This window comes from Perognathus longimembris, chromosome 22 (genome assembly GCF_023159225.1).
Source record: "Perognathus longimembris pacificus isolate PPM17 chromosome 22, ASM2315922v1, whole genome shotgun sequence".
Lineage (NCBI taxonomy): Eukaryota > Metazoa > Chordata > Mammalia > Rodentia > Heteromyidae > Perognathus > Perognathus longimembris.
In genome coordinates, this window is record NC_063182.1 from 8081966 (window position 1) to 8367245 (window position 285280).

General features: G+C 51.2%; 2 protein-coding genes across 6 annotated transcripts; one reads left to right on the forward strand and one right to left on the reverse strand.

The window, feature by feature from the left end:
- Positions 1-3200: 3200 nt before the first annotated feature.
- On the forward strand, positions 3201-183580 carry Nrg2 (neuregulin 2). 5 transcript variants are annotated; one of them, XM_048331459.1, is made up of 11 exons: positions 3201-3918; positions 148594-148765; positions 155302-155420; positions 163475-163595; positions 169487-169563; positions 174824-174847; positions 177421-177523; positions 179100-179223; positions 179484-179611; positions 180035-180262; positions 182794-183580. In XM_048331459.1, the coding sequence occupies exons 1-11, from the start codon at positions 3201-3203 to the stop codon at positions 183578-183580; spliced, it is 2601 nt and encodes an 866-aa protein (XP_048187416.1). The 5 variants fall into 5 exon arrangements, with proteins under 5 accessions (XP_048187416.1, XP_048187417.1, XP_048187415.1 ...); XM_048331460.1 differs by lacking the exon at positions 169487-169563 and adding an exon at positions 169942-170000; XM_048331458.1 differs by lacking the exon at positions 174824-174847.
- A 5601-nt stretch (positions 183581-189181) lies between these two features.
- On the reverse strand, positions 189182-218740 carry Psd2 (pleckstrin and Sec7 domain containing 2). Its single transcript, XM_048331337.1, has 14 exons — positions 218379-218740; positions 216445-216891; positions 215927-216121; positions 213116-213196; positions 210930-211042; positions 210417-210475; positions 198999-199088; positions 197788-197831; positions 195990-196180; positions 195735-195805; positions 194490-194647; positions 193631-193775; positions 191647-191790; positions 189182-189391 (listed from the first exon to the last, which is right to left on the reverse strand). Exons 1-14 carry the CDS (start codon positions 218738-218740, stop codon positions 189182-189184), a joined length of 2310 nt encoding a protein of 769 aa, XP_048187294.1.
- Positions 218741-285280: the final 66540 nt, after the last annotated feature.

Consider the following 285280-nt stretch of genomic DNA (forward strand, 5'->3'; position numbering starts at 1 on the left):
TGACACTAGGCCATATCCCCAGTCCCTACCCAAGGTCTTTACCACTCAGCTACGCCTCAAGCTATGCCTTGAGAACATATATTTTTATTTACCATGGCATCAACAATTAAAAATTTATTTCTTTCCTTTCTCCTCCTCTTCTTCCTCCTTCTCCTCCTCCTCCCCCTCCTCCTTCTTGGCTCTGGAAATCAAACCCAGAGCCTTGTGCATGCTAGGTTAAGTGTTCTACCACTAATTAAATAAGTACATCAAGAACCTTGTATTTTTTTAATATATAGAAAACCCTAATGTGCAATAACTACATACCAGGTAGAGATTCTCAACCCTTTGGTTGGAAACCTATGGTGTAAATCAACTATAATCGAAGCTGACTTCATTTTCAGTCCTTGCTCTGTGCCAGGCATTGTTCTAAGTGCATTATACATATTATCTCATATCAGTCACGTCTTTCTCATCCTTCTAGTCTCACTTTAAATGTTATCTCCCAGAGAAGCCTCTCCTTATCCAAGGTGACCTCCCTTCTCCCCTTTCCATTATTCTCTATCATTTCATCCTGAATCATTTCCTTCACAATGCTCATCACGGAACATAATCAGTTACCTATTTGTCTGCTTGTTTACTGGAGACTTCCCAACCAGAGTCGGAGCTCTGAAAACAGAGATAGTGTCACCCAGTGACGAGTATAGGTGTTTGGGCCTGGATAAGCCAGGCCTCGAGTCATTTATTGAATGAGCACGGCATACGCAATACACATCTGTCTGATGTAGATCCTATTCTCCATTTCTCCGATGAGAAAACTGAGGCCTCAAGAGTGAGATAGACTCATTCCAAGATCAGTAAGTTACAAATCATTGAAAACTTATCTCTGACTCAGAAGATGAAGAAATAAAGCTCTTGTTTATCTGGCCTCAGAAACGGAAGACAGAGTACATTCTTGGCTGCCTGTGACCACATGTCTCCTTTCCTCTGTGGGACATTGTTTTTAAGTTGAAAAAATGATAGTACAAGTAATCCATCTTTTTAATAGCTGTATTTAGTGATTTAGGAGATCTAAGGTCTAAGAAAATGAAAGGAGTCACGAAGGGACCCTCAAGGTTGGCTTGATACCTTTAAGAATGCTGATCATCAGTCAATTTCTTCTTCATCTCTTTCCTTCTCTGAAGATTGGCTGTTTTTATTCATTGCCAGCCCTGTGTTTCATGCAATCAGGATCTGAAGACATAGAACAAAGTCCTTGACTTTAAGAAATGGGAGATGCAGAGCCACTAACAGCTGCTTGAAGCACTACATGTGTCCCTGCCACACTAGTGACCTATTGGAGACTCATGGTCACATGGAGGAGGAAGGCATAATTCCATCATGTCTGTGCCCGATGGGGCTGGGGTACCGTTCTGAGCTGGGCATGGGGAAAGAGTGGTTTTCCACGTGGAGAAGCTGCAAGTGATGCTTCCGGGACACCGGGCAGCATGTGCAGAAGCACATGGAGAAGCAGCACAATGTAGGGAGAATTTCAGACTAGAAGGCTAGCTAAGCAAAAGCAGCCTAGGCTGAGCCTTGATAAGCAGCTTGGACTTTGATCCTGACCGCAGTGCTGTGGCCACATCATTTCACTTATTTTATTTCTTTAGAAAGATGACATTGACAGTAGTAGAACTCGATAAGGGGGCGAAACGTGTGGACATGTGTAGCAGAGTCGAAGAGGCAGTAGACAAAGCATCAACGGACCAGATGATGGATTGGCTGAGGGGAAAATAAGAGATGAGACTAAGGGATTTATTGGGAAGAATTTAGGTGGCCAAGTATAAAATGGGGCCATTGGTAATGATGGGGAATCCAGAGTTCAGTGGGAGAAATAATACATTAGCTTAGGATATATATTTTGAGGTGTCTTTTAGGCAGCCAGGAGGAAAGATCTAGGTCTTTCTTTCCTTTCCCAAGTATCAGTCTTGAATCAGATTATCCTTGGGCCAGTTTCCTGTGGGGCCCAGCCAGCAACTAAAGTCTCAAAAATCTTAATCCCTGAGCTTGACACTATTCAAAGATGAAATGCTAACTTCTGTCTATCCATCCACCCACCCATCCACCCATCCATCCATCCATCCATCCATCCATCCATCCATCCATCCATCATTGGTGTATCCAATCCGCATTGGCTTCAGCGGAGCAAACTCTTCTGCCTCTTGCAGGCACCAGACTTTTCATAAAGAAACCATTTCTGTGGAGCCGTCTCTGGCACTGACAGTCTCTCTCTCTACACCGGTTCCCGTGAGAGCTGATTTGGAAAAGAAAATGGGGTTGGGTAGCATGATGCTTGGATCCTCCAGACTACTGGAAGGAGCCGGGAGTTTTTTGGGGGGACTGAACCCTCCCAGTCCAACACCTTAAGTGTTCTCGATGCCTAGACAAAACTCCTTGTAAACCCCCAACCTTTAGCAAAACAACAGGGCTGGGATCCTCCCCCACCCCAACCCCAATATCCAGAGCTTGCCAGGCGCGGGGGGCGGGGGGGGCACATGGGCTCATGGCGGGGAGGGGGGGTGGCGTTTCTAGGGTCCTTCTGGGGAAAGGGGTCGAGGGCCTGACGCATCATCCCGGCTCGGTCCACCGCCCTGGTACCACGGCCCGTGACCCCCGGCTGGGGGCACGCCCTGCGCGGCGCCCCACGATGCCGCGGGCAGCCGCGCTCTCTGTCTCCCCGCCACCCGCGCCGCCCGCGCCGCCCGCGCCGCCCGCCCGCCCGCCCGCTCCGCCCGCTCGGCCCGCCGTCGTCCTGCTGCTGCCGAGCAACCCCCGGAGCCCGGGGTGGCCCGACTCCTCCCGCGCCCCTGCGGGCTGAAGGCGGGCGCTGAGGCAGTGCAGTCCCCAGCTTCCCCTGCAGAAGCCACGCTCGGCGCTCGCTCCGGGGGGCAGAGGGGGCGCGAGAGAGCCAGTGGGCGGGCGGCGTCCCGTCCTCCGCAGCCGCCGCGAGCCCCGGGCGCGCAGGGAGCGGGCGGGCGGGCGCTGCTGCGCTGCGCCGCGCTGCGCACCGCGGGCCCCCTCGCCGCCGGTCCCCCGGCCCCGCGCAGGGCCACCTCCCCGGGCTGCCGGCGGAGGCCTGGAGGGCGCTAACGTTACGCCGTTTCCGGTTTTCCAGAGGGCTCCGTTTCCCCTCCCAAGGCGGCGGCGGCTGAGCGGCGGAGCCCCCCAAATGGCCTGGCCAGATGCGGCAGGTTTGCTGCTCAGCGCTGCCGCCGCCGCCGCCGCCGCCGCCACAGGAGAAGGCTCGGTGCAGCAGCAGCAGCCGCCGCGACCGCGACAGCAGCAGCAGCAGCAGCAGCAGCGAGAGGAGCAGCAGCAGCAGCAGCAGCAGCAGCAGCAGCGGCGGCGGCCGCCACAGCATCTCCCGTCCCGCTGCGCCCCCAGAGCCGCGGCCGCAGCCGCCGCCGCCGCCGCAGCCCCGCAGCCCCGCAGCCCGGAAAGCCGCCGCCCGCTCGCGAGCCGCAGCCGCCGGCGGCATGAGGCGCGACCCGGCCCCCGGCTTCTCCATGCTGCTCTTCGGGGTGTCGCTCGCCTGCTACTCGCCCAGCCTCAAGTCCGTGCAGGACCAGGCGTACAAGGCGCCCGTGGTGGTGGAGGGCAAGGTCCAGGGACTGGCCCCGGCCGGCGGCTCGGGCTCCAACAGCACCCGTGAGCCGCCCGCCTCGGGGCGCGTGGCGCTGGTGAAGGTGCTGGACAAGTGGCCGCTCCGGAGCGGGGGGCTGCAGCGCGAGCAGGTGATCAGCGTGGGCTCCTGCGCGCCGCTCGAGAGGAACCAGCGCTACATCTTTTTCCTGGAGCCCACGGAGCAGCCCTCCGTCTTCAAGACGGCCTTTGCCCCCCTGGGCACCAACGGCAAGAACATCAAGAAAGAGGTGGGCAAGATCCTGTGCACCGACTGCGGTGAGTCGCCCCCTCCCTCGGCCGGGGAGGGGGGAGGGGGAGGGGAGGCGGCGGGAGGGGGTGGGGCGGGGAGGTGCTGCAGGTGCCCGGGCCTGGCGGCTGGCTGGGGGGGGGGGTGGTGGTGGTGATGGGGCCGCCCCGGGGCAGGGCGCTCGGGGGATTGGGGGGGGGGGGAGGCACGGGGGTGGTGAGGATGGGGAGAAGGGGGAATGGGGCTCCCAGGGTGCCCGGGGCTGGGGCTGGGGCTGGGGGGGAAAGGCGCCGGCCTGTGCCCGCGGGGATCTGCGGCTGATGGATGGCATGTGGGATTGGAAAGCTGCCATCATAGCCCAGTAGCCGAGGGTGGGGGGGGGGGGGAATAACCCACAGCGGAGCGGAGCGGTCCGGCGGTGCCCAGCCCGAGGCTCCGTGAGTCAGGAGTGCCCCTCGGAGGCCCGGCCCGCCCCGCTCCCCGAGGCCGGCCTGCCCGCAGCCCAGGCCCGCGGGGTCCGCAGGGGCCGCCCGGCCAGTTCCCAGGCCGGCAAGGCCTCCGTCCGCCCGCTGCCAAGTTCTCCCCGCCAAGGGTCGCCCGCGCCCCCTCCGGCCGCCCCGCGCCGCTCCTCGCACCGCTGGCGCAGGCGGAGTTGGACTTTTTCTGTTCTGCTACTGTGTTTCGCCCTCCATGTGGCTCCGGATTTCTTCTTTTTCTTCTGGGTCGTGATTGCCTGTCTTGGCTAAATGGGTAGCACAGCCTCCTCTTAACCTCTAGGACTAGAGAACCGACACCTCTCTTAGGTTCTGGAGGATTTTATTAGGGATGATGATGATGATGATGATGGTGATGATGATGATGATGATGATGATGATGATGATGATGATGATGATGATGATGATGATGATGATGATGATGGAAGAGGAAGAAGGAAGAAAGAAGAGGAGAAGAAGGAGGAGGAGGAAGAGGAGGAGGAGGAGGAGAAGGAGGAGGAGGAGGAGGAGGAGGAGGAGGAAGAAGAAGAAGAAGAAGAAGAAGAAGAAGAAGAAGAAGAAGAAGAAGAAGAAGAAGAAGAAGAAGAAATAATAATAATAATAATAATAATAGAGTAGCCAACTCATCCTCGTTGAATGTCCTGAGTTCAGCTCTGACGCCTCCCTGACAGGATGTATCCCCACGCCCATCTTCATTATGTTGGGTGCTGCACAGGAATGCAGGCGGCTAGAACCAAAACAGCAAAAGTCTATGGATCTGTGCAGCCCAGAAAGGAGGGTCCCCCATGTCACAGGCCAATCGTGTCACAGTTTAAGAGCCTCATTCTTCTTGTCCCCACACCTACTGTGTTTCTCTCAGTAAGAGATTTCTAGCTGAGTTGTCTCCTCACTGGAGTATTCTGTGTTAGCCTATCTTGTGCTTAGGTGGGGCCTTATTTTGTCCCATTAAGGCTGGATCTGTGGGTTTGGATGTGAATCTCGACTGTCATTACTGAATTGTGCTAGTTGTCCTGGACTCTCATAGAACATGTTATGGCTATCAGTTTACCAACTGAATCTGGGTAGTGTCAATGGACCCGAGTAGCGAAATATGTGTCATACATATTGGAAGTTTTGCCTCTCTCATCTTTGTAGATCAGTGCCTTTGACTCCGGGAGCTTTCCTCCCCCACTCCTTCAAGAGGCAAATTTTAAGAGTTTAGTTGTGGGAGTTCTATCTAGGCACTATGTGAACATGTGATCACTTTAATGAGAAGAATCTTGTCAGTGTTCTCATCAGGAGAGAGAGAAAAAAAACTTTAAGGATAACAGCAGTTTATGGCTCTGACATTATTCTAAGGAATATTTTTGACTATTAATGTTGGTTTTTATGCTCTAAAACGTTTTATGATGACAAGTTGAGACCAGTTAAGAATTTCTAATTTTTTGTTCTATTAAGTATTTTATCTAAGATTCCCCTGGGGAGCAGGGGAACTGTATCGTGCAGCGGGAAATAGATAGTAAAAACATTTATTGAACCTTGTCCAAGGACAGCTTCTGTTTTGGTTGTTGGTGAATTTCTCCTGAATATGCACAGCATACATCTCCACATGATCCCTAAATGTGGGCCCCAGAAGAGCTGATAGTCATTGTCAGATAATCCCATAGAGTAAGGGGCTTTTCCGCCCCCCCCTCCCAGTCCCGGAACTTTCTCCTTTTCCCAGCCCCATATGCCCTATAAATTGTCCTTGTTTGTTTTAGCGAGCATTTAATAATTTAACAGTTGAATGCTGAGATCAGGAAAGATTTGAGGGTCAGAAATACAGCCAGCTTTTAGGTTACAGTCAAATCATATTATTTATGTGTAGTAATAGTTCTCAAAAAGATAAATTTAGGACTGCAACCACAGAGAAAGGGAAGGCCCTCACACATCATAAATTACCCAGGAGCAGGAATGTGTATGGTAGTAAATATGCTAGAATATAAAGGGTTTTGCTTTAGATCATGGTCTGCTTGGAAAGCTCTATATTAGGGGATTAGAAATTAAAAGATGTTTTCATGAGAAAAGACTTGTGGAACTAGAGATAATGTGACCAGAGAAAATAACTGCATTGTCTTATTTCCTACTATGTGGTTAAAGAAAACATGCATGATAATGGTATATTCAATAAGGAAACAGAGTCATCCTCATTAACCACAACACCTGCCTTGTACTCAGCAGGAAATAGCTAACAAATTCATTTTCTGTTTTCTATTCTACAGAAAACCCTCTGGGCCACAGGGTCATTGGGAACATTTTCTCCTTGGAGCAGATGTGTCCATTGCAAAATAGGGAAAGTGGCACTTGGAAACTGTCATTGTGGCTATTGAGCAACTGAGGTTGAATTGTTACTTTGTTGAGCCACTTTCAGTTCTGACTATATGTGGCCTCTAGAGGTGTAGCTCCTAGGGAGTCCATCTCCAACTGTGCCGGAGTGGGTAGGACTTGGAGATGAGGTTCTGTATGGAGGGATAGATTGTGTTTAATAATTGGCGCGTGCCTGAGGACTATGAATGCAAGGCATAGATGCATACCTTCATAAACAGCTGATTTCAGCTGAAGGATAGCAGCTTTGCTGGAATAGCAGTATCTGCTAGAGGGGCACTTAAAAAGATTTAATGTGTATCATATAAAGAGTTGAGTAAAATTATTTGATTGCACACATATGCCTTCTGTGGAAAGATGAGGAGAAAGAGTGAGAAGGCCTTACAGAGAAGCGCAACTCTGTGCCACATTACAAAAGTATCTTGTTCTGCAAATAGGCTTGCATTTTAAAAGGCAGTTGCATATTTTTGGCACAGTTATACTCGATCTCGTTCTTTCTTATATACATGATTTTAAGACAGTTCCTTATTGAATAGATGGAATGAAAAAAGATCATTTCTTCCTTTGATTTGATTTGCAGTTTTCCAATGCTTAGTAGGCTTGGCTGTTACACATAGACAAGGTGTATTCCTTCAGGACTTTGCATTCTCTAGGGTAGTTTTAATTTGGCACACAGAGTCACATATTAGAGGAAGGCAGTTTACAAAATGCAGTACAGCCAAAGTGACTGCATATTTTAAAATGCTGTTTATTTAAAGACTCCCCCCACCCCAGCCAGCTGGAAACCCAGCTGTGCTACAGCTTGAAGAAAGTGAAACTAGATTAGAAACTGACCAGTCCCAGCGGTGAGGACAAGAGACTCAACTGGCACCCTAATGCCACTGTTTCTTATAGTGGCTGTTTTCCTCTGCAGAGTGCAATTTTGGTGGCAGGAATAATACCTTGTCTTTGATGTCTTTTTGTCCTTTCTCTGATCCCCTGCACAAACTACTGTCCCCCTCCTCTGGTTTAGTATTTATGCCTGGCTTACAAGGGGACTCTCCCTTAAGTGTCTTTTGAATTGACAAAGTCAGGTGAAGTTCAAAAAGGAAGCCTCTAGATTCATGCTGAAGCATTCTTAACTCTAGGATCTGTGACACCAAGTCCTATAGTGAAAAGCTGACTTTGGTGATAGCTTTTACCTGTCGCTATGGGAACCTTTCTTCCAAAGAAGCCCTTATTAAGGAGAGTACTTAGCCACAATGCTTAATCATTGTGCTAATTAGTGTTAATAGGATTTGAAAAGTGGGGGAAAAAGGCCTTACTGGAGAAGATCTGGAAAACTGGGAGAGAGGGCGATAGATTACCATTCCCCAACCCCAAAATTTAAAGGAAAACAAGACAGCTATTAATTTGGATTAAAAATTAATTTGAGATCAAGTGAGTATGAGTTACTAACTAACTTCCTCTTGACCCCCAGTCAAAGTAAATATAACCATTCTTTATTGTGTAGGACATTTAAATTTTATTCCAAATAGCAGTTCTGTTACTTTCAAATAAAAATGTATTTATATTTTTGTGTATATAAACACATCGATATGGCTCAAAATTTAGAAAACACCTAAGATTGTATGGTAAAAGTTTCCCTAATATCCCTCTCCTCAGCTGCCCACCTCTAAAGTATTTGTAAAATAATTTCATCTTGAAATCTTTATTTACCTAAAAATAAAATACTTTTTACAGCTGGGCACTGGTGTCTCATGCCTATAATCTTAGCTATTCATGAGGCTGAGATCTGAAGATTGCAGCTTGAAGCCAGCCTAGGCAGAAAAGTCTGTAAGACTCTTATCTCCAAAGCTGGAAGTGGAGTTGTGGCCTAAGTGGTAGGATGCCAGCCTGGAGCGAAAAAACTAAGACTCCAGTCCTGTATTCAATTCCCAGTACCAGCACCTACACACGCACACAAAATATGACATTAACAAATAAAAAGATAGATGCAAATATTTTTCAAAGTATTCTTCTATTTTCTTTTAACAGATGGAGAATGCTAATTTTTTTTTTTTTTTTTTTTGGCCAGTCCTGGGCCTTGGACTCAGGGCCCGAGCACCGTGTCCCTGGCTTCTTCCCGCTCAAGGCTAGCACTCTGCCACTTGAGCCACAGCGCCGCTTCTGGCCGTTTTCTGTATATGTGGTGCTGGGGAATCGAACCTAGGGCCTCGTGTATCTGAGGCAGGCACTCTTGCCACTAGGCTATATCCCCAGCCCCAGAGAATGCTAATTTTTCTAATAAGCCAATTTATGGTAAATTCTTCCTAAGTAATAAATAGTTCAAGATCTTTACCACCTAACTCCTGTTATATCTGAGTCCTTTTCTTTTCTTTTTCCTCTTTCTTTTTGTGTGCCAGTCTTGGGGCTTGAACTCAGGGCCTGAGTGCTGTCCCTGAACTTTTGTACTCAAGGCTAGCGCTCTACCACTAGAGCCACATCTCCACTTATGGCTTTTTCGGTGTATAATTGGAGATAACAGTCTTACAGACTTTCCTGCCTGGGCTGGCTTCAAACCATGGTTCTCAAAGCTCAGCCTCCTGAATAGCTAGGTTTATAGGCATGAGCCACCAGCCACTGGCCTGAGTCCTTTTCTATCTCAAGTTATCCCATGCCTCACAAATATAATCTTAGGATCAGGAATGAAAATATCAACTTGTTTTTCAGCTCTTTTGCAATTGAGACATTTCTCATGATAATGAATTGCTTGAGTCTTCTTTTAGATGCCCCAAAGAGAGATGCAAAGGTTTGTTACTGGGATTTAGAGTCCCAGTTCTGGCCAGCCAGCATTTCCTACAGGTTCATGAACTAGGAAAGCTTACAGTAGCATTCATGTGGGAGACCACAAGATTCCATGCATGGAAAGAGCAAGCTCCACAGAGTGTAGATCTCCCTCAGATCTAAGTGCATAATTGTTCATATTTTTATTTAGAAACCAAAGACCCCTTTTAAGCCCAGGAAGAGCTTGATTGTGACCATAATCAAATGCTGTGTTTTGAAATTCATTTAGCATATCTGAATAGAATGTAATCTTTAAATTTCAAATGATTGGGGAATTGTCATTTGGATAAGTAGGGAAAAAAAGGAAATATGCAAATATCTAAACAGTAGGAATCCTTAACCCTCTAAATCCTTTTGTCTAGTGGCATTTGGTAATTCTGAATATTGATTTAGGTAAGGAATGGTGATGTGGACATGAGTAAGGTTTTCCTTGTGCTGCCTTTATTATTATTTATTTTTGTCTGTTGTGGGGCTTGAACTCTGGACCTGGGCGCTGTCCCTGAGCTCTTGAGCTCAAGGCTAGCTCTCTACCACTTGAGCCACAGCATCACTTCCTTGTGCAGCCTTTAACAACTAGCTCGTGGATCTCTTGTTTCAAAGCCTGTAATATCGTGAGTATAATTTGCACAAAAGGAAAAAACAAGTCAACCCCTCCCCTTCTCTAATTTTAGTTTGGATGAATATATGTGGGATGGGGATTTTTATATTGTTTCTAGCCAATTAAGTCTTCTTTCCCACTTTTTGGAGTGTATATACAGAAATAAATCTGGATTATGAATTTATTTTATTTTATTTTTATTTATTTATTTTTGCCAGTCCTGGGGCTTAAACTCTGGGCCTGGCTTCTTTTGTGCTCAAAGCTAGCACTCTACCTCTTGAGCCACAGCACCCCTTCTGGCCCCTTTTCTGTTTACATGGTGCTGAGGAATTGAACCCTGGCTTCATGCTTGCTAAGCAAGCACTAAGCCACATTCCTAGCCCTAGATCATGAATTTCAAATGATGACATAAAGAACTCTAGAAAATTGGGAAAAGTAAATAAATTGATCTTAGAAATGCTTGAGTTATGACAAGTTTCAAAAGTGACTGTCTTATGTGAAATTAAAGTTGATTTTTAATAACAACAATGTACAGATGACTTTTACTAAGCTTAATTTCTAGGCAGAGCTATAAGAACTTAAGCAAAGTTGGAGGACAATAACCGGCATGAAGATGTCTTCAGGAACGCCTGCTGTACCTAGGCAGAGCTGGGAAGCTTTTGCCAATCTGTAGTCAAAAGACAAATTCACACTGATTGATATCAGTTACTGCTAATTGGCTGTGGTGCTTTAGATAATTATGAAATGAGGTTAAGTTCGGGACTCTTCTTTCTCTGGCTAAATGCTTCAGGGAGAGTGTGGCATATGAGCTTCTTCCTGCAGTCACATTGCGTTCTCACTGGACATGCGGCGAGAGCCAGATATTCTTCACAGGACCTCCAGAGCCTATGGGCCTTCTGTGTGCCTCTGCTCAGGCCTTGATTGGGCTGCTAGCCTCTTGAGGTGGGCGGGAGGCGGTTGACATTCTATTTCCCCTAGCAAATGTTTCCAGAAGGGCAGGAGCACAGGAATCCTATAGAATTTCTCCACTGACTAGCACTGTAGACCCCTCCCAAGATAAAATGGCTAGGTTACTTTCCACACTCTCTCCAGAAATAGACTCCTTTGCGATTTTTCTTTATCATATGTAGATGCCCTGACCTGTGCTGAGGATGTTAGTTAGCTCCCTTACCCTTTCCCTTCCTGGTCTGGGTTCTTTTGTTTTCCTGTTTTCCTTCCTTCCTTCCTTCCTTCCTTCCTTCCTTCCTTCCTTCCTTCCTTCCTTCCTTTCTTCCTTCTTCCCTCCCTCCCCCTCCCTCCCTCCCTTCCTTCCTTTCCTTCCTCCTTTACCTTCTCTTTCTTTCTTCTTTCTTTCTTTCTTTCTTTCTTTCTTTTCCTTCCTTCCTTCCTTCCTTCCTTCCTTTCTTCCTCCCCTCCCTTCCTCTTTACCCCTCCCTCTCTCCTTCCCTTCCTTTTTTACCTCTCTCCTTCTCTTTCTTTTTTCCTTCCCTTCCTTCCTTCCTTCCTTCCTTCCTTCCTTCCTTCCTTCCTTCCTTCCTTCCTTCCTTCCTTCCTTTATTTCCCTCCCTCCCTCATCCCACTTCCCTCCTTTCCCTCCTTTCCCTCCCTCCCTCCCTCCCTCCCTTCTTTCTTTCCTCCTCCCTTCCCATACTGGGGCTTAAACTTAGGCCTCACACTCTCAGCCTTTTTGCTCACATTTGAGCTATGCCTTCAGTCCATTTTTTTTAAAACAGGGTAATTGGACATAGAGTCTCATGCACTTTTCTGCCTCAGCTGCCTCAGGTCTTAGCCTCCTGAGTAGGTATGATTACAGGCATGAGCCACCATACCTGGTCCTGGTCTGCTATGAAGACTGAGGATCTGCCTTTGTCCATTATGTTGAGATGTTTTACTTGCTCTCAATCTTGATGGTGCCCCAACTAAAAAAGCCTGGATGAACTAACATTCCTCAGAATGGAATGGAAGGAAGGTCATCCCATACCTGGCTTAACATGTGCAAAAGCCAGGACATAATTAATCCTGTTGTGATAGGAATGTGATTTGGTATCCCAAAGGTCCTATTATTTAAAAAGCATTCTTGTACTTTTAGATGTTTGCTTCAACAAATATTTAATGATGTGCTTTGTGGGAAAAATAGGTACTTCAGAGGCTTTGCTTCAAACAGTGTCTACTGTCAATGAGTTTACAATTCATAAGTACAAAGATGTAACAGTAATTCAACCTAGACTATGATAAGTACTGTAAGATATGCCAACAATGCTTTTGGGAAGGGAAGACTCTTGAAGGAAAGACTAAGTGTATCATGTTAGAGAGTTAAGGAAAGTTTCTTAGAGAAGTTGTTTGAGATTCTCATAGTCCAGCTTGCTTGGGAGAAGTGGTTTAGGGCTAGAGAGATGAAGCTATGCACCAAACTAATCCCATGCAAGCGACATCATTCTCAATAGGAGAGGGGTATATTTGTAGTTGGCAAAAATAACAAGGACAGGGAGAATTGGGTGAGGCATCTGGCATGGTAAATTAGGGTGATAATGCCATCAGTCTTTAACACTGCATGGATAAGTTTATTCCTATTTTATTGTAAAGGTGGTGTACAGAGGGGTTACAGTTACATAAGCAAGGTACAAGGTAATGAGTACATTTCTTGTTCAACACCCCTTCCTCATTTTCTCCCATTTTCCTTTCCCCAGTCTCCCCTTCCATCCAAGTTGTATAGTTCATTTCCAGCATAGGGTCTTTTGAGTATTGCTGTTGCATTGGTTCACCTTTTATCCTTTGTCTCATCATTTTCTGATTCCTCTTCCCTTTCCCAAATCAGATAAATGTAAATACAAGACACAGGGTACCAAAATAAAAAACAATGACATCGGGTGATAAACCAAAGGGGGGGAAATGAAAGAAAAAAGAAATAACTTTACATAGTACATTTGAAAAAAAAATCCTGTTGTTTCCATATTTTGGAGTTCATTTTGATTAGCATCATTTTATAGGGTCATATGGACATAGCTATTGAGCTATTGTGATCCTCTGCTAGGGCTATCCTAGACATATACTAATTATTACAAATGAGAGAAACCACAGAGCCTATGTTTCTTTGGGTCTGGCTCATTTCACTTAGTATGATTTTTTTTTACAATTCTTTACATTTCCATACAAATGGGGTGATGTCATTCTTTTTGATGGGAGCATAGAATTCCATTGTGTACATATACCACATTTTCTTGATCCATTCATCTATTGAGGAGCATCTGGGTTGTTTCTGTATTAGCTATCGTAAATAATGCTACAGTGAACATGGTTGTGCTGGTAACTTTAGTGTGGCCTTGTTTGTGATTATTTGGGTAAATGCCCAGGAGTGGGACTGCTGGATCATAGGGGAGCTCTATGATTATACTAGTAGTATCTGAAGTCTCAGGTTAAATAAATGCAGCTTGGCAATGTTTGGTACTTAGCTGTAAATGGAACTTACACATTTTTTGTTATATGTATCCTTAAGTGTCTTGTGTTTTTTTGAATGCCATTATAAATGGTATTATTAATTTAATTAATATTTCCAATTACTCATTGTCAGTGTAAGTGTCCTCCAGTAGCCAAGAAGGATTGTTTTCAGGCCTAGCGTGGATACGAAAACAATTGGGTAGTCAAGTCCCCTATAAAAAATTGCATAGTATTTTCATTTAATCATACCTATCCTCCTGTATACCTTAAATCAGTTTTAGATTACTTCTAGTATCAAATACAATGTAAATTCTATATATTCAAACTTTATAGTACAATAGTTATTGTTCAATGAATAATGACAGAAAAAAAGCTTGTTCGGCTATCATAAGCCCAATGACATAGTACAATGTCTCCTTTAGGGACCCATCAGATATGGAGGATTGACAGAATATAGAGAAAGTGGCGTTTATTTGGTAGGATTTGGAATCAAACCTATGGCTTCATACATGCTACCAAGTGCCCTACCTCGGAATTACATCTGCAGACCTTGGATTTTTAAAGTTTACTTTGTCTCCTGTGGCTTAATAAATTAACTTATTAGTTCTAGTACCTTTTTCATCTTTTTGTAGACTCTTTGGGACCTTCTGTGTGCATGATTATGTTGTCAGTTTCTTACAAAATGTTACACTTTCTTTTCTGTTTGTCATTTCTTTCTTTTTTCTTGCTTTATTGCACTAGCTAGGACTGCCAAATCCAATGTTGAATAGGAATGATGAGGGCAGACATCCTTATTCTAGTCATGGAAAAAAGTATTCAGACTTTCACTGTTATTTGTGATGTTAGCGGAAAGGTTTTTCAAAAAGATGTCCTTATTTAAAAAAAAAGTCTACTGAATACAGTGTAATGTCTAAGAACTTGGTTGGCTATATAGTTAAACCTGGAGTTGGAACAACATTTTGTATTTTTCAGGTGAGTGATATTGGATTATTTACATACTATGTTCTAATTTTCTATAAAATGATGAAGGCATTAGTAGCACTTAATAGTGTTGTTATCAGTATTTTCATTTGAAATTAATAGTACAAAGAGGTTTCACTGGGCTATTTTTCTACTAGCATACAATGTACTTGGATCAAATTCATTCATCTGTATTACTCTCTTTTAATTCCTTTTTCTCCTGGATTGCTAAAAGTATTAAATGAGATAATACATGCAAAGTGATTACCATATCATTTGCTCAATAATGCTTATTATTGACAAAAATGTTATTAACCTAGGTCAATGTGGGAAGACTAGGTAAATGAAAATTTCAAGTTCTAGAAATAGACTGAGGGTGGAAACAGAAAGGGCTTTTCTACAAACAACTATATTTTCACCAAGATCATCCTGCTAATTTCAACTAGAGAATCGTTAGCTGGGCTAGTGAGAGGAAAGTGGGTTATATGTGTGGTTTCATTTTAGGACCCCCTATGTGAGTCACAGAGGATGAGTGTTAGTTCTATAGGTTACACATCTTGATGTGTCCATGAGTATATGCTGGTGAATTTTTTAAGAAGTCTGCAGTAAACATTGATTTTATGTGTTTCTCAAATGAGAACACTAAGACCCATTATTCTTCAGGGTCTTCCTTCAAAATGTCATCAGGCTTGTAGGGTAAACCACCTTTTGTGGCCCTACCTGGCCTGTGCTTTGACTTCAGCAGGTCACCTTTTACAGCTGGCAGGATGAGCTGGAACATGCCTAAAAGCTTCTTTACATTAAAAACAAACAAACAAAAAACCAGTGTCCCTGACTCACCCAGTCTTGATTTTGATTTCTAGATTTGGGGATGAGTTCACAATGAATGGTTCATACTCTTTGTCGTGAAATTTATGTATTGAGTTGAGATGAATTTGCTAGCCACTATGATCATAGAGGTATAATCACTTATCAGGCAGTATTTCTGGAGAGAGAGAGAGAGAGAGAGAGAGAGAGAGAGAGAGAGAGAGAGAGAGAGAGAGAGAGAGAGAGAGAGAGAGAGATTGTTTTACCTTGAACTATACAATTTGCACTATAGCACTTGAGCCACAATTCAACCACTTTGGCTTTTTTGTGGTCATTTGAAGATAAGAGTCTCATAGACTTTTTTCTAGATGCCACAGTGCCCAGCTTGTGTTTACTTTGACTTAGTTTATTACTTGATATGTGGAACCTGATGAAAGTATGAAGTTTCATCTCTTAAGTACTTTTAGGACAAAGATTACTTGTTCTGGATTCTTCCTATTTGTTTGTTGGCTTATTATTAACCCACAGTTCCTTGGCTGGCTGTAACTCTTCTGACTTCATTCATATTTTTCTTATTCTTAGACCCTTACTTTTAATGATCTATGTCACCTATATGACACACTATTAAATGACTAGTAATTATTCCTTGGTGATCAATAGCTTATCTCCTTCATCTGATTGAAAGATCTATAGGGACAATAAATATCACTTTAAAATACGTCTAAGTAAATACTTGATTGCTGGTTACTGAGAAGTTAAAAAAAGCAATTCTCTGTTCATTTTTCTTTTTCTATTGACCTTTTCTTTTTTAAAATGAGTTTTGAAATCTCTCAAATTACAGCTCAGGACAAGAAAAACCATGGAAAGTATTTTCAGATATTTTGATAAGGGAAAAATTATGCTTCTCAGTCATGTTTCAGTTCAGTTATTTCTGTTCCTCCCTCCCTCCCTTCCTTTGATCATTCCTCCCTTCCTTAAATTTTTTCTTTCTCTTTCTTCCTTCCTTCCTTTCTTTTCTTTTATAGCTTGTTTCTTAGTTTTGTTACCAACCCCCCCAAAATCCCAAAGCCCCTACAGAAAAATAGGAACACATTTTATTTATATATATTTTAATTAGCTTAAATTACTTCTACACAGGGGTTTTTGTGACATTTCCACACTTGTAAACAATGTATCTCGTTCAACTTCAATCCCTCTGTCACTCTTCCTCACTTCCTCCCTTTAAAACAATTTCAGGGCTGGGGATATAGCCTAGTGGCAAGAGTGCCTGCCTCGGATACACGAGGCCCTAGGTTCGATTCCCCAGCACCACATATGCAGAAAACGGCCAGAAGCGGCGCTGTGGCTCAAGTGGCAGAGTGCTAACCTTGAGCGGGAAAAAGCCAGGGAGAAGCTCAGGCCCTGAGTCCAAGGCCCAGGACTGGCCAAAAAAAAAAAAAAAAACAAAAAAAAATTTCACCATACTTAATTGCTTTATTTTCATGCATACAAATAAACGACATGGACCATACTTATGCTCATTCACTATCTTCATTGGCCCTGGTGCCCCACTACTGCCTCCATCCAGAGAAACTGTCCAACTTCCCCCAGCACTCATCGAAAAAAATAGGAACACATTTCTATGCCTCTTTTGAAAAAAAAAGATGATTATTATTTTATTTATTTTTATTTGTGCTTCTCCTGGGGCTTGAACTCAGGGCCCAGGTGTTCTCCCTGAGATTTTTTGCTCAAGACTAGCACTCTAACCCTTGCCACAACTCCACTTCCAGCTTTTTGGTGCTTAATTGGAAATAAGATTCTCTCCAGATGGCTTCAAACCGTGATCTTCAGATCTCAGCCTCCTGAGTAGCCAGAATTATATGAGAAAGCCTGGCAATGTTGGTCATTTTAACAGAGTTGTTTTTATTTTTTTTAAAACAAAACCAATGCAATTTTGATTTCTTTCTTTTTCTTTTTCTTTTTTTTTTGCCAGTCCTAGGGCTTGGACTCAGGGCCTGAGCACTGTCCCTGGTTCTTTTTGCTCAAGGCTAGCACTCTGCCACTTGGGCCACAGCGCCACTTCTGGCCATTTTCTGTATATATGGTGCTGGGGAATTGAACCCAAGGCTTCATGTATACGAGACAAGCACTAGGCCATATTCCCAGCCCACCAATGCAATTTTGAAACGCTGTTTTAAGAACTTCAAAATGCAGTAACATATATAGTTTTCTCTATCTGACAAAGAACGCAATTCCAATTAAAAACTGGTAAGGGCACAACAAACTGAATCAAGCATGTGCACACACAGATCTGCACTCCTGTTCACATAAGTGCTAGTTTGCACTTAAAACACTTCAAGGAACTAGGAATCATCACAGATGAGGCTTAATTTTAATCTCAATACTTACAAGGTCTAAAATGTAACTGTCAGTTAAGTATGGAATGTACAGAAGAATCTAAACTGGAAAGGGGAACAATTCACTGTATTAAGAAGGTTTGGGCTTAAGGGTTTCATCAAAACTTGTGAGCTTTGCTTTGCCTTTTTTTTTTTTTCTGGCCAGTCCTGGGCCTTGGACTCAGGGCCTGAGCACTGTCCCTGGCTTCTTCCCGCTCAAGGCTAGCACTCTGCCACTTGAGCCACAGCGCCGCTTCTGACCGTTTTCTGTATATGTGGTGCTGGGGAATCGAACCTAGGGCCTCGTGTATCCGAGGCAGGCACTCTTGCCACTAGGCTATATCCCCAGCCCTGCTTTGCCTTTCTTATTCTTACTTTCAGTGAACATCACACAGTTTCAAAAGCTTAAACAATAATGTCTGAACAGGATGCAGTTGCCAGATGAAACTTGAACTCAAAAAATGGAAAAAAGAAAATAGACACAATAAACTTCAACTCAATTTTATATGCACAACGGAGTTGAAAAGCAATCTGAGCTACCTTAAGGAGAAATTGACTCAAAAAATTTATGAAACCCATTAGTAATCAGAGGCCAAAACCACTGTATTAGAACATGCTCTAGCAAGTAAAAAAAATTTTTTTTGGTTTAATGATTTCTTCATCTTCTTGCAAGTAATTATCTTTCCCCAAGTTGGTTTTTTTCCCCAGTCCTGGGGCTTGAACTCAGGGCCTGAGCACTGTCCCTGAGCTTCTTTTGCTCAAGGCTGGCACTCTACCACTTGAGCCACAGTGCTACTTCCAGCTTTTTCTGTATATGTGGTATTAGGGAATCGAACCCAGGGCTTCATGCATGCTAGACAAGCACTCTACCACTAAGTCACATTCCTGGCTCTATTTTATTTTTTAAGAAGACTTCCCCCATAGTACCAGTTATCATTTTGAAATGACCTCCCTCTCTAAAATGACTCCTGTCTAATGACATTCACTAGCTTTCTGGTAACATGTGCGTTAAGTTGTCTTGGCCAAATACTAATGGTCTCTCCCAGGTGGCACTTCAGGGTGCAGGCCAGTTGGTTCAGGCTAATACTGAGTAAACCCTAAAGTGGAGCTGCCCTGTGGGCAGAGCAAAACATTGCCAACCCCTTACTATTGGCAAGAACAGATCTGTAGCTTGGAGGAGACACGTGAGTGGCCCAGGTGGGAAAGGTGCTTGCTGTCTTCTTTCTCACTGTGGAAATTAACTGAGTAGGTTTCCACTGTACTTGGTATGTGCTCAGCTAACTGAGAGGGCAAATGTAGCTAGAGTGGAGACAGATGCCCTTGAGAGTACCCTTTCCGTCTCTGCTTCTGCCTTGTCTCCATACCGTGTTGCCTCTGGGCTTCTTCTGGGCGGGGGAGCAGTCCTGGCACCTCTGGAAAATGGTCTTCCTTAAGCTCAGAGCTTGTTGCACAGAAGTTAAAGCTAAACACTTTGGTTTTCAGCTTCGTTCTGTAAAGAGATCACTTAAAACTCAAGTGCGTGCTAGGGAGCTGTGTCTAAAAGAAAACAGCAAGGTGACAAAGCATTCTGCTGGGCTCCATAGTCTTCACTGGGCTTCATGAACCATATCTTTGTACGTGAGTCTAAGAGTTTACTTTTCTCATCTCTCAAGTGAAATAATACCTCAGTCATTCCAGAGCAGGAGTGAGTGCTGTCATTGTAAAAGGAAGAACTGAAAAGGGAGTGGAGTGCCTGTCCTGTAGGACTCACAGGGTAACCCCTGTGGGCCTTACCCTCCGTGCTGTGGTTCCAAGACTACTTTCCTTGAATTCATTAGAAACAATTGTAAGCTTGAGAGAGGGGCCATATGTTGGTTTGCAGTTGACCTGGTCATACTTGAAGGGTAAAGTTAGTTTCTAAGTTCTTCTCAAATGTCTAAGTTTCTATGTTCATTTTCTGAGTTCTTGAGGGGCATATACCCTGACTCTAGACAGAAAGAGGATCAAAGAATGTATAGACAGTGAGGTCTGTCTTCTAGCAAAAATTGCTTCAACTCCTCATGCATGGAAAATGTAGCCTTCCCCACCCAAGAGTCTTCTCACTCACTGCCACCAAACATCTCATTTATTCCAAGGTCAGGCCTCTTCACACAAATCATATCCGGGTGCAGATGATGCCCTCTAATCCAGTTCCTGAAGTTCAGTGCTGCTCCTCCTCTTGATCCAAAGACCGTGTTCTGGAGAGATGAGCGATCTTTCTTCTGCTTTGGGCATGGTGCTGGGATAGATGCAGGGTAAATACAATAGATAAAATGAAATAGTAATGCTTGCATGCGTGTGTGTGTGTGTGTGTGTGTGTGTGTGTGTGTGTGTGTGTGTGTGTGTATATACTCAGGGCTGGGTACTGTCTTTTAGCTTTTTCATTAAAGTCTGGCACTCTATCATTCGATCCACAGATCCACTTCCAGATTTTTGCGGGTTAATTGGAGATGTATCTCATGGGCTTTTCTGTCCAGGTTGGTTTTAAACTGGGATCGTAGATATCGGCTTCCTACGTGGCTTGAATTACACATACGAGCCACCAGTGCCTGGCGCTTCCTTTTTTTTCTTCCTTTGAGGTAAGATCTTAAAATGACTCTTTTTCTACCTATCAGGGCCTTACCCAAGCTTAACTCAAACTCACTATCTTCCTGCCTCAGCCTCCCAAACTCCAAGATGACAGCTAAGTGTGTACTACCATGCCTGACTCTAAAATTATTATTATTATTTTATTTCATTAAGTAGTTGTACAAAGAGGTAACAATTTCATAAGTCAGGTTATGAGTCCAGTGCTTCTTGATCAATGTCACCCCTTCCTTTGTTCTCCCTCATTTTCCCTCTTCCTTGCCGACCCTCAAATTACATAGTTCAGCCATTACATCATGCTCCCAGAATAGTAGCTACATATTTTGAAATAATTTCAGACTTATTAAAACGTTACCAAATACCCTTTGCCCAGCACCCCCAACTTGTATAACTCTTGAAATGATCGAAACTAGGGAGTTAATAATATCAATGCGAAACTATTAGCCAATCTATAGGCTTTAGATTTTTGCCAATTTTCCTACTAATAGCCTTGTCCTGATTCAAGATTTAATCTATAACCACATGTCACGTATAATGGTTATGCCTTCTTCATTTTCTATCTGGGGTAGATGTTTCCATTTTGAAAGGGCGGGGTATCAGTCACTAGTCTAGAGCAGATCTGAAATTCAGCCTTGCATGTGAGGGGCTCTCAGATGTATTGCCCACCATGAGACTCCAAAGCTATTAGTTCTGTCCTCTGAATTGGCTTTCCCATTTAATGTGGCTTATGTTAGCAACTAAGTAGTTTCCTCAGGCGGCTCACTCTTCACGTCAAGCTGGTGGAGTTGCTGCTATACAAATTCTTTCTTAAAACATGTAGTTTCCTAGTGAGTCTTGTCACACCCAGAAATCTTATCAAGTTAGTCTACCCTGCCTTGTGTGTGTGATAGGGCAATATCCTGAAGATTAGCAGAATCCCTGTTCTTTAATGGGGAAGGAGCTCTGAGGATATGTGGGATCTTTTGTCTATCTCGAGATTCTTTGAGGCATTACCTTTGATCTTTCTGAGGTCTTAACAATGGTACAAGTCTTCTCTTAAACTGAGCTCAGTATCTTCTTCCCATATGCCACTCTTTATGGAACATTCCCAGCTTAGAGAACATCTGTCTAGCCTCCCAAGCTGTTAGAAATGTCAGATCATCTTTAGCTCCTTTTTTTTATTTTTTATTTTTTGCCCCATCCTTTATACAGTGCATTGGCCAATCATGACAGGTTTTACTATTGCCAAGTCTCTTTAGTCCAGTTCTTTTTATTCACGATGTTCTAAACTAACACTGGAGCTGTAAACGGAATTCCCAGCCCTCCATGTCTCTGCTATCTTCTGTTTATTACTTGTTTCTGGAATCCACTTTCTAAAACAAGGTCCCAACGCAGAAATCCTTGCTTCTCAATAAAGTGAGAGTCTTCCACAGGCGTGTGAGGCCTTTCACCATTCAGCCCCCTTCCTGATGATAAGCCCACCCTGTTCCGACACTGGCAAATCATGGTGCTTCAACGTTTCAGACACATTGTGCGGTTTTCTTTTCTAGTGCGTTTGCTCATTCTGTTTCCTTGGCTTGGCGAGCCTCTCCTCTCCTGCTCAGTCAGTTCCTAGCACCGGTGTCCCGCCAGGCTTAGCAGCGTCTCGCGGTGCTTCTGGCCCCTCTGTCACAGTAACTCACAGCCTCCTCTAGGTCGCCATGGCGCTCATAGATCTTTCAAAAGCGTTGTGGGAGGAGAGTATTGTGCATAAATCATCTGTAGTCGAGCCCGGTTGAGTATATAGGATGGAACGGTAGCAAACCATGTGCCTTGTTGGGCTTTTTGTGCCTTAAGTTAGATGGGTAACAACTGTTTGGGGATTTGAAGAGAATTGCCTTAGGATTTTACCTTATCCCATGATGGATAAGCCTCTGATTCATGGAAGGACATGGGTCCAAGGGTGCAGTATGCTGATAGATACACGAAGGCAGGAAATTGAAATGTCATTTTGGACTAAAGGAAGGTAATAAAGTGATACAAAATGACGCACTGGACTCTACTGTCCCTGTAGCTTTAAAAAAATATGATTACCCAACTCAAATCACCTAGATATATATTAGAATCTGTATTTTGTTAGCTTCTGTGGGCAGTACCTCAAGAACTTGGTGGCTTCATGTCCACTATTCCCATTCTCTTGGTGGTAATGGTGTGTAATAGGAGCTCTACAAATAAGAGCTAAGGGAAGATGAAGAGCTGATTCTTCTCCTGTGTACCTCTATGAGGTACCTTTGTTAGACCAAAGTAGCTTGCTAGGGAAGCTGGTTCATAAGCAGTCCAGCTGGACAAAGGAGCATAGACCTGCAATTCAAGCTACTTGGGAGCTGTGGAGGTGTCTGAGCCTAGGAAGCAGAGTCCAGTCTGAACAAACCCAGGGAGATCCTGTCTCAACAAAGGAAGAAGGGAAGGAAAGGGAAGAAGATGAATTGGAGGATGAAAAAGGAGAAGGAGGAGGAGAAAGAAGGAGAAGGAGGAGAAAGGAGTAAGAGAAGGAGGAGAGAGAAGAGGAAGAAGGAGGGCTGGGGATATGGCCTAGTGGCAAGAGGAAGAAGGAAAGGGAGAAGAAGAAAGAGGGAGGGAGGAAGGAAGGAAGGAAGGAAGGAAGGAAGGAAGGAAGGAAGGAAGGAAGGAAGGAGGGGAGGGAGGGAGGGGAAGGGAGGAGGAAGAGGAAGAGGAAGAGGAGAGGGGAGGGAGGAGAAGACAGAAGAAGAGGAAGAAGTCCAATTTGAGAGAAGGCCTATTTCAATACAAGTGGTTTATCCATGGCCTATTTGATACTCAGAGTTTCCTGAGCTTCCTGATTTACTGCAGAGGTAGAGGAGATGTGTGGCAGGGTGATCAGCAGCAAATGGACGTCAGGTTTGCATTCTGGATCTGTGAAGTTACAGCATAGGAGGAGAGCTGGGCTCTAGATCTTTAGGTGAGGGAAAAGGCTATTCAGACCTGGCCAGTTGTTTGGTTTTGCTCTGAAACGATGACAGCCCTTCCTGGAAACCTGCCTCTCTGGGCTCCAGCTCAGCCGCTGCCTTTGGCCTGACCTTGTACAGGTTGTCCTCAGGCTTTTGTTTTCAGCAGGCAGACTGTGGCTCCTTCTTCAGCTGTGAGAACTGGTGGAGAGACTGAAGCCAATTGGGTAAGTGACATGGCACCAAAATAAAGACTGCATGGGCTGATTGTTTTCCTTTGAAAATTTTAGCACACTTCTAGGCTGAGAGATACTCTTAGTCTAGATATCTGCTTGGGATACCATATTTCTTCCTGAAGCAAGATTTGCCCCATATTCCATTCTAACTATCGTGTCCAAGCAGCATCCACGAATCTATGATTGTGGTAATTAAGTGGGAGGGTTGGGGCAATTTAGGAAGACGATGGGGGCCTGACCTCCTCTTGCCTTCAAAATCCACAATAGGAGGAGAATGGGGGAATGATGAATAGTTGATCAAAAATAGGGCGTGTCCCTCCTAAATTAGGACAGCTGGCTCAATGAAAAAATTGTTTCAATCTGTTACTAGCCCTCAGGACCAGATGTTACGAAATCAGAAATTAAACTCTGACTCTGGGTGGCTCTCTCCAGACACCGAGGGCAGGGTACCTCTCCTCTCTACCCAGCTGCCGATTTCTCCAGGGTGTTGAGGAAGGAGGCTTGATGGCCCATGTTCCTGTGTCTCAGAGGACACTGGTTTTGCATCTGTTTGGCTCTGATTCGTCCTTGGAGGTCTCATGTCTTCCTGTTTTTTTTTTATTTGTTTGTTTTTTGTTTCCTGGGCCCAGCTCAAGGTGACCTCCCTGTGCTCCATAGATAGAAGAGCTAGCCTGCTTGATCTCTGTGATATTCCTGAGACACTGATTTTGCTACAAGGCCGAGTGAACCATATGGCAGCCTAGATGACAGAGATTGCTGGCATTTGTCACGAGCAGGCTTTTTGGCTATAGCAAGTCTTGCAGGTAGGGTTGCCACACCATCTGTGATCACAGCATATAGGATCAGAAGTCCACTCTCACTCACTTCCTGCCTCCAAAAGAAAAGGAAAGACAACTTTAATATCAATTATTGGCAATAGATTTTTTTTAATCTCCCGGATGGGCATTTACTTTGAAGGATGCTAGGGAGATCAAGAAGTTGCATATCAGACTAGCAACATAAAGCAAAAGACACATGGTAATTTAATTGGAGGAAGGAAAAATAGATTTACAATTCAGAGAAGATGGAGATCAGTTGGGCTGAGAAACCATGGGCATGGTTAGGACTGGAGGTTAGCCTGGAAGAATGAATTGAGTTGGGGATTTATAGGAGGATAGGGGAAAGACTATTAGGTCAAAAGAACAATATGTACAGTGGTGGAGACAAGCAAGATGTCTTTAAAGAATTTTGAGAAAGCTAATATAGTTGAGGTGGACATACAGGGAGATGAGATTAGAAAAGCTGGGCAGGACCAGACTAAATAGGGTCTCTGGAGGCAGACAAAGGAATAGAGACCTAGTTTGGGAGGTGATAGGACACCATTGTAGTTATTGAAGCAGAGATTCACTACAAAGGGAAGAATGTTTGTTAATGCTTTGACTATACAATTCAGAGTTGACTAGACCTATATGCTGAAGACTAACTTTCTGTTACAAAGTTCTAGAAGCCATAAAACCAGGGGAAGATACTCTAGGAGACTTAAGAGTGACTTGCATAGCAGGCATGAAGGAGGAAAAAAATCAAGGTTTTGATTTTGGAAAGCTGCAAAGACAAATAATGCTATTAATAAAAATGGGAAAGTTAATAAGGAAAGGTAATTTTTATGGGGGAAAATAATGAGTTTGGCAAGAACTTTATTTACTTAAAATACTTAAGACATTTGTCATGTTCCCAGCACTCTTCTAATTACTTTATAAACATTAATTCACTTAGTTCCCTCAATAATCATGTGAAATAGTGTTACTGTCTTCTTTACTAAAATGAGGAACATTGAAGCATGGAGAAGGTTAGTGATTTGCCCAGGATCAGTAAAAAGGCAGTTAGGAGTCTGAGCCCAAGCCATCTGTATTAGGCTGCTTTTGGCTGATGACGAAGTCAAAAGCTTTTTTGGTTTTTTTCCAGACAGGCTCCTGGGTAGGAAATGTAGAAATGATTTGACATGGACATAGCACGGAGGACCCTGTAAAGATCTGGTGATCTGGTTAACTATTGTTAAACATACTCAGTCGTGTGTTTTGGAAGAGGTAGTCTTTGGCAGAGGAGAGGAGAGCAGACATGATGAGGGATGTCAGAAATGGCTTAAAAAGGAGATGGAATTGTAGCTAGACCTTGGCAAATGGGTCTAAATGGATTTAGGTAGCTGATAGTGGAGGAACTCATTTTCTCTGTGAAATGGTTGTAGCATTTGCTTTGTCCTTGGGCATGGGCAGAGGCTTCTAGGAGGTGGGCAAGGCCTGGTCAATCCTAGTCCTCCATCTCTGCTTTATACCTTAATGGGCGACTCTTAAGAAAAATAGTGACAAGTGGAAAAAAATTAAAACACAGAAGTCAGGCATTACTTCCAGAATTCTTCACTGGACATGCTGGGCATATTTCAATACTGGTAACTCAGACTTTGTTTCACCAGAGAGTATTATAGTCCCAGGAGAGAAATGTCAGTTTAAACTCCAACTAGCCACTTCCTAGCTCTGTGGCCTTAGGATTACTGACCTTCTCAAGTTTGTTTTGTTAACTGCAAAATGTGGCTAATAATATTTGCTTTTCTTACCTAACAGGGATATTGGGAGGATCAGAGGAGATAACGTTCATGAAAGAGCTTTGAGATGGCAAAGTGCTGTATCAAAGCATGCTGTGATTTTTTTACAGCTACTAACCAGTCTGTGCATGGAGAGATTAATGCTCTGGGAGTGCCTTTTTGCATAACGTACCCACAGTCCCTCTGCCAAAGACTTAAAGGGCAAAGCCACCGGCCAAGTTTGAGACCTGGTATAGACTACTTTCTGTTTCATTGGCTCCAAGATTGCTCCCCCCTTCACCTTCCCAAACACTGACAAATCTGGCTGTGCCTTAAGATTGGTGACAGAGTGGGCCAGGAGAATCTCTGTCTCTTCTTGAAGCCAGGTGGGATACATATTCAAGCTTTCTTTTTCCTCGTATTTTTTTTTTTCTGCCTTAACACTCAAAAGTTATTTTATCTCAAACTTTGCTACCAAAAATCTTGCTGAAATGCATGGAGACCTTTCACTGCCTCTGTAGGTATAGAACTCAGTCTTTTTTTTGAGCATCCTGTGATACATTGTAGTCATGCTTTCTCATTGCATGGTTGGCTGAAAACAGAATGTTAGCTTAAAGCATATATGTCCTGATACCCTGTGTGTTGACTTCTTAAAACTCTCTAATGACAATTTTATCCTCATTTCTGCTTCTTCTTAAAAGTGAAAGGCAAGATGTATTTTGATGAGATGACCATTTATTTACCTTGAGTTTGACAATTTGGTTCACCAAGGTGTTAATGAGGTGCTGGGTCAATCCCCTACCCCTGTCACGTAAGTCCCTAATATCAACCTCTTCGGTGACAGCCCAACCAACCCCTTCTCCATGAAGCTTCTCTTCAAGGGTGAAATCTGTTCTTTCCTTCTTACCCTTCGAAAGTTCTTCAGGTTCTACTTCACACTCAGCACTTTTGCTGGGGATTCATTCTTGCTGCTCCATTTTCCTCCTGATTATCTGAGTGTCCAAAAGTGACTCTCAATTCTGCTCCTGTCTTCTTGTTGGTGTTCAGGTGACACGGACCAAGGATTTGTAATCAATAGTGTAGATCTTCATGTGCAAGAAGGGCACTTCCATGTATTGGGCGTGCACATTCATAATTCATAGGCATTACTACATACAATTCTTGCAACAACACCCTGAGGAGGATGACCTTTGCTCCCCAATTGGACATCTAGTAACCTCAGACTCCTAGCCAGTCATGCTAGTTATAAATCATGGAGCTATTTGAATCCACACTTTCTAGGAAGAGCAAGTGTCAAAGCAAAGAAACATGATAACTGGGTTATTGACTTTTGCCAATTACCTGATCATTTCCTCTTACTATGTGAAGGCTTAGTAGATGACTAGATTTGTGGGTTGTTATTTTTTTTCCCTGCCCAACTCAGGGGAGGTGATGATGCCCAAGGCCCACCTCCTAGTTGAAGCTGTACTATTTTTCAGCCGCTGATTGGGTCTTCTCTGGCCCCTGCTTCCAGTGGCTCCTGATTCAGGTCAAGTGCTGCGTGGTGCCCTAGAAATAACCGGGTTTCTAGCCCAGCATGACTCCCTTGAGCCCCAGGGCATGCTAGGGCAGTGCAGGCAGCACCTCTCCCCAGAGCTGTGTTTATTTCTATTATGTCACTTGCTTATTATAGGCAGCTTGTTAGGTGTTAGTTGCCACCTCCCTGTGATTCCCTGCCTTTTCTTCTTCTGTCTTCTGGATGCTTTGGGGACTTGGGAGGTCAGGGCCCCAGGAGGCAGTGTTCTAAATGGGTTCCTTTTTCTCTATTTCTTCCTCATAGTAGAATTCAGCTTTTCTCCTGATTGCCCCTTGAGGATGAGCTTTTGTTAGAAACACTGGCGCTGTAAATGAGAGTGGCCCCTGTGTGGTCAGATGAAGGAGTGCCTCAAAGGGTTGAAAAGAGAGCAAACTAAGGGAGCAGAGTCCTGGATTGAGGAGCGTGGGTTAGGATTTTTTCAGGAGCCAAGTGGAAGAAATTAGCAGCCTTTGTGTCTTGGTGTTTTGCTTCCTGCCACCTTGCCATGCGCTTGTCTTCTTAAATCTTCATACAAGGTTGATTTTGCAAGTCAGGCTAAGAGATGCTGATAAAGTCTGGTCCTAGAGTCACAGTCATGGGGATGAGACAGTGAGTTAGAGAAGCAGTCTCAGATTCCAGGCTTGGAGAACTAAGAGTTAGACAGCAGGGCAACCACACAGGTGGTACTTTATTATGGACTAGGAGAAAAAAAAATAAGGTCTCAGTTTGTTAGGTGGATACACTTGGCCCCTTTCCCCTTTTCCTAACATGCCTGCATGTGGGACTTTGAAACATTACCCCACATTTGACCTGGTTGTGCTGAAGCTACCACCCAGGCGTCCTGACACAGGGCCACAGATGCTTGATATGCGGCAGCTCTCATTTCACTTGTTCTGATTCAGGAGCAGTGCAAAGAAGAGCACATCCCTTTGTACCAGTATCAAGATAGAGGCCGGAGAGGCTGTGTGTTCTCTGTGGTCTGCACTTGGGCCTGTACATTTTGATGTTTCCTCTGGAAAACACCGAGTTACCTTTATGATTTTGCATATTTGGAGGGCTGAAGAAAAACTGATGGGTCCTCTCGTCTTCATCCTCTCTCATGTAATTTCTACCCCTCATCTGATACTAGTCCTCCCTCTTCGTCCTGTAGTTGATATCTTTCTACCTTCTCGGGAGCCTGACACCACTGACTTTCCTCTGGCGCTGTTTTTCTAAGACAGGGTTTCACTGTGTGTCATCAGATTGCTTTGGCCTAGTGATCCTCCAGCCCAACTTCCCTTGCTCTTGATTGTCCTCTCTCTTTTTCCATCTCTACACAGTCCTTTATATCCATTTTCAACATACTCAAGCCTCTTCCATCTTAATTGCCACCTACCTTTATCTTCTCTTTAGCAGCCCATATACTTTTGTTTCTATGTCCTCTTATACCCATTTGTCTTCTTTCCCATCTCCCACTTCATCAAAACTTCTCTAAGTGACATTCCAATCCCTAAACTGAATGGGCAGGTTTCAATACATCTTATTTCACCTCTCAGCACTGGAAATGCATCGTTCCTTTGAGTGTCCTTTTATTTGGGGGGCAGTACTAATATATGAACTCAGGCCTCAGATTTGCTGCTACTTGACTTCCATTTTGTTACATCCTTAGTTTGCTCCCTACTAGTCTCTTATCCAAAATACTTGGGACAAGGAGTGTTTCATATTCTGTTTTCAGATTTGGGGCCTTAAGTCTAAACACAAAATTCCTTTTGTTTCATATACCTTTCAAAAACCTAATCTGAAGTAATCTGTACAATTTGTGTATGTTTATATAAATTGTGTTTTGTCTAGAGCTGATTGTATAAAGTCAGGTGAGGAATTTTCCACTTGTGGCATCGTAGGAGCCCTCAAGAACTTTCAGCTTTTGGAGCATTTTGAAGTTTGAACTTTTAGATTAGTGTTGCTTAAGTTGCATCTCTCTAGTCATTTTTTTCACATTGCTGCTTTTCATCTTTTTCCTCTTCATTTTAAACCATTAATTTTTTAAACTACGTAATTATGTAAAGGGGTTTTCATTATAGAAGTCAGGTTATAAGTACAATGCATCTTGATCAGTCTTACCCCTTTCATCATTCCCATCATTTCCCCACCTCATCCCTCTCCTCAAGTTAGGTAGTTCTATTTGTGTGTGTGTGTGTGTGTGTGTGTGTGTGTGTGTGTGTGTGTGTGTGCTCATCCTGGAGCTTAAATGCTATCCTCAAGTTTCTTTTCGCTCAAGACTGGCACTCTATCCCTTGAGCCACAACTCTACTTCCAGCTTTTTTGGTAGTTAATTGGAGGTAAGAGTCTCATGGACTTTCCTGTCTGGGTTGTCTTCAAACTGTGATCCTCGGATCTCAGCTTCCTGAGTAGCTACGATTACAGGTGTGAGCTACCAGTGTCCAACATGTAGCTCAATTCTTACACAGTGAACACTAAATATAATGACTCAAGTTTTAAATGGGAAAGTTCTTTAAGTCTCTGTCCTTGACTACTCTGACTTCAAAATGACATGACAAGATATGACTGCTACCTCAGGGTATTTGTGTATGCTTTTTCTTGTCTTCAAAATATCCCTCTTCTGCCTTACCTAGGTCATTCTTTTTTTTTTTTTTTTTTTGTCCTGGGGCTTGGACTCAAGGCCAGAGCACTGTTCCTGGTTTCTTTTTGTTCAAGGCTAGCACTTTGCCACTTGATCTACAGTACCATTTCTGGCTTTTTCTATATATGTAGTGATGAGGAATTGAACCCAGGGCTTCATGCATGCTAGGCAAGTACTCTACCACTAAGCCACATTACCAACCCCCCCTCCCCCCTCCCCCCGCAGGGTCATTTTTGTCTGTTCTGAGCTCAGCTCAGATTTTATTTCCTTAAGGAAGGCCTTTTTTTTTTGAGGCCTAGATGATGCCATAGATGTACTACACTTGTTCATACAGGGCTTTTAGGCTTTCCACATCTAGCTGTAACTAAAAACTCATTTGAAAAAACTTATTTGATATTGTTGCTTAGTGGTTCCTGAAGGCAGAGGCCTTATATCCATTGCCATGTTCCAGTTATAGCACTATCCCTAGCACATAATTAGCACCAAGATACATTTAATTTTGTGAGTGACTGACAATGGAGCTGGGGAAGAGTCTAATCGAGATAAATTCAGATTGGCTTCTTTCACTTAGGAATGTTTACCTAAGCTTCCTCTATGCTCCCATTAGTCCATTCTCATTACTATCATGCAATACCAGAGGCAGGATACCTTATAATGAAAAGAGCTTTGTTTTGGCTTTTGATTCCAAAGATTCATAGTCTGTTGGGCCGCATCTGGTTATGACCATCTTGGTGGCAGAGTCTGAGGTAGTTAGTATAAGGTATCCCTCCTTTTATAAAGTCACCAAGTTTCAATTGTGGGGGCTCCACACTAGTGACCTTATTCCCCAAAGTCCAACTTCTAAACACCAAAGTCATATTAAGTTCTTCATTTTTATTTCTGTGTTGGTTCCAAGGCTTGAACTCGGGGCCTCAAGCTGTTGCTCAGCCTTCTCGCTCACAGATGGTGCTCTACTACTTGAGCCATGCCATCACTCTGGCATTTTACTGATTAATTGGAGATAGACTCTCTTGGACTTTTCTTCCCAAATTGGTTTTGAACCTTGACCCTCCAAGTCTCAGCCTCCTACAATTACAGGTGCAAGCCACTGTTACTCAGCTTCTACTCTCTTAATACTTTAAACTGGGGATTCAATTTCAACAAAAAAGGTCTTGAGGGTCATTAAAACCACATCCAAACCATAGCAAGGTTTCCTTGACTTGAAACCCACATGTTAATGCTGAATAGTGTGCCATAGAGCAGATATTCCACAGTTTGGAAGGACCTCTTGATTGCTTCCAAGATTTGCCAACTATAAAGAAGATATCAAATGCTGGTAAGGATGTAGAGCCACAGGAACTTTCATTCATGCTCAGCGGGAATGCAAAATGGTACAACCGCTTTGGAAGACAGAAGGACAGTTTCTTATAAAACGAACTCCCTTTTAATATGCAATCAGTCCAGTAACTGTGTTCTTTGATATTTACCCAAAGAAACACTTACATCCACATAAAAACCTGCACAGGAATATTTATAGCAGTTCTATTTCAGGACTTCCATGTGTAGAATCCCATTCAAAGTGTTCTGAGGAGCACAGTCTAGAAAGGAGGCTCCACTCTTAAAGTGCTTTTAGCTTGATTGCAGAGAAGGTGTGGTTCCTAGGTCAAGGACCCGGGCTCCCAGTTCTTTTCTCTTTGAGGGAGGCAGAAATAGACACCGCATGGTCCAGTTCTGTAGCTGCAGCAACTTGAGGCCTCTGGTCTTCCACAGGGCTCTGAAGAGTCGTGAATCCTCATAGGTTGCCGAGCCTTCTTCTCTTGGCTAGGTAAGGGCTATCATCTTCCCCTTACATAGATCAGACTAGTCTCCCAGAATTGCTGAGTTCATCAATGTATACCCCCAGAAGATTCTGGGCCCCAAGTTGCCCTTTGATGAATATAGGGATTTCTGTGTCTGAAAGGATAAAAAGGCTCAATGCTGTAAATCCATGGCGTAGTGAACTATGAGCCCAGGCAAGTTCACGGGGCCATTTGTGTGGGATCTCCTGGGAAAAGGTCGGACTAGATTGCAGGACAAGTTCTGCCAAAAATAATGATCCTGAATTGCACCAATATTCTGTGATCGTTTTGTACACACCACTTCATTCACTTCCTAAGAACATGCTCAGGAGGCTGGGACTCTTGCCATTACCCCATGTCTCATACAGGAAATAGAGACTTAGAAAGATTAAGTAACTTGTTCAAGGCCATACCCTCAGAGGAACAGGAAGGCCTGTCTGACTTCAGAGCCCATATTCTAACCCTAATACTATATCTCCCAGGATTCATTTTTGTTGTTGTTGTTTTGGTTTTGTGTGTGTATGCCAGTACTGGGACTTGAACTCAGGGCCTGGGCACTTACTTTTAGCTTTTTCTGCTTAAGGCAGAGACTCTACCACTTAAGCCACATCTCTACTTCCAGCTTTTTGGTGGTTAATTGGAGATAAGAATCTCACAGACTTCTTTAAATTGTTATTGTCAAGGAAATGTACAGAGGGGTTACAGTTACATATGTAAGGTAGTGAGTACATTTCTTGTCAAATTTGTACCTCCTCCCTCATTTTTCTCTCACCTTCCTTCCTCCCCAGTCCCTCCCCCCTGACTTATATAGTTAGTTTACAACATATTGTCTTATGAGTATTGCTGTTGAATTGGTTCTCCATTACCCTTTGTCTCACCATTTTGATGTTCCCCTTCCCTTCCCTAATTCAGACAAACATATATATATAATACCCAGGGTACCAGAATCTCACAGACTTTTATGCTTGGGTTGGCTTCAAACCTTATCCTTAGATATCAGCCTCCTGAGTGGCTAAGATTACAGACCGGAGCCACTAGAGGCTGGCTTCATGGTTGTTGTTTCTTAACCCATCTTCATGTTGTTTAACCCATCGTATCTATGATTACATCATTTGTCCGGCCAATTTCCCTCCAAAGAATCCAGATTTTGGCAAACAGTCCAGATTCTCTTTCCTTTTAGGTTTTAAGTTCACATAGAATGCTCATTTGGAATTCATTTTAGTGTATATACATTGCATTTGGTTTTAATTTGGTCCTTTTGGTCACAGCCAGTTAGTTTCCCAAGTTAGCTCAGGTAAAGATGAACTTACCTTAGGGAAACTTAGAGGAATAATGAGTTAATAGGGGTTTTGAAGGAGTCCCGGGAGGGCTGGACCCTAAAGTGACTAGATCAGACTCAAATGGCATTTGTTTAACTCTGTTTTGACTGTGTAACAGGTGCTTGATAAATGTTTGTTGAATTGCTACAGCAAGTAGTTGTATAGCCATCTATCTAGTGAAAGGACCAGCAACTACCCTTATGTTTGACCTAAGTAAAGTTTCCTTTTTTAAAGTCACTTAAAAGGCATAATACTAGCAGTTTTAGATCTTCACCCCTGTGGACATATCTCTGCTTTTCTCATGTATCTTCTGCTTAGACTGGAGTTTGCTCTCTGGTTTCAGCCAATAAGGACATACAAATGTCAGTCTGCCACATGTATATATTCCTGCATGGTTTTCCTCACATCTGTTTTTTATGGAATTCCACTGGAGAGAGCCAGCTGGCCTCCACCAGGCCTGGTGCCTGTGGGTCCCATAGCACTGGACTTCTCAGTGACAGCAGATAGAATGGAAGATCTGGATTCTGGTACTGGCTTGGCTAGTGCTTTGTGATGTGGAGCTGCTGCTTAGTTTCTCTGGGACCTGGTCTTCTAAGAAATCTGTGAAGGATACAGATTAGGTCAAAGCATTTTCCAGCTCTGGTGCTTCATGAGTAGCTAAATTGGGCCCAAGGTCACAGGGAAAGAAGAATTAGAGCATCACAGTCATGACCCCTCCACGCTTCTGGACACATTCACACACATAGCCCTTTGATGGAGGAGTTGCTGAGAGGAAGAACCATTCTCAGACCATAGTGGGGCTCTTCTCTTTTCTGTTACCTGAAAGATACTTAGAAGTGAAATCTAGCATGGTCATCGTGAGATGTTGGAATGAAGATGCGAAAAGGACACACACCAACAGTCCTCTTGCCCCTTTGTAGCCACTGTTACTTGGGCTGTGTCCTCTCCCTACCTTCCCAAGGCTCTGGCTCTTCTCCCTACCTGCTCTCCAGCTCATCTCCTCTATTAGAGATCTCAGTCCTAAGCCAGGTTCTGTTTGCATCTGTTATAGCTCTGATATGAAATGAGCAATTTCTTTTTCTTCCGTTGGAAGCGGAAGGTTGCTTAATGTAAGCAATAAAGTCCTCGGGGCTCTACACCCTGGGGCCCACTAACTGCCACGGCAGATCCTGTTTGAAGCAGAAGGCACTATAGTTTGCACACGATGTGAGACGGGTTGGAGCTTCTGGATCTACCTTCCAGGCACCTGGGCGTCTGCAAGGTCCAGGAGATGAGGGGAGATTCATGGCTTCCCTCTCTGAGAGCAAGGATTCTCTACAACGGCACTGTTCATTTGAAGCCCAATAGATCTTTGCTGTGGTGCATTTAGCAGCGGCATCTCAGGCATTGTGGGGTGTTTAGCAGCATCCCTGGCCTCTCTCTACTAGACACTTGCAGCAACCCCCTCCCCCAGTTACTACAAATAAAAATGTCTCCAGACATGCCAAGTGTCCCTGGGGGACAGCATTGCCCCAGTTAAGAACCTCTGCCCCAGGCCATAGCACACTTCGGTAGCTTGGGAGCCCAGCTAGACTGGTGACAACCTGGTGTTTGCTTTTCATTTCACTAAGACCCTAGGGCAAGTTCATGAAATTCCATAAATGAGGGCTCTATGTTTTCCTTATTAGAAAAGTAACATATGTTTGCCAGGGAAAATTTGGAAGAAGCAACAGGAAAATATAAAGAGAAATGTAAAGCGTCCGTCAATATCTCAACCACCTAGAAATAACTACTCTTGTAGTGCATTTTCTTCCTGCATCTTTTATCACCATGTCTCTTCTCCCTCAACACATGTCCACCAAATGCATGCTATATCTTACTATACAGCAAACTATTCTTAAACTATAATTATTTTGTGTTCTGACACTAGGGCTTTAACTTGGGGCCTTGAGATTTTCCTCTGTCACTTAAGCCACACCCCTACTTCCACATCTTTGCTAGTTAATTGGAGGTAAAATCTCTCAGGTTTGTCTTCCTGGGCTGCCTTTGAACTCTGATCCTCAGATCTCAGCCTCCTGAGTATCTAGGATTACAGGCTTGAGCCACTGGCACCTGGCTAAAAAAATATGACTTTTGATAGGTATATATTAGGCCATCTTGTGCTTTATTTGATTGAAGCTCAGTTATTGTAACCACTTTTTATTCTACCAAAGATAAAATCAAGATGACAACTTCGTGAGTTAATGGGGTTTTTTTGTTATTGTTTTTTTATGTGTGTCTGTCCCGAGACTTGAACTCAGGGCTTGGGCACTATCTTTGAGCTCTTTTGCTCAAGGATAGTGCTCTACCACTTGAGCTTTTTGGGTAGTTAATTGGAGATAAGAGTCTCACAGAGTTTCGTTCCCAGGCTGAGATGGTGAGTAGCTAAGATTACAGGAGTGAGCCTCCAGTGCCCAGCTCTGTTAACTTGTTTTTGTGTATGTCTCTAATTTCCTTGGGTTAATTCCTCGAGACAGGATTGCTAGGTCAAAGGATCAGGATGTTTTCAAGGTATGATGGTACATGTTACCCAGTTGCCTTCCAGAATGGCTATCCTATTTCACAGCTGCGGAGGATCAGAGGCAGATCGGGCCAATGTGCGCTTCACCGCTTTGATAGCCTGGTCCTCCTCTGAAGCCAGACGGTCCCCGTTTTGTTTACAATACCACACAAGAACCCTATGAAGCACAGTGGGGGTCTGTTTTCAGAACAAGGTCTGACCAGCATGAGTGATAGGTGACACATTTTCATATTATTTTATTTTATTTTTGTAGTATTGGGAGTGGAGCCATTGCTTCTTACATGTTAGGCAAGTGTTTCACCATCTCAGCCCATGCTTTAGTATTATTGCTAGGAGACCCAAGGCTAAAACCCGCTTCAGGTCACACCATGTGATAATCTTTTCTGTTGGAGGTGGCCCCAGGAATGAAAAACGTTACCAACAGCCTCTTTCTAACCAAGGAGGTTACCGATTTCCAGAGCCTTTGACCCAGACATCTTTGGTATGTAGCGTAGAGATCTACCGGCCACTGGGGAAGGCAAAGAGGATCACATCTGAGGTGGATTCAGCCAGGAGTTCCTGCTGGCGTTGGTGTATCATTCCTGTACCCTCTCTTCTTCTCCACCCCTCCCGGGTATATTCTAGGCTCTCCTGGCAAGCCTTGACTACAGTATTGCAAATGTAACTCCACCTTTCTAGGAGCCTAGTCATGAGCCTGGTTGTTAGCTGAGGTTAGCCTGGGCAGCAGAGTGGGTACACATGGCACCTAGATGCTACTCCCGTGCCGTGCGGATACACCTTTGATGGCCCTGCAGAGCATTTGGCAATCAGTAGCACTCTTATTGTGCTGTCTGTGTCGGGAATGCCCTGGGGACTGGAAGGTGTTTATAGAAGCCGGCCAGGGATGCAGGCAGAGAGGCAGGTTTTGACACCAAGAGTGGGCTGCTCTCTTGAGGAGCAGACATTGCCAGGCAAAGTGGAGCTCTGAGTAGAAGCGCGACCAGCCTAGGCTGAGTGCTGGGGAGAGATCAAGGTTCCCCTTGCTGAGGACCACGTTGGGAGGAGCATAAGTTTCTAGTCCCCGGCTGTCTTTCTTTAGCTAGTGGTATCAAAGGCAGAGACTTCACCTGGTGAATGAGCTGGTGTCATTACTGGCTATTTCAGGTCGATCGTCGGGCCCTTTGATGCTCTGTGCTCTTGTGTGGGGACAGAGGCATTTTACGCTGGGAGGTCAGCCCTTTCAAAGTGAAGTTCAAGGCCTAATAGCTATTTGTTTTGGGAAAACAATATCTGAGAGGATGTCACGTTCATCCTGTTTGACAGGTAAAAAAAACTGAAGGACAGGTGCCTAGTTGTAGGGTGATGTTTAATCAATAGTAGATCTGGAGACATGATCTTTCTTTTTTAACTTTTCATGTTGAACTAACTTTAGACTCACAGGAAAGTTATAAAAATAGTTCAAGCTCCTGTACACCCCCCAACCCAAGTTCCCTAATATTACCACCTTACATAACCATAGTACAATTATGGAAGCCAGGGAACTACCATGGGAACCGCACTAGTAACTGAACTAGAAGCTGATTTGCATTTCAGCAGGCTGGCGCTCAGGGGTTTTGTGTCTCATGCATCTTCTGAGGACCCCTGGCTGCACTTTTAGATGAATTCCCCTTAGCTTCTTCTTTGTAGCAGCTTTTCCATCTTCCCATGTTTCCTATCATCTTGACACTTTTGAAGAATGTTGGTTTATGTTTGTGTACGGGATGCTCATTAGTAAGTTGAGGCAATGCCTTTTGATATGAGTTTAACAGAAACGAGGTTGTGTGCTTTTCTGGCTATCGTATAAGCTTCACGACACACGTGGTCACGTGTTTAGGTTGGTGTCTGCCGAGAACCGAGTTCCTCCACAGAAAAGTGACTACCTTTCCTTTTATAGTTAAAAATAACCCAGAGGACATACTTTAAAACTGTAAAAAAAAAATCCCTTTACTCTTCCGACATTTGGCCACTGATTTGAGCATCCTTTAGTGAATCTGGTTGGCAACAGTTATTGTGGTATCTGCCAGATGGTAATTTTCTATTCCCTATGGACCTTCCACATTTATGAATTGTAAAATGCTGAAGGGTAGAGCTGGAGACATCATCTTCATGAAGGATATTATTACTTGATTAGCTCTTTATTTAAGAGCAATAGCTCTTTCCCAACCGTGCTCTTTTTATCTCCTATCTTTGTATGTGCCTTTCCTTCCAGTGCTCACAAAAACCCTGCAAAAATAGTACAGAGGGCACAATAGTACCCTTCATCTAACTTCCTAATATTAACACCTTACATAAACCTACTATAGTGATCTGTGGCTTACTTGAAGACTCTTAAAACAACTAGGCAGAAGATAATGGTGATTTAGACAAAGTGGTTACTTGGGGGAGGTAATGAGGAGTAATTAGAATATAAGTGAGGGGAAATTTTACAGGATTTATAAGAGGATTAAATTGTGGGGTGGGAAAGGAGGAAAAGCCCAAGATGGCTCTGAGATTTTTTTTTTTTTTTACTTAAACAACTGGTCTTGCCATATTTTGAATAGGGGAAGATTATGAGACCTCCAGTAATTTTCCCCGTCCACTGACAAACTCCCCTTTTTAGCCAATGTTGAAACAAATTACTATCACCAGTGACTACAATGTAAACATCACTTATTCATTATCTGCTAATTCTAAAAGTAAGAAGTTCAAAATCAGTGTTAGTACTGAAGTAAAGATGTGGGCAGGGCTGAGTTCCTTCTGGAGACATCTATAATTGTTTTTGCAAGAGGCCACCTGCATCCCTTGGTTTTATCTTCCAACTCTCAAGCATGGGGATTGCAGGTGTGTGACACGGTGCCCGGCTGCTCTTTCTCTCTGATGCTGACTCTCCTGCCTTCCTTTTACAAGGACCCTGTGATCACAGTGGGCGCATTCAGGTAATTCAGGGTTCTGGGGCAGGGAGGTGTGCACACACTTATAGCGGTGGGCACACCATCCCTACAGCTTGAACTCAAGCCATGAGCACTGTTCCTGAGTGTTTTTGCCATGGCTAGTGCTCTACCACTTGAGCCAAAGCTCCACTTCTGGCTTTTAAGTGGTTAATTGGATATGAGTCTCATAGACTTTCCTGCTCAGGCTGGGTTTGAACCATGAGCCTAAGATCTCAGCCTTCAGAGTAGCTAGGATTACAGCCATGAGCCAGCAATGCTCTTAAGTTAATTGCATCTACAAAGTTCTTTTGCCCTGTAAGATAAAATACAGGCTCTGGGAATTGGGGTGTGGACACCTTTAGTGGACCATTATTCTGGTTATCACACTCTGGTTCTCTTTGCATTCTTTATATAATACATCTTATCTTGCCTGCATTCTTCAGTCAGGAAGTAACTGTTGGCCTCTGACCAATGATCAATCTATCAATCAGTTTATGAAAAGACACACTTAGCTCCTCCCATGTTGCTAGACACTACAGCTGAAAAGGAAGTTTGCCCATTTTTGGCAATATTGCCTTCCACAATTATCCAGTTTCCTATACTCTTCCCCAATTCAAAAAGAGAATTTTTGTTTGAGTCAAAAACCTTGGAGCCATCTTGTAATTCCCTGTCTCTTCCTTAACTCTATATTCAAACTTCTCACTAACCCTATAAATTCTACCTTCAAAGTATATTCAAAATTCAACAGCCTCTTATCACTATCACCTCCTTAATAATCCATTTAGGCCAAGTTACTATGGGATCTTGCCAGTCCTGGGGCTTGAATTCTGGGTCTCAACTCTTGCTTGGTTTTCTTGCACATGGCTGGCCCTCTTCCACTTGACTCAGGCCTACAACCTGGCTTTTTCCTGGTTATTAGAAATGGAGTCCTGCAGACTTTTCTGCCTGGACTAGCTTCAAACTGTAATTCTCCAGGTCTCAGCCTCCTGAGTAGCTAGAGTTACTGTTGTGAGGCACAGGCACCTGGCTTTTGCCTTGTTGCTTCAGTAGCCTTCAAATGTGTCTCTCATCTTCTTCAACTGTGTCTTCCATCATTGTTCTTTGCCATCTGTTCTGAACACAACAACCAGATAGACTGAACAATCAGAAATAAATGAGCTCATGAGCTCCTTCTCCTCCAAGCCTCACATGACTTTCTTTCACACTCAGAGTAAGATGACTAAGCATTCACTGGCATGTTCTCCTTGCTTTCCTCTCTCGTCCAGGTCCATCCTCCCCCCCCACCCCACTTTATCCATTTGTCATTTCTCATTATTTTCTGAATCAGCCAGACATATCCTTGTCTCCAGATTTTGAATTTTTTTTGTGATGCTTGAAGTATGTTTCATCTAGAAATCTGTGTGGCTTTTTTCCTTCCTTCATCTCTTCCACTCCTAGATCCCAGTGAGGCCATCCTGCCATAAAAGGCAATCCCATTGGAGGAGAATGATGGAAAGGGTGACTCTGACCAAAAAGCCCTGGACACTTAGATGGGCATGTTGAATTGTAACCCCCTTGTACAACCTTTTGAAGCTCAGAAGTGTGTGTGTGTGTGTGTGTGTGTGTGTGTGTGTGTGTGTGTGTGTGTGTTGATATTGAAGCTTGAACTGAAGGCTTGGGCACTGTCCCTTATCTTTTTTTTTTTTTCTTTCAGCAAAGCTGGCACTCTAGCACTGGAGCTACACATCCCACTTCTGGCTTTTTGATTGTTAATTGGAAGTAAGAGTCTCACAAACTTCCCTTCTGGGGCTGGCTTCAAACAATGATCCTCAGATCTCAACTTCCTGAGTGTCTAGGATTATAGGCACAAGCCACCACTGTCCAAAAGAGGAAAACATAAATGCTACCCCATATCATTTCCCTCTCTCCATTTCATTTCTCAAACCATCATCTAACAACTGTGTACTTTATGTCTTATAAATATTTTCCTTTTTCCATTTCCTTTTTCTGAGGGGATATACCCCCAAATTTTTTGTCTTTTATTTCCCCCCTTGTACATCTCTAGTATTAGAGTAGTACCTGGAAAATAGCAGGTGCATTGAAAGTATTTGTGGAGTGAAGGAACATCTTAAATTGGACCAAATTGTTTCCAGATAAAAACTCATGTGCTCACCACATGCTACACTGCTATGTGTTTAGGAGATAGAAAAAAAATCCAAGACATGACCTGTATCTTCAGGTTGCTTATAATTTTATTAGGATTCTCAGATACCCATGTGTGTAAAAGTTAACCAATGGCATCATTCTAAGCTATGCATGTATCATACTAAGAAGCGTAGGGCCCAGCCATAGATACTAGAGACAAACATATTAATTTATTCTTTCAAGCTCTTTTAGGCTCATTGTGATAGCACAAAGAAAAACAAGTTCTATCTACTGACTGAGCCAAGTGCCAAATAGGTGATATGGAAGCAGCCATAGATGCAAGGATGGGAACTCATCATGGGAACCAGCAGCAGGACAGGCTTCCTGTCCAAGGTCGCATCTACCTGGGGCCTGGAAACTCCAGGGTCATCTGAAAGGCCTGCCCGAACATGGAGCACAAGGAGGGAGGGAAGAGAGAAGACAAGAGGAATGGAGGAGAGCTAATCAGGGGCCTTGAGTGCCATCTGAGAGTTCAGACTTCACTCTAGGTAGTGACTGAGGTATTTGAAGAGGGAATTGAAGTGATCACCTTTAATGCTGGTGGAGAAGGCTTAGGAAGCACTGAAGCAAGAGAGCAGTTAGCAAGTCCTTCTAGGTGTCCAGGGGGAAGATGCTCTGAGAAGGCCTGAAGTACAACAGCAGCTGTAAGGAAAGGAAGAAAGTAGTGGATTGGAAAAAATGCAGAAGTTATTGCCGGTAGGTAAGAGAATGCTTAATGGAAGACAATGCTGAGGTCTCTGACAGGTTGACCAGAGACTCTGGGACATAGAAGAGTCAGGTAGAGGGCTCGTATGGCAGGAGCAGGGTGGGCAGAAGGTGATCTATGGTAAGAACAAAAGGGCCACGTCATCATCTCGCTTGAGTGTCTGTGAACTCTGCACTCCCTGGAGTCTGGTTTATATCCCTTGTGTGAATGCTAGGTCAGGAGGGATCCAGTCTATCCGTAGGGCTGACCTGGTGTTCCTGGTGAACTCCTGCCTCTGCCCTCTGCTTCCCACACTCTGGTTTTCTGAGAGGCAGTGCAGACCAAGTCAATCCTGGCAGTGGGAGGAGGAGGTGGGGTGCCCGGGGAGCCTCTCTGGAAACGAGCCAACAGGGAGCAGGAAGGAGGCCGGCAGTGCCTGGGAGCCGAGTTCAGCTCAGCTCTATTTTGGGTGACAACATTTACAATGTTCCTTCACCCAGAATCATTCCGCCTGCCTGCCCGCCTTCGGTGTTTCCAGATGATGGGTTCTCACGCCTACTTAACAACTGGCTTGGCTCAGGGGCTCCCCAGCTCACTGACTGCTGCCCCTTAGCCCCCCCCGCCCCCCCACTGTTCACTAGGGGGCCTGAGCCCCTGCTGGGGTGGGGGGCCAGAGTGGGAAGCTTGCCCCCACCCATGGATATCTTTTTGGCAGGGGAGGCTGAAGGAGCAGCTAGGAAGCAGAGGCAGTGGGGGCAGGATGGGTGGATGTCAGAGTTCAGGCACAGAGGTGTGTGGGCAATTGACTTGTGTTTCTGTGCTTCACTTCCTCTGAAAGCCCAAGTTACTGAGGGAGAAAATACTTGATAATGATAATATTTTGTGTTTCTATGTCCTTGTCTAAGAACCTTTTGGCACACTGCTCTTTGTCCTAGATAACTCCATTAACTAAATCTTGGGACATTATGGGTGGACCACAGATAGAATTCTGCAGATAGTATAGTGTGGAAAAGGCTACTGACACTGTTAAAATTAAAAACTTGACAGAGTATTACACATTCAGCCAGTGGCTCAAGCCTGTAATCTTAAGGCTGAGATCTGAGGGTCACAGTTCAAAGCCAGCCAGGGCAGAAAAGACTCTTATCTCCAATAAGGTACCAAAAAAGCCAGAAGGGAAGCTGGGGTTCAGTGGTTCAGTACTAGCCTTGAATACAAAAGGTCAGACGCAGAGTTCAAGCCCAGGTCCAGGATTCAAGCCCCAGGATTTGCACGTGTGTGCACATGTGTGTGTGCACGCACACACACACACACTCTAGAGTATTAGAGTACTACATATTCATTATAGCCTGTACATGTGAGTACAAAATAAATGAATAATATCCATAATCCAATTGCTCAGGTAAACTCTGGCTGGTAGTTTGATGTTTCTTTCTGTTTTTCTTCTTTGCTGGGCGTGTGTGTGTGTGTGTGTGTGTGTGTGTGTGTGTTGTTCTGTAGGTTTGTGTGGAAAGTGCATGCATGTCATCCTTCCCCAGGCTTTCTCTGGGTGTCTGTCTGTCTGGAGGAACATGCTCCCCCATGTAGTCTGAGCAACTGTGTTCCTATGGCTCTGCTCCTTTGGCCAGAAAGAGCCATGGTCCTTGTAAAGGCTATTGGTTCTCCCAAGGGGAGATGGTGTTTGGAAGAGCTCATGATGGGACTCTACAGTGGAAAAGACAAGACTGAAGTTGTGTAATAATCTTCCCTCCTGAACACTGATTTCTAACAGCTACAGACACTAATAATGAGTTCCAGTCCCTTCTCTCTCCCCATGCGATTTCTGGGTAGGGTGATGCTGGCTGGCTTTGCCACTGAGTCGAGTAACCAGACTAAGCAATGAACAGAGAGTGAGAGCATTACTGAAAAGATTTTCAAAACAACTTGGCATCCTTTGGAAAAGCATGCCAAGTCACCATAAACTCTCAACTAATAAGCAAGCATCAGATTTTCTACTAAGGCTTTGGTTTAGGTTCTGCTGAAAGCAGAATGTGATGTGAGGCTTAGGTGGAGAGCTTAAGGAGAAGCAACCCCAGGAAGCGGGGACAGGAGGACTATTACTAAAGACCCTACCATGTGCAATGGGGACTCAATTCCAGCAGAACAATTTTTTGTATTGGTCGTGGGGCTTGAACTCAGGGCCTAGGCACTGTCCCTGAGCTTTTTCACTCAAGGCTAGCACTCTACCGCTTTGATGATTAGTTGGAGATGAGTCTCATGGACTTTCCTGATGGGCTGGCTTTGAACTGCGATTCTCAGATCTCAGCCTCCTGAGTAACTAGGATTATAGATGTGAACCACTGGAGCCTGGCTTCCAGCAGAACTTTCTAGTAGCCATGCATAACATATTGTGGAACTGTCTGTTACCAGTATGACAGCCTAGGGCCCCTCATCCTACAAGCAGGCTCCCTATAATTCTGGCTGCCTGTTTTCTTTGGGTGTCAGGGAAAGCTCGGAGCTTGTATGCTTTAAGTGAGAGCTCCAAGTAAGAGTGGGATCTGCATTCACACCAGACACCAGGGCTGATGGGGGTGAGGGGTGCCAAACACTGTGGCACTGGAGTCAGAGGCTTCTGCTCTAGCTTAGGTGACTCAGAGACCTTCCTGGTTCCTCTGATTTAAACAAGTTCTTTCCCGTGTCTTTACTGTTGTTCTTTTCCCATCCTTGTAGTTCTTTGGTCTTACCCCGTGTCTCACGTAACAGGATCTTTCTTTGACTTTGGATGGCAGGTAGTTTTTGTTACTAGGCTACTCCACAACGTCAGCTTATGATTCTTAGCTTTTATGATGCTTCTTCCCCACCTTGAGGGAAACAAGTGCTGGGTCCCCTGAGGACTAAGAGTGTCTTCCTCAGGCGATGCGAAGTTCTGCACTTCCTGGGTGTCCGCAGTAGAGAACATCCATGGAGGGTTCGAGGGATGGAAGAGGAGAAGGGGTGAGGCAGATTAGTCTGAATTCCCTGCTGGAGTAGGCTCCACATTGGAAATGGAGCAGAATAAACCGTGTGTGGCTCCACATCTGATAGGTGATCAGCCAGGAGGCCCTCACGCAGGTTTCCTGACTACCTGAGGTGCTGGGTGTTTGGTCTTCTGGAGCTTCTTTGACTTCAGGTGTGCAGATGTGTGTGTGTGTGTGTGTGTGTGTGTGTGTGTGTGTGTGCATATGTATGTGTATATCTACACATGTGTATAAATATATAATCTGTACATAGGTATATATATGTACACATATGTACCTCCGAAGTTGTACAGAGGGGTTCACATTACCATTCAATAAATCAGTTTCCAAGTAAAAATGCATCTTGATTAATATCACCCCTTTCATCATTCTCCTCCATCCCTCCCAACCCAACCCATCCCCTCAATTTTCCTAGTTTCATGGGATATACATTCAATATTAGGACTGCATCTCATCCTTCCTCTTTTCATTTGACCACATGCCCCCCGCCCCTTGACTTGCCTTCCCACTCCTCTCAAACACCAACTTGCTGATAATCATTTGGACAGACTGTGAGTTTTTCTAAGGGATTCCACTATTTGAATTCTCCCTTGAATATGTCAGGTTTAGTCTTAATTTGCAATAGATCCCTCCACATAGGATAGAAGCATTTTTTCCTGGCCTCTAAAGGTTTTCAGAATCAGATTTTGACCTGGTAACTCTTCTGTGGTCATTTTCCCCCCAGTGTAGAAACTAGAGAGCCAAGAAGGCTACGTGACTGACAGTCTGTCATTGTTTCCTGCTACAGAGAGAAGAAGAATCTAGATTTTCTGACTTCCTCCCTTCAAAAAATTTTAAACTTTTGACTCCCCATCTCCTCTTTATCCTGCTCAACAAGTTAATGCATGAATAACAGAGCACCCTTGTTCTTGGTCTATTTTAACTTTGAATGTCTAACCAGATGAACACTCTATGAAGAGAAAACCTATACTTCATCTCATGTCTAGTAGGGCAGGTGCTTAATAAAAGTTCCTGCTTTACCTGGAGGACACCCCACCAGCTAACCTTGGTGGAATCTGAGCCCTGGCACTTCCACATACTAGAACCCAACTAGAGAGGAGCCATGTCCATCTAGAAAAGTCTTAGCCTGTGGTTAGCAGGCTTGGAAATTCTTCTGCCTTCTCCTGTCTGTGTGTGTGTGCATGCATGCATACTTGGTGCTGTCATTGAGTTTTTTTGATCAAGGCTAACACTCTAACACTTGACCCACAGCTTCATTTCTTGGAATTTTGGTGATAAGTTGGAGATAAAAGCCTCACAGACTTTCCTGCCCAGACTGGCTTTGAACCTTGATCCTTGGATCTCAGCCTTTTGAGTAGCTAGGATTACAGTCATGAGCCACCAGCACCCAGCTGTTCTGCCTTTTTGATAAGCAGGATTTGCATGTTCCTTGTTTCTGGGAATTTGCTACATCCTTGAGCCTGTAGAGGGCTGAGGGAGGGTATCTTCACTGACTACCGAACCCTTAGCTCGGAGGGGCTGTTTCTATTTCTGTGCCTTGGCAGATGACATCCCATATGGCAGCGCCGGCGCTGCCATATCTGTCCTTAGCACAGGATTAGACAATGGGATCTTCCCCTATCCCCTGAGGGTAGGTCTGCTTGGCTGACCTCGGTTCTTCCCTTTTTTCTCTAAAGAGCATTCGAAGCAGTGTTTGGAGATAGAAGCAGTTCACTGCAGACCCTAGAGCCAGCGTTGGCAGACATATGTCAGATGTCTCCAGAAGATCATCCCCCTTGTTCCTGCTGTTCTCCTAGTATTAGTCAGAGCTTTGCTGGTTAAGATTAAAGAGATGAGGCTGGGGCAAAGGCAGAGTGCTGGACATTCGAGGCGCCTTGGCATGGGCAAAATAAAGTGGCTGTCTTTCTAGTTTCTCATTTCCAGTGATTCAATCCCAATGACTACCCCCAAATTCTAAATCAAAGTAGAGAATTTCAATCCCCCCACTACCACTACAGTTTCCTCTCAAGCTTCGAAAGGAAACAATTTGGACACTATTTATTGGATGCAAATCATATATGCCATCATTTTGAAACCAAGAGAATTACTCAGGGTGATCTCTGCCTTCAAAGATGTTACCCTGTACCTGGGGAGCAGGAAGCACTGTGAGAAGACGGTGTGGATTGCAGTTGCAGAGGAAGGCATGGCTGCTCAGAAGGACATCAGCATAGCTGGGCTTTGAGGCCATTGTGTTTTGGTCTGGTACAGCAATACCTTCCTGGAAGAAATGACATCAGTCAGGCCCTTCCTGATGATAGGTGTAACACTTTCTCCCTTCTGGGTGGAAATTTATTGCACATTTGCTGACAGAAACATTAGGATGCTGAGAATAGGATTATTTGATTCCTAGATATCCATCACTGTGCTGATCATAATTCCACAGATTTCAATAGACTCTGAAATAGCCCACAGTGGAGCACTGGTGAACTCACTTATGCTGAACTAGACATATGTGAACCACATTTATCATATTGTAGAATACCATGCAACCACCACACCTTTTTTGTTGTTGTTGTTGTTGGTCATGGGCTTAAACTCTGGGCCTGAGTGCCAGCCCTGAGCTCTTCAGCTCAAGGCTAGCTTCTACCACATTGAGCCACAGCACCACTTCTGGTTTTCTGGTGGTTAATTGGAGATAAGAGTCTCACAGAATTGCGTGCCTCGGCTGGCTTTGAATCCAGATCCTCAGATCTCAGCCTCCTGAGTAGCTAGGATTGCAGGTATGAGCTACCCACCCCTGGCCACACCTCTTTTTCACAGTTGTTTAATGACCCAAATTAAGCTATTTACAATAGACTGTTCACATTTAAAAAATCAGGTTCTAAGGTAGTACAGTGTGCTTATTTATGTTGATTAACATAGACACATGCTAACACATGGCTTCATAAAGCCTTTCTAGTTTTCTTTTTTTTTTTTTTTCATTTTGACTACATTGGCACTAGCTTGAAATCAAATGACTCCTGGTGTTTTTCTCAGTACAAGAGAATGGTGGCGTGCCCCGCGGTACTTGTAGGTGGACAGTTCCAGTGGAGGGACACGGCCCTTTTTTTGTGCATATATCACCTGGGACTCACTCTGGTCCGTGGTTTCTGGAAAGACAATCTGGCTGGAGATGGAGCTAGGGAGGCCCTGTGCGCGGTGCTGGCGAGGAGCCTGAGTGTGCCCTTGTAATTGTGAGGACCTGTGTGTTTCCCCGGTACACAGAAGCCAGGGTTCCGTGGTCCCACTGTACGTGTGCAAGCCCTGCTTTTTACATGCAGCCTTCTTCGTCCTTCGTATCTTAGTCAGGATGTCACTGCTGTCTACTGTCTGCCTAATTACAGTGCCAGGAAGAAAAAGGTACACTTGTGAGCCCGAGCTTCTCTGGGAAACATTAGGAGACCAGAGTGATGGAGTCCCTCCTTCCTCATTAGTGTGGGGGACAGACTGTTCCCCGAAAAGCCTCTTCCAATGACCTCTTGGTCTAGACTCAGTCTGTCCTCAGCAATTGCTGTCATCTGAATGTCACATTAGGACATTTGGATGCTTCCTTTTCTGTCCCTTTCAGCAAGGTTGAGATGAATGTATACTATATTCTAGTTTGAATGCTCATTAGTATTTTTAGAATACCCCTTGTCACACATTTCCCGAATCGAAAATCTCCGGTCCCTTCTCATTGCCTCTAGGCACATGTCCAGAGTCCTCTGCCCACATCTAAGCCTTTTACTCTCTCGCCTGAGCCACGACACCTTAGTCAGCCACTCACCTTAAACCCTGTGCAGTTTGCTCATGGGCCTCAGACACACCTGCCTGCTGGCTCCGGAGCACTCTCATACACACCCAAATTGTCTCCTTCCTGGCATGAAACCCAGCTGTATTCTCCTTTCCCTGGCCAGCTACAGTCTTCCCGAGTCTTCCCAGACTCCTCTAGTTACAGTTATTTCTCAGGGGCTAGCATGCCAAGACCAGGAACTGAACCACCCTGCACCCCTTTACCTCACACTTGCTGAACACACGCTCTACTATCTGAGCCACATTCCAGTCTTTTTTTGCTTTAGTTGTTTTTTTACAGAGAGTCTTGTGTTTTTGCTATGGCTATCCTGGACTATGATCCTCCCACTTACGCTTTGCATTCATATAACGAGGATGACAGGTGTGTGCCGTAGATATAGATAGTGATTGGAATGCAAGTTTCACAGATTTCTTGCCCAGAACCTCTGTCCTCTTTATCCTCACCTTTGAGTAGCTAGGGCTATAAGAATGACACTTTATTTTGCATTTAAAATGAATTATGGCTGAATACAGGTGGCTTACGCATGTAATCTTGCCTACTTAGAAGGCTGAGAGCAGAAAGATCATGGTTCAGTGTCAGCCTGGGAAGAATTGTTTGTAAGATCCTATCTCAAGAAATAATCAGCAAAAATCCTGGCTAGAAATGTGGCTTAGTGGGGTTGGGGATATGGCCTAGTGGTAAAGTGCTCGCCTTCTATACATGAAGCCTTGGGTTTGATTCCTCAGCACCACATATATAGAAAAAGCCAGAAGTGGCGCTGTGGCTCAAGTGGCAGAGTGCTAGCCTTGAGCAAAAAGAAGCCAGGGACAGTGCTCAGGCCCTGAGTCCACGCCCCAGGACTGGCAACAAAAACAAAACAAATAAACAAAAGAAGCACATTTAAAAAAAAAAAGAAATGTGGCTTACTGGTACAGCTACCTAACAAATACAAGCCCATGAGTTCAAATCCCAGCACTGCCAAAAAAATATGTATGGTAGCATGTAATATTTACTATCGTAATCATTTTTAGGTATACAGTTTAGTAGTTTTACGCATATTCCCCTTGTTACACAACAGATCTCCAAAACTTTTTTACCTTGCAAAATGGAAACTCTATACCCATTAAGCAACTCTCCATTTTACTTTATTTGGCATTTCACCAAGGACCATGTTGTTTAATTCAAGTAGTATTCAAAGAGCATCGATGTTTCAGGTTAAGTCTTTGGAAGATTCCAGGGAAATATGCAACTGGAAAAAGTCACATTCACCAAATGGGAAAAGATCACAAGTGTTATTTGATAAGGGTTTGTCTTTTTATTTGTGTATGTCTCATGTCCTTAAATAGACGAGAATGACCTTCTTCCATGCCACGATCTCTTCTTTGGGAACAGGGAAGAATAAAATGACTAAACGCAGGCAGATTGTGTTCCCTGGGACACGGGGAGAGGGATGAGCATACGATTACTATGTGTTGTTGGATAATTTTGCATGCTGATGTAAATGTGTGCTGGAGCTATTTGAGGAATCTTTGTGTTGCCGCAACTGGACCATGCATTTTAAAAAGAAACCACTTGGGGCTGCGAGTGTGGCTTAGTGGTAGAGTGCTTGCCTAGCATGCATGAAGCCCTGGGTTCGATTCCTCAGTACCACATACACAGAAAAAGCCAGAAGTTGTTTTGGGGCTCAAGTGGTAGAGTGCTAGCCTTGAGCAAAAGATGCTCAGTGATAGTGCCCAGGCCCAGAGTTCAAGCCCCAGAACTGGCAAAAAAAAAAAATAATAAAATAAATCACTTTTTCATCATAATGTTACTTCTATTATTATTTTTAAAATAATAAATGTAGTACGCACTTGTCAAAGTAAAAAGAAATGAGCCGGGGTAAAAAATGGACAATCAGGAAAAGCAGCAGTAGCTGTCCTACTCACTCAGAAATGACTGCTGTCTATTCTGTCTCTTTTCAGATATCCAGGCATGTAGACTCAAACATGTATATAGATCATTTTTTCTTCTTCTTTTCTTTTTTTCTTTTTGTTGGTCATGAACTTGAACTTGGTCTTGAACCTGGGGCCTGGGCACTGTCCCTGAGCTCTTCAGCTCAAGGCTAGCACCCTGCCACTTGAGCCACAGTGTCACTTCTGGTTTTCTGGTGCCTAATTGGACCTAAGAGTCTCGTGGATATTGCCCAGGCTGCCTTTGAACCATGATTCTCAGATCTCAGCCACCTGAGTTGCTAGGATTACAGGTGTGAGCCACCAGCATCAGGCTATAGATAAATTTTGAACAAAAACAAAACCATATCATAGTTTTAGTAGGTTAATATGCTTTGAATGTATTTATCTCTCTATAAATACATTCATTCCTATCATTTTGATAGAAAAAATTTTTATTGAGGGTCTGCAACTGTACCAGACACCAATTTTGGTATTGAGAAGAAGCTTGCATAAGTTGAAGTGAGATGACAAGATTGAAATAAGGTTTGTAAAAGCAAGTGCTGTGGAGAGCCTAGCAGGTTACACTGGAAGTTCTACCTAAGAAGGGAAATCTCTACCTGAGGCTTTGCTGAGAGTAGAGAGCTCTCATGCAAAGATTAGAAAGACATACAATATGTTTCACGAAGAAAGAATATGAATGCAATCACCAAAGCTTGGGAATAAACTTGGCGCATTTGAGAAATTGTAGGAAAGCCACTGAAGCAAAAACCAAGCAAAGAAGAGGGGAAAATGTAGATGGTACTTAAGTCCCAGGGGTAGAAGTAGATGGCACTTTTTGTAGGGCTCTTTTAGGTCTTAGAAACAAAATCCAAAGCTTTGGATTTCATCCTGTCTGTGAGAAGAAGCAGAAGGGAAATGACATGATCTGATCTGTTTTAGTAATATTGAGCTCTATGATATAATACCCATCAACTAATTAAGACACACACACACACACACACACACACACACACACACAATCATCTAATTCTATTTTTAAATGTCCTACTAAAGAAAACACCACACAACAAATGATCTGGTGTCTTCACCAAATGGACTTTAGGAGAGGGAAAAAGATAGAGAGAGGCAATAATAGATCAAAAGAAATTCAGCAGGAATGTGCAGAATTGCAGTAAGCCAAGCCATAGTATTTAGGACCTCACGTCTTGTTGGCCAGTCGGGCAGGTGGGTTCTCTAGGGTGGGAGGAAAAGGGGCTGGCAACAGAGGGCTACATGGGATTCTGAGATGGCTAACTTTGTTTTCTTTTGTGGCTGCTGGCACCAAGATGTTTGTTTTATAATAAGTTCTGTTTTGTGTTGTTTCTATATTTCTTCCTTTTTACCATCTTTTAAAAGTCTTTTCAAGCCAGGCGCTGGTGGCTCACACCTGGAATCCTAGCTACGCAGGAGGCTGACATCTGAGGATCATGGTTCAAAGCCAGCCCTGGCAGAAAAGTCCTTATGAGACTCTTATCTCCAATTAGCCACTCAAAATCCAGAAGTGGAGCTGTGGCTCAAAGTTATAGAGCTCTACTAACCTTGAGCAAATGAGCTCAGGGGCAGTACCCAGGCCCCAAGTTCAAGTCCCACAATTGACAAAAAAAAATCTTTTCGAAATCAATAACTATTTCTGAGAAATTGAAATGATAGAAAACTTCCTAATCAGATAAAAGGCACTATACAAATTCTAAAGCAAACATCTCCCTAAATGGGAATATGTAGGAAGTATTCATTTCAAAGCCAGGAATGAAATAAAAATGTCCCCTACTACCAGTACAGAGAGAGAAAAAAAGAGAGAGGGAGAAGGAGAGAGAAGAGAGAGAGAGAGAATTAAGGAGAGAAGAAGAGAGAAGTGAGAGAAAAAAGGAAAGGAGGAAGGGAGGGAGGGAGGAAGGAAGGGAGGAAGGGAGGGAAGAAGGGAGGGAGGGAGGGAGGGAGGGAGGAAGGGAGGGAGGGATAATAATAAAAAAAGGCAAAGTAGAATGGTCATTCTTAGTCTTTAGAATACTTCCTACATATCTGCAATTTTGTTTTCTATGGTTTCAATTACTCACAGTCAACTGCAGTGTGAAAATATTAAATAGAAAATTCTGGGGGGAATAACAGCTCATTTTAAAACTGCATGCTGTTCTAAATAGCATGAAAAGTCTCCTATTAAAATATATTGTTATAATTATTCTATTTTTATTATTGCTTATTATTAGTCTTTTACTGTGCCTAGTTTATAAATGTAACTTTATCACACATATGTATGTATAGGAAAAGCATAGAGAACATGCACATATATATTATATATATGCATGTGTGTTGTGTGTGTGTGTGTGTGTGTGTGTGTGTCTGTGATTTTAAGCAGCTGCCAGGAGTCTTGGCACACATCTTCCAGAAATAAATGGTAAGACTATTGCATTAATGTAGGAAATCCCCCAAAATATATTATTAGAAATAATAAGAGAGTTTAGCTACTTAGCTTAGAATAAGATGGATATGTTAAAATAATTTACATCTTGTGTCCCAACAGCAATTTAGAAGACATAAAAAGACACATTTAAAATATTATTTGATGAAAAAGTGTTGACTACAAAAGAAAAGCTAATAAACCTGACCATATTTATATTAAGGCTTTTTATATGCCAAGAGATACCTTAGAGAAAGTGAAAAGATAATTTACAAACTGAGAAAGGAGTTTTATACTTAGCCCACAAAGAATTAGTGTTAGAAATACATTAACAAACATAAGAAACACATAAACAATCCAAATGACAAAAAAATCAGGCTGGGGATATGGCCTAGTGGCAAGAGTGCTTGCCTTGTATACATGAGGCCCTGGGTTCAATTCCCCAGCACCACATATGCAGAAAATGGCCAGAAGTGGAGCTGTGGCTGAAGTGGCAGAGTGCTAGCCTTGAGCAAGAAGAAGCCAGGGACAGTGTCCTGAGTCCTGAGTCCAAGCCCCAGGACTAGCCAAAAACAACAACAACAACAAAAAAAAATAAGCACATGATACAATAAGCATTTCAAAGAACAGAAAGATTAACAAAAATAGGTGTTCATCATCATTCATGATCAAAGAGATGGAAATGATAACTCATAGCATCTATCTGATTGGTAAAACTTCAAGTCCGATAGCAGCAAATGTTGGATGGAGAGTGGATCTCTGAGTAGAGTAAGAGTGGTAGGAATGGTGACCAATTTGGAAAAATGAAGTTCAACACTGACATATCCTAACAGGTAGAAATTCCACTCCTTCCCTTTATGGACAAACACAGTAAGGGATATGAACCAGGATTTTCATGGCAGCGTAGTAGTTAAAATACCCACGGATGAAAAGCAAACATTGCTATATTAAAAATAGCTTTAATAAAAATATTCATATTTGGGAATCACTATGAATATAATAACACTATATGAAAAGAAAAGAAGGCATTGTGTATTCGGGGTGACAGCTGCCTGGCATGAGAGAAGGAGAAATGATGTGGGCAGGAGGCCCAGCGGTTAGGTGGAAATGATAGTCAAGATCTCAGCCTTTACAGGTGATGAGTTTGTGGGTGCTGATTGTACTTTCAACAGCCAGCCACTCAGCAAAGTAGACAGCTTCAGCTGTTTGGGGGGAAATAGGTAGATGGGGTAAAAATGGAGGCAGTGATTTCTCGGGAGGCTGTTTAGTAATCGGGTACAAGGGAGGCTGGTGCTTTGTACTCGGGTGGTGGCACTTCAGATAAAGAGCAATGTACAGGATCAAAATATACATTGGAGGCAGTAAAGAACTTGTTCTGATAGCTTACATGTGGGAGGTAAGAAATGTTCTATTTTACGAGAGTATCATAATTTATTTAACAATATGCTCTTACCGTATATCCAGATTGTTTACAATATTTTTTGCTTCATCAAGAGGTCTGAAATGAACATCCTTTATAGCTTAATCTTCATACGACTTGAATTAATTTCTTGTCTTTTTTATGGTATGAGACTGAGTTTTATTTTATTTTATTAGACTTCCTTTTTAGAACAGTTTCAAGTTCACAGAAAAATTGAGGGGATGGTACAGATTTTTGTGTATTCCCAGTCCTTCCACATATGTAAAGCCTACCAGGTATTCAACATCCCCCCACTGGAGGGGTACACGTGCTACAAGGGATGAACCCACACTAACACATCAAAGGAAGCTGAAAGCTTGGCGCTGGCGGCTCACACCTGTAATCCTTGCTACTCAGGAGGCTGAGATCTGAGGAACATACTTCCAAGCCAGCCCGGACAGAAAAGTCTGTGAGACCCTTATCTCCAGTTAACTACTCAGAAAAAAAAAAACAAAACCAGAATGATGCTGTGGCTCAAGTGGCAGAACGCTAGTCTTAAGCACAAAGAGGCTCAGGAACAGCACCCAGGCGCTGAGTTCAAGCCCCAGGGCAAGCAAAAATAAATAAATAAAGAAGGAATCTGAAGTCCATAGTTTACATAGGTCTCAGGGTTGATGCTGTGTCCTCTACCGGTTTAGACAAATATAGCTTCATGCACCCATCACTTTCGTATGTAGAGTGTTTTCAATGACCTAGCAGTTGTCTGAGCTTTGCCTACCTGCCCTTTCCTTTCTCCAGTCTGTAACAGCCTCCCCTCTTTTTATAATCTCCATAGTTGTACCTCTCTCAGAATGGCATCTTGTTGAAATCCCACAGTATGGCATCTTTTCAGATGAACTTTTTCTCTTAGTAATATGCACTTACATTGTTTCTTCTATGTCTTTTCGTGGGTAGCTTGATAGTTCATTTCTTTTTAACATTATCTAGCTCATTATCTAGCTGTCCCACAGTTTACCTATGAACATCTTGGTTATTTCCAGGTTTGGGGCAATAACATCATCCATATATAGGATTTTGTTTAGCAATTTTGTTGTTGTTTTGGTTTGGTGTGTGTGTGTGTGTGTGTGTGTGTGTGTGTGTGTGTGTGTGTCTGTGTCTGTGTCTGTGTCTCTGTGTGTGTGTGTGTCTGTGTGTATGTGTCTGTGTGTCTGTGTGTCTCCAGTCCTGTTTTCTGGATATTTTTTAAATGGGGTCTCAGTGGCAATCCACCTACTTTAAGTTTCATGTAGTTACTGCTATCACAGGCATGCAGAACTACAGCCAGTTTCCCTTCCTCTTCTGCCCAGGTTGGCCTGCAACTTGCATCCTCCTTTTCTCAGCTTCCTAATAGTTAGGACTACAGGTATGAGCACAAGCGCCAGGCAATTTACTTCTTCAAAGTAACTTTCAGAAATGATTTTGTTAATACAAAAAGATACATGTATCTTATTAGGCCTTGGTACATTTTGCCTTCAAACAGTATTTCCCTTAGAGTGCTAGACCCCCGCATTGCATTCTTTACACAGTCCAGGTCATGCACCGATATGAGCTTTTCCTTTGAAAAGTCTCTTTAACAGATGAATCTGAGATCTCTTGCTTTTTTTTTTTTTTCACGTAGACTCATCCCATCCTTGACGCCCAAGAGCTCTAGGGAATTCTAACAAATTTAGGGTTGGGATATTTGTTGCTGTTGTTGCTATTGTTGTTGTTGCTGCTGTTCTGAATCAGTTGGGCAAATGTGAAGTAAAACTACAAGAGGTTTTACCATGATATTTCACACTTGCATACATTGTGTCTTAATCAGAATGACCCCTGTATTGCTCTCTGTCCCCACGCTACATCCTTCTATTCAATAGCTGTGGCATTTCTAATGCCATCTTTGTCCACAGATATATTTCATATATGTGTTTTATGAGAGAAGTCTAATCTGCAGTTCACATCATGGCCCAACCTGAGCCAAGGCGGTTTTCCTTTAGCACAGTGGTACAGAGTTAGGTAATTTTCCAAGTGGCAGCACCTGAATGCACACTGGTGAATCTTCACCTGGCTTTGCAATAATCCAAAGAAGAAGATTAGCCTGAAGCTGGGTGCCTGTAGTCCACACCTGTAATCCTGGCTACTGGGGAGAGATCTGAGGCTCAAGGTTGGAAGCCAACTCAGGCAGGAAAATCCCTGAAACTCTTATCTCTAATTAATCACCAGAAATCCAGGAAGTGGAGCTGCAGCTCAAATGGTAGAATGCTAGCCTTGAGCAAAAATCCTCAGGAATAGAGCCCAGGCACTGAGTTCAAGCTCGAAAACAAGCAGTGTGTGTGTGTGTGTGTGTGTGTGTGTGTGTGTGTGTGTGTGTGTGTGTGTGTGTGTGTGTGTGTTAGCTTGGATCTATAAATTCAGACATTTTTCTTTTTTCCCACTGCATGGCTTTTTGAGCAGTATGAAGATGGAGCTGTCCCTCTGTGTTCTGTAGAGGTGAGGAGGAAGTGTTTGGGGGTGATTACACTCCATATTCTGTATTCTCTCGGCTGACCCCGGAGCTGAAGGTCAGCAATTGCCTGTGTTTATAGTCTGCCCCTGTCCAGACCCTGCGATGAGAAGCAGCACTTGCCCGTGACTTTACTATAGAGCTGGGAGCACCAGATGCCACAGTCTAGTCTTGGCTTGTACACTGACTCATGGTATGACTGTATGAAAGTCACTTCCCTTCTCCTCCCAATGGGTCATCGGGAGTAGAGGGAGGATAATGGCCCTGAGTCACCTCCAAGAGAGGAGCTAATTAGGGATGACTGAGACAAAGAGGTGAACTCTGAAAGGGTAATGAGGAAGCAACTCCAGGGAAGTGTGGCTTTCCCACTTAGTGGCTTGGACACACTACACCATCCACTGGGATCTAGGCCTGCTTTAGAAGGTCCTGGAATTATGAATGGAGGGTATGGGCATAAACTTTCATATATTTTTCTGAGGAGGGCCTGTTTTTATCAGATTCTTAGAAATTAAATAACCCCCTAAGACTCTGAATCATTACCTTAGAAGGTTTGATTCCTTGGATGCCTGTTCTAAGGAGAGAGGAACCTGCTCATGCTAGGGAGGGAAAGAGAAGACTAGTTTTGTCCAGGGAGTCACGAGACAGTTGCTCTAAGGACGATGTTTAGAGCAACAACACCCTTGCATAAGGACCTGTCCAGCAAACATTGAATGATTCTCCTACCAACTCTCTGGCACTGAGTTAGACCCTTGGGGTAGAAAGTAAATGGCTTTTGAGTCATCTACCCCTCCCATCCTCTACCCCTGAAGTCTGATCATCCAGATGTTTGGCCCTAAGTGAGGTCAGAGTCTGCGTGGGCACAGCTCAGAAGATTAGAGGAGTACAAAAGCCTGTGTGTGGTATGCTCCGAGAGTCCCTGGGCTGCATGAAAACCATGACTAAGGAATAGGAAAGCAGTCGTCTGTGGAGGTGGAGTGTTAGGAAGGCTGGGTCCCGATCCTGATGTCCTTCACCTGAAGTCACTTTGTGGCCTGGGTGATCACTTAATTCTTTGTGCAAAAAGAAGCATGGGTATGGTTTCCTTGATTATTTAGGCAGTACTAGAATGCTCAGGGCCTTTTGTTTGCTAGGTGAGCCATTCTACCACTTGAACGACACCATTAGACCTGTGTTTTCTATTTTCTAAGTCAACAGATACTCATTATAGAAAATATGAGCTATGTGGGAACATGAAAACAAGAAAAAATCATTTATAATTTCACCATGCTGAAGTAATCCTCTTAAAAAGTTTTGGTAATTTTCTTTCTAAATATTTTTCCATACATATCATTTTTCTCCTTATTAGAGCCTTGATGTCTATTTAATTTTACATATTACTTTTCTCACCTAATTTGGTTACTATTTATCTGTATAATTAATTGTACTTCAGAAACCTGATTTTTAGCAGAGCACAGTCATATATATCTGCAATCCCAGCACATGGGAGGCCAAGACAGGAGGATTGTGAGTTTGAGGCCAGCCTGCACTACAGGCTGGCATAACAAAACAAACAAACCCTGATCTCTAGCTGGTGTCCCATCATTTGAAGGTACCAACCAAAAGAAATTCTAAAGTGATTGCTTCCAAATCGTTCATTACTGCACATCATGCTATGCTGAACAACCTTGTACATAAATCTTTGTATTCATCTTTCTTGCCTTGAAATAAATGTCTTAAAATAAAATTTTAGAACAGAGATTGCTGGACCAAAGTATAAAGATGATATAGTTAAACATACACACATATGACATATCCATGACATTGATGGGATAATGATGTAGACCCATTCATAATGAATAGAAAGCCTCCTTGCTTGCTGCAGGTCAGGCCTCCTGAGTATGAGTCGGGACGCTTCCATCATTCTGGGGCAAGGAGTTGAATTTAATGAGTATAAGAGAATGGTGTCTGTTTCTGTGCTTTGGAATTGTCCTCTTCTGGGGAAAAGAAATTTCAGCATGGGATTGCAGAGAGTTGACGCAGGCATCATTTGACCAGAACAAACCAAGAACTGGGATGAAGCTTATGGGTACAGAATGCACGTAGTATGTTCAAGGGCTTGAGTTTGATCCTCAAAAAGAGGATCCGTGGGGCTGGGAATGTGGCTTAGTGGTACAGTGCTTGCCTGGCATGCATGAAGCCCTGGGTTCAATGCCTCAGTACCACATAAACAGAAAAGAGAAATCCACAAAAAGACGAGCTGCCTTGTCCAAAAAGAAATGTACTCATTACCTGACATCGATACCAAAATGGCATCCTGAGAGCTGTACATCTCTATGTCGCCTTTATAATCTATCCTCTGTACATCAACTTTATAATAAAAACGAACACTAAAAATTAAAGAGAAAAGACAAGCCATGCCTAAGTACTTGAAACTCTGGATTCCATCCAAAATCTTATATAACCCTATACTGTTAATCATGAGAGAACATGCATGAATCATATTATTTCTCTGACTTTCACAGACTCCCCTATAAAACAGGGAGGCTAATTTTGACCTATCTGGCATTATGCGGATGAACGAAGTCCTTGTGTATATAGAAGAAACACTTCAGGTCAAGATTCCTGCACCTTCCCTTAGTAATGGAAATCAGAGGCAACAACAGAAAAGGGAAGGCCTGAAGGAAGGAGCCCGAGGGCCTGGGAGAAGTGGGCTGAGGAAGCATCCGTGTTTGTGAGTCTCACACCATGAGGCGTTTGGCAGAGGTCTCTGCTGGGCCAGCCTACCCAGTTGTCTGGAAATCTGGTCAAACTCTTCCAAATCTGAAGACAGACTGGCTCCTGAATGGTGGGAATGGGGGCGGGAACGGGGAAGCCACTCAGCCATCTGCCTACCTCCAGTGGTGTGATTGTGAGAACCAAGAAGAAATAACCTATGAACAGCTTTTCCCAGTCCACAGGAATGTCCAGCGCCTCTGCCCCCGCAGCCAGAAACATTGCGCTATAAACAGTGGCTGTGGTACCAAGAAGTCAGAAAGAGCTAATCCTCCAGATGTCAGGGTTTGGTCTGGTGGTGATGGGAGTTCGGCTGATAAGGGCTGATAACAGGGGGCCTTGCGAGAGAGGAATTGCAGAGATGAGGCAGGCACCCTATTCGGGCAGTGTTTGATGGGGCAAATCATTCATTTCCGTGCTCCAAGCAAGACTTCTCCCAGGCTTCTATACAGAAAGGCTGGTCTTCATAGCTGTCCCTGCTCCGTCTGTACCAACAAACAGAGGATGCCGGGAAGAGGAATCATTACTGGAATTTTCTCAGCCTACTCCATGCCGGGAGAACACAGACCAACTACAAGCATGCTGGGTAGTGTGGGGCAGGCCAGGGTGCCATTGGAAGTTGGGGTGGGCTGATGTGATTAGAACAAGCTGTTTGAGTATGGAAGTTCCTCAAAAAACTCAGCATAAATATACCCTATGACCCAGCTATACCACTCCTAGGCATCTATCCTGAACAACAGGATCCAGGATATTATAAAGACATCTGCACATCCATGTTTATCACTGCACAAGTCACAATAGCAAAAATATGGAAATAACTCAGATGCCCCACTACAGATGAATGGATCCAAAAAATGTGGTACCTGTACACAATGGAATACTACATAGTGATTAGAAATGATAAAAAAAAATGGCATTCTCAGGGAAATGGTCCTATCTTGAACAAATACTGTTGAGCAAGACAAGCCTAGAACAAGGAGAATAAAGGCACGTGGTCTCCCTGTTATGTGGTTGTTGTGTGTTGGGGGGGGGGCTAGAACAGTGGAGATCATATCTGTAAAGCAGCAAACTTCTTTTCAAGCGGTATTTCCACATGTTTTGGTCAGCGACTTTACATTATGTCTCTAAAACCAAACAATTACTGAATAAGCATAAAAAAGGTCTAGGCATTGTCGTTAGGTTTTAAGTGCTAGGTGAATTTCCTGTGGCATACTCCATGTGGTTACTGTATATGATTTTGGTACGCTGGATATTGTATATATACTTATCTGAACTAGGGAAGGGAAAGAAAAATGAGGGTGGGTGTAACAAATATGATAAAATAAAAATGTACTCACTACCTTATTATGTAACTGTACCCCCTCTGTACATCACCTTGTCAATAAAATTTAATAATAATAATAATAAAGAAAGAACAAGCTGTTCAGAGAACAGGCCATGACCCAACCCTGCAAGGCTTAGATGCATTGGAAGGAGAGAGGAAGTAACATGGAGCAACTTCAGGAAAGATGAGAATGTACTCAATGATGAAGCCACCCAGGCTGTGGGGTGAGGAGATAGGACAGAGGAGCAGAGACGGACTAGAGACGGTCTTGAGTTCCAGGCAGAGTTTAGTCCCAGCTCTCAAGGAATAGGAAGTAGGAAGAAGCCCCAGAGGGAGGAAGTGTGGGAAACAGCCTTTGCCGATGGTTCTCACTGATTTACTTCCTTTTTTTCCTCAGTGATGTGGCTCTCTCTGCTGAGAGCCCCAAGCAAGCTCTGTGGCTTTCTCAGCCTCAAGGTTTGCTGTCAAACTGATGCTTTTCCAACTCTATCTCTAGATAGCTCTTTCTTCTTCATTCCCCTACCAGGATCCCATCTAGAGGAGCAGGGCGGTGGGGGAGGGGGGGAGAGAGACAGACAGACAGACAGACAGACAGACTCTGGGAGCTTGTTCTGTGCTGGGCACAGACATGAACAAAATCATCTGTCTTCAAAGCTCATAGCCTGGTAAAGCCAGACTAAATGGCACACACCATGCATCTCTCTTCCTGGCAGTCTGGGATCGCCAGTGCTGAACTCAGGGTCTTCCCACAATGCCCCTAGAACTTTGGAGATCAAGATGGCATTCTGGGAGCTCTAGGCTCTGACCCTTGACCACCCACTTCCTTTTCTCCAAGTGCTTTGTGCACAGAATAAAACCAGAACATCAGCCAGGCTCTCCACTTGCCTCTAGACTGTTTCCAGCTCAGCATCCCTATTAAGGGAAGGCAAGACAGCCATGGGTTAGGGCTTCCTGGGTCCCACAAGAGGGAGAGCCAAGCAGGGAGAGCAGTGGCCTCTGGGTAGGCCTCCCCCCCGCCCCCTCCCGACTGTGCAGGGTGAGTGGGCCTCATTTCCCTGCCTGGGAACTCCAGCTGCCTCTGGGAGTCCAAGACACCTCAGTGAGGAGGGCATCACGGGCGGGGGGGGTGGGGCACGGATGGGAAAGGAGCAGCGCCTCGTCCCCGATTCGATTCACAGCTCTTTCTGGCAATGCCAGTGTTAGCAGTGGTGAATGTTCAGCAGCTCTGTTCTGGGCCCTCCTGTCTGCATCAGTCACACCCCAGGAAGCCTTTCCTGGGGAGCTGCTGCTACTGTGGATGCTTTCAGCCAACTCTTCACTGCCCCAGCTGCACCCCAGGAGCGAAGGCTTAGCATGGGCAGCCCTCTGCCTATCCCTTCCCACGGGTGTTTACAGAAACCTCTTCTCCCTGAGGCTCCTGGTAGGGGGTGATCAAGTCAAGAGATACAGAGATTGAACACAAGGAAGGAAGGAGATTCTCCTGGGAACAGGAGCTGCCTGGACAGCTCAGAAATGTTTGGGAGGAGGCTTCGTCCTGGGAGAAAGGCACCCGGGAAAGAAAAGAGAGGGGGAACTCTGTGTTGGAGCCAAATGCTTGTGAAGATTGATGGTGGTGCTCGGGCAGAGCCCATCTTGTCTGGACGGATACCTCCCTCCACCCTCCTCCTGTTCCCTCATCCTTCTCCGATCTCGGGGTGGGGGGTGGGACGGGGGGTGCCCGGTGGCAGAGATGGGTGGATTGCCTTCCTGCACCCCCCCACCCCTGCCTGAAGAGTGGGCGTGGGGCAGCGTGTTCATCCTGGCGAGGACACACTGAATCTAGACTTGGGCTAAGAACAGAGATGGTTCGCCTGGACATTCCAAGAGTGAAGGCTTAAAGTGTAATTTTGAGAAGTTCTGTCTGTCCTGAGGACAGCCTCGGAAGGAACAGAACGGAGACACAATGCGGATAGTTTGTCGTTGATGATGCAGAGAACAGTCTGTGAGTTAAAAGGCCCCCAAAGCGCTGAGGCTAAATATATCTTAAGAAAACTGGCTTGGTTTGAAGCAGGGCCCCTGCTTTTCAGAGGAGAACTAAAGTACCTCACCTGAGTGTCCCCCACCCCTGGTGTGGGGGAGAGTCATGTGGGCTGTCATCACCAAACCCAGCTGTCTCCAGATGTTCAGGGAGAGAAAAGAAGGAAGACGAATATCATAGATGTCACTCCATCGAGAGGCCTTCTGTGGAATCTTGTTTTGTTCTGGCTCTACTAAATGTCTTAAGTTTCCAACTAAGTATTTTCAGGATAGTCTTTTGTTATGTATTTCTGCATTTAAAAAAATGACGTCAAAGCTTGGTGGCTTAAGACAACAAACCATTGTTATCTCGTAGTCTCAGTGTGTCAGGAATCCAGGGGCCACCTGGCTGGTGTTTTGGCTCCGGATCTCATTGCGGTGGCGGTCACGTTGTCATCCGGCACTGCAGTCATCTCAACCGGGGCCGGAGGCACAGCTACATCCACATTTGCTGGCAGGTCTCAACTATGCTTCCAAGCTCTCTGGCAGGAGCCTCCCTACAGGGCTCCCTTGTCCATGGCAGCTAGCTTTCCTGGAATAAACAATCCAAGATGGATGCCAGACTTCTATCCTAATATCAGATGTGACATTTCACCGTGCACCATTTTCTCTGTGTTAGAAGTGAGTCAGTACGTCCAGCCCACACTCAAAGGAGAGGATTACACAAGGGTATACATACCAGGAGAGACGATGATTAGGGCCTCTCTTAGAGGCTGCCAACCACATCTCTCCTTTTGGCTTCATAACAAATGTATACTCTAGACAGGGAGAGAAGTCCACAGGTATATTCGTTTGTTTTCCACTCCTCTAACAAAATACCAAAGGCTGGATTTCTCCAAAACAATAAAGTTTTGAAGGCTGCCATCCATCTTTGGTGGGTGTCATCATGGTAGAACACAAACAAAATGCATGGTGAGTCAGACAGGGAGGCAAATTAACCTCACTCCTTTTTGTTTCGTTCCTTTCTTTTTCTTTTTTCTTTTCTTTTTTTTATTTTTGTGTGCCAGTCCTAGGGATTGAACTCAGGGCCTAGGCATTGTCCCTGAACATTTTTTGCTCAAGCTCTCTCTCACTTGAGCCACAGCTCCATTTCCAGCTTTTTGTTGTTGTTGTTGTTCTTAATTGGAGATAAGAGTCTCACAAACTTTTCTGCCTGGGCTGGTTTTGAACTACAGTCCTCAGATCTCAGCTTCCCGAGTACCTAGGATTTACAGATGTGAGCCACAGGCTCCTGGCTACATGTCACTTCTTAAAAGTCTCATGATCTCTTACTGTCTCCCTGGGGACCAAACGTCAATACATGATTGAACCCTTGGGAGACACACATGCAGACCACAGTAATAGGCAAGAAGGAAGAGGATTCTAGAGAGGTCGAGGTCTGTCAGTGCTCAGGACCACAAAGATGTGAAGTGGTAAAGTTAGGACTTGGATATGGGTGTCATTTTGACTTCAGGTTTAATCATCTCTCTCTGCTGCCTGGATGCCTGTGAAGCTTATTGCCTAATGGTATTCATAGCTGACTTACGGACTGAACATTAGGGCCTTTGATGCTGGCCGACTCTTTGATGCCGGCTTGATTCTTCCTGCCTTCCCCCCCCCCCCCGACGCCCCACGCCCCCAGATTCTTTTTTTCCAGTTTTTTAAAAAAATTATTTATTTCTTTATTGTCAAAGTGATGTACAGAGGGGTTATCCTACCAGATTCTTGAGGCCATAGCTCAGAATCATTGTACTTTATAACAAGGACAATTATATTAAACTCTTTTTAATTTATTTTTAATCAACTTTTAATTTTTGGTATTTCAGATCTGTAGAAAAGTTCATCCAAAAGTAGTCCAGAGAGTTCCCATCTCCCCCAACTCACTTTTCTCTATTGGAAACATCTGATGTTAATATGGTCCATTTGTTAAAATTAATGGGCCAATATCAATACATGACTATAAACTGAAGTCTATACTTTGTTTAGATCTCCTTATCAGTGCTTTGTAAAAGTTTTTATTTAATTCAGGCACTAGGCTCTGCCTTATTTTGACTAGTTCTTAGGCCAGGCCTTTGAGGTTATGACTATAATCATCTCTATTTTGCAGAAGAGAAAAGTGAGGCACAAAGCAGTTAAGATAACTTGGCAAGATCACAGAGCTTGCAGAAGCACAGCGAGCATTTGAATGATGGTCTCTTGCTCCCATACAGCTCTCTTAACTATTTATATTTCTCATCCCTTCCCATCCCTGAGTCCTGCTTAGGGAAAGGAAGCACACAGCACTAATCTGACATCTGGCTCTACCCCTGGGGTCTAAGCTTATGGAAAAGATAAGCACTTGCCAGAGATTGACAGTTTAGTGCCGTCCCCTTCAGCTCAGCCTCTCATCTGTGAGCCCATAGGATTAGGTTACTGGCCCTGGCTCTCCCAGCCTCTGGTTCTGACTTTCTGCAACTCTACATAAGGCTATCCTAGAGCTCTTGTCCAGACAATACAGGGGCTGCTGGCGGGGAGAAGCTATATGTTGCTTCCATGTGATCAGGGATTCATGGGTACCTTGAACAAGCCTGCCTCATCCAGCTCCTTAGCTGTGTGTGTGTGTGTGTGTGTGTGTGTGTGTGTGTGTATGTGTGGTGTGGTGTGCCAGTTCTTGGGCTTGAACTCAAGGCCTGAGCACTGTCCCTGAACCTCTTTGTACTCAAGGCTAGCACTCACCACTTGAGCCACAGCACCACTTCTGGCTTTTTCTGAGTATTTTATTGGAGTCTCACTGACTTTTCTGCCCAGGCTGGTTTGTTTGTTTGTTTGTTTGTTTGTTTGTTTTTTTGGCCAGTCCTGGGCCTTGGACTCAGGGCCTGAGCACTGTCCCTGGCTTCTTCCCGCTCAAGGCTAGCACTCTGCCACTTGAGCCACAGCGCCGCTTCTGGCCATTTTCTGTATATGTGGTGCTGGGGAATCGAACCTAGGGCCTCGTGTATCCAAGGCAGGCACTCTTGCCACTAGGCTATATCCCCAGCCCCCAGGCCGGTTTTGAACCGTGATCCTCAGATCTCAGCCTCCTGAGTAGCTAGGATTACAGTCATGGGCCACCAGCACCCAGCTCACTAGCTTCTCTTACAGAGCAAAGTAATAGATTGATCATTGGGTTGAATTGGATTAATTGACAACCCTATCTGATTAGGAGCCCCAAGACTTGGCTCCATGTTAGATGTTACTACCCACAATGGGGCAAATGACACCAGAAACAAGGTGTCGGAAGAAGGTACGCTGAGCACTGTTTTTTCTGGAACATGAAAGAATGCAGGTCTTTGAGGAGCACAGGCATTATAGCAAGAATTTTCCTCCCCGTGTGAAGGAGTGGAGAGTTTCTGGTGAGCCTGGCTTGTCAGAAGCGTCCTGCAGGGAAGAGGAACTGGGACTTGAGGGCCTTGTGGGCCTGGCCTGCCACTCACAGGGTGGCAACCGCAGACCGGCCCTCAGCCTCCCCCTGCCTCCATTTCTACATCAGTCATACCAGGGAAACCTAAGGACACCCCCGGATGGCAGCATCCTAAGGACTGGTCGTCACCCACAGTCTCCTGAGAAGGCCCCAGTCTTGGCAGCACGGTCCCAGCCCAGCCCTGGCTGCCTCTCCAGCCTGCCGTGGTGCTGCTGATAGTCTCCAGATGGCCGGGGAGCTGTAGAAGGCCACCCAGCCATCTAATGAAGTGAGCAGGATTGTCACAGCCTTCTCGGAGGGGTACCTTCCAGACTTGTCACCTGGCTTCGTGGCTGCCCTTTCCAGCTTAGCCGTAGGTTCCCAGTAAGGCTGGGGTGCTGGACACCAGGCTTAGGAAGGTCTGGCAAGTCCTGGCCCCACAGGAAAAGAGGCCCTGAGTGAGCGGGAGGCGAAGGCAGCCCACGCTTCTAGCAGGAAGTTCTCCTCTGAGCTCCCAGGCCCTGGGGACAGGTGTCGTGAGGACAGAGCTGTGTGACCTGAGTCCTTGTGGTACTGGTAAGGGTGTTTGGACTGCTTTTGTGATTGTTTGTTTGTTCAGTTGGTTGGTTAGATTTCTTTTTCCTCACTCTTTCACCAGAAGTCATGGCAGTAGAGAAACTGAACTTGATTTTGAGTCCAACTCCGTAGCTGTCTAGAGCCTCGAGTTGGCTGAGTGATTGTCAGCGATTCAAGAATGCAGAGGAGCCAAGGACATTACTGGGGGTGGCCTGGACCGTCGGACACATGTGGTGCGCACGGCGAGTAGACGTTTATAACACACACGAGGCACCCGTGTAGCAATAGTCACGAAACCGCTTTTCCAGAGGCGGCTGGCGGCCTGCCCTCGTAGGGGCCGCGGCCCACATGCAGACCAGGAAATGGGTTTTCCATCCAGAGCGCGCTCACAGCGTCTCACTGGCCGCCCGTCCTCCTCTGGGTTTAGGGAGGAAGTGTCCTAAATCTACAGACTGGAAGCAGAGGCCCCTCAAGGCGGGACCATCCCCAGTGACAGTTTAGACTTCCTGTGCCCAGTCTTGGTCCTGAGGTCAGGGTGGAGGCTTAGCTCCTTTCTGGGTCCACAGGGAAGAGAAGACAGGGCTGGTCACAGTTAGGGAGGTAAGACACTAGAATTGTTCTTTAAGTGATGAATTAGTTTGTAAGTTGCAGGAGAAAAAAAATTATATCCTTATGACTCTATTTGCGGGTGTGATTGTCTATTCCTACCCTCAGTCCTGTGACCCTCCATGTGTTATTTCATCATCTGGGTGGCAACTCAGGGTACTTGGATTCATGTCAGTGACTTGTCCAAGTGCCTGTCTTTCCCAGCCCAGAACCTTGTCCCCTTCCCCTGGCTCAGAGTGGCCACTTTGACTTTGCTTTTTGCTTTTAGTATTTCTTGTGTAATAATAATTATTATTATAAACAAAAACCAGGAGCAGATTGCAATTGTGAGATACCCAGAGCTGGGTATCTGAGGCTGACTGAAAAAAGAGAAGCTTAACCTACAGTTTTGGTAGTCCGAGAGCGTGGCTCTCTAGCGAGGACCGTTGGGGCCACATCATAACGTGGTAGAGTGCATCATGGTGGAACACACTCAGGATGGATGTGGTTGCTCATAACCTGTAAATCTTAGCCCTGGGGAGGCTAAGGGAGGACGATTATAGGTGTGAGAAATTCTGCCTCAAAAGCAAAATGAGAAAGAAAAGGAAGGAAGGAAGGAAGGAAGGAAGGAAGGAAGGAAGGAAGGAAGGAAGGAAGGAAGGAAAGAAGAGAAATATCACATGGCAAGACAGAAGGCCAGAGTGAGGAAGGTCCAGCCCTGCTCTTTCAAAATTCACTGTCCAGAAACTCACAAGGGTCCCTTCAGAGCTGCATTAATCTCTTCTCAGGGCTGGGACCCAACAAGTGACCTTCTACCAGGCCCAGCCCTGCCTCTTTAAGGTCTTTCCACCTACGCATCATCGCAACATTGGGGACTGAGCTTCCTTCCAGCACTTAAACTTGGGCGTACTCATACCATGTCTAAGGGACAGCAAGTACTCTCCAAGGCAAGCGCTCCCCATCTAGCCAGGTACATCTTTCTGGGGCTAGAGAAAGGGAAGGGAGACAAGCTTGGGCCCCTTGTTGCAACAGATTTTTTGGATGAAAGTGAAAAGAACCAAGTAAGGAATTGGAATGAAGCTACTAAGGAGTTAGGGGGATATGCATTTCTAAACCATGGGATCATTTTCTCCTTAAAGAAGTTCTCAGAGCAAACAAGGCTGGAATAACTGGATGTCTAGGAGTTGCAAGGTGTTCCTAGTTTTAAGTTTAAAAATGATATAATATAGACAAAGTAGAAAATGATATAATGTAGAAAAAGGATGATGAAAAAAGAAAAAAGCAAGAACACTCATTATCCAGCAGCAAAAATGTTTAAACATTGTAGAGTAAAATTTGCAACGCCTTTTGCTATGTGTTTATATAAGCATATTTCAAAAATCTGTTTTCAAAATAGAGTTGTAAAGTAGACATAGTAGTACACAAAAGCAGCTACTTGGGAGGTTAAGGTGGGAGGATCAAGGTTTGAGGCCAACCATGGAACAAATAGTTGGCAAGATGCTATCTCCAAAAACAAACTAGCTATGGTGATACATGCTTGTAGTCTCACTAGCTGGAAGGTGGAGGTAGGAGAATTACTATCCAAGGCCAACCTACCCGAAAATAAAACTAGATATAAAAGGGTTGTAGGTGTGGCTCAAGTTACAGAGCTCTCAGAAGCACTAAGTTCAAACTCTAGTACTACTAAAAAAAATAATAATAGAAGATTATTCTATATCTATTGTCTCATATCTGGTCTTCTTTTTTTATTTTCATTTAAAAACACATGTGGGAGCCAGGTGCCAGTGGCTTACACCTATAATCCTAGCTACTCAGCTGACTGAAATTTGAGAATCATGGTTCAAAGCCAGCCCAGGCAGGAAAGTGCATAAGACTCCTCTCTCCAATAAACTACCAAAAAGCCAGAAGTGGAGATGTGGTTCAAGTGGTAGAGTGCTAGCCTTGAGCAAAAACTGTTCAGGGACAGCACCCAGGCCCTGGTGCAATCAAGCCTCAGGACTGGCACACACACACACACACACACACACACACACACACACACACACACACACACACACGAGGAACATCTTTCTGTGGCAATGTCCGGGTTTTTAACCCCATCATTTTAAAAGGTCATATGGCATTTCATTATATGAATATATCTGTAACTTCTCAGTTATTTGGTATTAGAAATTTGGCTTCTTTTCCTTTTTATTGTTGTTGTGCTGGTTGTGTTCTCTGCATGTTCTTATTTCTTTAGGAAGAATTTCCAGATGGAATTTCAGGAACTAAAGGCATGCTTATTTGAAAATGTTTGATACCTATTGCTAAATTACAGTTCAAATAGATGGCATCAATTTACCCTTCACCTCCAGGCTTTGAGTGCTCATTTCTGCAACCCTACCAACATTCCTTCTCGCTTTTACAAGTCTGATGCAAAAACTGTTATTTCATTTTAATCATCTTAGATTATCATTTAGGTTGAACACTTTAATATGCCTACCGATTAGCATTTTACATTTCTTTTATGTTTTCACCCACTTTTATTTGTCTTTTGTTATCATTCCACAGATTTGTTAGTAAATCAAAGCTGTAAACATTTATTTTCATGAATGCTGCATACAGCTTTCCCAGCTTGTTAGTTTCCCTTAGTTTTGTAATATTCTATAGTATAGATTTTGTTTGTTGTTCATGATAGTGGTGGTGGTCATGAGACTTGAACTTAAGGCCTGAGCTCTGAGCTCTTGCACTCAAGGCTAGTGCTCTACCACTTTGAGCCACAGCACCACTTCCAGTTTTTGAGTGGTTAACTGGAAATAGTCTCACGGGAACTTTCCTGCTTGGGCTGGCTTTGAACCACAATCCTCAGATTGCAGCCTCCTGATTAACTAGGATTACAGGCATGAGCTACCAGCACCAAGCTAGATTTGTATTTTTTAATTCAATAAACAGATCAATATTTCCTTCTGATTTTCCTTTTGATCTATATTTAGATAAACTTTTCTCTCCTTATGTTACAGAAATAGCCAACTAAGTGTTCTATTGTTAAATTTAAATCTTTTAACCATGAACAATTTATTTTTATGTAGTGCGGGTCTGGCCTTTCAGTAGTTAACTTCTTGCTCCAGTAACATTATTAGATAACTCATGGTTGTTGTTTTTTCATAGTATAAAATGTCACTTAACATCCTATATGGATCTATTGTATTAAATTTTATATAAACACTGGCTCTGTTAATGAAGCCTTTGTTAACTACTTCTGATTGTTTCTCCATTTTATACTGTGTTCCATTTTATACTGTGTTTATACTGTGGGTCTCAATAATCTGCCCAGGCTAGCCACACTCTTAGGCCCAACTCCCTCATCGGTTTCCCAGGTATGGGCAACTACATGTGTGCACTATCCCCTCTTCTAGAGACTTCTTTTTGCCATGCTGGGGAGGAACCCAGGTCATCACAGATGCCAGACAAGTGCTCTTCCACTAAGCCATATTTCTCAGCTCCCAGCTCTTTGTTATCATTGGCTATTCTCTTACATGTATTCTTCCAGATAAATTTGTGAATCCATTTATGCCCTTGAGATTTTTATCAGAATAGTGTTGCAATTAGAGGTTAGCTTGAGAAAGATTTCTACTGTAAAGTTAATCGTTTTTCTACTCAGGTATGTCTTTTTATTTGTTTCCTTTCATAGAGCTTAGAGCCTTTAGTAGAACAACATTATTCCTATTTTTTATGTTTTTATGGACGTCCTTAATGGTATGGTATTTTCTAGTATTTTCTATTGTGTTTCGTTCATGTACATGAGAGCTGTTGATGGTTTTATATGTTGATTTTGTCTCTGGAAGGCAAATGAGCTCTCTTCCGGTTTCTCCTTCTGTGTGTCTGTGCCAAGGGCAGGTTTGACCTAATTTGAAGCCATTTACTATCCTCTGGGTCTGGGCTGTGGCTCCTCCCTGTCATTCTCTGTCACTGTAAAAGGAGTTTGGAGAAAGGTTGGCAGCACAATCAGGCCTGTCGGCTGCCTCCTAAAAATGAGTATGTTATGAACCAAATTCCCACCTGGTTCTTGCCCTATCCCAGTGCCAGGATAGTGAGGAGTAAGGGCATGAGTCACTTCTGAGGCAGGCAAATGATCACCAAGGAAGTAGGTGTTTGGGTGAAATTTGGTGCTAATCCAGGAGCTTTAAGGGAACCCTTACAGACCTATAAATGTCACAGCTTAGTCTCTGGAGTCGCTGAAGGCATCTGGTGTGGTCTTCAGTGTGGCCCAAAGCCAAGGCTAAATCAACTTCTCTCTCTGTTAGAGAACCTGAGGTTGAGCAAATACAATGGGGGCCCCTTTCAAGAAGAATGGGCATTCTTTAGCCTTCACAATTCCCAGGGAGGGAAAAAATAAAGAAGACACCCATCTCTTTATCTTTTTGTCTGTTCTTGGAGCTACACAGATCAAATGTGAACCTTCTAGATAAGTGCTGCAGTGCTTTTGAATGTGTCCTCAAAAATTCAGTGAGGACCGGTCTCAATTGTCAAGTCTGAAACAAGCCATGTCTGACAGAGTTTTGTGGATAGTGCTAAGTAGACAGTGTTTACACATCCTACTCAGGATGTTAACATCTCTCTCTATCCAGTGTCCAAACCTGTTCATCCCTCTTGCTGTCCAAACAGTATATAAACCTGTTCATCCCTCTGTTCTCTTTTCATACTGGACCAAATGGAAACCATGATAGTTTTGAAGTGTCATACAAGGAGACATTACAGTCTTGGTTGATACTGTATTCCAGTGTTTTGGATCATCATGTTCCCAGAATGTTCTGTTTTATAGCTATCTTAGTCCTCTTGCAATATAAAACCATTCTCTCATGACATGAATTAGAGACTGAGAAGAACAGTAAGACACCTTTGTGTGTGTGCACATGCGCACGCGTATGCGCATGCGTGTGCACATATATATGTGTAGCCCTGTAGGGAGTTTAAAGAGTATTAGAATTGGCTTTGAAGTTTTGACAGCACAATTAGGTAAAAAATGTACTTGTAAAGTGAGGGTCGCAATGGCTGGCACATAGTAAAATGAGGTTAGGTTTGGGGTTTTTGTTTGTTTGGGTTGGGTTTTTTTTTGTGAGGGGGGAGGTGCCAATACTGGGGTTTGAGTTCAAGGTCTTGTGCTCTTGCTTGGATTTTTCACTCAAGGATGGTGCTCTACCAGTTGATCCACACTTCCATCCCAGGTTAGATGCTTTTATTCATATTGCTTATTATTGTTTGTTATTTTGTTATTATATTTTGATAGCATATATAGTTTACAATATTATTTAGTTTTACATGTCAATTTGATGTTTAGAACTGGTTCCAAAAGGATCTAAAGGCATCCAACATTCCCTCTTGTCCTTCCAGTTTGAGAAATAATGTAGCTGGAGCCAAAGGTCAACGTACATTATCTGGGATAGGGCTAGAGGCTGAAGGCTCACTATTAAACTCTAAAGTCTACCTTCTAGGGACTTAAATTCATTTACTCATAATAAACACTGAGTATATAGTCTATACGTACTAATTGTTATCATGATTACAGTTGTAGCTATTCTTTCTTATGCTGTGTTGTACCTTAGCCCTGCCCAGCACCCTTTGTGTAATCATTAGAGAGCTTATTGTCATTCATCTGGCTATGGTGGGTCATTTCTCATTCATTTTTGTTGTCATGGTACTTGGTGTGTATCAGGCAATAGAGTGTCTGTTTAATGAATGAAAAACCTCATGTTTGGGACCTGGTGTTATTATGTGTGTTAATAATTCCAGCTACTCAAGAGGCAGAGACAGGAGGATCAAGGCTTGAGGCTAGACTTGGAAAAATTAGCCCAAGACTCTTTATAGGGAGAAGAAAATCATAAAAGCAAAAGGAGTGTGTGTGTGTGTGGAAGGGAGGGTGGCTCAAGCAGTAGAACATAAGAAGGAGGTCTGAATTTAATTCACAGTACCATAAAAAAAGAAAGGAAAGGAGAGAGAGGAAGAAAGGAAGGAGGAGGAAGAGGAGGAGGAGGAAGAGGAGGAGGAGGAGGAGGAGGAAAAGAAGGGAGGAAGGAGGGGAGGAAAGAAGGAAGGAAAAGAAAAGCTCTGGATTTATATTTAGACTCTGCCGTTAGCAGCTGTGAGCTTGTGGGCAAGCCGTTATTTAATGTAACTTCTTGGAGCTTGGATGTTTTCAAGTGTAAGGTAAGAATAATGACACAGGGCTGGGGATATGGCCTAGTGGCAAGAGTGCTCGCCTCATATACATGAAGCCCTGGGTTCGATTCCCCAGCACCACATATATAGAAAAAGCTGGAAGTGGCGCTGTGGCTCAAGTGGCAGAGTGCTAGCCTTGAGCAAAAAGAAGCCAGGGACAGTGCTCAGGCCCTGAGTCCAAGCCCCAGGACTGGAAAAAAAAAAAAAAGAAAGAAAGAAGAATGACACATACTTCTCTGGGTTTATAAAGATTAAAGGAGATGACGTATGTGAACATCTCTGATAAAGAGAAGTGGGGAGAGAGATCGATTTAGGTAAGGATCGGCCTTAGCTCTCTGAGGGATGGGATCAAGTCTCGTAACTCTTCCCGCCTCGTGATACTCGCAACACCTTACATGTAGCCAATGTTCCCAGGTCCTTGGAAGGGCGGATGTGTGGCTGTTGGATGAGTGAATTGCACATGACTCAACACCTGCAACTGTATTGCCTCGGCTCCTCCCACGCAATCGTGAGTCCTTAAGGACTAGGATCAGGCTCTAGAATGCTAGATCCTTCTTCTACTAGCCCTTCTAGAACAGAGGCCATCGGGTCATCACTCACCCTGACTGTGAGCTCCACAACCCTCTGCTTTACGTTGCCACCAGGTGGCAGGCCGACGCCTGCCTGAGCTTGGTCTCCAGCACTTCACCCTCTGCCCACCAGGTGGCGGGGCAGGCTCTAGATCAGCTCCAGCTCTCCCCCTGGAAGGGGGGCCCTCCTCCTGGCAGGAGGGGCTCTGGAGGCTAGTGGAGTAGGTGGCTCTTGCTTCCTCCCAGCTAGGACCAGTGAAGCCACTGCTGCTTTGTGGCAGTGGTGGAGTCGGGCTCTTGATGAACCTGCAGTCTGAGTCCTGCCCTGGCCTGTCGAGATTTTTGCCCTGTCTGTGCTTCTTCGGAGCTGTGTGTAGGCAGCCTGACAGGAGCAGGCCCGAAATAAATGATAGCTGGATGAAGGACTCCCTGGGTGGACGGCTGATTGGTGCTTCAGCCCTCCTGCCCGGCCAGCCTTTCTTCCTCCCTCCAAACCCGTGCAGATCTTGGGAGGAAGCTGCTGCTGTTTCTCTGGCCCTCTTCTTTGGCATGGATCTTTCTATCAGGTTCTTCCCCTTACACAACTGGAATCAAGCCAGCCCTGGGCAGGCTAGCAGCATAGGATAAAATTCAAGTTCCGTAGGCTTCCTGTCAGTGGGGTTGTTCGAATCCTGCTCTGTTGATGCACGACGCCCTCTCAGCTCCGGAGCCCCCAATGGGGTCCTTGTCCTTGTGGATTTTGCTCACATGATCTGTGCACATGCGCTTCTGGGACCAAATATGACCTGTCCTTGGGAAGGGACTATGAGAGAGAAAGGCCCGGTGCAGGGCTGCCAATGTCCACCAGAAAAGCAGAAGCCATTTCCTCAGAGGCCTTGGGAATCGGCAGGCCCTTCTCTCCTAGAGAAAGTCCTAGAAAGGTCCTGGGTGATCACGAGGTCTTGCTCCCCTTGCATAAGGAAGAAATCAAGGCCCAGGTTAAATGAGGCTCCAAAATTACACGCACAGCCCTGAGTAGAGCTCAGGCCTTCCTTGCCCCAGCCTGAGGCAACCAGCCTCACTTGACGAGGGCCTCTGCCTCTCTCCTTACCAGTCACCAGCTTCCCTTCCTTGGGCCACAGCAGTGCATGGCATCAACTTTTGCTCTCTGAACTGCCGGCAAGGGAATGTGGTCACCCTTTGCCATATTTGGAGGGTTGCAGGGTTGGGAGGGAGGGCCAGGGAACCTGTTCCTGCCCGGGATTGAGCAGAAAAGAAGAAAAATCGAAACCTGGGATGAAAATCTTTGGAACTGAGGGATGAAGTGGATTCTCCCTGGCTCGTCTAGATCTTTCGTTCCGGAGCCCCGCCATTGCCCTCTCCTCCTCTTCCTCTCCAGGCACTCCTGCTGCATAGTTGGCCACACAGTATGGTGACGGCTCCTGCATGACTGGCATCTCAAGTCTCCACCTGAGTTGGCTAGATGACATCCACTGGGTGGAGGGGAAGCAGGATACCCTCAAAACCACTGGGGAAGGACTGGGGGCACCACCCCATCCCTGTCTCTCCCCAGCCTCTTTGGAGCACTTCCCATACCCTTCCCCTCCCTTCGAGACGAACGGTCCCTGGCTTTCTGCCTTAGCAAGTGGCCCATCTTTCCATAGGCACCGGGGGCAGGTTTGGACTCACAGGCTTAGATCTGTTTCTGTTTCTGCTCACAGCCCTTCAATGGCTCAGCAGTGTTCCGCAGCCTCTGCCTGCCCCAGGCCCCCCTCAGCGTTTTCTCACCTGCTCTGGCCCCTCTGGACCTCCCCCCCCTCCCCCGCTTCTCCTTTTCTTCCTTCTTTCCAACGGCTATTTTGATGGTTAATTCCTACTGTCCCTTATTGCTCATCTTAGATGCCCCAATCTCAGGACGACTTCCCAGCACGTCATATGGCTTTGTCTTCAGATGAAATTATGGATGTGGGTCGATTTGAGTCCCAGTTGTTTGCCAGGTGTTAGGCCTTCCTTTCCAAGGGGGCATCTCCTTGAGGGAGAGGACCCATTGGTTTACTTCATGGAGGTGTCCTCTGTGTCTTGTCACAGAATGAGAGCTCAGAATAGATCTGTGAGGTAGAAGATGAGCGGATGATAGACAGCAGAGCTGGGGAGAGGGGTGTTCTCTTGAAGAATTTCCTGATGTTTCTGATCTGGGTTCTCTAGGTCTTTTCAGTGTGACACTCCCGTGTCTCTGGGGCAATGGAGCACAGTGTACAGGGTTCTATAACAGTGACTTTTCATTCACTCAGCAACTATTACCCACTCCCTCCTATGTGCCAAACACTGTGCTGACGCTGGGACTCCAGTAGCAAATAAGATGAGTGTGGTCCTGAAACTCACGGAGACGATAGGCTAGTGGAGGAAAGGAAGGAAGGAAGGAAGAAAGGAAGGAAGGAAGGAAGGAAGGAAGGAAGGAAGGAAGGAAGGAAGGAAGGAGGAAGGAAGGAAGGAAGGAAGGAAGGAAGGAAGGAAGGAAGGAAGGAAGGAAGGAAGGGAGAAAAGAAAAGAAAGAAGCAAATACAAGGGGCTGGGGATATAGCCTAGTGGCAAGAGTGCCTGCCTCGGATACACGAGGCCCTAGGTTCGATTCCCCAGCACCACATATACAGAAAATGGCCAGAAGCGGCGCTGTGGCTCAAGTGGCAGAGTGCTAGCCTTGAGCGGGAAGAAGCCAGGGACAGTACTCAGGCCCTGAGTCCAAGGCCCAGGACTGGCCAAAAAAAAAAAAGAAGCAAATACAAGAACAATTAATTACAAACTGAAAAGTCTGAGAAAGGAAGAGACTCGGGTGATAGAGGATGATGTGACAAAACACTGGGTGGGTTCTTGTCCACAGTCTCTCTTGCCATGTGGCTAGCACACATCTGTCGTTGCACAAACCTTGAGCCCCTATATTCATACCTCTGCCTGATGTACCTCAGTTTACCTCCTGGCTTTGGCGAGAGTGGGGACCCAGGAACTTTCCGGACCGCTTTTCCTTTGAGCACCGTGTGGGTCTGAGGTGACGCGCTCTATTGGCTTGGGCAGGGAAAGAGCACAGCTCCTTGGAGAAGCCTTCGGCAGGGTCAGAAGTCATAGGCAGAGGTGGCAGTCTTTCTGTCCAGGAGCCTGGCTGTGTGGATCGTCAGCCCCCCTCCCCCCTTATCTACTGAGCATCAGCGGTGTTGATGTGAGGTGTCCTAAAAGCCACAGCTGGAGCTGCTGCTGCTATCACGATTTGGGAAGACTGTGTCATTCTCTTTCCTGTGCTCTGGGGCTGGAGGATGCCCGCTAGTGTGGGGTGCTGTTGCGTTCTGTGGCTTTAGTTTGGGTAAACTGGGGGGGGGGGGAGATTGGGGTGTCCTCTGGAGTGTCCTGACAAGCTGAATCATAGTGAGCCACCCAGCTTCTCCTGTCTCCCCAGCTTCTTCTCCCCCAAGCCACCCAGCTTCTCCTGTCCCCCCAGCCCCTTCCCCTCTGAGCCACTGGCGAGGCTCTTGGAGGTCCAAGAGGGAAGCATGTGCTAACCAGTGCCCAGGGCAGGGGCAGATTGCTGTAGGGTCTAGGTGAGCAGCGAGATAGCTAGCCTGACCATGTGGGGTTCACAGGGTGGTTGGTGACAGGGTTCCTCTCTGAGGCAGTGCTGACGTGTCTACTGCCACCAACAATCCGAGTTGCCCTTGTATCAAGGCACCTTTGTTTCCCCTTCAGCTGTGAGAATGGATGCCAGCCCTAGGTTAGAGTCTCCTGATGGCTTAAGGCCAGAAACGCCACTCTGTCTCAGGGAGACACTGTGGAGACAGTTGGACACAATCCATCTCCTCTGACACAATATTCGCCTCCTGTGACTTAGGGCAGAGCAGATCGTGCGTCAGAGCAGGGGCCATGGGAAGAGTTGGGAAGGACCTACCCTCCTCTAGACCAGACAGGACTCAGTCAACTCATTAATTGCAGAGATTTAGTGGAGCAGGAGTCCCAGTGAACCCTCTTTTTTAGGGGGTCTCTAGCTCTCAGCATCCTTTGTTCACTGGGCCTGTCCACAGATGCTTCTTCCCAGAAATCCAGCACATAATCCTTGAGCGTGCATGTGATAATGTTTGTGCCTACGAGAAAGGGTATGTTTTGCAGTGTTTGGAAACATGTGATTGTGAGTGCATGTGCTCATGATTATGTCTTAGCTTCAGGGGGTTTGTGTCCTTGAGGCCTCTGTGAATGAGACTGAGAAACACAAAAGCTGGACAGTGTGTTTATGGCAGGCTGTGATTGTGTGTGTGTGTGTGTGTGTGTGTGTGTGTGTGTGTGTGTGTGTGTGTGTATGAGAGAGAGAGAGAGGGAGGGAGAGAGAGAGAGAGAAACTAGCCACACATTTTCCCTGAGGCCTCTTCTCTAGGCCAGAAAGAAGATACTAGGGCCACATGAAAGTAAGGTTCACACTAGAGGGCCAGGCTAGATACTAGAATCTATTATCATTTTCCAGGGCCTTTCCTGGGTCTGCTTTTCTTCCCACAATTCCTTGTGCTCTAACCCTAATCTTGACCTGGAGGTACAGGAGGACCCTAAAAAGGTTCTGTGACCAATGGTCCTGCCAAATTTGGGGGCCAGGCACGGCTGGGCTTGTCCAAGTTTGAGAGAAATAAGAAGCGGGCAGCTCAGAGAGAGATGTGCCAGTTCCTGGAACAGAGCTCCCTTTTTTTTTTTTAATCTTGTTCTTTTTTCCTGGCTTGGAAATAATAGGTCTTCAATCTGAGATTAGGAGAAAAGGAAACAGAAAAGGAACCAGTTTGAACAAAGACAAGCTGCTGGACACGAACAACCCCCCACCCCCTTTGTAACCAAAATGTTCTTACCTAAATGGGGTGAGGCATGCTGGGGTAGGGTTGTGGGGGGGAGCTGGGGGACATTCAAGGCCACTAGGCCCAGGGAAAGGCAGGACAGCAAGAGGTGGTGAAGGGGTGGCCTCTCGAGTCAGGCAGAGCAGGGTCTGGGCCTGTTCCTGCTGTTTACTAGCCAGAATACTCCTCTCTGCTGCAGTTTTCTTTTCCACTGATAGGGTGGTTGTAAGAACCAGATTTCAAAATGCATCTATCCAGGTGCTGGTAGCTTGTGCCTCTAATCCTAGCAGCTCAGGTGGATGAGATCTAAGGATCATGGGTTGAAGCTAGCCTATGCAGAAAAGTTCACGGAACTCTCATCTCCAATTTACAAAAGCCAGAAGTGGAGATGTGGCTCAAGTGATAGATCATCAGCTCGAGTGAAAAAGCCAAGCAACAACATGAGGCCCAGAGTTCAAACCACAGTACCAGCACACACACACACACACACACACACACACACACACACACACACACACACACCCCTCTCTAAAGTATTTGGCACAGTGCATGGCCCCACAGTGTGCATAGATAATGACTAAAGGTGTAGGGCTCAGTCCTTTTCCTAGATGAGCACCACAAGGGTGAAAATGACAAGCCATCCCAGGGAGAGAAGTTAAGTCTTGGCTGTCTGCAGAAGTTACCCTGTATACCAAAATCCCTTGGCAGAGATGGGGCTGAGTTTTCTTATGTGCACTGGTGCTTGCATTTGGTACATTCCAATATATGTGTGTTGCATGTGTGGAAGGCTAGATGAGGAGAGAACCAATCCATGTTTTTAAAGGAAGAGCCTAGCCTAAGAAAACCTCCAGGCCACCCCTGCACACTGGCTACATGTTTTCCAGGTTAGGTTGTCGAGTGAAGTGTTGGGTGGGGAGGGATCCTAGCTGAGAGTTGCTCATGTTAACAGAGTGTTTGCTCGTTTATTCACCATCCGTTCACTTATTTGAGGCACATGGCACCCCTAGTGTGCCACATCAACCATGGAAGGTTTGGGTTCGGTAGAGAAAGAAACTGTGGAGGCTCAACCTGGAGAAGCAGCATCCGAGGATGGGAAATGACCTTCAAGTAGAGAAAGGGCAGTTCTATTCCTCTCTTGTCTATAACCATAGACATTGTGTGTTTAAAGCACAGAAGGAAGGACTCGGGCTAGATTTAAATTTCATTCATATTTGGCACTAGTTGTGAAACCAAAAAAGCTTCCTGACATGGCTAGACATACTCAGAAGCCCCATTCGCTGGGATCCAGCCCGCCTGGGGCAAGAGGTGGAGTAGGTGACCTCTCCAGGACCCGTCCACACCCGGGCGTCTAGAATACTCCATTGGCTTGGTTGCTGGCTTATTCTAAGACGTTGGGTAGATGACTAAGCACTTATGAGCCTCAGTTTCCCCCTCTGTTAAACAGTGATGAGAGTGTTTCCTTGCAGTGCCTCCCTGGCTTCTAGGGCTTGGAAAGGACAAAGGTCCCCATCTCCGGGAGGTTGTTTCGATCTCTGAGGAGGAGCTCTTGCCCTTGAACTTCAGGGAACTCCTGTATGCTCGTGTCAGCTAAGTTCCCAAGTGGCCCCCACACGCCTGACCTGAGGCCCAGGTTTCTTCCTCTGCATCGGTGTCCCAAAGTACCAGCTAGGGATGCTCGTCATTGTTCCCATTGCTCCCCAGATGCACGCCGGAGCTGACTCCCATGGAGATGCCAAGCTCCTTTCCTCCCCTCTCTCTTTCTTGTACTTTCTTTCTACCTAGAATGTTCTCCCCTGACTTCCAAGCTAATCCTACTCCAACCCATGCTGCTTTCTGGCCAGCCCCTTTCTCATTGGAGATTTGGGTCTCTCTCCTTCCTGCCTTCCGCCATTTCTCTTCCACATCTTTCCTTTCCCTATTTTTTCCTTTAGCCACCCCCAGTTCTGGTCCTCAGTGTCTACCAAAGGTTTGCCATAGAGACTTAGCAGCATTGGAGGGAGGGAGGAAGGACTATCGGAATCTAGACGGGGGAGCAGAGGAAGCCTGCAGGTGAGTGAAGAGAGTGATCCCAGGGAGCCACCGGCTCGTTATGAAAGCCAGGGATACAGATGGATGCAAACAGGCAAGCAGGCTGGGTGTAGCTTGGTTGCAGAGCATGTGCTTAGCATGCATGAAACTTTGGGATCCATCCCAAAGAAGGAAGGGAGGGAGGGAGGGAAGGAAAGGAGGGAGGGAGGGAGGGAGGGAGGGAGGGAGGGAGGGAGGGAGGGAGGGAGGGAGGTAAGCTGGTATCCCTTGTGCAGTGCCTCTGACGACCTATCACTCATTCTCTTTGTATTGTCAAGGGACCAAGAGTCCTTGGTGGAGAGTAGGCACTTCAGTAGGCCAAAGAATCACTTGATTGGGGATGTCCTGGACTTCATGGTGCTGGAATCTAGGCCGGCTGAGTCTTTAATATCCTTAACCTAGTGCCAGGGTCAGGTCAGACATCATTGCAGAGGGCTCCTGGATTGCACTGAGCTGCCAAAGAAGAGCTCCGCTACTGGAGGGCTGAGGCTGGCCTCGTATCCGCTCAGCCTTGCATCCGCAGCCCTCCTCCCTCCTTTCACCAAGGGGCACAGGGGCTAACCACAGCCTGAAACAGAGCTGGTGATACACAGCAGGGATGGCCTGGTGGGGCCTTCTGAATGGGACTTGTTTGTGAAAGACTCCCTTCCCTGCATGGCCTCCCATTAGACGCCACCCAGGGGAGAGGGACCTGCAGCATGGGAGCAGCTGTGGAGGTCACAGAGGGGTTCAGTCCCATGCTAGTCAGCCCCTTCGGGGTAGCTGTTTCTGGGCTGGAGGGGAGGGAGGGCCTGGCCTTGAGACATGTTTTATTCCTCTAGCTTCAGCAGCTTAAGACCGTGGCTTCCACATGTTTCCAAACCTGCTTGATTGTCTTCTGGCATGTGTGTCACACACAGGGCTGGAGCCTGAGCCCTGGTGGGAGGGAATGCAAGGGCTGGAGAGGAGGTAGCCATGCATGGGACCAGGGACGAGGAAGCATTAGGGAAACCTAGGTCATGGCAGATGAGGGCAGAGGAGGGAGGTGGCGGAACCACTTCTCCCTTGACCACAAACCCATTCGGCTCTCCCACTTCCCCAGACGAAGGGCCCAGAACTGTAAACAGCCTGACTCAGAGCTGGGTGGCAGCTTACGAGCGTGTCGGTTCTGTCATTAGCTATAATAGCAGCATCGCACCGGGCTGTTGGTGCCTTTCATCCGGGTCCCTCAAAGAGCTTGACAGAGTAGCAAAGGTTCTATTATCTTCTTATTACTAATGGAGAAACCAAGGCCTGGACAAGCCTGGCAGCTTTGTCCGGGCTCCCAGAGGAGGCTGGGGATAGGCAGGCTGTGGGGTCCTGAGCTCGTGGGCCTCTCCTCCCACATTCCTGACAATGCTGACTGGAGGGAACAGTTGCATTCTACTGGTTTGGGGAGGCTCTGCCCAGCTTAGGACTCAGGCCCTGGATTCCTAAGTAGCTATTTGTTTACCTTTTCTAGTTGGCCAGTATTGAGCTAATCGCAGCAGTACTCTTTGCTCCCACTTACATTGCACTTACCATGGGGCTGGGAATGTCGGTGCTAATATTGCTTATTTCTTCACAGATGAAGGAAGTGAGTTCAGGGGTCACACTTGCAAGTACAGTACCATCGTGCTTTGCTGAGTGTTTGTTATTTTGAGGGGGCAGATGGGGACACACAGGCTGAGATTATAGGCATGCTCCATACTCCTGCTTGGTGCCATAATTTTAGCCTATTATTATTTATAGTAATTACTAGTATTGTTTACTATTGTTATTTAATATTCCTTGCTCCTTTGTGAGAAGTTGAGCTGGGGAATAAGGGCCATTGTGAAAGAGATTCCAGGTGTGACCGTGTCCTGTGCACCAGAGCCAGAAACCAGGAAGAGCATCCAGCTGGTATTTTCACTCAAGGTCAGCTGTCTTAAGTGCTGAAAGTGAGGGGGGCCTTTGGGGTGACCAGGGGCAGTGTACCGCCCTTACCTTCCAGGACAGGGGAAGAAGCACGTTTGTCTCTGAGCCCACGTCCTCCCCTCCCTCCTCCACAATGCCCACCTTCAACTCAGTCACAAGGAGGGCCAGTGATCCTGACCTCCTGGAGAGGCCTAGAAACACTCAGCCTTTATGGGAATAGAGGCCCCAGCCGGATAGGAGCTAGAGTAGGAGTGGGTGGTAGGGAAGCTTGCTGTAGGGCCCAGACAAATCATCTATGTTGTGGGGAGGTCTCAGTTTCCTAGCTTGGCCTGAACAGTGAGGATGCTAATCCGATGCTGAGGTCTCCCCAAGTTCTGGCTTGAGGAGGCCTAGAAAGAAAGGCTCTTGAGAGAGGCCTCCCGCGTCGCGGCACCGGGGTTGGGTGGATGGCGGGAAGAATGGGAAACTGCATTAAGCAAGATTGTGTTGGCCATGTGTATGACACGCCTCCATTTTAGCTATTTGTAACTTTCTGTAAAGTTCATGGTTTGGAGATTATTATTTTTGGTCATTTTTTCCATATTTGGTGGTGGCCTACAGCAATGATTTTTGGAAAGATAGAGTAAAAAACCCCTTCAGCTGTGTGTGCGCATTGCAAACACCCACAAAAAAAAAAAAATACATCCTTTTTCCAGTTAGAAGAAATAACAACATAGTTGTGTTTTCCTTTTCGGCTCAAATGACTCCCAAGCAACTCCAAAGGCTTTCAACTTGGCTAGTAATTAATCCTTAATGAAGGGAACTGGACAGTGTGTGCTTGGCAAAGTTTGGGAAAGAAAAGGTCTCAAATTTACAAATGTATCAATGCATGATAAAGCTCAGCATCCTTTTCTTGCTTGTTGGTCCTAACCCCAATACAGCAGCCCCCCCCCCAAGAGGCCAGAGGCAATCCCACAGACCCAAGGCCAGAGCTTGCCTGGAATGGCCGGAGAACAGGGCAGCTACGCTGCCCTCTCTTTCCTTCTCCTCCAGTGACCTTTGCCTGTTTCCCAGGCTGAGAGGCTGAGGTTGGATAAACACGGAGTCAAGCTGCTTTATAAGGCGAATTCAACTGGGCTCTTGAAAGCTGACATTTGGGACCTTGTCCTAGGAAAGTTTCAGGAGATGCCTTAAGTCTGGCCCATGAGTCCAGGGAAGTCCCTGGTTATGGATTCCGGGACCCAGCCGGGTGAGAATCCAGAAGGGCCGAACCTTGAGGAATGAATCCGGGACGGCTCAGGAGCACACAGGAGCCAGGACTCGCTTTTGGGTGAGCAAAGGACCCCTCTCCTTCAGGCCCCGTGCTCGGAGGGACATCCTTCATAGACCCACGCATGAGGCCTCTCTTCTGTCATTTTCCAATCCCACTACCTGCAGCTCTTGGTAGCTGCGCTCAGCCTGGGAAAGGGAATTCTTCATGCTGCGAAACCAATGCAAATACCAGATCTGAGTGGAGTTGGGGTAGGGTAGAATGATCTTCCCAAGGAACACTGGCATCCTACTGCCTGAGCTCTGGGCCTGCTGGAAGCACTACTCTCTTCCTCCCCCGGCTGGGGGGAGGGAGGAGACACACGGTGGGGTGAACTGGGGCAGGAGCATAGTGACTGTGCTTGATGGGACCCTACCACCCTCACCTTCAAGACAGGAGGGGAGCCTATTTTCTCTGTCTCTGGGCCTACATCCTCTCCTCCCCTCCTTTCCTTCTTGGCCGGTTTGCCTCTCCCCAGCCCTTCTCAAGGCCACGGATCTGACTTACCTCTGGTTCCTGGACCCGTGTGTATGTACAAGTCAAAGCAAACATCCCAGATTTTTTTTTTTTTTACTGGAATTGGTAACTAACTAGTTCCCACCTCCACTGAACAAGAGAACAAGCCAGACCCGAGAAAGTACTTGGCTGACTGCAGGAGCCCTGCAGCCCGGAGCTATGTAACCACAAGAGGTGTGCAGGCAGAAGCAGAGACAGCAAGGTCTCGAGAAGGCCTTGCTAGCAGAGAAGGTTGAGGGCGGACCCCGAACCTACCTATCCACCAATGCCAAGATGTCATTTTCTCACATCTGCTCCCACATCTGGAAATAGCCAGGATGCTTAAGTTCAAAGTGCTGATGAGCCCTGCCTTGATTGCCTCGGGGAGAAAGCCATTTGGTGACACTGTCTTCCAAACCCTGTCATCTGCTCCAGATGGTGGCCCGTTTTTCCACACTCTGCTTCTCTGGTCACACCCACTGTACCATGAGGCCGGGGTGGGGGGGGCGATGGAGGGCAACTGGAATCTGCAGTCCATTTGCAGTTCCTGCTGGGCAGCTGCTGGCCTCCCTGCCCAGTCTTCTGGAATTTCCATGTCCTGTCTCTTGGGCTTGCAGCACTTGTTGCCCAGCTGCGGTAGCCTTTCCATCTGATAGCCACATGGCCACTGCTCCAGCCAATGGCCCCGGCCTGGGGAATCTGGGTTGGAGGATGTTGAGAAGCCTCTCTTCTCCCACCCTTTACCCCTGGGATCCAGCTGTGGTCCATCTGGACCCTTATGTCCACTTCACACCTACAGAGAGAAAGGAGCAGAAACCAACCACCCAGAACCTTGGAGAAGCCTGTGCTGGGGCCATGGGGGTCAGGAGAGGCGCCAACTGGACCCTGCTTCTTGAGACCTCAGCAATGTGGGGTTGAGCTGGGGCCCCAGGGGTCTGAGAAGCCTTAGAGGAGGTCAAAGCTGTGCAGTTGATGAGCAGTGTTGAAGAGTCAGAGAAGGAACTCTGTGGGTTCGAGGTCAGGGGGAGATGATCCCAAATCCAGACAGGGACAATCTGAGCTTCCTCGCCTGGTTCAGGTGCCCATATCACAGGTGTGTCAGGAAGGGAACTGGACATCACCGATGGCTGACAGGGATTCCTCCCAGCTGGAGAGAGAGTTGGACAGACGGGGCCGTGTGTGGCTAGGGCAGGTGTGCATACGCTGCTGAGCTCTGCACGTCTTTCCTTTTCTTCTCACTTGGAGCTCCCTTCATCAGTGGTTTTGTCTTCTTGCCTTCGTGTCCACTTCCTCCGTTGGTCACAGCTCACCTTGGCAGAAGTGACACCTGTGCTGCGCTGGGTAGCAAACCAATAGGCAGAGCGCCTGATTGTCACTTTCCAGGGGCTCTTCCAGAGGCACTGGCGGGGGCTGACCACGCTGTCCATCTCTACGCTGCAGCACGCTCCTCTTACACCTCAAGGCCCCTCCCACATGGCCCAGGTCTCCTCTCCCTCACCTCCACAGAAATGGGGGGGCTCCTGCTCTGTACAGCACTCAATGCAGCCCACGGTCTCCCTCCCAGAGTGTCCAACAGGTCAAATTCCTTCACGTCCAACCTCTCTGAACGTGGAAGGTCATCTGAAAGGGGAGTCTGGCAGGCATCAAACAGTTAACAGTCCAAGGTAATGTGTTATGGGACAAAGTGAGTGCTAGAGCCCTCCCCTCCTGTCCCCGTCCCATGATTCCCCAGTGCCCACAGGACTTGGCTCAACGTCTTAGCCCAGCTCACAAAGCCTTTCCAATGGGGCTACTGCCAAGCCTTTCCAGCCTCAGCTTCCCATTCCTCTCTCAGTCCATTCTTAACTCTCTTGGACCCGTGAATGTTTGCACATCCATTCCCCTGTCCCTCCCATCTGGGCCCAAGCTCCCCCTCTTCTATGAAACACCTCCCTCTCCCTCCACCCTACTCCTCTTCAGCTTCCAAGTCTCCCTGGTCCCTTGTCTTCCCTCAGTGCTGGCCTCCCTCTGTGCTCTAAGCCCAGCACTCTGCACACTCTCCTACCCCTGCCTTTGACTGCCATGTGTGCCAGACTGTAAGTTCTTTGAGGGTGGGACATAACTCATTTCTCAGTTCCTTCCTGCTGCCTAGCAAAGGGTAGGGTGCCTGAGAAACACTGAATAGAACAATATTTCTAAGGTGGCAAATGCAAGGAGGAGGACGATGTGGTGGCAATCAGAAATGAGCAGGTCAGGTAGAACCTGGTCTCAGACAAGACAAGTAACGCATAGAACAGTAATATCCATCCTAGGCGCTATGTCTGATGGTGTGCCAGGCTCTGCTCCACGCACTTTCACAAACTCTCTATGAGGCAGGCATTATTCCTGTCCAATTTCACAGATGAGTGAAACGTAAGACAGAAGTCACCATGAGCTGGTACGCGCACGCCCGCGCGCGCACACGCACGCGCGCACACACAGACATTCTAGTGAGCAAAGATGCAGAGGGACCGGTTGGATTCCCGCGGGACGTTTGCAGGGAGAAACCGGGGCGGAGGGAGGGCTCTGTGGAGAGAGCCACGGGAGCGGGAAGTGATGACGTCCAGGTTGCTAAATCACAGAGGCCCTACATTGTAACGTACGTCTTGATGGAAATGTGAAGACGCCATTGCCAGTTCCTGAGCAGAAACTGGTGGGGCTGGGATCCGGCCATGGCGTGATAGATGAATTAGGAGACAGAGAACAGGCAGAGCTGCCAGGAGGCAGCTCTCGCTCCTTCCCTCTCATCACTGCCCTCAATGAGCACCAACTGGGTGACCTCAGGACCCTAGGGCTGGACAGCAGCTGCAGCTGTCGGGGGGGCCCCAGCCTGCCCCTCTCCGGCTTGGCTGAGGCTGACTGCTCAGGGCTGTGACCGTGACCTAGGCTGGGCTGGATTTCTCCTCTGCGGTCACTTTAATGAGAAGCAGTTGTGTTTGCCACGAACATGTAGGAGGCCAGGGGAGAGAACCACTAGCCTAGCGCCCCCCCCCCCGGGTTTCCCAACCCTCTCCGGGGCTCTCTCAGCTGCTTTAACATACCCCGCCCCCCCCCACCCAACGCGCTTCCATCCTAGTGCCCTCAACTGTGGCCCACTCTTCCTGCCTGTGTGTGCTAGATCTCCGCGTGTGCGCCCTGTTGCGGTCTCTCCCCATAGCTCCCCTCACCATAGCTCCTGCTTCTCCTTCTCCTCATTTCCAGAAGAAGGGCTTGGACCACATGTGCTCTGAGATCCATGGTTGATTTTCCTCTCGTTCATCTTTTCTTCTCCTCTCCTCAGCTTCTCAGGGCCCAGAGACCCTCGGAGGCTCGCCAGAACATTGTCCTTTCTCTTCTCATCATTCAGCCAAATCCCCATTATCTTTTGACACTCCCCGCCCCCCCCCCCGCCTCCAAACACACATCCTCCTGAGGCCTGCAGTGACCACCTCACCTGAGACCCCCCAACCCCCCTCCCCGCAACAAAGGCTGGCTGGGCCCTAGACCAGGGGCCCCGGGCGGTAAGCCCTGCCGCTCTGAGACCCCTGCTTTGCTTTGCATCTCTGTGGCTTGGGAGGCTGGTCCTCTTGTAGGTGTGGAGGACAGAGGAAGGTCGGCAGACAGACAAGATGGTTTAGTGCTTTCCCTACGGAAGCATGACGAATACCTGGTTTCGGGAGGGCAGAGGAAAGAAGCTGCTCTCTGCCTTCCCTCGTCCAGCTCTTTCTAGACACAGGAGCCCTCCCCCAGATCCATTAGCCCTTGTACCTGGCTCCCAGCGGCTCTTTGGGGCCAGGTCCCTGGCTTTGCGCTCCGGTAGCTCACTGCGGGGAGCATGGGACGCGCCTCCCAGCTCAACCCCCACTTCTCAGGAGCACGTGGGTTGCTGGCGTCCAGGGTCAAGTGCTAACCCAGACTCCCTCCCCAGAGGCCCCCTTCCACCAGCCCAGAATGTGTCAGAGGCCCACTGACAACTCTTGGGGCCTTGCTCTGTCTTCTCTCTTTATTGAGGCTTTTTTTTTTATGGCGATGTTGTTGATGGTGCACATATTCCAGAGTAATATGTTCAGGATTAGGCCGCACAATGAGGTTATGACTCCCTCCTGTGCAGCCCCCACCCAGGGGAACTTGCCCTCCATCTGCCGGCGCACATCTGGCTCGTGCTCACAGCTGGCCAGATGTTGCATCCCTCTCAACCTAGGCCTGCAGCCTCCTCTGCTAGGGGCTGGAGCCGTACACACACACACACACACACACACACACACACACACACACCCCACACTCCATTTGGAGCACTGAAGCACTGAGGTCATCTGGCCTTCTGAGGGGGAGGGGGAGGGGAGAGCCTGGCCTTGGCGAGATCGCTCCTCCTCCGCCATGGTAGGGCAGGCAGGCTGTTGGGACACATCTGCGGAGGTATGTAAATATCAGGTTCCCTGCTTCCAGCCCAGACAGGCTAGTGGGAAGGAGCGCTGGAAAGCAGGCTCTGAATCTGGAGCCCATCCCCACCCCATCCAGGGGACAGGCTGTTGTCAGCAAATTCCTCTTGCACTTATTTGGGGGGTTGCTCTGGGGCCATAAGCTCTCTCTCTCCCCTCCCTCCACACCTTCCTTCTGCCCACCCACCTTCTCCTCACTCTTGCCTCGTTTCCCTCCTTCTCTTTTCCCACCTTCTGTACTCCACAGAATGTGCACTTTAAAGGACAGAAAGTACGGAGGCTGGCCCTGGACCCTCGAATAATTGAGACATGAGCTGCCAAATGTGTTTGCCCATTGGTGTTGGCAGAGGCTGGGAGGGGAAGCGGGGGAGGAAAAGGAAACCACATTTATTGGGTGCCAAGTATGTGTCAGGCACCGAGCAAGGTGCTTTAAATATATTATCGATCTCAGCTAATCCTTGTAACCTCCCGGCAAGGTAGATATTTTTCTTTTGTGTGGCTCAGCAAGGTTACCTCTCTCCCCTAATGTCACCAGTCCAGTAAGGGGCAGAGCCAGGATTTCAAACGCAGTCTACTTGACTACAAATGATATGCCTTGTGCCATACTGTCTCCCTGGCAACCGAGCTACTCAATGCCTCTGCCCATCCACAGGTCCTCCTTCCCGGCTGCTGTTTCCTCTGGGTCTTCCAGGGCTGAGACAATGGGGCTGCCTGAGAAAGCCTGGGATGGAGAGGGATGGGAGGGCGGGGTGGTAAGAGGGAAAGGGTGCAAGACGCTGAGGTTGCAGTGTTGTAACCAGTTGGGTTTTCTGCATGGTTGTTGAAGAGCCTGGGGACGGAGATCTCAGAAACAATTAGGAGTTGGGCAAGCTGGGTGGTGTAGGATGAAAGGCAGGCATGGGGTCCAAGGAGGCTTGGGGTGGGGTGGGGGAGCGGCTTGGGAGCTTTCCATGACTTTGCAACCAAAGGAACCTCATTAGAGGGAAAGAAGGGAGCCCCAGAGCCCCAGCTCCTATTTGTTACCTTATCACGCCATCAGCCCTCCAAGGGGCTCTCAGCAGATAGAATGTTCCAAGATCCCCCCACCCCCCACCCAGGGGCCATTTTTTCTGACCACAGAATATGGTACTCCAGAGACACAGCAGGGGACGGGGCAGTGCCCTTTAGCCAGCCATGACTGACCAGGACCCCAGGGTGCCGCCAGCATTTGGCTCCCTTGGGCGTGGAAGGCAGGAACAGTGGGTGCCCTACCCCAGCCACTCAATACCGAGCCACAGAAACCCACGGGCACCCACGGGCGCTCTTCTCTATCTCCACCTCAAAAGCCACCTTGTTGTCTTACTGAAGCACAGAAGGTGAGAGCGTCATCCAAGGTCACAAAGGCAGAGCGTCATTTCTTACCCTGCCGCTGCTGCCGGAGCTTGGCTCATAATGGAAAGCGGTAGAAGGGGAGGAAGATGGTCCAGATGAGACTTGGAAGTCTCTAGACTCTATTGAAAGGCAGCTCTACCTCTCAGCCCCGTGGCATCTTGGAGCCACGGTTTCCTCTTTGAGAATTTGTGGGTTGGCACTGAGGACTAGACACAGCTTAGCGGGCGTTCAATAAATGGGAACTGTTGTTGGCAGAGGTGGCCAGGACGCCAGCTGGGCTAGAGTTCAGGAATGAGGCAGGGCTGGCATGGTAGGGTGGAATGGTGGCAGCGCTCATCCCAGCGATGGTAACAAATATCAGGGCTCCCAGGAAATCTAGAAACCAGTTTTAACTAGATGTCAGATGCTATGAGTGTGGGCCCAGGTTCAGTTCTAGCACACAGAGAGAGGATTTGTTCCAGGACAGAGGCCAGCTGTGATTACAGGCATCTGCCAGAGGGGTGGTCAGCTCAAGAAGGGGTCTCTGTGAAAAATGTTCCTCAAGAGAGGAATGAGAAGATGCTCCTTGGATTCTAGGGCAAAGGGAAGACAATACCTCTCCCAGGCACCAGGGACTTTTCCAGAAGCTAAGGGGGGAGATGGAGCTCAGCAGTAGAACATTTAACTAGCCTGGAGGAGACTGGAGGCCCCGAGTCCAGCCCCTAGCAACACACACACACACACATACACACACACACACACACACACACACAGCTAAGTGTTCTGCAGAAGTCTTGTCCCTGGATGTGGCTAGGGCACAGCACCATGTTCCGGCTCCTCTGGGATAGGAATGGCCTCCAGCTTTCCCGAGGGCTGGCTTGAGATGGCTCCGCCAGTCACAGTGGGAGCCAGCATTGACCCTCTGGGTGCCTGCTCTCTGGTGTGTGGCTCACTTGAGCTGACCTTTCAGGGATCATATTAAAAGTGTTGCAACTGAACTTGACTCAAAAGGCAGCTCTACTCTAGGGAGCTTGGAACTCTTTTTCTACGAATAATCCTTTGAAATAATCCTTTTAATCAGTTTTTCCCTCAGAAAGAGTCTGGAACATCACTCTCTCAACAAATTTTCACTTGTCTCTTTGTCACAGACACGTGGGTCTCAGAAGATTTTTGCTATTAGACAGAGGCAGGAGCCACTCGAAGAATATAGCAATTCTAGCTGCCCTTGGGGAGCGCTCACTAGCCCCAAATCCAGACTTCCAGGCTGCCTGTAACGTCCCGTATTTAATATTCCAATACAGAGGTGAACAGGACTTATATGGTGGAAACTGGTACGTGTGAACCCCTCACCAGATAGTCAGCAGGACTTAACTCAGAGACCACCCCCGGGTGTAAACCTGAGGCTCAAGGAATGTTCTCTACACCAAACAGCAGCCATCCTTGACTTCTTCCTTAGCTTGAGTTATTTTTCTTAAGTAAACTGTAAATTCCCTGGCATTAAAATAGACTTGATGCATAGAAGAAAAGAATCACATTCAAGTCTGACAAGATATAAATCAAGTGTTCAAAGAGTAGCTTCGGGTAGTAAGTTTAGTGATCTTTCTATCTTACTTGTAATTACTTGTGAATCACTTTCGGGATAAGGCTAATCTATGAATTCAGATTCCCCTTCCAGAAAGATCCCATTGTGGACATCACATGTGTGCTTCAGTAAAGGTGAGTCTTGGCTCTTTTCCTACGAAGCACAAGTTGCTGGAGGGAAGATCATCTCTGAGTCCTTAAGCCCAAAACAGTGAGGTCATACCTGGTACCCAGAGGACCACTATGGAACGGCTGTGAAATCGGTTGATTGAGTGGTTGATTTTTCAGGATGGATAGAGAAGAGGAAGTGAAAGAAATCCAGTAGAGGAAAGACAGGGTTTCCTGAAGGTCCTTCCACATCCAGCTTCATTTTCCCTTAACGAGAGAGGAAAGGAAAGAAATTGTTTCTACAGAGATCAAAGTAGTCAGTCATCAGTTGTGTTGTGTGAAATGCCTCCATTGGGGAGCTACTGACGGGAGTTGAATGATCTGGTCTGGAGGCCTTACTAGGGAATAGGAGCCGGACTTGCTTGTGCTGGGAAAATACTGACTCCAGCCCCTACTCTGTCTCCCGCAGTGTTGTTATTGAGTTGTATATAATTTTTATATATTAGACACGAGTTTCTTATTTGAAAATGTTTTGTCTTTTCAGTGTGTGTGTGTGCATGTGTGTGTGTGTGTGTGTGTTGCTAGGAACAAACTCAGGGTCTCACCTTACTAAGCACACATAACCACTGTACTACACCCTAGACCCCTCTTCCTGCTTTGTTTTGAGAGAGTCTCCCCATGCTATAGCTCAGGCTGGCTTTGAACTCACAAACCTGTTGCCTCAGCCTCTTAAGTGCGGGGATTATGGGCCCAAGCCACTGTGCTCTGGCTCAATGGTATCCTTTGAAGGACAAATTTTCTAATTTTGATGAAGTCCAATTTATCGTTTTGCTTTTGTTACTCATGCTTTTGGTGTCATATCCAAAAAAATTATTGCCTAATCCACTGTCACAAAGATATATGCTTATGTTTCTTCCAAGAGTTTTATAGTTTTAGCTTTTATTGTTAAGTCTTTGATCCATTTTAAGTTAATTGCAGGGGGGTAGGGCTTGCCGGTCCCAGGGCTTAAACTCAGGGCCTGGGTGCTGTCCCTAAGTTTTTTTTGCTCAGAGTTAGCACTCTACCACTTGAGCCACAGCTCAACTTTCAGCTAATTGGTGGTGAATTGGAAACATAATCTCAGGGACTTTACTGCCTGGTCTGGCTTTGAATATGATCCTCAGATCTCAGCCTTCTGACTGGATTACAGGTGTGAGCTACTGATGCCTAGCTTAGGTTATTTTTGTACATGATATAAGAGAGGTATCGAACTATTCTTTTTCATTTAGAGGATCATTTGTTTAAAAAACAAGTTTTTCAAGCTGGACACTGGTGACTAATTCCTATAATCCTGGCTATTTGGGAGGCTAAGATCTGAGGATCTCAATTTGATGTTTGCTCAGGCAGAAAAGTCTGTAAGACTCTATCTCCAATTAATCACCAGTAAGCTAGAAGTGGAGCTTGTGGCTCAAGTGAATCAAGAGCACTAGCCTTGGGCAGAAAATCTCAGAGACAATGCCCAGGCCCTGAGTTCAAGCCCTAGGATTGATGCACACATCAATTGGCGCGCGCGCGCGCACACACACACACACACACACACACACACACACACAAAGATCATGTTATCTGTGAATAGTGAATAGTTTTACATCCTCCTTTCCAATCGGAATCTCTTTTATTTATTTAATTTTCTTGCCTATACATTCTAACTAGTTGAAAAGATTAAAGAACAGTAGTTGTAACATTGGAAAATGTTATAAAATTCAAAATTCAGTATGTGTGAAGTTTTATTGGAATGCCTAGCTATGCTGATTGATTCACATATTGCCTGTGGGTCTGGTTTTGTACTCCAATCGCAGTCATTACTATTATGACTATATGGTTGCTGTCACTGCACTGATTAACTACAATCCCAGTGACAGAACCTAATAGAACTAAAATTAGCATGCATATATGATTTGTGTATCATCATACTGTGTTCAAAATAAACTTTTGCACACGAGTGTGTACTGGTCCTGGGGCTTGGGCTGTGTCCCTGATCTTTTTTGTGTGCAGGGCTAGCACTCTGCCACTTGTGCCACAAGCTCCACTCCCAGCTCTTTGGTGGTTAATTGGAAATAAGAATCTCGCAGTTATTCTACCTGAGCTGGCTTTGAACCATCATCTTCAGAACTTAGCCTCCTGAGTAGGATTACAGGCCACCAGCACACCGGTATTTTAGTCATCAGTGCATACGCAGCATGTAAGAACAAGCAAAGAGAGAGAAGTGAACCTTGAATATTACATTTTTGAGGTACAAGAACTAAAGTGGCTTCATTACTGAATTAGGTAACAAATAATTATGTTCATTACCTGATGACACCACATCTATTCTAGAGCAACATGATATATACCAATAGCTAACCAAATTAACAATTCATCACAATCTCCTCAACTCATAGAATAGCAATGGTCAGGAATACTCGAAAATTTTAAATGGAATATCTCATTTACAGCAGAATTTCTTCACAAAAGAAAAAAAATGAAAATCAGGTTGTAACTGAAGTTAGTTTCCAAGCCCATTTGTTCACCAAGCAAAGAAAACTATTTTACAAACGATGAGTTAATTAAATCATGTTTGATTGCAGCAGCTGAAGAATGTGTCCAGAGAAAATAAACTCACTTAAGATTATTAGCCTTTCAGCAAGAATAGTTGTTCAAAAAGCTGAGGACATTGGGAGCAACATAAATAGTAAATTTAAAGATAAATTATTTCAAGTGGTTTTCCTTGGCTCTGGATGAGTCAACAGCTGTTAGCAATCTTGGTTAGTTTTATTGTTTATTCGAGGAAGCAATCCCAAATTTGAAGTGACTCGAGAATTAGCTTCTATGGGTAGGCAAGCTAGGACCACCACAGGTGAGAACTGTGGAGAAAACCCTCAGTCAACAACCAGAAGTGGACTCTGCTAAGACGCATCCTAACTCACGGTGACACAAATGTGTGCAGAGCAGAAAAAGATTTAGTTTGGGCACATCTACCAAATTTGTGAAAAGACATCAAGTGGTTGAAAGATGTCACAGAGTTATATGTGATCTTATTCTTCCGTAGGTAATTTGAGAATAAATAGTTTAGTCTACAGGACTGAACAGTAGTCAAGAATGAATTCCACTCACTCCTGGGAACTTCAACATTGACATCTCTGTGAACTTTTGTCAGAAATAATAGCCGAAGTCGCACACCAGTGGCTCACACCTGTAATCCTAACTACTCGAGAGACTGAGATCTGAGCATTGTGGTTCAAAGCCAGCCTGAGCCTGAGACTCTTATCTCCATTAGCCACCAAAAAGCTGGAAATGGAGCCTGTGGCTCAAGCTCAGGAACAACACCCAGGCCCTAGTTCTAGCACCAGGAATGGCACACACACACACACACACACACACACACACACACACACGAAATAGTAACTGAAGGTATTCATTTGTCTGTTCACATAGCATTTTGGTGGCTTAATAGTATACAATTTTAATGTGATTTGTGTGTGTGTGTGTGTGTGTGTGTGTGTGTGCATACGCACTGCTGTTGGAGCTTGACAGGGCTGTGTGCTCTCCTTTGCTATTTTTGTTCAATGCTTGGGCTCTACCTCTTCAGTCACAACTCCACTTTCAGCTTTTTATTGGTTAATTGGAGATAGGAGTCTCACAGACTTTCCTGCCTGGGCTGGTTTTGAACTGCAATTCTCAAATCTCAACTTCTTGAGTGGCTAGGATTACAGCTATGAGCCACCCAGTACTTGGCTTTGTGTGATTTTTTTTTTTTTTTAAACTCAGTGTTGAGATTCTCAGATTGAAATTTTTCTAAGAAAAACTGCCCTGGACTGGTGGAGGGTAATCTTCCTTGTTTTCCATAAAAGAACAGGATTGCTTGGTGCACTAAAAAAAAAAAAGAAAGAAAGAAAGAAAGAAAAACTGCCCTGGACAACTATAATCAAATACTGAGTGGCTTTGGAAATTAACATTTTGTTTTTTGTTTTGCTGAGTTGTGTTGTTGGTTTTGGGGTTTTGGGGTGTTTTTTTTGCTACAGACTTGATGTTTCTTAATCAATTGAACTTAAACTCATAAAACAGGATGATTGTGAAATTTCTATTGTGGTTAAGACGTTTTGAGTATAACTAATGGTTGAGTCAACAAGCAATGTCAAGCGCCTTTATGTACTTGTGCTACCACAAGTTGAAATGATAAGCAAGGCCTCTTTTCCACACAAATCTTTGCATTTTAGAATGTACAGTTTGAGCTCCAAAAAACCTATATATGTAATCTCTATGATTGTATATGTGTTTACCATGTTTGCAGTGTGTAGATGTTCAAAGCATTTTCAGAGCTCAGAGTGTATTATCCAGCACTGTTTTTCCCAACATTGATGTGTGAAAATGAAACTTCTGTTCTCCAAAGTCATTGAGCTGTGTATTGGAGGAGCTTCCACCTAACCTTCCATTGGAAAGGGCTAATCTTCAATATAGTGCCAGGCTAACGGCAAAGATCAAGAAGTTGGGAATGTGGCCCAGGTAACAGAGTGCCAGCCAGTGAGTGAAAGTGATACTGAGTTTGAGTCCCAGTCTCTAACAACAACAACAAAAAAAAAAAAAAGAGGGCAAAAACCAAAGGAAGAATCAAGTAGAATTCTAAAAATACTTCCCAAGTGCTGGATAGGCTTAATTAAAATCATTGGCTCATAGGTTGATGATATCAATATTTGGCATTATCTATTCACGTGAAAAAGACATTTTCAAAGGTGTGTTACATAAGAGCTCATTGCAGGGCTGGGAAGATGGCCTAGTGGTAAAGTGCTCGCCTCGTATACATGAAGCCCTGGGTTCGATTCCTCAGCACCACATATATAGAAAAAAGCCGGAAGTGGCGCTGTGGCTCAAGTGGTAGAGTGCTAGCCTTGAGCAAAAAGAAGCTAGGGACAGTGCTCAGGCCCTGAGTCCAAGCCCCAGGACTGACAACAACAACAACAAAAAAAAGAGCTCATTGCAGATCAGAATTTATAGGTATTTACAAGTGAGTTTGATAACCAGTACATTGACTTTGCCCCCCCAGTAAAGTAAAATATTCCCCTCAAAAGGGATTCCATGAGCTGGGTGCTGGTGACTCATGCCTATCATCCTAGCTACTCAGGAGGCTGAGATATGAGGACTAGGTTCAAGGCCAGCCCAGGCAGGAAAGTCCATGAGACTCTTATCTCCAATGAACCACCAGAAAACTGGAAGTGGCACTGTGGCTCACGTGGTAGCGTGCTAGCCTTTGAGCTGAAGAGCTCAGGGATAACGCCAGGCCCAGAGTTCAAGCCCTACAACTAGCAAAATAAAAAAGGAGGGGGTGATTCCATCATCGCATTAATAGGCTCATTGCAAAACAATCATAATTATGACATCTTGAATTCTGATAATAAGAACATTAGAAATTGGTCTGGGCACAGTGGCTCTCACCTATAACACAAGTTGTATGGGGAGTAGAAATGGGAGATTTACGTTCAAGGCCAGGCAGGACCTTATCTGAAAAATAACGAAAGGTAACAAGGCTGAGGGTGTCGTTCAAGTGGTAGAGAACTTGTGTACAAGTGTGAAGCTTTGAGTTCAAACCTCAGTACCACCATTTTTTAAAAGCCAGAAATTTATTTTTTCAAAAGCAAAAAATGTCCTTGATACTTTTCTCTTGACTCCCCAAGTGTACATCTTTCTATTGACTATTCACTCACAGGCAAACTCTGCTGACCCCTAGATTACAAATGGTAGCCTTCCGGTCGATCTGCTAACGGAGGGACTAACGGGAGAGCCGTCGGCGTGGCATGGACACACTGGGCAGAGGGATGGTTCCAGTCCTGCTTGGGGCAGAGCAGGGGCTGCAGCACCTTATCAAGCTGCTCAGCACACAATTTAAAACATGCAAATTATGCCTGGAATTTTCTATTGAAGGATTTTCTGCTATAGGTGACTGGATTGCTAAAACCACGGAAAGTATAACCACAGATAAGGAGGGAATGACTGTTCATAAATAGCTCTGCATCTTGGTTTTGTTTTTTATTTTACTATAAACTTTAGAGTTCATTTCATATGTACTTTATCTCATTCTCTCTTCCTTCCTTCCTTCCTTCCTTCCTTCCTTCCTTCCTTCCTTCCTTCCTTCCTTCCTTCCTTCCTTCCTGCCTGCCTGCCTGCCTGCCTTTTTCCCACTTCATGCCTATTTTACATTACCTATTGTGGTACTACCTCTTGTAACTGCATCTCCATTGTTGCATGCCTCATTGTTCAGTTGTTCCTCTTTACTGCTAAGTAGTATTCCATTATATGGCATAATGTTTATTCATTCACTTATTAATGGAAAAATTGATTCATTCAATCTATAATATCTCTTTTTATTTTAGGTCATCTTAACTTTTCATAGTCTACAATATATGTTTTATGTACTTCCTGTTCAGTTTTTCCTAGGTTTCATATTTTTGATGCTATATATATGCAAATCATATATTTTTAACTTTCAGTCATATTGTATATTATTTCCATATCCTCTAAAAGTTGTTCCCTGTTAGTATGTGTAAGATATGTGTGTGTATGTAAGTATGTAAGTACAGAAGCACATTTTGTTTTTGCATAATGACCACATGTCCTACAACCTTCCTAAACCCACTTATTAGTTGTGGCAGCTGTTTTGTAGATTCATTAAGAGTTTCTGGGGCTGGGGATATGGCCTAGTGGCAAGAGTGCTTGCCTCATATACATGAGGCCCTAGGTTCGATTCCCCAGCACCACATATACAGAAAATGGCCAGAAGTGGCACTGTGGCTCAAGTGGCAGAGTGCTAGCCTTGAGCAAGAAGAAGCCAGGGACAGTGCTCAAGCCCTGAGTCCAAGCCCCAGGACTGGCCAAAAAAAAAAAAAAAAAAAAAAAAAAAAAAAAAAAAAAGAGTTTCTAACTAATAAGCATATCAAATGTGACGTCAGCTTCTTTTCTTAGACTATGTTCATTTTCCCTCATCCTTTTTTTTTGTACTAACAAAACCTCCAATATGATGTTAAATAGACTTGATTCCCAATCTTATGTCCAATCTTAAGGGGGAATGCTCTTACATTTAAGCCATTGAGTCTGCTGTAACTGTAGGGGTTTGGTTTTTTTTTTTGCTTTTCCATGTTAGATTGATGAGGTTCTTTTGTGGTCCTAAGAGGTTATTTTTGTCATGAATAGATGTTACATTTTATCAAACAAGTTTCTACTTCTATGAAGATGGTCTATACTTTTGTTAATAGAATGAATTACATTTGTTTTCAAATGTTATGTCAATCTTGTAATCCTGGAATTTCCTCCACTTGCTCCTAATATATTACCGTTCAAAATATTGTTGGATTTTCTAACATTAATAATTTTATGGTTATATTCATGAAGTTTTCTTTTCTTATATCTTTGATGTTAGTATCGGGGCAATGAGTTGGAAGGTATTTCCTTGTCTTCTAATTTCTGCAAAAGCTTATCCAAAATTAGTTTGATTTCTTTCTTAGATGTTTTGTAGATTTCATCATGAAAACTTCTGAGCCTGGAGTTTTGTCTTTGGGAAGGATTTTAACAACAGACTCCACTGCCAGATATAGAGCTATTTACGTTATCTGCTTTTCTTTGAGTCGGGTGGTCTCTACACTTCAAGAATTTTTTCGTTATTCAAATTACTAGCATTGCTGAAGACATTCCCTTATCATCCTTTTGATGTTGGCAGGGTAAACTGTGGTAGTCCTTTTTAAATTGCTTATATTGCCCCTTCGTTTTTCATCTTTTTTTTTTTTAACCTGATTGATCTGACTACAAGCTTATCAATTTTACTCATCTTTTTAAGAAGTCAGCTTTTAGTTTCATTGATCTTCTCTATTATTTTGTGTTCTCTATGTCATTATTTTCATTGCTTATTTCCCATTTTGCTATACTTTGGATGTAATTTGCTCTTCTTTTTCTTAAAATGGGATTTTGTTTCACTGATTGAAATATTTCTTCTTTTCTCACATAAGGGTTGTGTTCCATAAGTTTTTCTCTAGGTATTACTTGGTTCAAAGTATGTTCTGCTTTCTACTGTGATTTCGTCTTTGACCAATGAGTTATTCAGAAAAATATTTTTAATTTTACTTGATTTGTAATTGTATTTTAGTAGGTACATGGTCATTTTCCATCCTTCTATTATTGATTTATAATGCAATTTTGTTGTGGATTAGAGGACATGCTTTTTAAAGTATTTTGAGGTTTGTATGATGGACAAGAGCGTAATCTACCAAGGTAAATGTTCTCTGTGCACTAGACACAAATATGTTCTGTTTTTAGTCAGTGAAGTGTCATGTGAGTGTCAACTGATTCAAAGCAGTTCAGGTCCTCTACATTCTAATTGATTTCTTGCCTGATGTCTGGTAGTTATGGAGAAAAGGTGTTAAAATTCCAATTCTAGTTGTAGGTTTTTCTATTTACCCTTCAGTTCTACTAGCTTTTGCATTGTGTGCTTTACAACTGTATTATTAAAATTGCTATGTCTTTTAATGAATTGACTCCTGCGTTGAAATGAGATACCTTATCCCTGGTAATATTGGACCTGAATTACACTTTGTATAGAATAAATATAGCCACTCAAGCCTTCTTACAACTAATGTTAACATTGCTTTCCATCTTCTAACTGCATTGCTGAGTCATTCAGTTCAAAATCACTGCCTTTAAAATTGGGATCTTTATACCATTTGCATTTAATGTGACTGCTGGTGGATTTAAATCTATCTTACTACCTATTTCTGTACTTTCTTCTCTGTCTTTTAAAATGATTTCAATTTATCTTTTTTTTTTGCCAGTCCTGGGGAAGTAGCACTGTGGCTCAAGTGGCAGAGTGCTAGTCTTGAGCATAAAGAAGCCAGGGACAGTGCTCAGGCCTTGAGTCTAAGCCCCTGGACTGGCCAAAATATATATATATATATATATGTGTGTGTGTGTGTGTGTGTGTGTGTGTATATATATATGTGTATATATATATATATATACATATATATATGAGTTCCCAGATTTTTCCCATTTCAAAAGATATGGTTTCCCCTCTCTGTTGTTGTTGTTGTTTTAGATAGTTTAAGGGTTGGGTTTTTTTTTTGGTTGTTGTTGTTGTTGATTTGTCTTTAGATAGTTTTTGGTGCTGGTCTTGGGGGTTAAACTCATGGTCTGGGCCATGTCCCTGAGCACTTTTGCTCAAGGCTAGCTAGCACTCTACTACCTGAGCCACAGCTCCACCTCCCGCTTTTTTGACCATTAATTGGAGATAAGGGTTTCATGGACTTTCCTTCCAGAGTTGGCTTCAAACCGCCATCCTCACTCAGATCTCAACCTCCTGCGAAGCTAGGATTACAGACATTAGCCACCAATGCATGACTAGTTTCTCCAATATTTTAAAGGAGAAGGCAGATTTTGATAGCCCCTTTTATGTTTCCTAATATTACAATTTACCATTGAAAAGGGTGTACAATGGAAGGAAGAACTTAACTGATTTTTCAATTTTAACTTCTGAATCTTGCTTTTTATATTTTTAAAAATAATATAATTTCCCCTGTATATTTATCTATCTTGCTTCAGTATCATTTCAGATAAACTATAAAAACTTCGCAATCATATGCTTTGATTTCTCCTCTGTTAGTCTCCTTAATATGTGTATCAAATGTTTTATTTTTATGTATGTATATAAGCTCCACAATACACTGTTATTTTTTGTTATCTTATAAAGATATGTAAACATGAGGAAATCTATTTCAGGTTTTTTTAATTTTAAATTGAATTTTATTGTGGCCAAGATAAAATATATTTTGAAATCTATGATTTTGTTTTGTGACCCCCCATGTTATCAGTCTTGGTGACCATTCTATGTATGCTTAAATATAGGTTTTACAATTTTTGCACATAACTTTCTATAAATAAAAGTTAGGTTAAGGTAATGGATAATGCCATTCATTCATTTTACGTCTTACTGAGTTTTTATCTTGTTAGTCTATCAGTTACCATATATTAAGTTCCCCAGCTATAATTGTGGATTTCTCTGCCTTTCCCTTTAAATCTGTAATGGCTTATGTCATAAATTTTGATTACCTATATTTAGGGATGTGTATATGTATATTTTACATATTCAAATGTTCTATATTTCTTACACATCTTTCTTGGCCTTTTAAATCATTATTAAATATCCTTCATTCCTAGTATAGCCTTTCGTTCTTTCTTCCTTTCTTTCTCTCTTTCTCTTTCCCTCCTCTGGTGGTACTGAGGCACTCGGGGCTTTAGGCATGCTAGGCCACTGCCTGTCTTACATTAGTCTTAATGTTTTCTTACCCTAAAGATTTGTATAATTTACAAATTTGACTTGTAGTACTGATATTATTTGCATAGTATTACAATGTTTTTTTTTTAGTCTACTTGTGTTTTTGTATTTAAAGTATGCTTTTTCTAAAGAGCATATAGATTTTTCTTGGTTTTCAATGACAATCTTTGCCTTTTGACTAAAGTATTTTGCCCAGTTGAATTTATTATAACTTGTCATGATTGTATTTAGGTCTTCCCTTTTGCTGTTAGCTCTTTAGTTTTCTCGTCTGGTTTGTATTCATTCTTTCATTTTTCCCTGCCTTTTTTGCATTTATCATATATTTTGGAATATCAGGTAGAATATGTCTTTCTGCTTTATTTTTAGAGATTATAATGTGCATGCTAAAAATCTGACTCATTCAATTTAAAGGTGATACTGAATTACCTTGTATGAAATACAGACGCATGGTAAAATATAAATTACTTACTGCTCCTCAGTCCCCAGGCCTTAATGCTATTGTGGTCATATATATTACATTCATAAACATTATAAACCCAATGATATAGCATTGTAAATTTTACTTTAAGTATTCATAATATTCTAAAGAAATTGGAAAACATATATTGGCATGTGTGTGCACTTTCCTTTGTGCATATTGTTCTTTCTTTTCTTTAGGTCTACATTGCTACACCTTACAGTTTTATTTCAGATGAAAGAACTTCAGTGTTTCTTATACTATAGGCCTTCTGGCAACATTTTTTTTGTTTTCTGAAAATACATTTTCTTAATTTTTTAAGGCTAACTTTATTGGATATCAAAGTGATGGTTGGCAGGTTTCTGTGGGGGTTTTTTGGTTTGGTTTTGTTTTGAGGGTTTTTTGTACATTTTGTTTAGAAATGTTCTGGTGTCCTTAGTGCCCAGTGCCATGACAACCTTTGACCTCATTGCTGTTCCCTGGATGGAACATGTCATTTTCCTTTCACTGCTAAGAAGATTTTATTTTTCTCTTGAGCCTACATCAGTTTAACTAAGATGTCTCTCGAGTATGTTGAGCTCTGTAGATCTATAAGTTAATGCTTCTTTACTAAATCTGGGGGAACTTTATCTATTAGTTCTTTAAATATATTCGCGTCTCCTTTTACCTTTTCTCTGTCTTTTGGATTCCATTACATGCATAATAAGTTGTTTCATATTGTCTCATAGATCTAAAGTTTCACTCATGTTTATTCTTTCCCCCTTCTTGGTTCATCAGATTGGACAGCTCCTGTTAGTCTACCTTCAATTTAATCGATTATTTCTTGTACCATCTTTGATTTTCCATTGAGTCCATTATGGTGTGTGTGTGTGTGTGTGTGTGTGTGTGTGTGTGTGTGTGTGTGTATACAATGCTAGGAATCAAAATCAAATGCTGGACAAGTTCTACACCATTAAATTATACCTCCACTCCCAATGATTTTTTTCTCCCCATTTTTATAATTCTTACGCTATAATTCATTTTGAAACTAAATTCTAATCACTTTACATTCCTATCCATTCATTCATTGATATTGACATTTTCCTATAATTACATGTACCATTTATAACAAATCCTTTGTATTCTCTGGATTATAAAATACTTCAGGATTTTAAGTATATCTTTTTTCTCTGGACTTTCAGCAAATTGAATTCCTCTTATTTTGTGTCTTAGCCTGAGTACTTTGAAACATTTCATGGAGTCTTTGTAACACCTTGCAAGTTTATGAAGAAACTAAGGTTGAGAAAGGCCAAAGGTGGATCTAATGTTCAAACTAAATTCCATCTGAATCATAGCCCATATCCTATTCATTTCATTTTCTACATGGACGGGTAACCTTGTTCTCTTACTGGCCACTAATCTATCACCATGTGGGGTAGACCCAGATAACGCTGTTTAACTTTGAATTGCATCTGGTGGTCCAGCGAGATCTATACAACTTCTTGTCACTGAAGACTGCAGCCTGAAGTAGATGTTTCATCATTATCTGCTTTAGCCCAAATAGTTTTTTTCCTGGGGACCCATTCATGGGCTACTGCTTGGTAACATCCCACGTGGCCTTTGTCTTCCCTCTGGTGGGTTTTTGCCAAGTGGAGCCATGAGCTAGGACAGCAGCAGACAGTGTATCTAGAAGCCAGTGAGCGTGTACTTAGCCTTCGAAGCAGAAGCGCGCTCTGCAGAGATGGAAAGCAGACCTCCTGCCAGAAGCGGAATCACAGACCAAAGGGAACCTGTCTGAAAGTTTAAATTGAATTCTGTTTCTTTTCTGCTCTTGAGACCTGGAGGAGTTTAGTTCTCTTTGTTGAATTGTGGCTAAAACAGATAAAATGTAAACCATCTTGAGGCAGGAATTCTTTTGGACACATCTTTCTTTCACTGCCTTTAAAGACATGAGCAGCTCCTTGCTGCCTAGCCAAGTCTGTTGGTTTATTCTAGCATCTGCAGAATGGAAGAGAACACCCCCCTTAAAAAATTCTCTTACCTTCCCTTGCCCCCAGAGAAAGTGTGAAACAGGAAATTTGTAGAAAGAGGGCAGCTCTGCATTAGGCTGGTTCTTTGCTTAAGCTTGGAAGAAAATAAACCCAGTCCTGACTTGGATTCAGATTAACTCCTGGGAAAATAATGAAATTCTCGTTTGTCTCACAAGCAACCGTGCTAAAGGGAATATCTTGGGTTAAGAATCATGTTGAAGTGGCATATGCTAGTAAGACCATTATGAATTCGGACAAATGAGAAGTGATTATCCCACTTTGGAATAGGCTATTCTATTTAGTGACTTTCTTCCTTTCCCCTCTATGTAGAATCAGAATTGACTGCAATTGCAGTGAATTATGCTTTGTCTTCTCACTGACAAGGTGACACCGCAGTGGATGGGAACCTAACCTGAAGAACTTGTGTGCCAGACCCCAGCCAGAGGGGCCAAACGCATTTCTTTTAGCTTTTCCACTCAGGACTAGCATTCTACCACTTGAACTACACCTCCATTCCCAGCTTTATTCTGGTTAGTTGGAGATAAGAGTCTCATGGACTTTCCTGCCCAGGCTGGCTTCCAACCTCAATCCTCAGAACTCAGCCTCTTAGTAGCTAGGGTTATAAGTGCATAAGCCACCAGCACCCAGAAATGAGAATTGTACTTTTAGTTGCCTGACTATATTAGGTTCTGGAAGTCCAATCAGGAATAAGAGAAGGTCACTGTAAGTTAAGATTGTGGTCTAGTTGGGGCAAAAGGCCTCAGGAATTGTTGCAGGAGAAGGTATGGCGTGCTTAGTAAATACTTTATTGGAGAGAAGCAACATGGATAGATTTAGAAATGGCAGATTTGCCAAAAAAAATACATATCAATGTCTTTCATGTGGCATTTGCCATTTCTAAACCAGTGCCTCCTTAGAAAAAGAGTCTGGGACTCTGCCAGAAGGTAGGCTCGGGGTGTGATTGGGAATCCTGATAGACTTTTGCAGTGCTCTGTCTCCTCTTCTTCCCCAAATATCTGACACCTTCAGAGCCCTCTGCATCTGAGGAACCAGAGCCACACTCTTTTGTTGTCACCTGATAAAGCTCAAAAGACCTCCAAGATGATCAGGTTCAGAGTCCTCTTCTTCAAAACAGAAGTAAAGAGCCCTGTTCTAGTGGGGAACTTCTTCCAGTAAAAACTGCCACTATCTTCCCTCATTTCATTTTCCTAAAAGGGACAGAGACTACTTTTAGAAAATAATAAAATACAATGTGGGGCGAGGGGGAAGTCTAAGTGTTAAGATAGGCAATATAAGTAAGCAGCCTATGCTAGAGAACCTAGTGGCTAGAGAATAGATTTGCAAGGTAGGTTTCTGAGTGGCAGGCCTGGGGATTTGGACACTATTAGAGAGTTGATAAGGGGCTCAGCAAGGCTTTTGAACTGAAGAATGGTAAGATAAAAGTTGTTTTGAAAGATTAATCCAGCAGCTTGGTGTGGATCTTTTTTGGGGGTTGGGGGTAGTAGAATAGAAATTTAGGATGAAAGAGGAAAGTTGGGGGCTGTTAGAAGGCTTGTTTGTAGGGTTAGCAATGAGAATGAATGGAGGAAAAAAGACAGAGAGAGAGAGAGATTAGATAAGCATTGTGTAGGCAGAATTAGCCAGAAACAACCAGGAACTGTATGGGACACCTTACTCCTGATTTTCAGCTCAAGTGAAAATGCTAAGACATGGGGCTGGGGATATGGCCTAGTGGCAAGAGTGCTTGCCTCGTATACATGAGGCCCTGGGTTCGATTCCCCAGCACCACATATACAGAAAATGGCCAGAAGTGGTGCTGTGGCTCAAGTGGCAGAGTGCTAGCCTTGAGCAAGAAGAAGCCAGGGACAGTGCTCAGGCCCTGAGTCCAAGGCCCAGGACTGGCCAAAAAAAAAAAAAAAGAAAGAAAGAAAATGCTAATACAGGAAATAGAAGTCAGAAGGGCAGGGCTAGGAATGTGGCATAGTGGTAGAGTGCTTGCCTAGCATGCAGAAAGCTCTGGGTTCAATTCCTCAGTACCACATAAACAGAAAAAGCTGCAAGTGGCTCAAGTGGTAGAGCGCTAAGGCTTAGGGACAGAGCCTAGGCCCTAGGCCCTGAGTTCAAGCCCCAGGACCAGCAAAAAGGAAGGAAGGAAGGAGAAAAAGATAAGAGCAGAGGAGCAGACTCAAGAAGATGACACACTCTGTTGGTAGTTGAGTGTCTTTTTCTAGTCATGAACACAAGATTGTCCATTAGGAAAAGCTAGTGTTGGGGACACACTGGGTTGTCCTAGAAGTAGTGATTGTTCTGTGGAAGTTGCAGAAGTCCTTGAAGGGAAAGTTTTAAATAAATGGCCAGTAGCTTAATACCTAGCCAAGAGCGGAGCCCATACACTTACGGAAGACGGGAATGTATAAACGGATGAATGAATGAAGGTCAGAATCCTGAAGAGTACTTACCTTTGCCAAGCCATCATCGGCGAAGCAGAAAGAGAAGTGGGGAGAGCCTGGAGTGCGGCTGTCAGGGAAGAGGAGGGGGGGAGGACTGTTTTAGCCAGGAAGTAGCACACAGTGCTCAATGCTATATGGAAACATGGAGGTCCGGAGGTGGCCGTTGGGAGGACTGGCTTCGTTGCTCTGAAAGGGGCAGGTCACGTGAGAGACTCCGTCCCTGAGCATCCGTGCGCTTGTGTTATCTTTCCTGTTTTGTCATCATGGCCATAAAAGCATTGGTCAGAAAGAGCTGACCACGGGGAATTTCCTTCTCTTGCCGTTGGCCAGGGTCTAGGGGCTGGAATGTGAGCTGATGGAGAAGGGAGGGTGAGGATAGGGGTTCCGGCTTTCTAAGACAAGGGAGTTCTACCTGGGGTGAGGAGCAGCATAAGGAACATAGTACCCCACCCCTGTGAAGACCCTATCTTGGTCTCCCGAGAGAGAGTGGACCAAGCTCTGCACTTCTGCTCATCCATCCAAGGCCAGCGAACTAACTCCTTTGAAAACGGAACAAGGGGAGAGCGAAGGGTACTCAAAACTTGCCCCGTGGGTTTACCAAACTGTGTTTCTAGGCTTGTTTACGCTTGCTGTCTAGGGCATAGACTCTCTGAGTCGCTATCCCTTCGCCTCTGAGCAGGAAGTAGAAAGCCTTGGGAACAGGAGGGTGATGAAAGGCGGAGCAGAGGGGATGGAGAGGAAATCGCTGCCTGGAACTCACTGCAGAGAAGGTTCCAACTAGCATGGGGCAATAGGGTAGGGGTGAGGCATCTGGGCCTGGAATGTGCCAAGAATAACCACCAGGGGGGTGGGAGAGGACCTGCTACTCCCACTCCCACACCTGCCGGCGGGTCTCCCGGGAAGCTGGAACTCTTGCCAGGTACCACATCCTTTCATTAAGTTCTTCGGCGCCTTTTTGAGCAGGACTCTCTGCCGGAGAATCCAAGGCCTGGTACGGTAGCTCGCTCCATCTCCTCCGTGGAGTACTTACTGGTAGTGGGTGGTTGGCATGAGGCCCTGCACTTCACAGGAGCCAGAAAGCTTTTCTTCCTTCCATGGTCACAGAGGGTGCTGTGTTCCACTGCCTGAAGGAAGTCTGGTTGGAATGTGCTTGCAAGGTGAATTCAGGTGATATATTTCATGGATGGAGTCCATTGCACCCTTTTTGGAATGGAAAGAGAATTATAAGAAACTCACCAGAGCCAGGCGCCAGTGGCCCGTGCCTGTCATCCTAGCTACTCAGAAGACTGAGATCTATAGATCACAGTTTGAAGCTAGCTGCAATAGGAAAGTCTGAGGTTCTTATCTCCAATTAACCACCAAAAAGCTAGAAGTGGGACTGTGGCTCAAGTGGTAAAGCACTAGCCTTGAGTGAAAAAGCTTAGACACAGTGCCCAGGTCCTAAGTTCAAGCCCCATACCTAGCGCCAAAACAAAAACAAAACCATGTCCTCCCAGAAGAGAATCGGGGACTTTGTTCCTAGAGACATTTCCTGAGCACTCACAAGTCATCCTTGAGCTAGAGGTGGCCTTGCCAGAGTCTGGATCCTGGATGCTGACATGTCTAGCCTGGTGAAACAGGGAAGCAGCTTCCTGCCTACAGGTCCCCTCCACAGGTGCCCTGCATTGTGTCAGAGTTTTGATGTGAGTCGAGGCTGTGTCCTGTGGGCTCACCATGGAGCAGGGGCCAGGCTATGGAGGCCATTCGCACAGAATATCACTCACTGCACTGGTGAGAATCAGAAAGGAGTGGCCACCCTGGCAGTCGGCCAAGTGCCAAGTTGGTAGGGCCACAAATGACTAAACACATCTGCCTATGTGTACACCGCTCTAAACGACGCTCACCAGTGCTTCCTCCCCTGCTGCCCGTAGAATCGTCTTCCCTGGCTGGCATCCATACCCAGCTCACAAAGTATAGAGCCGAGTACTGAATCTAAGGAGCCCAGATGTCTCTACCCATCCCCCAGTGATGCCGGCAGAGCAGCCAGGGCCTGTGTCACGGATGGCATGGTGTGGGATTTCTTGAGGACCCAAAGCAGAAAAGCTGTTAGGGAAGGTAACCCATCCCCAAGTCGGAGGATATCTGCGGGTCTTCTCCATACCCGGATGCCGTGGTCAGAGCAATGAGATGACCCCGAGCTGCGATGACCTCACTTGCTGTACCTGCTGCTGGCCGAGTGCTTGTGGCAGGGGGCTGAGGGGGAGGTGCCCTGGGCAGCCAGAATGGGACCTGGCGTTTGGCAAGAGTCTTCCCTGCACCCACAGATGGAGCAGGAAGACAGGTAGGCCTTCCTGGTGAACAGTATCAGTGAGGTAAAGGAAATAGACCCTGCCACCTTCTCTTAAGATCTCCATCCCTGGGCTGGGGATATAGCCTAGTGGCAAGAGTGCCTGCCTCGGATACACGAGGCCCTAGGTTCGATTCCCCAGCACCACATATACAGAAAACGGCCAGAAGCGGCGCTGTGGCTCAAGTGGCAGAGTGCTAGCCTTGAGCGGGAAGAAGCCAGGGACAGTGCTCAGGCCCTGAGTCCAAGGCCCAGGACTGGCCAAAAAAAAAAAAAAAAAAAAAAAGATCTCCATCCCTGCAGAGGCCTCTAGCAGGCCTCAAGAGCCTGCTCTGCAGGCCCCTGCCCACCTCCTCCGCCAGCACAGGTGGGCTTCCTTTGTCTTGCCAGGGCTGCTAGGCTGCTGCTTTGACCCTTTGGTCTGTTGGCTCTAGGGCCAATACCACTCAAGAGGGCTAGGCTACTACAGAATTACAGCATCCCAGAAGGTTCTCTGGTCTATAGAATGATAGAAATCAAAGAAGTTGTCCACCAGGAAGTCACTGAAACCTTCTGTGGCCACTGAGTGGTAGGTTTCCCTTCCTGTGATCCATAACATGCTCAGTGCAAGCCCTTGGGGTCTAGATCTCTGTGTTTGGGGAACATTGCCTCACTTCCCAGTGTGGAACTCTCTGAGGACAGTGCTGCGTACCGTCTCAGAGCCTTATGCCCCTGAGGAACAGAAGATAGCCCCAGAGTAGGACTGAACGTGTGTGGCACGTAATTGCACAGTGAGTCTTCAGTGTGGTGTCATTTTGAATGCAGACAGTCACCCTGCAGGAATCTTCTACCCTGACGCCAGTTGGTAGTTGAGATTTTGCTCCCGATCAAGAAAACAAGAGGGGCTGGGGATATAGCCTAGTGGCAAGAGTGCCTGCCTCGGATACACGAGGCCCTAGGTTCGATTCCCCAGCACCACATATACAGAAAACGGCCAGAAGTGGCGCTGTGGCTCAAGTGGCAGAGTGCTAGCCTTGAGCGGGAAGAAGCCAGGGACAGTGCTCAGGCCCTGAGTCCAAGGCCCAGGACTGGCCAAAAAAAAAAAGAAAACAAGAAAAAGGGAAGACAGTGGATATTATTGACGAGCTGACATACTCATCATGGCCCTACTTTATCCAAATACCTTCACTAAGTTCCCAACTACCTTGAGCTCGGCGCTAGCCCCGGGTCCCGCCTCTCCAAGCCTGCCCTGTGCACTGCCTCTGGTCTGGACAGGGCCTTCCATCCTGACACGAGACAGGAACCTCTTCTCAAGATCCTGACACCAGTGGCGTAGAAACCCCTTCTGCCCTGACCTCAGCTGCAGAATGTGTTAGCAAGCGAATGCCCAGGTGATCCGCACAGAGGCAGGCTGCAAGTGCGCAATGGGCTTTGTCCCAGAACCAGCAATGCAGCGAGCTCAGCAAGGCCCAGCCAGGGCAGTGGCCCCAGGAGCCTGGGCCAAGCCCTGTCAGCTCAGGGAAGCAGTACAGAAAGATTCTTTCTAGAGGGCAGAGATTAGCTAAGCCTCCCCGAAGAAGACAAGGGAAGAGAACACAGAAATATTTCCTTTAAAAGGGAGCAAGAGCACATGGAAAAAGGGTTTAGATTAATGAAATCTCCGGATATTGAGGATGAAATTAATGCCAAGGAAGGTTATTATCATTTCATTAGAACACAAAGGAAGAAACAAACACGTTATTATGTGAAACCAAGAAGTTATGAACAAGGGAATCCAGCAGGGAAGTTATTAGCTGGGTTAATTAAAACAGAACAAGCCAGTTGAGTAATTCCGTCTGTAGAACACAAGAAGGAAGGCATAATTCATTGCCCTTAAGAGAAATACTCAGGGTTTGTTTGGGTTTTTTTTCTTTTTCTCATTTACCAGAAATTCTGCACTTTTGATATTGCCTCCCAAACCAAAAAGATTTAATCTTGTCAAAACCTAATTGATTTAGTTAGTGCCAATATGCTCTGTGAAAGAGAGTTCAAGTCTGATCAGAAGAGATGGAAATTCACTGAAGATTCCTGAGTCCAAACAGACAGGGCTGCTTCCCTTCCTGGGACTGGGACCTCAAAGGTCGACCTTCAATACCCAGCCTGCAAGGTTAGGAGTGATGGCCATGGAAGGTGGGCGAGCCTCCCTGGAGAGGGCTGGGCCTAGCAGATTTTGCTAGCCACCTTCTCCTCCCAATCGCTTATGCCCGATCAAAGCTGGGAACCTGTTGACACTACACATGGTCCCTGGAATCGTCCGAGGTGATCCTCCCACACAGCTCTGTTGGCAACTACTACAAGAGGCAAATAACCCACAGGACGACTCACCAAGCCACCCAGTCTCAGGGCCTGGGATCCTTTGGGAAAAGCTCATATATCTAAATTGTTATTCCCTTCAAGGAACCAAGACATCCCAAGTATGACAGTCCCTAGCAGGCCAAACAGATCCTGTCAGTTCTCGGAATTTTGCTGGCCTGTTTGTCAGACCTTATAAATTACAATGGAGGCTCTGGGTTAGAAGTTGTGCACCAAAGGCTCCTTTGAAAGTTAAGATACAAGAAAGCCAGAGTTTCTAAGTTCTATGGCTTCAGATCCCAAATATAGAATAAGCTTTGCCTTCAGTTCATTTATTTAGTAGTGCCAATTCTGGGGCTTGAACTCAGGGCCTGGGCACTGTCTCTTAGCCTTTTCTCTCAAGGCTAGCACTTACGCCCTATCTCCACTTCCAGTTTTTTTTAGTGGCTCATGGACTTTCCTGCCTTGGCTGGCTTTGAACTGTGTTCCTCAGATCTCAGCCTCCTGAGTAGCGAAGATTCCCAGCACCCAGTTCCTCTAAACCTTTTGTTGGCAAGGAGAAGCCTGGACTGAGAGGAAGAATTGGAAGCTTTTTGAGGCCACAGGAAAAAAAACTTAGCGGCAAGCAGGGCTGGGAGCCAGGGCTTTGCAGCAAGTCTTTCTGACTTAGTTCCTCCGTTCATTCAGCACTGGGTCTGTTTCTGACCTGTCCATCTAGAAGATCCTGGAGAACAAGATACACTTTAGTAGGGCTTAGAGCATGTGGCACCAATGCTATTTTGTTATTGATCATTGCTTTTAATTTTAAAAACCTTATTTCTAGAGCAGTTCTAGGTTCAAAGCAAAATGGGGTAGAAAGTAAGAACATTCCCTGTGTCGGCCCTTCACATAAGCACACCCTGCCCGCCACAGCAGCGCATCCGCAGGAACTGAGGAATCTGCGTGGACACATCACTGTCACCCAAAGACCATAATTTACACCAGGGTTCACCTTGGAGGGTGTATATGCTATGATTTACACAAGTGCTTAATGACATATCTTTACTATTGTGGTATCATACAGGGCAGTTTTACTGTTCTACAGATCCCCTATGCTCCATCTATTCAGTTCTCCTTTCCCAACATTTTTGGCCATCACTGACCAAAGTTCTTGTGTTTTCTAGAATGATATGTGTTTGCAATGCACATTATGAGATAAGATTGGCTTCTTTCACTTCATAAAAGGCATTTAAGTGTATGCTGGTGTTCTCATGTCTTGATAGCTCATTGGTACTGAATACCATTCCATTGTCTGCATGATTCATTCACCTACTAAAGGCTATCTCCGTCACTTTCAAATTTTGCAGATTGTTGTTGTACCCATCTGTGTGACAGGATTTGGATAAGTAGCAAGGAAAATACTATGATTGCTGAATATAGTAAAAGTGTGTTTAATTTTATAAGAAAATACCAGCCAGGCATTTACTGGCTCCCACCTGTAATCTGTAATCTAGCTACTTGGGAAACTGAGATCTGAGGATCAGGGTTCAAAGCCAGCCCAGGCAGGAGGAAGGAAGGAAGGAAGGGTGAGAGGGAGGGAGGGAGGGAGGCTGGGAGGGAGGGAGGGAGGGAGGGAGGGAGGAAGGAAGGAAGGGAGGGAGGGAGGGAGGGAGGGAGGGAGGGAGGGAGGGAGGGAGGAAGGAAGGAAGGAAGGGAGGAAGGAAGGAAGGAAGGAAGGAAGGAAGGAAGGAAGGAAGGAAGGAAGGAAGGAAGGAAGGAAGGAAGGGAGGGAGGGAGGGAGAAAAGAAAATGCCAGACTATCTTACAAAGTAACACAGTAACTCTCCCATTTTGCATTATTAGCAGCAATGAGAGAGAGTTACTATTGCTCTATGATCTTGTCAGCACTGGGTTGTCAACATCTTAAGTGTTAGCTATTCTAGGTGAGATGTAATGATATTTTATTAATGCAATTCTCTAATAATATATGATATGGGCCATTCTTATATGCTTCTTTGCCTCTTGTGTATCCTCTTTGGTGAAGTCTATTTTCATACATTTTGCTCATTTTCAGTAAATTGTTCCTTTTTTATTGTTGAGTTTTAAGAGTTCATTTTCTATTTTAGATAACATTCCTTTATCAGATTTTTTTCAGGACTGTGAACATGCTAGACAAGTTTTCTAACACTGAGCTACATCCCCTCAACACCTATTAGATGTAATTCACAAATATTTTTCTGTAGTCAGTGACTTAGCTTGACATTTTGTTAACATTTCTTTATTTGTTCAGAACAGAAGTTTTTAATTTCAATGATTTCCAGCTTTTCAACTATTTGTTTCATAGACCATACCTTTGGCATTGAATCTGGAAAGTCATTGCCAAACCTAATATCATCTAGATTTTCTCCTATGTTATCTGCTAAGAGTTGTGCAGTCCAGAATTTTAAAGTTAGGGCCCTGATTGATTTTGAGTTAATTTTTGTGAAGTGGGTGAGATCTGTACCTAGAGTCAGCTTTTGCAGGTGAATATGGTCATTGCAGTACCTTTTTTGGGCAAAGACTACCTTTGCTCCTTTGTCAAAGATCAACTGGGGGCTGGGGATATAGCCTAGTGGCAAGAGTGCCTGCCTCGGATACACGAGGCCCTAGGTTCGATTCCCCAGCACCACATATACAGAAAACGGCCAGAAGCGGCGCTGTGGCTCAAGTGGCAGAGTGCTAGCCTTGAGCGGGAAGAAGCCAGGGACAGTGCTCAGGCCCTGAGTCCAAGGCCCAGGACTGGCCAAAAAAAAAAAAAAAAAAAAAAAAAAGATCAACTGGATGGGGCCGGGAATGTGGCTTAGCAGTAGAGTGCTAGCCTTGCATACATGAAGCTCTGGGTTCAATTCCTCAGCACTACATACACAGAAAAGGTCGGAAGTGGCACTGTGGCTCAAGTAATAGAGTGCTAGCCTTGAGCAAAAAGAAGCCAGGGACAGTGCTCAGGCCCTGAGTCCAAGGCCCAGAACTGGCAAAAAATAAAATTTAAATTTAAAAAAAAAAACAACGAAAGATCAACTGGATGTATGTCTGTAGGTCTGTTCTAAACACTCAGTGCTGTTGCACTGACCTATTGCTCTGTTCTTTCAACAGTATCTCCTGTGGCTTTATACGAAGTCTTGAAGTCAGGTACTATCAGTCCTCTGTCTTTGGCTTTTCTCCTTCAATACTGAGTTGGTGGCTGGGCACTAATGACCAGCTCGTACCCCTAGCTACTCAGGAAGATAAGATCTGAGGATCATGGCTCAAAGCCAGCCCCAGAAGATAAATCTGAACAAAAGGCTGAAAGTGGAGGTAAAGCACCAGCCATAAGCGAGAACGTTGAGCAAGAGTGCAAGGCCCACCCCTCTGTACTTCACCTTGACAATAAAAATGTTTAATGAATATGGCCTAGTGGTAGAGTACTCGCCCTGTATACATGAAGCCCTGGGTTCAATTCCTCAGCACCACATATATAGAAAAACGCCAGAAGTGGTGCTGTGGCTCAAGCAGTAGAGTGCTAGCCTTGAGCAAAAAGAAGCCAGGGACAGTGCTCAGGCGCCGAGTTCAAGCCCCAGGCCTGCCAAAAATTAAAAAAAAAAAACAAGACAAACAAAAATAAATAATTAAAAGAGTGCAAGGCCTTGAGTTCAAGCCCCAGTTTCTGGCACAAAAAAAAAAAAAAAAAAAAAAAAAGGCCAAAACAATATTGGGTTGGCTATTCTCAGTCTTTTGACTCTCCATATAAACTTTAAAATCAGATTGCCAGTATCTATAAAATAACTTCCTAAGATTTTGACTGAAATTGCATTGAATATATAGATCAACTTAGAAAGAGTTGACAGGATGAATATTCTTACCCTTGAACATGATCTCTCTCTCTCTCTCTATTTATTGAATTCTTTGTTCATCAGAGTTGTATACTTTTCCTACTATAGATCTTGTACATTCCTGTTAGATTTATACCTGAGTATTTTGGGGGGTTGTAAGGAGTGCGGATGCAAAATGATAATATGTTTTAATTTCAAGTTTCAAGGCTGAAATAGGAAAGCAGTTGACTTGTATACTAACTCAGCTTACTGAGTAGCTAGGATTACAGGTATGAACCACCAGGCCCACTATTTCTCTTTTAGAGCCCTGTATTGGTATTCAAATTGGTTTTTATTTTCCCAAATATTAGTATAAGAGACTACTATGTCTCTTGTCTGTGCAACCTTGCTGTGTGATTGCTACAATCAGTTGTCCTTAGCTTCTAGAACAGACACCCCCTCCCAGGATGGTATTTAAGTTACCATACTTTCTGTCCCCTCTGGCTCTCCTACACTCTTCTTTAAAACAGTCTCCTTTCCTTCTCCTCAATCCTCACTCCAAATACCCTCTTCCTCAAGCCTGAATAGCTTCAAGGACTCAGGGGAGCCATGTTTATCACTGAGAAGTCTTCTCTGATCCCGGCGTCTGGGTTAGCTGACCAGCGCGTGGCCTTTCTAAAGGATGCAATCTGTGTCCTCAAGCAACCTACAACTCATTTGAGAAACAAACCATAAAGACAATTAGGAGGAGGAGGATGAACACTTAAACACTTAGCTCTAAGAATTTAACCTGGATTAACTCATTTAATCCTAACAGGTGTGACAATTAATGAGAACTCCTGGCCCAACCTGTAAAATAGAACCCAGCCAGGCACCCTAGATGAACCTCCAGACTTTCACAACGGGATCTGTCTACTTCTCCAGTTGCTTCACTCTCTCTGTCTCGTCCCAGCCCACCAGGCCTGCCCTGTGAACTCTGCCTATGCTAGTCTCCTGTTTGGGGTGACCCTGCAGCCCCATCCCTCCAGGGCCCCCCCCCCCACACACACACCTCAAGCAAAGGCTTTCTAGACCAATTTTTTTTCATGAATTTAAGTAAATTTATAGACGAAAACTTAAAGTAAACAAGTAAGGCTTTCCTGCCTTCCACAGTCCCTTGGGTCTAGGTTGAGGGCCATGCCCGCTGTCTCTCACGTCATCTTTACCTTGTTCAACTGCTATCTTTCATTCACATTCTTCAAACATTGATTGGGGCCACATATTAGTCACTGAAGTGGTTACTACTTCATATGGCATGCTGTTTCTCACCCATGTTTTTGTTTCTCACTCTTTCTGTTCCTCTGTCTCTCTCTCTTGTGCTGATCCTGAGGCTTAACCTCGGGGCCTGGGTACTGTCCTGAGCTAGTGCTTTACTCCTTGAGCCAAAGCCCCACTTCCAGCGTTTTGGTGTTTAATTAGAGATAAGAATCTCACAGACTTTCCTGCCCGGGCTGGCTTCAAACCACAATCCTCAGATTTCACCTTTCTGAGTAGCTAGGATAATAGACATGAGCCACCCAGCACTGGGCCCACTGTTTCTCTTTTAGATCCCCTGTACAGGTGTTCTAATATGATTTTAGATTTCCAAATATTTGTGTAAGAGACCATCATGCCCCTCATCTGTTAGTCTGTCTGTGAGCATCTCCAGGCTGGAGGATTTTCCAGATGGGCCCGCCTTCAACAGACCTGCCTCCCCCATCAGTCACTCCCCCGCTTGCCTGCTCCTGCAATCCAAACTACTACAAAGCCAGACATCTAGCCATCTAACCCAACATGCAAGCACACACCTCTACTCTGATCCCAACTAAGCTCTTAAGGACCAAGGTGGGGATGGAAAGAGGGTCCAGAACTTTCTCCCCCTGTATCAGCTCTCAAGGTGTCGCCTTCCCCGGACCCCCCTTTTTCCAGAGATTCTGCTGAGATTCAAGGAACCTTGGAGGTCATTCTCTAAAGCCACTAGTGTACACAAAATAACATAGGACCAGATCTCCGATAAGAGCTTCTTGCTTTCAGTGGCACGGGGCCATGCGGAGACAGACCCATGGGTAAGAAGGGTCAGTGACCCAAACCTGCCACTTCCCTGACTTTGAGAGTAAGCTATGAACTCCAGACATTGTTGGCTTGGTTTGTGCTCAGATGAGAGAGCCTGGCCTGTCTCCCCTGCCTTTGGGAGTGCACGCGCACGCGAGCGCGCGCGCGCGCGCGTGTGTGTGTGTGTGTGTGTGTGTGTGTGTGTGTGTGTGTGTGTGTTGCTAGGCAGGCTCTCTATCCCTTGAGCCATACCTCCACTTTTTGTCAAAGTCAGCCCGGACTGTGATCTCCTGTATATTCTCCCTGAAGAGCTGAGAACACAAACACACTGGGACACCAAACTTCTGTTGAGATGGGGCCTCGTGACCTTCTTTGTTCACGTTGGCCTTGAACCTCAAGGTCTTCCCAATCCCCACTCCTGAGTAGCCTAGATTACAACTGTGAGCCACCAGTGGCCCAGCTTTTGATCTCAGTTCTCTGCATTCCCTAGTCTAGTTCTATGTCCTCTATCAGGTTCTCAGACTGAAGTCCATGTGATAATTAGGAGGAATTTATTTTTTCAATGTAACTGTAGTCACGTTAGCAGTGGTGCTGAGACAACAAAAAATCAAAATACAAAAATAAAAAATACCTCACATCATCTGTAAAAATTAATTTAATGTGAATCAAAAGCCTAACCTTAAGAGCTCAATTTAAAACAAAAGAGTACTTGTAAATATTCATGACATTGGGGAAAAAAAGGTAGATTGGGATTCATCAAATTAAAAATGTGGTTCAAATGATACTGTCAAGAAAATGAAAAGTGGGTACTAGTGGCTCATGCCTATAACCCTAGCTTCTCAGGAGGCTGAGACCTGGAGAATCATGGTTCAAAGTTAGCCTAGAGAGAAAATTCCTTGGGACTCTTTCTCCAATTAGTCAGCAAAAAGATAGACCGGAGGTATGGCTCAAGTGGTAGAGCACCAGCAAAAAAGCCATGCAAAAATGTAAGGCCCTTGAGTTCAAGCCTCAGTACTAGCAAAAAGTAAAAGATGAAGAAGAAAAGAAAAGAAAGGAAAGGAGAGGAGGCAACTCAAAGATTGGAGAAAATGTCTGCAAATCATGCGTGTATCTGACAAGAGACTTATGCCTACAATAGCTAAAGAACTCTTAGAACTCAGCCTTAGAAGATAAATGGCCCAATTCAAAATGGGCACAATTTGTATTTGTTCATTATGCCTCGGTAAAGTTGGAAAGGAAAGTAGGCCACAGATCTGAATAAACATTTCTCCAAAGAAGTTAAACCCATAGCCAATATGCACCAAAAAAGTTTTTTGTAAAGATGTTCAACATCATTAGTCATCAGAGAAATGCAAAAATAAAACCACATTAAAATAATGTAATATTCCAAAAAATACTTGGTTGTATACTTTAAATGAGTGCATTGTGTGGTGTTTGAGTTATATCATAATAAAGCTGCCTTTTGAAAACCTACAGGATAGTTCTTTGCATCCTCAAAGAGAACTGGACTTTCAAAATCAGACAATAGATGTAGAGAAACTAGAAACCCTATAAATTGTGGGCAGGAATGTAAAATTGGGCTCTACTTTGGAAAACTGTCAGTTCTTCAATGGATTAAACATTGAGTTACCATGTGGCCTAGAAATTCCACTTCTAGATGGAATTTCATATATTTCACATAGTATATATGTGAAATTTCACATAATATGTATGTGCAAGAGAAAGGAAAACATACTCCACAAAACCTCAAATGTAGAAATGACCTAAATGTCTATCACATGTCTATTTATATTATTATATGTAATAAATATATAAATCATATTTAGCCATGAGAAGAAATGAAACACTACAACATGGATGATTCTTGGAAATATTAGGCTAAGTGAAAAAAGTCCATTACAAAAGACCACATGTTGTACAATTCCATTGATGTGAAATGTCTAGAACAGGCAAATGTACGGTGACAGAAAGTTGATCAGTGATTGTCTAGGGGGTGGAAGGAAGGGGCTCAAATACACAGCGTTCCTTTTAGAGTAATGGAAAAGTCCTGAGATTTATTGTAGTGATGTTACACAATTCTATGAACAGACCAAAAACAATTGAATCATATACTTTAAAAGAGTCATTTGTGTGGTATGTGGATTCTCTCTCCATTAACTTGAAAATGCAATTCTTGTAGGGAGGTGCTTTAAATGCCAAGCTAGAGCCAGTTTTCTCAAGTGGGTATCAAATACACCATTTGCATCCAAATAGTTACATATCGCACATCCTGACGCTACCCCAGAGACTGTAATTCGGGATGTTCCAGATGGGATTGGCACTCAAATGTGTGGGCAAGCACCCCAGTGAGGGGGAAGCAGAGCACTGCAGCCCATTGTGGAAAAGAATGCACCAACAGACTCCCCTGGCTTCGTTCTGCCCATTCTTTACTACCAGATGAGCCTCCTGGTATCGAACTCAGGCTGGCCCGCCTCCACGCCGGAGCCCTTCGAAGCGCCCCGTGTCCTGGGAGTGAGCTCCAAACACTCAGTACAGCCTGCTGTCCACACACTTCCCCCAGCCTTCCCTCCCATAACTCCTCCACACGTTTTTATGTCCATCAAACTAGAAGCTGCCTCATCTCTGAGCCTTCCTTGTGGTTCTCTAATCTTGTAGGCTGTCACACAAATACTCTGGGAAAGCATGCCCTGTACTTGTATCTGAGCCTTTCCTTTCCAATACAGATGTCACCACGGTCCTTTCCTTGTAACCACCCAATCGGCTAGAGATTATTTTGGACTCCTATAATCTTTTTTAACTGTATACTTTTATTATCTTTAAGTAGTTGTGCAGAGGGGTTACCATTCAACACATCAGTTGATGAGCACAAGGCATCTTGATCAATATTACTCCTTTCATCCTTCTCCCCCACCCAGCCTATAAATTGTTTATGTGTATATGCCAGTACTGGGGCTTGAATTTAGGGCCTGGGTTCTGTTCCTTAGTGTGTTTCCAAGGCTATTGCTGTACCACCCGAGCCACATCTCCACTTCCAGCCTTTTGCTGGTTAATTGGAGATAAGTCTCATGGAATTTCTTGCCTGGGTGGCTTGGAATTGGGATCCTCAGACCTTAGCCTCCTGAGTAGCCAGGATTGCAAGGATGGAGCCACTGACTGGGCTTCATAATCTCTGCTGCTGTGTAGTCCTACTGCTTGCAGATGATACAGCAATGCTCAGCATAGCTAGCAGAGTTTGCCTGTAGATCGGGCCGTGCAGCCTGGCACCCGGTCAGAGTGCAGTCAGCTCTCGGGTGGCACATGAACAGAGCCTTCTATGCACAGGATGTGCTGTGGCGATGGTCCCACTGGCATGCCCGGAGCAAAGTTCCAGTGGCAGACTTTGTAAGGAGGTCACCGTCGTCCCTGGGGACCCAGGGATCTGGTGCCTGCCTCAGATGCCACTGGAATGTGGGCAGGACCTGGGGGGCCATGGCCACCACCAAGCCTGTCAAGCCTTGGCAGCTCAGCTGGCGCCAGCTCCTCGCAGAGGCTGAACACTGAAATGAGCTGAATCCTCATTTCAACTGGTGACCGCGGACAGAAAGGCTTTCTCCCTGCCATTGTCCTCTCCTGGCTCGATCACCCCCAGCTCCGCAGCAGGAGAGAAGGCAAGGAAGCCATTCACAGCCCATTTGTTAATGAGCTCTTAAAAATAAAATAGTGATTGTCAGATAATTATCTCACAATGTACCAAGAGCCCCCTGCAACCACTTCAGTAATTACATTAAGCTTTTTCTATTTGTAAGACACGAATAGAAAACAAACCATTAATTAGCATTTTGTCTATCCTCCCACTGTCCCTTTCCCTGGAATTATGGGGCCCGCACCCTGAGACCATAGAACTGGGGTGCACTCAGGAAGGAAAAAGACAGGCGCTCCATAAGCCAGGAAGGGGCAAGGAAAGCAGTGGGAAGTCCCAGGAGAACCAGCTCTGGGGGAGAATCTACCAACCTGGCACAGCCTGGGTGCCCCCCCCCTCAAGTGGGAGCTCTTGTGGCCCTGTGTCCATTGCCGTGGTTGTAACCGGTAGTTATGGGGCGAGCTGAGCCTCATGTGGGCACGCTCCCAGGAACCTCAGAGCTAGTGGGTGGGGCGGGCACCTGGGCAAACAGAACTCAGACACAGGCAGGCATGAATCAAGGACAGCTTAAATATGCAGAAATGTAGCTCATACCTCTGGGCAAAAATAATCCCAAACAAAGTTATATAATGGGCGGGAGGACGAGGCCACGGCGTGTGCGCAGGCTTGCGTGAATGAGCGAGAGAGCGAGATTGAGAATGGAGTGGGAGGAGCGTGGGGAATTTGGCAGAGCAGCGCATGAAGAATCATTGCTGGCGTGCACACGTGCATGTGTGCAGGTGTGTGTGTGTGTGATATCTCTCACAGGGATAGGGGTCATCCCTCTATACAGAACCCTGGACGAAGCAAATATGCCACTGCGTAAGCACCCCGGTCCTGACATGGGATAGGAAAAGGCCAGCAGGCACAGGGGTGGGGGTCAGGGTGCCAGTCTCCTTGAAAAGACAGCACACATACACACCCTCCATGCTCCCATCCCCAGCTCTCATCCCAACTCCAGCTCTTTCTGCTCATTGGAATCTTCCACTGCCTTCTACAAGAAGCCTACCTTGGTGGACCACCGGGACCTCACCTAACTCCCTCCAGAGTACTGAGCTTGATCCTCTCCTAGAAAATTATTCAGTCCTCAACTGTGGTCTGTTCCCTTCTGTGGGCCATCGTTCTTCTTGTGTGTAAGCTCCTTGAGGACAGGGGCTGAGCAGGTATTGTCTTGCACGGAGCTCAAGGACTGAAGAAAGGAGCAGGCAAATGCCAGGCTGAGGAAAGCCTCAGAGGAACTAGGGAGTGGGTTGGTGGCATTGGCGCTAAGACTGTATAAATTACATCAGAGAGGCACTTAAGCTGACAGTCAGAACCCCAAAACAATGTGAGCAATTAGACAAAGACTTATGGTAGGCTCTCCGTGGACCACAGTGTTGAAAAGCCACTGTTTCGGGGAGTGGAGAGGAAGCCACTTTCACAGGAGCTCGGGTGGTGGAGCAGGGTCGGGAAGGCAGATTTGAGGGCAGGGAGATGTGTAGAGGTCCGAGATGGCCATCAAGGTCAATACCATTGTCTCCTGCTCCTTGTTGTTTTGACGATGGAGGCGCTGATTAGATCCTGAAGCCTCCAGCAGCCAGGTACAGGTGTTAAGATCTCTTGAAGTCAGGTACACACATGCGCCCCCTGTTGTCACCACAAGCAGACCTTGCAGGGAGGGGCGGGAACCAGCGGGAGAGCCTTCCAGAAGTGGAAGGGGAACTGCAGGAAGAGGCCACAAAGGTGGATGGCAAGGGACATAGTTCTCAGGAATGGGGATATATTAGAAGACCCGGGTCTATTTTTGAAAGTTTATTGCTAGAATTTCCCTCGGAGAGCTTTTCCATTTCCCCTTCGCTGTCAGGGAAGCAGCCATTGATAGGCCCTGAGGGAAAACATCACTTCCCCAAGAAGCACCAGGAAACTCTGACCACGTGGAAAGTCTCCTGGAACTCAGGTTTCCCCAGGCGCAGGTCCCGCGCCTGCTGGGCCTCGGTAGACCTGCTCTGGGTGAGTGGTAACATTCACAGCCGCAGGGCTCCGCGAGCCGGCAGCCTCCACGCTCAAGCGCTCTGCGCCTTGTGGGTAGGTTGACACTTTCATAAACAGACAGGGGGCTCTGGGAGAAGGAAAGGGGCAAGTGGGAGTGAAAGAAGGAGGACAGCCACCCCACCCCCCCACCCCCAGATCTCTAATATCCCCGAGGCCTGCCACCGCCACCGTGAAGTTCGCACCTGTGCAGTTGTCCATTGGAAATTCTGAAGCGGACTAATGACAACACAGGAACCAGAATCCAGACCAGGCCAGGGAAGCTGGACTGCAGGCCAGAAGCAGCCAAGCCTGGGGTGGCAGGGCTGGGCTGGGTAGGGCTGGGCTGGGCAGGGCTAAGAGACACCGAGAGAGAGAGAGAGAGAGAGAGAGAGAGAGAAGAGAATTTTTACCCTCCAGGCTTATAAATGCCTATATTGGGCAAGGCCTCTTGGTTTCCTGGGGCGGTGACCAGGAGCCTCTCCAAATTTGCCAGCCAGGCTTGAATTGTCTCCTTCTGCCCGGAAAGGCATTGCGCTCTTCCGGAGGAGCCTCCACAGTCCTCAAAGGGACGAAGACGGGTGCTGGCTCCTCGGGACTGACCGGATGAACGGGATGTCAGCATATTCTACCTGAGAGGGCTCGCCTCCTTTACCTGAGAGCAGGAAGGGAACCCACGGGAGCCAGGGGTCCCCCCCCCCCAGTTGCTGATTCATACCCTCTCTCTACCCCTAGTAGCAAAACTCTTGTGCATGGTCCCATGAGCCCTCAGGGCAGCAAAGAAGTCATTATGTCATTACATAAATAAATTATGTACTTACACAGGGACTTGGGGTGTAGGTGCCAGTTTAGTATTATTGCTGTGTAATTATGCAGTTAGCCTGAGGAGCAAGGCAGGCAAAAGGGTTGAAACACCCCCCCACACACACACACATATATATGCACACACACTGAGGAGAAAGGGGGATCCCATGTCTCACCTGAATGACAACTGTGGCTCTGAGACACCGCAGTCAAGTGTGCAGTCCCTTTCATGTCTCCATTCAGATGCCACCCCCCTCCCCCAGGCCTGCCCCGGAGAGGCCGCTCTCTCCCCTGCAGCAAGGCCTGAGGCTTGCTGCCAGAGGCCCTCACTGACAGCTGAGGGGTCCTGCCAGGCCAAGGAACCACAGAAGGAGGGGCCAGGGAAGAGCATGGGGCCGGGAAGAAGGCCTGTGGGCTGCGAAGAGCCTCCTCACCTGCCCACATTTCTTAGATTTATTTCATGGAAGGTACTCGGGAGATATTCCAACCTCCCATTTCCACATCTCCTGGCAAGGAGGCAGGCCAGAGAGGGAAAGTGATCTTCCTGAGGGCACACAGCACGTCCAAGGGCCTTTCCCCTGCCTTCCTGGCCTCTCCACCGCTTTCTTCCTTTGTCCTCTCTCGCGCAAACCACCGCCACCCTTGCCCATTGTTGGGGCCCGCTCCAGTCTCTCACTTCCTCTCCAGCCCCGCTCCCAGCCCTGCCCAGGCCTGCCTGTCACCTCACCTCTCCCCTCATCTTCTCTCCCATGGCTGCAAGGCTTTCTTCTCCCGGCCCCTGGAGCCAGGGGAGGCGCCCCAGTCTGTCTTGGGCCAATGCTTTCTTCTCGGTCCTGGCCCCTCCCTGCCTGCTGCTGAGATGGGCCCTGCCCCTTCCCTTCCACCTCCTTCTCTCTCCAGGGGGTCTGAAATGAAGGAAAGACGCTCAACTCCTGATGATAGGCCGACTGATAGCATCTCTGCTGTTTCTGGGCTCAGTGGAGTTTGTGCACTCTCGTGTGTGTGAGTGTGTGTGTGTGTGTGTGTGTGTGTGTGTGTTGAGTGGGCAGGCACAATTTGAAGGAGATGAGCCAGGGTTTATAGGCCTGTGTATGGCTCCATTAGCCTGTTGGTTTGGCATCAAGAGCTTCTCCACACTGTTTTCTACAGCCTCCCCCACCCCCAAACACACGCCCTTCAGCTACCCAAGTTCCTAGAGCCTTTCCAGAGTGGCAAGCAGAGGCGTCCAAAAACGTGTCTCCCTGGTGTGTAGCCTGGGAGCTGGGTATAGAAAATGAACCAAATCCCAGGAACACCCTAGATCCCAGCCCTGCTGTCTGAATACCCATCCCATGTTCTTCCCTAATCCAGATCGTATAGCCTCCTTCTTCACGGCCGGCCAGTCCTCTATCCAAGGGGTGCAGCACGAGGCAACCTGACTGCGCGGGAAGACACCTGTTGTAGTTCACAGGGCACTGAAGCCACAGGCCAGGGCGCAGGCGTGGGAAGAAGCCTGTCCCTCCACTCTGATGAGGAAGGGGACCTCCTTGCCCAGAAGGCAGGTCTGGCTTCCACAAACTTCTCCATACATGCCTGGCTCCAGCCAGGACCTGCTACATCCTAGGGTTCCCAGGTTCTTGGGATTCTTTTCCCAGGTTACTCTGCTTCCCCTGGGTAAGTGGGAGTGCGCATGATCTCCAGGGGATGGCTGTTGTGCTGCTGGGCAGGGAGTAGGGTTGACTGAAGGTAAGACTGTCCTGATCTCCGCTCAGGAACCGCAAGCCACAGGGAGCATCTGGGGGACAGGGCTGCCTCTCCTAGAGCAGGGAGGGCTCCTAAGGCTCTCCCGAGGATCCCTACGGGGCAGTAAGTCCTACGGGAATGTCAAGTCCCATCTTGGTTCCCAGGACCCCGGCTGCAAGACAGTTTTACAGGAACGCCCCTTCTAGAGCCCCAAATCTTAGGTGGGGGAAGGGATGATGTGGTTTTTTTGTTTTTTTTCCTTCCTCTTTTCACTCAAAGGTATTTTTGCACATGACTCAAACAAGTCTAAACTTTACTAAACTTCAAAGTTTGCTCATGGCACGGCCTCAAAGTGGAAGGGAAAATGTTAAAAAAAAAAAAAAAAGGGGGGGGGGAGTTTGTAAGCTAGTGAAGCATTGTGTTTTTGCTCCTTAAAGGAATTGAATTAACTCGTGTTGCTATTCGTGTCCCCTTGTGCAACAGGCGGGAGGAGGCTTCTTTTCTGGATGATGCCAGGCTGTCCAAGGGGCACCCCACAGACTGTGGGAGAGGGAAGGCATTCCCAGGACAACAAGCATGCCAGCAGAGTTCTTTTTTGTTTGTTTGTTAGTCATGGGGCTTGAACTCAGGGTCCTGGCACTGTCCCTGAGCTCTTTTGCTCAAGGCTGACGCTTTACTACTTTGAGTCACAGCACCACTTCTGGTTTTCTGGTGGTTATTTGGAGATAAGAGTCTCATGGACTTTCCTACCTGAGCTAGCCTTGAACCTCAATCCTCCGATCTCATCTGTCTGAATAACTAGGATTACAGGTCTGAGCCACCAGTGCCTGTCCAAAAGGTCATTTTTAAGCTCCCAGCAGGAGTTCTGGTCCTGGGGGTGGGGGATGATGGCAAGGGGGAAGAGGTGTGCCCTAAATGCCTGGTTGTCCTCCTTTTGTCCCCTTCCCCCAATGTTTTGCTCTGGGAGTAGGAAGACAAGCACTGGGAGTCCTGTTAGCTTACCTCCCATGCCGGCTACCTGACACTGTATACCAGCCCCAGAGCAGTGAGGGCGATGCAGATCTTCTTGCTTTTCTAGCAAAACCACAGGGCTGTGCATGAGAAAGAGTACCGACAGGGGACACCCAAATGCAGGGGTTTGTAACCCTGTCCTGCCACTTAGCCGTTATTGGCTTAACAATGAGTTTATCTGTCTGCACTTGGGATTCCTCATCTGCAATAGAGAGTGATAACAGACTGACTTCACATCTGCGAAATGAAGAGCACAGAGTAGCTTCACAGAGGGGTGAGGAACTGGGCTACGCCAAGCTTGGTTTCCCTGCCTACAACCAGCTAGAGCTTTTTACCCACCCCCCTCAAAATCCTGCCCACCCTTCCAGCCCCAGCTCCCTCAGGAAGGGCTGCTCCGAGGGTCTCCACGGTAGGCCCCCACTTAGAGCTGCTTGTCGAGATGCTGCCCTTAGACATTCTTGCTAACCTGAGGGGCAAGGAGGGAATCACTTACCTGCTCTACAGGCAGGTACTTCCCACTTACCCATGTCAGGTGTTGGGGTCACAGTCCTAAAGGGGTCCTAGCTAACGGAGGGGTAGAGGCAGCAACTACCCACGGCAGGAAGTGAAAGTACACTTACAGGATACAAAAAGCATTCAGAAGGCAGGGGTTCTAACCATTGCGCTCTCCCACCCTTCCACTGCACTCAGAAGCAGACCACTGATTGATCTTAAAAACAAAAGCCCAGGGCTGAGCGTCAGTGACTCACACCTGTAATCCTACCTAATCAGAAGGCTGAGGTCTGAGAATCACTGGCCAAACCCAGCCCACACGGCAAAGTCCAGGAGGCTCTCATCTCCAATTAACCAGAAAAAAGCCGGATGTGGAACTCAAGAGGTAGAGCCCTGGTCTTGAACAAAAGAAAGCCCAGGGACAGCACCCAGGCCCTGAGTTCAAGCCCCAGGACTGGCACCAAAAAAAAAAAAAAAAAAAAAAACAGGGTTTTTACTTGCCTGCAATTCCCTGGATGGTTTGATCACTGCTTTCCTCTTTCTCCAGCTTTTTTTTTTTTAAACTTTTTTTTTTTTGGCCAGTCCTGGGCCTTGGACTCAGGGCCTGAGCACTGTCCCTGGCCTCTTCCCGCTCAAGGCTAGCACTCTGCCACTTGAGCCACAGCGCCGCTTCTGGCCGTTTTCTGTATATGTGGTGCTGGGGAATCGAACCTAGGGCCTCGTGTAACCGAGGCAGGCACTTTGCCACTAGGCCATATCCCCAGCCCATCCAGCTTTTTTTTTTTTTTTTGGCCAGTCCTGGGCCTTGAACTCAGGGCCTGAGCACTGTCCCTGGCTTCCTTTTGCTCAAGGCTAGCACTCTGCCACTTGAGCCACAGCGCCACTTCTGGCCGTTTCCTGTATATGTGGTGCTGGGGAAATGAACCTAGGGCTTCATGTATACGAGGCAAGCTCTCTTGCCACTAGGCCATATCCCCAGCCCTCTTTCTCCAGCTTTTTGAGTATGTGGATTACCCTCTACATCCCTACACCCCACAAGCGTGCACAAGCATGCCTGACAAGTAGATACACATATACTTGTGCACAGGTCTGTGCACACACATATACATACACACTCTGGCACAGTGACTTTCTTTTGATTTTGCAAAGACACAAAACATCGTTCCTGCCTCAGGGCCATTGCATATGCTGTGCTTCTGCCAGGTCCGCTCATCTCAGCTGCCCTTGGATCTGGCCAACTCCTAGACATTTCGCAAATCCCCATACTGAAAGCAGTATGTTTCCTCTCAGCCTGTGTATGCATGTATGTATTGTGTGTGTATACACACGTTTATTGAATAAATATCTTAATTTGACCCCATTTTAATTAATCCATTATTTGTCTGATTCGTGGTTTGTCCATCTTCACCAAGACATGTAACCACATGTCTTGCTCGCTGCATGGCCCTAACACTGAGAGCCTTCCTGTGTATTTGCGAAATGAATTAGCAGAGGACTCGGCTGGGCAAGAAGGGAGGGAGGCCATTCTGGGCAGAGAGCTTGGTATAATGAGTGCAAACTACGGAGCGGAGCAGAGTCAGCACTTAGTGTGTGTGGCCCCAGGCAGGTGTAGTTCAGGCGCAAGCTTGGGGCTGGAGGTTATGAGCTGGAATTGGACGGCATAGGACTTTGGCTGGCTGTGAAGAGTCTGGATTTAACCTGTGGATAACAGTGAGTGAAGGGATCTGGTTCGGGTTTCAGAAAGTATGCTCTCATGGTCTTGGAGAGGTTAGACTAAGAGGTTAAGACTTTAAGCCAGGAGCCCAGAACCTGGGAGCAGGGAGAAGGGACTGAACCCAGGCTCTGGCCAATGACTGGGGAGGGATGGTTGTGAGTGTCATGTTGGGAACTGAATGGACAGGGCATTAGAGGAATGCGGCCTGGGGGCTGGTACTGTGGCTCAGTGGTAGAACCTCTGCATGTATGAGACCCTGAATGCAGTCCCAAGCACCTCCAGAGAAAGGGGGGGGGGGGAGACCTGGCTCTGCCCAGATCCTTTGCTGTCCTCTCACAGAGAGCAAAGCGACAATGAAGTGAGGAGGCCACTCACTCTCCCTTACACTTGGGCTCCACCGAGCTGGCCCTGGTAAGATGGGCTTAAGGCTGCAAGAACCCTAGAGATAGGCCTTTGGTGCAGACATCACTTCTATCTTCTCTTTCTGTGCTACTATCCCCCCCCCTCCCCCCCCCCCTCAAGCTTGGCCTCTAGTTCAAGCCAGGCTCCAGAAAAAGTCCTAAAGCCCCAGAATCACCCAAGCCTCTCCTAAGGAGGGCCTTGTCCAGGGAGGCCCTGGGACCGTGCTGAGGGGGCCAAGGACTGGCTGGGATGATCTTTGACTGGGATTCTGGTAGGGATGGCTGTAAGGGGACACCTCAGGCAGAGCCAGGCAGGCAAACCGCAGGCTCAGACTTTCTGGGAGCCAGGAGAGGGAGAGCCTTTGCTGTGTAACCCTTTCAGTACCACACCCAGCCAGGAGGCTGGGGCCAGGGTGTCCTTGCCCACAGCCCTTACTTACCCTGTGGTTTGTGGGATGAGAGGGGAGGGGGAGACTGCAGCCTGGGAGTTCACCCCGCAGGCCTTGCAGAGAGAGGATCCAGCTGGAGCTGCCATGCTCCGGGCCGGGCAGGGAGTTCAGGCTAGGGCGTGAGGGGGGGGGGGGGGCTCCAAGCTACCTGGAGCGCCCAGGCTCCCCAACGACCCAGCCGGGCTGGGAGGGGCCCCTCCTCCTACCGGGCACAAGTGGAGGTGCAGCAAGGGTATTCCCAGATCGCGGCAGTCCCTGGGGCTGCGGCCAGACCTTCAGGAGGTGAGGGGGGCCCCTGCCGGCTGCGGGCGGCCAGGGTGGCCCGCGGGCTTCCTCCCGTCCCTTCCTGGGCCCTCCGCTCCCCCTCCCCACCCCCACTCTGTCCTCGGCCTGGCCCTCGCCGGGGGAGCTCTCACTCCCAGCCCTCTCTAATCGCATTTAGGCCCCCACCCCGCCCGCGCCCCCCTCCCCCGCCCCTGGTGAGGACGTCCGTGGCGCTCGGCTGGGGCGTCTGCCCCGCTCCCCTCGGAGGGCCCGGGGCAGGGGCGCGGGGCGCACGCCCGCCGCCCCCGGTCCCCGGAGGCCCGAGCGAGTGGGGAGGGGGGCCGAGGGCGGCCGGCCGGCGCGGGAGGGGAAGAGTTAAGGCCCGCCGCTCCCCTCCCCCGGAGGGTGTGACCGCCTATAAGAAGGCGCCGCGCTCGGGCACCGGGGCTGCAGGCGGCGGGGGCGCAGCGCGGCCGCGGAGGACCGAGGCCGCCCCACCGCCGGGGACGCGGGGACCGGGGACGGAATGTCGGAGCCCAGGAAAAGGGGCCGCGGCCGCGGCAAGAAGCCCCGAGAGGGGAGGAAGCGGGAGCGGGAGCCCGATCCCGGGGAGAAAGGTAGGGCACCTCGGCGCGCCCAGAAACCCCGTGTCGCTGGGAGAAACCTGTCGCCCGCTCACCGGCCCCCGGCGCCGCCGCGCGGGTGAGTCTGGGGCCGAGCGAGCCGCGCCGGGGCGCCGGGTGCCGGGCACCGGGCGTTGCGTGCGTGCGTGCGTGTGTGTGCGCGCGTGTGCGTGCGAGTGTCTAGGGGTCGGCACGGCGGGTGGGCAGGACACCCCTGCGCGCGCTCTCGGAGCCGGGCTGGCCGCGCGCGCGCGCGCCGCGCCCGGGGCGCCCCGTCCGTCCCCGCGGGTGCCGGGTACAGGTGATGCGTGCGGGGGAGGAAGCGCCGCGCGCCCGTTGGGGGTGGGGGGGCAACTGACCGAGACCGCCGCCGACGGGCACGCGGGGCCGGGGTGGCCTGCAGCGCAGCGCCCGGGACGCGGAGCCCGTGTGCTCCGTCCGTCCGTCCGTCCGTCCGTCCGTCCGTTCCGCCCCGCCACCCCTGGAGATTTGAAGGGGATACCCCGCCTGGCAGGCCGGCGGCGCTCCGGAGTGGGAACTGGACCAAGCGCGGGAGAGGTGTGCCTCCCGGCTGCCCTGGGTCCGTGCGTTCTGCATCCCTCCGGGTGAGCAGACAGACACCCGCTTGGATGCCCTCCCTGGGCACCTGCAGGATGAAGGGATGGTGCTGCTCTTCGGGTCTCCCAGGCTTGGGCGGAGGGTGTGCACCTCCTCCCCGTGGAACCAGGCTTGCCTCGAGGCCCAGTTTGGGGAAACCCTGGCTTCTCCCTCCTTTTTTCTTCTTCAGGCAAGCATTTTCTTGGTGTCTCCTGCGGGCTGGCCAGCGCGCTAGGCGTGTTTGAATGCTCCGTCTCCATTGAATCCTTTCCACAACCCTGAGAGCAAGTGGTCCTGTCCTCATAAAGTACTTTCCAGAACTAAAACTTTGGGCTTCAAGTGAGCACACTGTGGACAGCCATGCCCCGCTTGCTCCCCTCTGTGGAGATCCCGCCCTGGGCTGCAACCCTTAAAACCTGGCTTCAAAAGAACACTTGACTCGAGTTGAAAGGCTTCCATTGTGGTCGCCACTGGAGCCAAATCTCTTCCCTGTCCTGAATTTCGGTATGATGGGGTGAAGAGGGGAGGTAGTAAGGCTCTGCTGTCTTTCTTAGGAAGAGCCTAGGAGTCAAAGGGTGTCTTCAGCCCCGTTGGGGCTAAGAACATTTAAAGGCCAGGTGCCTCTGTGCCCTTTTCTACAGGGCAGGTGTCTAGAAGTTCTCCCTAAGGGCTGTTGGTCGGCTGTGAGTGGGATGTGGTCAGCTTACACTAGGCAGCCTTGGCGTGGGATTGGTTTCCAGTCTGTGCCAATCTGTGACCCGAGGGAACGAAGGCTTCCTCTCTGCAGAACCAACAATTCACACATTTGACTCAGTGAACTATTCCTAGTAGTCCCCTCCTCCCTCCCACCACATATACATCCTAACTTGAGCATCTAGAAAGGCTGGCTAGGTAATGGCACTCTCCCACAGCAAGGATGTCGGAGCTGAAATCGTAGCAAGCTTCAGCTGGAGGAAAATGAGTGTTCCCCCAGCAAAGGGTAGAATAGCAGCCATCAGGGGGATGGGCTGTAAGTGGGGAGGGAGGGGAGATTCCATAGGCCTTTCAATATCTGCCCCAGCACCTTCTACTCTGTGAGAAAGGTCTTTTCAATGTCTCACTGCAATCTTTCCTGCTGTCTTTCCCCACTGGCTTTTCATGTTCCTTGTTTCCCAGTGACCAGCCCCTGGGAAATGCTTTCTTTCAAGGAAGACACCAAACTACCCCAAAGCCTGAAGCTAGAGGAATTTAGGGTGTTTGGAACATTCTATAACTTGGAAACGCATTGGGGGAGGATCATGCTCCAAAACAAGATAGCCAAAGAAAGTAACCATGGCAATGAGAACCAGGTCTTAAGCCCCGGTATGTTACTAGAGCATCCTAACGCAAGTCTCACAGGATGAATGATTAAGATGCCGGTGGTCTGCAGAGCAGGAGGCCTCCCCTCTCAAGTGGATACTCACTGCATTCTCAGCTGGGGGAAACACGGGTGGGGCCGGGGGGGGCAGTTGGGGAGGGGGCTTAGCAAGACCAGGCCATATTTAGTTGCATGATTGAGAGATGCACGCATTGAAAGTGTGAAGTACTTACTCAGGAGACCCTTCAGCTTCATGCAAGGAGGGAATCTGGAGTGTGGGAGGGAGGAAGCAGAAGAGGACAGGACATCAATGAATTGAACCCCCCCCTTGGCTACACACCCAGCAGCACCCCAACTCCTCCTTAGCCAATAATAGAAGGTGTACCCTCCATCCCCACCCCCCCAGGCAGTATGGGGAAATGGGCTTTTCCCCTGCCTCAGCGCAGGAGGGCTGGGTGGGGCCCCGAGCCGCAGGCGTGTGCTCTGTTCCATGACTCATGGAGATTTTGTGGGGCTGACTCCTGGTATCCCTACCTGGGGTGCCCCCTACCTTCCATTTTTTCCGGGAACATTCTTGGCATCAGGGTTGGGGGTTGGTTCTAGGCCCAGCGATAGTATAGTGAGGTGCTGGAAGGCACTGCCGATCTCAGCTCTCGGCTCTTACCTTCTGCATGGTGAGAGAGCCCCAGCCCTCAAGTCCTGTTTCCCTGAGAACCCCCCAACCCAAGAGAGCTGTGAAACAAGGAAGATGGAGAATAGACTTCACAGAAAATGTTAACCCTGTGCTGAGGTGCTGTGCTGAGATACTCTGATATGCTGATATACTGATCCCTGTGCTGATGATACGCTCTGGGATCTGATTCTAAGTTACTAGCTTTCTCTGTCTGACCTTAGAAAGAGCAGCCATGGTTTGATGGAAACGTCTCCATTGTCAAAAGTCCCCCATGATGGGGGACTGCCCCACGGAGGGCCTTGGGCTTCACCAGGTGTCCTACAGTAGTACGAAGATGGACGGGCTGCCCAAGCAGGGAGCTTGAACACCTCACATTTGGATTTCCTGGGCACAAAGACATCTTTGCCAGATCTTTGTTTCTCATCCCCTTTCTGTCGTAAAGCTAAGGCATGGTTTGTTCTAGAACAAACTCTCAACTACTGGCTGTCCGGATCTGGTTCCGAGATGGGCTGTGCTCATAGGCACGTGTCTGAGCCACATCTGGGGGTTGGCAGACTCCCTGGCCGTGGCCCCTGGCTGACCCTGCTAAGCTTGGCACCCGGAATGGTCTCCCTGACACTCTGGGTGCAGCCTGCACCTCACACACGGCTCTGGCTCCCTGGCACCTCGAGGTTCATGAGGAACAATAACAACAAGCAGGGAGTGACTTTGTACCTCCCGGCAGCCTTTCATCCCCAGAGCTCAAAGAAGTTTACAGACCAGGACTCATCGTTCCTCAGCCCAGGTCCCGGGCGTTCGGAGGGGTGAAGAGGGGACAGAGAGCCCTTGCTGTTCCGACTGCCACAGCGGTGAGGCCGGGACCCGGCACTGAGTCACCTGGGATGGGAGAAGGGGGGGAGCAGTAGGACAGAAGTAAAATTGGACATGATGGCCTCAGGTTCTAAACAGAGGGGACAGTTTAAGAGCATACACTCCAAAATGCCAAGTAGCACACGTTTTCTCTCAGATGCAGAATCCAGACCTGAAATGAGGAGGAGGAGGAGGAGGAGGAGGAGGAGGAGGAGGAGGAGGAGGAGGAGGAGGATGTTAACGGGACATATATGTAACAAGAGGACTCTGGGACTCTGGAGGGAGCTGTGGGGGAGAGGAGGAAAGGAGAGAGGACTAGAGTTAAAAGATCAAAGTACAAACATGTTATGAAAGCTCATCACACACTGTTTGAAAAGGAGGAATTAAGGGGATTTTTAGCCAGGCACCAGCGGCTTATATCTATAATCCTAGCTACTTAGGAAGCTGAGATCTGAGGATCGGGTTCAAAGCTAGCCCAGATAGACAAATCCTAGAGACTCTTATCTCCAATTACCCAGCAGTAAAGCTGGAAGTAGAGCTGTGGCTCAAATGGTAGAGCACCAGCGGTGCCCTCCCCCCAAATCCACAAAGTGTTTGAGCGGGGCCTTTCCTTCCCCTAGGCCAGGGCGGGCTGTCCGGCCTGGGTGGGCTCTGGGAGATAGTGGAGATAGAAGCCGCTGTTCCGTGGGAAGCCGAGTCCCTTGGACTCAGAGATGGGCGGATCCCAGAGCAATCCCCATTATTGTCTTTTACCTTAGGTGTCTGGAGCTTCAGGGCAAAGTCAGGACAACTCCAGCCTCCAAAGCAATGAGCCCACGGAGGAAACACCGTTGTCCCTGTGCGGGAAGCCCCCAACCCTGGCCACAGAGTTGGCTTTGCAGATGGCTGCCCTGGCCTGCTGCCCTTTACGCCTCTGCTCCGGCCACTAGGCATTCAGGACACTTGCTGTAGGAAAGGGGGCTTTTAAACTTCTGAGCTTGAGCTTCAGACCCCATGCGAACCATGCTTCTGCCCTGTTTTCCCGCCATTCCTGAGTTGATGGCCCACCTTTCCCCGCACAGCAGCAGGCAGGTTAGAGCCCCCTTCCTAGCCTTCCTCCAGCCTCCACCCATCAAGTTCCCCAGTACCCTAGTCACCTGGTGACTACGCAAATGGCAATACACTTTCATTCCCTTTTGTAGATTCAGCTCTGCAAAAATTCACTTCTACTACTTCTACAAAACATAGCTTCTACTATGTGGATAAACCACACCCCTTGCCTTCAGAAAGGGCAGAGAAACAGAACCTTCCCGAATGTCTGTGATTGGGATTGAGTGTACAATCATAAATGTGCGGCGTGTGGTGAGGCCAGGGATAGGCTGTTCTTCTAGAAGGGAGTACAGGGGACTTGACAGAGGGGGTGGCATCTGAGCTCAGCCCGGATGATACCTAGGAGCACATCAGAAAGAGAACAATCCTGGTGAGAAGTGGGGTCACGACCATGTCCAACATGTGGGCCAAGCGGGGGAGCAGCCACCAGTTGCCAGGCATTTCTGCATGCCAGCACTGATTGCACATAGCGCAGAGGTGATTCTAGGATCCCTCCTTTACAGATGGAGAGACTGAGGGCAGGGATAGCTCGTGCAATCAGCCATGAATTAGTGGCAGGGTAGGTTGAACTGAAGTCTGCCCTGCAATGCCTCCCCTCCACCTGGCTCCAGGCCCTTCCATATTCTGTGCCCCTCACGACACAGCCGCAAGAGGCAGAGCTCCTTGTTGGTCCACTTGTTGGAGCAGGCCCTCCCCATCCGATCAACCAGTCAGGTATTTGTTTCCTGGGCCCTTGGGTGGATACAAGGCGGACACAGAGATGAGCAGGTTGAGTCCCTGCCCTCAGAGGAGCTTGCAGCAGGAAGGCTGCCGTCAGGTATGAACAGGAACCATGGACACGGACACAGGAGGGCAGCCCGAGGCCCTGAGCCTGCACCAACAGGCAAGAAAGAGTTCCTGGGAAGACAGAATTTAGCCTGGCCAGAAAGCAATCTGCACATCCAGAGTCCAGCCAGATGGCGCACCATTCTGAGCCGTTAGCTGATCCTGTGGATTCCCTTGTGCAAAAGACGAATGTTAAAACGGGTGTGAGCCTGACTTAGAGAACAAAATGGAAACTTATTCAAAGTGAAAGTTCTTGGGGCCCACCTCTGCCCTACTGGATCAGAAACTGCACATCCAGTCCATGAAGACGCACGCTGCAGTCTGAGAAGCCCTGGTTGAGAGGGTGCCCCTTCCCTGCAGAAGAGAGCCCCTTGGGGTGGGGTGGGGTGGGGGGAGCGCAGGTATTTTCCTGCTCAAGCACAGTGCACCATGACCAGGGGTCTTTGTGCTGGCAGAAACCTTGTCACGGATCACCTCCTCATCGCTTGTCACCTTGCTGAACAAAATAGACACAGAGGGCCTCGTGCCAGTTGCAAAGTTGACTCCAGAAAGGGTTGACCTAGAAGAGAGGGAGGAGAGACTCCTTTCAACGGGAAGTGTCTGAAGAGGTCTGGGGGGATTGTGGGGCGGGGGGAGATGGGGTGGAGAGGACTTAAATGAGTAGAAAGGACTGGGCACAGGGCTGGGCCAGCAGACTTGAGCAAAGTGAGCAGGCTGAGAGCCCAGGGGCTTGGGAAATAAAGCGAGGCGCCTAACCTGTGCCAGTCAGTACCACATGCGGAAGGGAGAGACCACAGAGCCCCCCGGTGGAGCTTCTGAAGGTCGGAAGACATTGGGTGTTGTCTGAACCATTAAGGAGTGAGGGGCTGGGGCAGAAGTATCTGGACCCCAGCCACCACCCCCCCATGTGTGGAGGCCAGGCTGGGCAAGGCTATCAGAAGCCCCTTGCTTGTCCTTGCTGGCTGGTTAGGACGTGCGTAGTAGTGAGCGGCTAAGAGCTGTGTGCTGTGTCTCGGAATCACCGCACGTACCCCTGCCCAAACCGGAGATATTCTGTAAAGGCTTCTAGAAGTTTCAGCCTGGCCAGAGGTCTGTGGCTTCTGGTGAGTCAAGTCGTGGCTCTGAGCTTCTAATTCACTAGCTTACTGTACAGACGGGAAAACTGAGGCCCGGAGACAGATGCGCACACTCCAACAAGACAAAAGACTTGACAGCTCCATTGCCAGAATGAGGGCACCGCCTCCCGAGGCCGAGCGCCCCGCCAGCTGCGGGGACCGCTTCTGTCGGTGCCTTTACACAGTGCGGTGTCCTTACTGCCTAGCCCTATAAAACTGTTCTTTTTCCTAGCCTGGCGTGCGCTCTCTCTCTCTCTCTCACTCGCTCTCTCTCTTCTCTGTTCTCTCTCTGTTCTCTCTCTGTCTCTGTCTCTCTCGTGCCAGTCCCAGGGTTTGAACTCAGGACTCATCCATTGTCCCCTTGCTCAAGGCCGCTAACTCTACCACTTGAGTTAGTTGGAGATGCGCATCACATGGACTTTCCTGCCTAGGCTGGCTTTGAACTGCCGTCCTCAGATCTCAGCCTTGCGAGTAGCTGTGGTTACAGGCACTTGGCCCGCTCTTCCTTCTCTTCACCAAACCTTGCTCACTGTTCAAGCCCAGCACACACTTCACTTGTCCCACTGAGCTCCCTGCCGCCCTCTTGAGTGAAGAGGAAGCATTGGATGTACCTCCCTGCACGCCAGACACCACCATCAGGGACCTCATCGCCCCGTGTGAGCACCGCCGCTCAGCCAGGCTGCCCCCAGCTTCAAGCACGCAGCGACTGGACCTTCCACATCCCAATGGGCTGCATGCTCCATCCATACTTGACTTAACAGAACATTCTGGAGTCACTTCCCCCGGCACGTGGAAAGCTACGTTGCCCCCCCTCCCCTCTTTGAAGGGAGCCAGTCTTCCAGAAAGGTGCTGCTCTGCCTGGGTTAGGTGCAGTGGTTGGCTAAACCAGGGGAATCCTTTCACGAGGCCTTTGATTTCGTCACCTCTCTGCTCTTGCAGGGCACACGCCGGCTTGGGTTGAGGGACGAGATGGGGAGGAGTGATGGGGGATTAGATGTCGGGGGGCCCCACCCGCGCCTAGCATTTGCAAGGAGTCTCCGTGGAGGCTGTTCTAGGCGCCCGTCCGTCACAGTGCAGCCTCCCATCACTGGTTTGCCCAGCCTGTGTGTGAGCACGCGCGGTCAGCGCCTCCTCTGGCCAGCGACCGAGAGCATCCCACGTTCCCTCCCCAAGCTCCAGGCGGTCGTAAGCAGCTTTGGAAAGAAGAGATGAAAGAGGAGAGAGCTACATGGGGCCCGAGACTGCTCCTGGCTGGGTGGATTAGAGAAGGCGGTGGCATCTGACGGGATCTTGAGGGATTTAGATTAAGAAGAGCTGCCAGTCGTTAGCTATCTCTCCATTCCAGGTGCCTGGCTAAGTTCCTGACATAGATTGCCTCCATTTAATTCTTGTCACAGGTGCATGGGACTGTCTGTTTCTCAGACATGGAGCTAACACTTGGACACACAAAGTCACTTGACTGGTTATATGAGTCACGGAGTCACGCAGTGGGGTGACACCCCCACCCCAGCCCCAGCCTGCCTGGTGCCCCTCTCCCTTCTGTGTTTCGTTTGCCTGTCATTCCTGGAAGGAAGTGGTAGTGAGGAGGAGCATCCTTTCTAGTGTCAGGGAAGTGAAGAAGGCCTCGAAGGGGTGGCTAGTGTTGTGCAAGGTGTGTCGCTGGCGTGGTGGGCCTGGGGGAATGGAACGGTGGCAATCACCAGGGCTTGGCAAACAATAGAAGGCTAGGGGGGCAAGAGACAGTGGACGCTGAATGAACTTGACCTTCGGAGAAAGTCAGGAGAAACATCTAGTGATGCCCAGGTGACTGAGAGAGGGCAGCAGGTGGGAGAACGGCCTTGGGAGAGGAGATGGAGAAGCCGGATCTCCACCTGCCACGTCTGAGTTGGCACTGACTCACTTTCCCCTGCCTGGACCACAGCCCCCCCACCCCCACCCCCGCCGTGCCTGGCCCTCTGTGCTTGTAGGTGGCTTTGGAGAGGCAGACCCGGAAGCACATGGTCAGCGCTCCCCGGGGGCAGCCGTGGGATGACCTTTCTCTAAAGCCTGAGACCGCCGTGAAGCCTTCTGATGTTGTTTTGTCTTTAAAATCCCCGCAAGCGTGCTGTGCGGCTCTAGCGTCTGTCTGCGTGCACGCAGGAGGCTGCTTTTCCTTACCAAGGAGTCCGCAGACCCTCCGGGCCTCCACCTCGTCTGTGGCTGTGCCTGCGTCTCAGCAGTGGAGCTAATCTTGTTTGTCTGGGTAGACAAGGTGCTACCTCCCACGGTATCCTGCAAACCTAGAGGTTCGGAAACAACTTTCCCCAGGCAAGCTGAGGGAGCAGGACGCAGGCCTGCCTGCCTGCCGCTGGCCCCCTCCACACTGGGCTCTCCTTGGTCATGCCCTAGATTTTGCCCCAAGGCCGGCTTTGCTCTGTAGGCCTGGCTCTGGGTGGTCATGGCCTTCCAGAACTGTCATCTTCACTTTGTCCCAGACCTCAGCGCCCAGCAGCAGGAGCAACAGAATGACCAGGAGCTTTGATCCTTCTGCGGAGAGCTCCTTTTTGCTTCCTCCCCTAAAATGGTCAGCATGGGCTTGACAGATGAGTCGATGAATCCCAGAGAGGCTCACCCGCCCACCTAAGGGGCAGACAGCTGAAGAACTGGGAGACTGGGTGTAAGACTTGGGTGTCCTCACAGTCACTCTGGTCTACGACCCCTGGCAACCCCGTGTCTGTCTTGACTTTCTCCAAACTCGGGTCCATCCAACTTCCATCAAACCTCTTGTCCTCGTGAGCCTGCGGCTCTGTGATCCTCAGTGTCACTCTCCTCTGTCCCTGTGCTGCTTCCTGGGGGTTTCAGCTGTGTAGCTCTAGATATCTGTGCCGATGCCCTGAGCACAGGGGACCGACCCCCTGGGGGCCTGGGGTACCTGAGCTCCACCCGTGAGGGCTTTCCTCACAATGCCTGGCTCCAGCCCCAGGGAGCGGGGGACAACTAGGGCTGGCCCTGGTGGTCAGGCTGTGTGCCCGTCAGTGGCTGGTATTGCTGGGCAGGGGAGGCTCCGTACTAGAATCATTTCTGCTGGCCGTGATATTAGCAGGCTTCATGCCTCTGTCTTTCCCTTCTCTCGTTTACCGTTCCTGCCGGCCAGCATCCGTGTCTCCCCTTTAGCTTCATCTCAGCAGCGCTGCTTCCTTCTCTGCCGCGTGGCTGAAGCACCGGGCATCGGGTTGGCTCTCACTTGCATGGAGAAAGCGTCTCTCTTTGAGGCTTTCTCCCATCCCAGCCTCAGTGGAAACTCTACATAAGAAACTTCGGTCCCTCCGGCCTTGTGGGTGCTTGGCCCATCACAGGCGTGTGGGTGAGGATAGTTCTTAGGTGGCTGTAAGAAGAGGGCAGGGCGAGCCTAGGCATCAGGCTGAACCTGGCTGGCCCAGAGGTGCCGCAAGCCCAGCTGGGCACATTCCTTTAGTAAGGCCTGTTCCATACGCACCCAGGGGCCCTCTGCCAGCCCTGGGAGGCTACCTGACTGCCCAAGTTGCAGGGCAGACCTCTGGGTCCACTTAAATCGGTTGTGTTTTTCGTTTACTTTTTTTTTTCCTCTCCTTTCTCATTTGAACTCCGAGTCTGTAATTAACCTCCAATAGGCTGCAGTCCCTTTGAGGCGGGGGAGGGGTGGGGAGGGGGGCTGGCGCACAGCCCGCCGGGAGCAGGACAGCAGGAGACTTTGATGCCAGGCAAACTGGCCACCTTGTCTCCAGGTGTTGCCCGGCAAAGGAGCCTGCTCAGTCTTAGTCATGAGGTGAGAATCATTAACCCTTTTAAGAGCCGGCTGCCCCTGCCCCTGGTGGCTGGGAGCGAGGTAGCGCCAGGTCTGCCCGGCCCGGCCCGGGTTGCCTGGCCGCGGCCTGGGCGTCCGTCTTGCTCTCAGATCTCGGTCGGCTCCGCACCCACCGCCCACTGCCGAGAGGAATGAGGTCAGGGCGCTGGCGCAGCGCGCCTCCCGGCCCCGGGGGCTGGGATGTGCAGAAGGAGCACCTTGGTGGTGGTGCTGCTGCTGCTGTGTGGCCATCTTTAATGAGGTGCTTTCTGGGGATTGTCTGTCAAGCAGACAAAGCAACCAGATGCCCTGGTTTGGCACGAGGTGGCAGGAAGCAGCAGCCGCACACACCCCACGGCCCAACGCCTGGCATCTCGGGATGTGTCCTGAGGCTTTATGCAGCGCGTCACCGAGGGAAATTCTCCCACCTAAAGAATCCTTCCAAAGGCAATCTCCCCGGGCCCCAGCGCAGACAGCCCTGCCCCGGCTGCTTAGGTAAAGATCGCTCCAAGAGGAAGGGAGCCAGACCAGCGAGGCCCCCCCCCCCCCAGCCTAAGGAGGAGGGGGCTCCGCCGAGAGGACTTGGTCTGAGGAGAAGGATGCACTGCCCAATAGCCCAGGGCTATTACTACTTAGGCCACCTCCCCCTCTCCTGCCATAGGAAGAGATAGCAGGAAGCAACCAAGGGCAGGGTACTGGAAAGTCACGGTGACACAGTTCCCCCTGCATCCGGGGCCTTTGAGAGCCCACCCTCCCCCCCCCCCCCCCCCGCCTTCCTGAGGAAATGCCCACCTCCCTCGGGACACCTACTTGTCCCTCTGGCTGAAAAGCGGAATTGATGGAGACGTTTACCAAAGTATTGTTGATATTAGGAGAACCCGAGAGAGGGCCTAACAAATTCATCTAAACAAGGGAATATTAGGCAGCCATTAAAATGATTTACAGCTGTATTTCTGGCCTCAGGAGAATGATTTTACAATGTGTTAACTGGGGGGGGAAAGTAGAATCTAAGGCATTTTAGAGAAATGTCTTGTAGGAGATAGTTGAAAATGTGAACAGTAGTTTTCTCTCTGGTGGTAACTGAATTGATTTTAATAGTTTTGTTTTCTTTTTCCTTATTTGTATTGTGTAATTTTTCTACAGCAAAAAAAAATGTATTTCTTCTGTAATAAAACAAAGACAGAAGGAAACAAGCTAAACTCTGGAGGGTTGGGGTTGGATCTCTCCCTGTAAAGCTAGTCATTTCTGTCTAAGACACAGCAGAGGAGCTGGAGTCGGCACTCGGTAGATGCTCAGTGACAGAGTCGAGGTCAAGTGGCTGCCCTGTGCAGCTCTGGCTCTTGCCCTAGCAGATCTCCTCCGTGCTGGGGGAGTAGGGATGCTTTGCTCCTCAGCTTTCTCCGCTCTGGTCCCAAGACCCTCTTAGAACCTGGCAAGATGGCCGCCATACCCATATGGGCCTGGGTCTATAGACAGCACAGATAATACTGACCCCCGCTCATGCCCTGCCATGAGACTAGAGCTAGCCCAGTCCTATGTGAGGCCCCTCAAAAAAGCTGTCTCTTGGGGCTCCCAGGGCCTGGTGCTGGACCCAATACGGGAAGTCACAGAAGGAGGAGTAGCAATGGCTCAGGTAGAGAAAGAGCTTCAATGCAGATGGTAAGACAGGTAAGCTTCTAATGTTCCCCCCATCATGCCTTGCAGAATTAATCCAGGGCCATCTTGAAAAGGTCACTCCAGTCCTTGCTGCACAATTCTTGGCAAGGCTCTCGGCCCACAAGTGACAATGCAGAGGTTCTGGGGCATTGTGGCAAGGAACATCTGGTGGCCATTCTTCTCTTTCCTTCCGTTATGTGGTCGCCATTGCCCCCACCAAGGAACTTCCTCCATGCAAAAACAGTACGCAATTCACAAGGTCTGCTGGGTCCTGGCTGTCTTGACTCTTGTGAGAAGCCTTCAAGAGCTGTAAAAGAAAACTCTTATTTATAAGGGGCATGGCGTGCTTCAAATATATGATTACTTTTATTTTGTGGTCTTTTAAGGTTATCCAGTAGAAATATAATCTGACCTACATATGCAATCTGAGATTTTCCTAGTGGGCACATGAGAGGAGGGAAGAGAAGGCAAGGCAGGGCAGAGCAAGGCCAAATCAGACTTCTCCCCCTGGCCCTCCCACCCACCCCCCTCCCCATCGTCTGGGGTCTGCCTGCCTCTCCTCCTGCCCCTCCCATCTTCCACTCACTTTCAACTACATAGGCCTCCTTTGGCCCATGAATTCACTAAGGTCACTCCCACCTTATCACTGCCTGGCCTTTCTTGTTGACTACCTGCTGATCAGCGGCGTCCCTTCCAGAGGACAAGCTTGCTAAGAACAGGATGCCTGTCTGTCCTGCTCATTACCCTGTGCCCAATGAACAACCTGGCACGTCGGAGTTGAGTACAGTCACTCACTGGAAAGAAATGAAATGAGTGAATGGCCAACAAGTGACCCCTTGGGAAGGCAGCCTAGCCAAAGTGGCTAAGAGTTCCCGCTAGCTAAGATGGGCTCGCTGTGGTCCGATAGGAGGGCCTCTTTACCCTGGGGAGCGAGAGTGACTGTGGCCCTGGGTCCTCGGAAGGGCCCAGGCCTTCTGAGTGATGCTCTTGCACGCTGGCTTTCCCTACGGGGCACACACCCAGCCCAACCCCACAGCCATGAGACAGAGGCCGTGTGCCGCCTCTGCCAGGCCCCCTGTCAGGGAGCAGAGTGGAAGAATGAGCGGGCTGTCCCCGCTGGACACTCCCCAGCCCCGCTCACTGGGAGCCAAGTGGCCATGGGGAGGGGGGAGGCGGTCCCTTGTGTTAGAACCGTAAGAAAGGGCAGCCCTGGGGTTGGAGGCTCAGCTCGGCTGGTAGAGTGCCAGCCAATGACCAAACTGTCAGGTACCGAGTTCAAGACCCGGTCTTGCCACAAAAAGGAGAGAGAAAGAAGAAAGAATGGGAGGAAAAGAGTAACATACCCCAGTGAGGAAAGGCGTGGTTTGGGACCTGAGAAGAGCTGTCTAGGTTCACATTTCCCAAGAAAAAGAAGGGAAGTGGCTGGAGGTCACCAGTAGACTACCCATGAGATCACCAGCCTTGGAGCAAAGCCCGCTGTGCAGATGTGGCCCATTCGTCCCCAGTCACCGAGATGTGCCCTGATAACACATGCACGTTGCTGCACTTCATAGTTAAAAAAAAAAAAAATCCTGAGGAATCTGAAACCCACCGGTCTGACCATTTCGTGGCTGTACTTTTGGTCCCTACCCAACTTCTGGAGCTCCTGGTTGATTGCCACCAGCATCTAGGGCTGAGAAAGGTGGTAAGGTGTTACTGGGACTCCAGCGCAGATGAAGGGGGTGGGGTGCAGGAAGAATGCTACTGGGGAAAGACTCCAGTCACACTCAGAATGGTGAAGTTCCAGAATTGGAACTTCTCGGTTGGTGCACATATAACCTAGTTGGGAATGGGGGGGGGGGAGTGAAAGAGGGAGGAGAGAGGGAGAAAGAAAGGGAAGGAGGGAAGGAGAGAGAGAGAAAGGAAGGGATGGAGGGAAGGAGGGAGGGAGGGAGGGAAGAAGGAAGGAAGGAAGGAAGGAAGGAAAGAAGGAAGGAAGGAAGGAAGGAAGGAAGCAGTGTTTTAAACTGTGAGAAGCAAATAACTTGGGGGAAGAAAACACAGTAGCAAAAGGTCAGTCACCTTCATATTTATAAAGAGCTTTTACAAATCACTAAGATGAACAACTCAATAGAAAAACAGGCTGCAGACATGAACAGGCAATTCCAATGGAAGAAATACAATGGGCCAATACACTTAAATGTTCAGCCTCCCCAGGAATCAAATAAATGCAAATGACAACAACAAAGAGACGTTATCTTTTGCCTACCTAATTGGCAGAGATTAAACACATGATAAATACCTCACTGATGGTGAGGGTGTGGAAAAAACAGGTCCTGTCATTCACTAAGGGGGAGCGAGAGTTAGTGCGGCCTTTCCAGAGGGCAATTTGGCAGCACGGGAAGCTGGAGACGATTGGCCACTCTTTGATGCAACCATTCCACTTTCAGGAAGATCACCTTAGGAAATAATTGTGGATTGTAATAATAATAAGAGCTAACCTTTATTAAATGCTCTCTGGGTGCCAGGCTTCACATGCATTATCTCATACAACCCTTGAAGCTGTCCTCCCACAAGGTGAAAGCTATTGTTTATCATCTGTATTTTACAGATGCACCAGTTGAGGCACAAAAGAATTAAGTGAATGACCTGAGGACATCAAACTAGCGAGTAGCACAATGTGGACTTGAACATGTGCAGTCTGAGTCCAGAGCCAGACTACCTATACTACAATGGCCGCCCAGGGTTGTTTGTAACAAGAGGTAGAGTGAGTGTCTCCTCATGCAATCAGTTACATAAATTATGATACACCTACACAGGAATATTATGCAAGTATGAAAAAAGATTCTGTGGGAAAATATGTGCATGAATGCCAGGGGGTTTCTGTGTATGCATAGAAGATCTCTGAAAGGATAGCAAAGAAACTGATAACAATTAAAGAAAAAAAAATAGTTGCCATCTAGAAGGCAACTGAATGGCTATGCTCAGAAGCTGGGCATGGTGGCTCCTACTTATAATCCTAACTACTTAGGGAGGTGAGATCTGGAGGATCATAGTTTAAACCAGTCAAGCGAGCAGAGCAGTGTCCCTCTGTCCTCCTGTACAGAAACAGGCCCTGGAACAAAGTAAGACTCTGCTCAACAATAATTCATACAAAAAAGGGCTAGGTGCCAGAAAGTGTTGAACTAGTATGAATATATTACCTATTAACATATATAGAGAAATGCATATATGTAAGTTATGTTATAAAACTTCTTCCATGCAACACCTGAAATGCTATTAAGGGTTCTAAAAAAAAAAGTCTTAGAGCCCTTCCTTAGAGATTCATTTCTCTAAGTATCTTCCTAATGAAGCTATTTCGTTAACTGTGTTCACCCACACGTTCTTCAAACCCATTTCCTTGGGAAACCCTTTACATTGCTAATATGTTCATGTCTTGAGATTCTCGTGTCTTACAGAATTCAGTTTGGGAAATTGTGCTACTAATACTTAATAGGAAATTAAAGTATAACATAAATGAAAGAATCATATGATTGGTTCTGATCCCATTGGGGTTTTGTTGTTGTTTGCCGGTCCTGGGGCTTGAACTCAAGGCCTGAGCACAGTCCCTAAACTTCTTTTGCTCAAGGCTAGCGCTCTTCCACTTGGGCCACAGCGCCACTTCCGGCTTTTTCAGACTAGTTTATTGGAGATGAGAGTCTCACAGACTTTCCTGCCCAGGCTGGCTTCTAACTGTGATCCTCAGATCTCAGCCTCCTGAGTACCTAGGATTACTGGCGTGAGCCACCAGCACCCAACTGTATTTTTAAGATTGTGTGTGTGTGTGTGTGTGTGTGTGTGTGTGTGTGTGTGATTTCTGACTATTGACATAATGGATGATTTTGTTTACTTCTCTCTACTCATTTGTAATTTTCTAAACGGAACGAAGTCATTTCATATAAAACCATATCTTTTTAAATAAGGCTTTCTTGTGGTGTTCCCTGGCCTGGTACCTCCCTTCCATTTCCTCCCTACTAGCAAGCAGCTATCATGGTTAAGTACCAGGCGGACCCCTGTGTCTCTAGCCAGAGGCGTGACAGCCTTCAGAGCCATTTCTAGCCAACTGTCAGAGCTTTGGGCTACCGATAGGAGGACCGACGGCTTAGGCAGGACCCAGAGTCCCCAGCTCCTCCTTGGCCCAGTAAGACCCACCTTTCTGCTACTAGAAGGATGTGTGCAGAGGCTCCAGCCTTCAGAGAGAGGTGAGGATGTAAAAAAAAGTCACCAGGATGCAGCCGGACGCCTTGCAAATCCACACGTCTGCGCTTTGGTCCCAGCCCTGCAGCTGCCCGGCTCTATAGCATCCGTCCAATTTCTGAACACTGAGGCTCGTCTTCCTAGTCCAGTCAGCGTGGCACTGCCTCTTCACCTCACCCTATGGGCAACTCGGTGCTCAGGACCATATGTGATTTTCCTAGACCGCTACCTGGCACACCCCCAACCCCTTCTAGCCCTTGCTTTAGCTCTGAGCAGAATGACCTCCCACCCTAGGTCTAGGGTAGTTTCTTTGGGCTCCACCACTGCCAGGCCCTGTGAGCTGTGCTACGCTGGTATTCATGGTCACAGCCCCCCTGCTGGGCTGCACTTGCTGGGAGTGGTAGCCCAGTCCCCCATCTTGCTCTTTCTGTTTCCTCTGGACCCAGCACAGGCCTAGAGTTTGTGGGCAAGAACTAGGTAGTGGATATTGAGGTCATGAGCAAGAACTCGAACCCCGTTTTCATCACTTCCCCTTAGGGAAAAAGCCTCACCTCTGAGCCTCAGGCTCTCCATGTGTACGTGGATGTATACACCTCAGAGTTTATCAGTGCATGTAACCAGGCACCAGTGGTCTGTAATCCTAGCTACTAGCAGGATGAGATCTGAGAATCACAGAGGTTCAAAGCCAGCTCAGGCAGGAAAGTCCATGAGACTCTTACCTCAAAAAAAAAGTGTAGGTGTGGCTCAGGTGGCAGAGCACCAACCTTGCACTGAGTTCAAACCTCACTACTGGTGCACGCACCGACACACACATACACACGTATAAATGTGTGTTGTGTTCATATAAAGCTCGTAGTACTGTTCCAGGTACAAAACAAATGAACAACAACAAAACATGAGATTGATGCATTGATGCATTGATCTTGCTGCAGGTTCTACAAATGCTGGCTCTATTACACTAAGAAAACTCCCCAGGGGCTGGGGATATGGCCTAGTGGCAAGAGTGCTTGCCTCGTATACAGGGGGCCCTGGGTTCAATTCCCCAGCACCACATATACAGAAAATGGCCAGAAGTGGCGCTGTGGCTCAAGTGGCAGAGTGCTAGCCTTGAGCAAAAAGAAGCCAGGGACAGTGCTCAGGCCCTGAGTCCAAGCCCCAGGATTGGCCAAAAAAAAAAAAAAAAGAAAACTCCCCAGGAAGGGCGGGGGGGGGGGGCTCCCGGGCCCGCCAGGGTCGGTGGACTGCCATACTCATCCACTTGCCTTCTACCCACAGCCACCCGGCCCAAGCTGAAGAAGATGAAGAGCCAAACAGGCCAGGTGGGCGAGAAGCAAGCGCTGAAGTGCGAGGCAGCAGCGGGAAACCCCCAGCCCTCCTACCGCTGGTTCAAGGATGGCAAGGAACTGAACCGAAGCCGGGACATTCGAATCAAGTATGGCAACGGCAGGTGAGTGACGTCACCGTGTCCTCCCTCCCACCCAGAGCCCGCCCCTCCGACGAGAGGCCTGAGCTGGCAGAGCACAGAGCCCTTCCCCACGCCCGCTCCCAGGCCACACCCAACCCCAGGCATCGAGGACCATGGACGAGAACTAAGCAATTCACATCCCTGAATGGTTGGAGGCAACTGATTGTCGAGCTCGGCGTTGCCAGTGGAAGTCCTTGCTTGTCCCTAAAGCTTTTCCACAAAAGACTTAGCTTGGTACCTAAAAGCCCCTCAAACTGCCAGCTTTGGCAAAAGGCCCAGCCTCCAAGAAGCCTTTGGAGCTGACACTTGACAGGACACAGAAGGGGACCAGGGGCCATGGGCTTGACTGGTGTTAGGAGAGTCAGTACCTCGGACAGTTTCCTCCTATGCCTTGAAAGGGGTGTGTGTGTGTGTGTGTGTGTGTGTGTGTGTGTGTGTGTGTGTGTGTGTGTGTGTGTACGTGCCCATACTGGGGCTTGAACTCAAGGTCTAGGTGCTGTCACTTAGCTCAAGGCTGGTAGTCTACCACTTGAGCCACAGCTCCACTTCCGGCTTTTGGGTGGTTACTTGGAGGTAAGAGTCTCATGGACTTACCTGCCCGGGCTGGTTTTGAACCTCTGAGCTCCTCCTCAGATCTCAGCCTCCTAAGTAGCTAGGATTGCAAGTGTGAGCCCCCGAAGCCCATCTTGAGAGTATCATTTAACCGTGCACCTGTGCTCCAAGGGGGTGGCCCTTGAGTGTCCAGGCTGGGGTAATGGCCCCGTGCCAAGAGTCCAAGAGCAGCCCCCCCACACACATATGTACTCTCTCTCTCTCTCTATTCCCCCCTACCCCCGCTCCTCTCTCCTCTCTGCCTGCTAAGCAGATATTCCACCTGCCTTTGTTCTGTCAACCCTCAAGACCAGGCGGCACCCCTCTCTGAGTGGGTGCCACCAGCCTGTTCTGCCCCCACCCCCAGGATAACCTGCAACCCCCTCCTAATATGTCATTTTTCTCTCCGTGCCCCCAAAATGCAAATGAAGGCATTTTTAGAGACTTCCCCGTCTTCCCTACAACAGGAAGTGGTGGAGAGAGCCAGCAGGCGTGCCCTGTGGGCTGTGTGCCCGATGCGCCTCCCGGTGTGGAAGGGGGGGCGGGGGTCAGAGCCCAGCTCCAGCTCTCTCCTCCTCTGACTTTGGGACAAAGACAGAAGCAGGCGCTTCAGCATGCGGCAAAAGCGGAAAATCATTTGGGGAGGGTTGGATTTCGATGGGAGGCGGGAGGCCCTCAGAAGTGGGGAGTGGGGGGAGGGTCCCATGCATTCCCCTTCTACAGCATTGGCAGAAAATTCCGGCTGCCCACCCAGCTCCCACGAGGCCACCCCTTCCCACTGCCCCTGGAGGACCTGCTCCCCCGAGGGAGCGGCGACCGGCCCCTGGAGCTGGAGCTCACAGGGCTCTTGTTCTTTGCTGTAGAAAATGGCCTCTCCGCTACTTCCCAAGCCAGGAAGTCAGGCAAGTTTCCCCGTGCTGGCCAAAGTATCCCCAAGCAACACCACCACCACCACCCCTGGAGTTTGAGCTCCCGATCTCTGCACTTGCTAGGCAGGTGCTCTACCACTGAGCCACGTTTATCCAGAACACTTTCCCTCTACAGGGCCATGTCCTCATCCCCCCTCCAACTGCTCTCCTAGCCACCCCCCTCCCCTCCCATCCCCTCCCCTGCGTGTCCTGCCAGCTGCTACCTCTTCAGCTCATCCCCGGCCCCTCCACGGCTGTGCCTTAAGAGACCCCAGTGAGCTCCGAGCCCCCCAGCGTGCTCCCCCGTTCCCCTGGGCTCCTCCTGGCCCCCCTAGGCATCAGACGTCATTGACGGGGGACTGTCTCGTGTATTTGGGCTTCGTGCTAGGCGTTCTCCCTCGCCTGAGGGAAACGTGCATCTCCTCCCCACGTCTCCAGGTCGCTTGCGGTGTGGAGTCTGGTAAACATCCTGACCATTTCTCCAGAAAAGTGGCCTTTACACACCCAGTTTGGCTTATAATTCTAGCGGTCCCCTGACCCCAGTGAGTGTCTACAGGGGCTGCTTCCCTCCCTCTGGTACGGGGGACTGAACCTGCGGCTTCTTGCTTGAGCCCTGGCCTCCGCTCTTCCATTTTATTGTATTTTTGTCAGTCTCCCCAGAGCCTCTGAGATAGGGTCTCTCAACTGTTCTCCGCTGGCTTCTAACTGGCAGTCCCTCCCTCCACCTCTGCCGCTGGAGTAGCAGGATTACAGGCATATGCCACCACTCCTGGATTGCTACTTTGTTTATATTTCAGTACTGGGCATTGAACCCAGGGCCCCACGCATGCTAGTGAAGTCTCCACCACTTGAGCTTTGCCTCCAGCCTGGGATGATTGTTCTAACATGGACACATTTGCAACTGTCCATTCCTTACCTGGCTGATCTAGAAAGCCTGCCTGGAATAATCTTTGGGCTCATCCAACTCTTCCTGCCCTGCTGTTCCCTGTCCCTCCTGCTTGCCTGACCCCTAGTCATCCTCTTCATGACCTTGAACTTGAACCTAAGCTGTTCTCTGCCCTGCGTAGCTTGTCCCTGTTGTCTCTGGCAACACTTTCCAAGGCTTAAGTGGGTTGAATGCCCTGTCTTGTGAACACCAGACCCAGCCCTCCAATGGTCCTAAGAGCCTCAAAAGGAAGAAGAGAAGGAGAGAGCCACTGCCAGTGTAGAATTGATAAGAATCTTGCAGGGCTAGCACTCGTGTCCTGGGTTCAAGGTCGCATAGAGGCTAGGAGGCCCTCTGTCCAGACTTCCGAACAAGGTCCTTTCTGCTTAAGCTTCTGTTTCACTTGACAAATGAGTAGCCCAGTCCAGACATAAGACCTAGGTATGGTGGACCCGGGCCTGAAGTGAGTCTCTGGTACCTCCCTACCTATCAGGGCCCCGCCTGCAGAAATCTCCTTGTCCTACCTATCCTGCCCCTAGGCTTCAGCAGTGAGTTGTTAGTGATGGAGCAATGGGCATGGTGAGGACTCTGAGCACAGCGGCCAGGGCCAGAAGCTTCCCTACCTGCCCTGCAGCAGGCTCCCCGGGCCCTCAGGCTCTGCCCAGTTGCCCTTGCGCTGGGAACCTCTGACAGCCTGCAGAGTGACCCCCACCACTACCGCCAATCCTTGCGGGGTGCTGTCTGTCTCCGTGCCCACCACACTGTGGGTTCTTACCCAGGCCTTCCTGTGCCGGGAGAAAACTGCTACCCCCAAAGCCCTGGGCACGAGCCCTCCCCTGCAGAACCGCATGTTCCCTTATTTATGAGGGGCAGGCCGGGACAGGCCCCTCAGGAGGCCGGGCAGGGAGGAAATGGCGTGGCCGCCTAGATCCCATTGCTGCCAGCAGAGAAGCAGCTGGGGAGGGCGGGGACGGTGCCCTTCGCAGGGCAGAGCTGGGTCACCCAGCGGTGGGGCACCCGCAGAGCAGCGTGCCTGCAGGGGAGGCACAAAGGAGGCCCTAACCACCGGGGATTCCAGTTGGGGATAGCAAAATTGGGACAGTGACTTGGAGAATGGAGAACCTGCAGGGCCCTTCCTCAGCTCCGCCCAGAGCCTCCATATCACTGAACTTTCCTCAGTGAGATCCCTAAGACCTTTATCAAGCGAGCACGGGTGTCCTACCTGTCGCCCGAGCTATTCAGACGAGATCAGGCGCGTTCAGGGTGGTATGGCCGCAGACTCACCCGAGCTATTCAGGAGGCTTAAATATAAGAATCATAGTTTGAGGCCAGCCTGGGCAGGAAAGTCCACGAGGATATTATCTCCAATCACTGAGCAAAAAGCCAGAATTGGAGCTGTGGCTCAAGTGGTAGAGCACTAGCCTTAAGTGAAAAAGCTAAAGGATAGGACCCGGTTCCTGAGTTCAAGTCCCAGTACTCACACACAGACACACACACACACATACACACACAGACCCTGGTCAACCAAGACTTGTGTTTGGCAAGGGTTTTGTCACTTCCTTCTTATTCCTCCAAGAACAGGGGCTCTCTTCTAGAAGGCCTTCATGCGGGAGCCCTTCCTGCAAATTCCAGCTTTGCCTTTTCCAATACTCTGTTTCACTCAGCCTTGTCCAACTGCATCTGATGCCTTTGAATGGAGCTGTAGGTAAGAGAGTTCAGCTCTGTCACACACACACACACACACACACACACACACGTACGTGAGCCCTGTGGCCCTCAGGTGATTTCCTGCCCTCTTCACGTGGTGCACAGAGAAGGGAGAGGAGAAGCTGGCTTTGTGACATCTAATTAGGCTGCAGCAGGGAAGGAGATGCTGTCTCCACCAGAGGGGCCTCCAGGGCTCTGCTTAATGAAGGGAACAAACTTTAATTGACAAAGGAGAGTTGTAGGAAGGCACCAGGCCAAGGAGAGAGACCAGCTTGGGCCAGAAAGGATATGGAATAGTCCGGCAGCTGTCATATTCGTGAGGACATCACTAAGGCAAGATGATCTATGAACACAACCATTGCATTTCCCCTTTTGGGGTCTTGGGGTACAAGGGTTGGGACAGAGGCCAGTCTAGGAGAGGTTCATGAAGCAGAAAGCCTCGGGACAATGGCCTAGTTTGCATTTCCTCAACCCTGGTCCAGCCTCTCTCTTCACCAACCCTGTCCCAGGAATGCCAGCAGCCCCATGACTGTCGAACATCTCTGGGGCTGTGACAGTTCTGCTAAAATCACCCCTTCTACCACTGTGCCTATCAGGAAACTGTGGGGTTGTTTTTTTTTAACTCCTTACTGAAAAGAGAAAGATTACAACATGCAAAGGCAGTTCCACACTACTGTCCCCGTAGGTGCCAGACCGGGTCCTGGGCTTTATCTGGGGGAGGACGGGGCTACAAACCACCCTTTGGAGAGTCTCGGCCCCTGAGGTAGGTGCATGCACGCTCTGAGAAGGAAGGAGTAGTCTGACAAGGAATTCAGACAGAAAAGGAAAACCAGGGCCAGGTGCCCTGGAGTCACAGCACTTGGGGATCCTGCCCTTCCCGAGCCTGACCTACAACTCTCAGCGTGTAAGGACTAGATGAAGAAGAGGCTAGCCCTAGCTTCGAACACCCAGAGACAGCCCCTGTCCCCACCAACTGCAACTAAGTGTCCTCTGGCAAGCCAGGAACCTTGCAGGAACTCATTTTTCCCATCTGGAAGAAGAGAGAGCCCGTATTGGCCCTGAGGATCTGAAACCCAGACCCAGTCAGGATCTGTTTATGTACACCTCCTGCTCCTCACGCCGAAGACACTCAGGAAGCATCTGTTGAGTGAAGGAAAGCGAAGCCTCTTGGAGTGGTCACAGGGTGCCCCTTGGTGGTAGAGCTGAGGGAAGAGCCACAGGTTTGGACTGAGACCTGGGCATAGTTGCTACCTGAACTCATCAGGACAATGGCTGTCCCAGGTACCTGGACATTTACGTCCATTCTGTGTTCTTACAACAGAGCACATGGACTGGGTTATTATAAATCACAGGAGTGCATGAGTTCTCAGTCTGTAGAGGATGGGAAGTTCAAGATCAAGAGACAGCATGTGATGAGGGCCTTCTCGCTGCATTGCTGTGTTATAGCACGGCAGGAGGAGTCACATAGTAAGAGAGTAAGAAAGTGGGAGAGGGAGCTAGAAGGGGTGCGTGTGTGTGTGTGTGCACCTGTGTGTGTGTGTGTGTGTGTGTGCGTGTGTACATTCACATGAAAGAGAGAAGTGAGGGAACGGGGGTCCAGAACAGTTTTATCACAAACCCAATAATAACTCTAATGGTAACTTTAATCCATTCATGACCTAAACATCTCCCATATAGAGCCCCTCCCAACACTCCTTCAATGGAGATCAATGAACTTTGGGAGACACATTCAAACCATAACACTGAAAATAGGTTCTTACATATCCAGAGTAACAAGCCACAACCTCTAAGGAGAGCAGAGACAGCCAGGATGAAGGACACCGACATGTGACTTCTTAAGGGACCTCCTATTCCTTCCCTACAAAAATGTGAGCCAGGGGCTGGGGATATAGCCTAGTGGCAAGAGTGCCTGCCTCGGATACACGAGGCCCTAGGTTCGATTCCCCAGCACCACATATACAGAAAACGGCCAGAAGTGGCGCTGTGGCTCAAGTGGCAGAGTGCTAGCCTTGAGCGGGAAGAAGCCAGGGACAGTGCTCAGGCCCTGAGTCCAAGGCCCAGGACTGGCCAAAAAAAAAAAAAATGTGAGCCGGAAAGGTCAGCCCTAGGAAAGGAGAGATGTGAACACTCACAGACTGAGAATGTGTGTGTAGTCATTGGTCCCAGGGTGCTATCCTAAGGGCCTGCGTCTCCCTCCATCTCGGAGGCTCGCCATATTCTACCTGTCCTTGGCTCTGTCCATCCCGGTCCAGGAAGAAAGAGCAGGAGTCTCAGAAAAGAACATCTCCTGCCTACCCCACCTGCTCAGCCACTGGGCTCTGTGGGGAAAGAGAGTTGTCACGTGGTTCTGGCTCACGCCTCTCCTGCTCTCGCCCCTCCCCAACCAGAAAGAACTCACGCCTGCAGTTCAACAAGGTGAAGGTGGAAGATGCCGGGGAGTACGTGTGCGAGGCGGAGAACATCCTGGGGAAGGACACTGTCCGGGGCCGGCTCCACGTCAACAGCGGTAGGTGGCCCCTTAAGGAAGGGATTGGTCCTGGGGCGTTGGGGGTGGGGGGGGGCAGGGTGGACCTGTTACCCCAGCCACGTGGAGAGAGAGGCCGGCACATGATCCGTCTTGCCGTTAACTCCCCTCCCTCCCGCTGCTGCCATATCAGGCCCCGAGATCTTAGCCAATTCAGAGAAATGCAGTCGAAGCATAAATGTTTAGCTTTGTTATCTGGGCCTGGAAGAGCCGCCAGCTCTCATTTTAAATACCCTGAAAACTAAATATTTTGAAATCAGGAGGTGGGGGTGGAGGGAAGGATATTTTTAGAAGGCAATTATGGGAGGCTGGGCTGCCAGGCCCCGGGCGGGGGAGAGCCGTCTACTGCATCACGGGCCACCTGAGCACCGGCACCTCCGGGGTGGCAGCCGTCCCCGCTGGCCCTCCTCCCTGGAGGGCTTGGACGGCAGGACTAGCAACACCCTTCAGCCTCTCTTCCATGCCAAAGCTGCTCGTCCCCGGCTCGTGCCCCTTCATTCACCCCTGCACCCCGCATCCCTCCAATCCCTCTCCTCCCAACACCCGCAGATGGAGCACACCATTTACCGAGGTACCCCGATTCACTTTCAGTCCTGCCCCCCCCCGCAGAACCCAATCCTACATCTGTCATCGCCTGTCTAGATTTCCACCAGGCAGCCTGGCCGTACTCCCAAAGCAGCACTATCTAGACGAGCACACTCCCGCCCGTGACCCTCTGCTGAACAGCCCGCCCAGACCCCGCGTGTCTTGCACTGACCAGGGGCCATCTCCACAGCTCTCTGGGCTCCTTGGGCTACCTTGCCACTGAGTCAAAGAAGTCTTAAGTCTCCACGCTCTGATTAGCCCTTCTGGGTTTTTCTCACATCTATCTCTTCCATTCCAACCTCATCTCAAGGGCAGCCCTGGCTCAGGTTTCATCCCTACTGGCTCACAAATCCAAGGCCTGGCCTTTTAAAGCACATTCATCCAGCCACGCCCACACCACGGGTCCAGACAGACCCCTGCTATGGAGCCACGGGACAAGGACTTGGTCCTCACCACCCTGACCCACACTGCACTCCATCCTTATTCTCCCTCCCAGGAAGCCTCCACTCAGCCCACTGAAATGCCCCTCTCAGAACCGACCCCAGTGTGGGGCCACTTCTTCACCCACCAGCGTCGGGTGGCGTCTCTTGACTTCCAGCCTTAGGTCAGGCTTCAACTTCACACTGCTGCTGTGGGCCTGACCACCCCAGTGGAGGGTGGACCTCAACAGTCGGGGGCACAAGGACGATGCCTCTCCCTTGGAGTTGTGACCCTAGCTGTTAGTGCTGAGCCAGGCTCTGTATAAGCTCATGAATACCTATCCAGGATTAGAATGTATTTTATAAGTTATGAGAGGCTCAGAGAGGTTGTTTTGCTCAAAGTCAAATAGCTAGTCAATGACAGAGCTGTGCGGTATAAAGTCATTGGCACACTTAGCCCTGGCACTTCAGGAGTGTATAGGTAGCTTGTTTACCACTCTGGCCTGAAGGCCTGCTACAGTAGGTACCTAGAAAATATTATATAAAGGAAACTTATGCCTATAATCCTAGCTACTCAGGAGGCTGAGATCTGAGGATTTCCATTCAAAGCCAGCCCAGACAAGAAATTCCAAGAGACTCTTATTTCTATTTAACCACAAACAAAGCCAGAAGTGGAGGTGTGGCCCAAGTAGTAGAAAGCTAGCCTTAAGCAAAACAAGTCTCGAATCTTGTCTAGACCGTGAGATCAAGCCTCAGGTCTGACATAAAGGAGCTAGGGGTGTAGAAGGAGGAGGGGTTGGAAGAGGAGGCAGAAGAAGAGAAAGGAAGAAAAAAGAAGACACTTAAAACCTGCTCCAAGGCCTCCTTGCTGCCCTCTTTTCCTGGGCGTGATATGTAAGGCATACCTGGATCTTTCTACCTGTCCTGAGACTGGAAAAGTAAGGTGAACCTGGGATCGTCCTGGTTGTCCCGGTTGGCAACTCTCTGATCCATCTTGGATCTGGGAATCCTGTTTTATTAATCAAGACTTTTCTCAGTTAAAACTGACAAGGACACAAACCTTGTAAGTCCCGAGGTCTGTGGCACTAGACATGACAATTCAGTAACTGAGGACGAAGCGGAGGGCAGCTCCCCCCGCCCCCCGCTGTGTTCTGGACTGGTTCGTTCCTCCTAGGAAGTAGTTCTCCAGAGAGGCCAGGGGGAAGGAGGAGAGGCCATGGCTCAGACAGCTCCAAGGTCATGTCCCCTAGCCTTCTGCTTCTGCTCCAGGACCATCCTTCGAGTCATAAGGATGGATTCTAATGGACCCTGCTATGGTTAGGTGCCCACCTGCCCCTTAAGTGCTTGGAAAGGTGCAGTGCCATCTTTGCCAGCTTGTCTGTCAGCAATGGAGCTCCTGCAAGATGGAGAGCTCTGAGCCACAGCCTCCTGGAACTCCATGGAGAAGCACTCCTACAGGAGCCTATGAGTAGGGGAAGATGGCTGCCACCCAGAAAGCCCACGGTGCCCTCTGTGCTGTGCAGAGCTTCGGGGCCCCTGGGATGAGCTTCAGTCCCATCCCTCACACAGCTCATTGGAGCAGCAAGCCCGGTTCTGATCCGCTGAAGAGCCGGGCAGGGGAGCCTTTGGGCTGGAAACTGGGGGCAGAGCGGGAATCCTAGCTACCCATAGGGCTCCTTAGCTCTTGCTTCTGCAGCCTGACGAGAGAGAGTAGCCGGCGAGCTAGGGGAAAGAATTCAGAGATGTAGTCTAGTCTCAACTGTATGGCCTGCAATCCCACCTCAGCCCACTTCCCTAACCGTCAGTTTCCCCTCATTGGCTGGGCGGTGGTCTTAGGTCCCTTTCCCTAAAATTCTGGGATTCTGAGTTCCATGTTGAGACTACATCCTGTATGCCTCAACAACATATATATACATACTTGTACACACACACACACACACACACACACACACACACCCCTCCTGTGTCCTCTTTAGCCCATGACAGGCAAGGACCTGCTCCTGACGTGAGAAATGGACAGGGCCACACAAGGAACCAGAAAGCGCTATTTTCCCAGGCTGAGATCCCTGAGCTCCTTGTTTATCTTTGGAGCCCAGGAGACCTGCAGCAGCCACACCCTGAGGAGGGGGCGGAGGGCGGGCAGCGGGCAGCTGGGCCTGCCCCCCTCTGACTCATCCCAAGGTGGGTTGGTATGGCCTCCACCCAGGCCCCAGGGGAGCCAGGCCCAGGGACGTGGGGGAAGGTCGAGGAGCAGCCGCTGCTCTGGGGGCATCTACCCAGCTCTCCAGTAGCTCCCGTTTCATTTGAGGGGTGTCTGATCCTCCTCCTGGCTGTCTTTGCTCTGCAGCTCACCGGAGGCCTCCATTCTCCTGCTCTGGCTAGAAGGAGGAGGAGCCCAGGAGTTTGCAGAGCTTGTCTGACCCACTTCTGCATTAGCAAAATCAGTGCCCCGCCTAGGTGAACGGCCACACGGGGATATCCCAGGCACCAGGCAGAGGACAGCACGTTTGCCCTGAGATGTCACCGGAATGTAGAAGTCCCAGAGAGGCCTCCAGGCCTGTCCCCTCGCTGGGGCTTTAAAAGGCCACCTGTTTGAACATAACCTGCATTCCCCTGGGCACACGTGTGACCTCTCACACATACAGCATGCTGAATAGCATGACCCTGCTCTGAGCCCCGGGAGTCAGAGCCTTGCCCCTCTACAAAGTCCCACAAGTAGGACTTTGAAAATAACTGCCCTTCCTAACAGATGGAAGGGCACGGGCACATATACCCGAGGAAAAGGGGTTCTGCACAGGCACCGCGATGAACCCCGAGACTGAGCATCTGGGCCTTGAAGAAGGAGAGGTTTTCACCCAGGGGCACAAGGGAAAAATGAGCTACAGCAGAAGGCAGCTCAGCTCCACAACACCTGCTCACAGACCATCTTGCTCCTTTCCAACTCACCAGGGCCCTGATCAATTAATATTTGTAATTAAGTTTAGATAGCATTCACATAGCCTAAGATTTACCATTTTAACATATGCATCGGTGGATTTTAGGTTCGCCACTAAGTTTTGTGACCCTCACCACTAATCCCAGAACATTTTCATCCCACATGCATTAGCAGTCATACCCCACTGCCCCTCTCTCCAGCCCCTGGTGACAACTAATCCTTCTCCTCCTGGGAGATTTACTTATAGTAGACATTTTATATAAAAACAGTTATGCAATATGTAACTGGATTCTTTTACTTAGCATGTTTTTTAAGGTTTATCCACTGTTAGCAGGTATCTCCTCTAGCAGGAGTTCCTGTAGTATCTCCTGCTACAAATGGATAAGCTTAAATGGGTATCATTCCTTTTGATTGCAAAATAATATTCCCCCAAATGAATGTACCATATAATAGTTACTCATTTCTCAGTTTGAGTTACTGGGTTATTGGGATCGTTGCTCCACTTTGGCTATTATGGATAATGCTGCCATCAATATTTATGTAAAGGCTTTGCATGAATATAGCTTCTCAATCTCTTGGAGACGTAACTAGGAGTAGAAGTATAGTAGTTCTATTTTTTTTTAATCAGTTCATTTTGTTTTGTCTCGTTTATGTGGTACCAAGGAATTGAACCAAGGGCCTCACGCATGCTAGGCAAGCACTCAACAGCTCAGCTCCATCACCAGCCCCTGTATGTTGTTTTTGTTTTGTTTTGTTTTTTGGATGGTGGTGGGGCTTGAACTCTGAGCCTGGCCACTGTTCCCAAACTCTTCAGCTCAAGGCTAGCTAGCGCTCTAGCACTTGAACCACAGCACCAATTCCGGTTTTCTGAGTGTTTTCTCGGAGATAAGAGTTTTACAGACTTTCCTGCCTGGGCTGGCTTTGAACCACGATCCTCAGATCTCAGCCTCCTGAGTAGCTAGGATTACAGGCATGAGCCACCATACCCAGCAATGTTTATTTTTTTTTACGAACTACCAGACTATTTCCCAATGCAGATGTACCATCTTATAGTCCCACCAGTAATGCACAAGCCCTCTGATTTCACCAACACTTATTAGTATCCTTTCTATTATTATTTATCCATTCTAATGGATGGAAAGTGTTATCTCATGGTGAGTGTGGTTTCATGTTCCTTAATGATCTTCCAAGAATACGTGCATACAATAGGAGACAATGTTGTACTCTATAGAAGAGATGTCACCATCAGCAAAGGACACCAGACAAGTTAGTCCTGGGATGGCAGCAGGAGGCACTTTTCCCCCAGAGAAGCAAATAGTTGTTTGTTCAGTCGATCGTTTTCCAGGCCTTCTGCTAAGACATTGGCGTTCTGTGATATGTGACAGATGTGGACTGCTAAGGGGACTTACTTTCTAGTGGGGAGCTGTTAAAGCACCCGCAGTCATTTTAGGTTAGAATAAGCATAGCAAGCACAGTATGACAGTGAAGGGCAGGCATAAGGGAGGAGCGTGATCGGCTGGAAGAGGCCGCTGGAGGCCTCTATGCAGGGCCCCAGGCTTGCTGGAGAAGCTGGGCTGAGACCAGTGTAGTCACAACCTAACAGGAGGAGTAGGAGATGAGGAGGGAAGGTGAGAAGACGGGGCGGGGGGAGGGAGGGCGGGCGCTTCTGAGTGCAGAGGGAAGCCAGGAAAGGACTGACCCAGTTCACATATTGAAAGACTTCTCTAGCAGCTGCCAACCCACACGGTAAGAGTAGACAAAAGTCAGCACAGGAAGCCCCTAAGAAGGCTTCTGTCATCTCCCAAGGAGGAGACCACCATGACCCGGACTGGGGAGGACGTGGATGTGGCTGAAGTCTCTTAGGGTTCGGGTAGCATCCATCCCCTGGGAGATAGATGACAATGGGAGTCAAGGAGAAACAAGGGGTGCCCTCTGGGACTTTGGTGGGTCCCGTTTGGTCACTGACACAGGAAAGACTGGGGAGGACAATGGTTAGGGCAGGCAACTTGGAGCTCCATTTCGGACATGTTGGGTTTGGGGTAGCTATGAGCCACCTGAATGGAAGGTTCAAAGGAGCAGTCAGGCCCTTTGCTTAGAGCCGCCTTGCTTCTCCCAACGCGGGGAACATAGTGAAGAAATACAGACCTGCTGACAGAGGAGGTGTCGACAGACGGCCTTTGGACCCACTCTGTGATGTCATGGTGTGAACACCCCTCTGCTTGTGCAAATCTCCCTGCCAGGCTGGGGGAGGGGGGATCTAGAAGGCTGGCCTTTCTAAGCCCCTGGCCTCGTGCTCATGCTGATGGGGTATTCGCAGCCCCGATTCCCAAGGCTTGCAGGTCTCTCTTTCTTCACTTGCCCTCTGCCCCTCCACACCCATACACGTACCTCAGTGAGCACAGACAGGTATGTGTGGAAAGCCCTAGTGTGCAACTGTGGTCTTGGCCACTGCAGCCTCCTCCCAGATGTGCACTGCTTAATCCGTCTGGGCGGAATCTCCACGGCAGGTAGTGTGCCACCATGATCGTAAAGGGAGCCATGCCGCTCCAGGCTGAGATTCCTCCGGCTTGGCGCAGGCCCCCAGGAGCTCCCGGGCTGGGGTCCACATGCTGTTTGTGTTCATCTGCTGATCAAGCCTTGGTTTTGCTGACGTGTTCTTTCCCAAGGGACTGGGTAGCTGACACAAATGCATAACTAGGAGTCAGGAGCCCGGAGACCTCGTCACAAGGCATGATGACTCTGGACAGGCCTTCCCCCTTCTCTTTGCTCACTCCCCCTTCGCATGGACCCAAAGGGCAGGACAACCTCTAGGATCTGCCCAGTGGGGAGACTTTATAACTTGCAGGCGTGGTCACCTCTCTTGTTTCTCTTCTTTATCCCTTTCTTAGTTTCCTGGGTCTCACTGACCCAGAAAGGGGGCGCGGGGTGGGGGGGGCGGGCGGGGTGCAGAGACCAGCAAGCAAGCTCCTCTCCCGGGCGAGCATGTGGGTCCCAGCTGGGTGTGTGGAGGAGCCTCCTGCTCGGAGACACGGGGGTGGAGCTCCAGATGCCAGCTCAGCAGCAGGCATGGGGAGCAGAGGAGGCTGGGAGCTGGCCCTGCCCACGGGATGTTATCAGTGAGCTCCTCAGACATATACAGAGGCAGAGCTGTGTGTACACTCGCAGTCTCCCACGCTCCATCCGTCTCCCTACATGTCTAAACACTGAGGGCACCGAGTGCTTGCTCTGTTCCTTCCTCCTCCTCTCGCCTCCTCCCTCTTCCTGAGAGGAGAGTAGGTTCATACTCGTTTTCCTAAGGAGATACAGTCCACCAAAGTGCCATGGGCATCCTCTGTAAGAAGGCCACTACTGGGCGGGAGAGAGCCCCCCCTCAAAGCCCCTGGGAGTGAGGAGGCAGGGAGAAGGCCCAGTCCGGCTGCCCAGCAAAGGGCATCAGCTTCTGGATGAAAACTGACCTTCTGTGCAAGAATTCCCCCTCCAGATCAGCCGTGGGGATGCTGCCCGCCCCCTGAGGGGGGACAAGGCTTTTCCTTTTGTTGAATTCTTCAAAAGGGTCTGATCCCGAGGCTGTGCCGCCGGAGCTCCCCTGCTCTCGCTCACTCCGTTCCCACACCCCAGAAAATCACAGTGTGGTAAAAATGCTATTTCTCTGAAGTCCTCATTCCCTTCCATCTCTCTCTCTCTCTCTCTCTCACACACACACACACACACACGCACACACACACACACACTGCAAGTCCACCATGAGAACCCAAAATACAGATGGACACAGGTGGCTCCTCTCCACCTAACTTCCTTCACTAGACACCAGCATCTTGCCCACCTACTGCGGACCCCCAGCAAGACAGGGGGCACCAGGCAGAGGTTGCCCTATTCCAGCCCCTTCCTGAAAATCTTTGTGGCCTTTAGAGGTTTGCCAAGAGTGTAAGTGCAGACTAACAGTGGCACCCATTTCCCTGTTGTCAACCAAGAGGGACCCACAGACTCCCTCCCCAGGCAAGGCCCGCAGGCTCTGGCATCTTCCTGGGATTTCTGAGCTTCCTGGGGCCCAGAGGTGGTCTCCATGGGTCTCCAGCATGTGTCTCTCATACCTCCAGTGAGCACCACCCTGTCATCCTGGTCCGGGCACGCCCGGAAGTGCAACGAGACAGCCAAGTCCTACTGTGTCAATGGAGGCGTGTGCTACTACATCGAGGGTATCAACCAGCTCTCCTGCAAGTAAGTGACCACTGGGGGCGGGCACAGGGCCGAGAGCAGGGGAGGGGAGGCTGGGGCAGGTGTGGAGGGCTCTAGGAAGAGCAGGCTTCATGCCACTGGGAAGGGGCCCCCAAGGGGTACAGACAGGGAAGCTTGCCCACCTCCTAGTCCTTTCTGGAATAGAAGATATAAGCTCTACGGGGCAGAGACGTTCCTGCAGTCCCAGTTTCCCAGGCCCACACCACTCTGTCTCCTGATGTCTACCTCTTAGCAACACCCTTTAGGAACATGGGCGTGCCAGTCTAAGGCACTGGGCTACTTCTCTGTCTCTCTCTCTCTTTCTCTCTCTGTCTGCCTTTGTCTCTGTGTCTGTCTGTCTCTGTGTCTCTGTCTCTTGTCTGTCTGCTTGTCTGTCTCTGTCTCTGCCTCTCTTTCTTTCTCTCTCTGTCTCTCTCTCTCCTTCTTCCCCATCTCTCAACAACTCTCCATATTCGTTCTGGAAGAACATGTCCCCAGCAGTGAGGGGGTCTGGCGGTCTCGGGGGGCACAGGCTCCAGAGCCCTTGGCAACTGAGGCTCCCACTGCTGAGGTTTGGAGAGTGTGGGACATGTCGGCCCGGAGCCCAGTGCTGACCTCAGCCCTTGTTGTCCTTCCTGCCACGAAGACCCAAAGCCCAGGAATGGCCTGGGTGCTGCCTGTGCCCTTGCAGACCCTGGTCCCTCTCTCCGGGGTGTGGGGACTCCACGGGGTGCCCATTGGAGGAGTCAAGGTGGCCCCAGCAGGAGCTCCAAGGAGCTCAGAAGCCCCAGCCCCCGGTGGCAATAGGGCAGGGGAGGAGGCGGGCCAGGAGGGTGCATGGAGACCCACAGCAGTCTTCTGGGAAGATGTTCCGGTCTGTGTGTGGGGACAGTAATGGGAGTACGGGCTCTGGCCAGATCTTGGGGAGGACTGGGAAGGGGGGGTGGAGCCCCGGCAAGGTGCCAGAGCAGCCCCATTCCCATGGCATCCGGGCAAAAGCCACCACAGTGTGCACGGTGATTCAGAGAAAGGGAACTGACCTCCTCGTAGACGAAATCAGACTCGAGCTTCGGGCTCTCCTGCCTGTGGCCTGTCAGAACACATCTGTGCCCCCATCCCCGGCTTCAGCCTTTTCTAGAAGCACGGGCTTGGCAAGGAAGCCAGCACTACTAAAGTCCCCTCCACCTGGTGAGGAGGTCGCAGAGCTGGTGGGCCCTCACGCGTGTCCCCAGAGTCAGGGAGCTTGGCCGTGGCTCTGGCCCCGCTGGCCGCCTGTCTGGCTTCCTCCACACCCCCCACCTGCCATCACCCCTTCCCACCCTCCTCCCCTCCTAAACCTCAGGGAACACTCCCCAGAGCAGGTCCCCCAGGGAAGTTTCGAGTCTGCTCTCCATTCACATCCTTCCCAGTTCCTGCATCTAGCCAGCGTCCCGTCCCCGAGGAACATTCTAGCCCCCAGATGCTCTGAGCTCTTTGGAACAGACAATTAGCTACTCCGGAGGGTCCTAGAATTCCTCCTAGGGGCCCCCGACCCCTCCTCCCCCTCTCCTTGTCCCTCACAGAGGCCCTTCCTCCCCCCCCCCGGCCCCTCAGCCCCCTGGCCCCCCAAAAGATTCAGCATGGTCCTTGAACTCAGCCCTGGCTCCAGGCAGGAAAGGTTTGGTTCCCAGGACAGGACGAGGAGGAGGAGCGGAAGGGGATTCCTGGCAGCTAGGCTCCAGCGTCAGGTTCACCGTGGGCCACGGAGGGATGAGCTCCGTGGGCCTCCAAAGGCACCTGCCGACACGGCTGCCTTCCCCGCAGCGCCTGAGCCCTGGGAACATAAGGGCTTCCTACCTCCCCTCCCCACCAGGGCGCCTGGGCGTGACTGTTTAGAATGTGACTAGGTCCCACCTCCCCATCTTTGCCCCTCGGATCAGCCCCCCGGATCAGCCCCCCGTCAGGGCTCCTGGACCCCACGCCCCTCCCTCCCGCTGTCAGCCCGCAGGGGAGAAGGTCAACCCCCGGCGGGGACCGCGGTCCTTGGAGCTGTGCTGGAGAAGGGCAGGGGGGAGGGAGGCCGGGCAGAGCCCAGAGGCCATTCTGGGGGGCGGGTGAGCTGGGAGGAAAGGGGGGGAAGGCCTCGTGGGGTTCCTGGTGACACCTGAATGGGATTAAAAAAAAAAAAAAAAGGAAAGAACTTAGGAAATGGAACTCACGTCTTACCATTTGTGCTGTTTGTTTACTTTTTATTTTGATTTTTTTGCATTTCCGCTTAGCTTGGATAATGAAACTACACTGGTCAGTTTCATTCCAGTTTCGATAAAAATCAGTTTTCCTTCCTGGTTTTCTTACACTTGTTGTTGTGTATTGGTTCAAGGCCCTGCAGGGAGTGTTGGAAAGCAGGCACACTCCATAACTCTTTTTTTATTTTTTGGTTTTTTCCTGGAATTCAGTGCCAAAAGAAAGAGTGTCACTGATACCGACTATTGTTTGTTGTTGTTTTTCTAAAAGAAAAAAAAAAAGAGAGAGACAATTTAAGGGATTTGAAAATGGGGGGGAGGGTCCAAATCAGGGCGATTGTCTCCACGTGGGCTAGACAAGGGCCTCCCCTCCTCTCGCTGCTTTCTCCTCTTCTCTCCGTGTGTTTGTTGAGCACGGTTGGTGCGTGACTCTTGGGGACTGGTTCAGGGGATGATGACAGAACAAGACTCTTTCCAGCCCTGTGCACATACCAGTAGCATGTTTTCCTCCTCCATCGGCTCATCCCCCCCCCCCCCCCCCCCGCTTCCCCGGCCTCTCATGCTCAGGCGGCTCCCCCATCCCACCCCATCTGCCTGCTCATCCTGCCACATCGCCACCCGCCCTCCATGACCTCCAAGACGCCCCCTCCCCCCCCACCCCCACCCCCACCCCCACCCCGTGCCCGGGCACACCCTCATCCTCCATCCTCCCTCCCTCCTCCAGATGAGGGTGGCACATGGCATTATCCCCAGGCTACCAAAAGGAGAAACTGAGGCCCCGTAGGCAGGCGGGAAACGGGGACAGCGGAGGTCCTGACCTGTCTGTCCCCCCCAGATGCAGCCCACGGGCCCTCTCCAATGTCCCTCTCTCACCCCTGCTCTTCTCCAGCCTCAGGTACAGACCTGCCCAGAGTCACAGCGATGACTTCCAGAAGGGTTGGGAAGGGCTGCTACCTCCCGCTCCCGCTCCGGCCCTGAGCACTGGAGGGCTGCTCCCCGTTTGAGTGGAAACTGCCAGCCACCAGCCACCCACACCTAGTGCCCCATCTCACTGATAGGCCGATGCTTTCTGGATCCTGCTCCCCTGGTCTTGGGGGGCAGGCTAACTAGGCTGCAAGCCCACCCCACGCCCAGAGCCTCCCCTAGGGAAGCCCCAGCCTCAACGAGCAGGATCAAGGAAAGGAACAGGAGTGTCTGAGAGCCACCGAAGACACTGGTCCCACCCGCAGCAAGAACAGATGGGCTGTCAGTCTTCCTCCTCCCCTACCTCGCCCCTCCCCCAGGACTCTCCTTGGTTGGGGATGGGCACGCCCTGGAAGACAGGCACAAGGCTAGCACCAGATGGGCACTCCATTTCAGGGGGGCACATTCATACTGTAGACCGTGCTGTTGGTGCCCCCCCCCCCGAGTTGTGTGGCCCAGTGGCCACGACAGATCCGAGCAGGCAGTTAGGGAAGCACTGGCTGGGTGTGGGCCAGGGATGCAGGGAGGTGTTTAGCTGTTATTGGTCTGCAAAAGTCATGGCAGAGCAGCCCTGCTTGTCAGTAACAGGTATAAATTCCCTTCTGTCCCCTCCTGCCCTGCACCCTCCCCATTCCCTCTCTCACAGGTATATCCTCACATGCACGCACGCACACACACATATACACACACACTCACATATATACATACACTGCTTTCCCTCACTCTAAGAGCTGGGCTACTCTCAGACTTTGGACACAGACAGAACTATTTCTTTCTTGTTCCTTTGTGAAGCCCAAGAGTTCCTTTTGGCAACTTCTTGGGTCTTTATCCTCCAAAGGTGCTTGTGTTTGCAAACTCACTTTGCCCTCTCTAGAACCCTTGCCTCAGATCCATGTCCGTGAACTGAGGAAGAACTGAGCCTGGCTGCGATTGTTGGGCAGCCTGCATCTTCCTGAGCTGAGAGGATTCGGGACAAGAGCCAGGGATGTGCAAAGGACATGGAAGGGGACTTGTTCCTCCAACTTTCCCTGTGCAACAGGATGAGCATACACACCCTACCCCACCACCACCACCACCACCACCACTACCCGCCAGCCATCCGGGCCCACCCCGGCTTGGATTACCTAAACACACACTCCCACCCCTTCGGTGGCAGCCTCCTCCCACAAAGGAGATGCCATCTGAGCCAGAGGAACGCCAGGCCTCTGGCCTGTCCACCACACACTCCCATTCCCCACTCTAGCTTTGAGGCCAGGGGCTTTTCATGAGGATATATTACAGCCAATGGCCACCGCCCACTCTAAGGCCAAGGAGCTTACTGATTGGCTATTGGATATAAGTAGTCTATGCTTAAACTTTTGAGGAAGTTGGAGTTGGAGTTGAACCATAGCCTATTTTGAGGGCCTAGTGGTGATGGGTTTACCTGACTTCCTAAGGAAGAGCAGACCAAGGCCACATACACCAGGCTCTGAGTAGGGAGACACAGGACAGGACCCAGCCTAGTCCATAAGCTTAAGTAACCAGCCTGGAGGGGAATTCTGAAGAGAGGACAGGGCTGGGCACGTCCAGAAATCTGAAAGCCAGGCTTGTTGGAGGGGAGCTGCGGCACAGCCTAAGAACAGAAGGGGCTGTACCTTGGGGGTAAGGGCAAGGTCAGGAGGAACCGGGCGGGTGTTGCCCAAGAGCTGCAGGGAAGGCAAGATGGAAGAATAGGTGCAGGGCAGAGCCAGGCTGCCATGGAAGAGCAGGTCATGGAGAAAGGGCAGGCATGCCAAGGCTGGCTACCAGCATGCCCTCGGTGAGGCACAGGCTGCAGGGACGGCGCCCTAGTGAGCCGGCCCCAACCTCTTCCTGTTCCTGGCGTCAGGAAGGCAGCTTTGGGACGCTGGCAATTCCACCTCCTCTCCGGCTCCCCTGCCTTACTAGGACTTTCCAACCTCCGTGGCTGCAGGTAGCTTCTCCCAAAGTGTGTTCTACAAAGGTCTCTCTAAAAAAAAAAAAAAAATGTCTTCCCTGGTCAAATTAGTTTGGAACATACTAGGAATTTCTGCTACTTCTTTCTAGATCTTTTCCTAACCTTTCCTATGCCATAGTAGACTGCAACTTCATAGGAACCCTGGGAAAGGATTATCTAAACTTATTGGGCCACAGAGCCTTCTTTAAGAGAAGAGATTAGACACCTCCTAGGTCACTTCCATCTCGGATACCCAGTGTGGGAACAGCCTAGCAGAGCTCTGTTTTGAGCTTTCTGGGGGCTTCTCCATGAAGGAGAAAACTTACCCAGGGCCGGAGAGAATCCTTCAGGGCCCAGGAGTGGATCCCAAGAACTTGGGATCCCATAAGACTGAGCGCCAGGGACCCAGGGACCCCAGTGTGGCTTCGTGGGGCACCAAGCAAGCGAGAAGGAAAGCCCCACAGGAGCAGGACAACTAGACAGTCCCCTCCCACCCTCCCCACCCCGCTTCCCTAAGTCATCCTCCTCCCTCCCCTACCCCCTGCCCACCACCCAAGGAGCCACATCTGAGAGAGAGAGTTGGAAGATTTCAGAGCCCTCCACCCAGCCCCAACTCCAGCCCCTTCAGCTACAAGTGTGACCCCCAAGTGCCTGACTTGGTTTTTCTCATTCATCACTGTGCACTTTGATTTCTAACCTTAGCCTCGCGGATGATGCCAGTTTGTTCTGTGATTTTTCCCCTTTTCCTTCTCCAGATGTCCAAACGGATTCTTCGGACAGAGATGTTTGGAGAAACTGCCTTTGCGATTGTACATGCCAGATCCTAAGCAAAGTATGTTTGAAGATACAAACACAAGTCCCTGCTCCTTAGAAAGCTTCTGGGTGCAGTCCCCCCAATGTAGGGCATAGGGCCAGGGGTGTTGGTTGTTTTGATCTTTGGCTGTTTTGTTTTGTTTCTCTTTTCTTTTTTGTATTTTGGTTTGTTAGTTCTTTTTTGTTTTGTTTTTGTTTTGCTTTGTTTTTCATTTTTTGGCCTAATCCTTGGGTTTAAAGTTCAGGGCTGCAGGTAAGGGGCAGAGTGGCAAGGCCGGTACAAATGGTAACGGTGGCAAGGAGCCCAGCTGGCATTGGCAGGAGCCTGTGCTGGGTGTTGCAATGCCTGTGTCTTGCTATCCTGGCTCTCTCTTTCTGGTTTTCTTTCTTTTGGTAGGTGCCCTGTGGGATACACCGGGGACAGGTGTCAGCAGTTCGCAATGGTCAACTTCTCCAGTATGTCTCTTTCTTCTATTTCTTCTCTTCCCTGATGACTGGCAGTCTCCCCCTGTGGGAGGGATGGGGCCTTACTCATCAAGTCTGGGGTGGGAGGGGGAGCAGGGACGTCCCCAGCTCCTCAAGCCTGTGCTGAGGAGAGCGACTCGCCCTCTTCCGCCTCCCATGTCAGGCTACCCTGCCTGGCCGCAGTAATGCTGGATTCTCTCTGCAGCAGACCACACCCGGGCCTCTTCCCTCTCCAGGCTTCCTGGCAGGAATGGGAAGAGGCGCTTGCCAGCTTTCTCCTGCCTGACAGCTGTGTCAGGGTGTCAAACCGCTGGTGGGCCCAGCAGTGAGTGTGTGCTGGCGGATGTGGATGTGTTTGTGAGAGAGAAAACAGTCTCAAAGCCTGACCAGAATGTGCTTGACTTGGGGCTCAGAGACTGGGTAGGAGGAGTAGAGACTAAGGAAGATCAGGACCCGGGGCAACGGTTTCTGTGGATACAAAGACATTGTGTGACTTTAGGATGGAGCCAGGCTGGGGGCTGCTACAGATACTCAAAGATAGAGGAGATCAAGAATGCGTAAGGTGATAGGACCGACCTATTCTGAATTCCCAACCAAGATTTCATCCTCTTCCTTTCTTCAACTCTGAAGTCAGAGCTCTGTGCTTTACACCTTTACACCACAACTCTACTGTGTGTGACGGAAAGGCGGGGGGCGGGGGGGGGGCGGATAATAGATGCTCTATACCCCAAGAATGCATTTACAGCCTGGAACAGTTCCTTCAAGCACCACCAGGTGGAGTTGGAGCAGAGCAAAAAAGCCCCTGGCTGGCCAGCTTGGTTGAGGGCTGTTCTTTTGCCCTGCAATGCCCAAACCATGGTAGCCATCCCATCCTACAAAGCAGACCAGTCCCCGCTATCACCCCCCGCCCCGCCTCTTCCCCTTGAGGAAGGACAGCTGAATCCCATAAGGCGTTAGGAACCAAAACATCCAGATGGTATCTAAAAAGTTGGGCAATAGAACTCTAAGATGTCAAGGTGGGACCCAGGGAGCCATTTAGATAGCTCATGGAAAAAAAGGAGTTTTGGAGTCCGAGTCCCAGTACAGTGAAATGGGCCTTACCCTCATCCTCAGACCTCAGCGCAAAAGCCCAGAAATGTAGCCTGTAGCCTAAGCCCGCAGGAGCGTAGGTACCACGGCCCGTGCGGGCTGGTGGGTCCAGTTATCCAACCGTCTTCACAGTGTGGGAGACAGTGTTCTCTCCAGACCCTGCCAGGAAGACCCAGGAAGAAGGCTGTGTGGATAAGAAATGTAAAGTCAGATACAGCCTGGACAGGAAACTCCGGGGAAGGAGGGCCTTGGAAGCCAGGCAGGAGAGCAGGAGCACGGTGAGAGACAGGGGGTCCTATCCCTTCCCGCCCTCTGGCGGAGAGCCTTCCTGGCTGGGGGAACTGCTCTGGACAGGCAGTCCAGGCCGTCCCAAATCAACACAGTGGAGCCTCTGGGACTCAGGCTGATGTCCAAGGCCTCTTGGCCAGCTGGGCTGTTTCAGCTTTCAGTTCAGCTATGCACCAAGGGTCAGCAGGGACCCAGAAGCCCAAAAAAGAGACTACAAATGCAGTCCTGCACCTGCCCACCTGCCACTGGTGTCATTACTGTTACCTTTCGGTAAAGAACTTGAGCTCTCCAGCACTTTTCAAGAAACCCTTCATCTGCTGCTCCAGCAGATAATGACCACAGAGAGAGCTTCCTGTGCGCCCAGAGCTTCAGCTGCCCGTCCCAAGAGACTGCGGTATAAAAGACAGCTACCCAGCTTACTCCCTCTAGGGCCTCCTCTAACACAGCTGGCTTTGTGTTCTCATCTGAAACGTGGGGATGAAGACTTCCTTCCAGGTGGAAGGAAGTGATCTGTGTGAAGGGTTCGTCACAGAGCCCACCATTGTCATTGGAGTGCAATTTAGCATTTCATCCCAGCTACAGCTGGCATGAAAGAGAGTGGGAAGGACTTCCCAGGGTCCCTGGGCTAAAGGATCTGACACTGGCAGCCTGCCCAGACTACCTCAAAACCAGGTTACCTTTTGGAAAGACCGCAGAAGCTTCTCCTACTTCCACTGACAGCCCCTCCCCTCCCAATAGTCAAAGCTTGTCCATATGTATCCCTCATGTAATAATGAGTATACACACACACACACACACATGCTTGCATACCTACACACACCTGCACACAAACACACAAGCATTTGACTAACACCTGCACACAGACATGTAAACACAGGAGCAGTGCTTACACACATGCACACTCACAAACACACAAGCATGTGCTTACACTCTGGCACACAGGAGCAAACACAGAGGCATCCATTCACACTTGCACACACAAGAGGAGCACGTGCCCATTTCTAGGCACACCTCGTCCAGGCACCTTCTAACTGCATCACAGGATATGTCTGGGATGAAGACTCGGCTTATGGCTTGGGAGTCCAGCCTTCAGTTACCGTGGCTATATGCACATTTATGGCCAACAGGATTTTCCTGTGGCTCAGTAGTGCTGCCTTATCCTGGCTGAGAAGCAAGTGCTAAACCTAAGTGGGAGATTTTTCTTCCCGGGGACTGATGCAGCCAGGTCCCTCAGAATCTGTCGCCGTGATTCCCGGAGAGAAGACTGCCTGCCTCGCCATTGGCCAGGCCCCCAGTGACCTTCCCCAGCCAGGCGGCTCCACCACCCGTCCACCCTCAACAGTACTGACCTCTGACTCAAAACGCATGCCATGGAGAGCCCTGTGAGCTGCTGCTGCTGCTGCTACTTCACTTTGGCCCCTGGTAGAGTGACCGAGAAGAAAGCTCTTAAATAGCTTTGGGGGCCAAGACAAGCCTGTACCAAGACTCAATTGGCAGAAATAACCACGGCTCGGTCCCAAATGACCAGAGACCCGGCCTTTCCAGGTTTCCTTCTGCTCCTCAATTTCCTGTGTGACCTTGAGCCCCAGCTGCCTCGCAAGCAAGCGGCTCTTCGTCTCCAAGGCGCTGAGGCCAAGCTTGTCCCGCTAGGGGAGCCTGGCGGGGCATCCAGACGGCGAGCGTGCTCTCCAGCGGCCGGAAGCGCCCTGGGCTCCGGGACTAACTGTTCAAGGAGCCGCCCTGAGACCCTTGGATTCCACTTTGTACATCGCCTCGGCATGGCTGGCCAGCCCGGAAGGACCCAGAGAGGAGTGGACAGGCTGTACTGTGGCTACTTTCTTCTCCCTCCAAACAGAGCAAAAGTGCAAAGAAGCCAACATGGAGCTCGTCCCCTGGCCCCGGGTTAGCAGGAGGACACAAAGGACGCATGTTCCGAAGGCTGGGATCGATGCTTTGTCGGTGTGATCTCCGCACAGAATGGAGGGGCCCAAGCCCCAGGACCTTCCTCAAGGCTCTTGGGATCAGAGCCATCTTGATCGCTAGCATAGAGCTACCCTGTCTTCCTGGTTTGGTTTGGGTTTTTTTTTTTTTTCTTCCAAACGCAGAACCCTCTGGAATCCCTTTTAGGACGCAGAGAGCTCCAGGGAGGGATAGTGCTCAGGACTTCCCGCTGGTTGTCCGGTGTTGCGGGCCCCTGCGACAGATGGGAACGTCACCCACTCTTTCCTGGGTATCTGGAGCTGGCCCTGCTGGTGTGGCAGTCGGGGAAGGAGGGAGCCAGGGCAGCAGAGGCAGGGCTGGCCCGTGCCACGCGCGCGCAGATCCTCCTGCTGGCCTGCCTGCTCCTATCCATCCGCCTCTGAGCGCGCGGGGGCGCGTTAGCCAGACCGGACACTAACCCGCACCCGCGCAGCAAGCGAGGGACAGAAATGGGAGAGAGGCCTGCGCGCCCAGGCCGGCTGAACCTTAGGATGGGAAGTGAGCTCTTTTTTTTTTAATGCTATTGACATTTCTGGGCTCCCGCCCAAGCCTGATCGCATTGGTCGGGATGGTTTTCTGAAGCTCAGCCAGGTCTGCAAACCTCCCAGGACCCCAGGGCCAGGCCTGCTCCCCGCTTCACAGCGGAGAGACGGCGATCTGGAGCGTCGGGCCATCGCCCCAGGCCACAGGTGGCGGGGAGGGCTGACTCCCGGGCCAGGGCCCTTTACCGAGCCTCCACCTCACGGGGCTCTAAATCACACACGCGTCCCCCGACCCCCCATCCCAGACTGCAGCCCGCTCCCCCACGCGTGACTCCAACCTCCTCTAAGTGATGAGATGCAGAGGGCACCAGGGCCCCTCCGGCCGGGGTGTGAGGGAGCATGGAGGGGAGGAGGGACCCGCGGCTTGGCGCCTCCCGCTCCCGGTCCCCAGCCTAGGCTTGGCAGGGCGAGGACGTGGCCCAGCCTGGGGACTAGAGGCCCTGTGAAGAACAAAAGCAAGTTCCTAGGTCCGCGTCAGAAGGTGGGCAGGCCGCGTCCGGGGGGGCTTGAGCGCGCGGAGAGACGGGCTGGGAAGGGGACAGGGGACTTCCTGAAGTCCACCCTGCTTAACCTTTCCTCCCCGGGAACATTTGCCAACTGACTCTAGTGCCTGTGCCCCCCCCCCAACCAAGTACTAACCCCACTGCTTACCCCTAAGACCTGCCCTGCCTACCAGTTCTAACTGGCTCTCTCTAGCCCTCTTGGGGTTCTTGGGGTCTGGGCGCCGGGGGGATGGCTTGGGAGGCGGGGAGGGGCACTGCTAACCCGCTTTCACCTCCCAGGCTGGCTGCCCGGTGTCTGAAGAGTTCTGACCAACTTTTTTCTCTCTCTTTCCCCCACCCTCTCCTTCCTCCATCTCTCTGTCTGTCACTCCCTCTCTCCCCCTGCCCTTCGCCCTCTCTTCTGCACTGCCAGAGCACCTTGGATTTGAATTAAAGGGTACGGAACCTCTATGTATCTCTCTGCACCATGTTATCATCCCTCTTCCCAGCATCTGACACCAGAGTGCTGAATGTTTGGTTTCCTTTCCAAAAACTAGAAACAAGATGATTCCAGAAATCTCCTCTGGCCCTTTCAAGATGTCCTAACATAAACTATGTTGATTTGAGATCAGAATTAACACTCATGAACAGTAGGGACCTGGTGCATGGTGTTCGAGGTGAAGACTGATTGCTGGGGGGGAGGGGGGTCTCAGAGGGGAGGGGCCCTCCAGATCTGTGCAGCTGAGTGCACAGCCAGACAAAAGACTTGCTCCCTCAAACCCGGTGTTTGCAAGTCACACAAGCCTGATTTGGGGAGCTGTGCAGGGAGCCAGCCCTTTCCGCCTGACTCTGTCCTTCCCCTTCATCATCTCCACTGCTCTTCCATCCTGCACCAGGCTAGTAGCTGACAACTTCCCATTTGCTTTTGTCTCTGCCCTGCGTGTCACCCTGGCTTGCTTAAAACTGTCACTTTCTCCAAGATCTGTCCCCAAGATGAAGTGTATGTGTGTATGTGTGTGTGTGTGTGTGTGTGAGAGAGAGAGAGACGGACAGACAGACAGACAGACAGAGAATGTCTGCCAGTAAAATCAGCAAGGGTTTGCGTTAGGCTGGCCTCGGGGCCTGCCGCTTGGCCCCCAGCTCAGAATCTTCCATGTGCTCCCGTGGTGAAAGGCCTGCCCCCCTGAGGGGACTTCTGGCAGGCAGCCCTGCAAACAACTGGGGGATAGTGTGGGTGTCAGAGCAGGCTTGCTTTGTTCGGTGGTCAGTGACTCTGAGCAGTGTGGACATAAGGGAGAGGACACATGACACCAAAGAAGGTAGGACCAGGCAGTCAGAGACCTTGGAGACCATGGCCTTGGGTTTTTATCTGAATTGAAGTGATGAGTTTCTTGAACAGAGGACTAAAGTGATCTTTCCTGTGACTGGGGCTGGCAGTGGCGTCAGGGTGGGTAGAAGCAAAAAGGCCTGTGAGATGGTAAGATCGCCAGGTGAGGGAAGACATCGTGCTGGACTATGTTGGGAGTGGCATAGAGAACTGTAATCAGATCTAAGACCTGCCTGAGGGATAGAGCTGAAAGGACGTGTAACGGAGCGTGCACCAGGCAAGGTGAGAAGACAGGAGTAACGAAGAATGAGTCCATGGTCTGCAATCTGAACCACAGGAGAAGAGGTGTGACACTAAGAAGAAGAGACAAGTTGCGGATTAAGTATGGAAAGAGCTGGGGAACTAGTGATTCTGGACGCCATGGCCTTTGGCTACCTGAATCTGGAGCCGAGAGGGAAATCAGAGGAGGAGATAGAAAATAGCAAATGCACATGGATGGTAAAGTGTGTCTGGATGACATCCTTAAGGGCGAGAGGGCAGGTGGTAGAGAGAAAGATATCTGAGAGCCTGCGCCCTTCCCACTTCCAGCCGAGTAGAAGAAAGGGAAACAGCCCTGAGGCAGAAGGATCAGCCTGTGAAGTCGCAGGAAGGCAGGAGAGAGCCACCACTCGGAGGCCCGGCACAGGGGGCCAGCAGGGAGCCATCGTAAGATTGATGGATAATCGTGACGAGAAGTAGTGGACACAGACACCTGACTGGACAGGACTGAGGGGGGGAAAGGGGATGAGGCAGGGGACGTGTGGCTAAGACACTACCTCAGTGTGGGTCAGTCCACCTGGGAGAGGGGTGTTCATGACTGGAGCACAAGCTCACTGCACGTGCAAGTGTGCGTGTGTGCGTGCTCAGAGTGCTGGTGTGACGTCTCTACACAGATTCCCCAAAGCCCAAAGAGCTAGGGACGTTCCCCAGGGCTTCAGCAAGTGTGCCGGTCCTGCCGCTACTTGTCACTAAGCTAACGGGAGGGGCCGGGGTGGCTCTCTAGGCTGTCCCTTGGCTGCGGCCCTGTGCTTTTCTTCCTCCTGGCTATTCCTGTGCTAGAGGGGCAGACATGGAGGTAGGAAGGACAAGTTAGGCCTTTAGGCGGGATGGGAGGCCCTGTCTCACGCTTGCCCGCAAGGGTGGGAGCTGTTGCTGGTGCCCGGGACAGCCAGAGAAGCCAGAGGGATGCGCAGCCTCTGGGGGGCTCTGCCAGCAGACAGGAGGGTAGAACGGGCCGGGCCAGAATCCTGACCAGATCCTGAGAACAGACAAAGGCCTCTCTCCCCGTGCCCCTTCCCTGCGCCAAGACTTCTCGTCCCTGCTTCTGACCCTGGCCTCCAAGCTAAGTCTGGGCCTGGTGCCCTGTCACCAGCCCTCCTTGGGGAAGCAGAGGTGGCTGAGCCACGTCTTTGGCCAGGGATGTCGTCCATGTTCCCTGCCGCGAAGACCCGTCAGGCGCCGCGGAGCAGGCGGGGCCCGCAGCCTCCACTCCATCGGCTTCCATTTCTCCCCCGCATTTTCCACTCATGTGCTCTGAGCAGGCATGTAGCTTGGGGAGGGGAGGCCAAGGCCAGGGGGAGCAGGGGTGAGCTGGTGGGGCCCGAGGGGGCCTGAGGCCTGGGGATGGGTTGTCCGCCCCTCTCACCTGCACTCTGACCCCACAGAGGCGGAGGAGCTGTACCAGAAGAGGGTCCTGACCATCACTGGCATCTGCGTGGCGCTGCTAGTCGTGGGCATCGTCTGCGTGGTTGCTTACTGCAAGACCAAGTGAGTGCCGAGCTCTCGGGGGGGGGGGGGAGGGCGGGGGCCAGGCCAAGCCAGAGGGCGCCTCCATGATGTTTTAGTGAGGACACCCGCCCCCCCCCCACCCCGTGCCTCCGCCCACAACTCCAGCTTCCTCTCTACAGCTGTGGAGCTGGGGTGCTGGGTGGGAGCCCCGAGGACTGAACCGAGGGGCTCATAGACACAGGCTTCCAGAGGAGAGGGGTCTCCAGCCCAGATCTGAAATGTCCCATGGGACTTGGAACATACTGAGGAGCTCTCCAAGCTGTCATGGAAATCTACCTAGTGCGGACCTCAAAAGACACGGCGAGGAGCGCGCGGGGAACCCCACGGGCTCCCGGAGCCTGTGCCGGGTTTGGTGGGAGACGATGAGGCAGTAAGGCAGAAAAGAAAGGAGCGCAGGAGCCTCAAGGCACTGCCTGACCCCACCTGGGGGTGGCGGGGCAGAGGCGCGGGGGGGGGGGGGGCAGGCTCCCTCCACAGGGCCTCTGTGTGCACCCTGAAGACGGTGAGGGCTAAGGAAGGCTGCAGAGCAGTGTAATACAGAAAAATGTGCCTATCTGGAGAGCAAGGGACTGGGCGCCATTCCAGGGGCTGAGCCCCTGAGTCTGAACTCCTGACGCCTCTGTCAGTGGAACCTAGTGTCCTTCTAGCTTCATGTTGAACGGACCCAGAAACAGAAAAGTTGGCAAAGACTAAGGAGAGAGTGGAAGTTCAGGAAGCCTGGAAGAGGAAATGAGGTCCAAGAGAGAAAACCGAGGCCATAATCTGGGGAGGAAGCAAGCCACTGCTCTGACCCCCAACTTCTTCACCAAGTATTCATTCCGTGCTACAATATTACTAGACAGCAGCCCCCCTCCCAGGTATGCTGCGAGCGACAGGTCCAGTGTCACAGGACAGTTTAGAGGCACCTGGACTCGGCTGGAGGCGTCTTCAGTCCTTGAGGTTTTCCTTGAGGAAAGAGCAGTTAGGCTGGAGCCGGAGAAGCCAGCAAGAGTTCTCGGTGAGCCAGGAGTGCGGTGGTGCACAGCTGCTCGGAAGGCTGAGATCTGAGGATCACAGCACAAAGCCAGATCGGTCAGGAAAGTCTGTGAGATTCTTACCTTCCCATAACCACCAAAAAGCCAGAAAGCTGTGTGGCTCAAGTGGTAGAGTGCTAGCCTTGAGCACAAAGTTCAAAGCCAATACCCAGGCTCTGAGTGCACGCCCCAGGACTGAGAGAGAGGAGAGAGAAGGAGAGAGGGGGGGGGGGATGAAGGAGGAAGGGAGGGAGGGAGGGAGGGAGGGAGGGTTATAAGTGAAGAGGCAGAGAAAGGGATCGTGTGGATGGACTAGCAAGCACACAGGCACAAGCCTGGAGCCCAGTGACACAGGGCACCATGTCACTGAATGTGGCAACCTGGTGGTGGTTTGAGACAGAGGAGTGATAGGACATGCAGAGCTTCTGGAAATCGCCAGTGGTGCAGCTAGAAAGCAGCGGGTTCCTTTGCCCTAGGTCCCCTGGGAAGCTGGTACTTTGAGAAGGGAGGTGCCGGGCTCACCCACCTTTCCCCCTGTATAGAAAACAGCGGAAGCAGATGCACAACCACCTCCGCCAGAACATGTGCCCCGCGCACCAGAACCGGAGCTTGGCCAATGGGCCTAGCCATCCTCGGCTGGACCCCGAAGAGATCCAGATGGCAGATGTGAGCGGCATTCCCAGACCCCCCAGACGGCTCTCCCTAGACGGCAGGCCTTCTCCAGCTTCTTGTTTGCCCTCTGACATAAGGAAGGGTGGTGGGTGGAATGGCTGGGTCCATCACTACTAATCCATCATCAAATCATACCTCATCCAGCGGATTCCCCCTAATCTAAGCTCAGCAGCCCTTCCGTGTCTGTCCCTAACAAGTACGAGGGTCAACTCGGTCCCCATCACTGACTCCCCCCAACTCTTTGTCTGTCCCAGTACATCTCCAAGAACGTGCCAGCCACCGACCATGTCATCCGGAGGGAAACTGAGACCACCTTCTCTGGGAGCCACTCCTGTTCTCCTTCTCACCACTGCTCCTCGGCCACGCCCACCTCCAGCCACAGGTGGGGGCGCCCAGGCCCGCAGGCCCCGGTAGACGCCTCGCTAGCTCCTCAACACCCCAGGGCCATCTGACCCTCTCTCCCGAGTACACAAATCATACACAGTCCACAGGGTCTCCTGAGGCCCAGAGACAGCACGGCTGGCCCCTCCTTCCCTGGGGAGCACCATGGGAGAGCTGGGGCCCCTGGGGCTGGGCTGCTGAGAGAGGGGAACCCTAGCGGGGGAGGGGAGCTCTCAGCAGGTACAGCTCACACTTCCGGGGATCCCAGTCCTCCTTACTGGGAGTTGGACATTTGTGATACTCTACACCAGAAGGTGATGAGCTAAAGGAGCCACAGACCGGACGAAGAACCCGGGAAGTGGTGGCCATAGGACCCCTTCTTGTCCCTTTCTGACCCCTTGCCTCCCCCATGTGACTTTCCCAGACACGAGAGCCACACGTGGAGCCTGGAACGTTCTGAGAGCCTCACCTCCGACTCCCAGTCAGGCATCATGCTATCGTCTGTGGGCACCAGCAAGTGCAACAGCCCCGCGTGTGTGGAGGCCCGGGCCCGGCGGGCAGCAGCCTACAGCCTGGAGGAGCGGCGCAGGGCTGCCATTCCACCGTACCACGACTCCATAGACTCCCTGCGCGACTCCCCCCACAGCGAGAGGTCAGTCCCCCCATGACTCCACAGACTCCCTGCGCGACTCCCCCCACAGCGAGAGGTCAGTGCCCCCCATGACTCCACAGACTCCCTGCGCGACTCCCCCCACAGCGAGAGGTCAGTGCCCCCCACGACTCCATAGACTCCCTGCGCGACTCCCCCCACAGCGAGAGGTCAGTGCCCCCCCATGACTCCATAGACTCCCTGCGCGACTCCCCCCACAGCGAGAGGTCAGTCCCCCCCACCATGACTCCACAGACTCCCTGCGCGACTCCCCCCACAGCGAGAGGTCAGTCCCCCCCATGACTCCATAGACTCCCTGCGCGACTCCCCCACAGCCAGAGGTCAGTCCCCCCTCGTGACTCCACAGACTCCCTGCGCGACTCCCCCACAGCCAGAGGTCAGTTCCCACCCCCTGCCCTGGGCTTCACCTGAAAGCTGGCACCGCTGACCCAAGGGGACCCTCAGGTCCCCTCGAAGGCACTACAAACAGCATCCTCTCCTTGTCCATGGGGGCAACAAGGTCCCAGAAAGGCTAAAGGGTCTATCAGGATGGGGATTATGGCTAGGCCAGTGGACCTGGCATGGAATAATCACCTAAACTAGTTGTTCCACTTGGACGCTTTCCAAAGTAGAAGAGGATATTAATAATTGCACTGAAATATTCAAATGGGTGCTGTTGGAGACAACCAGGGCCTGGGAGCTCCAGGGTGCACCAGAGGGCCCACATCCCAGCAGAGACAGAAAGACACCAAGACAAAGTAGATTAGAGGGCACGACAGAAGCTTGTCCTCAATACTCCTGACTAGAACAAGAAGGACATGAGCCAAGACTAATCACAAGCCCTGGGTCCCAATATTCAAGTCATTGTCAGGATCCTGAACAACAGATGCAGCGAGAACCAAGAAAACCCCTTCTTGCCCGACTCCAAGCTAGGAGTCATGGTGACTAGCCTCTTACCCTGCTTAGCCCTCCAGTGGCCTCTCAGCCTAGGGGAAGAAAGCAAAGGAAGGTGCACTGTGGGAGGAGCTCCAGACTCCTTTCCTACTCAAGGCCAGGCCTGGCTGGGGCACCAGCAATGGCCCTAGGGGCTCCTGCTCCTGAGTCCCAGCCAGGAGACAAGCCAGAAGTCACAGTCGCCTATGGGAAAAGCACAGCACCAGAGAAGACCCAGAGACAGAAAAGTGCAGTCTACCAGTTCCAGGAGACAATTAGCTTTATCAAACCGACCTTTCCAAGACCATTCCGTCACTTGTGTGATCTGGAGCTGGTTGCTTACCTTGAACTTTGTTCCTTTAGTACATCAAGGCGAACCATACCCATGCTCGAGGTTCTAGTGACGGCCACCTGAGAACACATGTACAGAGCACATGTCTCCCCCTGCTGGCATCAATCACAACTCCAGCATGGAGTTCCCTTTGAGCAGTAGGAAAGTGCGAGGTACTCTCACTATGGAAAAGCCTACAGACAAGATGAACTCATGGTGCTGTTCCAACATGAGCACTTAGGACAATGGCTGCGGAGTGAGGTGCCAGGACCAGGAGAGGCCAGAAGGAGCGGTGGCACTGGGCCCAAGCAGGCAGATTAGGGTCAACTAGATAGACAGAGGTCTGGAGCCCTTGCTGGGCAGGTGGTAAGGATCAGGGTGGGTGGTAAGGACTGAGTGGGTAAAGACCAAGGGGCTCCTGAGTAGAGTTGCAACATGAAAGCATACTCTGCTGGCCAGAAGCAATGGCTCCTGCCGATAATCCCAGCTACTTGGTCGAAGCCCCTATCTGAAAAAATAGCTAAAGCAAGAAAATGGCTAGGGGCATGCCTCAAGTGGCAGAGTACCTGCCTACCAAGTATGAGGCCCTGAGTTCAAATCCCAGCACCACAAAATAATAAGTTCTGGGAAGTGCCTGCACTCTATGCAGTGGAGGGGAGCCCACGGCAATGTGAAGAGGCAGCACGGGAGAGGGGAATAAGTGGGACTCCGCAGTGAGACCCACGCGTGGGTGAGGGAAGAAGAGGAGTTGGCTGATTCCGAATGCAGCAGGGACTTGGGGCTGCTCTAAGTCTGCCCCCCTTAGTCTGGAAGAAAGGCGTGGAAGTTGGTGGCCCCTGCCCTAATGAAGACCCTTCCCTTGGTGTAAATGCTCCCTTTCCTGAAGCAGCTTTTGGCTCCCTCGCTGAAGCCGTCGGGGCATGGATGGGCTGTCCCTGCAGCGGCAGCGAGGCCGGGTGACAGGGGGAATGGGGGTAGGCATCCTGGTGCTGCCAGGTCTTAGGTTCAAACCCTAGCTGTGACCCTTCCTGGCCACAGGAACCCAGTCGGTCTCCCGTGCCTAATGTGAGCAGCCCCAGCAAATGGCCATGGGGGGGGGAGTCACGTGACCTGTGATTGACACCTTCCTCGACCCATCCCGACGCGGCGGCTGCGCAGTGAACGCCGCCGCGCGGGTCCCCGCTGACAGCAGCTCGGAACCCAGGTGGGGGGGACTGAGGGAAGGGCCCCCCGCCCGGCCCTGACCCACGCCTCGGCCTCTCCCCCGCAGGTACGTGTCGGCCCTGACCACGCCCGCGCGCCTCTCGCCCGTGGACTTCCACTACTCGCTGGCCACGCAGGTGCCCACGTTCGAGATCACGTCTCCCAACTCGGCGCACGCCGTGTCGCTGCCGCCCGCCGCGCCCATCAGCTACCGCCTGGCGGAGCAGCAGCCGCTCCTGCGGCACCCGGCGCCCCCGGGCCCCGGGCCCGGGCCGGGACCCGGCGCGGACATGCAGCGCAGCTACGACAGCTACTACTACCCCGCGGCGGGGCCGGGGCCGCGGCGCGGAGCGTGCGCGCTCGGCGGCAGCCTGGGCAGCCTGCCCGCCAGCCCTTTTCGCATCCCGGAGGACGACGAGTACGAGACGACGCAGGAGTGCGCGCCCCCGCCGCCGCCGCCGCCGCCGTCGCGGCCGCGCGCACGCGGCGCGTCCCGCAGGACGTCGGCGGGGCCCCGGCGCTGGCGCCGCTCGCGGCTCAACGGGCTGGCGGCGCAGCGCGCACGCGCGGCGCGGGACTCGCTGTCGCTGAGCAGCGGCTCGGGCTGCGGCTCGGCCTCGGCCTCGGACGACGACGACGCGGACGACGCGGACGGCGCGCTGGCGGCCGAGAGCACGCCGTTCCTCGGGCTGCGCGCGGCGCACGACGCGCTGCGCTCGGACTCGCCGCCGCTGTGCCCGGCGGCCGACAGCAGGACTTACTACTCCCTGGACAGCCACAGCACGCGGGCCAGCAGCAGCAGACACAGCCGCGGGCCGTCCCCGCGGGCCAAGCAGGACTCGGCGCCCCTCTAGGGCCTCCCCGCCTCGCCCGCCCTCCCGCCCGCCCCACTGACTCCACGGAGATCGGAGACCGCCGGCCCGCAGAGAGGAGGGGGGGGAGGGGAGAAAAAGAAATAAAAAAACAATATTTTTATTTTCTATAAAAGGAAAAAAAAAGTATAACAAAATGTTTTATTTTCATTTTAGCAAAAATTGTCTTATAATAGCTAACGGCAAAGACGTTTTTATAGGGAAACTATTTATATGTAACATCCTGATTTACAGCTTCGGGAAAAAAAAAAAGAAACAACAAAAAAAAAAGAGAGATGGGCCAATTTTTTTGACTCTTTAATAGAAACCTATATTGTGGTGCCTTTTGCTGTAACGCTCATCTGGGCTGGGTTGCAGGGCGTGGGGGCTGGGGAGGGGGGGATGGCGAAGGAGAGCCTGGGGGAGGGGGAGGGGGAGGAGATGGTGACAGGTGTCCCCAAGGCCAGGCCTGGGGACCTAGGCCCCTACCAGGAGGGAAAAGGCAGGATCCTAAACTTCCAGCCAGATTGGGGGGGTGGTGGGGGGAGTCAGGGGACTTCCGGCAGGGAGAAAGGTGGGGGGGGGGACAGGCAAAGGCCTCCCCCTCCCCACAGCCAGCAGAATGAATGAGGAGGGCCCCTCCCTGCCCCTCCCCGCCGCCGCCGAGGGAGGGGCGCAGAGAACGAGGTCTCCCCACCAGCCCCGGCCCCAGCCCCGGGAGGAGGCAGCTCGACCAGGGGCCCAGTGTTTAGGGCTCCTCCTCCGCCGCGGCTCCGGACGCCCTCCGGCCTCTGCAGCGCCTTCGTTTACAGTTACAGGTCGTCTTTTCTATTTTATGCCTGCATGTCCTTTGCATTTCAGATTCTTTAGATTGGATGCATGGTCACGCTGGGACCCAGAAGAGCCACTGGACAGTGGATTCGATCCCCCTTTTAGCAATAAAGTAACACCCATTTCCTCCTCACGGCTCACCTGTGACTTCACTCCCTCTCCAACCCCCCTCCCCACCCCCCTAAAACTGGATCCAATGCTAATTTGTCACCAAAAAAAAAGGCAATTGTTTAAAAAAATATATATTTATCCCAACCAGAAACAAATGGGAACTCTGCCCTGAAATGTCCAAACACCTGACTGTTGACACTTGAACATTTTTATATTATAAATAAAATCAGAAATAACTCCTGTTTGACTGTGTGTGCCTAGGTGAGGCGGGAGACAGGAGGGGGCCCTGCGGTCAGCGCCTGGGTGTGGAGACAAAAGCTGGGTCCTGGGGGGACGTGGCCCTCCTCCAGTCCCCCTCCCCCAGGGAGCGCCCTCCTCCCTTTCCAACAAGCGTCTCCACGGTGTCCCCTCGAGCTGCCGGGGAACCCGGCCAAGGGACTGACGAAAATCGCTGCTTGCAGCCCAGCCGCAGAACCGCAGCCCGCTTCAGGCTTGGACGACGCCCCGCTTTCCAGCCCAGGTGGCGGGGAGGGGAGGATGGTGGGGTTGGCGCCCGAGCGGCTGATGACCCTTGGGGCCTCGGCCACGTCCCAGGCAAAGTCTGGACATGCAGGGTGGCATAATGGGTCCCCTCGTTGCCAGGAGGACCCCGGCAGCTGCGACGCCCAGCCCCACAGGGGATTGCTCTTTCCCCAACTTCATCCCCCTCGGAGCCAGGCCTGTCCCAACCCGCAGCCATGACGCTCGGCGCTCAGGGGTGGAGAACGCGGACGCTCAGAGCTACGGCGGCTTTGCCTCATCAACTGATGGATTAAACCAATTCCGGAACCAGGAGGTTCCAGGCAGAACACACAGGCTTCTCTCCAAAGAGCGAGGGAGACCACGCCACACCTGCGTGCTGCGTGTGCACCAGCGTGAGCACCCTGGGGGTGCTACAGTCAGAGATCTAAGATAGGAGGGAGAAAGAGACGCAGACTTGAGAGAGCTTAGGCACCAACGGGGAGGGCTCGGGTTCAAATGCCAGCTCTGCCCCTCACTGGGGGACTCCCTTGGGCAAAAGCTTCCTCCACGTGCTAGGAAGCAAATGCGTGTGTCACGGGGCCATCTGGAGATTACGGACGACAAACCTGGGCACGCTCCTGTCAGACGCCTAACACGCGGCCACCTTGACGGTGGTGTGGACAGTCTGCTATGTCTTGCTCCCTTAAGTGATGCAGAGTGTAAGCACTGCATGAGAGGGAGGTTGAGGAAGAACTAATGTCACTGTGTTCATCGTGGAGCACTGGGAGACTCAGTACAAAGAAACGGGAAAGTGAGGGAGCCGAATGCTGTCAAAACTTGCAGATGGGTGGCCTCTTCCAGAACCTTCTGTGGCCTCTGAGTTTGCTACTGACTTTGGAGTTTTCTGAGGGCCAGAAATCTTTGTGACTTTTGGCATCTATGCCATACCAGAATAATTCCACACAATCTCTTGGTGAACCCATTGATCCAACTTATTGTCCCCCTGTGACTCTCTTAAGTTATCTTCTATGTTTTCAGTCAGAAACTACCTCTACCTAGCTATTCGAGGCTGGGATCTGAGGGTCATGGTTTGAAGGCAGCTGAAGCAGAAAATTCCACGAGACCCTTACCTCCACTAGCTAGCAAAAAGCAAAATGTGGAGATGTGGTTCACGTGGTAGAATGTGTTGAGCAAAAAAGCCAAATGAGTGTAAGGCCCTGAGTTCAAGTCCCAGTGCAAGGACAAAGATAGAGAGGGGTGAGGGAGGGAGGGAGGGAAGGTAGGAAAGAAGAAAGGGAGGGAGGGAGGGAGGGAGGGAGGGAGGGAGGGAGGGAGGGAGGGAGGGAGGGAAAGAAGGAAGGAAAGAAGGAAGGAGGGAGGGAGGGAGGGAGGGAGGGAGGGAGGGAGGGAGGGAAAGAAGGAAGGAAAGAAGGAAGGAAGGGAGGGAGGGAGGGAGGGAGGGAGGGAGGGAGGGAAAGAAGGAAGGAAAGAAGGAAGGAGGGAGGGAGGGAGGGAGGGAGGGAGGAAGGAAGGAAGGAAGGAAGGAAGGAAGGAAGGAAGGAAGGAAGGAAGGAAGGAAGGAAAGATAAAAAGGAACTACCTCTACCATGCAAATGACCCCACCAATCTCTTTATGACCCCCAGTGAGCTCTTGGTTCCGCCTTGACCGGCTCGGTACCTTCATTATCTGCTCTGGATTCTAACCTACCAATCAAACCACCAAGAGCCCGAGGCCTTGACCCTAGCACAATTCCTGGGCTCCCTCTTCCTGCCACCCACCCTTCAACGTGCAGGTGTGGTTGGGCCGGGAAGCAAGTCCTGGTCCGCCTCTCTAATTTCCACCTTGGGGTCCTTGTGTGTGGCCTTTCAAGAAGCATTGTAGTTCAGCTACTCAACTTCCCTTCCATGCCCTCTCCTCTGGAGCACTGAGGACATTCGGGGCGCTTCCTGGGCGCCTCAGTTCCCAAATTCCTCCTGCTAGAGAGGAGGTTTCTCGGTTTCTGTCCGTAGTCCTTCTCCAGGGTCTAAACCGCAGCGGCGCCTGCCTGAGGACGAGGGCTGGCTCGCTTCTCCACTGTCCCCCACACCCAGCCGGGGGCGGGGGGGGGGGGCATGGTGGGCCTCACTGAATAAGAGGACGAAGGCACAGGAGACAGTCAGCAAGGACCAGCCCCCCCTCCAAGTCCCTGAACCCCACTCCTACTGTCCAAGACCACTTACTGCAACGGGCCATGAGCAGAGTTTGGATAATCCAAGAGGGCAAAGGTGGGGGGGGGGGGGAACCGTCCATTAGAATGGGGGGAAATATTAGAACTTTGATGTAGATTTATTGTCATCTCATCTTTTTTTTTAAATTTCTATTTTTGTGTATGTTTTATAATGTACATGGTATTTTAGTACAGTAGTACATGTATATAATTTACAAATAAATAATTATACAATTAAGGAAGCAAACTTAAAAAACGCTTTTCCTGCCGGGAGGCACGAGCAGTGCCGGCTCGGGGAAGCCCGCCTCTCGAGGCAGCGTGGAGAAAGCATCCCGCGCTTCTTCAGGCCTTTTCCACTCCATTTAAATGAGCATCTACTTCCCCTGAGCAAAACGAACAGGACAGATGGTCTGGTTATAAAACACACTTCATCTGATCCAAGTGAAATAATCTGGAATTAAATCACTCCATCTCTCCACGTACTCACCCATCCCTGCATCAAATGAGCGGGCTTGGAAGTGTTAGGTACTTCGTGGCCAAGCTGGCTTGTCTCATTAACTAAAGACATCACTGCCTAGGTCAAACAGCTGGCCAAAGTACAAGTCATCTGATTAAACAATAGGAAGGCTTGGCTCATGACAGCCACATTGCGGGGTGCTGTCACCCACACTTGCACCCACTTGCTGGTCTGAGGAATGCACGGTTTAAAGGAGGCCAATCTGTGATGCACTTGGCAAATATCTCTATTCTTCCATATATGTCCTCAGCTAAGCCTTTCTGATCCACTACAAAAATGCAAGAAATACCAAATCAGCAATTTGCCATCTCACCTTTTCCCCAAACAGAAAATGAACAGCTTCCATAATCTCCCGTGAGCACACGGTTTGGGGCTTGGTGACAGTACCCCTGCGGCATGGGATCTTTTATTCCTGTGCAGTGCATCTCTACAGAGGCCAGCGCTGGAGCTCAGAGACCCGGCAGCACCCATAGGAAAACCCAGGTGCCAATGGTGCTGTGGTCCTATCTCATCCACCCCACCCCCCAGGACAGCCTTGGACAGCAGGAATGACCCCCGTCCATCCTACAGAGTCCCAAAGCTTTGACAAGAATGGCAGTGGAGAGTCTCCGGTCTGTAGGAAGAAGAAAAAGCAGAGGGGGGGGGGGGGGGACTTCAGCCCGGGCTCTGCCTTCCTCCATGGCCCTCCTCGCTAACTGGCAGAGCTGGGAACGAGGCTTTTCCTTCATCTGATTTCCTCCTCTAACGGGTAGTGGTTCCAAACCCATCTTTAAAGGGATTCCATATATATAATTTATATATATATACATTTACATATACACTGATGTCCGTATAAAAAAAAAGAGGCGTGGTGGCGTCGAGGGAGGGAGGGAGGGAGGGAGGGAGGGAGGGAGGGAGGGAGGGAGCGGTGAACACCCACGGAAGTTGCGTCCGTTTGGCACTGAGCAGCTGCAGGCCAGGCCCCGGCTTATTGCGATGGAGGCCGTAGACCCAGGCCCGTGGCGGGGAGGCGGGGACGGTGCTGGTGGTCTGCAGACCCGCTGCTGTTCAACTCAGGAGGAGCAGGAGGAGGAGAGAGGGGGTCCCAGCCGAGACCTGGGGTCCCGATCTGCCCTCGCACACGCTGGGGGCGAGGAAGGAGCTTGGGGAGGAGAGGGGAGCCTGGGGGAGCCATGGCCCTGGGCTCCGCCCGCGCGGGAGGGCTGGGCATGCGCGCCCAGGCCTAGGAACAGTGACCCTGTATGGGGAGGGAGTCCAAGGCCGGAGGGGGCCCAGGATGCCCGAAGAGCAACACCACGAAAGGCGGCTCGGCCTCCTGGCGTTCTCCACGACGCTCTGGTCACCCATCAAGTGCCTGGGGCCTGGTCGGGGCAGCTCCTGGCTGGAATTGTGCTCACGGGCCCCGCTGGGGGCGTCGGCCGGTCTCCGGGGCGCCCGCTAGGTATCAGGCCCAGGAGCATCCTTGGTGGCTTTGCTGCCAGTCCCAGGCCCGTGGCCCTGGCTGAGGGCGGGGCTCGAGTGTGTCTTCCGGAGAGAAGGGTCATCCCCTTCCGGGCTGGCCAGCCGCGCCTCGATCCGCTCCAGGTCGTCGCTGCCCACTTTGACTTTCACAGCCAGGAGGTGGACGTAGGTCTCATAACGGCTTTTCTGGGGAAAGGGCAGAGAAAGGCCGAAATCAAGATCAAAGGCACAACAAAATGGGGGGGGGTTGAATCTTATATAAGGAAAAACTGATTTCCTAATATAAAGACTGTCACAAATTAATGACAAGGAAATAAGCAGTAAGTAGCTGTCAATGGCCTTTTAGGCGTAACAACTAAAGACACAGGCCCCAAAAGTAAAGATACAGCCAGCTGCTGGTGCTCACACCTGTAATCCCAGCTACTAAGAAGGCGGAGATCTGAAAGATCCGTGTTCAAGAACAGTCAGGGAAAGAAAAAGTTCACTAGACTCCATCTCTAATGACACAGCAAAAAGCAGGGCAGGAGGTGAGGAGTAGACTCCCAAGCAGAACATCCGCCTAGCAAGCTAGAGGCACTAAGTGCACACCCTAGTACTGCCAAGAAAAGTACTGATATTTCAAACTTCCACGTCTCAGCTAAGGTGTTGTTTAATGAGTACAGAGTCTCCAGCTGGGATATGAAAAGGCATGAAGATGGGTAGCACAACAATATGAAGAAACTTGCTTCTCAGCTATACATTTACCATAATTAAGATGGGAAGTCTTGTGATGTGTTTTACCACTACTTAAGTTTTTTATTTGAATTAAAATAGTCACGAGATACCAATTGGTAAAAACCATCCGATCTGAAGGACGATGCCCCCATATTCCTGTGAGCGCGAAGGAATAAGTGCGTTCATGAAATATTACACAGGTTACAAAGTCGCTTAATGCTTAGGAAGGAGAGTTAACGGGATCTGCGGGCCTTGACTGCACTTGAGGCCCGCGCCACAGCGAGAAGAGGCTGAGATCGCGGAAGGACCAGGGACTAAAGGTCAGGGGATCCCTTCATCCCACCCTCCCGCAATTCTGCCTGCTGGGCCTCACCCCTCCAGCAAGCCAGGCCACAGTGAGAAAGACCCGGGCTCTGGAGCTGCAGTCACCCACGTTAGAATCCTGCCAGGCAGCCCTAACTTTGTCCCCTCGGGCAAGTGTCCCGACCGCTCAAAGCCTCAACTTCCCCATCTGTGAAGTAGGGGTAGCAACAAAGACCCTTCCTCAGCCTTGATAAGAGGGCAAAGTCGGTAGATACAAGAGAAACAAAAGAACCAGGCCTAGCGCTTAACAGGTCAGGCCACTGTAGCCATCACTGTTTTCATACTGCAAAGTACATGGGAGAAAACTTCCTAAAGCTCCCCACGTTTTGTGCTTTTCAAAAGTTCAAGGTCTGTCCTAGAAACTTTCCTGCACATCCTAATAGAAAGCAATATGAAATCGGGCACCGTGGCTCATGCCTGGAATCCCAGCTGCTCAGGAGGAAGCGATCAGGAAGATTATACTTTTACACTCGTGGGGGAGGGGAAGACGTACTTGAGACCCATCTCAACCAAGAGAAAATTAGGCATTGGGGGCACACCTGCTACTCTAATTATGTGGAAAACATATATAGGATGGCCCCAGCCCAGTCTGGCTTAGCCCCAAACCTCACGATTCTATTTGGAAAATAACTAAAGCCAAAGGGGCTGGGGATATGGCTCAAGTGGTAGAGCACTTGACATTAAATTTGGGGCCCTGAGTTCAACAGGAAGAGGAGAAGGAAAAGGGGGAGGGGGAGGGGGAGGGGGAGGAGGAAGAGATTGAAATCTAGAGACTGATATTCATGATGCCTAATCTTTCTGCTCTGGGACTCTTGGATTACTCTTGACCCGTCTGTCTGTCTGTCTGTCTGTCTGTCCCCATCTGCAGGTTCCTCCCGCAACCTGACATCTTATCCTTCACCCAACGAAAGTGACACCTGGCTCTCTCTGCAGAGCATCAATCAGCAGGCGGAATCCGGGCGGCGGACAGAAGAGACAGGCGCGAGAGAAGGGGACGTAGAAGAAGACAATCAAGACAATCCACTGCTCTGTTTGCTCAGTATATGTGCAAGAGGAAAGATCAGGCCGAAGGTGGGGAAGTCGGGAGGGACACGCATGGGAGCTGGGTGGGAGGAGGAGGTGGGAGAGAGGCCTGGGAAGTGGGGCGTTTCGACTGCGCCCCTCCGGTGCTCTTGGAGAAACCTAGGTGAGGTGCAGTTGTTTGACAGCTGGAGAGTGAGCGGTGTGATCGTGAGAGGAGCCCCCCGAGTGAGGAGCTCCCTCTCTGGGGGCCCCTGGCTTTAGGCGGCTGTGTGGGTGGAGGCGGAGGCTGGAAGCTGGCCCCCTCTTCTGTCCTCACCACCCCCCCCCCGTGGGAGGCCCACCTCGAACGTGAGATAGTGCTCCTTCAGCCGGTACTCCTCCGCCTCCTTGGACTTGAGGCCCTTGTCGGCCGGGTGGCGCCGGTGCTCCGCCAGCTCCGCCGTCACCTGCCGCAGCTTGTTCTCGTGAGACCGCAGCTGCTCCTCCTGCGCACACAAGCCCGGGCCCTGACGCCTCACTCTAGCCAGGGAAACTGAGGCTGCTCACAGTCCCTAATGCCATGCTAGAGCCAGGCTCTGGATCCAACCAGGGGCTCCGCCACGTTCCTCCTTTCTCCCTTGCTACCAGGAACAAAGGACACGCACGCTTCACCCTCTCAATACCCTCACACCCCGCCGACACACCCCTGCTCCCCTGTGCTCACGGCCACCGGGCCGAGGGCCAGCCTGGCCGGGTTATCCCTGTTGAGTGGACACGACATACGCGTTCTCTCACGGTCATTCTCACAAGCGAGCCACAGACCCAGCTCACACCCACACAGACACACACACGCCACCCACCACGGTGCAGCCAGGCTCCCTTGTGCAGTGCACACTTGTGAGGGTCCTGAATGTGTATGTGTGCATGGGTGGCTAGGTGGTGTATGTGTGTACATACACGCATATGTACCTAGTGTGGCTAAGTGTGTGTGTGCACGCCGGAGCTATAGGCCAGCGCAAACACCCCGTCCCCCAGCTTCACGGACAGACAAGGGGACCGAAGGCTGACAGAGCACGTTCGGAACTTCCCAGGAGCTCTGTCAAATCCTGGCCCATCATTTCTTCTTTCCTCTCCAAAAACACTATGGAAACATGGAGGATTGACGAGACGGGTTTTTTGGTAGGATTACAAATGAAATATCTCAGGATCAGTGACGCCATCATAAGAGCCCTGAGTGTTATCAAAAAAGCCAATTAATAGAATAAGCCCCGGGCGTTGGTGATTCACACCTGTGCTGTGGTTCAAGTGGAAGAGCACCAACCATGCGCGAGGAAGCCAAGTGAGGATGAGACCCCTGAATGCTGGCAATCAATCAATTAAAAATGAATAAATAACAAATGCTAATGAAGATGTATGATCCTATTATACACTTATTGGCACATATCCAAAAAATATAAATTGGAATACAATAGAGATACTGTGGCACTATTCATAATAGCGAAGCTATTGTATGACAGGTATAGGTGTCCATCAACTGATGAATGGATAAATAAAATGTGGTCTATCACTGGGTACCAGTGTCATACCTATAATCCTAGCTACTCAAGAAGATGAAATCTAAGGATTATGGCTTGAAGCCAGCCCAGGCATAAAGGGCCACAAAATGCCAATCTCCAATTACCCAGAAGAAAAGCTGGGATGGAGGCAAGTGGTAGAGCTCTCCCTGTGAGCCCAAAGCTGACCGTGAGGGTCTGGGTTCAAGCCCTAGTACAAGCTTTAAAAAAGTGAATATGTGTACATATATATATATATATATTATTCCTCAGTCATAAAGAAGAGCTCAGCTCTGTCATCTGTGGTATAATGGATGAAACTAGAGGACATCTTGTTAAGCAACAGAAGCCAGGCGTGGAAGGACACACGTTACATGTTCTCTTTCTTGTGTAGAAACTAGAAGATGACTGGAAAGGGGGGGAAGGGCGTGGTAGGGATGGAAGACAGGTGGATGGACAGGATGGATGCCCACTGTGGGTGTGTATGGAACTAGCGGAGGGAATCCTACTAATTCGTACTAAGCATTCTTCTTAGAAAGCACTGGATAAAGGCTCAGCCAAGTGTCCCCTAAGCCATGTGTCCTGTCAAATCCATGCCCAACGCACGCGACACCGGAGACGCAGAGAGGTTCCCCGCCCCCGGCAGAGGCCGGGCGTCCGCACGGGCCGCGGCGTGCGGTGTGTGGCCTCCCCCTCCCCGTCCCGTCCCGTGATGGACTCTGAGCCCGGATCTGCCCTCCGCCCAGGCCCAGGGGGCGCTGGGAAGGGGGCGCTGTCACCCCCAGGCGCGTACCTGGCCCAGGCGAGTGGTGCAGGAGGGCAGCAGGGGCCGGCAGAACTTCTTCATGGAGCTGACGGCTGCTGGGAAAGCCGGGGCTGAGAAGATGGCCGCCACCAGATTGATCCTCAGGACCCACGACAGCATCTCCTCCTTGCTTCTGGGGACGGCAGAGGGGAGGCAGGGGCGCTGGCTTCTCACAATGGGACTCCCCACCCACCCCACCCCTACTCCCCCCCCACCCGCCACAGGGTCTGCGAGTGTCTGACACAGGGTCTGGCTCTGCGAGCAGTGTTTGAAGGGGAACGGGAGGAGGAAGGGTAGGTGGGTGACCGGTCAGGTGTGGGGGGAGCGCCCCTTCTGTGCCAGCTCCCAGGAAGCCCGGGAGTCGCCTGAGGAACCCCCCCCCCCGAGCGGGTAGAGGAGAGGCCCTAGGGCTCAGGAGCCCGTTAGCCGCCATGGAAGCCACGGTCCCTCGCAGCCCTGCGTTCTGCCCAGTTCCACCCGGTCCCCAGGCCTCGCCCACTAAAGCTCATGAGGGACACGAAAACCCCACTCTCGAGTCACAGAGGGTGGGGGGCAGCGGAGTGGAGAGCAAGCCTTCCAGGTCAACTGAGGCGCTCCTTCCCACTCAGCCCTGCAATCTGCCATGGAGGATGACTCACAGGGCTTCTGTCTCCCCATTCTTCAGGGACCTGAGCAGGGGCCCTGTTCAGATGACTTTGAGCCCCACCTGTTGGCCTGCGTCAGGCCGGCCACCCCTCCCCCCCCCACGGAGGCTGAGGTGAACAGGAAGTTGAGGTGTCCCGCCTGACGCCAGGACAGCCAACGTGCGGGCTGACGCGGCAGGCCTCGAACCCCAGCACCCACTTACGGCGCCTGGAAGAGGAAGACCCTCCAGTCGGCCGTCTTGAGCTTGAGCACATTGGACTTCTTGCTGTAGTCAGAAGCCCTGGTGGCCAGCGCGTGGTGCACACGAATGGCATTCTTCAAGTCCCCCTCTGACAGAGCCTTGTCAGGTCTGTATTCATCCTGGAGGGGGGGTGGGGGGAGGGGGTGCCCTATCATCCTGGGGCTCCACTCTACTGCCCCACACATCCTACCCCAACAAGAACACTCCAGGTGGGCTGGGGATATGGCCTAGTGGCAAGAGTGCTTGCCTCGTATACATGAGGCCCTGGGTTCAATTCCCCAGCACCACATATACAGAAAATGGCCAGAAGTGGCGCTGTGGCTCAAGTGGCAGAGTGCTAGCCTTGAGCAAAAAGAAGCCAGGGACGGTGCTCAGGCACTGAGTCCAAGGCCCAGGACTGGCCAAAAAAACAAAAAAGAACACTCCAGGGGGTGGAGGCGTGGCTCACGTGGTAGCATTCCAGCCAATGAGCAACAGCATCAGATACTGAGTTTGAGTCCCAGTTGGGGGTGGGGGGGGGGGCTAGAAATAGGAAGATGGCGGCTGGAGGCCAGCTGGATATAAAGTTAGGAACACAAAAAAGCCCGCTGTGGTGGCGCCTGCCTGAACTCCAAGTTATTCAAGTGAGGAGTGAGGGGTAAGAGGATCACGATCCAAAACCAGGCCAGGAACAGAGGCCAGACTCTACCAACAAAATCCCTAAAGCCAAGAGGTCTCGCCTAGGATGCATGAGGAACGGAGTTCAAGTCCCAGTACCACAGAAGAGAAAAGGATCCGTCTAAATCCTCTCCCCGCAGCCCCGGGCTGCCCCAGATGCCAGGCGCTAGGGACACAGTGAGCCCCTGAGCATTGCACACCCCTCCCCTCCATGCTTCCCACCCCTTAGGGGGCCCAAGTAGGACTGTAGGTCCTAGGCCTTCCCAAGCAGTTCTGAGGTAGGCCTGAGGAAGACTGAGCTAGCTCTTCCTTGGTTAGAACCGCGGGGCGCGCTGGGAGCTCACACCTACAATCCTAGCTACCCGGGAGGCTGAGATTGAGGATGGTGGGTGACAGTCAGCTCAGGCACACAAGTCCAACTAACCCCCAAAAAGCCAGAAGTGAAGCTGTAGCCCAAGTGGTGGGGTGCTAGCCTTGAGAGAGAGCAAAACGAAAGCCTCAGGGACAGGCCCCAGGCCCCGCACTGAAGCCCCGGGCTGAGTCTCTCACCTTCTGCAGGTACAGGATAGTCCCTTTGAGCACAGCGTAGAATTTCTTCCAGCCGCGCCTCCCACGGGGAGCTGAGGAGAGAGACATGGGGGGCGGGGGGGGAGTCTGCCACCACCCACTCCACCGTGCCTCCCCGATCTGCCCTTCCCCCAGCCCTGCCATGCCCACCCATGTGAACAAAGGAGTGGCCAAGGGGAGCTCTCCTGTGTGCACAGCCCTCCCTCCCCCGCCCCCCCCCCCCAGCCTGACACCCACTCCTCTTGCCATCCATGTCCGCGTGGGTCTTCCGGGTCAGCACGCCATGCTTGTAGGTGGTGGCGCTGAGAGCCTGCGGCACATCCAGGAAGGGGTTTCCGCCATCCAGAATCCGGGTCACTTTTTTCGTGCCTGTCCCAAACTTGTCATCCACCAGCTCAGACAGGGATTTCCTCAGCTCCTCCTCATCACTAGGAAGGTACCAGGCCTTAAGCACCACCTCCAGAGAGGCCTCAGCCCCACATCCCACCCAACACCCCCTGGGAGCCAGGGTCCGAGGGGAGGGGCGGCCAGGACAGGCTGAGATGAGGAGATTCCACACCACAGACCCAGATCGCTGATCCTTGCCCTCTGATCTTTGATTTAGGACCTCTAAGATAATCCTCACTCTCAATCACAGAGTTGGAGATTTCACTGTCACCTTGCCTCGCCCTCCCCTTTCCAACACTACGAACCCAGCCCAGGGAGCACAAAGCCACGGAGATGAAGCCACGGAACAAAGCAAGCCAAGACACTGCCGAGGTCCAGGCCCGCCATGAGCCCTGGGGGAAGACCATCAGCTCACTCCTTAGGATTAGAGCCCCTTAACTTGGGCTTAGGCTACCTTGGGGGGCACAGCAAGAAAGGACCCTCCCGGAGTCTCTATGAACCTCTCCATCAAACAAGATTGCCGCCCCTCTTTCCAACTGGCTGCTCACAGGGAGAAAAGTTAGGGCCCACTCACAGATCCCACTGCCCAAAGAAGTCACTAGCTAATCCTGTTCATATCCTCAGGCTGACAGTGGGGCTCTGTCTCCTGTGTCCATCTCTCCCACCCCAGAAAAGGAAAGAACTGCAGTCATTAGGAAATTGACAATCATCTCAGTACAGAAACTAGCAATGCGCTGGAAACTGGTGGCTCACACCTGTAACCCTAGCTCCTCAGGAAGCTGAGATCTGAGAATCACGGTTCAAAGCCAGCCCAGACAGAAAAGACTGTGAGATTCTTATTTCCAACTAATCACTAAAAAAGTCAAGAGTGTTGGGCTGGGGATATAGCCTAGTGGCAAGAGTGCCTGCCTCGGATACACGAGGCCCTAGGTTCGATTCCCCAGCACCACATATGCAGAAAACGGCCAGAAGCGGCGCTGTGGCTCAAGTGGCAGAGTGCTAGCCTTAAGCGGAAGCCAGGGACAGTGCTCAGGCCCTGAGTCCAAGGCCCAGGACTGGCAAAAAAAAAAAAAAGTCAAGAGTGGAGCTGTGGCTCAAGTGGTAGAGTTCCAGCCGTGAGCTAAAAAACGTTAGTAACAGTACCTAAGCCCTGAGTTTAAGCCCCAGGACCAGCACAGACAGACTCCAGAGAGAGAGAGGGAGGGAGGGAGGGAGGGAGGGAGGGAGGGAGGGAGGGAGGGGGAGGAGAAGGTGAAAGAGAAGAGAAAAACCAGCAGTGGACATGATAGAACTAAGTCCACAGTTCAATCTATTCCATAGCAATGTAAACACTATTTTTTTTATGTCAGACTGAGGCTTGAACTCAGAGCCATGAGCTCTTCCTTGAATTTTTTGTTCACACCTGGAGCTCTCCTGCTTAAGGTATACCTGTAGTCTTGCATTGCACACTTATAATCAAGTCAAAAAATTGGCTCAAAGTGAAGTCTACCATGAGTTGAACTGGCCAGCTGGTCAGGGGCGGTCAGGGCTCTGGGCTGGGAGGAATCAGCACCATGGAGAGTGGACGGCGTGACTATCAGGAATCCCCAACCACTCCCTCTCCCAGGGATGCCACCTCCCCATACCTGCGCCCGTGGGCGCTACTCACATGGCCCATTCCAGCTTTTCATTCTTGATGGAGTTGTACAGGGTCTGGGAGGAGGGAAACAGGTGAGGAATTCAGGCCGAGAGTCAAAGAAATCTCCATCTACCTCAGTAAGGTGTATTAAGGGAGCATCTTGCCAGCTAAGGGGCCAAAGTGATTCATGCTAGTTGGTTTGATGGACAAATGAGTGGACGGTTGGATGTATGGATGCATGATATTGTCATTTATTGTCTGTTCCCATCCCCAAGAGATTAGCTTTCATAAGGCCAAGAGTTGTCTTCAGTGTTCGGACTGAATTTCCAATGCATGGTCTAGAACCCAGCATACTGTAAATTCTCAATAGGGTAAATGAAGGGTTTGGAGGATGGATGGATGGATGGATGGATGAGAGGTCACTGAATGACGGATTTGTAGTGTTTGGGGTCTATGAGCAGGTGATTGGGGAGTGGATGGGTATTTGAGTAAGAAAGTTATTAAGTGTTTTCTCCTGAGAATACATACACAGGAAAATGAGTGAGTGGATAATAATGGGTAGAAGATCAGGACCTGGCAACAAGTGAGTGGATGGGTGACGGTTTGATCTCGTGAGTGTGTTTGTAACAAGCGCTTCTAGACGATGAGGAAGGTAATTATAGCAAGAAAGAGATGAGATAATGTTCTCTTTTTGAGCTTTATTTTTAATTGCCACATAAGAAAAATTTACCTCTGGCACCACCATGTTGTTAAAATCAACTATTTAAAAATGAATTCACGATCTTCCCCGTCCAGAAAAAAATCTTTGTCTTCTTTCTCCAAGGTGTCGAAGTGACAAAGTTGGAAATCCAGAACTCTACCCTGCCCTTCCAAAGGAAAGTGTTTCCTAGCATCCCCGGGGATGTCAGCGGGGTGAGGGGTAGCCCTGGCGATGGTAAACGAGGGGGTGATGGGGTGATGGAGGACAGCTGTGACAGTTGGCGGCAGGGATCATGATGACTGAAAGCAATGGTGACAACTGCAACATCTGACACAAACAGCACAAATCTATCCTTCTGCCTCAGTCTGGGAACACGGGACAGTCAACTGTTGAGCTGGAGGGTCTCAAACTCTGTCCCCAAGGTCATGATAGTCTCCCCCCCAGCATCAAGGTTCCAGAACATTCAGATTTAGTGGGGCAGGGACTTCTCTCTACCCGCTTAGGCCGCAGCTGGGAGCACGAAGATCCTTAATAATAATACCTTCAGCAGGTCTTTGGCAAAGTCTTGGCCATCATTCAGCTGGTCCAAGTTGGCAATGAATTGCTGGCAGGACATCTTCTTGCCGATGTTCTGTAATGAAGAAATGGTTCTGCCTCGGAGCCCCAAAGGGCTGATGTCCTCACACCCTGCCCTGCCCATTCAGAGGGAGTGAGCAGCATCAAGGACCGTAAGAAGAGCGGAACGTTCTGAATTTCCTTTTGTCTCTAAGCATTTTTACGAGTCTTCTACACATTCAAGATTCTACCTGATTGTCCAGCATTCAGTGCAAGATCGGGGCTCCCTTCAAACCCCGCTGGAAGAGCCACTGGACTAGTTGACATCTGCCAGCTGCCTACACTCCTCAAGACACTGTGCACGACATGCATTATCTTATTTCCTTCTCACCACAGGGTAAGGAAACGGGGGTGCAGTGGGGTGACTGGCGTGCCCATGATCACACAGAAAGGGTGTGGAAAGGCCGAGTGTGTCTGACGTCCAAGTCTACACGCTCACCAGCTCCTCCAGGGTTAACTCAGCACCAGGACTCGAAGCCAGGCCTCTTGGCTCCTGAGCCGAAGCTCTGTGTATTCCGCCACAACCGCCTCACCCTCTCACCTGCACAGAAGGGCAGCAAGACCTCCAAGAGGTAAAGTCAGGAGAGTTTGGTCTGATGAAGCCAAGTATCAGTTTCTACCCACATACACGGGCGCCCCAGGCTGTACTGGGCTGACAGAAAGAACACGTTCACCCTCAGGGGCTGTCCCCAAGGTCAACGTGGGAGCACAGCTCCCAAGTTGTGCCTTTGGTTAACCACTGAGCAGTGGAAGAGCTTGCAACCTCCAGACCCATCATCGCCCGAGAGTCACATTTTCAGGTTCTCCTTGCTCCCTTCAGAGCAGGAGCACTGATCTGTGACATTCTGTGGATTTGAGTTGCAGTGCTCCCCAGATTTAACTGTAGAACCCTGGTATCTCATAAGATGGCAGTATTCTCTCAAAAATAAATAAAGCAGATACATAGGTATACATATGTGTGTATACATACATACATACGCACATTATTTTTGCCAGTATTCAAGTTTGAACTCAGGGCCTTACATTTGATCCACTTGCTTACCTGGCTGGCACTCTACCACCTGAGCCATAACTCCAGTCCAGCTTCAAAAAAGAATGTGTGTCAAGACTGGGGCTTGAACTCAGAGTCTGGGTGCTGTCCCTGAGATTTTTTATTGAAGGCTAACATCTGAGCCACAGCTCCACTTCTGGGGGTTTTTTGGTGCTAATTGGAGATAAGAGCCTCACAGACTTTTCTCCCTGGACTGGCTTCAAACTGTAACCCTCAGATCTCAGCATCCTGAGTAGCTACACTTACAGGCATGAGCCACTGGCGCCCAGCTCAAAAGAACAATACCTTAATCAAATACATTTATTTATACCTTCTTGGGTTTGGAACAGGCTATGTGTGGATTCTGCAAAGAGAGAATTTTATGTTCAGATCCCCAAATTTATCCACCTTCACATCATTTTAGCAAAGACAATCTATTAACATTGTGTAGGAGATTCACACAGCACAGAAATGATTTAGAAAGCAATGGTGTAGGTAGGTACTTTTTTTTGGTGGAAATAGTAGTGATTGGGTTTAGAGCCTTGTTCTTGCTAGGCAGGTGCTCTACCATTTGAGCCATACTTTCGGCCCTTTTTTGCGTTGATTATTGCTGAAGTAGGGTCTCACTTTATGCCTGGGCCAGCCTAGGCTGTGATCCTCCCATTTGTGCTTTTCTATATCTCTGTGATGACAGGTGCTGCCGCTGCTTCCAACAGTTATACTTACCAGAAAGCTGGCATAACAGACATGAGCTATTGTACTCAGCCATTGGTTGAGATGGAGTCTCATAAACTTCTTTTTGAATGGGCTGGCTTTGAAGTGAAGTCCCTGGATAACTACCTCCCAAGTAGCTAGGATTACAGGCTAGAGCCACTGTGGAAATAGAAAAATCTTAAAAGACTTGTAACAAGTAAAATAAAGATTAAATCAATAATTTAAAACTTCACAGGGAAGGGGGCTGGGGATATAGCCTAGTGGCAAGAGTGCCTGCCTTGGATACACGAGGCCCTAGGTTCGATTCCCCAGCACCACATATACAGAAAACGGCCAGAAGCGGCGCTGTGGCTCAAGTGGCAGAGTGCTAGCCTTGAGCGGGAAGAAGCCAGGGACAGTGCTCAGGCCCTGAGTACAAGGCCTAGGACTGGCCAAAAAAAAAAAAAAAACTTCACAGGGAAAAGCCAAAGACCAGATGGCTTGTTGGGTGAATTTTAAAGAACATTTAAAGAAGCCGGACACTGTGACTCGTGCTTGTAATCCCAGCTGCTTAGGAACCAGATTAGGAGGCTTGTAGTTCAAGGCCAGACTTGGAAAACGGTTTGTAAGACCCTTATCTCAGCTAATAAAAAGCTGGGCACAGTGGCATGCATTTGTCACCTGGGTTACTCAGGAAACATAAATAAGAGGACCACAGTCCAAGTCAGCCCTAACTTCAACACAAGACCCTATCTCAAAAATCACTAAGGAAGCTGGGTGCTGGTGGCTCACGCCTGTAATCCTAGCTACTCAGGAGGCTGAGATCTGAGGATCGTGGTTCAAAGCCAGAGTGGCAGAAAAGTCTGGGAGACTCTTGTCTCCAATTAACCACCAGAAAACTGGAAGTGGAGCTGTAGCTCAAAGTGATAGAGTGATAGCCTTGAGCAAAAAAGCTCAAGGACAACACTCAGGTCTGAGTTCAAACCCCATGACCAACAAAATAGATGATAGATAGGCAAATAGTTAAATAGATGATAGATAGATATAGACAGATGGATAGATAGATAGATAGATAGATATAGATAGATAGATATAGAGCAGAAAGAATTACAAGTATCATTCAAGTGATAGAGTACCTTCCTAACAAGTCCAATGCCCTGAGTTCAAACTTTAGTACCTCTAAAACATTTTAAGGAAAATCAACAACGATCCTTCCAAAATCTTCCTTCCTCAAAAAAAAAAAAAAAGTGAAGAGGAAGGAACACCTCCCAACTCCCTCTGTAAGACCAGCATTATGCTGCTAGCAATGCTACACAAAAATATCACAAGGAAAGAAAGCTGAAGGTCATTAATCTTATGAATGTAAATGTAAAATATCCCTTAAAAATGCAAGCAAACCATTCTAGTAGGATATTTAAAGGATTAGGCTCTGTGGCCAAGTAGAACATATTTTTGGAATATAAAGGTGGTTCAACGCATAAAGTTCTATCAGTGTAATAGACATCCTAACAACAGAACAAAAGGGGAAGGCACATTATTATTGCATTCAATATAGCAAAAGCATTTGACAATATCCAAAAATACCCACCAAACAAGGAATGGGGAAAAAAATCTTTAAATAACCAAAGATGCATATGAAAAGCCTGCAGCTGACGTCATACTCAAGTGACGGCATGTCTCCCCTAACATCAGGGAAAATGCCTGTCTGCTCCATTTCTATTCAACATTGCACTGAGAATCCGAGCACAAGCGATTCGACAATTAGAAAGGAGAAAGTAAAATTCTCTCTAGTTGCAGATGACATGAATTTATATAGCAAATATCCTAAAGAAACCACACAAAAAAAGAATAATGATTTCAACTAAGTTGCAAGACACAAGTTCAACCTACAAAAACTAATTGCATTTCTACATATTAGCAATGAGAAATCAGGAAATTAAATAGAAAAAAATTCCAGTAGCATCAAAAAATAAATTAAGTAAAAATGTAACCAAATAGATGAAATATTTGTATGCTCAAAACTATAAAAGATTACTAAAAAATAAATTAAAGAAACCATCTATAATCCTAGCTACTCAGAAGGCTGGGATCTGAGGATTGTGATTTGGAGACGGCCCAGGCAGGAAAGTCTGTGAGACTCTTATCTCCAATAAACTCCCGGGGGGGGGGGGGGGCAAGTGGAGCTCTGGCTCAAGTGGTAGAACATTAGCCTTGAGCAAAAAATAAAAATAAGAAAGCTCAGAAATAGGGCTGGGGATATAGCCTAGTGGCAAGAGTGCCTGCCTCAGATACACGAGGCCCTAGGTTCGATTCCCCAGCACCACATATACAGAAAAAACGGCCAGAAGCGGCGCTGTGGCTCAAGAGGCAGAGTGCTAGCCTTGAGCGGGAAGAAGCCAGGAACAGTGCTCAGGCCCTGAGTCCAAGGCCCAGGACTGGCCAAAAAAAAAAAAAAAAAAAAAAAAAAAAATATATATATATATATATATATATATATATATATATATATATATATATATAAAAGCTCAGAAATAGGACCCAGGACTTGAATTCAAGCCTCAGAATGGCAAATGTAGACATGTGAAAATATAAACTAGGCGAAGGATGGCAGGCATGATGGGACATTGCTTATAGCCCTAGCACTTGGGAAGCTAAGGCAGAGGATCAAGAGTACATATGGGGCTGGGAATATGGCCTAGTGGCAAGAGAGCTTGCCTCATATACATGAAGCCCTGGGTTCGTTTCCCCAGCACCACATATATAGAAAATGGCCAGAAGTGGCGCTGTGGCTCAAGTGGTAGAGTGCTAGCCTTGAGCAAAAAGAAGCCAGGGACAGTGCTCAGGCCCTGAGTCCAAGGCCCAGCACTGGCAAAAAAAAAAAAAGAATACATATGTAACTAGACTAAGTTACATATGGAGACCCTATCTCAAAAAAAAAAAAAAGTAAAGTATTCAATAACTGTGGCAAACACTTTGAAGTTCCTCAAACACTTAAGCCTATAGTTATCACTGGATCAGTAAATCCTCTCTAGAACTGAAAGCATGTTCATGCAAAAACTTGTACACAAATTTTCATAGCATCATGTTTATAATATCCCAAAGGTAGAAAGAGCTGGGTGTGATGGCGCAAACCTATAATAACTACTTGGGAGGCAGAGATGGGAAGACTGAGATTTGAAGTGTAACATCTCATGAGACCTAATCTCAAGCAACGGCTGGGCATGGTGGTGGACACCTGTCATCCCAGTGACATGGAGAAGCACAAATAGAAGGGTCAGCTGGGTCATAAAGCAAGGCCTAATAGAAAAAGGACTGGCAGCGTGACTTGAGTGGTAGAGTGCCTGCCTAGCAAGTGTGAGGTCCTGAATTCAAATCCCAGAAGTATGAGAGACAGAGAGAGAGAGAGAGGCAGAGAGAGAGAGAGAGAGAGAGAGAGAGAGAAAGAGAGAACAACCCAAGTATGCACATATCCATACATGCTATATGCGTTACAGTCATGCAATAGAATATTATGTGGTGATAAAATATGAAGTCATGATACATGATACAACATGGATGGATTCACCTTGATTACATAGCCAGTGAAATAAGCCAGACACAGAAGGGGAGGTGCTGTATGAGTCAAGAAAGCAGATCAGCGGGGCTGGGGATATGGCCTAGTGGCAAGAGCGCTTGCCTCGTATACATGAAGCCCTGGGTTCAATTCCCCAGCACCACATATACAGAAAATGGCCAGAAGGGGCGCTGTGGCTCAGGTGGCAGAGTGCTAGCCTTGAGCGGGAAGAAGCCAGGGACAGTGCTCAGGCCCTGAGTCCAAGGCCCAGGACTGGCAAAAAAAAAAAAAAAAAAAAAAAGCAGATCAGCAATTGTCAGGGGCAGGGAGAGAAAGCTGGTAGGTCTGAGATTTCTTTCTGAGGAGATGAGAAAGTGCTGGTACTAGTTAGTACTGGATGATTACATGTGATTGATGTTCTTAATGTCACTAAATTGTATGATTTAAAATGGATAAAATAATAAGTTCTATGCTTTGTACATTATTATCACAATAAGAGAAATCAGTAAGGAGATAGAAAACTTCTACACCACAAAAGTTCTTGGCTGTATTTACACATGTAGAATACCAACAACTATACAACAGGCTTGTTTCCAAGTTCGTATAAAATGTTTACTAACATGGACTGACTCTCTAGCCTCAAAAGCAAGAGTCGGCAAATTGCAAAGTGAAATCAAGTAAGTTATCTGCTTTAAAATATAGCAATAATAGCCAGGTGCTGGGGGCTCATGCTTATAATCCTGGCAACTCAGGAGGCTGAGACCTGAGGATCATGGTTAGAAGCCAACCTGGGCAGGAAAATCCATGCAACTCTTATCGCCAATTAACCACCAGAAAAGTGGAAGTGGAGATGTGGCTCAAAGTGGTAGAGCACTAGCCTTGAGTACAAAAGCTGAGTTCAAGGCTGAGTTCACAGGCCCTGAGTTCAAGCCCCACCCACGACTTTTTTTTTTTAAGTATATGACGTACATATATATATATGCCAACAAGGAAAAAGCCTTGTATGGGGAGGGAGGATAACTGTACATGTGTTCAGATCATTCAAAGCCCACAGAGCCATGTGATTTAAGACTCTGAATTCCTGTTACCTTGTCCCTTCCACTTCCTCTTGGATCCGCAGTCTCCTGGCCTGCCTAGGGCCTTTAGACGCTTCTCACCACTTCCGTCTCCCAGCAAAAACAAGTCACAATCCATCTGGCCCGTAGCTCTATCCTGGGGCTGGCCATCAACCTAAGCCCATCTCCCTGCCCGGGGTGGAGGCTGGGGGAGACTGGGGTGAGACTGGGGTCCCATCCTCCAGAGAGTGAAACTTGGTCGGTGCCTTTGGGCCCAGAGAAGCCAGGCTTTTTCGCGCAGGTCCAGCACGACCTCTGCACACAGCCCAGAAGTCAGAACGATTCTAGCCTGTTCAAGGCTCACCTCAGAAGGAGGATGATAGGCCAGGCATGAAGAAAGCAGCCCTCCTCTGGGCAGGAGACCTGCGCAAAGCCTGGCTGCACCTTAATTACACCAGTAGCCTTTCAAGTTCTGGTGTGAGGCTCTGTCGTCTCTGGAAAGGGCCTTCATGACAGCAGCCAAGCTCCTGCTTGTGCACCAGCCGGCCCGTTCCTGCTGCTACCCCAGCCCACCAGCCAGTCCGCAACTGCTCTTCAAGCAACGCAAGTTCTTTCCAAAAAGCCGCCCGTCCTGGACTCAGCTCCGACTCTCCCATCCTCCCACCCTGTCTCTGTCTCCTCAGTGGTTCTACCCCTGGGGACTGAACTCAGGACTTGGCTTATATTAGACAAGCACTCCAGCATTTCAGCCACACCCTCAGATAGAGTCCCACATCTCCCGGGCTGGGCTCAAACTCCCAAGCCTCGGGTGTCGGCCTCCCAAGCAGCTGAGTTTACAGGCACCACCACCACGTCCTGCCCCAAATGCTTGAAAGTCTCTCCGCTCATCCTTTCCCCAGCTGTCACCCAAACTGCATCTTCTCCAATTTGGAGGCTGAAAATCACCATTTCTCGGGCATGCTATCCTTCCAACTCATTCCAGGGTCATCCACTGGCCTGACACCCCAGATCTACCACCTGCAACACCCCAGCTGAAGTGTACCTTCCTGACCACATCCCACCCTTCCAGCTCAGCCCCCCGCGGAACACTCAGCCCAACAGCCCTGACCCTCCGCTGAGACCAAGCGTCCTCACTGTTGTTTTGACCCCCTTTAGAGTCCAGGCTCCATCATTAACCACTTCTCTGGAGCACTTTCCTTTTCATTTCTGTCACATTTGCCTAGAAAACACCTACCCTACACCATAACGTATAGAGGACTCTGGGCATGCGCACAGTGAGGCTAAAGGAGGACGCCCCCAGGGGAGGAACACAGGTACACGCCTATGTGCATCAGTTCATACAAAATAATGTTTATCAAAATGAACACCAGGAAATGGAAACGAGATTTTTTTTCTTTGTTATCTTTTCTTTTTGATTTGTTTGATCATTTATCTGCCTTTGGGAAGGTCGTGGCACAGAAATGGAGGGACAAAGGGTGAACAATGCAACAGTGGTACTCACTAGACACTATGTTGAACATGTACAACATGTTGAACTGTACAACATGTGGGTGGGGACAGGAGGGAAAAACTGAGGGAGAGCGAGGGAAGGAGGGACACTGTCCAAAAATAAATGTACTCATTACCTGACTTACATAACTACAACCCTTCTGTGGATCACCTTTATAACAACAACTTTTTTTGAAAAGAAAGAAAACTCCTGCCCTGATAAAAACCCAACTGGTTTCCTACGGTACACCTGGATCCAAGCCCAAGCTGATGAAGAAACTTGGGGAAGAACTCATAGTCATGTTAACTTGTCCCATCTTAGGTCCATGTCCACGATGACACGGGTGTTAGACACCCCAACAACGCTGTTATCCTTTCCTAGTATGTTTGCTCTCCACTCTCCAACGTGACCCACACTTCTGCTCTTTCCTCTTTAACCTTAACACCCCAAAACACGCACATCATGGTTCTCTCTTCAACTTTGCTTCCCCATTGTCAATCACTCCCTTCTTCACATACTATCTTCTCTTGGCTTCTGGGACACACACGGACACACACGGACACACACACACACACACACACACACACACTCGCTCCTGAACTTCCTCTGCTCCTCCTCTCCTGGTCTTCTGTTTAAAACTAGGCCTTAGGACTTGACCCTCAGCCTGCCTCTCTCTCCAGGACACAATCCCGTGCCTTTAAGTTGCATCATGATGACAGTGACACACACACACACCCCTCCCCTGGCTTCCACACTCATTGACCCTACGGCCTTGGGGTAACTGAGTTACATCTCCAACACATCACGTCATCAAATGCGACTCGAGTCTCAGCTCTCCCGCTCATGCAGAACTTAGAGAGTGACAGCACCTGCCAACCAGATGCCAAAGTGCGCTTCTACCTCCTTCCACTGGCCAAGCCCATCAGCAAGCCACTGTCAGGAAGTCACTATCAGGAGGCCTCCTTGCCAACCATCATTCTTCTGCTATCTGAACCCAAACTGGCAGCCACCTTGGGAAAAGCTTTGTGAATACTCTAAAAGTAAAACTTGAGCTGAGGACCAGTGGCCCAGACCTATTATCCTAGCTCTTAAGGAGACTGCTATCTGAGAATTGTGGTTCAAAGCCAGCCTGGGTAAAAAGGCCCTTGTGGTGCTTATCTCCAATTAAGCCCCCCCAAATCTAGAAGTAGAGTTGTGACTCAGGTGGTAGAGTGGTATTCTTAACCAAAAAGCTCAGGGAAAGCTTCAAAACCCTGAGTTCAAACCCCAGGACCAGAACCCCCTCCCACAAAAAAAGAAAAGGAAGAAAAGCTGGATGTCAACGGTTCATACCTGTAATCATAGCTATTCAGGAAGCTGAGGTCTAAGAACTGAGGTTTGACGCCAGCCCAAGGAATTAACCACAAAAAAGCCAGAAGTGGAGTTACGGCTCAAGTGGTAGTGCACTAGCCTGGAGTAGAAAAATCTCAGGAAAAGAGCCCAGGCTCTGAGATCAAGTCCCAGAAGTGGCACAAAAATAAAAAAGTAAACACTGGGAGTCACATAAATATCACAAATACAGTCTAGCAGGTCCACTCACAGGTATAGCCCCAAAAGAACTGGAAATAGATGTTCAAATAAAAACTTGTATGTGGATGTTTAGAGAAGCCCTATTCATGACAGCCAAAGACGGAAATCAGCCTTCCTGGCCTCCTTCTCTGGACCATGTTGTCCTAGATCTTTCTGTGGGTGGCTCCTGCCGATGTCCCGGGTGTCTAGCCACGCCCTGAAGGCCTTCTCGGAACCCTCACTCCAACCTCTAACATGCCTTTTTTCTTACTCTTTTTTTTTTTTTTTTGGCCAGTCCTGGGCCTTGGACTCAGGTCCTGAGCACTGTCCCTGAGCTTCGTTTGTTCAGGGCTAGCACTCTACCACTTGAGCCACAGCGCCACTTCCGGCTTTTCCTGTGTATGTGGTGCTGAGGAATCGAACCCAGGGCTTCATGTATGCAAGGCAAGCACTCTACCACTAGGCCACATTCCCAGCCCCCCCCCGCCCCCAATGCCTTTTTATTCCCTTCATGTCCCCTTCATTGTCCTCACTAGAAGGGACCCTGAGGCAGGATCCTCTTCCTGTCTTGTTCATGGAACCCAGAAGGCGCTCTGCAGACCCATCACTGAGGCTCCTCCCACAGGAAGCCCTCCGTCCCCCACGCCCCGGCCACGCCCATGCGGCGGGCACAGTCGCGTCCTGCAGCCCCCAGCCCATCCCGCTTCCCTCGCTGACGAGAGCTTTTTCCGGAGGCGCTGGCGGCAGCACCATTTCCTAAGATCACCGCACTGCACCGGGTGCCCAGCCCCGGGGGGGGGAAGCAGGGGCGGCATGGGCAACAGAAGCAGGCCTGGGGCCCCCCATTAAACCCCGGGGGCCAGGCCTCTCTGGCGGAGACGCGGAGGTTGCCTTGTCCCAGCGGCTGGGCAGCTTCTCCTCGCGAGTGTGGGAGGCCTGTGCACCTGCTCCTCGCCTAAACCTTCCTCCTGGGCTGCAGCGCAGACTCACGTGGGCCCACGGCCAGGCTGGCCATCATTAAGTTTTAATATTAATAATGAGCACTATTGTTATTCTCGTGTACTCCGACTATTCATCACAAAACCCTTACTGGAAGCCAGGACTCGGGGGTTGTGTCTATGACCGCTCTCGGGTCTCCCCAGGATGCTATGGGGTGAGATCATGACCCTCCACCCCCACCCCCGCAAGAAGATGTAAACCCTGAGACTAAGAAAGGGCCAGTGGTTTGCCCAGGGTGGCACAGCGCCCCCTGGTGGCGAGGGTAGGGTGTGAAGGAGGGGTAGCCCACGCCACCCCGCATGGCCGGGACTTCCCTGTGGATGCAGTGGCTCCTGGGTTGCTGAAATGTCCCAAGGCAACAGAAGGGGCTCTGGCCAGCCCAGGGTGAACCATGCCGGGCAGTGGGTGGGGCCAGACGGTGTGATGGGGGACACAGAAGGCGGATGGAGGGGGGGTGGGGGCACACCGGGCATGCACACCACTCGCTGCACTTACCACCTGAGGGAGGGAGGGCAGGAGAGCCCAGAGGGGCCCGCAGCAACCAAGGAAAGAAGACGGAGTTAGTGAGCGCACAGAAGCCTTAAGGCACACTGGGACTTGGACCCAGGGCAAAGTGAATGGCAAGGTCTCTTGAAGGTCACCAGCCGCTAGCTGCATGGGCTGCGGCTTTGCACCAAGGCCGCACTGGGGCAAGCAGGTGAGGCAAGGGAAAAGCCCCCATTTAGCATTAACGGGCCTGGGCCCAACAAGGGGCCACCAGCGTGTCCTAAGTGCCCCCCCCGCTCAATCCGCCTCACTGTTCTGCTTGGGGGCCGGGACCTGGGCGAGGCTCCCACGGACGCGGCCGAATGCCAGCTCTCAGGCCTGCTGGAGGCTCCGCCGCGGGGAGGCGCCTCCCTCCGCGCGGGGACCCGGCAAAGGGGCGGCCGACTCGGGGAGCCGGCGCGAGGACATGCCCTTCCTTCCCCCTAACTCACATGTCCGTGCAGGTCCGTGTTGAGCAGCATCAGGGCACAGGTGAGCGTGTGGATCCCATCTAAATCGGAGACGGTGGCATTCTCAGCGTGAGGACCCCTGCTCGTTCCCTCGCCCACAGCCACCCGCCCGCCGCCCAGGGGAGCCAGCCCGGAAGCTAGGAAGATGGGGGGCCACCTGCCGGTCCCTCGGACTGTCCGAGTCGGGGCTTCCTGTCCCTCAAGGAAGCCTGACCACCCTGGGTCCCGGGCCATGCCCTTGCATGAGTCTTAGGGGTCTGGTCCCCCAGTAGCTGACACTCAGCTCCATCCACAGACTCTGCCCCCGAGAGAGCCCTGACCCAGCCTTCTCCGCACCAGGACCCCGACTACGCCTCGACCGAGCCTGGGCCGTCTCAGCCATTCCGTGTGCCACCAGTATTTCATTCGTGCTCACTGAGCACCAACTGTATACCGCAGAGGTATATGCAGTGGTGGGCGGGGGGGGGGGGGGGCAGAGCAGGGCAGGTGCCCTACCTTCCGAGGTGCTGTCGTCGGGGTTGCACTGGCAGTACCGGCGGGAGAAGTGTGTGAGGACCCGCTCACGTTCCTGTGTCTCCCCCATCAGCGGGAAGGCCTTCAGGAAGGTTCTGGAAGGCAATTCAAGACTGATAAGAATCTCTCAGAGCCCCTGAGTCAGTCTGGGGTCCTCCCCCTCGGGGTTCTCCACCTTCTCCAGGCCCAGGAAGATCCCCTTTTCCCCCAGGAGGGAGCTGAAGCCACGAGGCCTTACGGTCTGAGTCTGACGCCCCCCAGCCGCACTCGGGACCCGTCTGGGGGAGACCGAGGGGAGACGGCTGAGCCAGACGCTCCGCCTCTCCGCTCACAAAGCCCATCCAGCCCGGGACCCCCGCATTCTACCCTACACCCCGAGTCCAAGCTGTCCCCTTCATCTCAATTCCTCCTCCGTCACCCCCAGGCCCGAGAGGCCTGCTGCCACCCCCCCCCCAACAGGCACCCCTGCCCCCCTCAACGTCTTCTCTGCAGGAATCCAGAGCCCTTTCTAAATAGAAAGGCAGAGCCCAGCGCAGCGGGTCTCACCTCTAACCCCAGTGCTACGGAGGCTGAGGCAGGAGGATTGTGACTTTGGGGGCCAGCCCTGCTACTGTCTCCTGTCACTGTCTCCTAAGCCCCTCAGAGGCGCGCCGGGGGCCCTCACGCGGTGGGTTCGCGGCTCGCTGGCTCCCGTCCTGGCCCTCCAACTGCACGCTCCCTGCCGCCTCCCTGAGCGCTGGGAACGGGACAGCCTCGCTCACCGCGCCGGGCCTCTGGGCCCTCCCAGCCTTCCCATCTCCACACCCGCCTCAAGACCTAACTAGGTCATCCACTGCCCAGGCGGGGACCCCTCAAGCTGATCCCAACCCCAGAAGAATCGGGAAATGGGGGCGCAGGCCCCTCACCTGACACCATGTCAGGAGCCCGGGCAACCCCCCTTCTCTTGGAAACTGCAAGGAAATTGCAGGCTGAGCCAGGCTGAGCCTGAGCTGCCCTGGGTTCGTGAGACAGAGTGTTTCTAAGCCTGCTCTGCCCACGTCTCCGTGCCCACTCTGGGCTGCCTCTTGAGGACCGCCAGGGACCTTCAAGTCATCTCCTGCTGGTGCTTCCAGGAATCCCAACTACTGACCCTCCAGTTCCAGTGTGCAGGCTGAGACCTGAGGATCCAGGTTTGAAGCCAGCCCGGGCAGATAAATCCAAAAGACTCTAACGAAATCACAAAAAGCTGAAAGCTGAAATGTGGCTCAAGTGGCAGAGTGCCAGCCTTGCCTTGAGTGAAAAATCCTAGCAAGAACACAAGACCCGAAGTTCAAGCCCCAGTACCAGCATGTGCACGCACGCGCATGCGCGCGCACACACACACACACACACACACACACACACACACACGCAGCTACACAGGACTCCACAGGAGGACCTAGCCGATGTGGACTACCCACATTCTGCTCTAGCCTACCGTCCATCCCTCCTAGACAAGACCAGCACTTCCCCCGGCAGATGGTCTGTGGTCACCACAGACTGCGGCCACCCACCCACCCGGCCCTTCCTGCTCCCTGTGGCCTGCTCCCGGCCACCCTGAGATAAGAGCTGAGGTGAAATCTCCTCCACCACTTCCCCTTCAGTGACTGTGAGGAAGTCTCTCTCCCTCTATCAGACGGAATGGCAGTGCCTGGCAGCCCTGCTGCGGAAGGGTCTGCGGATGTGGGGAGAGGGCGGGCTCAGCACAGGCAGGCCCTCTGCCTCCTCCACCCCTGAAGACGCCCACCTGCACACCCTCACGCCAGTCACACCGCTGGCACTCACTGAACGACCATTGCTCTTGTGGCCCTTTCCCATGATGCACCAGAGGGCCAAGCAACTTGCGCACGCAACAGAGAGGGCGGGCGAGGATGGATTTGGCAGAAGAAGGGGAAAGCAGGGAAGAAAGAGGGATGAGGGGGCGGAGTTCAACTGGAATACATGGCATACATGCAGTGAAATGTCCCAGAGAAAGTCTCCCTTGTACAACTACCGTAAGCTAATCTTAAAAACAGAGAGAGAGAGAGAGAGAGAGAGAGAGACTTGCTCAAGCTTACAGAACAATTTTGATAGAGCTACAACAGGAATCCAGATGCGCTGCCCACATCACCCCTAGGCCCTGTCCCATCCCAGCTCCCAGCCCCACTGACCTGAGTGCTCGGTCCAAAGTGAGGCCGGAGAAGTCGAAGAAACTGAGGTACTCCCCGGCCACCAGCCTGCTAAACTCATTGCTGCCAAAAAAAAAACAAAGCACAGGATCCGGTCAGAAGCGCAGTCCAGCCCAAGGATGACAAACCAACAGGAGGGACACAGGGAATGCCCACCCACCCCCTCACCCCCCACCCCCCGGCCCCCACCCCCAGTACTCTGGAACAGCCATTCGGATCTGCCTCCCCCTGCTGGCTGATGGGGCGCTAACAGATCAACACACAGAAAACACAGGACATCTCCCCAAGACAAATGGCTCCCCTTCTTCAGCAAATACATGGCGCTTCAAAAGGGGACATAGCCAAGTGGGGAGAAACAAGCTTGTAACCCCAGCAACTTGGGAAGCAGGGATAAGAGGATCGAGGGCACTAGCCTAGCAGACATGAGGCCCTTAGTTCAAAGCCCTGTACAGGGTCCAGAAGGGAAGACTGCCGTGGATTAAAAGACACTTAAGAGGGCTGGCGACGTGACTCGATGGTAGAGAACTTACCTAGAGTTTCAAATTCTCCCAGTACAATAAATAAAGAAAGAACACGTAAGAAACAAAAGGCAAGATGCACTCTGTGGCTCTTATTCTGATTTGAACAAACCAACAGTGTTCTAGACAGTCAGAGAAAACTAAACATAGACTGAATGTTGAAGATAATTCGAATATTTTGTTGTTTTTGTTTAAAACATTGCAATGGAATTATAATTATTTTTTAGAAATCTCTCATCAAGTAGAGCTATACATTGAGGCACTTCTGGATTCAAGAATATAGTAAGTGAAGTACACCTTAAAATACTTTAGCAAATAAGCCGGCACCAGTGGCTCACACCTGTAATCCTAGCTACTCAGGAGGCTGAGATCTGAGGATCAAGGTTCAAGTCCATGAGACTTTTACTCCTGTTAACCACCAGAAAACCAGAAGTGAGGCTGTGGCTCATAATGGTAGAGCACTAACCTTGAGCAAGAGAGCTCAGGGACAGCGCCCAGACCCTGAGTTCAAACCCCACGACCAACAGCAAAAAGCTAAGCAAGAGCGAGAGGCCCTAAGTTCAAGCCCTAGTACCAGCATCCCCCCCCCCCCGCCCAAAAAAAAAAAAAAACTTTAGCAAATGCTAAAAGACCTGTGCTGTGAGAGAGGAAATCAGATTGGGGAAAGAGCATTGGTGACTTTGAACCTATGGAGATTTCATGTATGATTTTCTCTGCTTTTGTGTATGATTGAAATTTTCACAGGAAAATGTTTAAACAGGGCTTGGAGGTAGAGCATTCGCCTAGCAAGGCCCTAGTTCGACCTCCCAATTCCACTAGAAGAGGAAAACGTCAGTAAGTACAAGAAGTTCATTGTGACAGTGGTGATGAAGGGGGCCTGGGTAGCAGCCAGCAGATTCAGACGCTGTGTCACCAGTGGTCTTGAAAAGGAAAGTTCCCGAGGCTGAGAAAGCAAGGGAGAGAAAGGGGCCTGTCCGGGGCAGAAAAACCTGAGAACTTTGGCTAAGGGAGGGACAGATTCTTGAGTGGCAGGGAAGATGCCTGCCGGGGGAAGAGACAAGGGGGAAGCCATCCTTAAAGGGTCCTGTGAGCTGCCAGTAAGGCGGGGGGGGGGGGGGTGTTTAGAGCCCAGAGAAGGTGTGATTTTCAAGCTAGGATTTCGGGGCGGGGCGGGGGGGGGGGCGAGGCAGGAAGGACAAGGAGGGTGGAAGAGGCGGGAGCCAGAAAAGGAGCCTGAAGTCCCCACTCCTTAGCCTTGTGAGTATGGGAGGCCTCTCCGCTCTGCCCTTCTCAAGGCCTTCTGGGAATAATAGAGGCAATGTGCATAGACAGACCAGCCCCGGGGATGCAGCATCATCGGGCAGAGCCACTAGTCCTCAGCCACAGTCTCCGCCCACTACACCCACGCGCTTCCCTCTGCACCTGCCCTGAAATCCTAGGCCTGGGCCTTGGGGTTTTTTGTGTTTATCAATCATGGGTCCTGAACACAGGGCCTGAGAGCTGTCCCTGAGCTTTTATTGCGCAAGGCCAGCGCTCTACTACTTTGAGCCACAGCTCCACTTCTGGTTTTCTGGTGGTGAATGAGAGAAGGGTCTCACGGACTTTCCTGCCCAGACTGTCTTTGAACCACGATCCTCAGATCTTAGTCTCCTGAGTAGCTAGGGTTACTGGCACAAATCAGTGCCTGGCTCTGACCCTTATTTTGTGCGTACATATGCCAGCCTGGAGGCTTGAACTCAGGGCCTGCGCACTACCCTTGAAGTGCCCTACCATTTGAGCCAAGCTCCACTGCTGGCTTTTTCTTTTTTCAGGTTAATTGGGACCCTCACTTGACCCTCAGATCTCAGCCTCCCGAGTCACTTACAGGCGTGAGCCACCAGGGCCTGCCTTCCAGGCCCTTCTGCTGGTGCCCATAGCTAATCACAGCTTCGGGAGAGCTGGGGACCCACTTTCCAAGTTCTAGAGCTCCCAGACATTTCCCTTCACCCCCCCCCCTTCGGCTCTCTCTCCCTGTCCCCATTTGGTAGGAAACTAGCCCCTGACTGGGGGCTCCTCCCTCACAACCACACCCCACTCCCAAGCCCAAAGGGCCTGTCCCTGAGGGCAGCAGCCCTCGCCCAAGCAGCTCAGAAAGGAAATGAATGTAGGGCGAGGCCAGGAATGAGGACAGCGGCAGGAGGACGAGTCCTCGAGGGACTCAGGAGCCCCCTGGCACCGGGCTCCCCTGAAGGAAGCCGCTCCCACCCCCTTCTTGCCGAGGGGAAGGCCTACTCACTTCTTGCCCAGCTGCCGAGCCACGTCACAGCGCTGGAAGCCCTCGAGGTGGTAGAGGCGGCGGGCCAGGCGACGGGCAGCCTCGTTGACCCCCTGGCACCCGTTGGCCAGCGGGTCTGTGCCGCCAGGCTCCAGGCCCTCTGAGCTGCTCAGCTCCGAGTCGGAGTCTGACAGGCCGTCCTTCAGGCTGGGGTCACTGCAGAGGGGGAGGAGGGGATAAGAGGCCCAGAGCAGAAGCCCTTGGTGAAGCTGAGACCCGCTTGGGGGAAGGGACAGAGCAGGCAAAGAGGCTCCACCATAGCAGGACGGCTTCCAGAAAAGCCCAGAGCATATGCTCCGATGGAGCCAGCCAGAAAAGCACCATGGAACCCCAGGACCCAGATGGGAGGTCTGGACGCAGAGGGTGGAGGAAGGTGACCTTGGGAAGGGCTTTGTCAATGGGGGTCATCTGGTCATGAGTGTGTTTTGCCTCCTTTGGGGTCTCACTTTTCCCACTTGCTCAGCGGCTCCCCGCCTCACCTGGTTGAGTTCAACAACTTGTCCGTGTCTTCATCCTCCTCCTCCTCCTCCTCCTCCTCCTCGCCCCCCAGGCCCCGGGGCTCCTCTTCATGGAACCCGTTGGGCACGGCCGTGAGAGACAGGTGGCTCAGGACGTTTTCTGAGCGGCTGCTGGAGATGGAGCGCCGCAGGGGGCTGCCCAGCTCCCCCTCGCCCCCAGCGGCCCCCAGCTCCCCCTCGGGCCCCAGCCCCACTCCGGGCTCAGGGCTGTCTCGGGCCCGCTGCTGGATGAGGGGGGTGAGGGGGGCCTCGAAGCTGACGCAGCTGTCGCTCTCATCCGTAAGGCTCAGCACATCCAGGGAGTCGAGGCTGCTGTACTGGGTGCCCCGCAGCAGCTCCGACTCCAGAATCTTCTCGAACGTGGCACTGAAGCCATCCCGCACATCTGGCTCTCCAGGGCCATCCAACCTGTGGGAGGCAAGGACCACGTCGCCATCGGCCTCGGGTGTCCTCTCTGCAGAGGAGGTGACCCCACCCCGCACCCCCAGTCTGCACCGGGGAGCTCCCAGGCGCCGGGCCCTGCAGCCACGTCCTCACTGGCCCTTCTCAGCGTGTCACATTCTGTCTGCTGCCCTGTTTGGTATGCTCCCCAGCTCTACGCTCCCCAAATCAAAGTTCCACCAGGCCGAGGTCTGCCAACGCCTCTGCCAAGGATTGGGGACATCCAAGAAAGACTGCCCTGCCCTAAGAGCTCGCACCCATTGTCAGAGCCTCAAACGGCACCCCATCTCTCGTCCCCTCCACTCGGAGGAGCGGAGGGGCTCATCAACCATCAGCACCGTTTTCTTTTTTTTTTTTTTTTTTTTGGCCAGTCCTGGGCCTTTGACTCAGGGCCTGAGCACTGTCCCTGGCTTCTTCCCGCTCAAGGCTAGCACTCTGCCACTTGAGCCACAGCGCCGCCTCTGGCCGTTTTCTGTATATGTGGTGCTGGGGAATCGAACCTAGGGCCTCGTGTATCCGAGGCAGGCACTCTTGCCACTAGGCTATATCCCCAGCCCAGCAGCACCGTTTTCAATCCTCCATCTGCCCCCGCCTTCAGCCACCCCCCAATGAATAAAGATGGTACCCCAGGAAGCCCGGCTCTGCCCCAGCCTAGCCCCTGCGAGCTGCTGGCGGCCACCCCAACACCCAGTGCCCACAGACCCCCAACCTACATGCCCCACGCTTCCCTACGTGCCCACGGGTACACACTGCTCCACTCACACTTCCCCTCCCAGCTCCACACAGCCCAACGTGCTCCGACACATGCACACACGTGCACACACGTGCACACACATGCATACACGTGCACACACGTGCACACATTCTGCACTCTCTCCTCAGCCTTCCCTGAGGCCTTCTAAGCCTCCCCCTGCCCCCACCCCACCCTCCTCTGCACAATGACACCCCCAAGACTCCAGCGTCTCCACTTCCCACAGAGGGTAAGAGACAGGGTTAGAACTCCAGCGAGTGCGTGAGGGAGATTCCCGGTGGAACTTTCTGGTATACTCCTGGAGGCTAGAGGAGGGCTGTGGTACGAATGCCTGCGTTCCCGGGGCCAGCTGCAGAGTTGGGAGAGTCTCTGGGAATCTCCAGGAAGGGGGAGGAGGGGAGAGCCAGATGACCTTCCGCTTCAGGACCTTTCCAAAGGTCCTGGAACTCCAACGTGGCTGCGCTGGAGGGAGTACAGTGTCCCCCCACCCCAGAGAAACAATCACAATGGCCCTGGGGGCTGAGTGGGCCTTTAAGTCCTCTCCCATGGCTCGCCTTCCAAAATACCTAGAAGCTGGACAAAATAAGAACATCCAATCCCCAACGTGTATGAAAAATCAAGAACCAGAGGCAGACTAAGTAGCCAGGTCACAGAGCAATGGAGTTGGAAATGTGAGGAGCCCCCTTCTGAGACCCCCCGTTACCCCAGCGGAGGCTCCTCAGCATCTAGACACAGGCTCCCGGAGGCCTCGTCCCCCTCTGCCAGCCCTTCTGCCCTCCAGGGCCTGCGCTCTGTGGAATCTTCCAGAACACTGGCATCTGGTCCCGGGGCCAGGCCGTTGGTGATGGAGAGGTCGAGGCTGAGGTCGGGCAGGGCTGCATCCAGGTGCTCTGTGGGCAACTCCAGGTCCACCGGGGCTCCTGTGTCCTCCTTCCCGGGGCAGCTGGGGCAGTTGCCGGAGCCCTCCCTGGCCACCACTCCATTCTGGACTCCGGGCTCTGACTCGGGGTCCCCCGTGGCATCCCCTTCCACGGACAGGGAAGCGGGGACCTTGTCCTCCTCCATGGCAGCCATGGCCTCTGTCCCTCTCCGGCTGCCCCTGGGGCTCAGTAGACCTGGCAGAAGACAGGGACACTGGGGTCAGTACACAGGACAGGGGCTAGGCTTGGAAACCCCGAAAGAACTCCCAGCAGGGAGGGCCAAGACGCTCTCCTCAGGAACTCTCGGCTGAAATCCGGGTCCCTGAGATGGCTCCCTCCCAGCCAGCCTCCATCACCTCTCACCTGACCAGCAGCCCCCCCTTCCCTGTTGACACTCAGGTCTCTGCTGTGCCCTCCCCAAGTCGCCGAAGCCCCCCATAGAAGATCAGGTGGGGAGAAATAGAGGAGGACGGTGATTTCCTCCTCCTTAGGTCCCCCACACCTCCCCACTCCTGCTGGTGAGTGACACACACCAAAGCCCCGGCCTGCAGCAGCCACGCCGCGGGGCTCTTTCCATGCTCCCTGACTGGGGGTTGGGGGAGGATCTGTGCTGGGGACTGCCTTTCGGGGGACTTAAGAAAAGAGGCTAGCAACTCAACAGCGGTGTGGTTTCATCCGGGGCGGGGTCCACCCCAGGGGAGCCCCAAGAAACCTGGAAACTACCATATATCCAGGAGAGGCCCAGCGTGCGGCGCTGTCCAGGGTGCTGGGCGGGTCCCACCCCTGAGAGCCTCGCAGGGAGCCACGGCTGCGACCAGCACCCAGGAGGAAGGAGCCTGGAGCTTCGCCCACCCAGGCCTCCACCAGGGCTCAGGCAGTCAAGGAAGGACTCACAGAGCCACCGCGGGGCTCTCCGGAGAAAGCCACCGAGCGGGGGGGTGGCGTGATCTAGGTCTCACTCTGCCTCCTCCTCCCTCAGCACCTCGCCCCTTCTCGTCTAGGCTACCCCGCCCCCACATGCATCTCTGCCAGAGAACACAGGCCAGCCCCTGCCAACACCCTGAGAGAAGCAAAGGGGGAGGAATCTGGGCACTTCTCTGGTTTCTGCTCGGGCCACTTCCTTCCTCCCTTCCATGGGCCTTGACTACCCCCTGCTCCCTGCTGCCCCAAGGAGAAGGGCTGCCGGGGGGCAGGAGAGACGGCAGGAGAGGAGGGTCCACTTTCCTGGCTGCAACAGGACGAGCCACAGGCGCAGAGACAAAGACGTGAGCCCAAACTTCCTGCGCATGCGTGTTTAGAAGTCTCACTGAGGGCTCCAAACACACGCCAGGCTCTGTTCCCTCTTGAACCAGACTCTGCCAGGAAGGGACAGGATGATCTGTTACTCTCCTAATGAGGTAAGCATGAGAAACACAAGTTAGACTCCAAGAGGACTTCCCCCTTAGAGAAGATGGGCTCCAAGAGGATGATGGATCCCCTTCTTTGAGGACTTCTGGGCCCTCCAGGGAAATTTAGAGACCGCGCCCTGGTTAAGACTCATTTAACCCCGAGTAAAAGAGAGCGGGACCTGACCGCCATACTGAGTGTCCCCTCCTAGAGGTTTTTGACTACTGCATGAGAATAAGACTTACTTACTAAAAATGAATGCGGAAAAGCCCGCAAATCTTTAAAGAGCTGAGAGCCAGGACCCTGATCCGAGGACACCGGGGACCCTGGGGCTCCGCACAGCATGAGGGAGTCTTTCTGGTCTGCCCTACATCCCTACTGCTGCCGGTGCTATTTCAATCCATTCCCTCTGGCCGCGTACCCAAAGGAGGGACGACAAGAGGTCACCTCCCGAACTATGACTACCGCGGGGAGGGGGGGAGGCACATGCAAAGGAAAGAGAAGAGCGAAAGCCCTCTGTCTGGGTTCTAGTCTTCTGGCCTGCTTTGCAGCCAAGGCCAGCATAGACACTGCTCTGAGGCAGGGGGCTTAAACTAGGCTCCACCAAGAGGCCCCCTACTCCTGAGCCCTCCCCTGGCATGGTGGGGTCATGTCTGGTCAGGGCTGTGCCCGAGCCCCCACTGGAACCCAAGATTTGAGAGTAAAGTGGTTTCACTTGATTCTCAGTCTACATTAGCTCCCAAGTCAGGAGTGTGGGACATAATGAGCTGGGCGCTGTGGCTCACACCTGTAATCCCGACTGCTCAAGATGCTGAGATCTGAGGATCTGCCAGGGCAGGAAAGTCCATGAGACTCTTAGCTCCAACCAACCACCAAAAAAGGACTGAAAGCAGAGCTGTGGCTTAAGTAGTAGAATGCCAGCCTGGCGCAAAAACAAAACAAAAGGACAGCACCCCGGCTCTGAACTCAAGCCCCAGTACCGGCACACACAGAAAAGGCCCTCTGAGGAGATCTTTCTCCCAGCAGCTGCCCCTGGCAGCGCCAGCCCTACCTGTCCTGCCATGTCCCCCCGCAGCTGGGAGCAGGACAGAGGTTCTGCCAGCCCCGGGCGCTGAGCCGTGGCCTCCGTTTCTGGGGTGGGAAGACAAGGGGCAGCATTGAGCTCTATTCTGGACCAGGGGGTGGGGGGAGGGCTCATAGTCCCTGCCCGGGCTGAGGGCCAGTCCTGCCCTCATGCCCAGAGTCAGAATCCCAGGAGAGGTCCACAAAGGGGAAGTTTCAGGGCAGAAGCATAAGGCGAGGCCCCCCAAGTCCTCACTTGGACTCAGGATAGAGGCTAGGGGGAGGTCACGAGAGCTCTGAGAGCCACCGCCCAGGGAAGGCAAACACCACCCACGAGAAAGGCAGCCAGTGGACAGATGGGGAGCGAGGCCCGGGGCCTGCAGGGCTTTGGATAACAGTGATCTGCCTCAACAAGTAGAAGCCAGAAGCGCAGCATGACCTGTGTCCAGGCCCACTACCGCGGGATCAAAGCTCCAAACCCTCAAACAGAAGGCTCAGCCCTCAGCAGTGGCCCTGCCTGCCCCCGGCGCTCTGGCAGGAGGACGCAGAGCTGGGCCGCTGGGCACCCATCCCAAATGGGACTTCTGAAAAGGACAGGCTGGCAGGGGCCCAAGCTCCCCTGCGGCCTCTCTCAGCCTGACCCAGGCCCCTTTCCAGGTGGGGGCTCCTACTGCTCACAGCCTCTGGGGTGACCTTGGGCTCAGCGGCCTCTCTGTCAGCATCGCTCTAGATGGGGACCAGGAAGACGGGGGAGCCCTGGCTAGGCCAGGACGCACTGCTAAGTCACACACTGCCTGCCCGGGTCTCAGCTGCTCCCGACCCGTCCTCCCCATCCCCACCCCTTCTCCATGGCAGCTGAAGTGAGCTGTGAGAACACAAACTGCATCACGTTTCCCTCTTTCAGAACCCTCCAGCACCTCCCATCACCCAGTCTCCCAGGATGGCCTAAAAAGGCTCTGCCTGAGCTCATTCTGCTGCCCTCTCCCCCCTCCTCCCCCCCTCAGCCACACTGGCCTTCTTTCTGCTCCCCGAGCTCATTCCCACCTCAGGGCCTTTGCACCAGCTGTACCCTTGGCCTAGAATACCCTTTTCCTAAATCTGTAAATGACTACGTCCTCCGCCAGTCAAGGTTTAACCTGGGAGGATGCTGCCTCCCAGGGGTCCCCTCCCACCGCCCAGCTCTCTCACAACTCCCCAGAAGTGCAGGGCGCCCAGCTGAACTGAAACTCCCTTTCTGTTCCTGTGCTCACTTCCCGCCCTGCTCTCTGATTCTGGGAGGAGAGTCCAGTGGAGGCGGGGACCTGTTGTGTTCAGGGCTTTCTCCCCAAAGCCTGTATCTCAGAGCCAGACATAGATGACTTAGGATCATCTTCATCCCCATTTCTGGTGGAGGCTGAGGAGCGCGCAGATTCCAAAGCTGGAAATCAGCACTGACGATGGGATCATCTTAGGATCCCTTCCACGCGAGGATCCAAGCCAGGGGCTGTGGAAGCCACGGAGCAGGCAAGAGAGGAAGCCAGCAGGGCTCTGGAAGCCAGTCACCATTTAAAACCCAGGGGTGACTGGTGGCTCATGCCTATAATCTTTGCCACTCAGGAGGCTGGGATCTGAAGATCACAGTTCAGAGCCAGCTCAGGTAAACACATCTGAGACAGACTCTCATCTCCAGTTAATCAGCAAAAAATAACAGTAATAATCAGGACTTGAGGCATCGCTCAAGTGGTGGAGCCAGATGTAAGGGGAAAAAGAAAGAAAGAAAATAAGCAAGTGCACATAGATCGGCACTTGCCTCTGTGTTCTTTTGCTGTTGTTGCCAGTACTGGGACTTGAACTCCTGACATCACAAGGACACAGAGGCAAGTGCCTAGCCTATCTGTGTGCATTGAAATGTGAGCGTGCACACGCACACACACACACACACACACACGCACACACACACAGAGCAATCCTGCTGGGTGGTAATGGAGGCATTGAGGAGCTGACCAGCCTAATAGTAGGGTGAGGGACACCCAGACATCTGTCTGCTCAAGGAGAAGGAGAAACGGACACAGGCCAGTCCCGGGGCTGAGCGGTGTGGGAACAGGCGGAGTGGAAGCCGTTCGATACCTGAGGGGCTTCACCACGCAGCACAGGCACAGGAAGGGGCTGGGATCCGAGAAGGCTGTTCTGGAGCCTGGGTGTGGAGGGGAGGCTGAGCTGGGCTGGAAGCCAGGACGAGCGGCTTCGTCCCATGTGCTAGAGGCGCTCTGGAGAGCAAAGCCCCACTGTGGCCTCCTGTCCCCTGGTGCACTCGAAACGATTCCCAAGTCCTGGGCCGCTTTCAGCCCTGGATGGAGCTGTGGACTGCACCCCAGATTGGCTCCCCTGCGAGCCCTAGGGGATCAAAATGTTGATGGACAACATCTGGATTCTGGGGAGGCCCGCAGACCCCGAGCCATGCATAGGATCGGGGACGTGAACCTCCTACACCTCCCTGAGAGCCTTCTACCTCCCAGAGTGGGCGCAGCGGGGGCTCCCTGGCAAAGAAAACTGCACACTTCCATTTGAGGACCACAAGCTACCTCTAGGAACCTACCCTTCCTCAAAATTCCAACTGCCTGCCCCCTAGTTCATCCAGATGGTAGCACGTGGGCAGAATCTCTGCACACACACACACAGACATCCAAACAACACACTAGCGTGGAGGAAGGGTTCAGCACACACTTGGCCAGCTATGTTCTCACCGGCCTGGCACTCAAAGTTGGCCCAAGCTTGAACCTTCCAGACCCCACAAGAAACCAGAACTAGGCATCAGGGAGCTGCCGGGGAGCCCCCCCCCCCACCCCGGGAGACGCCCACATCACCCAGCTCTACATCCCTCTCGCCAAGCCTTTGCTAGTCAAAGAACCTGGAGGTCAGGTCCTTGCTGTCACCCCAGAATCCCAGGCGCGGCTCTGCCTCTCAACCCCCCTGCAGCAGCTTGGCCTCCCATCAGTGCAGGGCAGGGAGGGGGGGACATCCCCCCAGAAGCCCAGCCGCGACCACCTTGTACAGTAACAAGGACCTCAGACTGAGACAGTCCAGGACAGTGAGCCAACACCCTTACTGGACAGTCAGAAAGACGGCTTCCAACCCACCTGCCATGCGACTTCAGCGGGGCTGCCCGCCTCTCTCAGCCTCAACATCCTCATAAAATAAGGCAAAGCACTAGCACCGGCCTCGCGGGACCCACGTGAGAAATGAAGGCAACGGGGGACGTGAGGTGCAATGTCTTCTCCAGGACCCTCTCGGGCCCCGAGCAACACAACGCTGCCATTCCACCCACAGACATCGGCCCTTGGCAGCTGCTGAGAGGTTTCAGAGGCAGGGGCAGAAAACAATCCCTGTGGGGATGGTGGGGAGGGGCGGGGAGGGGACCCACCCCCACCCTTGCTGAGGCAGGAGAAGACCCTACCACCACCACCAAGTCCACGCTCATACCAGGTTTCAGGCAAGGGGGGGCGGAACAGCGCTCCCCCCCAAGCCCCGTGCACTCGGTACCTGCTTGGGGTTACGTGGGGTTATTAGTAAGCCAGCCCCATCCCTGGGTTTGTTGCCTTGGGTGGTGGGGTGAGGAAGGACTCCTCCTCCCGGCTGGGCAGGCGGAGGTCCCCAGGGCTGAGGACGCGCTCAGAGCTCACGCTGAAAAGGTCATTCCTTGACGTCGCCCAGCTTGCTGCTCTCCCCCATCAACTCGGTGGCCTCATTTGCTTATCATTTGCATATCTCTGCATGCTGTTTGGGATAGCCCTTAATACGAATGAACTCCATGACATTTGATGTCAAATCCCAAGTTATGTGTATAGCCAGCAACTCCATCCTGAACCAGCGAGTGCTACGTTACCTGAGGCCACACAGGACCGGGCTGCCCCGCCCACGAGAGGCCAGACGACCACTGCCTGCCTCCCTTGAACTGCGGAGGTGCCCAGGACTCACCCTCCTGGAGCCCACGCCGCACCTCCGTCCTGCGGATCAAAGCCAGCCAGGGGCTCGCGCCTGCAATCCTAGCTACTCAGGAGGCTGAAATCGGACGATTGCAGTTCAAAGCCAGCCTGGGCAGAAAGTCCGTGAGACTCTTATCTCCAGTTAATCACAAAAAAGTCCGAAGTGGAGCTGTGGATCAAGAGGGAGTGTGCCTCTGAGCTTTAAAACAAAAAGCTCAGGGACAGCGCCAAGCCCAGAGTGCAAGCTCCAAGACCAGTGAACATACATACAGAAACAGACAGACAGAGATTCCAAGAGCTACAGTGGCTAGCCAGCTACCCAATGTGCCACTCAGCCCTGGAAAACAGCAGGGCCAGGCAGAGCAAGGGAACTCGGAGTGAGGGGTTTTTGCTGTCTTGGTGAGGAGATCAGAGAGCCACTTGCCAATCACCTTCAACAGCCAGGAGAGGTGACGCCAGAGCCCCCCGCCCCATCTCTGCCCAGCTACCCCATGCCCCACGCCCCACATCCTCATGTCCTCTCTCCATACCCACACAGGACCCCCCTCTAGCAGCCACCTCCCCCGTGATCTCTTCCTGCCTCCCCCTCACTCTTCGCTGGGTGGCTCCTAATAAGCGGCCTTGCATGTCCTCTACCCCACCTGCCGTCCATGTCTACCCTCCGCTTTGGAATTTCAGCTCAGGTCCACTTGTCCCCCCCCCCCAACTAAGAGCACTGCTGGGCCCTGGGAAAGCCCTGAGCCTCAGGGGTAGGGCACAGGGCAGGAGAGAAAGGGGGGCGGGGAGGTCAAGAAGCAGCCACAAGACAGAACTGCCTCCTTCTGAACAGGGTAGGGGAAGCAGGTCTGGGATGGACAAGGAGTTCATGCTGAGAAACCTGAGCTAGAGGCATCTGGGAGGAGGGAAGGCTGAGATACAGAGGAGACTCCTGGAGCTCAGGAGCGGGGGGTGGGGTGGGGGTGGGGGAGCTTGGGATAGGATATGGAGGCCACAGCAACAAATGGCAAGACAGCTGCAGGACGGGATGCAACTGGTGCGGTGGACAAGGCGGCTTGCTGAGTCCCACAGTGCTCCCAAACCAAGACCCAGCCATGGAGTCAGGGGTGCTGACTCATGCCTGTAATCCACCTATTCACGAAATAGTGATCGAGGGGATCACAGTTCAAGACCAGCCTGGGCAAAAAGCATGATCTCTTCCCATGCAACAACCCAGGTGTGACTGTGTGTATCTGTCCTCTCGGCTACACAGGACACATGGCATCGGTTCTCCATCTCAGCTCTAGGCAAAACTATAAGACCCTGCCTGGAAATAACTAAAGCAAATAAGGGCTGGAGGGATGACCCAAGGAGTAGAGTTCCTGCTTAGCCCTGAGTTCAAATCCCAGTGTCAAAAAAGAAACCAAAATCAGCAGCAGAGGCTGAGAAGGAGCAACCCAGGAGGTGGGAAGGCAACGGGGGCTGGTTCTCTGCAAGTCAGCCGCAATTTCAAGGAAAGAGGAGGATGTAGGTGTCCACTGCTGAGACGTGACCTTCAATGCAGCGTCCTGAAGGTCACTGGGAGGCGCAGCCAGCAGAGCATGGGGCTAAAGTGCTCTCCGAGTGGAGTGGGGGGGGGGGGCTGAGAAGACAGGACAAAGATGTCTGGAGAAGATAATAAAACAATCTCTTGGGGGCTGGGGATATAGCCTAGTGGCAAGAGTGCCTGCCTCGGATACACGAGGCCCTAGGTTCGATTCCCCAGCACCACATACAGAAAACGGCCAGAAGCGGCGCTGTGGCTCAAGTGGCAGAGTGCTAGCCTTGAGCGGGAAGAAGCCAGGGACAGTGCTCAGGCCCTGAGTCCAAGGCCCAGGACTGGCCAAAAAAAAAAAAAAACAATCTCTTGGGGGGGGGGCGGTTGTACACAGGGCCTTTTATGTGATAGGCAGGAACTCTAGTACTTGAGTCACACTTCCAGCCTCTGGCTGGTTTTTTTTTTTTGTTTTTTTTTTTGGTTGTGGGGCTTGAACTCTGGGCCTGGGCACTGTCTCTGAGCTCTTCAGCTCAAGGCTAGCACTCTACCACCACTTGAGCCACAGCGCCACTTCTGGTTTTTCTGGTGGTTAATTGGGAGATAAAAGTCTCACGGACTTTTCTTCCAGGGCTGGCTTTGAACTATAATCCTGTGGGTCTCAGCCTTCTGAGTAGCAAGGACTACAGGCAAGCGCCTCCAACACTGCTGTGAGAATAAGCTTTTAAGATTGGGTGGAATAATCTAGAAGGGAGGGGGCACTGATGATGCAGAAGGAGACCCTTGCTGAAGCAGAGACCTCAAACAGGCCTAAGGAGACAGGATCTGCCGCTGCGCGGGGAGGCAGGCGGGCCAGAGGTTCGGAAGCAGGTGGGTGGTGAGCGGATCACTGAGAGTGAGAGGAAGTTCGCAGACATTTTGAGTGTGTTGATTTTCTCCTGGGCGGGAGGACGGGGGGAGGGAAGGCTAGATTGGGGATGCAGAGGACGTGTAAAACCAGCCGCTGGCCCAGGGAGAGATGGTGGACCTAGGGCTCACTGGTGAGCACCCCCGAGCCCAGGGGCCCCCTCGGAACTCCTAGGGTGGGCCTACAGTGAGAGCAGTCAGGGTCACGGTTTCCCTGGGGCCCTCACGGGATAAAGCAGACACTGGATTTCTCCAGGGTTCAGGATTTGTCAAGCAAGAAGCAACAGAAGGAGAGAAGGGGGTGACATCTTGACTTTGATGCCGGCCGCTGCCTCTAAGCTGGCCCTTGGCCTTCCCCCATGGTGACAGGAAGTTCACCCCCACTCCCTTGGAGGGTTCTGTGAGGCCTTCCTCTGCCCTTACCTCAAAATCACCTTCACAAGCCAGACCCTCTGTGGCCCTGCGCAAGCGCAGCTCTTCTGCCTCTAGCCAGCACCTGCGGCAGCCAGCAGCCTCCTAACACTCTTCTTATATATACCATGTCATCCCAGCAGGCCCCTCCCTCTGTGTGGCCCCACCCACCCACACAGCCGCCCTGCTCCCAGCTCCCACGGGGCCATGCCCGGTGGCCCCCGCCACCTCTTCAGGGTGCCTCCAGCACTCAAAACGGTCCAAGACCCCTTGGGGGCCCCCAGTGGCTCTAAGGAAAGGCCCAGCGCAGCCCGCTTTCCAGGCAAGCCGTGGTCTCCTTTCCCAGCAACCGCCCTTCCCCTCATTCGCAGTCCCCGCTTGGGTGCCGCTCACCCTCTCCCCAGCCCCACAGTTGTGAGCTCTCTAACACTCACTGGTGTCCGCCCGGGGTCTGCTCTCCATCCTCTGGTCTGGAAGGATTTGGCGGGGTGTGCTGGTATGTGGGTGACCAGAGAGATGAGGCTCCTGGAGGTGGGGAAAGGGAAGAACAGGAGTGAAACGGGGGGACCCCCCTCCGCCAAGTGGCCCGCTGTAGGACAAGCACATGCCACTGAGGGGACACACTGAGAGGCATCACCACCCACGGGAACCCGCCTCCAAATGAGGACGTTGATAATGTTACTAAAAAGAAACACAGAAAGTCAAGTTCAATCCAGATTCATAGATGTCCTTATGATGGGTGCCGATGGCTCACGCCTATCTTTCGAACTAATTGGGAGGCTGAGATCTGAGGATTGTGGTTCAAAGCCGGCCCAGGCAGGAAAATCCATGAGACTCTATCACCAACGAACTACCAAAAAGCAAGAAGTGGCACTCAAGTGGTAGAGTGCCAGCCTTGTACAAAAAGCTAAGGAACAGCACCCAAGTCCCTGAGTTCAAGCCCTAGCACTGGCACCAAAAATAAACTATTATAATAGTTAATACGATATGCGCGCCTTTATTAAATACAAATTAAGTAGCTATAAAGGACATTGCTGGAACAAGTAGAGAAAACTTCAATATGGACTGCATACTAGGTCACATCATTACCAAATCCCTGGAGTTTGATAATAATATAGCTGTTTGGCAGAGAAATGCCATTGTCTCAAGAAATTCATGCTGAAGTATTTCGAGGTGAAGTGTTATGGTGTCTGCGACTTCCTTTCCAAAGATTGAAGGAAAGAGAGAAAAACAAATGGAGCAAAATGTTAACACTGGCAAATCCAGGTCTCTAAGTGAAGAGATATAGGTGGGCGTTCATTACACTATCAGGGGTGACGAGATAGAAAGTGAAGCAAAAGAAGGTGGGGGTGCCGGGAGCTGACCCACAGACAGCTGCTGAGAACGGGGTTTTCAGGGGGATCTCTCTGTCCCCAGCTGCCCACAAACCAGTACCAAACTGGGCCGTGGGGGTAGCCCAGGCTGGACACCAGTCACCTGGGCCAGCCGGGTACAGACTAGAATGGCTCACCGCTTAACAGGAAGGGGGAGAGGAGAAGGGCTAGCCCCCCAGGAAGTGGACTCCTCTGTGAGAGAATCCCCTGGGAACAAAGGCTCTAAGAAAGCGGCCAGAGCCAAGGGGATCATCAGAGCAGCCCTCCGCCAGGGCAGGCGTGCGGGACCCTCGCCCACCTCTGCTGAGCTGTGGCGAGGAGCCAGGTTGGGCCCCAGGCACACCCCCCCCAAAACACCCCTAGGAGGGCGACAGCCTGAGTGTATCCTCCCATGAAAGGAGCCAGGCTAAATATGGAGCCTCAGACATAAGATGCCGCTCAAAACAGATTTTCCTGGAAAAGACCATCTGGCAAAGCAGGTCTCGAGCTTCGTCTGTCTCCAGAGGCAGCGTCGATCTCCCACAAGCGGATGTCCGGAATGGGAATGCCTTCATCCTATCTCCCTAGGAGCCCCCCCAGTGTGGTGCCTCAGTTTCCTCTTCGGTCATACGACTATCCCGATGAAGACGTCTTCTTCCTAAGCTATACCTCCGGGGAAGGAGAGGATGCGGCTGGAGACCCAAGTCTGTGCATTAGGAAGTTCTGCCCAGGGGGAAGTCCTGCCTCTGATTGATGCTTACTAACCAGGAGACCAGACAGACACCCGCTCCCTGAGCTCCGCACCTCTTCCACAGTGGGGGGGCACTGGTAGTGCTTCCCCATAAGGGCTATCGGCTATCACAGCACCCAGCACCAGTGGGCAGCGGGTCCTTAGACCGAGGCGGGGTGAAGTGATGTCCCCAGCCCTGGTCTCTCAGTCCTGTCCGGAGTAGGAAGTCATTCTTTCTAGCTAGCTTTGTTCCTATCAGAGAGACCCCGGAGGTGGGCACCAATCAAATCTGCTTTTGGCACGTGGAACCCATCACTGTAAAATAAGAACAAGCAGCAGGAGAGAAAGGACACTCCTGGGACTACCGGTGACAACTCTCAAAGCACAGAGGCTTCAGCTCTGCAAGAGGCAGTGCTTGCCTCTCTAGGACACCTCGGCCACCCCTCTATCTTCAGCTGAGCCACGCCCACCCTCATGTGTGGGAACCCCAAGAGTTCCCGCTACATGCGAAGAGCTTGCCATGTCTCCCCTAGGACCACACGAGGCAGGAGCCTCACTCAAAAGCTACTGCCTAAGTGGGGCACCGGGACCTCACACTTGTAATCCGACATACTCATGAGGCTTGAGATCTGAGGATCACAGTTCCAAGCCAGCCTAGTCAGGGAAACTTGTGAGACTCATCTCCAAATAACCATCAAAAAGCCAGAAATGGTATTGGGCTCTCGTGGAAGAGCTGCAGCCTTGAGTGAAAAAGCTAAGGATCAATACCCAGGCCTTGAGTTCAAGCCCCAGGACTGGCACAAGAAAAAAAAAAAAAGACAGCTGGCTCCCACTGGACACTGGGAGCTAAGGGCTTTGAGGCGGGCAGCTCTCTCCTCCAGAGACATGGGGTAGGCAGGGGGGAGCGGCTGGGATATTCTTTCTAGCCCAGGATCCCAGGACCCAGAACTGGTGCCTTCTCTGAGAGGCAGAGCTCCTGTGGCTCAGGAGAGGGAGGAGACTCAGCCAGGGCTGGAAGTGGAGGTGATGGCCACCTTCCTGACCCCGCAGATCCTGCAAGTCTCCTCAGTAACCCCATCAAACACTTCTTACCTCTGCCTTCTGGAAGCAGTAGGGGAACCCAAGGAAGTCTAGCTGCCTCCCACCCCCCAGCAGACTCAGGCTGCCCATCTGTGCTGACCAAACCCTGAGCCCTCTCCCTGGCTTTCTCCAGAGCTGACAAGAGCCTTGGATCCCCTTCCATTGTGACTACCCGAATTGGTTCCCCCTCCCCTCCTGGACCCCACAAGATGGCCCCAAGACAAAGGGGTGGGCAGTGGCCCCCGGGGCCTGTGCGGGGGGGGAAAAAAAAAACAATGAATGCCCTCCCTTCATATTCCAGGGGGCAACGCCCCCCCGGCCCCCCCAAATCCTAAGGCGTCTGGGGGGCGGGTCGGCTGGGCCGGGTGGTCTCCACATCTGGACTTCCTGCCCCACCCAGGCCCTGCCGCGGGCGCCCGGGCCCGCCCGCCACGCCCCCGAGCTCCAGCCCCGCTCGGGCGGGCGGCACCGCCGCGGAGGCCCGGCCGGCCAGCCCGGCTGTCAAAGTTGGGAAACTGGAAACAGAAATAAATCCTCCGAGCGACTCCGCGGTCGGGGGGGGGGGGGGGGGGGCCGGCCGGCAGGGCCCAGCGCCCCGCGAACGCCCCGATCCGGGGACCCCCACCCCCCCACCCCCGGCGCCCCAGCCCCGCTCACCCCGCCGCGGGATGGCACAAAGGGGGCCGGGGCGGCGGGCAGGCCGGGCTGGGGCTCCCTCCCGGCGGGCAGCCCGGGCTTCCGCGCCCGGCCCCGTCTCCATGACAACCGCATCCTTCGGATGCTCCGGCCGCGGCGGCGGGAGGAAGGGCTGTCCCCGTGCAGCTTTGTTAGCCGAGCCCCGCGGGCGCGGCGGGCGGAGGGCGGCTCCCGGCGCCCCGCGGGCGCCCCTCGCCCGCCCCGGCGCCCCCCACCCCGCCCGGGCCCCCGGGAGGCCTCCCCGGGAGGGGCGGGGTCCCGGAGCGCGCGGGCCCCGAGGACGGGCGGCCCTGCGGCCCCACTCACCGGCCCGGGTCCTCACGGCGGGGCCATGCGGAGGCCCGCGGGGCGACCGTCCCGTCCGGCCGCCGGCCGGAGCTCCCCGCGCCGGCTGCGCTCCCCTCAGGTGCCCGAGTGGCGGCGGCGGCGGCGGCGGCGGGGACGCCGAGCCGAGGTGGGGACGGGCGGCGGGAGGGAGGAGGGCGGGGAGGCGGGAGGGGCGGAGCGGGAAGGGCGGGAGGACCGCGGGCAGCCGGCGGCGGGCCGCCCCCCCCCCCCAGACCCGCGCGCTCGCGCTGCGCCCGCGCACCCGGCGGCGCTCGACCTTGTGCGGGGCCCGGGCTGCGGGCGGGGCGCGGCCGACCCTGCCCCGCACCGCCGCGCGCCGGCCCTTTAAGAGCGTGGGGGAGGGGAGCGCCGCGAGGTTCCGCCCCCTCCCCCCACCCGCCCCCCCTCCGCCCGCCCTGGGTCCCCGAACCCCGCGCCAGATCCAACCACAGCCCTCTCCTCTACAAGGCGCTCCCGCCCCGGACCTGGGCCCACAGGCCCGCCAGCCCTCCTCCAGGTGCGGGGGGGGGGGGGGCCGTGGGGGGGGACTTGCCCTCCTCCAGCAGCCTGCCCCACCTTCTCACCCCTGTCCCCCAACCTCCCCCTCACATCTGAACACACACTCCCACCCCCCACCCCCAGATCCCACAAGTGGGCAGTGCAGGGGGGGGGGGCTGGGACAAGGTCGGCTCCCCAAAGGTGAGAGACCACAGAGCTGGAGGGGGAAGAGGAGAGAGATAAAGGAAGGAGACCTGGGGGAAAGGGAGGGGGAAGGGGAGGGAGAGGGGGAGGGGGCGCCCCTAGGCAGATGGAAGGGGCTGCAGAAACCATCTCCCAGGCACCTGCCCTGAGACTCTCCCCATGGGTGGTCATGACCTTGACGGCCTCCTGAATAATGAGGTTCCCACTGAGAACTTCCTGCCTCTGAGGGGCCTGAAGAGCAGCACCCCACCTCTTGGAGAAGTACTAAGCCCCCCACCCCGGTCCTGTCCACCTAGAGAGCTAAGCAGTCCAGGGCGGGCAGGCCCAGTCCTTGAGAGAGAGGGGGACAGGTGATTCAGAAAACCACCTCACACCTGTAATGCTAGCTGCTCAGGAGACTGAGATCTGAGGATCGCGGTTCAAAGCCAGCCCTGGCAAGAAATCCATGAGATTCTTATCTCCAGTTAACCACCAGAAAACTGGAAGTGCCGCTGTGGCAAGAAGATGGGCGCTGGTGGCGCAAGCCTGGAATTCTAGCTACTCGGGAGACTGGGATCAGAGGATCCTGGTTCAAATTCAGCCTAGGCAAACAAATCAAAGCGCCTCTTTTTTTTTTGTTTTGTTTTGTTTTTTTGAGGTTCATAGATGGAAGAATTGGTGAATACATCCATCTCTTTTATTACCTTTAAAGAAGTTGCCATTTAATGAAGCAGTTTATGAATACAACACATCTTGATCAGTGTCACTGCTTTCAACATTCCCACTCCCTCTTCAACCCACCCCTTCCCTTCCTTCTCTTTTTTATATATATATTTTTTTATTATTAATTGAACATAAATTTTTTTACAAGGTGTTGTGCAAAGAGGGTGCAGTTACATAGTAGGGCAGTGTGTACATTTCTTTTGATATCTTACAACCTGTTTTTCCATCCCTTGTCTAGGTCAGGTAGACCCATATGCAATATACAATGTATCAAGCACATATACAGTGTTCACAGACTTGGTCTCTACTGTCTCTCCGTCTCCCTTTGTTAACAGTCATATATCAGGGAGATCATGCCCCTCAAAGAGCCTCTTATCTCCAAGTAACCAACAGAAAGCTATGCTCAAGTGGTGGAAGGACAAGCTTGAGGGGGAACTTTCTTTTTAAGCTAAGCAAGAGCTCAAGGTCCCTAAGTTCAAGCCCCAGGACTGGCACAAAAAGAAAACCTACAGCATGGCTGGGCTCTCCATCCCCACTGCTCCCCACGCACCTTCTCGCCTGAGGGGGTCTCGAACCAGGTGCTGGACTCCGCGCGCCTCCCCCCATGGTTTACCTGGGGGCTCTCAGGAGAGCACCGAGCTCTGGCTGGGTCAGCACCCTGGGACAGTGGAAGCTCACAGCCGCCCAGCACTCTCCACGCAGCCTCCCAGCCCCGCACGGGGCGCCCGCTCTTCCCCCTGGGCCGCAGGCCAGGGCTTGAGGCCTGCCCGCTGCACGAGCTCATTAGCACCCACCTCTGAGCCCAAAAGAAGGTTGACCCAGAGGAGCCTGTGCGGTCCCCCCCCCCCCCGCCCTCCATGCTGAGCAGCGGAAGCTGGGGAGGCAGAGCCCAGTGAGCAGGGACTCCGTGAACACCTGCCCTCCTGCTCCAAGCACCCTACCCCCACCCCAGAGAAAGTCCCGGCCACGCCTGCTCCGTGGCCGTGGCAGACATTAACCACCTCCCATCTGAGGCTCCAGAACCCCATGCTACTCCATACAGAAGGACCCCAGTTTTCCTCTGTGGGTCCCCCAAGTCTTCCCTTCACCTACCTTCCATGGTCGAGAGCCTCCTGCCTCTCCAGCTACTGCCTCCCATTATGGAGAAGCTCCTGGAAACATCTCTGCGCCCACCCTCGCCAGTCCCCCTCTGGGATTTGAACTCATGGCCTTCTTCTACTTGCTCAGCTGGCGCTCTGCTACTTGAACCACTGACCACACTTCCCTCCCAGTTTTTCTGCGGGTTATTTTGAGACAGTCTTCTTGGGCTTTTCTGCACGGGCTGACTTCAAATCACCATCCTCCTGTTCTGGGCCTCCCGGGTAGTTAGAGTTGCGGGTGCGAGCCACAGGCGCTGGCCAACTTCGGTTCCCCTGAAAACACCCCGCGATGCCATCAGCAGCCTCCTCCCCCAGCTGCTGAGTACAGATGTGCAGCCCGGCCCTGTGCAGAGGAGAGAGCCCTCCCGCCCTCCTCCCGCATGCTCTGAGCCTGGTGCCCGCCGCAGGTGCCCGGGGAAGAACGTTGCTTCCTCCGCGCCAACATCTCTGCCCCTGTGTGCCTGCCGGCCACGCCCACCCGGAGTGACCACAGGGGTGACCTGCTCACAGGCGTGACCTGCCCACAGGTGTGATGACCCACAGGCATGACCTGACCACAGGCCTGACCTGACCACAGGCGTGACCTGACCACGGGTGTGATGACCCACAGGCCTGACCTGACCACAGGCGTGACCTGACCACAGGCGTGACCTGACCACAGGCGTGACCTGACCACGGGCGTGACCTGATCACAAACGTGATCTACCCACAGGCGTGACCTGACCACAGGCGTGACCTGACCACAGGCGTGACCTGACCACGGGCGTGACCTGATCACAAACGTGATCTACCCACAGGCGTGACCTGCCCACAGGCGTGACCTGCCCACAGGTGTGACCTGATCACAGGTGTGACCTGCCCGCAGGCGCGACCTGATCACAAACGTGATCTACCCGCAGGCGTGACCTGATCTCGGCATGGCGCGAGGCCAAATCCCCAAGCCAGTTCACAGGCCTTGTCTTCATCCCCAGCAGCACTTGCGCGGCGGCCACCTGTCACCGAGACCTTCCTGCCACCTCTCTCCATCCGAGCCCCCGGACCGCCTCCTCGCCTCCTCTGCTGGTTCTGACACCTTCACGGGGAGCCTCCCGAGGCCCCGCCCGGGCCTCCCCTCCAGCCCGGCCTTCCCTCCAGCCCGGCCTCCCCTCCAGCCCGGCCTCCCCTCCAGCCCGGCCTCCCCTCCAGCCCGGCCTCCGGGCCCCCGGAGCCTGAGCCTGACTTGGAAGCCCGGCTGAGCCTCGAGAGTCCTGCACATGCCTTGCCAGCCTCCACCGGCCCCAGAGGTCAGACCCGGCGCCCAGTGCGGACTGTGGTCCCCAACCTAACCGCTCTCCTCCTGCTCCGCAGCCTCCCGCCAGCACGAGCCCCCGGCTTGTCCTTCCCGCCCTCTCCTCTCGCCCACCAACGTCCAATCCCCGGCCCAGTGCTACAGGCCGGCGTCCCAGCCAGGACCCGCGCCCACCACAGCCGCCACCCAGGCCCAGCCCCCCTCGTCTTTTAGCTTGTAGCTGCTTTTGGCAGTTTCTAGCTGCCCCTTCCTTCCAGCCAGCCCTATCACTGGCATCCCACCCCCCCCCCATTGCTCTCGACCAAAGTTGGGGGGGGTCCTTAGAAATTAAAGTAGACCCTTGTCCCCCCGATCCAAGTCCTCAAATGGCTCCGTGTAGCTCAGCTGCCCCCTTGAACCTCCCCTCTCCCTCCCCCACTTTGTTCCTCTCCTGCACTGGCCTGCTGACCACAGGGCCTTTGTGCGTGCTGCATCCTCTACCTGAAACTCTCCAATAGCTGCACCACCCACCCCCCCTCCCTCAACTCTGCTCAAACGTCCCTTTCCTGCCTGGCGACCCCAACACTCCTCGCCTTCACCCCATCCCCAGAATGGCCATCTATATTTGCTTGTTTGTTCTGGCCAGCCTCCTCCTCCACTACCGCCATGGACATTCCATGAGGACACCCCAGTGCACCCCGCACTTGTAGAGCTGAGCCAGCACGGGGCTCGGACGCTGTCCCATAAAGAACCGTCAGGAGGGGAGGAACAGAAGCAACCACAGACACCCCCAAAGGGTCCACAAAAGTAAAAGCAGGGGTGGGCAGCATCCCACCAAGCGATTGGGCCTCTTCCCACAGGCGGGGCAGGGCCCTCCGGCTCCCAGGGGGCCATGACTCCCCGAATGGCACCCCCTCTTCTCACCCCCAGTCTCCAGAGCCTCCCGGAGCCCAGCACAGAGCAGGGCGCCCAGGGGCTGAAGCACACAGGGAGCCACTGGGCCTGTGGCCAGGGACGGCAGGTGAGTCTCGGGTCCCAGAAATGGGGACCTAGCTCTCCGCCCTACTGGCCGGGTGGGGGCGTCCCTGAAGGGGAGCAGGGCCCCAGGCAGGAGGGAGGGCAGCCGGGCCCAGCCACCCCACCCCCCCCAGCCAACATGGCCCCTGCCAGGCCTGCTCCGGGCGCTGCCAGGGACTCGCGGGCCACAGCCAGCAGGCTGCGCGCCCAGAGCACAGCCTGGCCTAGAACCTCATCTGAGGGCCTTTGTGGGCCTCCGGGAGCCTGGCCAGGAAGGTGCCAGGAACTGGTATGGGGCAGCAACCCTGTTTCTTGGGGCTCCAGCTGGCCACCCAGAACTGGACAATGGGAGGGGGGTTAGGGCAGGACCCCCATCTGCCCTCCTCCCAAGCCCCTCCCCTGGGGAGCAATACCACCTGACTCAGGAATTAGGAGCGGCTGAAACCAGAGTGGGCCCTCTCTACTGAAGCCTTGGGGAAAGGCTGAGCTAGGATTGGGGGTGACCCTCCCCTCCTCCCAGGAACTCTCCTCAAGAAGCCAGCCAGGCAGACTTCTGGCTTTTTCTGTCAATGTGGTGCTGAGGAATGGAACCCAGGGCTTCATGCATGCTAGGTGAGCACTCTACGACTAAGCCACATTCCCAGCCCAGTCCACCGTTTTTCTGGCCAACTGGAGATGGAGTCTCACAGACTTATCTGCCTGGGCTGGCTTTGAACTGTGATTCTCCAGGGCTCAGCCTACTGAGTAATAAGGATTACAGGAATGAGCTACTGGCAAAAAACAAAACAAAACAAAAACTATTTTTGTATGATAAAGGAAATAGTCCACTAGGTGTGGATTGCAAATCTGATGGTAAAGGCTTCAATAATTATCTTATTCGTGTTTTTAAAATATGGTTGTGTTGTTATTATTAAGGTATTGTACAGAAGGGTTACCATGTCACAATCCAGGTAATAGTAATATTTTTTAAAAACACTAAAATAAAGAACTGCTAAAAATTATTTTCCATGACCAAAAAAAAAAAAAAAAGCGGAGCAGGAGGGCCAGGCCGCCCCCTTTCTCAAGCAGAGGGGCAGCTGAGGCACGAGTTCTCGCCCCGCGCCTGAGCCGGGCCCGCAAGCTTTCCGGGAGGGTTGAGCGGGAGCCGGGAGCGAGCCCGGCCTGGGGCTGGCGGCTCTCCGCCTCCCTCTGCTGGCCAGATCCAGAATTACAGTGCCTTCGAGTCCCCGGTCCAAGCATCGCCCGGGGTCCTCCACCAAGGGCACCCCCATTGTTTGCAGGCAAGAGAAGGAGACATATTAAAAAAAAAAAAAAAGAGGCCCCGGGGAGCGTGGCCTGCCTCTGTGCCAGTCACAGCCGCGCTCGAGCTCCAGATGCCGGGCGCCATCGCCAGCCTCCGGGTCCCACCAACTTTGTCCACGCTGTCTGCAAAGGCCATGCTCTTACGCAACGCGAAGCCAAGGTTCCCTGACTGTCCCGTGCTCATCAAAGCCTCTCTTCCATGAATCAGCGAGCACAGAGGGCTTGGGGAGGCCTTGGGGAGAGGTCTTGGGGTGCCGGTCCATTGCAGATGGGAACCTAGGCGGATCGGAGAGACTGCCCCTCCCCAATCCTCCCGGGGCTCTGCAGAAAGAAATGAACGAGCCGGGCAGTGAGGCGCCCTTGGAGTCTTGCGCCATCTGGTGGTGTCGTCGTGAACTGCACCTCGGGCCGCAAGAACACCTGGCTCTAACCGGGCCTGTGGGCTGGACCTCTATGTTGGGGGCGCTCATGACCCATTTCACTCATCCCCAGTTTATCTCAGGGGACAGAGTCTCTCCCTGTAAGTTAAATGACTTGTCCTAGAGCGTTCCTGCAGAAAGTGGCAGCGCCCAGGCCCCCCAGGGAGGCACACTGATTGTTCATGGTTGCTAGTGATAGAAATGCAATTCCAGCTGACTTCAGAGCTCCGGTGACAGCGGGGACAGGGCACAGGCCCAGGGCGCGCCACCGTGTGGAGAGCCAGCCAGGTGTGGGCTCTGTCCACATCGGTTCACTCAGTGTCATGGTGGTGCTGGGATTTGAACTCAGGGCCCGGGTTCTGTCTCTTAGCTTGTCCACCCAAGGCTAGCACTCTGCTACTTGAGCCCCAGCTCCACTTCCAAGTTTTTGTTGATTAACTGGAGCTAAGAATCTCCCACAGGTTCCTGGAGGGGCCGCTCCACACCGTGATCCTCATATCTCAGCCTCTTGAATCTCTAATCCCAGCTGAGCTACTGTGCCCAGATTTCTCTCCCGTTTTCAGATTAGCCATTCCTTCCCAAATTATCCCCTTTTCTTTTTTATTAATTAAATTTTATTGACAAGGTGTTGTGCAAAAGGGGTACAGTTACATAATAAGGCAGTGAGTACATTTCTTGTGATATATTACACCCTTGTTTTTCTTTTCCTTCCCTAGATCAGGTAGGCATATATACAATACCCAGTGTACCAAAATCATAGACAGTAACCACGTGGCGTACGCCAAAGGAAATTCACCTAGAACTTTAAATGTAACGTCAACAATAGAGTCCTCCTGTGTCCTTCTTATATGCTCATATGTACATAGCTGTTGAGCTATTGTGCTCCACTGAGAGGTCTACTCTAGACATTTTTATGTTTAGAGTTGTTTGGTTTTTAGATGCATAATGTAAAGTCGCTGACCCAAACCTGCGGAAATACCATTTGAAAAGATGTTTGTTGTTTTGCAGACCTGGTCTCTACTGCCCCCCCACCCCACCCTAACAGTCATAAATCAAGGAGACCATGCCCCTCTGTCCTCTGTGCTCTAGGCTTGTCTCGCTCAACATTATTTGTTCAAGTTCTGACCATTTCCCTGTGAATACCAATATTTTATCATTTCTAATGGCTATGTAGTATTCCATTGTGTACAGGTACCACATTTTTTGTGTCCATTGATCTGTAGAGGGGCACCTGGGTTGTTTCCCCCAAATTAAACTCTTTTCCTTCCTTCCTTCAACAAATACATACCCATGTCTCTCCTCCCGGTATATCCAACCCTATTCTGGACGAGCTGTATCAGGACACAAAGCAAAAGCGCGTCCGTCCCCTTCCCCAAGCTACCTCAGGGAGGGGAGGGGAGAGGAGAGACAACGTGGTAAGGAGTGATCATCACGGTCCTATAGTAAGCGCGTCAGGGGATCGAGTCAGCAGACTGGCAGGGCCAGGGACGTGGCTCAAGGGGCCAACACTCGCCTAGCATGCAGGCCGCCTGGTTCTGCCCCCAGCACTGCGAGAGTAAGGGGGAGGCGGCGGGATCAGGGAGGTAGAGGAATGAGAGGCACTGCCACTTGAAAGACAGCATTACTGCCAGGCACCCAGATCCAAGTTCGAAGCCAGCCAGGCCATGAAAGTCCATGAGATTTTTGTCTCCAATTAACCACTAAGAAGCCTGTAACTGTAACTCAAGTGGTAGAGCAAAAGAAGTGGCAGCCTTGAGCCAAAAAGCTAAGGAACAGCGTCTAGGCCCTGAGTTCAAGTCCCACAAGCAGCACAAAAACAAAATAAAAGAGCGTTACTGGGAGGAACTTAGAAACGTGACTGAGCAAAGAGAAGCTGCGGCAGAGAAGCGCCCCGTGGGAAGAACCAGTGCAAAGGCCCTGGGGTAGGAGCGTGGGGGCTGTGTTCCTGGGCCAGCAAGGAGCACAGGGAAACGATGCAGGGCCTGAGCACGCTGTGAGGACTCGGTCGCTTAGTGGCATTAGGGGCCACAGGCAGCAGGCTGGTGTGGTCGCTCATGGTTTGGGGGTTCGCTGGCTGCCCTGGTGAGCACCAGTTTGAGGGGTCGGCCAAGGCAGAAGCCTGGAGGCCGGTTGGGGGCAGTGGCCCATCCAGGAGAAATGTCAGAGAGGTGGACAGAAGATTCCGTGTAAGGGACACAACAACACGGGGTGGGGGATTGCGCCCCTCTGGTCGGGATCAGAACGGCGGATGCAGATGGCGCCTCCCGACAGGACGGGGGTTGATTCCCCGCCCCGTGAGCCCTCCAGCGCCCGGCAGTGTCCAGGCACGGAGTTCAAGCCCCGGGACCAGCACTAAAGGAAGAGCACAAGGGAAGGAGAAAGGGGCGCAGCCCGAGGCCAGTGTGGGAAGCAAGCAGCCGCGGGGTGAGGAGGAAAAGGAGCTTCCGAGTCACAGACCCAAGGGCCACGCTGAGCCCGCACTGCTCGCTCCAGGGGCCACTGAGCCGTCACAGGAGCCGCGAGTGAACACGGGGCGCCCAAGCACCATCCCAGCCACCCAACAGCCCCAGTCACAACGGCCTGCAGAGCTGCCACTCCAACGTCCACGCGGCCAGGAGCCAGGGGCTCACCCAGGAATCCCAGACACTCGGGGACCTGAGAGCTGAGGAGCAAGATTTTAGCCAGGGCAGAAAGATCCATGCAACACGAGCTCCAAAAGACCCAGCAAAAAGCTGGACTGGAGGCATGGCTCAAAGGGTAGAGTGCCAAGGGGGCAAGCAAGCCAAGCAAGGGCCCTATTTAAAAGGAAGGACATGCTGACACCTGCTACAGTAGGGATTGAGCCTTGAAAATAGGAAGCTAAATCAGTAGACGCAGGATAACTATTATAGCATTCTACTACGGAAGATGGCACGTTCGTAGAGTCAGAAAGTAAGACAAATGTTTCCCGAGATTTCAGGGAATAGGAAAGAAGAGCAAGTATTTGTTTAGGATGATAAGAAGATTCTAGATATAGACACTAGTGATCCAATATTTTTGAATGTACCTAAATGGTATGGAACTGTGCATTAAAAAATAGTTACAGCAGGGCGCCAGTGGCTCGCACCTGTAACCCTAGCTCCTCAGGAGCCTGAGATCTGAGGATCACGGTTCAATGCCAACCCAGGCAGGAAACTCCATGAGATTCTTATCTCCAAGTAATGACATCAGAAAACCAGAAGTAGAACTGTGGCTCAACGTGATAGAGCAAAAGAGCTCAGGGACAGTGCCCCAGGCCCTGAGTTCAAGCCCCGTGACTGACAAAAAAAAAACAAAAACTTACAATGGCCATTTTATGTTATCAATATTTCACCACATGGCAAAAGAAAGAAAGAAAGAAAATCAAGTAGCCTTCAACAAACAAGGCTAAGCATGATTGTCTACACGTGTAATTCCAGCTCTCTGAAGACTCAGGCAGGAGGCCCGTGAGTTCTACAGTTCTATATAGAGAGCTTGAGTCAAAATCAAGAGCCAACAAGCGACGAAGTATTTACTGAGCATCTACTACGCGCTAGACACTGGCCCAGACTTGGCTGGGAAGGGCCACTGAGAGGCCCCAGCAGGGCTCAGACGGGAGCCTGCCCAGGCTTACCTTGGGCTCCCTTTGTTCTGCAGGCCCCCGGGTGGTTAAACCTGGGCAGGCTGCCAGTACTGAGATTTGAACTCAGGGCTTCATGCTAGCTCAGCGGGCGTCCAACTGCTTGAGCCCCTCCTCCAATCCAGTATTTCACTGGTGAGTTGAAGATGGCGACTCGGGGCGTTTTCTGCTCGGTCTGCCTTGGGACCTTGGTCCTCCAGATCTCATCTCCCAAATCGCTGGGATGACGGCCCTGGGTCCTTTGCACTGGGCTCAAAGCCATGTTTGACGGATGGGGCGGGCGGAGACCTTGCTTGCTGTTTCCAATGGCTTGTCTGTGGGTGTCTTGCTGTTGCTGCTGTCGTGGCTGGGATTTGAACTCCAGGACTCGCCCTGCATGCTAGGCGGCCTGCTATCACCTGAGTTTTGTTATTTTCAGTAGGGTCTCACAATGGTGTCAGATGGGCCCTGGACGAAGGCTGTTTACACAGGCGTGTGTCACTGCGCTCGGCTCTCATCGATTTACACAGACGTGTGACACTGCGCTGGCTCTTCCGTTCTGTTGTTTGGCTTGGTTGCTTTGTATGAGTGAGATTTATTCTCTCACACTTTTTGTCCAGACTGGCTCTAAACCTCAGATCTCAAGCTCCTAGCTCTGCCACTTACTACTGGGTCAACTGAGGCAAGTTCCTCAGCCTCTCTGTGCCTCAATTTCCCCGTCTCTGAAGTGGGCATAATAGCAGCTCCCCCAACAGTGTTGTTCCGGAGTGCAAATGAGTTAGCTCAGGAGCTGACACATGGTTTGGATATGTGTGTACACGACTGTCCTGGGCATCAGCACCAGCTAGAGGGTCACCTCAACACCAACCAGCCAGAAAACCATGGGGTTCAATGAGGGTGAGTGGGAAAGCCAACATTCCGGTTCCCACAGGGTCAGGGTCACGGCGAGAGGACTGGGCATCCGTCCCTGCATCTGCCCGTGAGAAACGCCAGAGCCACCACGGCTACCTGTCACGGTGGCCCCCCGGGGTCCCCGAGGCGGGCAGAAGAAGGCATGGCCCTCGAGAGGTCTCCTTCTCCCTGCCCCGAGCCTCGCCTCCAGAGCAGGCCTGCTGCCCGCGCGCTGGGCCCTCGGGATTCGGAGGTGGACGTGGCCTGTCTGACCCAGGGGCCTCCTTCCCATCCGCGCTGCTGAACCTGCCCTGCCTTCTTTCTGTCCTGCACGTTGCCATCCCGTTCGAATGGCCCTCCGGTGGGGGCTTGTGGATCACACCTGTAATCCCTGCTACTCGGGAAGCCGAGAGCTGAGGATCATGGCTCAAAGTTACCCCGGGCAGAAAAGTCCATGAGACTCTTATCTCCAGTTAACCACCAGAAAACCAGCAGAGGCGCTGTGGCTCAAAGTGGTAGAGAACTAGCCTTGAGCTGAAGAGCTCAGGGACAGCGCCCAGGCCCTGAGTTCAAGGCCTACAGCTGACAAAAATAAATAAATACAGCTCCAGGAGCTAAGTGGATATGCATTTGGGTGCTGGCATTAGGAACATTTATTCCTTGTGCATATTTTCTAATGCAAAAGACACATCTTAGCTGGGCACTGGTGGCTCACGCCTCCCATCCTAGCTCCTCAGGAGACTGAGATCTGAGGATCATGGTTCAAAGCCAGCCCAGGCAGGAAAGTCCATGGGACTCTTCTCTCCAGTTAACCATCAGAAAACAGGAAGTAGAGCTATGGCTTAAAGTGGTAAAGCGCTGTTAAGGACACTGCCCGCGATGAGTTCAAGCCCCACAAACAAAGCAGGAAAGCACACCTTTTCTGCTTTTTGCCTTTTTCTTTCTTGCCCTTTGTGCCAGTCCTGGGGTTTGAACTCAAGGTCTAAGCTCTGTCCCTTAGCTTTTTCAGTCAAGGGTGGCACCGCACCTCTTTGAGCCACAGCTCCCCTTCTGGCTTCTGGGTGGCTCATTAGAAGCCCTGGGTGGCTTCCAACCGTGATCCTCAGGTCTCAGCCTCCTGAGGAGCCAGAATGCAGGCAGGGGCTGCTCGCGCCTGGCTTGGCACATATTCTTATGCACTATTTTAGAAGGGGCTGAAGGGGGCTGGGGATATAGCCTAGTGGCAAGAGTGCCTGCCTCGGATACACGAGGCCCTAGGTTCGATTCCCCAGCACCACATATACAGAAAACGGCCAGAAGCGGCACTGTGGCTCAAGTGGCAGAGTGCTAGCCTTGAGCGGGAAGAAGCCAGGGACAGTGCTCAGGCCCTGAGTCCAAGGCCCAGAACTGGCCAAAAAAAAATAGAAGGGGCTGAAGGGCCCATCCTGAGCCCAGCACGCCCGGAAGATGGCGTCCAGGAGATCAGGTGCTGGGAGAGCTGTTGATGGAGAGCAGCTCCAGTCAAGGCGGGAGGGAAGGCCGGCACTGGGCCTGCGTGCTGGGTGCTGAACGAGTCCTCACCCCTGGGCAGTTGGCAGAGGTGACAGGGGCCCCCGAGGCGGGGAGACCCAGCGGGGCTGCCTGGAGACGACCAGAAGGTCAGGAGAGAGGCCTGGCATCGCCCACTGCCGTTGCCATGGTGACGGGCACGTGCTCCAGAGGCGCCCAGGAAACCCCCCTGCCAGGACCTCCTCCTCCCTCCCGTGCGGGGAAGGCAGGCTGGAGGGGGGAGACGAGAGTGTGGCTAGAAAGTAGAGGAACAAAGGGGCTCCCCCTAAGGCGAGCTCATTTAGGGGCGCAGGGGCGACGAGGTAAGGCTAGGCTGGGCTGCATCTCCCTGCTGGGTGACCTTGGGCAAATGTCCCCCTGGGCAGAGATGGCACCGAGAGACCAAGAAGCTCCTTTTCGCCTCCCACACAGCCACTTGGAGGCAGAAGCAACCGGACCACCACACCCCACAGGCACCCCACTTTCACGCCCCTGCGCCCCACGGCTGCGCCCCGCCTGCCCTCGTGTGGCCAGTGCTGGTACTGCAGCCGGCCCTCAACTCAACAGCCGGCTGGGCTCACGCGCCAACGCCTGGCTCCAGATTCTGAAGGCCCCGCCGTCGCTTTTGGGGTGCAGCCCCAGTGCGCAGGCGGGGGCTGGGCATCCTTCTTGTTGGTGCAAGGCAGGTTGTGATGGGAGCCAGGGAAAGAACGCCTGCATTCCCACGAGCACCACGCCCACGGGCACACACAGGGCAGCGCTGCCCCTCGGTCCCTGTCTGTCCTTTCCTTTGTGCTCCCTAGAAATGAGCCCCTCAAGCCAGGATCACGACGCGCCCTTTAACCTCAGTCCTTGGGAGGCTTAAGCGGGAAGATCACAAGTTCTAGGCCAGCCTGGGCTACATAGCAAGACTGTCTCAAAAACCCACAAAGGCAAAGCTGAAGAATAAACACAACTGTCTGCCTAAAGTCTAAAACCATGTATCATCCAACCCTGACCCCCCAAGCCACCTCTCCTACCATCTCCCCATCACACACCCCCCACCACCCACAGAATGTGCAGGGCACACCCCCCCCCAGGCCTGTGGGCTTACTGGCCCTCCCTCCCTCCCTCCATGAAGCTGCTTCTTCTAGTTCCTCCTCTGACTGCCACCTTACACAGCCTCCATTAGGCTTCAACTCGCCATGGCGCCGCTTGCCTCTGCCTCCTGAGTGCTGGGTTTACATGAAGCCATCGCCACGCCCAGACCTCCTTCCCTTCTGCAGTAAAGCTCGTGTCCTGCCGGGCACCGGTGGCTCACGCCTGCAATCCCGGCTACTAGTCACGGGGGCTGAGATCTGAGGCTCTAGGTGCCAAGCCAGCCTGGGCAAGAAAGTGCATGAGACTCTGTTTTGTGTGGTTTCTGTGGTACTAAGGAATTGAACCTAGGGCCTCATGCATGCTGGCAAGCACTGTACCACTAAGCCACATTCCCAGCCCACCATGAGACTCTTATCCCCAATTCACTACCAAAAAAAGCCCGAAGTGGCGCTGGGGCTCAAGTGGTAGAGCACCAAAGCTCAGGGACAGTGCCCAGGTCCTGAGTTCAAGCCAGTTCAAGCTCCAGCACCAGGAAAAATAAATAAGTAAGCCAATATAAAATCACAATGGTGCATTAATCTATTTGCTGTTGATGTAACAAAATACCTCAAGCTAGGTTGGGTTTTTGGTTTTTTGAGGTGTTGGGGGTTTTTTGTTTGTTGTTATTGCTGTTGTTTTTGCTGGTCCTTGGGCTTGAACTCAGGGCCTGGGCACTGTCCCTGAGCTTCTTTGTGCTCAAGGCTGGTGCTCTACCACTTGAGCCACAGCGCCACTTTGGGCTTGTTCTGAGTAGTTTCTTGGGGACAGAGCCTCACAGACGTTTTTCTGTCCAGGCTGGCTTTGAACCCCGATCCTCAGATCTCAGCCTCCTGAATGGCTAGGATTAGGGGCGTGAACCCCTGACTCCCCCACTCACTGAGATCTTATAAGGAAAATAGGTTGATTGGGCTGAGTGTTCAAAGCTGAAGGCTTGGGCGTCAGCGGCCTCTCTAGTGCGGGGTCCTTCACTGTGAAGAATGGCAGGCCACGAGGGCAACAAGACACAGAGGGCAGAGGGGGGCGGGGGGTCCCATGAGCACTTACCCTCTTGTGGGTAGCGCCCCCCCTCGGCCACGGACTTAATTACCCTGCATTAAGCACCTCCTCTGAAGGGCTGCAGTACTTCTTTTTGTGGATCGGTTTTTATTGTAGTGGAGTTTGAACTCGAGGCCTCACGCTCTACCCCTTTAGCTGCTCTGTTGGTCCCTGGCTGTGCTGGTGATCTCTGACTGCCATCCTCCGGTTTGGGCTCTGCTTTGTCACCAGTATGACTAAGCAGTCCCAGCCCCACCCCCCACCCCACCCCCCGGGGTTAAGGCAGAGCCTCCCAGACCTTGAACTCAGGGCCTGGGCACTGTCCCTGAGCTTTTGTGCTCAAGGCTAGACCACTACCACTTGAAGCCACAGCACCACTTGCAGCTTTTTTTCTTTTTTAAGTTAATTGGAGATAAAAGTCTCATGGACTTTCCTGACCAGGCTGGCTTTGAACTGTGATCCTCACATCTCAGTCTCCTGAGTAACTAAGATTACAGGCGTCAGCGACAGGCACCGCAAGCTTTTACCGCCGCTGGGGACCAGAGACATTCTCAAACCATATTCAAGTCATAACAAATGAAAACCCACTTCAAACCCACTAGGGCATTTACTATATAAGAATAACCAAACAGAGCCACGATGACCAAAGCCTGTAATTCCAGCACTTAGGAGGCCGAGGGGAAAGGATTTCAAGATTGAAGCCAGCCTGGATGGCATAGAAAGTTCCAGGCCAGCTGGGTGCAAGTGGCTCACACCTGTCATCCTAGCTACTCAGGAGGCTGAGATCTGAGGATCACGGTTCAAAGCCAGCCCCGGCAGGAAAGTCCAGGAGACTCTTATCTCCAGTTAACCACCAGAAAACCAGGGTAGCTCAACGTGGTAGAGCACTAGTCTTGAGCCAAAAAGTTCACAGACAGTGCCCAGGCCCTGAGTTCAAGCCCCATGACTGACAAAAAGTAAAAAGAGTTCCAAGCCATGTGGTGCAACTTAGTGAGACCCGATCTCAAAACGGAAGGACGGCGGGAGGTAGGCCCGCGAGCAAGCACTTGCCCAGCCTAGGCGAGGCTCCTGGTTCGACTCCCTCCACCAGAAAACAAGACCGAAAGCGAGCGTGGGTGAGGACGGGGGAACGCTGGAGTTGTGTGCACTACTCGCGGAGGTGTCAAGTGCTTCCACTGCTAGGACAAACAGTATGTGACTCCCAAAACAGCAGAACCAGGACTTCCACGGGACCCAGCAGCCCCCACCGGGGACTCAGATAGGATCGGACGTCACCACCCCGCCACTTCCATCCCAGCGACCAGGAGAGGGTGCATCCGCGCATGCGCTGATGAAACGCGGCATAGCCGCCAAAATGGAATACGATTCCGCTTTTAAAAAGGAAACTGAAGCCAGGCAGCGGTGGCTCGTGCTGTCATCCTAGCTACTCAGGAGGCTGAGCTCTGAGAATCACGGTTCAAAGCCAGCCTGGGTGGGAAGTCTATGAAGACTCTTTTGCTGTTGTTGTTTGTCGGTTGTGGAGCTTGAACTCAGAGCCTGGGAGCTGTCCCTCTTTTGTTCAAGGCCAGCGCTCTTCCACTTTGAGCCACAGCGCCTCTTTCTGGTGGTGAATTGGAGATAAGAGTTTCATGGACTTTCCTGCCTGGGCTGACTTTGAACCGTGATCTTCCGATCTCAGCTTCCTTTAGCTAAGATTACAGACTGAGCCACCAGCACCTGGTAAGAAAGACTCTTCTCCAATTAACCACCAAAAAAGTCAGAAGTGGAGCTGTGGCTTAAGGGGTACAGCACAGCTCAGACCCTGAATTCAAGCCCCAGGACCAACACACACGCACACACACACACGCACACACACACACACACACACACATTCTGTAAGACAGGGTTTTGCTTTGTCTGCTTGAGTCATCTAGTATCTGCTGTCAGTCACTGGAGACTTGGGGAGCAGATAGAGAAGTCATCCCCCCGCCCCCCGCAGCCTGGACAGAATACAAACAAGATTATCGCCACCTGTTACGTGCTATGTAGAAAGCATGGTTTTTAGTGTGTAAAGAGAGGGGCAGGGTGGAGAGTTAACACACATCAAGAGGATGACATTTGTAGGAGCTTCCGTCCTCACGAATCTGCTAGATCAGAGCTGAAGGCAGAGGAAACAGCAAGTGCAAAGGCCCTGGGGCAGGTACAGGCCCGGTGTGCTAGAGGATCAGCAAATGGCAGCAGAGGAGGAGACCAGGAGAGGCTGAGAGAGGCTTGGCATGGAGACCTCACCGAGGAGCTAAGCTGTTCCCCCACAACACAGGGCCCCTGTGAATGCGGGCCATGCCCAGCTCTGCTCTAAACGCTGGCCAGGAATTCCACCGAGGACGCTCCCAGCATCCCCCGGGGCAGGGACAGCTGCTGACCCCTGATAAAGGAAGAAGCAGGTCGGCAAAGGGGGCCATGCGGGGGGGGGAGGGGAGCCTCGTGGCACCCTGCCCTGCCCTCCGGGGCTCTCCTGGCTGCCCTGTCCTCCCCTGCCCCCCAAATTCAAGGGCTTCCTGGGCCAGGCGGACACAAGTGCCCATTGTTGTGTGGCTGGCGGGCAGGGATGGGGGGCAGCACGAGGCCCCCTTGGGCCCGAGGGTCCCAGGTGGGGGGACGGCCCCCCAGGGGCTCTGCCTCATCCCCAACCCAGACCATGGGCAGCAAGGAGCTGAGCGCGGCCTCCTGACCCCCCCGACCCCTGGGCCCCGCTGGGTGAGGGCACCCAGCTTGCGTGCGGAGACGTGGACGGGACGCTGCGCTTGTGCCCCGACGCTGCACGCGTTCCACAAAGTCAGTGGCTTTCTGTTTTTGAGACGGGACCATTCAGACTGGCCTCACCCTTTGTCTGGGCCAGCCGTGGGGCTTGAACTCAGGTCCTGCGTGCCGTCCCTGGGCTAGCCCTCCACCGCTGTGAGCCGCTCTCGGGGTTGGGGTGGTTCCCTGGAGATAAGACCACACTGTCTTCTTGCACTGGCAGTCAAGGCCTGGCCTCCCAGGCTGTCATTGTCCCCCGCACACCTGCGGATGTGACAGCCACCTCGGATCTGCTGTGAGCCTCGCCGAGCTTCTAGACATTGTGGGTCCCCAACCATCCTATGCTTGTGGCCATTGAAGTCCACGCTGTGCACCTGGGGCTGTCGAGGGAACCCCACGGGCACCGTGGCCCCCCGGCTGCTCACGCCACCCCCCCGTGCCGAGCGCCCCGTCCGGCCCACAGAGCTCCCGTCCAGAGATGACGCTCCTCACCTTTCCAGTAGGGCTGGGCTTGTGGGCGTGGTGGAGAAGAGCCATTGCCTGGCTGGTAGAAGGCCCTGGGCTCGATCAGGACAGCCAGCACGCAGCACGGAGACAAACAGGCCTCTTGCCGGACACCGGTGGCACATGCCTGGAATCCTTGCTTCTGTGGAGGCTGACATCTGGAGGCCTGAAATTCAAGTCCACCTCAGGCAAAAGAAGTCCCAGAGGTTGGATCTCCAATGAAAAAAAGGTGTGACTCAAGGGGTAGAGCATCGCCTCCGCCAACCAAGTACAAGACCAGGCCCAGACACAACACCGCCACCCAAAAGCAGGAGAAAAGCGCCTACGAGTGAGGCACCCGTGAGGTTCAACGCCAAGCCACTCTGCTCCCGTCCTTACCCAGAGCTGACTTCTAACTGCCCAACTCAGGCTGGACGCCCTTCCTTGATTCAGCTGTGTGTGTGTGTGTGTGTGTGTGTGTGTGTGTGTGTGTGTTTCAGCTGTGTGTGTGTGATTCAGCTGTGTGTGTGTGTGTGTGTGTGTGTGTGTGTATTGGTGTGTTGGTTCTGGGACCTGAATTCAGGAAGCTTAGCGCTTTTTTTTGGCCAGTCCTGGGGCTTGGACTCAGGGCCTGAGCACCGTCCCTGGCTTCTTTCTGCTCAAGGCTAGCACTCTGCCACTTGAGCCACAGCGCCACTTCTGGCTTTTTTGGTGGTTAATGGGAGAAAAAAGTCTCACAGACTTTCCTGCCCAGGCTGGTTTCAAACGGTGATCGTCCCATCTCAGCTTCCTGAGTAGCCAGGCTCACAGGCGTGAGCCGCCAGCTCCCCGCTGTCTCTGCGGCTGGCGTGGAGATCCAGCAAGCCGTTACTCTGCGTGCTGGATAAGGTGTCTTTGGCTGTCCAACATCACTGCCGAGCAACTCACCTTTTCCTTCACTACCAGCTTGTTCTCTGGGAACAAGGACTGGAGTATGGGGGGGGGTGGTCTTGTTCAGGGGAACAGCCCCAGAGCCCATCCCAGAGTAGGTGTTCAATAATGGCTGTTGATGGTCGACTTGGTAACCCCCAGGTATGGTAGCATTTGTACTCCCTGGGGGGACAAATATTGCTTTGGCTTCCAACATATATTTTGAGAGTTTGCATTATAGATTGAGTTTCCAAGTAATAATGCCAAAATGCCTAAAAGATTTATTTTTAAAAATTGTTTAGGGCTGGGAATGTGGCTTAGTGGTAGAGTGATTGCCTAGCATGCATGAAGCCCTGGGTTCCATTCCTCAGCACCACAATAAACAGAAAAAGCCAGAAGTGGCGCTGTGACTCGAGAGGTAGAGTGCTAGCCTTGAGCAAAAAGAAGCCAGGACAGTGTTCAGGTCCTGAGTTCAAGCCCCAGGACTGGAAAAAGAGGAATTGTTTATAGTGTTATATATAAATATATTTTTTATTTTGAGTCATTCTGTGAAATTTCAGTTTCAAAGAGAACATGGAGAGAAACTCACATGACTGTCTAGAAAGGATTGTTTCATTAAAGAATGTGATTTATGCCAGGCACTAGTGGCTCACGCCTGTCATCCTAGCTACTCAGGAGGCTGAGATCTGAGGATCACAGTTCAAAGCCAGCCTGGGCAGGAAAGTCCACGAGATTCTTATCTCCAATGAACCACCAGAAAACCAGAAGTGGAGCTGTGGCTCAAAGCGGCAGAGCGCTCGCCTTGAGCAAAAGAGCTCAGGGACAGCGCCCGGGCAATGAGTTTAAGCCCCGTAACTGACCCCCCACAAAAGTCATTCATTATCTTGATGAGTGTTGTCCTCGTCGGTACTGGTTGTTGAGTGGATGCACGAGCTGACAGGCAGGGGGCGCTCTGGACTCTGGATGAGCCACTGACCAAGGAGTAGAACGAAGCCTGCAGGAGCCGGCAAGCTGCCCCTGGTCCAGGCCCCGAGAGCACTTGCCCCCCCCCCCCCCCCCGGCCTTGTTGACTCCTCCCCAGAAGGAGGTGTTTTTATACCTGTTACACAGACAGGAAGCAGAGGGCGGAACTCACATCCTCCATCCTCACACACACTTCCTGCCGCCATGCCCCCTCCCCAACCCCAGCCAGTGACCCCGAGCGCGCCCTCCCAGCCAAGCCAGATGGCTTCCCAGAGGCCGCTTGCTCCCATCCTTCCTCCTCCCTCGTCCTCCCCCTCCCCGCTTCCTTCCTTCCTGCTCTTGGAGAGAGCCCAAGTTCCAGGGCAAGGCCTCCGGCGGCCCCATAGGAAACCCACCCGCCTCCACTGTCACCCACCTCCCTGTCCCCTCCCTGGGGATCCGTGATCAGACCCAGGGCACAGGAACCATGGCAGCGCTAAGCCGGGGACAGCACCAAGTCCTCCTGCCCTCGCAGGGGTGAGTGCAGCCCTGGGGCGGGTCACCCAGCCTGGGAGCTGTTTATTCCACCTCTGCACACCTGGGAGCTCACATGCCGACTCAGCCTGCACGGAGGCGGGCATCTTATAACAACGACCGTCACTATGATCATCCCCAACACCTGAGCCGCTACGACTCTGCTGGGGTGGGTGTTCTTATCCTCATCTATTTGATAGATGAGGAATCTGAAGGAAATTGTTAGGAAAACAGAGGAGGCGGAAGGTGGAGACGAGACAAACGCAATGACCAAAGCAGGTTTACTCAGGACAAACTGGAAAGGAACTGGGCACCGCAGTCAAGAGTGACTCTCTTATGGAATGTAATCCCAGCGACTCGGGAAGCTCAGATCTGAGGATTATGGGTCAAAGCCATCCCGGCAGAAAAGTCTGCAAGACTCTTGCCTCAAATTAACCAGCAAAAAGCTGCAAGTACAACTGTGACTCAAGTGGTAGAGCACCAGCCTTGAGCACAAAGAGCTAAGGGACAGCCCCGAGGCCCCTGAATTCAAGCGTGCATGCACACACACACACACACACACACACCTATACATCACAGAGAATTCACCGAACAGAGGCTTGCCGAATGCACCCTAATGCCACCAGACACGGGCACCGATCACAGATCAACCATCAGGGGCCAAAGCCACTCCAACTCAGGACAAGACTGCAGGAGTCTCACCTGGATCCCATTGGCCACCTACTCAGAAAGGAGGAAATTTCACACGTTGTGGGGGAAAGAGATGGGCTTCTCCCGGCTTCAGGTCTGCTAGAGATGAGAAAATAGAAGCCAGCAAGTGAGCAGGCCAGGAGATGCCCGCCACGGCCTTTCCCCAGCAACCTGGACGCTACACTGCGCCTCAACCACCAGAGGGCGCGCGATCCCTCTCCGAGCCCAACGCCACCACGCTGGCGACCCAGGCGGGCCGGGCCGGGCTGGGCCAGGCTAGCAAAGGATGCGTCGTTGGGCGGCCACCCCTTCGGGAAGAACTGCTCGGGGATACAGCCCCACCCCGGACGCGAGCCCAACCTCTGGGAAGGTGGGAGTCGCCGACTCGGCCCTGCGACTTTTTCACCCTGGCCGCGCCCTGCGCCTTAGCCTCCGGGTGATGGCTCTCCAGTGCCCTCTCGTGGTCGCTGCTAGCACTGCCGCCGGTTGGGGACAAGGAGGATTCACTTCCTCGTAGGGAATGGGGGTGGGGAGATGAAGGGTTTGGGGGAGATGGGGGGGGTGCACGGTGGGAATATACGAGCGAGAATGAGCGGTGGGACTAAGTGAGCAGGAATGCGGTAAAGCTACTGGAACTCCGCTGGATGTGCAGGGCATAGTAGCCAAGGCACTGGGAACCACCAGACACACGTGGAGGGCAGCCCCTGCTCCTGGGGGCCGGGAGGGGGCACAAAAGCCCAAGTGAAAGCAGGGCATCGGGTGACTCATGGTAGCTGAGGGCCCTTGAGGGTCCATATTTAAAAGCAGGAGGTAGCATGGCACTGGTGACTCACACCCTTAATTGTAGCTACTCTGGAGGCTGAGACCTGAGAATTGTGGTTCGAAGCTCAGCCCAGACAAGAAAGTCTCTGAGACTCTTTTCTCCAATGAGTCACAGAAAAAGCCAGAAATGGAGCTTTGGCTCTCACATGGTAGTGTGCTAGCCTCGAGCAAAGAGGAACTCAGGGACAGTGCCCAGGCCCAGTGTTTAAGCCCCAGGATCAGTAATAATTAATTTAATAAAAAATAAATAAAAGTAGTGCTGGGAAGGTGGCTTAGTGGTAGAGTGCTTGCCTAGCATGCATGAAGCCCTGGGTTTGATTCCTCAGCACCTCAGAAACAGGAAATGCTGGAAGCGATGCTATGGCTCAAAGTGCTGACTTTGCTAGCCTTGAGCAAAAGAATCTCTCAGGGACAGTGCCCAGGCCCTGAGTTCAAGCCCAGGGCCAGAAAATAAATAAATAAATGAAGTAGGCAATCGTGGCATCATGAATAACTAGAGATGCCATGTAGGTACAGGGGTGCACGGTGGGAAAGCGGATCAGAACCGCAGCAAAGCCAGGCACAAGTGGTTCCTGCCAGTTACCCTAGCTACTGGGAAGGCTGAGCTGTGAAGATCACCGTTCAAAGCCAGCATAGGCATAAAAGTCCTTAAGATTCGTATCTCCAGTAACCACCGGAAAGCCAGGCGTGCAAGTGTGGCTCAAGTGGTAGAGAACTAGCCTTGCATGAGAAGAGAGAGCTACGCGAGAGAGTTTGAGGCCCTGAGTTCAAGCCCCAGTACTGTCACCAAAAGCAGCAAGCATGAAGCACGGAGTGGGTTTGGGAATAGTGTGGGAAGCGAGGTAGGAGCAGACCCGGGGGGCGCGGTGGTTATTTGTGAGAAGCAGGGGCTCTGGCGGACCAGGGGTGGCTAGTGAAGTCAGCCATCACCCTGGAACAGGGCTGCACTTCCCCAACCATGCCTGGGTGCCCCTGTCAACGGCTCCTCGGGCCAAGCTCCCTGTGCCATTTTCTCAGCCAGGGCTGAGATCAGAGATGTCCCTGGGCCAGAGAAAGTGCTCCCCGAGCAGAACCTGTTTACGATTTCCTGGTGGGTTGGGGGACACTGCCTGGAGACCTCCTTTTATCTCCCTCCCCCAGATGGAGAGGGAGGGAGAGGCCAGTCAGACCCTCATTCCTAGAAAAAGAAGACGCCCCCCTCCCCACCAACCCCCCCCCCGCTCCCGCCCCCTCCCACCAGGCCCGGGCCTGCGGGCCCCGCTCGCTCGCTGGCTGCGGGGCCGGGCGGGGCTGCCAGGCTCGGCCTCCTGCCCACTGCGGGGCGCCGGGGGAGGGCGGCGCGCGGCTCGCGATGCCGCGTTGCCATGGCGACGCTGCCGCATCCTGACTGCTCCTGGCAACGGGGTCCCGCAGCCAGGCAGGCGCTCGGCGGGGACCCCAGGGAGCGGGCGCGCCAGGCTGCCCACGGCGCCGCCAGACCCCCGGGACACGGAGACGGCGCCCCCCGCCCCCTCCCCCCTCGATCCCCCCCCCCGACACCCCTCGCTCACCCTCCCAAGGGCGCCCGCGCGCCCGCCCGCCCGCGCCCGCGCCCGCGCGCCCCAGCTGCAGCGGCCCGGCCCGCCCCGCGCCCCCTCTCATTAATTCAGCAAACATTTGCCGACCGTCTCCGTGCCAGGCGCGAGCTGGCCACCGCGGCGGCGGCGGGGACGAGTCACCCGGGGACACCCCCCCCCCCCACCCCACCCCACCCCACCCCCGCCACACCGCGACCCCAATACCGGCCTCCGCCCAGACCCTGCCCTGCGGGGAGCCCTTGGTGACCGAGAAAGACACGGAGGCCCTGACGCGAGGCCCCCGTGGGGCTGGGGTCCAGCCCACCCTTCCCCAGCACCCCCTTCCAGAAAGCTCTCCAGGGCGCAGCCGGGCTGAGGAGGCCGGGGGAAGAACCCCAGGGTGGGTCTTGGGGGGCGCAGGCGGGGCTGCCAGGCCGAGCCAGAAGCAGGCACCCCGGGCTGGAAACACAGCCCTTGCAACGAGCTGGGGAGACGAGGCTGCAGACCGGGGTGCCGAGCGCCAGGACGGGGCGCCGGGGCCTGGCTTGGCCCTGGGCACCGGGCCCCGTCTCTCGGGGAGCCTGGCCGGCGCGAGCGAGGGCGGGCTGGCTCTGACTGTTGCTCTAGCAACCGGGAGGAGGAGGCTGGCCTGCAGGGATGGACGGGGCGGGGGGGGGGGGGGGGGAGGCCACGGTCTGTGGCTCCAGAGAAGGACAAGCAGGCCCCAGCCAGCCCAAGTCCAAACGGAGCTGAAGCGAAACATGTCGTCCTTGCAAAGTGGCACCCGTACCTGAACCCCAGGGAGTGACAGAACTAGATGCACCCCAAGGTGGGGACCCTGGGGTGCAGACTGACACGGGAGAAAGAGGAATGGGTTTGAGGCTCCCAGCCAGGCCAGGGAATCCTGGGGAAACAAATCTCACACAACTGCACATGGAGCCAGACAGTGCTTTCCAGATCTTTCCTGCCGGGGTTGCTCTTAGCCCGGCCCTGCCCATCCGGCCCAGGGCACCCCTCTGAGGAGACAGCATGGGGGCCCCAGCCTCCCCCCTCCCAAGGTTAGCCTAATTTTTTCCCTTGCATGGATTCAGGTCATTGCTCCCTGTCCTCTCCAAGGCGCCTCGGAATGTGACTAATTCCCTCCCTTCATTTACGGGTCCTGTTACCTGGGAGGTATTTATAGCACCACAGCCGGCCTCCCTCCCCCCCCTCCCCAGCGACTCAGCTGCTCTTCTCCCCCCCCCCAGGCCATCTCTCCCCACCCCCTCCCAGCCTTCACTGCCTCAGCAGCCTGAGGCCTACCACCTCCCACAACCCCCCCCCCATAGGCAGGGAGCTGGCTCCCGCGGGGTGGGGCTTGGGGCCTTTCTGAATGGAGTACTGTCTGCAGAGCGGATGCTCCTCCCCTCTTGAGCACCCCAAAAGAGCACCTATGGGCTCAGGCTAGGGGAGGCACACCACGAGCTGGCTGGAACAACATGACGTCACCATGCAGTCTGGTGCTTAGACACACAATAGGTAAGGGTTGTGGAGTGCTTACTGCCCGCCAGGTATCCTGATGAGCCCTGCCTGAGAGACCCTGAGCCTGAAAAGAGCCTCGGAGCCTCGGAACAGGGGTCAGGCGGTTCCAGCGCGCCCCCTGCCGACTGTGTGGGAACACTGACCCCAGGCCAGGCTGGGCAGGGTGAGAGCTTGGGGTCCACAAAACAGCCCCCCCTCCCCCAACTAACACAACTTTGGTCCTCCTGGCCACAAGCTGTGGGTGATTTGCTCTAGTGTTGCTGGAAAATAGCATCAGAGAGGGGTACCAAAACACTGCCGCAAACATGATCCTACCGGCTGGAATCTGGCCTAGTGGTAGAGCACTTGCCTCACATACCTGAAGCCCTGGGTTCGATTCCTTGGCACCATGTATATTGAAAAGGCCAGAAGTGGCGCTGCGGCTCAAGTGGTAGAGTGCTAGCCTTGAACAAAAAGAAGCCAGGGACAGTGCTCAGGCCCTGAGTTCAAGCCCCAGGACTGGCAAAAAGCAAACAAACAAAAAACATGATCCTACCTCAGACAGGGGTCACAGAAGGGGGTGGGGGGGGGCAGACACAGATCTTAACCAAGAACAGGAACCAGGGAGCTGCGTGTTTATGGAGGCTGTGTGGTGGGAAAGTATAGCAGAAAGGAGAGCAACCAGAGCCCCCAAGGGCCTTAGGGGTATATAGGACTGAGGTAGAGACGCACAATGGCCCAGCACTCCTTTATACCCCGGGAAGGTGACCCAGATTGGTAACAGACTGGCTCCGTCTTGCTCAGATCCTCAACAGAAGTGCTTCAGGACAGGATGGAAGGAGACCAGATGGAACAGAAGAGAAGGCTGAGTTCAAATCCCAACTTTGTCCCCATTAGCTTGAGAGCAAGGGACTTTACTTCTCCAAGACTTGATTTTCCCATCTGTAAAATGGGCTCTCGCCCACAAATGGCTGTGAGAGAACTGAGGGTTGTAAAGCAGGCAAACTAGCAGCACCAGCCTGGTACACAGAAAAGGCCTCTTCCCTGTGGTTCCTTTCGTTTGGTTGGTTGGTTGTGTATGTGTGTGTGTTGGTCTTGGGGCTAGAAGTCAGGGTCAGGGCACAATCCCTGAGCTTCTGTTGCTCGAGGCTAGTGCTGTGTGATTTGAGCCACAGCTCTACTTTCAGCTTATTTATTTTTTATTTATTTATTTTTGGTAGTTTTAGTGGAGACACAAGTCTCAAAGGCTTTCCTATTTTAAGCTGGCTTCAAATCATGATCCTCAGACCTCAGCCTCCTGAGTAACTAGGATTATAGGCGTGAGCCACCAGCACCTGGATTGTTTGCTTTTGAGACAGGGTTTTGCTAGGTAGCCTAGGCTAGAGTTGAACTCACAAGCCGCACCCAGCTTTGGTTTGTATTTTTTTTCTTTTCTAAGCCAAGGTGTTGCCTCTCTTCCCAGAGAAGAGCGCATCCTGGGAAGAAGGTCGCCCACCACCGCGTGCGGCCTGGCGGCTAGGTTGGGGATAAGCATGGCTGGTGTTGGTACTATTGACTGGGGGGAAGCCAACCCCTTACAAAGACCCCAAGCCCCGCCTCAATGAGGGTTGCCTTGGCTCCTGTCCCCTACGTGGAACGCCCCCCCCCCCTTGCTTTTGCAGCCCAAAAGAAGAAAGACCCTGAGTCATTCTAATTCCTGCTTGGAGGAAGCAGAGCCAGTGGCAGCTCAACAGCTCCTCTAGGGGGTCAACGGGGCAGAGCCCCCAGTGGAGACCCCGGCACTGGAGCCGGGTCGGGCACAGATCTGTGTGGCAGCCCTGAGAACTGGATGAGGGAGAAGTAGAGGTAGGAAACACGAGGCCCCAGTGGCCGGGCCCTGACAGGGCTGGGTGCACCCTATGGACCTGACATCCAAGCCTCCTCTACCCTAGGAGAGGGGAAGCCCAGCCTGGCCAGACCCAGGCTCCAGGAGGGGCGCGGGCAGACTGGAGGGACAAGTGGGTACCGCAGGGGCTGGCGGGCAGGTTGGGAATGGAGCCATGGACATGGGCCATTCTGGGTGAAGCCCTTAGTCTTCAGCCTGGGACACCCCAAGTTTGCTGTGTGACCTTGGGGCAAGACCTAGCCTCTCTCTGAACCTCGATTTCCCTAGTGTTCACTAGGGAAACAAGTCCCCTCTCTGCTCTGAGGCAGATCCCCCATGGTAATGGCAGAGCCCAGGGGCTGAGGCACCAGAGAGGGGGTCCACGCCCAGGGGGCACCCCCTCCACACCCATGAGCACCCAGGGCCCTCACTGAAGAAGCACGGTGTATACAAATAATTAAACAGAAGAATTGGAGTGATTAGGGCAGATGATTATTGTCAAATTATGATTTATCTTGTAGTGGAATTAGTATTCCCCCAAAGGGCCCGGCGTGGCGCGGCACCCGCCACGGCCCGTGATTAATCGCCGTCTCCAGAAGGTCACCTCCAGCCACTGCAGATTAACTCAGTGGGGAAACTTCTTTCCGTAATTCAAGCTGTTGTTCCCACAACCTGTCATCCGCTGCGGAAAAGGACGCTTTCGTCAGGGAGCCCGGGGCCCCTCCCTGCTGCACACATGATCTATGGCGCGTCCCGACACGGGTGACCGCGAGGGGGGGGCAGCGTCCGTGGGGTGGGCGGCAGGAGGCGGGGGGTGGGGGGCGGGGGGGGGGGATGAGGCGCCGCCGAGCAGAAGTAGGCTGTGAGGGGAAGAGAGAAGGCGCGGGCGGTGGCAATTAGAAAGAAAATTGGATTTTTCAGCGTCCAGAGGCAGCTGGGCTCTGCGGTGTGCAATGCAGCCTCACCAACCCCTGCCCTTCCCCAATCCTGGGGCACCCAGCTCCAGCACACAGGGGCTCCCCAGGAGCGCTGGAGCTTTGGGGGAGGGCAGGGGACATGTCCAGCCAGCCCCGGGGGCAGATCGCCGAGCCCCTCCCCCACTCCGAGGCTTGTGACACTCAGGTTTCCCATCGGAGCCACCTGGAGCGTGGGGTGCGAGCAGGGGGACCCGGGCCTGGGGCTGCACAGGCGGAGCACCCCCAGTGGCCTGGAAGGTTCCCGACCCCCGGGCACGTTGGAGACGTTGCCCAAACCCCGGTCCATGTCACCCGGACTGCTAATCACAGCCACTTCCGCTTAGCACATCTAGAAAGCAGCTCCGCGTGGGCTCCCGCCCTGTCCCTCGTGGAAGGAGTTCCGTGGAGTCCCTTCCCCTCCCCGCCCTCCCCACTGCTCCTAGAGGGGAGGGAGGAACAGCTGAGCATGCGCTCCTCTTCCCTTCCCCTCCCTTTCCTCCAACCCTGGGGGTGGAGGGGGGTCTATACCCACACTCCAGATGAGACCCAAGTAGGATGGGTTCTCCAAGCTGCCCTAGCTCCCCAACACCCTCAAGATTATCGCCAAGATCTCACGAGGCTCTTATCTTTTGGGGTCCAGCCATCCATCCTTTTCTTCCTCCCTACCCCCAGAAACGCTCACTGTGCACTATTCGCCAAGCTTCCAGACTTCAACCATCAGTGAACTTCTCTTCCTCCCTTTCTTTCCAGCTCATTGGTCCCCCCAGGAAGAGAGGGCGCTCCCAGGCCCACCGATCGCCCTGGAAGAACCATGCTCCCCCGCCCCCTCCACCAGGCTCTGTGGGTCTCCCACATCCATGGGCCCAGCCTGAGACCAGAAGCCATGGGAAAGACAGCAGAGACTGGGGGGTGGCAGTGTCTCCTCTCTCCACTCCTTCACCACCACCCCCTTTCCTTGCCAGGGCAGAACCAGGGCTTGGGGTAGAGGACAGAGGTGGGGCCCCTGGCTGGCTGGCGCCCTCAAGGTCTGGAGGCTTGTTTTTAGTTGCGAACAGAAGCATGTATTATGTATACTGTGGTTTGCTCAGAACATTCTCGAGTCTGAGATATTTAGAGTTGTGAAGACCCAGCACTATTTAGGAGAGAAAAATCTATTTCTCTCCCTTTCAAGGGCGGGAGTGGGGAACAACTCTTTCCACAATCATTAAGACTAGACGCCGCCATTTTCTTTGGAGGGGGAAGGGGCTTTCCATCTTTCCTGAGTCTTGCTGAAGGTGACATCTAATGTTCAGGACACCTTTTGTGGCATTGGTGAACTGCCCGCTGAGGGATAAACTGAAGGAGCTGGCTGGCACCAGCTAAGTGAAGAAGTAGCAAGGGTGGGGGGGTTGGGAGGTGGGAGAAAAATGAGGGAGGGGTAACAAGTATGCCAGGAAATACACTCGCTACCTTACCTATGTAACTGTAACCCCTCTGGAGATCACCTCGACAATAAAATTATTTTATTTAAAAAAAATGTGTAGGGGTCACCCAAGGCCAAGGGAGGGGAGGGGAAAGGCTGCTGAGGTGGGATTGAGAATGGGTTTGGGATGCCCGTGGTTTCCACTTGGCACACTGCAGAGCCCTGGGCTACCCACAGGGGGCTCCAAAACCCTTCCCCCACCCTTCCCCAGACCCGTGTTGGGGTGGGAAGAAGGCAGGTGGCTTTAGCAGGGATCTTACTAAGAGCTAGAAGGAGCCTCGTGAGAGTTCTGGTTCCAGTCCCAGCCATGTCCCTTCCCAGCCTTGAACCCTGGACCCTCTACACCTGCTTTTCTCATCTGTAAGGGAATTCCAACCTTGGCATTCCAGTTTGGTCACTAGCACTTCCTTGCATTTGTTCTGGGTTGTTTTGTCCTGTTGATCACCTAACCTTCCTTAGCTTCATCATCTCCTAGAGGAGGAAACTGAGTCAGGACATTGCTTCCAGCAAGCAGAAAACCTAACATATTCAATGCTCCTGAAAGCCAACTAAGATTCTTCCAGCAGCTCAGAACTCCCTGTTGCTTGCTCCCTGCCGGAGAACACAGCACAAAGCCCAACCTAGCCGGATGGTCCCCGTTCCTAAAGTGTCCTCCGATGGTTCCAGCTAGCTCCCGGCCTTCAGCCTTGTGGCTCCACATTTGTTATCAACATCTTTTAAGCCCGACGACGCTGCTGGATCCCGCCAGGCCTGTAACCCTAGCTACTCAGGAGGCGACTGAGAATCGCAGTTCAAAGCCAACCCAAGCAGGAAAGCCTTTGAGACTCTTACCTCCTGTTAACCACCTAAAAACGGGGTGGAGCTGTGGCACAAAAGCTCAGGGACAGGGCCCAGGCCCGGAGTTCAAACCCCACCACCGGTTTAAAAGAAAAATCTTTTTTTTTAAAGTCTTGGCCTAAAGACTCCAAAAATCCCCACTCTGTGTGAACCTCCAGCCCAATGGGGACTGGGGGGGGGGGGGGGTTAGCCAGGCCTGCCTCGCGCGCTCCCGGGTGCTGATGCGCGCGGGACCCACGGTGGGTGCCCGACCCTGGACGCACCTTACACACACACACACACACACACACACACACACACACCCCTCGCAGCGCCGCGGCCCCCTTTGATTCTGCTGCCTCTGCGCCCCAAACCTGATTGGCATCGAATTACGCGGCGCGGCGGAGGGAGATAATGGCGGGAGGCGCGGCAGACATGAAAGGGGGGGCGCAGCGGCAGTCCGGGGCCCGTTGTTAATGACCCAATAAAAAGGAAGAGGGGGGAGAAATAACCCGCCCTTCCATCCCCGCCCCCAAGACCGCGGGCCGGTGCACACAAAGCCGCCGCCGACTCGGAAATTACCGTGGCTCAGCCCAGCGCAGCGTGACTGGAGCGGGGGTGGGCTCACCTGGCGGGCCGGAGGGAGGGAGGGAGGGAGGGAGGGAGGGAAGGGAGGGAGGACAGACGGGTGGACCCGTGGACTGGCTGACGGACGGAGGGCAGCAGTCACGGGCATGGTCTGGGGTCTGGGGGACTCACACACGCACTGATCTTTTTTAATCAGACTTTTTTGCATTGATTATGGTGGGTTTGTTTTTTAATAGTACACAGTAAAATATAATTTCTCTGAAATCTCTCTAAATTGTGTTCGTATTCTCCTCCCGGTCCTCAGGTTCTTTAGTCACATGAACGATACCACATACACACCAAAGTTACACAGCCACACACGCAGGGATACAGAGACACACAGTGACCACACACACACACACACACACACACACACACACACACACACCTCTAAAGGCACTTTCAGAAGCAAGACACAGATCCACATGGACCCAAACCCCCAATCAGGCTGCAGAGACACACCTGAGAAAGACACACAAATGGGGAGAAAACACAAGCACAGACATCACACAGGCCTTGTAGAGAGAGACAGGAACACTGATACACACTCAGGTCTGTGCACAGTTATAAACATGTGGATTCCCAAAGATACCCCTCCACACCAACACCCAGGCCTAGTCACACAGAGACGCGTATATACCAAAGCACCCTGCTCCAATACACTCTGAGACATCTCCTGTACCCTCAGGACAAGCCATTTCACATCCTCACACGTGTCCAACCAAGACACTCAGTGATGAGTGCCCCACAACAGAGATGAGGTAGTGAACCAGCCACAGAGCCGGGATCATATCTCAGCCTCCTGAGTAGCGAGTATTACAGGTATGAGCCACCAGTGCCTAGCACAGAATTTCAGGGGTTTTTTTTTGTGGGGGTTTTTTGGTGTTTTTTTTTTTTTTTTTTTTTTTTGCCAGTCTTGGGCCTTGGACTCAGGGCCTAAGCACTGTCCCTGGCTTCTCTTTGCTCAAGGCTAGCACTCTGCCACATGAGCCACAGCGCCACTTCTGGCCACTTTCTATATATGTGGTGCTGGGGAATCGAACCCAGGGCTTCATGTATAGGAGGTGAACACTCTTGCCACTAGGCCATATTCCCAGCCCAGAATTTCAGTTTTAATCATCTGCAAAATGGGGTTCCACTCCTCACCTGTAGGACTGTCTGACATTCAATAGACAAGTGGTGAACATTGGTTGACATTATTACACACACACACACACACACACACACACACACACACACTGTTCTTGGCTCCCAAGGTCTATGCAGCTGGAGAGGTCTCTCATAAATCTAATCTGAGTCCCTCGTGCCAAAATCTAAGGACAAGGACAACAGAGATCTAGCCCCTCCCAGGGGCCTCCCCTGCTCCAAAATGCAGTCCCCTGAGCACCATATGTCCTGGGAGGCTTGAGATTTGAGTTTGAAACTCAGTTCCACCTTGGGCAAGGCCTTGGCTTCTCTGGGTTTTAGATGTCTTCACTGTCAGTATCTGCACTCAACATAGAAACTGCTCTGTGACTGGGCTCCTGAGCCTTGACTAGAGTCCTGTTTAGGTCAGAAGTGAAGGGTGGAAGTGTTTATTCTCCCCCTACACACACACACACACACACACACACACACACACACACACACCAAGACAAAGACCCTCCATGCAATTCCTCAGGTTGACAAGGAGACTTTATGAGCCAAACCTCAGAAACTAATTAATGCAGTAAGGACAGGCCTAGCCCTGCTCGTATGAGAACACAATCGGTTCAGTTACCCCAAACAGCGGAGAGGCAGGAAATAAGACTGTTGGTAGCTTTCTCCCCTCCTTTGACCTCAAATTCAGGCTTTCCATCCCTTGCTACTCAAAACCCATTCTTCATTGCCAGTTCACTATAGAAGTCCTTTCCTATGTCTAAACCCAGGTTCTCCTGCTGCCACTGAGGAAGTTCATGAAATCTGCAGTCAGGCTCCTGTCTGTCCCCAGCCACGTAGGGTAGAAAGTCTGTGCTTGGCTTTCTAATAGCTGGGCTGTGGCTGATTTTATTGGAGAAGCAGGGTACGGGTTGAGACTTAACCTCTCAGAGCCCAATGTCTGGCCCAGAAGAAAAGCAAGAATGGAGAAAGGGGCTGGTGGCAAAGAGAAAAAAGGTCCCTTTCTCCCTCACAGGGGTTTGTGAATATGACCCTAAAGGAGGGGGCCCTGTGGCCAAAGCTGTAGAGCAGGAGGGGGCAGCCCATGCAGGCCGGGGCGCAGCCGCGTTATAAATCACCCTCGACTCAATTAGAGCCTGTGAAAGGTTGTGCACACCCAGCAGAAAGCGCAGTGCTTGGCGGGCAGCCAGCTCCCTGAGGGGGGCGGAGGAAAAAGTGTGTGTGTGTGTGTGTGTGTGTGTGTGTGTGTGTGTCTGCCTACTGTGCAGAATGTGCTTGTGTCCTCGTGTGTGTGTGTGGGTGTGTGGGCTTGTGGGTACCTACTAGTGCCTGTCCTATGTCTGTGTGTGGGTTTATACAGGTGTATTAGTTCTTGTGTGTTTGTCACTGGGTGTGTCTGTATGTCCATGTTTTTACTTTATTTGCACTGTGTGTGTAAACCTCTGTGTGTGTGTTGATTGCCCTCATGACTGTGTGCACGTTGTGAACAAGTGCATGACTGTCCACACCCACCACGTTTCCTGTCTCCATGACGCATGCTCATGCACACGCAGGTGTGAGTGTGTGTGCTTGTGACTGTCACATGCATGCATCCGCGTCCCCTGCACAGGGAGACAGCTGAGTGAGCTCTGTGTGACGCAGGAGGTGACAGAGGCTCTTGGGAGCCAGGAGCTCTGTGAATTTAGGGAGAAGCAGAAACAGGAAGAAGCACGGATGGAGGGAATTATGGGCAAGCAGAGAGAGAATGTGAGAGCCAGTGCTGACAGAGAGGGAAACGAGCTTTCAGGAGTGAGAAGATGGGCAGTTTAGAGGACCTACAAGACAACCACCAGCTGTGTCAAGGGGGAGCTGCCCTGGAATGGCCAGGAAGCAACCTTGGAGCACACCCTCCCTCCTTAGTAATAATCCCCATGCACAATGACCCCTGGATTATCTCCTTGAACCCTCACAGACAGATAGGAAACACACACTATCACAATTGCACTCTGCAGATATGGAAACCGAGGCTCATTGACTTGCTCTCAGCTAATAATTAGCTGAGTCTCAACTTGTGTCTCCCTAATTCCACAGATTTTGCTACATTCATTACTGCTTCCCTAGGGGTCTAATAGGTCACGGGGAGGGGGGGGGAACAGCGTCTGTGTGAGCATGTGCAGATGCATGGATACGCTTTCCCATCAGCCTGAGCACTCGCTGAACTTCCAAACACCTTGCAGGTCCCAGAGAAATATTTCTTTGTTGGGAGCATGGAACTGAGAGTAGCTGGCAGAGGCACGGGGCGGGTGCCTGCCAACCGCTCCATGGATACTGGACACCATTCCTTCCCTACCAGGGGAGAAGTGATGCACTGGGCCTTAAAGAAGGCGGAGGAAGCAAGGTGGCTCAGGCCTACAATCCTAGTTACTCAGGAGGCTGAGATCCGAGGATTGTAGTTGGAAATCAGCTTGGATAGGAGAGTCCATGAGACGCTTATATCCAATGAGCCACCAGAATACCAGTGCTGGGGCTAAAGGGGTAAAGTGCTAGCTCTGAGCAAAAGAGCTCAGGGACAAGGTCCAGGCCCCAAGTTCAAGCCCCAGGAGTATGGGCTAAGATTTTTCTGGAACCAGGTTGGACCCTGCCATAGCTTCACCCAACAAAAAGACTACTTGGCTGTACCTCCAGACCAGCATGTGCCACATAGAGACAAAGATTTTTATATCTCCCCATCCCCACCCCCACCCCGCTCAGCATCCCCACAGAGAAGGGTAGGTCCAGGCACCATTAACTGGGAGCCAATTAGAGCTTGGTTTCCCATCATGATTGCGTTTCTTTGAGAAGGAATGAAAAGATCCGAACCACTCATCCTGAGCCTCCCTCGCGGCCTGAATAACCCAGCTTTGGCTGCGGCTGGCAGGCCAGGTGCGGACCCTGACCCTCACCAAGAGTGGAACACTTCAGCCTGCAGTAGATTGCTTCCTCCAACTCGTGGGAGTCTCTCTGTGAACCACCATCCCTCGGAGGCCATTTCCTACTCCCACACACTGAGCAGGTGCCAAGGGTGAGAGCTCACGGCCTCCCCGAGGGCAGCGTCCCCAAGGAAGCCTCGCTCCCGGGCTCCCGGCCCTTCTGCAGCCTGCTCTCCTGCAGCCCCACATCTGGAACCATTTCAGGCAAGAGAATCATAGAACTGAGCCGCCCTTCCTTTGATGTGGGGGCTGGGGGCGAGGTCGTGCCCTCTGGGGGACTGGAGGTCACAATGCATGGACAGCACCCCTCCTGAGGCTAGGAAAAGGGGGAGACTGGGAAGATGGGAGTAGACAGGGCTGGGGGCAGGATGGGGTTGTGACACTGTGAAGATCAGGGTCGGGACAGATGAGCAACAACTGCCATTTGGGAGGAAGGCAATCCATGCTTTCTCTTACTGAGCCTCAGTTTCACCACCACTTGAATGGAAAGAGGAATAGTCACCGTGAGAGGAATATTTTTTCCAGTCCTGGGGCTTGAACCAAGGACCTAGGAGCTGTCCCTGAGCCTCTTTTGCTCAAGACTAGCACGTTCCTACTTTGAGCCACAGCTCTACTTTTGGCTTTTTTTTTTTTTTTTGTAATTTATGGAGATAAGAATCTCATGGACTTTCCTAAGCCTTGCTTGTCTTGGAACTGTGATCCTCAGGTGACAGCTAGGAGCTAGGATTACAGGAAGGAGCCACCAGAACCTGGCTGAATGCCTTAATACAGCACCAGAATGTTCCAGAACATCACTAATATTCAGGATGAAGCAATAGGTGCTACTATTGTTTTTATTTTATTTTCTGTAGGGACTTGACCTCAAGGCCTGCACACGGTCCCTGAGTTTTTGTGCTCAAAGCTAGCTCTCTACCACTTGAGCCGGAGCTCCAATTCTCTGTGTGTGTGTCCCTCTGTGTGTATGTGTTTAATTAGAGATAAGAAAGAGTCTCACAGATGGCGGGTGCTAGCTCATGCCTGTAATCCTATCGAGATAGCTACTCAGGAGGCTGAGATCTGAGGATGGAAGTTCAAAGCCAATCTGGGTAGCGAAATCCATGGGACTCTTCTCTCCAATAAACTACTCCGAAAAAGCCAAGTGGTACAGTGCTAGCCTTGAGCAAAAGCAGCTCACAGACAGTGTGGACTTTCAAGCCCCAAGACTGGTCAAAAAAACAAAACAAAAAACAGGTCTCACAGACTTTCCTGCCCAGGCTGCTTTGAACCACCGTCCTCCAATCTCAACCTCTTGAGTAGCTAGGATTACAGACGTGAGCCACCAGTGCCTGGCCTGTTGTCACTTTGTGAAACCATAACAGTTTCCTACCAAAGCTGCCATTCAGTGGAGAAGACTAGGCGAATACATGCGAATCAGCCAGGAATGTAGACCCAGACACTGGAACATTCGGAGGGGAGGATCCTGGAGGACTGTCAGGAAGAAGTTCCCACAGGAAGGGCTGACCTTCAGACCTGGGAGAGGCTGGTGTGGTGGGGAAATGGGGGGCAGACAGGTTTGAACTAAATCCTGAAGACAGGAGGGTGTACTATGGGTAGGGGAGGAGGCGCTAATCTGTTTACTTGAGGGACAGAGAGGGCTGGCAAGCCCTGGTGGCGGCTTCTTTCCCCTCTCCCCTCCTAGTGGGCCTGGCTTATCTGGGGACAGTTCTTGAAGGGGGAGGCAGGACCCTAACTGCCACCTCTGGGGTAGGACTCTGCCCTGAGGCCTGCCCCACAGGGTTCCACGGGGCCACTGACACCCACTCCACAGTCTCCCTCCTCAGAGCTCCTAGAAATCAGATAGATGCTCTCTCTCCTTTATTTATTCCCCGTTTCCTACCCAGCCCCCCCCTTTTTTTTTTTCCAGGAGACGATAATTATTCAGATCATCGTGGTGATTTACTCGGCAATCAGAGCCGCTCGATGCGGTGGCCGCAGAGCCGAGACAGACGAGCTTCGCCCGCCCGCCCGCCCGCCCGGGAGGACGAGGCTGGGGGCGCAGCCCCCTCCCTCCCAGCCGCCCGCCCGCCCGGCCTTTGTTCTCTCCTAGGTCCGCACCCGCGTGGCGGCGGCTGGCGGGCAGTGGGGGCGCCCACCCGCGGGCCGGACCCCGCAGCCGGCAGCCAGCCCCCCCCACCCCCCGGGGGCTTGGGAAGGGCCTGGGTTCCGGAGTTGCTGGGTGCACGTTGGTGGGAGGGGGGGGGAGTGTGACAACGCGCGTGACCTTTGCGGTCAGGTGTGTCACTAGACGTGTGCACCTGCGCGATGGTGGGGGGGGGGGCCTGGGGGACGCGTGGCCCAGTCTCGCCCTGAGCTGCAATGGGGAGGCGCCCCGAGGTGTGTGTCCGCGTCTTAGGCGCACGGTGGGGAAGGGACGAGGGCTCCCCAGGGTCGGGGCTGGGGCGCGGGGGGTCACGCGGGCGGAGGTGCGGGCGGCGTCCCCGGGCCCGTGTCCGCGCCGTCGCGGTGACCTCATTCCCCCCCCCGCCCTCCCCCCGCGTGGGGGCTGATCCGAGCGCGGGGGAGGGGGGGCGGCCCGCGCGTCCCGATCAATCGCTGGAGCTTCGGGGCCGGCCCGCGGGCGGGCGGGGAGGGAGGGCCGCCTGCCAGCCCCGCGCCGCCGCCGCCGCCGCCCCCGCCGCCCCCGCCGCGCGCCGGGGTGGCGGCGGGGAGCCGCGAGGCTGTCGGATTGGAAAACATCCCCGCGCTGGCTGGGGGGCCCGAGGGGGCCAGCGCTGGAAGCCGTTCCACTCGAGCAGATGGCTGTGAAACTTTGGCGGCGAGATAAATTGGGTCTGACGGCGTGAGGCCGGCTCGCAGATGGGCGGGATTCTCACGCCGGCCCCCACGTCCGGCCGGCCGGGCTGCGGGGCCGGGCACCCGCCCGCCCCACACGGGCCTCCAGAAGGCCACGCATCCGCCCGGAGCCCCCCCCTCCTCCATCCGCCGAGGACGCCCCCCCCCGGCGCATTCCTTCCGGACCCCCCCCACCCCGAGACGAGCCCAGAGGGAGGGGCGCCTCCCGCCCAGCCGCCTCCGCCAAGCTGGCAGCTGGGCTTTCCCCCTCCTCTGCCATCCGCAGAGGCCTGAAGCGTGAAGGTTAACAGCTGGGGGGGGGGGGGACGGCGTCTCCCTCCCGCGCCCCCTCCGCGGCAGCCCCGCCCACCTGCCAGCCCCGGGGATGTCGTAAACAGCGCTGAGGTGTGCGCGTGTGCGCGCGTGAGTGTGTGTGTGTGTGTGTGCGGGGGGGGGGGGGGGGGAGCCTGGAGGGAGGGAGCTAGACAAAGAGAGGAAGCGAACGTGTGCGAGAGGCAGGACGGACCCAGGCAGAGACAGGCCCCGAGAGATCGAGAGGTGGGGAGGGTGGGGTAGGACGGAGCCCCCCGAAACCCAGGCGGGGACCGACACGCCCTTCGGGAAGCGGCGGGGAGGGGAAGGGCGGGGGAGGGGGGCTGGCGGAGGTTGGGGTGCGGGGCCGGATCCTGGGCTCTCCACACCCCCCCCCGCCCGCCGCCCTCCCGAGGGCTGAGGTCCAGATGGAAGGAACGTCCCTGCCCCCGGCCGCGCCCTAGATCCGCGCTCGGCCTCCCCAGCCGTGCGCCCGGGGCGCGCGCGCGCGCGCGGGCGGGCGGGGTGCGGGGGCCGCGCGGCCCTGGCGAGCCGCCTCCCTCCCCGCGCGCGCAGCGGGCCAGCGGGCAGATATCGATCCCGCCCAGCCAGGCTCCATCCCCGCGGCCCGCTCCCTCCGCCGCGCCCCCACAAAGAACCGAGGGCTCCCCGGCTAGGCCGCCCCCGCGGGGCTCCGGTACCAGCAGGAGCCCCCCCTCCCCCCGGCGCCCGTGTCAGAGCCGGGCACCGGCCCCCCCCCCCCGGCGGTCCCCGCGCAGCAGGCCGGCCAGCTACGGCTGCAGGATGGCCCCGTGACCCCCGGCCCGGCTTCCTGCAGGGCGGATGAGGCCGGGGGGGGGGGGTGGCGGGGGGGGGGGGGATCTTTGCTGAGTTGATGAAGTTGAAGTTTAGTAAAGGGCGTGAAGGAGACAGCCAATCAGAGGGCGGTTATGTATATGGGCTCTCTGATTGGCTCTCCTGATGCTCCTTCAGCATGTTACTTGGAAATCTTAAGAAAACCAAAAAGTCCCACAGACCAGGAGTGAGGGAGCCGGGACACGCCCCACCCAGCTTTCTCGCAGTTTCCTCAGGCCAAGCTCCCAGGGAAGGTAGGAAGGTTAAACATAGGCATTGGACTCACTCAGTACCCGGAGGGTGGGAGGGGGAGATTGACCAGAACCCTGGAGGTAGGTTCCCCCTAGCACTTCCATTTGTCCTGCCATATGGGTGAGTGGTTAGGTTGCGTTTCAGACTGCCAGTTGGGAAGAGCGGGGTGGTTCTTGGAAACTGAAAAGCCATCCAGTGGCATGGAGATCGGGTGTTTTTTTGTCTGTTTTGCTTTGGGATCTTTTTGTTGTTGTTATTTATTTTTACATAGGATCCCAGGTCCTGTCTTTTGTAAGAACTTTATGGTCCATGTCACCAGGTTCTGAAAGTCCACAGTGCAGATTCCGAGAGATGCCCAGTTGGTTTTCCAGCTGGGCCCAGGCCAGCCTGACCTTGAAGTTACATTTTCCCTGGGCAGGCCCACATAAGCTTGAAGAGATCTGTGACGGGCTGAAGCCCCAGGGGCAGAAGTTCAGTGTTCGTTCAGTGCAAAAAAGTTCAGCCAGGCAACTCCCAGCAGTTTTCCTTGGTGCACACAGATGGCTTCAACGGACCCTGACTCATCCTTAGGGAGGAACAGAGGTCTGGACATTGGCTTCTAGGAGTAGGCAGCCGGCTTGTGTCACAAGACCTCTCCCCTCCCTTCCCACCCAGAGCCAGCTTCTCCTGGGGTCGCCCTTTGCAAATCTAGCCTGGCTTCCTGGCCCAGCGTAGATGACTCAAGACTATGGAGGTGGGGGGCTGGCCACGGGGCACCCTGAATCTGTGACTACAGCTGAAAAGAAAGCCCCTCTACAGTCTTGGTAAACTGGGGCACACGGGGGCGAATTCTCTTTAGTAGGGTTATAACTCCACCCCCAATTCTTTCCCAATGTCAGCAGGAGATTCTTATCACGCAGCTCCAAGTAGCCCTCACCCCAGCCTTCACAGCGAAGATTAAAGAAGGTCTGTGCTGCGCCTTTCACACGCTCTTGTGGACCCCTGGCTGCTACAGTAAACATACTTTGTGGGGACTTAGAAGAAATCGGGGAAGGTGGACATTGTCCAAAAAGAGACAAAAGGGCTGGGGATATGGCCTAGTGGCAAGAGTGCCTGCCTCGGATACATGAGGCCCTGGGTTCGATTCCCCAGCACCACATATACAGAAAACGGCCATAAGCGGCGCTGTGGCTCAAGTGGCAGAGTGCTAGCCTTGAGCGGGAAGAAGCCAGGGACAGTGCTCAGGCCCTGAGTCCAAGGCCCAGGACTGGCAAAAAAAATCAAAACCAAAAAGAGACAAAAATTAACTAATTAATTAAATAAGAGCTTTATTGCAGAGACTCATGGACCTAGGAGATTCCCCCACCTGCCCAGTGATTCCCAGCTGACCCCAGAGTTCAGCGTGCCGTTGATGGGGTGACTCTGAACACAGCTCACGCATCTCTGGGCCCCAGGGGCCTCCCCGTAAGGGTGTGCCCGAGGGGCCTAGGAGGATCTTCTCTGAGGCCCCGCTGGTGCTGCCTGCGGTCTGGGGGCAGAGTAGGGCAGGGACAAGATTGCCAAGTCCCAAGGTTCTCGCAGCTTCACATAATCCCATCTCCCCTCCGGTCTTCCTTCCCAGCTCATCAACCACAGGAAGCTGGGCTGGGCCTAGGTCAGGTAGGAGTCAAAAGTGCCTGTGAGCTCTGTGTGTGTGTGTGTGTGTGTGTGTGTGTGTGTGTGTGTGTGTGTGTACACGTGGGGCGTGTGAGAGCCTTCCCCCACGCTACCACTGCCAGTGGCTCTGAGAAGCTGAAATAATCCCTCGCCATCTGTCTCGTGTTGCTAACCCGCTCAGCCGGACAGCTGCCCAGGCCACAGCTCCGCGGGTGGCTCAGGGGGACCAGGGGCTCTGGGGGAGCTAGGCAGCTTTTAGAACCTGGCGGCAGAAAATCAAGATCAGAGAGGCTTCTAACCATGAGAAAGAGTAGATGAATGGAGAACACTTGGGGGGGGGGGGCGGCAGAGGCTTTCAGGATGGACTTGACCCTTCCAGAATGCAGAAGAAGGATGGGCACCGTGGCCTGCTAGCGTATGGCCCACGGACCCTCAGCCTGCGTGTGCACACGTATACATGGTAGGCAGTTGGACATGGCTCCTTCCCTGAGCCCAAGGAAAGACAGGAGACTCGTGTCCTTCCCCTGCCGCCAGGCTAGCCACTGTTCTGGCCTCCATGGTCGTTCCTCGAGCCAGGAACAGGCAGGCTCACTGGATACTTAGTGGTAGCGCCGAGTAGACAGAGCGCAGGCTCGTTGTTTTTCATTCGTTTGTATATATGTCTGTTTGTTCATGCTGGTGGACTTGAAGTCAGGGCCTAAGTACTGTCCTAAGCTTTTGGGCTCAAGCCTGGTACTCTACCACGTAAGCCATACCTCCACTTCCAGCTTTGGGGTAGAGATAAGAGTCTCATAGACTTTCCCGACTGGAGCGGCTTTGAACCACAATCCTCGGGTCACATTCCTTCTCCTGAGTAGCTAGGATTATAGGCACCAGCACCCAGTCACTGTTCTGATGAGGAAATAAATGGGCTCTTGTTAGCAGAGGGGCTGGGATTTGTCCCAGGCAGCGGTCTCCAGCAGTTTTAGCTCTACCCTCCCTCCTCCCCCAGCAATCAAGGCCCTCACCCTGCCTCACACCTGTGGCTCTGCCCCTCGTGGGCTCGGGTTCTGCCAGCCAAAGGCAGGCAATCAGACTCTCAGCGGTGTGACCAGCACGCAGTCAGAGGGACGTCAGGCTGTGCCAAGTAAGGCCTGAGGAAGGCTGCAGCCATGCAGTTGAGTGCGGGGGGGGGGGGGGGGGGGCGGCGCCCCCTCTCCCTGTCAATCATCTTTCTCCTCTCATCCAACCAGCATGCTTCCAAACACACGTGCACTCTCATATATAGTTCACACACGTTTGCATGGTCAGCAAACAGGTACCCACGCAGCAGGGTGATCATCGCACACACAGTCACATACAAAGAGCCTGGAAATCTCACAGATGCGGAGGCTAACTCATATCACCTTGCACACCCACACACGGACCTCAGCAGTTGCACCAACACACAGTCCTCCCCCACCCTCCACACACTCAGGCTCACAGTTCCTGCGGGCAGAAGCAGGATGTGGGGCGGTGACTGGCGGGCGGAGGCAGGTCTGCCCTGTGTCTCCTGCGTGGGGAGAATGCCCCCCTAAGGCCTCACTTCGGGCTGTTTCCGTGGCTAATTCGAGAGAAGCGTCTTTCGGACTTCACTGCTTGGGCTGGCTTCAAACTGTAATCCTCAGACCGCAGCCTCTTGAGTGGCTAGGATTACAGGCAAGTCAACAGCGCCCGGCCTCTCCCCCCCACCCCCACTTGGCAGTATTATGGAGCCTCCTCCATAAGCATTCTGCCACTTGAGCCCTGGTCCTCAGCCCTTCTTATTTCAGCTTGTTTTTAGACCTTTTATTTTATTTTATTTTATTTTTTATTTATTTATTTTTTGGGGGGGCCAGTCCTGGGCCTTGGACTCCGGGCCTGAGCACTGTCCCTGGCTTCTTCCCGCTCAAGGCTAGCACTCTGCCACTTGAGCCACAGCGCCGCTTCTGGCCGTTTTCTGTATATGTGGTGCTGGGGAATCGAACCTAGGGCCTCGTGTATCCGAGGCAGGCACTCTTGCCACTAGGCTATATCCCCAGCCCCCTTTTATTTTTTTTTGAAGATCCTCTGAGTAGCTGGGATTAGAGGGGTGACCCACTCTGCCCGAGAAGAACCCCATTTCTCCTGAGGCGCTCAGCTGGGCAACAAATAAAGCACCCCTTAGTGGTCAGACTTGACAGGAGTCTGACAAGGTCACAGCAGACTCTCGGCCCTGTTGCCCCCCCACCCCCGTGCCCCCATGCCGTCTCTCCTTGTACCCTGAAGGGAAAGGTGGGAAGGCTCTTTCTCTCTTGGCTGGAATTGAACACCAGATGTCTGTGTGCTCCAGAGCCGGAAACACAGCCAGCCTCTCTAGCCCGGCTTCCCCACGCGTGAGGAGGGGCCAGGCTCCAACACCTTCCCATCCTCACTCACACTAGTGCACTCAGCCACACACGCGCACGACACTCCTCTGTCCAGTGCTCACACTCAGTCGCTCACAAGCACTTCCCTCACACCCACAGTCCCTCGGTATCACCCTCCGTGTATACACACACCGTAGCACGCTCACAGGTGCACTGAGCACGCACACTCCTGCCCGATCGCAGGCATACCCCCTCCCCGTGAACACATGGCAGTTGGGGGTCTCGGAGGTCAGCAGGCCTGGCACGGGCTCCGAGGCGAGGCGGGCTTTGACAGCCTGGCGCGAGGAGAAGGGAAGGAAGAGCTGCCACCGAGGCCCGAAGGCTCCTGAATAATTCAGAGCAGTGGTGGCTGCCGCCTGTCAGCTGCAGGGAAAGGTTGGTGGCTGGATTGTTCTAGGAAGATCTTCCCGGTGTGGAGGCCTGTGGAATGCACAAAGGGCCTTCCGCTGATGCCATGTCTGCATCCTCGCGAGGGCCTTGCGCCACATGTAGTGTGGTTTTATTTACAGAGGAAGAACCGGAGCCTCGGAAGAGGTAGAGACAAGAGAGTGTGTCAGCCTGTGTGTGTGTGTGTGTGTGCGTGTGTGTGTGTGTGCACGCATGCTGGTCCTGGGGCTTGAACTCAGGGCCTGGGCACTGTCCCTGAGCTTCTTTTTGCTCAAGGATTGCACTCTACCACTTGAGCCAGAACTGCACTCCTGGGATAGTTTATTGAAGATAAAAGTCTCATCGACTTTCCTGCCTAGGCTGGCTTTGGACTCAGGGCCTGAGCACTGTCCCTGGCTTCGTTTTGCTCAAGGCTAGCACTCTACCACTTGAGCCACAGCGCCACTTCTAGCTTTTTCTATATATGTGGTGCTGAGGAATGGAACCCAGGGCTTCATGTATACAAGGCAAATATTCTACCACTAGGCCATATTCCCAGCCCCCTTTTTCTTTTTCTTTTTTGTTCAAGACTGGGACTCAAACTTGGTAACACACTTTTGCTCATTGGCTAGCACTCTGTCAACTGAACCATGCCTCCAACCCCTACTACTAGTTTTTGATGGCTAGTTGGAGACAAGAGCCTCATGTACTTTCTTGCCTGGGTTGGCTTTGAACCATAATTCTCAGATTCCAGCTTCCGGGGCAGCTCATAGGCGTGAGCCATGAGCATCTGGCTTATACCTTACTACTTTAACCCTAAAGGATCTGTTTGTTGAAGGCCCCAAAGTCCGGACCCTAGTCTGTGAAGCCCCATTCACCAGGGGGGCCTGGGGCCTGGCCTGCCCTTCGCTTCTCCACTCCGGCCAAGACTGGAGCGGTGTCTCTTCATCAGCCAGCCCCAAGCTGCATGACAAGCCTCTCGCATGCTGTGATGCACTCCTGTGTCCTAGGACTACGCACTCAGGATGGGCCACATTATGCCACATCCGTGTACACGGCCATACTGTGTGGTGGTGTGGGTGAAGCCTGGGCTGCGTGTGTGTGACCCTGGTACTTGAGGTGCTTGGCAGCACATATACATGCTTATGAGCCTGTGTACCTTACCACAGGCACTGAGCTGTAGACCTGTTTAGAAGTATGCCTTCATTTGGATGGTGTAGCTTGAACTCAGAGCCTGGGTGCTGTCCCTGACCTTTTTGTTTTCTCAGAGCTAGTGTTCTACCGCTTTGAGTCACAGCACCACTTCCCATTTTCTGGTGGTTCATTGGAGATAAGAGTCTCACGAGCTTTCCTGCCTGGGCTGGCTTTGAACCATGATCCTCAGATCTCAGCCTCCTGAGGAGCTAGGATTTGCAGGCAGAAACCCCTGGCTAAGAGGACATTTTTAAGATGTCCGTTCTGTGTAGCGCTGTGGGGAGTCACTGGGGGGGGGAGAGGGCGTTTCTCTGGGATGCTTTGGCAGCGTGTATTTTGGCCCAGAAGGAGGCAAGCTGAGCCGCTGGGGTGGGACCGTGCTGAGGTAGAAAGCCCACAGCGAGGAGGCCTGCCTGGGAAGAGACACGTTCTCACCCACCCAGAAAGCATTCCAAGCTCTCAAAGAGCGCCTGTCCAGTGTCACCACCCCTGGCGGGTCAGGGTGGGTGGCTAGAGAGGGGCATTGAGAGAACCCAACAGCTGGGGCCTGCCTCCCAGGGCTCCTGGCACCCGGCCTGCCCCGCGGGCTGCAGGCACTTGTGTAGTGGGGCTTGGGAAGAAGCCCAGGGACACTCACTTTGGCTCTTGTGATGAACTTCAGCTCTCAGTGGGCCACCAAGGCAGAGCTGGCCCAGGCCTTGTTGGGGTTTAAGCTTGGAGGAGGACTAGCCTGGTCAGAGTGGAATCCCACCATGCCTATCGTGGATCAAGTGGGGGCTATGTTCCCGCGCTGCTTTAGGTGCTGAGAATGCAGTCTTCTCACAGAACTCACAGGCTGAGGAGGACACACTGCTGCTGAGCATTTTACACACAAAGAATTTGCGAGATTAGCTGGGCACCAGTGGCCCATGCCTATAATCCTAACTACCCAGGAGGCTGAGGTCTGAGGATTGTGGTTTGAAGCCAGCCCAGGAAAGAAAGCCTATTAGACGCTCTTTTTTGTGAAACGTTGCTTTTTACTGTTTTTTTTTTTTTTTTTTTGCGGGTCCCAGGGCTTGAACTCAGGGCCTGCACACTGTCCCTGAGCTTTTGTGCTCATTAGCACTCTACCACTTGAGCCACAGCTCTACTTCTGGCTTTTTTCGTGGTTCATTGGAAATAAGAGGCTCACAGATGTTTTTGCCCAGGCGGGCTTCAATCCCTGGTCCTCAGATCTCAGCCTCCTGAGTAGCGGGGATGACAGGCATGAGCCACCAGCACCCAGCTTCGTAAGACTCATTTCCAATTAATCGCCAAAAAGCCCCAAGTGGAACGGAGCTGTGATTCAAGCGGGAGAGTGCTATCCTGAAGTGAAAAAGCTAAAGGACAGCCATCAGGCCCTTGAGTTCAAGCCTCAGTACTGGCACCAAAAACAAAGGAGGGGAGGAGTGAAGAGATGACATGATTTGCCCAAAGTCACGGCAACACTGAGATTCCAAAGCAGGCCTGTCTCCAGACGCCATCACCTCCGCACGCCTTCCGCCCTCCTCTCCTGATGCCCGGGATCATCCGGAAGGGATGAGGGATGCGCAGAAGGCCTAGACCGGCGTGTGCTGCAGGCCGTTGGGTACAGCACCCGCAGCGAGCTTGCCGGAGCTCTACAGGGAAGGGGGGCTGCCCGGGGTGGGGCATAGAGGGGGGGAAAGGGGGAGCAGATGCAGCACATTGGGGCTCCTTCCCTTCTGGCACTGCTTGGGCTCCCGCTTTGCCCTGAGCTTCGACTTTCTCCACCATCACGTGGGCGCCCTGGCTGTGCCCTGCTAGCGGCACTGTGCTGGTGAGCTGGTGCCTGGCACACAGTAGGGCGGCAGGGCTAGGGCGGGGCTGGAAGGGGACAGGGAGAGGGAGGCGCAGATGTGTGCTTGTCTCACACGAGCAGCCACATTTAGCCACCGAGTCGGTACTGAAATATTCCTGAGGGAGAAGAACCCCGAGGCTTCAGGGCGACAAGGCTCGTCAGTGGGGAGCGGGGAAGGGATGTTGTCACCATCTGCCTCGTGTCTGTCTGCGACTAAAATAATACTGGGGTGAGACTCGCCGCAGGCACAGGCCCAGCCACAAGGTTCCCCAGAAGAAGGAGGGGGGGCGCTGGAAACCTTGTGGGGAGCAGTGGTGGGCAGGGGCCTCCAGAAGAGCCCAGGTCCTGCTCCCCTCCTGAGGGGGTTACAAAAACCCACTGGGCAAGCACGGGGCTGGACACTTGGGGGGAGGGTGGGATCAGTCTCAACTGTGGGGCCAGAGGACCCCCAGATCCGTCTGGGGTCTGTTCCAGGGGGAGACAGGCATGTACCCAGGTCCCAACAAAACAGGAGCTCCAGGAAAACAAGTGAGAGACGCAGACCAGTTGCCCAGTTCCGCTTCCATGAACGTTCCAGAATACTGAAACCAGAAAACGTAGCAAGGAGCTATTTTAATTTCAGCCGATGTGTACGTTTTGGATGCATGGTTCACTGTGGTTTTTATTTTGAAGCAAAAAAAAAAAAAAATGGAGGAGGTTCTGCAATCTCCTCCGGGCTCGAGGCCCTGGGGACTGAGAGGCTGCCTTTCCCACCGGCGTGGCAATGGCTGCTCGCTGTTGCTACCCCTGGGCTCAGGCAGGTGATCCTGTAGCTTGGGGATGTGGCGGGAGCCTGATGAAAAAGCTTCTGAAAAAGGAAAGGAGAAAAATGAAAGACAAAGAAACCACTGAGCTCATGGGTCTGTTCTCTTTGACAAAACAAAAATGCCCATCTGGTTATAGCTACCTAAGCAAAAGATCAGAACCTGACTGCTTACCCCATTTGGGTGGATGGGTTTTTTTGTTTGAGACAGTGTCTTGCTGTGTAGTCCAGACAGGTCTTGAACTCATGATCCTCCTTCTGGCTGGAAGATAGTGTGACTCACTTGTACCTACTCAAGAAGCTAAGATCTGAGGACCATGGTTCAAAGCCAGCTCAGGAAGGAAACTCCTTGAGACTCGTATCTCCAATTAGCCACCAAAAAGCCAGACGTGGGACTGTGGCTCAAAGTGATAGAGCATTGTGCTTAAGCAAAAAAGCTCAGAGTGCACAGGCCTTGAGTTCAAGCCCTAGGATTTGCAGGAAAATGGATGGACCTGGAACAAATCATGTTAAATGAGGTAAGCCAAGCTCAGAGAGACAAATGGTGCATATTTTCCCTCATATGTGAAACCTAGATCTAAAATATAACTAAACATGATAATATATATGGAACTCTATGCATTGCACACAAACTGACTAAAGGAGGGTATATGTAGGGGAAGAAGTCAAAGGTGTAACTCCTCTGAAGGTCTAAAGTGCTATTTATGGAAAGAAATTGAAACGTGTTTTTTTTTCTTTGTTTTGTTTTTCCTTTATGGGGGACGGGAAAGTGGGGGCACAAGGATGGAGCGAAGAAAAGTATGGAAATGCAGTCGTTGTATTTAGTATATGCGATGTAAAAAGCTGACCTATGTGCTGGATGCTACTGGCTTATGGTTGTCATCCTAGCTGTTCAGGAAGCTGAGATCTGAGGATCGTGATTCCAAGCCAGCCCAGCCAGGAAAGTCCATGAGACTCTTAACTCCAATTAACCACCAGAAAGCCAGAGGTGGTGCTGGGGTTCAAAGTGGTAAAGCACTAGCCCTAAGCAAAAGAGCTCAGGGACAGCACTCGGTCCTTGAGTTCAAGCCCAAGGACTGGCCCCAAAATAAACAAATAAAAAGCTATGTAACTGTGGGTAGAGATAGGTGGGGGCAAACCAGGAAACCGAAGAAAGGGGTGACTTTGCCCAAGAAGCATGGTACCCCATAACTCGACTTAAGAAATTGTAACCTCTGGGCTGAATGTAGCTTAGTGGTAGAGTGTCTGCCTAGGATGCATGAAGCCCTGGGTTCAATTCCTCAGTACCACATAAGCAGAAAAAGCCAGAAATGGTGCTGTGGCTCAAGTGGCAGAGTGCTAGCCTTAAGTAAAAGAAGCTCAGGGACAGTGCTCAGGCCCTGATCCCAAGCCCCAGGACTGGCACAAAAACAAAACAAAGCAAGCATACATGAAGCCCTGGGTTCGATTCCTCAGCACCACATATGCTTAGAAAAGGCCACATGTGGCGCTGTGGCTCAAGTGAGAGAGTGCTAACCTGAGCATAAAGAAGCCAGGGCCAGTGCTCAGGCCCTGAGTCCAAGCCCCAGGACTGGCAAAAAAAAAAAAGATCCTTTTTCTGAATTCTCTTCAGGGATTACAAACGTGTGCTACCATGCTCAACCTAAATTTTCTTTGCCTTTTCCTTCCTTCCTTCCTTCCTTCCTTCCTTCCTTCCTTCCTTCCTTGCTAGTGATCAAATACAAGGCCTTGCATCACTGAGCAACACCTCCAGTCTAACAGAACAGAACCGTTTGAGCAAGAGCTTTTTGGGGTCCTCTATAATTACCAAGTGTGTACAGGAGACCTGAGAACTGGGCGGTTGGCAAGGGCCGGCTGGCTGGCTGTGCTTCCATGGCAGGAAAACACGGAGAAAGGATGGGTCAGGGCAGTGACCCCAAGGGCTGCCAGGGCGAGTGCCGTGAAAGGCCCCCCACCCCGCGGTGCTGAAGTCTGGACGAGCAGAGTGAGTGGGGGTGGGGAGGGCTGTTGGTTCCCGCAGAGGCTCCTGGGAGTCCCTGACTTCGCCCTGCTGCCCGTGCAGGGGTGGTGGGTATATGTGGGAGACTTGTTCCACAGGGAGCTGAGATGGGCCCGGGAGCCCCTGCCCTCCCCAGAAAGCGTCCATCAGCCCCCCCCCTCCACCCTGGCAAAGGAGTGGGCCTTCAAATTCCCCTCGGCAGGCCTGCAGCGGACAATACAGAGGGGACATTATGCAGCGAGAGAGAGGCCTCCTTGTTGGCGCGGTGGAGACAGCCGCGCTCTGTTCTGGGCAGGGCTGGGGGCCGCTGCTGTGCGCAAGCCCAGACCCCTCGCACCGGAGTCCTGGCCTTGCCCGAATGCGCGCTCACACACGGGCCTGGGCTCTGCCTAGTGCACAGCGTGCGGGACACAGCAAGCGCCGAGCTGCGCCCAGCTGAGCTCCCGCCTTCATTATGCAAACCCACACCCGCTGCTACCTGCCCAGGGCCCCTGAACTGCACCAAGGCCCAGGGCGCCACCTGGGACTCAGAGGGAGTCCTGGGGGAGGGGGGGAGAGGCCAGAGCACGGGGGACACTAAGAACAAACACCCTGCCCACCCCACCCAGCCGGGATCACAGGGTGCCGAAAGCCAGCGGCCACCTAGGCTAGGCCAGCACAGAGGGACGCACAGAGGGACACAAAGGCGGCCTTGTTGCCTTGCCAAACACTTCCAGCTCTGGAGTGGGAGGGAGGGGTCTGGGCACTGGAGCCCCTATCCCCAGCTTCTGCGCTGGCCAGGAGCAAGGCTGGACTTGAACCTCTTAGGCCATTCCTGGGCTTGAGGGGACACTGCTAACCTTCCCATGAACACTGCCCAAAGAGGGCTCCGGGGCCGAGAGCCACTGCCCGCTCTGCTCCTGCCTAGGCAGGTAAGGCAGGCTCTCTTTCTCTCCCACATCTGCACAGCCCCTCTGTCTCTGTGTGTCTGGAGCTCTGCCCTTTCGGGGCTGGCGATTTTCTTTTTCCTTTAGGACGTTGTCCAGAGGGCCCGCCCCTGTGAAACCCTCCTGGCCCCTGGCGGACAGGCGGCCTCTTGCTGCTTCCCACCAACTGGGAGCGTCGGGCCCTCACAGGAGCCAGAGGGGGCCAGGGCACTGCCAGGCTGACCCTGAGGACCCCAGCACATCTCAGAGGCCTGAGCAGCCCCAAGACCACCCCACTGTGGAGGTGGGGAGGGGTGGGGCATTGCTGCCAGGGCTGCAGGGGTCACCTGCACCCAGGGGACCAGCCAGGCTGCAGAACCCCTCCCCCCGAAGCTCCACATCTATTGCCTGTGACCTGCATCTCTAAAGCAACGCTCTTGGAAAGGCTGAGGTCTTCATTTCCCCAAGGTGGGGGGTATATGAGAGTGTGTGTGTGTGCATGTGCGCGCACGCGTGCACACGTGTGTTCTACTCAGGAAGCACAATATGTGTGGCAAGGAGCTTTAGGATTTATTGGGTACAGCCATGGCTGTACCTCAAAAATGAGTCACAAAGCCAGGTACAGTGAGGCTTTCCTGTAGTCCCAGCACTCTGGTGGCTGAGACAGAAGAAGGAGGAGTTAACAGGCCATCCTAGACAACATATCAACAAAAAAAGATAATAATCATACTAATCAGGGAGAGACTTACAAATCAGTAAATACCGTGAAATTTTCTTCTTTTGTGTATGTGTTTGCGCCTTGCGGGGGGTGGGGGTGAACTCTGAGCCATGTACTTCCTAGGCTGGAGCTTAACTTCTGAACCACAACCCAGCCCCCCATTTTTCATACAAAATGTGCCTTTTATTTTTATTTCTTTATTATCTTCAAATAGTTAAGTTTCCACGCGCATGTCCATTTCTGTGTACTAGGCAGCGTGACCCGGCCCCCTTCCATCCTTCTCCTGCCCAGCCCCACCCATCTTACCAAGTCTCCTAGCTCCGTTTCCACACATGTACATCAAGTGCTATGACTGCACCCCAAAATGGTAAATTTTTCCAAAAATACTTTGCCTAAAATTAAGAAAAGATGAGTTTCCCATATACAAGAGAGTTATGACTTTTCATAGGCATCCACCCAGAACCTTCGGGCCATTCCTCCCTGCTCCGTGCGGAGGCTGCCTGGACTAGCGTGACTGACTTGGGTGTCAAGACACTTTGGACAGAGTGTCACCTTTTATCACCAGCCTACAAGGAAGCATAGCCCCCATTTTGTAGATGAGGAAACTGAGAGGTGAGAAGTGTGTCGCTGACTCAGTTATCACCAATTCTATTCTCATTGATTCAGGGCTCACTAGGTTTTATGCTCAGCATAGTCAATTCATCATCGAGAACCACAACAAGACTTTAGCCTAAATCCTGGTATGTCACACTTCAACCCTAGGCACACAACTAGTGTGTCTAATGAGGGCCTAGAAAGAAACAGAGAGTGAGAGTCCATGGCTGTAATCCTAGCTACTCAAGAGGCTGAGATATGAGAACCGTCGTTCAAGGCCATGAGACTCTCATCTCCAATTAACCACCAAAAAGCTAGAAGGGGAACTGTAGCTCAAGTGGTAGAGCACCAGCCTTGAGCGAAAAAGCTAAGGGACAGTGCGCAGGCCCTGAGTTAAGCCTCGTCGCAACACACACACACACACACACACACACTCCACATGTGGACTAGTGGTAGAGTGCTTGCCTAGCATGCATGAAGCCCTGGGTTCAACTCCTCAGTATCACACACAGAAAAAGCTGGACGTGGCACTGTGGCGCTCGTGGTAAAGTGCTAGCCTTGAGCACAGAGAGGTTCGGGGACAGAGCCCAAGTCCTCAGTTCAAGCCCCAGGACTGGCAGAAAAAAAGAAAAGAAAATACTGGGCATACATACATATGAACACACTGCGTGTAGTGACACCTGTCATCAACCCCAGCTCTCAGGGTAGAAGAAATGAGAGTGTGAGACACAGTTTACAAAGAAAGAAGAAAGTAAAAGCAAACTCTCCAGCCTGAGCTAATTGTCCCACCCATTTATCTCCCATTTATCTCGTGAATTCATCCATAGGCAACCCCATGGTTGTTTCTAATAAAATAATAACAACAACAATAATATATTAAATTACTGAAGTCTCCTTCTAATAAGACATATTTCTGGAAGCAGAGCCAATTGATCTCAGCCTACAACCCCATCATGCCACCCAACGAGTGCCAGGCTGGGACACACAGGTGGCAGCAGGCAGCATGTGGGCCTCCTGAGGGAGCCCTCACCCCGAGTCTGCGGCCTGTCCATCTGCTGCTCCTTCTCCTCCACCCCCACCCCGCCCAGCACCCCCTCCTTATACCCCAGCATCTGCACCAGCCACGACAGAGCACACTTCCAGAAAATGTGGTTCATAACTCAAGAGCTACCATCTTCTAGAAACTCCCGTCTGCTCTGCGGAGGGGCCTTCCCGGACCTCGCTGGGAAAGCTGGCCACGTCACTCACGTTGAATGTTCTCCTGGCTCCGTTCCCAATCTGCTATTTCCTATTCATCTGCCAGTCTTTCCCAACCAGAATGTAGAGTCCACGTGTCCCCGCCGCAGAGGACAGTGCTTGGCAACACAGGGGGTATGCTCCATAAATACTTGTGGGAATAGGAGAGGGAAAAAGCAAGACAAGAAAGTAGCGAAACAATGAGTCGAGAGGAAAAGACGGGGATTTCTCACTGACACTACAAGGCAAATTTCGGAGGTGGGGGCTTGAACTCAGGGCCTGAGCGCTGCCCCTGAGCTTTTTTACTCGAGGCTGGCACTCATCACTTTGAGCCACATCTCCACTTCTGGCTTCTCTGGAGATTAATTGGAGACAAGAGTCTCACGGACTTTCCTGCCTGGGCTGGCTTTGACCGGTGATCCTCAGATCTCCCTGCCTCCTGAGTAGCTAGGATGACAGGTAGGCTTAGGGCATTGATTTTTGGAGTCGAGGTCCCACTATGTAGTCCAGGCCGGTCTCAAACTCATGCTCTTCTGCCTCAGTTTCCCAGGAGGCACCTCG

Bases quoted from the DNA above. Each gene is read 5' to 3' on its own strand.
- Nrg2 (XM_048331459.1), top strand. From the start codon at position 3,201: ATGCGGCAGGTTTGCTGCTCAGCGCTGCCGCCGCCGCCGCCGCCGCCG. The intron at 3,919-148,593 runs GTGAGTCGCCCC...TTCTACCCACAG, and splicing joins GATCCTGTGCACCGACTGCG to CCACCCGGCCCAAGCTGAAG. The intron at 169,564-174,823 runs GTATGTTTGAAG...CTGCACTGCCAG, and splicing joins CATGCCAGATCCTAAGCAAA to AGCACCTTGGATTTGAATTA.
- Psd2 (XM_048331337.1), bottom strand. From the start codon at position 218,740: ATGGAGGAGGACAAGGTCCCCGCTTCCCTGTCCGTGGAAGGGGATGCC. The intron at 211,043-213,115 runs GTCAGTGGGGCT...ATTGCCTTCCAG, and splicing joins ACTTTGGACCGAGCACTCAG to AACCTTCCTGAAGGCCTTCC. The intron at 197,832-198,998 runs GTATTATTATTA...CCCTCCTCCCAG, and splicing joins TTGCCAAAGACCTGCTGAAG to ACCCTGTACAACTCCATCAA.